Source organism: Sorex araneus, chromosome 2 (genome assembly GCF_027595985.1).
Source record: "Sorex araneus isolate mSorAra2 chromosome 2, mSorAra2.pri, whole genome shotgun sequence".
Taxonomy (NCBI): Eukaryota; Metazoa; Chordata; class Mammalia; order Eulipotyphla; family Soricidae; genus Sorex; species Sorex araneus.
Genome location: NC_073303.1, coordinates 103696694 through 103981399, shown reverse-complemented (window position 1 = coordinate 103981399; position 284706 = coordinate 103696694). Strand labels below are relative to the sequence as shown.

Sequence of the window (284706 nt, the reverse complement as noted above, 5' to 3'; positions counted from 1 at the left end):
TTAAGTCCTCTTTGGATCTGCAATGAAGAAATCATTATGACCTCTTGACATGAAATTTCATTTAAAAGCTGAGAGCCAAGGTTCAATGATAGTGGGTTGAAAAGAGAACCTGGGGTGAGTAGGAAATAAATTCTAAAAGACAGCCACATTTTGTTAATAAAATGTTCAGCTAATGTCTTCAATAAGTAGACTACTCATTTAGGTAAAACAAAGATGGGCTACATGTGGTTTGTGCTTTCACCAGTTCTGCACATACTGTGGGTCCAAATGTGTCTAGGATATTCAAACATGATTTGGGATTCAGAGTATTTTTGTACTTTTAATAATTAAGATGCTTTCTGGCTATTATTTTGCAACCTGTACCATAGATACCATTTGGCTTTTAATACCCACTCCTTCAACTGTATTTCATGTATATATCTTCCAAACTCAAACTCTGCACCATCTTTACCCTCCTCCTTACTTTATAACATGCCCTTGCCAAACACTATCTATTCTACCTATTGCGTTTTTTAAAATAGGGCTCACACCCAGAGATGCTGAGTGTGCAGGGTTAGTTGCTCAGGGGCCGCCAGGGCCACATCTAGTGGTGCTCAAGGGGACACAAGGTTCTGTGATTTGAACTCAGAGCCTTGCATAGGGTAGTCTTGTGCCCCACCACTTGATAGGTTAGGCCAGGAGTACGAGGGCCTAAACATATCCCAGGCCTAACCTATTCAATGTTTTACATTTTATTCCCTTCTTCTCATCCTTGCAGGCTCTAATTGTTCGAGCCACCAGGATTTGTTGACTAGCATTAAAATCTGTCAAAAATTTCCAACAATTGGGGCTGGAGCAATAGCACAGTGGGTAGGGCGTTTGCTTTGCATGTGGCCGACCCAGGTTCAATTCCCAGCATCCCATATGGTCTCCTGAGCAGTGCCAGGGGTAATTCCTGAGTGCAGAGCCAGGAATAACCCCAGTGCATCGCCAGGTGTGACCCAAAAAGCAAAAAAAAAAAAAAAAAAAATCCAACAATTTCCCTTATTAACTGAGGGATTCGTGACTGGATTGGAAACCACTTTTGCAACTGCATCTCTCATTAGTGGCCCTTCCATGGTGCCCTGGTACTCTCCAGGATCTTCACTCTTTGTGTCTAGGTTCACAGATTGTCCCTGTTTGCACTACACCAACCCTTGTCTTCTCTATATCTCCACTCTTTTCCATTTTTTCAGGGCCCAGACAAAAATCCTTCTCATTGCTGAGGTGACTCATGGAAGCTCTTGATATCAAGATAAGAGCTCTTTTTCTTTTATTTATTTATTTATTGAACCACTGTGAGATAGTTACAAGCTTTTATGTTTGGGTTACAATCTCACAATGATCAAACACCCATCCCTCCACCAGTGCACAATCCCCACCATCAATATCTCGGGTATAACCCCCCTTTCCCACCCTCCCCCTGCCTCTCTGGCAAACAATATTCTTTCTCTACCTTTGGGCATTTTGGCTTGCAACACAGACACTGAGAGGTCATCATGTTTGGTCCATTATCTGCTTTCAGCATAAGAGCTCTTTTTCTGAACCACATCATTACTCTTACTGAATCTTCTTGCATTCTAGTACATGGAACATTTCACTTTTAAATAACTTGGAGAAATCTTCCCCGTCTAATCATCTTAGCAACTAACATAATATTCTGTAGAGATATATGCTTAGATTATTTGTTAAAGTTTTTAATTAAGTAGCCAATCAATGCTTCTTCTGTTCTAATGAAGCAGGCAGGGGGTTCACCTTGAACGCGGCAGACCCGGGTTCGATTCCTCCACCCCTCTCAGAGAGCCCGGAAAGCTACCGAGAGTATTTCACCCGCACGGCAGAGCCTGGCAAGCTACTCTGTGGTATTCGATATGCCAAAAACAGTAACAAGTCTCACAATGGAGACGTTACTGGTGCCCACTCGAGCAAATCGATGAGCAACGGGATGACAGTGATACAGTGATACAGTGACAGTTAATGTATATAATCTGGCACATTTAGGTTTATGGGCATATTCATGGTAGTATCTCCCAAATCAAGGAAATAGACATTTTTATAATTTCTAAAAACTCCCTTATAGCCCTTTGTATTTGTTTTTTTCTTTTTGTTCTGTTTTGTTTGATTTTCTTATTTTTTGGAGGAGGGTGTGTAGGAAGTCACAACTAGCAGTGCTCAAGTCCTACTCTTTACTTTGTATTCAGGAATCACTCCTGTGGTGAGTAAGGGAACAATCTGGAGTGCTGGGGATCAAATATAGCAGCTTTTGGTAGAAGGCAAGTACCTTCCCCATCATATGCTATCTCTCCAGCCCCTGTTTACTTTTTACCTCTTGTTAAGAATCCTTAACCTGAGACATACTGAGAAAAGTTAGTGGGGATATAATAAAAGATGGTGGGTTTTCTTCAAAAGTAAAAGAAGTATTAAATAATCCAGAAATCCTATTTTGGGGTACATATCTAAGGGAAATAAAATTTTAAAAAATCAAATAAATAGCTGCTCCCCTATGTTAATACTAGACAAACTATGGAAAAACCTAAGAGTACATTAAGCATAACTTAATTTAGATTATTCCTCCTATTACATCTCATTTGTTATAAAGGTAACTGTGATTAGGTCAATCACTGATTTCATAGTAATTTAGAGATCCCCTCACGGAATGCACGTATTTTCCATACTTTATCTCATTTAAACCTATTAGTCTTACAAAGTAGCTTCTATTATCTCTAGATTATAGTCAATAACAATAATGGCAAAGGTGATTGCTCACTATTATTGAATGCTTATCATGGTTCAAGTACTATGCAAAACCTTAAATACAGATCATCTCTATTAATAACCCAATCACAGGGGGGGAGGAGGTGCACAGAGTAGTACAGGGCGGGGTGGTAGTGGTGGAGTGAGCTGTAGTGCAGTGGTTAGGGCATTTGTCCTGCATATAAACCAACCCAGGTTTAATCCCTGGTACCCCTATGTGGCCCTCCAGGTCCACCAGGAGTGATCCTTCAGGACAGACAGTGTGCCCCCCAAATAAAGAGAGGAGAAAGAGAGGGAGGGGAAGGGAGAGACAGGAAGAAGAAAAGAGAGAGAGAGAGAGAGAGAGAGAGAGAGAGAGAGAGAGGGAATAGTACAGGGATTGGGGCTTATGCTTTGCATGCAACTAACTGGCCTCAGTTCAATCCCTGGCACCACAGGGTCCTTTGATAGCCTGGTATGGGCTTGGAGCACTGATGGAGTGGCCTAGGTAATCCCCAACACAGCAGGCCCCAGGCTACACCCTGACCTTATCTTTGCCCAGGTTAGCTAAGAATCTCTTAGAGGGGCTCCCTGGCCTCCTGAGGAGGCCTCCATGGGGAAAAAGAAAAAAAAGAAATAATAATAAGAGCCCAATCAGGGAGGAACTACTTTTAATCCTTGTGTTTTAAGAAGAGAAGCTAGATTCAGTAACTTGACCGAGTTGCCGAATAAGTGATGGACTGGATTCCAATCTCTGGTCCCAGGGATTCATGTGGTACAGCGGACACGGTGCATGCATCTGACCTGGGTTCAATCTCTAGCTCCCATATGGTTCCTGCCCTGGACCCTGAGCTTGTGTCAGGAGTGACACAGACCATAGAGGCAGGAGTAAACTCGAGCATGGACAGGGGTGACCCCCAAACCAAAATCAAAGCAAAAAGCAAACAGGCACATTTAATTTCTCTGGCTCCTGAAACTGCAGAGTTTAAGCCTCCCCCTCTGTAAGGCTCGGCCAAGCAGGGCAGAGAAACAGTGATTTTATTGCTGAGAAACATCCTAAAGCTGAAAGCTGAGTCACCACACCCTTATCATTTCATGAGTTTCAAGTTTCTCTAAATGAAAGGTCTGTGTTTCCTCTTGCTAACACTCGTGACAACGCCTTCAGTTTACCATGTGCAGCCGCACTAGCTTCATATGTGCTCACTTAGTAATCTCCACTTTGAACTTCCCCTTATCATTATCATTTTTAAACTACCCATAAATGATTTCCTCATTTAATGTTGTCCCTGAGGCATGGGGACTTGAAGAAAAATCATATAAGATAATACACTAAATACAGGATTTAGTCAATCAAATTGTACTTGATGAACATGTTTCAACCTTTTTTTAAAACTTTTGTTGGGAACCTTCTGTCTAGCATTCTACCAGGCACCCGAACCTCTCAGTTCTCTCATTTCCTCTCCCTCCAGTGAACCCTTGCTTCTTTAGAGACTTCTTTAGAAGTCTCCCGAATCATCAGCCATTTACTCCTATAATCCGACCTGGACTGATCATCGCAAACAGCATTCTCACCTTAACATTCAGACATAGCACTCCCCTCTTTCATCAGCACTTCCTTGCCTTTTTTTAATTCTTTTTTTTGTTTTAGATTAATTAATTAATTTATTTATTCACTGTAATGGATCCCCTGAGGTGCAGTTACAGACTTACAAACCTTCATGATTACATTTCAGTCATACACTGCTCAGTACCCATCCCTCCACCAGCGCCCATTCTCTACCACCAGTGATCCCAGTGTGCCTCCCCCCCCATCCCCATCTCATCCCCCTCACCCAGCCCCGCTTCTATGATAGGGCATACGTTTTTGCTCTCTCTCTTATTTTGGGTGTCGTGGTTTGCAATAGAGGTATTGAGTGGCCATTGTGTTCGGTCTATAGTCGATTTTCAGAACGTATCTTCCATCCCGAGTGAGCTCTCCAAGCACCCTTTACTTGGTGGTCCCTTATCTATCTGACTGCATTTTCCCCCAGCATGTGAGGCCAGCTTCCAAGCCATGGAGCAATCCTCCTGGTGCTTATTTCTACTATTCTTGGGTATTAGTCTCCCTTTCTGTTACTTTATATTCCACAATTGATGGATCACTTATTCTTACCTCTTCTTGAATCCTTTACTCTATTTTGTTCATTATCCATCAATAGTGTTCTTCCTTTCTATTACATTCAACTTCAGTTTCATGACCTTATAATCATCGCTTTTGAAACACTGGTAGCTTATTTGCATGCTACTCTTTCCATCCTGCTTATTTTGCAAAATGTCAGCTCTAGCTAAACTCAAAATATTGGCTGAAAATCCATCTCTGATCTTGAGTACAAGAATAAGACTGGGAAACATCACTGCCTTCCGAACCGTTACTGCCTCTGAGCATTGTCCCCTTTTAAAGTAGAGGAAAGACTCTTATTCTTATGAGAGGTGTGCGATTTTGGATCTTGCTTGCATAGGAAGGCCATTCCTAAAATTAACGCCCAGTTTCTGACATCTTTTAAGAGTTCCTTACTAGGTACTGCCTACAAGCATAAAAGCATCTTTCATGATCTTACATCAATGGCCTTAACAAGACAAATCTTCCCTTGAACGTACTTTCACGTCCTAGTTCACTATTTCATGTGCCTCTGAAATGTGGAGGAAAATGATAATAGATAAGTGAAGATTGGGTTTAACAATACCGACCTTAGCAAGGATCAGATAAAGTGAAAGTCTAACTTATCAGGGGCAATAAGTAGATGGGAATGAGGAAATGGAGATGATAACCACAAACTGCACTTCCAGAAGTTTTGTCCTAAAGTGAAACACAAAAAAAATGAGATTGCAATGACTTAATTCTGCACTATTTATCTATGTGAGGCTTATAAATAGCATTACCATTCACCTAAACTTGGGGAGTTAGATTCCTAGAAATTCAACATCTATATAGGCAAATCTAAAGACTAAATATATTGTAGTGATTGTCTAGGTGTACTAGGTTGAATGAGTCATGCCCCCCTGTTTCCTGCAATATAATACCATCTCCTGGCCTTAAGAACCTAATGTGACCCCACTTAGGAAAAGGGCTTTTGAAGGTATAATAAAGTTAAGGATGGAGAAGGAAAGGGGGGAGGCTCAAGAAAAATAAATAAATAATAAAGATAAGGACCTTGAGTTGAGATCAACCAGGAATTGTCAAGTGGTGCCTAAATTCTACACCAAGAGTCCTTAAAAGAGGAGAAGGCGACATGAAGAGGGAGGCAGAAAGACGGGGAGAGGCAGGGGGCTGCTCTCCCAAGCCAAGGGCCAGCAGTAGTCAAACGAGGCAAGTCAGAGCTTGCATTGTAGCCTTGGAGGGAGTGCAGGCCTACCTCTGGAAACTTGGTGGGCCCTCTCTCTCTTTCTCTTTCTCTCTCTCTCTCTCTCTCCCTTTCTCTCATTCTTTTTTCCTTCTTTCTTTTCTCCTTCCTTCCATTCTTTCTCTTTCTTCCTCTTTCTTTCCTTCCTTCCTTCCTTCCTTCCTTCCTTCCTTCCTTCCTTCCTTCCTTCCTTCCTTCCTTCCTTCCTTCCTTCCTTCCTTTCTTTCTTTCTTTCTTTCTTTCTTTCTTTCTTTCTTTCTTTCTTTCTTTCTTTCTTTCTTTCTTTCTTTCTTCCTTTCTGATTTTGGGTCACACTTAGCATTGCTCAAGGCTTACTCCTGGCTCTGCACTCAGGAATTACTCCTGGCAGTGCTCAGGGAACCATATAGAGTGCCAGGAATTGAACGCAGGTTGGTTGTGTGCAAGCAAGCACCCTATCCTACCCACTGTATTATCTCTCCACCTCTGGCAATTTGATTTTGGACTTCCAACTTCCGAAAATGGAGAGAGAACATTTCTGTTGTTTTGAATTACCAAGTTCCTGATCATTTGTTATAGCAGCCCTAGGGAAAGAATGCATTAGACTGTGGGGAGACTGAAGCATGACTGCTAAAGTGTTGGAAGGAATGAGTTACTATGGAATATGGAAAAAACAAAATCGGCAGGGCCCAGAGCCTTGAAATTCAAAAAGCTGGTGCCACTGTGGACAGTCACTGAGACATGCTTTATCTCTGCCCTTCTTCCCCAAAGAAGCACCCATTGAGATACACACAAAAATGTTTGCTCCCAAATGCAGGGCCTTGGATATGTTAAAAAGGTTTAGCCAGGGTAGCTTAGATTGACGATTGACAATGTCTTCCCCTCCCTTGCCCCCTTTTTCCTTATAATGATTCCTTGTTCTAAAAAATAAACATTGCCTCCCATGCTGGGGGAAAAGGCAGCTGAGATAGAGAAGGGATCACCAAGTAGAGGATGTTGGGGGGACATCGGGTTGGAAGATGCGTGCCAAAAGTAGACTATAGACTGAACATGATGGCCACTCAATACCTCTATTGCAAACTACAACACCCAAAAGGAGAGAGAACAAAAGGGAATTCCCTGCCTCAGAGGCAGGGTGGGGTGGTGGTGGGGGGTGGGATGGTGTGAGGGATACTGGGGCCATTGGTGGAGGAGAATGGGCACTGGTGGAGGGATGGGTAAATGATCACTGTATGACTGAAATGCAAACACAAAAGTTCGTAAGTCTGTAACTATACTTCACAGTGATTCACTAATAAAAATTTTTAAAATAAATAAATAAATGTCAAACATGAAGGAGAGTCGGGGCTTCAGCCCACCAGGCTGTTTGTCCCCGTGACCCCATGCTCTTTTCTCTTATTTCTGTTTCATTCTGTTAATTTCCCACAGTGACCTTGCTTCAACCCTGTTCACCCAGGACTGGTCATTGGAACTAATGGGTGTGAGATTTCTTTTTTGGAATGATGAAAATATTTTGAAGTACACTATGAGTATGGTTGCACAACTATGTAAATACAATGAAGATGAGTGAATCAGAGATTTTCAATGGATGCATTTTAGGATATATAGAATATGTCTTATTTTAACTATTTTTAAAAGTCCTTAGGCATTATCTTTTAATCCCTTTTCTTTCTTCTCACATCCAATTCCACCAGTATATCTTTGGTCTTTCTTCCAAAATATCTCACATGTGACCACTCACTTCTCTTTTGTCTACCACTACTGTCTTCGTCCAGACCACTACCTCCTTTCTATACAACCACAATAACCTAATAGTTTGCCTCCTTCCACCAGAGCCTCATTGAAGCCCATGTTCCTTAAAGCAGACAGATATCAAAACATAAATCAGACCATGTTACTCTCTTGCCTATCTCTTCCCTTCTCTCCCTGGAGTTTATTGGTACTTTGAATAGAATCCAAATATTTCACTGAGTTGCATCGAACCTTACAAAACCTCCCTGGCCCATGTCCATATTAGAGACCTCATCTCCTTGCATGCTGCCATTTGCTTTAGACTCCAGTGACACAAACCTCCCTTACCATCCTGGGAGAGACCCACTATATCCCTGCCACAGTGGTGGCCCCTGCTGTTCCTTCTGAAAGTAGCACCCTGCCCCTTCCACCTCACTGTCTTATTAAAACTATTCTTCACATCACCTTAGCTAGAATGGTCTCTTACTCTGGAATTCATAGGATACATAGAATTATTCTCTTTAATCTCTTTTTGATCACTTTTGTTTTGGCCATTTTGTTAATTAGTTGGTACTTATTTACTAGGTTGAGTGAGTCATGCTCCCCTGTCTCCACTGTCTAATTTCCCCCTACTAAAGATAAGCTCCCTGGAGACACCAGTGGAGGGAAGTTGACATTGGAGGCTGAATTCATGCTGGAACGTTCTATGACTGAAACACAACTATGAATAACTTTGCAAATAGATTTTCTCTGTACCTTTACTGCTAAATCCCCACACTTGTCACAGAAGATGGCAAAAAGATGCTCAAATTTATTCATTGCAGACATGAATAAATGAACAACGCAAATTATAATCCAGTCTTTAGGATGCTTACTGTCTATTAGAAGTGCAAGAACTATTTGTAATATTGTAAGAAATTCAACAGTAATGTGAAACAATAAGGACTGCCAATACATTAACAGAAAAGCTTTCACCGATGACAAGTCCAAGCACAGTGGCAGGCTCTCTGGAGAGCCAAAGCTGCACGGTAGGGCAGTGGTGAGGGGCTTTGAGGCCTAGGGGTTCTACAGGGTCTCATGAGTTTGGGTGATCTCTGCTAGGTTACAAAAACAAGTTCACAGATCTGTGGCTTCTCTGGGCAACATCCCTGAACTCAACCCTATTTCTTCAAAACATGTGTCCCTCATTCTTATTCTCCTTGGCTTTTGTGTCTTTACGCTGCCAGTATGCACCCAGGGGCCCCATCTCTCGGTCTGTGTGACGTGTTGAAATGGCTGTGATTTGACCCCACTCTCCAAACAGCTTATCTCTTCTGTGAAATTCAAAGTAAGAAATTCTCCGTGTCATACTCTCCTGCCCCATTATTCTGGTCTCCTAGTCCAACTCACCCTGCCACACACATTTTATGTCTAAAACATTCTCTTTACCATAGAGGAATTCAGGTCATCCATATCACTATTAACCTAGATGGGGCAAAAGTAGGGGGGAAAAAATCAAAGGATGTTATGTAAAAAATTCAAGTCACAGTCTCAGGTAAGATAATGTCTCTAGGTAACATTCCTCCCCCTTCAAAATCTTCTACCTTGGGCTGGGAATATGGTTCAAGGGTAGAAGCTTGCCTTGCATGTGCAAGGCCCTGGGTTTGATTGCTGGCACTGCCAAACAAACACCAGCAACAAAGAAAAACTAACCTCTCACTGTGCTGGGTACTGGAGATGATCAAAAAGGAAACCAGGCTCTTTCTTTCTGTGCCTCTTTCCCACTCGCTTTCTAGTTCAGTGTTTTCTTTATGACTGAAGGATATTATTACCTTTTATCCAGTCAAGCCAGGAACTTGGGGGATCTTGTCTAGAATGTCTCCAGATCTACTTCTTGGCTATGTCAAAACCAAACAAACTCTCACTCAGGTCCACTTCTTTCCATTTGTGTCATTGCTCTGGTCTAGAAAATCATTTCCCACCTGGAATGCTACAGTAATCTCCTAGCTGGCATCTCAAAACTAGATCCATTTTCCACAGTAGGCATGGTCATTTATAAAATCAAATTTAACTTCTTAGTGACTGCCTTAAAACTCATCAACAACTTGTTATTACTAACAGGATAAGGCACCCAATCTTTGCCAAGTACCAAGTACCAGCTTCACCTGAATCACTCTTTTACTAAGCTATAGACATGCTGGTCTCTTGCTCCCCTCTGGAATCCTCCAAGCTCCATTTTGCCTTAGCCATGCTTATGCCAACTTTATTTCACCTGGAGCCCTCTTGTGTCTTTATCATTCTGCTCTTTCCACACAATTCATTTCTATCCATTCCGCAGGTATTCGTTGAAACAGTACCATCTTATCTAAGATTTCTCTCACCATCCTTTTCTTCACATCAGAGTACATCACTTATCAGGTGCCCCCCCCCACACACACCCCTTATTGCTCATCCAGTATTTGAGTAGCATCTTATTCCCAGCTGTGCCTGTGCTTCTCTCAAAGCAGTTGGTGCACAAGAAATGCTTTTCAAATTAGTGAAAACTAAGAGTATGTCTAAGCCTGATTGTGATATTATAATTTAAATAGCAAGTCTGAAATAACAAATTTCAGTTTTCTACCATAGCCACTAGTTAGGATATTAGGGTTTTAGCATTGAAGTTATAAAAATCCTCATACTGAGCACAACAATGGTATGTTTTGATGCTCATCCAAATGGCTGGGGTGTGTTCTGACTCTCAGAATCCTTATCCTGAAGGTTTCTTTAACTAGTTATCTTGTGGGAAAGCCCCAGGCTCCATGATGGGAGGACATCTTTTTCTGTCTCATTCAACACTGAATTCCTAAAGTTTCAGCTGTAAACACATACTACATGCACATTAAGTGTTTTCCTCGTAAGTGAATCAGCAGCCTTAAGACAGTTCAAATAAAACCAAACAAATATCCTGAGCATTTCAAGCTCCAATTTCAGTGCAAGTTGGTGAAATCTCATAGATAATGGAAGCAAATAAACAAATAATAGGTGGAATACATAGGTGAAACCTCCATAGAAAAAGGAAGCACCCCTGTAAGAGTCCCCAGAGAGGGTCCCAGGTGAATCAAGTTTCCTGTTGTTCAAAAGATTCGACTAAATGAACTCAAAGTGTGTTTTCCTCATTGTATCATGATTCACAATGATATTAAAACTAATGTTTTAGGCTGACAATGCTACTCTCCTGTACCTATCATTCAAAGTTCCTTCTGGTTATAAAACTTTCCAGGACTGTAGTTAGCATTTGGAATAGTTAGTATATGAACTCGTTGAGAAGCAATTGGGTTCAAGGAAAACTGGTACAATTAACACTCCAACTTAGAATTTACCCACAGCAAGTGCAAAAACTTTGCACTGACTGATTTTAAAACTTAGCAAAGATCATATTCATGTTTATAGACTGTCTTTGGTTTCTGGCACTTTCACAAGGTCTCAAAAATAGGCTCTAAATTCTTCCTTGTCAGTACCAGCTTGAGATGGCAAGGCCAAGAACTGGAACAGAAAGACTGCTTGGGGCTGAAGTGATATTTTTGTGTAGTCAAGACATAAAAAATATGGTTGTAAAAATATTTTTGTAAATAAAAACTGAAAGAAGACATAACTTTAGCTCAAGGGGAAAAGTCATCAAAGTGAATGACTGGAGCATATAAACACATCATTAAAATTACTTCACTGGGTAGCCAAAATATCAGTCAATATCAATAAACTGGAGGAAGCTAGGATGACTGCTTTCTATTCACAATGAACTGCTGAAATTATTCTTCAGTAGATTTTCACTTTTACTTTTTAAAAAATTGGGTTTGGGGTCACACACAGCAGTACTCAGGGCTTATTCCTGGCTTTGTGCTCAGGAATCATGCCTAATGGAGTTGGGGGGCACTTTGGGACCACCAGGGGATTGAACCCAAGTGAGTTGTGTGCAAGGCAAATACCCCATGAACTGTACTATCTCTCCAGCCCTCACTTTTACTTTTTAATCTATAATTTACCAAGGGCAGAAATTCTGAAAATTAGCTTGCTAAATAATTACAACCTGGAGTGGTTGTCCAAAATAATTGTTCCATGTTCCATCCAAAGAATAATAACATATCAGACAAGAAAGAAAAAGTCTGGAAAACCCTTCCCTACCTATATTTAGTATTGTACTGATATAGTAGGTTCCCCTAACTCAATAGGAAAATCAGCTGCAAGCTTCCAGGAAATTCTTTCCAGACAGTAATCGTTCCCTTTTCTACCCAACAGTTTTCCAACGATATTTGAATTTGGTGAAGGAATTTTTAAATGTTTTGCCAAGTATTCCAATAAATCTCATCCACAATAAGTCTATTGTGGATGTCCAACTGAAATGCACAATGACTTCATTGCCAGTCAGAAATTTTAAGAAACATTAAAATTAAGAATATTTTGTGCTAAATATTTTAGCAGGTAATACAGAGGATCATATAATCATCTTCTTCTTTTTTTTTTTTTTTTTGGTTTTGGGCCCCACTCACCTCAGAGCTTACTCCTGGCTCTGTGCTCAGGAGTAGTCACTCCTGGAGGGGTTCAGAGACATTTGCACAACAAGAGGATCCAACCCAGGTTACGTGAGTACAAGGCAAGAGCCCTAACTACCCTGCTATACTGTCTCTTTGGCCTAATCCCTTTTTTTCTGATAAGAGAAGACTGATAAGTGGTGATTCAATAATTTAGCCAACATCACACCAGGAAAGAGTCAAAGTTCCACAGTTACAGAGAGAAATCATTCTGATATTTCTATCACATTAGAGCCTAGAGGATGTTTTATGACTCTCAGTGCACATTTATTGAAATGCCAGATTCTCTCATCTTCAATAGAACAGTATAGATTAGTTTTAAAACATGAAATAAGTATCTCTGTCCTAAGACTTTATGGGAAAAGCTGGACACATGTTACAACTTAAAACTGATGTTCGAAGTTGTAATGATGATGACTTAAAACTGATGTTTGAAGAATTCTATTGATTCATTACAGAGATTCTTTACTGAGACCTTCCAGAAGATCTTTATGAGACCTCCCTCAAAGAGTCCGTGGATAAAATATGAAAATACAGAAGCCTGAATGAGAAATAATCATGTCTTTATTATCACTATCCTCTAACTGAAATTAGCAATAGATTCAATTATGAATAGAAGCAACAAGCCACCATATCATTGCTATTTTACTGCCCAGGAGTAATGACAGATATTTCATATCATATTAAAAGTTTTATAGCCAGGTCAATTTCTGGATGTGGCACATCCTGAGGGCAGAGACTGGCCATGAGCCTGGTAGCAATTGTGGAGTGTGCAGTTTCCAGCTGCCGGGGCTCTGTTTGGGCCGGTGATGGGCTCACCCAACCCCTCCAGGGTGCCTAGGGTGAGACTCAACCTGGCGAAGGGTCCAGAAGCACCTCTGATGTCAGGCTAGCTCTGGCTGTTACGGGAAGACCTCTCACAGTGGTGGTGGGTATAGTCCAGAGGGTGCAGGGTCAGTGCTAGCCCAGAGACTTCTGCCTTATGGTAACAAGCAGTCTGGAACCCTGGCCACGGCTTTAAACCCATCCCTGAAACCAATGAAGACAGCTTAATGAAGTAGTATTTGTGGAACCTATACCACAGGGAAGATGGCGTCTTCTCTTTTCCATCCTCTATCTTTAATATTTGATGGGGAAGGGACTAGAGTGATAGCATAGCGGGTAGGGCATTTGCCTTGCACCCGGCCAACCCGGGTTCGAATCCCAGCATCCCATATGGTCCCCTGAGCACCGCCAGGAGTAATTCCTGAGTGCAAAGCCAGGAGTAACCCCTGTGCATCGCCGGGTGTGACCCAAAAAGCAAAAAAAAAAAATTGATCTGGAAAATGTATTATTAAAGGAATATTTTAAATCATAAAAGAAAAGTTTGGGAGGTATTGCAACATACTATTTATATCCAGCATTTCTTAAATATTATGGTAGTCATTGATCCAACATGGTTTGTACTTTTAAATACACTGTTTAATTTTTCAAATGTTGGGGCACACCATCTGTGCTCAGGTGTCATGCTTAGTACCTGGAGGGTCACTCCCAGCAGTGCTCAGGAGACCAGGTGTTGTTGGGATCAAACCTGAGCCTCTTGCATGCAAAGCATGTGCTCCTGTGTTGCACTCACTGGCCCATTTAATACATAATTATAAGGGTTGGGGTCTTATAATAATACATAATTATAAAAGTTAGTCCAGTTTGGACTGGAGTGATAGCACATTGGGTAGGGCATTTGCTTTGCATGTGGCTAACCCGGGTTCGATTCCTCTGTCCCTCTCAGAGAGCCAGGCAAGTTACTGAGAGTATCCCGCCTGCATGGCAGAGCCTGGCAAGCTACCCATGGCGTATTCAATATGCCAAAAACAGTAACAACAAGTCTCACAACAGAGACATTATTGGTGCCCACTCGAGCAAATCGATGAACAGCAGGATGACAGTGCTACTACAGTGCTATAAGAGTTAAATAAATTACATTATAATGAATTGTTTTCTTCACTTTTGAGGCAAACGTAATGATTCCCCAAAGTTGTCCACTAGCTAATTCCCAGAAGGTGAATATGTGGTATCTAACATGGCAAAGAAATTGTCACTATGATTATTTTAAGGATCTTGATGTGTCTAGAGTATCCTGGGTTATCCAGGAGTATATATAATATAATCATAGTGGTTCCCAAAAGGGAAAAAGAATGGCCAGGAAGAGTGAAGGAGGGGACTGCTATGTGCAGTAGCTGGCTGGCATCAGCGGCTACACAGGGAATGTCGGGCACATATTGAAGTTGAAAAAGACAAAGAAACAGATTCTCCTACAGAGTCTCCAAAAGGAACATAGCTTGGGTCCAGAGATGTAGTTACAGAGGATAAGACACTTGCTTTGCATTCGGCTGACCCGGCATCCCATATGGTCTCCTGAGCAATGCCAAAAGTGATTTCTGCATGCAGAGCCAAGAGTAATCGCTGAAATATAGCTCTGCTAACAACTTTTATGCTCCAAAATTCATTTTAGATTTTAGACGTCCATTCAAAATTGAGCGAGATAATCATTTTGTGATTAAATTTGTGGTAATTTGTTACAGCAGGAAACAAAGAGTAATAGGAAAATAATTCAACGTTTTAATTTGCATCCATCATTATAACTGACTTCCTTGGGAGTTTTCTGCCGAGAAAACTTTTGTTTGTTTGTTTGTTTTGTTTGTTTGTTTTTTGCTTTTTGGGTCACACCCAGCGATGCTCAGGGGTTACTCCTGGCTTTGCATTCAGGAATTACTCCTGGCGGTGCTTGGGGGACCATATGGGATGCCGGCGATCGAACCCGGGTCGGCCGCGTGCAAGGCAAACGCCCTACCCGCTGTGCTATCACTCCGGCCGGGATCATTTCTATAGTATGTTTATTTTTTTACACTTAAAAAAAGTCAACTCTATTTAGGCCTCAGATTTTAAAAAAGGGAGGGGGGGACAGTGCAGGAAAGAAATGATAACCCACAATGGGTGAAAAGTTCCCCCAAATTTGGTAAGATCCCAAGATGTTCCACGCCCAGATGCCAATGCTGAAAACCATGTTTTTGGTTCACAGGGATCTCAAATCATGGACATTGAGTATGTGAGCCAGGCTCAAGGTAAAGTTCTGGAAGCCTCGGAATTTACCGAGATCATGGCTTGTTCCTTGCACACCCAGATGGATGTTCTAAACCATGCCTAAGTGGCATCACCAGTGACAGGAGCAAGAACTGCCCGCATCTCAGGAAGCCAAGGATGACTGTCCTCCAGCTAGATCGTGGGATAAAGTGAAGCTCTCTCACAGTGAACCATCCTGGGACCAGGAGGAGAGAAGTGGCTGTGAGTGGAGCTGGAGAGGGATGTGGTTTGGTTAAAACTCTGTCCCTGGGGCTGGAGCAATAGCACAGCGGGTAGGGCGATTACCTTGCTCGTGGCCGACTCGGGTTCGATTCCCAGCATCCCATAAGGTCCCCTGAGCACCTCCAGGATTAATTCCTGAGTGCATTGCCAGGTGTGACACAAAAAGAAAAAAACAAAAACTCTGTCCCTGCCCCAGAAGGCCCAATTGTTTCCTGGGCCTTTGCATTTGAGTGCTGATAAAACTTTTTCTTCTGTGGTTACTTCAAGAAATTGTTTTCAGCGGACAGAACAATGGTACAATGGGTAGGGTGCTTGCCCTGCAGGCGGCCTACTTGGGTTTGATCCACACCAACCCATATGGTCCCCCAAGTATCACCAGGAGTAATTCCTGAGTGCAGATCCAAGAGTAACCCCTGAATACTGTAGAGGTGTGGCTCAAAAACATAAACAATTATCATTAATAATTATTTTTTAACTTCATGAAAAAATTCAGTTCTAACTGTGTGACTTATAGTAAATCATTTTATTTCTGCTGTCTTATCAATAAAATTAAAATTTCAAACCTTACACAGAAATGTGTTTTAGCATTAGATTAAATCTAATTTTTCTTAGTGAATGTGAGATCAAGTTTTCTATCCTATAATGTTCCGGGGGGAGATGGAGGGTTGGATCATACCTGGTGATGCTCAGGGTTTACTTCTGGTTCTACACTCAGGGATCACTTCTAATGGTGCTCAGAGACTATATGGGATTCGAAGATCAAACCTGGGTTGACCAGGTGCAAGGCAAGTGCACTACCCACTGTACTATCTCGCTGGTCCCTTTCTCACATGCGTTTTTCTTTTTAAACAAGAACTTTAGATTTTTGTCTGAGAGTGTGTACTGCACAGGAATCTATTTTGTTAATAGAAATAAATGATTAACACTGAAGAAAAAAATTCACATCCCAGGGTAGTTATTAAGAATTAAATGAAAATATATATATATATATATATATATTAAAGACCATGGAACATCAGGATAATAGAAGGCAACCAATATTGTTTCCTAATGATTTACAACATGATCATCAGTGAGTAACATTGACATTTTTAGAGCCGACCAGTGATGTAATACTTAATTGTAGCTACTGCTAAAAATATCTAAGACCCAGTTGCTTAATCTGACTTTGACCTTGAAATATTTAAATAGTGAAAGTGCATTTGGAAGCCTTGCTTCAGTTTTGACTAGTTTCTTTTTTTCATAGCTTTGGGTAAATATTTTAATTTTATTTAAAATATTCCCTTTCTGTAAAGTGAAATTTATCAGTTACACAGGCGGGGTGGGGGGCTGGGGAGGTGGGGGGAGGGGGAGGTATACTGTGATTCTTGGTGGTGGAATATGTGCACTGGTGAAGGGATGGGTGTTTGAGCATTGTATGACTGAGACTTAAATCTGAAAGTTTTGTAACTTTCCACATGGTGATTCAATAAAAGAATAAATTAATTTAAAAAAATAAAATGTTCCCTTTCTTTTGAATAACCTTAGTACATGGTTCAAATATAATTGATGTGGTGATTAGAGTAAGAATAAAGAAGTAAGATTACTTTTTCCAGAAAAATATAATAAATATAATCTTTTACTATTATTATTATTATTATCATTGTTTTGTTTTTTAGGCCACACCTGGAGGTCCTTAGGGCTTAGTCCTGGCCCTGCATTCAGGAAACCTAATGGGGTGGAGGGGATTGAACCCAGGTCAGCAGCATGCACAGCAAGTGCCTTACCCACTCTACTATCTCTTTGACCCCCATAGACTTAATGATTAAGTTGTATTTGACAAATCCCATCTTGCCAGGGTCTAAAGTTAGCTCTTCATTGCTAATTAGGCACCTTTGAAACCATTACCCTTTGGGCATTATTTAAAATCAGGAAAGTGTGACCTATTAAGTGCTCAGGTTATCCAGACCCCAAAGGTCATTATGTTATAAATTGATAAGGACTTATCAAATTCCTTCTTTTTAATAAAGTCCTTGAGTCAGGACCATGAATTTTTTAAATTTCCTTCTGGGGCTGGAGCAATAGCACGATAGCACAGCGGGTAGGGCTTTTGCCTTGCACACAGCCGATCTGGATTCGATTCCCAGCATGCCATATGGTCCCCTGAGCACCGCCAGGAGTAATTCCTGAGTGCAGAGCCAGGAGTGACCCCTGTGCATTGCCAAGTGTGACCCAAAAAGCAAAAATTAATAAATAAATAAATAATTCCTTCTATATGTAGGTCACAAGATATTTGGAACATATTAAGTTTAGTGACATAAACTTAAAAGGACCATAAGAAAACCTCAAATTACAAACAGGTTCTTCTTACAAAGCTTTCCCTTCCCATAAAAATAGGCTTATGTATTTTTTTCTTCTTTATTATTTTATTTTATTTTATTTTTGCTTTTTGGGTCACACCCAGTGATGCACAAGGTTTAACTCCAAACTTTGCACTCAGGAATTACTCCTGGAGGTGCTCAGGGAAACATATAGGATGCTGGGAATCAAACCCGGGTCGGCTGCATGCAAGGCAAACGACCTACCCGCTGTACTATCGCTCCAGTCCCAGCTTATGTATTTCCTTAGAAAAAAAATTACATAAAGAGCAAAAAAGAATTACATAAAATAGAAATAATAGTTGAAATACCTTAATAATCATATCATGTGTAAGGGTCTATTGAAAACTAAGTCTCGCCGACAGGAGTGTGCACTCACAGGCTCTCCAGGCGGCTCTGTCTCACTGCCCGAGTTTGGTGCTCTGGAACCGCTGTGTATGGGCTGGATCAGAATGGCTGTTGGCCAAGGACAGGCGAAGGAAGAACGAGGACCAAGCTGGTTGCTGATTAGTTACCGTTTATTCAATCTTCCATCTTTCTCATCTCCCACACTTCTAGTTCTGTCCTCTCTCTGGATCTACTGCTGCCTGGATTCTCCCTCTACTTGTCTCTCCCACCTTGCCCTCTAGGCTACACACAGCCAGGTAGCAAAATCAACATAAGAAAGCCCTTCCTGAGGGCCATCAGGTTCAAAGGGAACACACCTAAGGGCATTCCAAAGCCCTTCCTGACTGCCAGCAGGTAAAATACCTCTTAAGGTTTTTCTCCTTTCCTTAGTCCAAGAACTTATTCACATCTGAATACTAGTTATTTTTGTATGGACATAGCAAGAGATACATTGAGGCTTGCAAGGCTGCTCTCCTGGCAACATCTTGCCACAGGCTCAGACCACAGCACTCAGGCCAGATTAATCACTCCTAACCCTAGCAGGGTCCAAATCTAGTTATCACTATTTGGATCATGACAGCATTTGTCCATGACCACCAAGCTCTTAACTTATAGTTAAGCATTAGGCACTTTGGCCAGGCCCATCTCGATACCAGGGTAGTACACAACTCACCGCTTGTCCTGGTCCTTCCCGTCCCTCGTTGGGACCCTGCTTTTGGGGGTGCTAGGAAGTAAGGGCAGCTGAGGCTTAGGTCAAGAGAACAGATGCCCAGAAGAAAAATATCATGTAGAGTCAAATGACTCCCAGGTTACAAAAACATAGCATTTGCTAAGTCTTCCTGTGTTCATATAAAAAGGAGATGGCTTCGAATAAACTATGCAAAGGACACAAGGAGAAGAGAAAAACAATATTTACAAGTCAACAGAACACTAAGAAAGAAGCTACAAATAAACACAGAGGAATGGGAGCACTGTGGTGGGAGTAACCCAATAAACCTATGCTACCTGAGGCTACGTTATCCTACAGTCTATGTAGTTAAATATAGAATATATTATTTAAGCTAGCCCATAAACTCCAATTAAAACTGTAATATAAAAAGGAATCAGACTGCTACCCTCATCTAAACATCTTTACATATATTTAAACATATAACAAGACTTTAAAAGGTTGTCAGTAGTCCAGGTTTCTCCACAAACTGAAGCTCTGATTCACAGCCAAGTGTCTAAATCCCAAGAAGGATGCCAAGATCAAAATAAGGGATAAAATGAGAGAGAGAGAAAGAGAGAGAGAGAGAGAGAGAAAGAGAAAGAGAAAGAGAGAGAGAGAGAAAGAGACAGAGACAGAGACAGAGACAGAGACAGAGAGAAGCCACAGGGAGTCCATCACCACATCCAGTGGTGCTCAGGGCTTACTCCTGCCTCTGCACTCAGGGCTCGTCCTGGCAGGGCTTGGGGGGATAATATGAGGTGCCAGGGGTCAAACCCAGGTCAGCCACATGCAAGACAAGCTCCCCACTCACAGTGCTCTCTCTCCCCTGACCCCTCTCCCCGACTTCAGCTCTAATTTTTATTTCTGACAATTCCTGCTAAAAGAAATCCAACACATAATGGTTTGTTCTTCCACCAAAGGCACACATAAGTTACCTTACTGCTCTTTTTCTTCATAAAATGCCAAGCTCTGCCATGTATTTAAAATTGGCCTTAAAGGACCAGAAAGATATAAAATGTAGAATGATATCTACATTGATATAGAAGTAGATATTGTACTTACCCTACATGCAGCTGTGGCAGTCACAGCTGGTCCCCTGAGAGCCCCAGGGGCCACTCAAGCAGAGTCAGGAACAAACCCTGAGCAGTACTAGGTGTGGCCCCCAAACCCTAAACATTCAAACAAACTTGGACCTACTATTAATACATCTCATTAGATTTCTTTTGTTGAAAATTTTTGTAAGGTGCAGACATCAGCTATAGTTCTATGTCTAGTGTGTTTATAACATTCAGGGACAGACATAAGTCAACTTTGAGAATCTCTTAAATCATCCATGCAGTGCAACTCCAATAGTAGTCATCCCTAGTCTTCAGTGACTTAAATTTTTAACTACCAAATCCATTATTGCATACTTTCAAAGCTAAGGAGGAGAGTTTGAGAATAACTGACAAGAGAGAGCTGAGATGATCCAGATCTGTCAAGGGCAGAGGATTTCAAGAAAAAGGATGAAGTCACGTAGACAAGCCTCAGAAATACTAGGAATACTAGGAATTAGTTTCCATTTGACCTAGAAACTCCACTTCTTGGAATATACCCCAAGAACCCAAAACCAAAATGGATAAAAGACATGTGCACCCCTATGTTCCCTGCAACACTATTCATAATGGCCCAAATTGGGAAACAACCCAAGTACCCAAGAACAGATGACTGGATAAAGAAATTATGGTACATTAACACAATGGATTATTACTCAGCCAAGAGAAAAGATAAAGTCATGAAAACTGCTGCTCCATGGAGGAACATGGAGAGCATCATGCTGAGTGAAAAGAGTCAGTGGGAGAGACGCAGACACAGAGTGACTCGGGGTGTAAAGAAGCACAATGAGGGGATAGTGAATGCCCAAAGACAATGGGAACAGAGAACGTGAGAACTGGTCTTCAGTAGGAAACATGCCACTTGAGGGGTCTGGGGGATAAGACAGGGCGGGGCAAGGTCTATGGTGGAGGGAAGAGTGGAGGAGGAGGTGATGCTGAAAAGTGGTAAGATGTCAGGAATGAAACATTCTCAGAAACATGCTGCAAACCACAGAGGAGGGAGGGAGGGAGGGAGGGGGAGGGAGGGAGGAAAGGAAGGAAGGAGAGAGGGAGGGAGGAAGGGAGGGAAGGGGAGGGAAGGAGGGAGGGAGGGAGGGAGAGGGAGAAAGGGAAGGAGGGAGGGAGGGAGAGAGGAAAGGAAGGAAGGAGAGAGGGAGGGAGGGAGGGAGGGAGGAAGGGAGGGAGGGAGGGAGGGAGGGAGGGAGGGAGGAAAGGAAGGAAGGAGGGAGGGAGGAAGGGAGGGAAGGAAGGAAGGAGGAAGGAGGGAGGAGGCGCCTCTCTTAAAGCACACTGGTGTCTGGGAAAGGCAATGGGAGTGGGAGCGGGTTGGTGGAGGGAAGTGGACCATGGTGAAGGGATGAGTGTTTGGTATGTCTGAAACCCAATCATGAATAACTTTGTAATTTCATGGTGACTAAACAAAAAAAGAAAAAGAAAAATTCAAGTACATGCACACACACACACACACACACACACACACACACACACACAGAGGAATAAAGTCCTGGTCTCCAGGGGTTCCATCAGGAGGGAAAGATGCCTGTAGTAAGAGTTGCAGAAATATTTAAGTAGGGCAGTGCTGAGTCCTCAGGATAATGGCCCGGGACAAGGGGAGGTGGCCAGGAAGCTTTTTAAGAGGACATGCGGGCATTGGGGCCACATTTTAGGGGAAGCATAAACTGGGCTGTGCTCCCTGTGGAAGCACAATGGGGGTGGCCATGCAGAGGCTGTTTCCCACTGTGGGGGCACCAAGTGCTGCAGAGGCAGGAAAGGTCCCTTGTAGGATAACATTGGATTGTCCTTTCTGCCTTGCCACAGGGAGCTTAGGTTTATTGGGTTCCTCCCATCACAGTGCTCCCTTTCCTCTGTGTTTATTTGTTACTTCTTTCTTTGTGCTCCGTTGACTTGTAAATGTTGTGTTTTCTTTTCTCCTTAGGTCCTTTGCTTAGTTAATTCAGAGCAATGTCCTTTCTGTATGGACACAAGAAGACAGTTAATGCTATGCTTTTGTAACTTGGGAGTTAATTGACTCCAGGTAATATTACCTCCGGGGCATCTGTTCTCTCTCCCTAAGCCCCAGTTGCCCTTACTTCTGAGCACCCCAAAAGTAGGGTCCCGATGAGGGACTGGATGGATCCAGGGCAAGCAGTGAGCTACCCTGGCTTGAAGTGGGCCTGGCCAAAGTGCCATAATGCTTAACTGTAAGTTAAGAACATGTTCATGGACAAATGCTGTCATGATCCAAAAAGCAATAACTAGATTTGGACCCTGCTGTGGTTAGGAATGATTAATGCAGCCTGAGCACTGTAGTCTGAGTCTGTGATGAGATGTCCCCAGGAGAGCCACCCTATAAACTCAATGTATCTCTTACTGTGTCCATACAAAACAACTAATATTAAGAAGTAGAATTAGGATGTGAATTAAGATGTTAATTAAGATACTGCACTAAGGAGAAGAGGAACACTCTTAGGTAGTATTTCAGCCCTTGAGCCTGATGGGCCATCAGGAAAGGCTTTGATAAGTTGATTTTGCAATGGATGGGGGGTGTGGCTACCCCCAGTGCTGGGGAGTTGGAGAGAGAGGAGAGAGACCAGGGCAGCAAGACGAAGCATGGACAGACTAGCAAAGGGGACAGAGGGAGAAGAATGTGGGGGAAGTATGCAGGAGCAGGCGCATGCAGAGACGCGCGGCTGCGAGAGGGAGTGCGGAGAGATAGCGGGGGAGACAGGAGGAGGCGGGAATGAGGGGCAATGTGAGACTAGAATGGGGGGCTTAGAGACGCTGGAACAGGCGAGTGGGGAGAATGGAATAAACGGCAACTGATCATCAACCAGCCTGGTGGTCCTCATTTCCTCCTTCATCAGCCCATGGCAAGGGCTGCCCGGGTGGGGGAACGCGGCACAGTAACTGGCCCAGAGGTGCTTGTGGGGAGCCCCACTGCTCTTGGTCATTTCCCTGCGGCATCAATCAGCGGGAGAACTTTGGCCAGAGACTTTCCTTCCGCCTCTGACCACGCTAAGATCTTTGTGGTTTCTTGGAAGTGAGAAGTGGCAGATTAAAATGATTCCCCCTGCAGCTTCACATTTTTTTCTAACCTTCCTTCCTTGGGTCATTAGAACCCTAGGAATATTTTTTTAGAATCTAAGAAGTGTTAAACATTTTTTAGTTTTTTGTTTGTTTGTTTGTTTGTTGCTGTTTGGGTCAGCCGGTGATGCTCAGGGGTTACTCCTGGCTCTGCACTCAGGAATTACTCTCGGTGGTACTCAGGGGATTGATCATATGGGATGCTGGGAATCGAACCCGGGTCGACCACATGCAAGGCAAACACCTTGTGCTGTGCTATTGCTCCAGCCCAGAAATGCTAAACATTTTTTAATAGAAACAATTTATCCTCTTCTATTCATTATTTCTAAGGTCAGCTTCAGAGGTTATCACTGCCCTTTTTCTATTTTCAGAAACAAACAAACAAACAAACAAACAAAAAAAGTGGATTCCAGTTCCCCTGGAAATCTGTCCTCCTAAGGTGAACAGAAATGGCCCCAAATTGCTACAAAGGTGTTACTGCCCCCCCTCATTTCTGGGTCTCCCCAGGGGACAGTATGACCCCACTTTGGAACATTGATCAGACAGACAAAGCATCACCAAGGAAACTCACCATAAGCTTCAAATGATAATGCTAAAAGCTAATGCTAAAAGCAATGGGAAATCAACCCAAATTGCTGGCATCTGGGCCATATTTCTATTATGTGAGACTGATTTGAATAGTTCCTGCATAGTAAATTTAGAATCAAAGCCAGTTATAAAGGAAGCAAGTTGGAGGCTAGAAGTACTGAATTCTGCTCAGAGCCTGTTGATTTATCATATGTGAGTACTTACTGAAAGCAAGGTCCTAAATACAGAGGCTATCCACAAACTACACATACTAAAAAAAAATAAATACCTGAATTGTGGCTCATACCGTCTTTTATTTCTCTGTTAATCTGTAGCACAGCGCAATGGTTTGGAGTGAAGGCCAGAGAACCATCTACCAGAAACCAAACTTCCCTCTGTCTTATCCTGGCTATGAGTTTGGGTAAGTCCTTCAACATGGCTGAGCTCTCAGCTCCTCTTACATAAAATGTGGATGAAGGGACCAGGGAGATCATGCCCTGCTTTCAGTTGGATCCTAGGCACCACAGACCTCCCAGCACCTCGAGCCTTCGCACCTGTCATACCCCACTAAGTGTTATCAGGAGTAGCCCTGAGCTCCTTAGTATAACTCAGGGAGTACCCCTCCCCCAAATTTAGATGACGGTAAAGCCACTACCATCATCAATAACCTCTCCAGTGTTGCTACCGGGATGAAATGAGCCAGTAGGTGCAGAGTACCTAGATCGATACTTTCCTGACAATAAACACCTAGCTTTATTTTTATTTGTAGTAGTAGTACTCGCTTCTGCCTCTCATCTAGACACACTTGCTGGTGCTGGGGGCTACTCCTGGTTTGCTGTCCTGGGCAGCTCCTGGAACTACTTGAGGCCTGGAGGGTAGAAGGAGCAAGCAGAGGTTCAGGAAATGTCGGAAGTGGCAGCCGAAAAGATTCTAAACACATTTATTTTTTTTTAAGTTCAGAATAACTGCAATGTGTGTGAATATTTGCATCATAATTTTCCTTAACAAGATGCCGCACTTGGATGAATGCAGAACTAATTTTTCAAGGATAGAGCCAAAAGCTAAACAAAAATACAAAGTCCTACTGTGTGTCCCTATTTAATAATCCCCAGGGAAATGAGCTTGGTATCAAATAACATTTCAGAATCACAACCTCCTTGGATGAGCAAAAGCTAATTTTTCTGGGAAATAAACTTCTAGACACTGATGGTGGCATCAGACTCTGGATCCAGGCCAGAGTATCCAGGTCATCATATCGCCAATGGTCTGTTAGCCAAGGAAACAGTCTAGAATCATGAGGTTTCTTTTCTTGAACTTTTATTCCTCTGGACTAAGTTTAAGTCCTTCTGCTATGCCGAGTCTTCAGGGCCTGAGCCACATGCGTTCAGTTCTCCCAGAGCACCCCCTAGTGGTGCTTTAGGTGCTAGCACTACCAAAGAACCTTCAGGTGTCCCACCAACCGTAAAGACCTCTCACCCTCTCTCATGTATGTAACCTGGTGTTCCTCTAACAGAAAGATCATTTGGTTAGTGAACCTTGCCTCTAAAGAATTCATCCTATCGTAGATGACTTGGTGAAACATCCCCTCTGAATATGACTTGCCCTCGTGTCTCTTTAATGTTTATAACACTACTCATTGCAATGAAGGGCAGCTATCTAACTTGTGGAGTCCTGAGCAAAATCAAAATGACAAGGATCTCTTTCTTAAAAGCTATTTAATATTCTTAAACTACAGTTTTTTAAACTTTTCCCCACTCCTAATCCCTCTTTGCCTAAGAAATGTAACAGGTGTGAGAGCTGCCAGAAATATCTCAGATTTGTGACTGGGTTCATTTTCCATTCAACTTTTAATAGTTGTGTATTCAGAAACCTTCCACTGTTGCCAAACTTTTTAAGGTCCCCTCCCCCATACTCCACTCCCTACCGTGCACACATTTAGTTATGTGAGCCACAGTTTAAGAAGCTAGACTCATGTAATTCCTTTTTTCCCCTGTCCTGGGGTTCTCTCCTCTCTGCTAAACCTATTCTCTTTTCTCTCTCCCCTTTTAATACAATTATTTACTTTGGAAAAAAGAAGCTAGGCCTTAAACCGAGCACAGAAGCCCTTCCATATTGTGTGTGATTGCATGGATGGTGAACCCATGAAGAGGGTTCTTGACCTTAGGGCATGGCCCCCTGAAACTCTGAAAGAATGCAATTCGAGGACTCCCCTGGCCTGGTGTCAACAGAATGACAGTTGATGAGAGGTATTAAAGAACAAACAATGGCTAAGAGAGTTCATGATTGTGTACTTATTTTAGGGAAGCCATAACAAAATATTTCAAATGTTGTGTGAGTCCTGGGAGATAGAAGGCTGAATCAGGTGCTGGCAGGGCTGTGTGCCCTGTGGAAGCTCTCAGGGCACCTTCTGTATCTTCTTCTCTTATAAGGACACCAACCACTGACTTTGGCATGCAGTCTAACCCACTATGACTATGACTTCATCTCACTAAACCCTACTCCCAAATAAGGTTATAGATTGAGATTCTGGATTGACATAAATTTTCAGATGAGGACGGAACCCTATTTAGCTCTCTACACTTGTGTATAGGACATTCTTCAGAATGCCTCAAAAACATTTACCCTACTTGCCAAAGGGAGCTTGAATGTTACATAACGTCATACATGCTGTAGAGCATATAATAAAATAAAAGAAGTATTGGGCCTGTATAATAAAAGAAGTATTGAGCCGGAGAGAGGACAGGAAGTCAGGTGACCCTATTCAGATCCCCAGCACCACTTAATGGTCCCGGAAGTATAATTAGGTGTCACTCCCAAGCCCAGAGTCAGGAATAATCCCTGAACACTGCCAGTGTAGCCCCAAACCCATGTAAATAAATAATAACCAGGTGAACTAAAACAGTTTTGAGTGTGGCCGTGACATTCCTTTTACTTATGATGAAAGCATCCTGGAACTATGAAGAAAATCACACCAAAAAATAAGAATAGGAAAATGCCTCGTACTCCTTAAAGAAAATAAGGTAAACTATAATAATCGCTAAGTTATCGGTCTTCTCAGAGCATCTAATTATATTTTTACCCCGCTTTATTTATTTATTTTTAGGCTGATGGAGTTTTATTTATTTCGTTGTGGCACTTTTCTTTAATTTTTAATTGTTTCTTTATTTTTAAAGTTATTAACAATAATTTATTACGTTCAATAATCTAACACCAATCCCACTACCATTACACCTTATCACCACCATTATTTCAAATTTTCCTACCACCACCCAAGTCTGACCTAAAGGCAAACCCTAAATAATTTATTTCGTATTGAATAATCTGCTAAAAATGATCTGAAAAGGTTATCTTAGAGGAAAGTATATGAAGATTGTTGCATCTCGCCTTGGAGACATTAAGCCCATCTATAAGAAATTACTAGTATGTTGTTACAGGCTGAGTTTTGTGTGCTTATATATATATTTTTTATCAAGATCAAAATGTGGTGTGCTCTCTTGGTACGTCAGTGGCCTAGAGTATGAGATGTTGCTTCAGGAATTCTAAAATTTTAAACAGGATGATACAGCTGGATCTAAATTTTTAACTGTATTTTTAACTTGGGGCCCGGAGGCATCTCTGAAGCTTGCTGCTCTCTTCCAAGACTTATTTGGGAGTCTCTGGATCATGGCCATTAAAGAGTTTATATGGTGCCCAGGAGCAGTTCTTGGGAGTGGCACCAGGCTCCTGGAAGAACAGAAAGATAGGGAGAAGTCTCTCATTCCCAACTCCACGTGAGCCTGGAAATTTCAGTCACAAAACCTGCATACCTGAGTTTTTCAACGGATTCATTCTCATCCATGGGAGGCTCATCCCACACCGTGGAGATCGGCCATGAGTGATCTCCCCAATGCCACCATTGGGTTCTGGAAGTTTTTAGCTGCTGGGGCTCTGTTGGGCTGGGTGTCCCCCACCTTATATAAACACTGTGGTTTACTAAGTTGTTCACGACAATTTGTTACAGACATTCACTATTCCAACACCAATCCTACCACCACTGTCACCTTCTCTCCACTTTTTTCCCAACCACCCCCCAAACCTGCCCCTGTAGAGGCCAACAGTAATTTATTTTATATTGCATGTGACCCCTAAGTGGCTAATGTAATGAGCAAAAAATAGTTCAGTAAAGGGACCACTGTGACCAAGATAGTTGGAAATGATCATCTGGATAATATCTGTGTGCTAAAAATAGGTAAAGGAATATACATGATAATCTCTCAGTGTCTGTATTGCAAATCCTAAAAGGAGAGAGAGAAGGAAGGGAAGAGAGAGAGAGAGAGAGAGAGAGAGAGAGAGAGAGAGAGAGGAAAGTGCCTGACATAGAGACAAGGTGGGGGTGAAGCTCAGAGAGGGCAGAAGGGAAACTGGGGTCATTGGTGGTGGGAAATGTACACTGTGTGAGGGACTGGTGTTGGAACATTGTATAACTGAAACCCAATCATGAACAGCTTTGTAACTGTGTATCTCATGGTGGTTCAGTTAAAAAGGAAACAACAAAAAACTTCATTAAAAGGAAATTAGTGAAAATTGTTGTATCATCTAATTTTAGTACATGTGCTGCTGAAACAAGCACAGAATCCGAGCACCTAAAAGGCTGGGGCTGGAAGCTAAGAGCTTCCCCTAGATTTTCAAACATTTCCCTGGGAGAGACTGGAGAGAAGGCGAAATCTAGCTGGTTAGAATGCCCTGGGGATCAACACTTTTCCACAGACTGTTTATTAAGGCTCTGTTTATTAAAACCCTGTGTGTGTGGGGGGGGGGGGGTTCATTGTAAAGATTCTTGTCTCTGTGAAAAGAAACTCTTAGAATGAAAACAAACTCTTAGACCTTCAACACAAGATTGAGACTACTAAGGTGGAGGAGGGAGTGAGCAGAAAAGGACAGTGAACAGTGGTGGAAGGTCACAGTGTGGCCGAACAAACACTACACTACAAGTCAACGCTTCAATTAAAAATAAGAATGCAATTTAGATATTATAGAAGGTTTCAGCCTTTAATATAGGTCGCTATGAAAAAATGAAACTATTGCATGCTTCACCACTGCCCATCTTTATCTGTGAGTAGCTTATTGTTCTTATAGTGGGTATGTAGTTGTATTTCGGTTGATGTAATCCAACATCAACTGAACATATATTGTACCATATTGGCTAGTTAAAAATAAAAAACTCAAAATGCAAGAGTATTCTCATTAAGTTGAGTAGATTAAATATAAACTATAAAGGACCATATTCTGTCTTAATTTATCTCATATCCTTACATTTGGTTGTGGGTTGGAGCAATAGCACAGTGGGTAGGACATTTGCCTTGCACGCGGCTGACCCAGGTTTGATTCTTCCGCCCTTCTCGGAGAGCCCAGCAAGCTACTGAGAGTATCTCACCCACACGGCAGAGCCTGGCAAGCTACCTGTGGCATGTTCAATATGCCAAAAACAGTAGCAATAAGTCTCACAACGGAGATGTTACTGGTGCCCGCTCGAGCAAATCAATAAGCAATGGAATGACAGTGATACAGTGATAGAAAATGAAATTTACAAAACAGAGCTTGCACCTCCAGAATGTCTCTGCCAGAAAGTGGTTGGAGTCCTCTGCTCTGTGTGATTAGCTTCCTTGTGAGCAAAGTGGGGCTCCAAGACTCAAGCGCTACATCCTTAAGTCTCCAGCGCAGACATGAAGGCCCAGAGAGTTCCAGTCATGTGCTATCACTAATGAACACTACTAGTTAGTGATTATTCATTATTATCAATAATGGTTAATGGGCAGAACCCCCCACATGGTTCCCTGAGCCCATGAGTGGTCCTGGAGCGCAGAGCCAAAAGTAAGCCCTGTGCGCTGCTAAGAGTGGCCCTGATTTCCACTGCCAAAACAAAAACAAAACAACAGCATGGGGGAGTGATGAGGAAGTCCCATTCCCTGGGTCCAGCATGAGGAGTGCAGCTCACCGCTCCATGTCCTGTGGGGGTCCTTGGGTTTGTCTGGTAGAGAGGAATACAGATGATCCCCACAACTCCGTGAGCCACCCAAGTGCAGTGGGGAGCCCCGAATGGCCATGCAGCTACTGCTGACTGGACCTCCCTCCCCAGGGCCCAATATTATGGCAGCATCATAAGCTTGAACCCAGGGTCCACAGGGTCCTTAGGCCGATAGTCCAGACCTCAGGGGGTGGAGAGCAAGAGTCCAAACTCTCCACTGATGAGCTCCAGTTACACACTTTGAGAAAGATTTATAGACACAGACATAGGCATTAGAGATGTGAGAAATAAAACCAATTTGAAAGAAGGACATAATCCAGTATTTCCCCTCCCACAGTCTCGGTCCATCCTAGGTATACTGGGTATAGTGCATCATTCCAGAGACTTCTAAATATTGGTTTGGCCAAACCGTGCTTGGAAGCAGCATCAAAGACTGTGTATTCTCCAGGTGGCTAGGGAAGGCCCCGGCAGCTCTCCCCCTTGCTGCCTGCGTTTGGGTGGTCTCGGGCCACTCCCCCAGCCGGGGTGGCCTGTGTCGTGGGCGGATGAAGGAGGAAACGAGGGCCAAGCCAGTTGGTTCCATTCATTCCATTCATTGCTATTCATTCCATTCTCCCCGTGCCTGTCCCAGTCTCACTGAGCTCCCCATTCTAGTCTCACACTGACCCTCATTCCTGCCCCTCATTCCCGTCTCCTCCTGCCTCTCCTGCTCATCTCACAGCCTGGGCTCTCTCTCTCCATACGCCTGCTCCTGTATTCCTCTACATTCTTCTCCCTCTATCCCTCTTGCTAGTCTCTCTACCTCCACCTTGCTGCCCTGCTCTCTCTTTGATCTCTCTCCAACTCTCCCAGTCTCTCCAAGTCCCTCGCACGGGGGGCAGATGCTACACCCAGTCAGGTAGCAAAATTAACCTAAGAAAGCTCTTCTTGACTGTCCATCAGGTTCAAGGGCAGAAACACAACCTAGGGGTCATTCCTCTTCTTAGTCCAATAACTTAATTAACATCTTGATTAACATCTTAATTCTACTTCTCAATATTAGTTATTTTGTATGGACACAGAAAGAGATACATTGAGTTTATAGGGTGGCTCTCTTGGGAACATCTCACCAAGGATTCAGACTACAGTGCTCAGGCCAGATTAATCATTCCTAACCTTAGCAGGGTCTGAATCTAGTTATTGCTTTTTGGATCATGAAAGTATTTGTCCATGACCAAGCTCTTAGCTTATAATTAAGTATTATGGCACTTTGGCCAGACTCATTTCGATGCCAGGGTAGCACATAGCTCACTGCTTCACTTGGTCCATCCAGTCCCTCATCAGGACCCTGCTTTGGGGGTACTAGGAAGTAAGGGCAACTGAGGCTTAGGTTGAGAGAACAAATGTCCAGGAGGTAAATATCATTCAGAGTCAACTAACTCCCAAGTTACAAAAGCATAGCACTTACTGTCTTTCTGTGTCCATACAAAAAGGACATTGCTTTGAATCAACTATGCAAAGGACTTAAGGAGAAAAGAAAAACAATATTTTCAAGTCATCAGAGAACAAAGGAAGAAGTTACAAATAAAAACAGAGGAATGGGAGCACTGCTATGGGAGTAACCCAATAAACCTAATCTCCCTGTTGCAAGGCAGAAAGGACAAACCAATGTTATCTTACAAAAGACAGTGGCTAAAAATCTAGACTAAAAAAAAAATCTAGACTCAGACCAGAGATAGTATGAGAGTAAGGCGGTTGGTTTGCAAGATGCTCACCCCAACTCAATCACGGGCATGGCATATGTAACCACCCACCATATATTTACTGAGTGACCCTTGGAGGTGGCCCCAAACCTCCACCAAACTCAAAAATTTAGATTCAACATTCCCAGGAGTGGTCCTGGAGCACCTCCTGGTGTAGGCCCCCCTCCAATAAAACATTTGTACTCAGATGATGTTTGGTCTGAATTGTGAACCCTGACTCCAACTTGCTTCTTTAAAATATAAACATTGGGGCTGGAGCAATAGCACAGCAGGTAGGGCGTTTGCCTTGCACGTGGCCGGCCTGGGTTCGATTCCCAGCATCCCATATGGTCCCCTGATCACCGCCAGGAGTAATTCCTGAGTTCAAAGCCAGGAGTAACCCCTGTGTATCACTGGGTGTAACACAAAATACAAAACAAAAAATAAAATTAAAAAAGATGCACCTTCTGTCTCTCTTAAAAGAGCCTTGTCTTGTCTTGCAATTCTTTTTAATTCAGCAAATACTTAGTGACTACTGTCAGAGACAGCTGGTGTGACTCAAAAAGATAAATAAATAAATAAATAAATAAATAAATAAATAAATAAATAAATAAATAAATAAAATATAAACATTGTAGGCTGGAGCAATAGTACAGCAAGTCGGGCGCCTGACTTGAAGACAACCTGGGTTCGATCCCCGGCATCCCATATGGTCCTCAAGCACTGCCAGAAGTGATTGCTGAGAGCAGAGCTAGGAGTAAACCCTGAGCATCACTGGGTGCGGCCCTCCCAAAAGCAAATCTGGGCCTGAGAGATGGCTCAGTGAGTTGAGTGCTTTGTATGCAGGAGGCCAGCTTCGACCCCCAGCACCACATTGCAGGTTTCCCTGAACAACCTCTAAGTGCCACCAGGTGTGATCCTTGAGCCAATAACAATAAAATAAAATACAATACTAGCACACCACTCACAGAATTTCAGATAAGTTAACTAACATGAAACACGATGTTAGTGTTTAGCCCAGGTTAAGCATTTGGCAGATGTTCATTATGGTTTTCCTGGGAGGTACAGTTAAAAATTATTTTAAATATTTAGTATTTCAGGGTCTGGGGGACACACCCAGCAGCATTCCAGTGACCAAATGCAGTCCCGGGATTCAAACCAACCACCTGGTATTCAAGTGCCTCAATCTCTGTTGTCTCTCTGCTCTACCCCCATTTTTGGACATTATTGCAAAGAATAGGAGGGAATGGAGAGCAAGAATGTTTGGCAGGACTTTTAGAACAAGGTGACTGCCATCTGAAGCCAAATATTCACAGCAAGTAAATGTTTGCTGGGTAAAGTTAAAGGCAATGGGGTCACCTCAGGCTGTTCTTTGTCAAACACCACCACTATTACCAGTTTTTAGATGTTGTTCTTGGCCATTACTTGTTTCCTTTCCACCTTTCATCAAAGCTTTTCAGAATCTCTTTGCTTTGTGGAGGTTGGTTGGTTTTCTCCCACCAGCTGCTTAGAAGAACTTACATAATGACCAGTGTTGGCTCACTCTCTGTGACTGACCCCTGCTCTCTCCATACTCAAACAGGAAACCAAACAGAAGTAAACCCAACCCACATCCCACACTGGCCCACAATCAGGGGTGGGCACAGGACCATTCTGTTCCAGGAGGGTAGGTAGATTTCCATGGAAACTGGCACTTTTTGTTGACAGGTATTTGGCTTGTTGGGGAGACGGATAGTGGGTTGGAATACATATGTGCTCCCCACTCTTGAGCTGCCATTATTTTCCTGTTACTAAACACCCTCATGCACATGGATAAGCCATGTCTTATGGGATGTCTATTAGAAATGAAAAAAAGGTCCGTAGGGCTCTTTTTTTTTTCTTTTTTAGTGTAGGAGTAGCACTGTAGCACTCTTGTCCCATTGTTCATCGATTTCCTAGAGTGGGCACCAGTAACATCTCCCTTGTGAGACTTGTTGTTACTGGTTTTGGCATATCAAATACTCCACGGGTAGCTTGCCAGGCTCTGCTGTGCAGGTGGGATACTCATGGTAGCTTGCCGGGATCTCCGAGAGGGACGAAGGAATCAAACCCAGGTCTGCCACGTGCAAGGCAAATGCCCTACATGCTGTGCTATCACTCCAGTCCTAGTGTAGGAGTACTGCTATTTATTCAGCCATTGATTTAAGTTTATTGAAATGGATACGAACTCCACGTTACTTTAAAAAATTTTTTTTAATTCGATATCCATGAGATAGACCATTACAAAGCTGTTCATAATTGGGTTTCAGTCATACAATGATCCACCACCCATCCCTCCACCAGTGTACATTTCCCAGCATCAATGTCCCCCATTTCCCCACCACCATCCCCCAGACCCCACCTCCCTAACCCCAGATTCTCTCTATGGAAAGCACTTTCCTTCTTGCTCTCTCTCTCTCCTTTTCCTTTTATGCATTATGGTTTGCAATACAGATGCTAAGAGGTCATGGTGTTTGTTCAGGGCATTCGGTATTTTATTGGAGTGGTAAGGCTGGAGTAGCTTCTTCAATTGGGGGGCAGCCTTTGGGGGTGTGGATGTGACTGCCAAGGCTTCCGGAAGTACAGAGAGGTGAGAGGGAGGTAGCCCATCCAGACCCTGAGAAAGCCTGGAGATTTCAGTCACAAAACCCACATACCAGAATTTTCAACAGATTATATCTTGGTGAGGTCCATCCTGAGATGGTGGAGTCAGGCTGGGAGTATGGCAGGATTTTGGATTGTGGAAGTGAGTGGCTGCTGAGGGCTCTGCTTGGGCAGGCACAGGCCAACCCACACCCCTCCAATTTACCCTGGTTTGTTCAACCATGCACTGGTCCGAGCTTAACTGTGGCTTTTGATCTCTTTCGAGATTTATTTATGGGTCTCTGAAGCAAGGCCAGTAGAAGAGCTTACAGGATAGCGCTGGAGTTGGTTCGTGGGGGTGACTGCCAGTGCTTCCATGTGTATTAGGAAGTGGGGGGAGGTATCCCACCCCAACTCCGAGAAAGCCTGGAGATTTGTCACAAAACCCGCATACCAGAATTTTCAGCAGATTATATCTTCGTGAGGTCCATCCTGAGACAGTGGAGTCAGGCCGGGGGTATGGTGGTGATTTTAGATTGTGGAAGCAAGCGGCTGCCAGGGGCTCTGCTTGGGAGGGCCACCAGGCCAACCCGCTCCCTCTGATTTAACCTAGTCTGTTCAGCCATACACAGGTCCAAGATTAACTGTGGCTTTGATCTCTCCCGAGATTTATCTCTGAAATAAGGTCAATATATGAACTTGTATAGCTGAGCCAGAGGTGGTTTGTGGGCATGGCTTCCACATACCTAACTTTTGGCCATTTCATTTCTTGGTAAACTTGGTCCCAAGTTGTTGGGATTTGGCCAAAGGCACAGTGGCAATTTTGGGATGTCAGGAAGTCTGAAGGCACCATCAGGCTGCTGATGCACTCTCCCTGCAGATACAGGCTGACCTGTTAGCGGCACCATACCCCCATAGCAGGGCTCTTAGGAAGAGATTCTGACTGACTCAAATTCTGAGTTATCTGAAACCAAGGACTTTGTTCAGGCTTCAGTTGCTTTGGGGTTGGTCATGGCTGACATCTAGTGGCAATACTTAAGAACTGAAACATATTTGGGCCATGAACTTTTTCCTGTCTAGCTCCCTTCCCATCTTTCCATCATCTGTTCATATGTATACTTACTCTAAAATTTTTGTGAAGACCTACTATGTGTGGTGATCCCAAACAAATACCATAAGGAAATATTAGAGGGATAAATTCACCTACTTGCTCCTGGATAGTAACTATGAATGAAAATTTAAAATCAGAGTATGACTAGAGAAAGTTTTCAGAACATGGAGTCTCATGAATTGTGGATAGGGATTTAAGCTATAGGAGTGATACGTAAAGGGTGAGAAAAGGTTTTTCTAGAGGTTTTCTGATTGACCTGAGAACTTGCAAATAACCATGTCAGAATGGGAAATTTCTGGGCATGTAAGTGTTGGGTATCCTGGAATAAAAGAGATCACAAGTTTAAATCAGTACATGATCAGTACATGCTACTTTATCTCTTCAGCCCCATCATTTAGATTCCATTTTTTTCTCCTTTGTTTTTTGCCAAAGGGGTGGCTGCATCCTGCTGTGCTCAGGGCTAATTTCTGGCTCTGCATTCATGGATCACTCTTGGTGGGCTTGGGGGATCATATGCAATGCTGTAGATAGAAAATGAGTTGTCCACATGCAAGGTAAGTGCCTTACCTGCTGTACTATTGCTCTGGTCCCTCTAGTTTCTTTTTATTTTCCTTTCTTTCTTTCTTTCTTTCTTTCTTTCTTTCTTTCTTTCTTTCTTTCTTTCTTTCTTTCTTTCTTTCTTTCTTTCTTTCTTTCTTTCTTTCTTTCTCTCTCTCTCCCTCTCCCTCCCTCCTTCCCTCCCTCCCTCTCTCCCTCCCTCCCTCCTTCCCTCCCTCCATTCCTTCCTTCCTTCCTTCCTTCCTTCCTTCCTTCCTTCCTTCCTTCCTTCCTTCCTTCCTTCCTTCCTTCCTTCCTTCCTTCCTTCCTTCCTTCCTTCCTTCCTTCCTTCCTTCCTTCCTTCGTCACACCAAGCTATGGGCATTCACCTTTCACGAGGCCGACCCATGTTCGATTCCTCCGCCCCTCTCGGAGAGCCCAGCAAGCTACTGAGAGTATCGCGTCCGCATGGCAGAGCCTGGCAAGCTACCCGTGGCATATTCGATATGCCAAAAACAGTAACAATAAGTCTCACAATGAGAGATGTTACTGGTGCCTGCTTGAGCAAATCGATGAGCAACAGGAATGACAGTGACAGTGACCCAACTATGCACCGGAGTTTCTCCTGGCTTTGCACTCAGAAATTACTCCTAGCGGTGCTTGAGGGACCATATGGGGTGCTGGGTATTGAACCGGGGTTGGCTGCGTGCAAGGCAAACGTCTTACCTACTGTGCTGTCGCTCCAGCCCCCTTCTAGTTTCTTACTTGAAACTATGGTTACAAATCACAGCAACTATAGGATTACCTTACCTGAGCATGAGCTGCAAAGGAATCAACAAATGGCTATAAAACACACTTTGCCCAAGAACAGGATGACACACATTCTCCAGCACACAGTGAGCACGTCCATGAGAGACACGATAGATTAAGAAACAAGCCTTGACAAATGTAAAAGGATCAATATCCTACAAAACATATGCTCTAACTACAAAGGACGGAAATTAGACATCAGTAACAAGAAAATGTGGGAAATGCCAAGTACATAGAAATTCAACTGTCACTGTCACTGCCATCCCGTTGCTCATTGATTTGTTCGAGCACGCACCAGTAACGTCTCTATTGTGAGACTTGTTGTTACTGTTTTTGGCATATCGAATATGCCATAGGTAGCTTTCCAGGCTCTGCTGTGTGGGCGAGATACTCTCTATAGCTTGCTGGGCTCTCTGAGAGGGGTGGAGGAATCAAACCTGGGTCTGCCACACGCAAGGCAAATGCCCTACCCACTGTGCTATCGCTCCAGCCCAGAAATTCAACAATCCTCCTAAATAGCCAGTGGGTCTAAGAAGAAAATCTGCATTTGGGGCCTAGTGCTCCACACATGAACTCAGGTAAGGCGAACGCCCTACCTGCTGTGCTATTGCTCCAGTCCAGTGAAATACAACAAAAGTTTAAAATATGCAAAATAGAGAATAGTCGCCTCTTGCCATTTTCATCAGCTTCATATCTCTTGCCACGTGTACAGAATACTTAAAAAAATTAATTCCTCTCTATTTCCCACCTCCTGTTCTTAATAGTTGGTGATGTTGTTGCAATAACCAGGGTCCCCTATATGCCTGGTTAAGTTCCTCACACATTTTCTTTAGCCATGATGCTCAAACACTCTTGTTGTCATGTTCTCCAGGAGCCAAGACAGTGCTCACACATGTGCTCACCACGGGTCACACTTCTTGGCTACGGAGCTCACATCTATTAGTTGTGACGTTCACCAGAGGTTTCCCCCATCTGTGGTGCTTATGCATCCCTGACTGAGCTATGGCCAGAAACCACTTGTGGCTGCTGATCTCAGACAACAGAGCTGCTGGGATTGTGCTTGGTCCATGTGGTGGCATCGGGGTTTAAACTTGTGCCCAGACAATTGTCAGAAATACTTCCAAGTGACTGACCTATCACTCTGGGCCTTCTTTTTGTCCTTGAAGGCATGTACATGAATAGGACTGTGCTATGCACCTACTCATACTCTTTTCTTCTACACAAGAGCACTCTCATTTATAACCACTAGGTTACTGATGTTTCTTTTCTTATGAACACTGCTACAAGGGCTTATTTTCAGTGGGAGGATTGGACCACAACCATCACTTCTCAGGAGTGAAGTGCTCAGGAGACCATAAGTAGTGCTGGAGATTTAACTGAGGCTGACTGTGCCTTTCATACTACACTATCTGTTCAGCAACTACAACGATGTCTTTTGCCTTTTTTGTGGGGTGGGGTCATACCTGGCATTGCTGAGGGCTTATTCTGTTCTTAGGGATCATTTCTAGCAGGGCTTAGGAGACCGTATGTGGTGCCCGGGATTAAATGGGGTTGAGCTGCATGCAAAGCAGGCACCCTACCCACTATACTCACTCTGACCCTCTCCCTGCTCTTTTTATGTACATGCATTGAATACTTCTTCAAGTATATTCAAAGGGCAAACCCTCAGCAGCTTCAGATTTCCGCTGAAATAAATGCCGACAATTTAGGACTCTACTAAGAGCATAGATGCAATATGAATATTCCTTTGATGTTATCAAATTAAAGGGCTTAGGAGATCAGTCGATGGTGAATTGTGGCCTATGACAAAGAAACTAAAGCAAAGCTAAGGACAAAGGCCGTGTTATTGGCTAAGATCACTGGTTAGTAATGAAGCTGTTAATATTTTTCCATCAAGCTACAGCTAGTCATCACTGTATCTGTAGAACATGAAAATGTTTATTATAAAATGGTATTAAAATGTTTATTACCTGTGCATAGACATTGGTAAATGCAGTTAAGTTAGTGCTGACATTTATGGTTTTGACATATGTAGGAGGTTACTGCACCTTTCCATCAGTGTCCAAGACGCTTCCCCATGATGCTTGTTTGTTCATGTTTGTTTGATACCTGCAGAGTTGCTTCACTGAGCCACCCTCAGGGCACAAGGATCCCTGTACCACTACCCTTCCTTCCCATCCCCCTTGTCATTCTCAGATCACAGTTATTTAATAGCATCCCGAGGTAGTTTCTACTGGTGTTGTCTAATCCCTTTCTATCTTTTGTCTTTTCTATCTTTTTGTCTTATAGAACTTTTTTTAAACACTCATAAAAATTATCTACTAAAAAGTGACAGTGGAAATTTCATGTAAAAGATATTTAATATCTTTTACTGAAATTAGGGCTGGAGCTATAGCGGGTAGGGCATTCATCTTGCACACAGCCGACCCGGGTTTGATTTCTCCGCCCCTCTCGGAGAGCCAGTGATGTATTCAATATGCCAAAAACAGTAATAAGTCTCATAATTGAGATGTTACTGTGCCCGCTCGAGCAAATCGATGAACAATGGGATGACAGTGACAGTGACAGTAATTTTACTGAAATTGGCTTCTTTGTTTTGGAGTCAGTGATGTTCAGAAATAACTCCTGACAGTGTTTGAGGAACCATATGTTGCTTTGGATATTTGAACCATGGTTGGCATGAACTTCTGAACTTTCTTGCCCCCAAAATTTGTAGTTTTTAGTTTGCAGACACATAATTCAAAGTTTCACGCACTAGGTATGTGAATTATTCAAAGTCACTGTACTTCCAGCAGGTCCGACTCTGGGGGGGAAACTCCAAAAAATAATAGTGAGGTTTTTGTTGCTGTTGTTGTTGTTGTTGTATGTAATCAAGGTAAAGAGAAAGTAAAGTGTAACTTACCAACTACACAGATGGGGTGGGGGACCGGGGGGGGCAAGGCGGGGTGGGGTGGGAGGTTTACTGTGGTTCTTGGTGGTGGAATACAAGCACTGGTGGAGGGATGGGTGTTCGAGCATTATGTAACTGAGACTTAAGCCTTAAAGCTTTGTAACTTTCAACATGGTGATTCAATAAAAAAATAAATTAAAAAAAGTCACTGTACTATACTACATACTTAGTTATTGCCATAATGTGCCTTAAATGTAGCTCTTTAGAGAATAAGACAATTCCAAAAATTCTATGCTCTCTGGGTTGTAATTAAAATACACTGATAGGGGTTGATATCATGGGTATATAAAGCATTGGTTGAACTCTACAAGAAGAAAACATTTAACCACATCAGAAAATGGGGCGAAGAAATGAACAGAAACTTTTCCAAGGACAAGATACGAATGGCCAAAAGGCACATGAAAAAATGCTCTGCATCACTAATCATCAGGGAGATGCAGATCAAAACAACCATGAGATACCACCTCACACCTCAGAGAATGGCACACATCCAAAAGAACATAAACAACAGCTGTTGGAAAGGATGTGGGGAGAAAGGGACCCTTCTACACCGCTGGTGTGAATGCCATCTGGTTCAGCACCTTTGGAAAACAATATGGACACTCCTTAAAAAATTAGAAATTGAGCTCCCATTTGATTCAGCAATACCACTTCTGGAAATATATCCTGGAGAAGCAAAAAAGTATAGTTGAAATGACATCTGCACTTATATGTTCATCGCAACACTGTTTACAATAGCCAGAATCTGGAAAAAACCCAAGTGCCTGAAAACAGATGACTGGCTAAAGAAACTTTAGTACATCTATACAATGGAATACTAAGCTGTTTAGAAAAGATGAAGTCATGAACTTTGCATACAAGTGGATCAACATGGAAATTATCATAATAAGTGAAAGAGTCAGAAAGAGAGGGATAGACATAGAAAGATTGCACTCATCTGTGGAATATAAAATAACAGAGTAGGAGACTAACACCCAAGAATAGTAGTATATAATAACAGGAGGTTGGCTCCAAGCTTGGAAGCTGGCCTCACATGCTGTAGGAAAGGCAGCTCAGATAGAGAAGGATAAAGTAAAATGTGATTGGAGAGCCTGCGCGGAAAGGGAGATATGTGCTGAAAGTAGACTAGAGACTGAACACAGTGGCCACTCAATACCCCTATTGCAAACCACAACACTCAAAAGGAGAGAGAGGACAAAAGGGAATACCCTGCCACAGAGGTGGGATAGGGTGCGGGGGGATGTGATTGGGGGGTGAGAGGGATACTGGTTTCATTGGTGGTGGAGAATGGACACTGGTGGAGGGGTGGGCTCACGAACACTGTGTGAGGGAAACACAAGCATGAAAATGTGTAAATCTGTAACTGTACCCTCACAGTGACTCACTAATTAAAAAATAAAATTTTTTAAAAAATACACTGATATGGGCCAGAGAGGTAGTACTTCTCTTGCATGTGGCCAACCCTGGTTCAAGTCCCCAGCACAGCATGTGACTTTCCAACCATGATGACCAGGAGTGATCCCTGAGCTTGGAGTAAGCCCTGAGTACTTTGGGTGTGGCATCCCAATACAAACAATAAGTACTTTGACATAAAGCAATAGTACATTATCAGAGATGTAAGCACAAAAGGAACTCTATTCAGAAAGCTATGAGACAAGATCAAGAGCTACATCATTTGGGAAAAAGAGAAGGGGGTTCTCTTGGAACTGTGTAGCAGGTCAAATCCATTTTAAATGGAAACTTTACATGACCATCAAAGACAGGGCATAGACATGAGTAAAAGAAAATATTGAGGTTTTCAACAGCAACAAGGAGATTACAGAAGGACTTTTACATGCTAAAGAAAGGGAAAATGGAAGTTGAGTTTCTTTCTGAGTGCATAGAGTTTGAGACACCTTAGAAGCACCAAAGAGCAGGAAACAGTAGGCCAGCAAGCTGGTAAGAAGCAGCATTCGTTATTATAAGTGGATGGACATGGAGAGTTTCATGCTAAGTGAAATGTGTCAGAAAAAGAGGGACAGACATAGAATGGCTGCACTCATTTGTGGAACATAAAATAACATATTATGAGACTAACACCCAAAGACAGTAGAGACAAGGGCCAGGGTTTGCAAGCCTGCCTCATGTGCTGGGGGAGAAGGCAGTTGGGATAGAGAAAGGACAACTAAGTCAATTGTCAACAGATGACAACTAAGTCATCTCGAGGGATAGTTTGGGATGGGAGATGTGTGCTAAAAGTAGACAGAGGCCTCTCAGTATCTGTATTGCAAACCATGATGCCCAAAGGTAGAGAGAAAGAAAGAATGTGCCTGTCACAGAGGCAGGGGATGAGGTGGGATAATGGGGACATTGGTGATGGAAAATGTGCACTGGTAGAGGGATGGGTGCTTGATCATTGTATGACTGAAACTCAATCATGAATGCTTTGTAACTGTATCTCTTAGTGATTCAATTTTAAAAATCCCTTTTCTAGGACTTTGTTTTCTGAAATAAAATACATAAATTGACAATTTTTAAAAAGAAGCAACATTTTATAAGGAAGGAGGGAAAGCAATGGAATGTGTCTTTAAAAATGCGTGGGCTGTGTGTGTGCTGGAGTGATAGCACAGCGGGTAGGGAGTTTGCCTTGCATGCAGTCAACCTGGGTTCGATTCCCAGCATTCCATATGGTCCCCCAAGCACGGCTAGGAGTAATTCCTGAGAACATGAGCCACGAGTAATCCCTGTGCATTGCTGGGTGTGACCCAAAAAGAAAAAAGTGCATGTGAGGGGCTAGAGAGATCAGGTCAGTGGTAAAGTATTTTTTGTGCACCACAACTGTGTGGTCCCAGACATTGCAAGGCAAGGGGCCACACCAAATGCAAGAGAAAATTCTACATTCCCAGGGCACGTTTAATTGTAATTCCAATTTCATTTAATGTAGGACATTAGGTAGTATCTGCAACTCAGAATTCAGTTCTGTGAAAAAGTAATTGCATTTTTAGTGTTTTGATGCTCTAAACCCTGAGGGTAGTGGTCAAAAATGGTTAGTGTTGAATGGCTAGTGGTGCTACAATACCAGAAGCAGGACAGGAGACAGGAGGAGAAGGAGGAGGAGAAGGAGGAGGAGGAGGAGGAGGAGGAGAAGGAGGAGGAGGAGGAGGAGGAGGAGGAGGAAGGAGGAGGAGGAGAAGGAGGAGAAAACGTAAGGATTTTTTTCTATTTTCAGGCTCCAGAATAGACTAAGCCATGGGTGAAATCATTTACAACTAAGAACCCAACAAAATTCAGATCCACATTCTGCTTGAAAGCTGATTGCTTACAGGGGAAAAAAGCTTTTAAATAATTGAATGCACAATCAGCTTAATCAATGGCTGAATGAATAGCAGTACTCCTACATTAAAAAGAAAAAAAAGAATTGAATACGGCCTATCTCCTGAGTGGTTGGTGAATGGTCCCTCGATAGTGAATGTACTACCTCATCACCAAAAGGTTGTAACACAAATTCATCTCTTTTTTTTAATTTTTAAAAATTTATTGAATCACCGTGAGATAGTTACAAGCTTTCATGTTTGGGTTACAATCTCACAATGATAAAACACCCATCCCTCCACCATTGAACATTCCCCAACACCAATATCCTGGGTATACCCCCTTTCTCCCCCTCCCCCTGCCTCTATGGCAGACAATATTTCCCATACTCTCTCCCTACTTTTGGGCATTATAGCTTGCAACGCAGAGACTGAGAGGTGATCATGTTTGGCCCATTATCTACTTTCTGCATGCATCTCCCATCCCAACTGGTTCCTCCAGCCATCATTTTCTAAGTGATCCCTTCTCTATTCCATTTGCCTTCTCCCTGCTGCTCATGAAGCAGGCTTCCAGCTATGGGGCAATCCCCCTGGCCCTTGTATCTACTGTTCTTGGGTTTCAGCCTCAGGTGATGTTATTTTATACTCCACAAATGAGTGCAGTCCCTCTATGTCTGTCCCTTTCTTTCTGACTCATTTCACTTAGCATGATACTTTCCATGTCTATCCATTTATAAGCAAATTTCATGACTTCATCTCTCCTAACAGGTGCATAGTATTCCATTGTGTAGATGTACCAAAGTTTCTTTAACCAGTCATCTGTTTTAGGGCACTCGGGTTGTTTCTATATTTTGGCTATTGTGAACAGTGCTGCAATGAATTTATAGGTACAGATGTCATTTCTACTATGCTTTTTTGCATCCTCGGGATATATTCCCAGAAGTGGTATTGCGGGGTCATACGGAAGCTCAATTTCTAGTTTTTGAAGCACTGTCCATACTGTTTTCCAGAAAGGCTGGACCAGTTGGCATTGCCACCAACAGTGAAGGAGTGTCCCTTTTACCCCACATCCATGCCAACACTGGTTGCTTTTGTTCTTTTGAATGTGTGCCAGCCTCTGTGGTGTGAGATGATATTTCATTGTTGTTTTGATTTGCTGATGACTAGCAATGTGGAGCATTTTTTCCATGTGCCTTTTGGCCATTTGTATTTCTTTTTTGAGGAAACTTCTGTTCATTTCTTCTCCCCATTTTTTGATGGGGTTGGAGGTTTTTTCCTTATACAATTCTACAAGTATCTTATATATCCTGGATATTAATCCCTTATCAGATGGTATTGGGTAAATATTCTTTCCCATTCTGTGGGCTCTTTCTGTATTTGGTCACTGTTTTTTTTTGAAGTGCAGAAGCTTCTTAGTTTGATGTAGTCCCATTTGTTTATGTTTGCTTCCACTTGCATGGTCAGTGCTTAAAGATGTTTTTAGTTTCAATGTCATGGAGAGTTCTGCCTACATTTTCTTCTACAAACCTTATAGATTCATGTCTGATATTGAGGTCTTTAATCCACTTTGATCTGACTTTTGTGCCTGGCATTAGACAGAGGTCAGAGTTCATTTTTTTGCAGGTAGCTATCCAATTTTCCCAGCACCACTTGTTGAAGAGGCTTTCCTTGTTCCACCTTGCATTTCTTGCCCCTTTGTCAAAGATTAAGTGGCCATATATTTGGGGGTCTGTGGCAGGATATTCAACTGTTCCATTGGTCTGCAGGTCTGTTTTTATCCCAACACCATGCTGTTTTAATTACTACTGCTTTGTAGTAGAGTTTGAAGTTGGGGAAGGTGACGCCACCCAGCTTTTTTCCAAGGATTGCTTTAGCTATTCTTGGGGATTTATTGTTCCATATAAATTTCAGGTATGTTTTATCTATTTCTTTAAAAAATGTCATGGGTATCCTGATAGGGACTGCATTAAATTTGTATAGTGCTTTGGGCAGTATTGCCATTTTGATCATGTTAATTCTCCCTATCCATAAGCGGGGGATGTGTCTCCATTTCCTAATAGCACAAACTCATCTCCATCTGGAATCTCTGATCAACATTAATTGGGAATATAATAATTGTGGTTACTTTGGGAGAAGCAATTTGGGAAAAGTTGCTCACATTTTCTTCACTTTACCAGTTAATTTTCCTAACCCGTGCACTTGTCTCACCCAACGGTGTGCAAGGCTTACTCTGGCTCTGCGCTCGCTCAGAGATCACTCCTGGTGGTCACCGGACGGTATGGGATGCTGCAGAAAGAATCTGGGATGGCCAGGAGCAAGAAAGAAGCCCTACCCACTGCACTATCTCCTGGGACCTCATAGTTTTCCTTCACATGCGAAAAGTCCTGTCCCAACCGGCGACAGAATTTGTTCAAACTCATATCCTTCTAACTTCCTAATACTTGGTTCTTATGCAGCAGGGCAGTGAGATCGCAACGCTGTTTTTGCAAAGTGGAAGCGAGGAAGCTCTAAGGGAATCTTCACTCTCAGCAAACAGGGGGCAGCGCATCCCGATTTGCAAATCCTATGAGAACCTGAGCCGCTTCCCACCTGCGACTGAATTAACTCCATCGTTGCAGATGCGCTCCCCGTCTCCGGATTCCGGAGCAGCAGCACGGGAGATTCTCCGGGCGCGCGACCACAACAAAGATGGCGGCAGCGGCTCCCGCTAACTAACGCCTCCTGGCCGCTAGTTCCGGCCAGTCCTTTTGACGTCACTTCCGGGTGTGGCTCCGCGGCGTGCACCTGAAACCCAAGAACCGTCGGTGGACGCCGAGGTGTGGCGGGGGTCTCCGCGCGGGGGTCCGAGAGAATGTGGGGCCAGCGGCATGGGCCCGGACGATGGCGAGCCCGCGGCTGTTGCCGCCGTCGTGACTGAGCCTCGCTTCGCCCAGAGCTACAGGGACTACCTGCGGAGGCAGAAGCTCGTGGACACGCAGCACCGCGTGCAGCAGCTGCCCGACGGCACCGTGGCGCTGCCGGTGCTGGGGGAGAGCCTCACGGAGCTGCACCTGCAGGAGCTGCGGGAGAGCGTGGCCCCGGGCAGCACCTGTGTGCTCACCCAGCTCCGGGGGGCTCTGCCGTCCAAGGCGGCCCGGGGCCGTTCGCCCGCCCAGAGGCTGTGCCGCGAGGTGAGTCGCTGGGTGGAGGGCCGCGGAGTGCCCTGGTCGGCTGCGCTGCAGGCGGAGCTGCCCCGGTCCTGGCAGAGGCACGGGGACCTCCTGTTGCTGAGTGAGGACTGTTTCCAAGCCGAGGAGTGGAAAGATCTGACGCCGGAACTCTGGGAGACCGTGGCCTCGGCTCTCGGCGCGCAGCGCTTGGCCAAACGAGGGCGGGTGGCCCCGGATGGCACTCGGACCCCGGCGGTGACGCTGCTGCGGGGTGAGCACGGCTGGGTGGAGCATGTGGACAATGGGATCCGATATGCGTTCGACGTGACCCAGTGCATGTTCTCCTTCGGGAACATCACGGAGAAGCTCCGAGTGGCGTCGCTGCCCTGTGCTGGCCAAGTGCTGGTGGATCTTTACGCCGGGATCGGTTATTTTACACTGCCCTTCCTGGTGCATGCTGGTGCCTCCTTCGTCCATGCCTGTGAGTGGAACCCCCATGCCGTGGCTGCGCTGAGCCGGAATCTGGAGCTCAATGGGGTAGCAGATCGGTGCCAGATTCACTTTGGAGATAATCGGGAGTTGAAGCTCTCCGACATTGCTGACAGGGTAATCCTGGGACTGATCCCCAGCTCTGAAGAAGGCTGGCCCATTGCCTGCCAAGTGCTGAGACAGGACTCTGGGGGTATTTTGCACATCCACCAAAATGTGGAATCTTTCCCAGGGAAAGCGCCCCAGACTCCTAGAAACAGGGACGTGGAAGAGGTGGAGCCTTGGCTTTCTTCTCAGGAAATCACCAACCAGTGGGGAAATGGAGATAGCAGGGATTCAGGAAAAATAGTGTCAGCAGCTCCCAAGCCAGAATGGCAGAGGTGGGCACAGGCTGCAGAAACTCGCATTGCTGGCCTTCTCCAGCAGCTGCACGGGAAGCCGTGGAGGACCCGAATCCTGCACATTCAGCCCGTGAAATCTTATGCTCCCCATGTAGACCACATAGTCCTGGACCTGGAGTGCCGCCCCTGCCCTCTAGTTGACTAAAGAAGGTGGATCCTGAGACATGCTGCTCTACATGTGAGTGACTTTGGTGCACCAGCTTGGCCAGTTTCTCACATCGCTAATATCATACTTGTCTTAGTATTTTGTGGCCTTAAGAACCAGCTTTAGTTCAATCCAGATTACTGCACATGTCTTCAAACAAACCCAAGATGAGCTTTATGTCAGGGAGAAGTATGACTTGTTGAAGTGATGCCCACATGTGCAGTCATGAATTCTGACCACAATTCTAACCTTGGGCACAGGATTTCAGTATTATTTCCTTATATTTTTCTCATTGCAAAATAAGGGCTTCTTGGGGTAGAGAGATAGTACACTGGATAGGGCACTTGCCTTGCATGCAGCCGACACAGCTTCTGCATCTCTCATGGTCCCCTGAGCACCACCAGTAGTAACCCCTGAGCATCACTGGGTGTGGCCCAAGTAAGGATTTCTTTGAATTGTCTCCACATGGGGCATTTGCCATTTTTAGAGCAAAAGACACAATGGCATTTCCAGAGTCAATTCTCTCCAGCGTCACTAAGGAGGTCCACGATGGAAGTGGGGAGATTGGTGGAGCCTTCTGAGGTGTCCAGACATGAGATGATGGTTAGACTAGAGTGGTGGCCGTGGGAGAGAAGTGGGTTTGAAAAACTGATGGGACTAAGATTTGGAGTCCAGTGGTTCTCTTTTATTATGTATAAATTTGGGCAGGATCAGAATAAAAATTACATCATCTAACTCCCCTTTAGCGTTTGTGAGAGTTGGAAGAATGTCATATATAGTTTTTTGTGATAAACAAAAATTAGGATGTTTGCTTGAAACTTGTCAGAAGCTTCTGTTTCTGCAGTAAATACCAATTACTATTTTCAAAGTTTAAAACCTTGGATTTCTAGGGGCCAGAGAGATTGTAGGTATGACACTTGCCATGCATGTGGCTGACTCAGGTTCGATGCCTGGCACCTCATATATGGTCCCCCAACCTCTAGGAATGATCCCCGAGCAGAGAATAAAGTGAGCCCTGAGTACTCCTGAATGTGGTCCAAAATGAACCCCCCCAACCCCTCCGTGACTTCTACAGGCTTTCCCTTTAGTTTTCCTACCCTGACTAGCAAAAACAGGGCTAACAAGGAGCTAAAGGGAATGAGAGAGTCTGCAGCTTGTCAAGCCTCACCTTATTTTATGGCATCTGCCATCACCATTGTTTTTCACTAGAACGAACAGTCATTACACTTCATTTAACCTTTGGTATGACTAATTGCTATCTGGGCTTCTGTGCTTACTGAAGGAAATGTAGAAAGTCTTGATCAGGATTTTTATTGTATGGTATTTGGCTGCTTGCACTCTACCTAGAAGTGGCAATAAGGATAGGAATGGTGCTGTTTGTGTTATTCCACAAATAAGTCCTACCACATAAATGAGCCCACAGGAAATTTGAGGTTTCCTTAGCTACAATCCCTTGTGTCCAAGGAGCTCACACCTTACAGCTGAAGTAGCACAGTATGCAAAGAATTGGAATACAGTAAGTGCCATATGAGGAGAGCATTTGGAGTGCAGGACTGGAAGGGAAAGTTCTGAAAATGCATAGGGATAAAACTGAGGAAGATTGTGGGAAGTGGAGTCAGAGCGGAAACAGGTGCAAACATTTGGCTAGGGCAGAGGAAGCAGTGAGAGACTGATGGAGTTGGTGTTTAAGGATTACAGTCAACAGTCTCGATAACACTGAGCTCGCAGGAAGTGTCTGCTGGCGTGCCCAGCACTGCAAAGCCTTGTTGCCATGCTCATCCCATAGAATGGCCCTCCTGGGTTTGCCTTAGTCATCCCCTTTTTCATATACTGGGTTTCTTCTCATGTGTGTGCCCGTGGCTTTCTCTCTCAAAGATGCCAGGCCAAGTGGGGCTTGAGACCAAATTTAGAGGAAGTAGGAGAAATAATAAGGAAGATGACTCAAAGAGGTGCCTGACTAGGGACGAAGGAGTTACCCTCCTGCCATAAACTTGGGTAGGCAGAATTGGTGGGTGTGCCCAACATGAATTTATCCAACCAGTTACAGCTATCAGGTGGTGAGTGTTCACTGGTAGAAGAAGGTTGACATGGGCACCAACTAGAACCTTAGAACTTAGGTTCCATTCATTCAACTGGCTCTCCTGGTGTGATCTGAGGCAAGTTGTGAAACTCAGGTTAACTCTCCTCATTTGTACATTGGAATTAACAGTTGTGCATGCCCTGAAGGTGACTTAGGCCTAAATGAATTGACATGTTAGTGCTGTCACAACAATGAGCCTAGTGCATACAGTCACTATTTGTATCATAGTGAACTGCCATTCTCCAGTTTGTTGGTGAGGAATTGCTCTCATTTAGTTTCCCTAAAACAGCATGCTCTTATTTTAAAAAAATGAATTGGGGCCAAAGTGATAGTACAGTGGATAGGGCGCTTGTCTTGCATGTGGCTTACCCAGATTTGATCCCTAGCATCCCATATGATCCCCTAAGCCCATCACGAGTGATAACTGAGCATCATCAGGTTGTGGTCCCAAAACAAATCCTGTACTTTTTCCATCAGGCACTGCTGAGAACCAGGTATGTAATAAAGCTGAGTCAGTCCCAGTAGGCTGGTCAGACTGGAGATGTGGCTTTATAGTAATTCGTATTAGCACTGAGGTAGAAACTGCAAGCATCTTAATTAAATGGGATAGAACCATGGACTGGGGGAGGTGATGATGGTGACTGGGAAGAAAAGGGTGTCCGTGGTTGAGCAGGAGTACATGTGAATGGAAAAAGTGGGTCTGTCTCATGCCTTCATGTTACAAGCTCAGTTTTCACTGAGTACTTGATGGATTGGCCTGGTCAGCAAGAGGCATAATGGAACCAAGGGAAAGAAAACAAAGGGATCGGGAGACTCTGGAGTCCTTGTCACCTCAATCTAAGAATGGGGAACGTGAAAACTATGAAGGCCTCCTTTACAAGCTTCAGCTCTGGTTGCCAGTTAATCCCACCTGATGGTGATGTATGTGACTAAAAAAACAACTTTTTTCAATTTCCTCAACCATGAGTTATTCTATTAACTCAATATTTATTTAATCATATGTATTATTGAGTATAGTGTATTCAACAGTTCCATTTCAAATACACAAACACCAAAACTTAATATGAGAAACAAAATTAGTAAAAGCATTATAAATTCAGTATCTCCTACTCTGAATACAGCATGTAAAAAAACCCACTCCAGTCAGCCTCAGAGTACAACCACTTCACAACGGTAAACCACTAGTTATTTTCTATCAAACTATTATTATAAATGATGACCATTACTTAAATGCATTCCCCCCCAAATTGTAATCAAAATCTTCCTGACTACAGTTGGTAATAGGGTTGTAAAATAGTGCAGTCCCTTTGGAAAACAAGCAGTCTCACCAAGTTTCTTCATGATTCGACAGTTCCACTCCTGTGTATATCTATATACCTGAGAAGCATATGTCCACACAAAAAGTTACACATGGACCTTTATAGTAGCGCCATCTGTAATAGCCAAAGAGGAAATATCTTTAAAGTTTTCCAGTTATTGAATAAACAAAATATATATTCATACAATAGAACCTTAGAAAAGGAGGAACGGGTTTTATATAATGATATATTTTTATATAATTTCATTAAATGAAAATCACAGAGAAGTTCCCTTGTTTTATGACTTTATTTCTATGCAAAGGCCAGAGAGGTAAATTGACAGATTGTAGGCAAACAGAGGGGAATTAGGGAGTAGCTGCTAATGGACTGAGTTTCTTTTTGAGATGATGAAAATGTTCTGAAATTATTGGTGGTTATTGCATCACTCCATTAATGTACTGGAGATTATGTAATTGGGCCAGAGATAGTTTAAATGGCTGAGCACATACTTTGTGTATGGGAGGCCCAGATTTGAGTCTTGGCACTACATGGTCCCTGAGCACCACCGGAAGTGGCCACAAGCAGTGCCAGGTGTGACCCAAATTCCCAGCCCCCTAATTATATACCTTGCAAGGATTAGTTAGTTATATCATAGTAAAAAAAAAGTGAGGGGTACATCCAGTGATGTTCAGGGGTTACTCCTGGCCCTGCACTCAGGAATCACTCCTGGCAGTGCTCAGAGGACCATATGTGATGCCAAGGGTCAAACCAGGTGGGTTGTGGGCAGGACAAGTATCTTGCCCACTGTACTATCTCTCCAGGGCACTTAATGAAATTTTTTAAAAAAAGATTTGGGAAGAGAAGGCAAAGGCTAATCAGAGCTGGCCCCATTGTGGCCCCCATGCACTACTGGGCCAAAGCATCTAACAGACCCCAACTCCCACTTTCCAGAACTGATGAGTGTGCCATCTCACCTAAGAAAATGATAGGAGTGGGGCTCGCAAGATAGTACAGCAGGCAAGGCATTTTCCTTGCATGGAGCCAGCCCTGGTTTGATCCCTGCACCCCATGTGGTCCCCATATCCTCTGCACACAAGAACAATCCCTGAGTGCAGAGCCAAGAGTAAGCCGTCAGCAGTGCTGGGTGTGCCCCCCCCCCCAAAAAAAAAGACCTCAAAATGAGAAGACTGGAGAGTATACAAGGTGTAAGGCTATATAAACCTTGTATCCCACTGTAGTCCCAAAATCAAAAGGAAAAACAAGAAGATAAGGGATCAGGGATATAGCTCAGTGATAAAGCACTCGCTTTACATGTATAAGGTCCTGGGTTCAATCCCTGACACTGCAAAAAATTTTTAAAAATCTCTTAAAATGTGTAAGCCTTTAGGGCTGAAGAGATAGTACAGTAGGTATGGAACTTGCCCTATCCTGCACGTGGTCAGCAAGGGTTTGATCCCTGGTACCCCATAATCCCCAAGCCCCAACAGGAGTGATCCCTGAGTACAAAGCTAGGAATGTTTTGTACAACATTCAAACATTTGTACATGTTTGGCACAGCCAGGTATGTTCCCAAAATAAATTGATGTGTTTGCGGACTGTAAAAGAAGTTAGCCTTGGGGGCTGGAGCAATAGTACAACGGGTAGGGCATTTGCCTTGCACATGGCTGATCCGGGTTCGATTCCCAGCATCCCATATGGCCCCCAGAGCACTGCCAGGAGTAATTCCTGAGTGCAAAGCAGGAGTAACCCCTGAGCATCACCGGGTGTGACCAAAAATGCAAAAAAAAATGTTAGCCTTGTATACATAATTCAGAGTCAAAAGTTTTTGCATCTACAGGATGAAATGACAGCCTCAAAATGACTAGAATCAGGATTTAGTCCCCTTACATTAAATTGTACTGCTTCTTTCTTCATATTTGGCAGGACCCCCAGTGAAATCATTTGTGGTAAGTCTTGTAGCTATAAATTCAATTCCTTTATTAATAAAGGATAGTCGATGTATTTTTTGAATGAGCATTGGTCAGTTGTGCTTTCCAAGTAACTTACCAGTTTGAGCTAATTAGCCAAACATATTGATGCCGTTATACTTTAAATAACTAAAATGTATAGTATGATTCCTTATTACTTAGTGATATTTTCTATTTCTTTTTTCTGATCAGTCCGTCTAGAGATTTCTTTAAACTTATTTATGTCTCATATTCTTAGCTTTTGGTTGCACTGATTTCCTCTATTTCAGTTTCTCTCATTTTTTCCCCCCTGTTTTGGATACAATTTCTCTTTCATAAGAACAGTCTGAGATCACTGACTTTAATATGGGCATCCATGGAAGAAGAAATAGTCCGGAGGTTAAGGCACTTGCCTTGTACACCAGCAAACCCAGTTTAATTCCTGGCACCATAGCTAGTCTTGGGGCACCATGAGAACAGTCAGGAATAAGCTGCGAGTATCCTGATGTGGCCCAACGACCTCTGCCACCCACCCCGCCCCAAATATATATGTATCCCTTGCTATGCATTTCTCTAGAGTGCTATCCTGTTTTGGCTGGGTGAGAAGGTACTTATCAGAAGCCTGAACAGGATCCCATGCAGAGTGAAGGGCCCAAAGCTTCCATCTGTCAGACATCACAGTCATTTTAGTCATCTTCCCTGGGCTCTCTCCCTAGATAGACAATTTTAACTTTGTATTATTTGTACTTTTGTATTTTTAAGCATTATCTCAGCCTTCTGATAACTTTTTAAAAATTTATTTATTGAGTTTGGGATGACACCCAATAATGCTCAGGGCTTACTCCTGTCTCTGCACTCAGGAATTACTCCTAGCGGTGCTCAGGGGATCACATGGAATGCTGGGGATTGAACCCACATCTGCCTGCCGCCTGCAAGTCAAGTGCCCTCCCCACAGTACCATCTCTCTGGCTCAGCCCTCTGATCATTTTGGATCATTACCTAAGATCATTATAAGAGCAGAAATTATCACTTATTTATATTCTAATATAAACTTTAGTATTACCGAATGTCACATAATGATTAAAAAAAAACCCACAGTATTTTTTTGTTTTTTTGCTTTTTGGGTCACACCTGGCAATGCACAGGGGTTACTCCTGGCTCTGCACAGTATTTTCATAGTACTTATGAGACATAAATGGAGTCATTTGGTGCTGTGTATAATAATACTGAGTTCCAACTGAGAGTATTCTCCTAAAATTCACATTAAACACTTAAAATATACTTAGTTTGTGGAATTAGCATGAGAAATTAGTTCCAGAGGACCAGATTACAGGCTCTGGAATCCAAACTGAGCTAGAAATGTGGTTGTCTTTTGGCTCTACTACTCTCTGTGTCCTTGGACAAGTCTGCTGAGGATTAAATCTGATAAACATGCTGTATATTTTGTACTTTTAGTCTGATATTAACCTTTCTTTTTCTTGGACAAGGAGACTGAAGGTTGGTGTGTTTAAGCAGTTTGTCTAGGGACAGAGAACTAGTAAGCAGCAGAAGCAAGCTAGCTGCCTGCAAGATGTAGTGTACACTCACGAAAATCTGTTGAGTAAGTGAATGGACTGCTAAATCTATGTGCAATAGTGACTTCAAATGCCACTATCATTTCCTTTGTTAACTAAACAAATACAGACTCTTCCCTAATCATTTGGCATTTACACAATGATAAAGTTTAAACAGCTGAACTGTTGACGGGCATATCTGAGATGTGCTTAAGTGAGAAAAACTACAATAATTTGGGAGCAGAAATGATTGCATAGGTCCCAAGATCTGTAATAAAGTTCTGTATTTATTATCCTTTGGCTCTCAATCCCTACCCTTCCTACTAGCACCTCCATCTTCCATTAGAAAAAAATAGAAGATATGTTGGTGAACTGGGAGGTGGATAATTTGTAAGAGCAATTTCCTTCTGCTTCCTTGCAGTAAGGAGGCAGCATGCACCTGCCCTCTGGTACAGTCAGGGTAGAGATGAATGGTTCAATACATTCCATCAATTGCATGGTCACTCTTGCAGCTTCAAATCTGATGAATAATGAAATCAACCATCTAATGAGTTCCCTTTTCGCATAAAACAGGCCATCATGTGCTTCTGTTGCTTGAAATAAAAGACTTGGCTACTACAAATGTTGAGAGAAAACTCAAAACTTTGCATGCATCCTAGAGCTTGCCTTTGAATATTAACACATTGACACCACCGCTGCAATTTGTACTAATTAAAATCACATTCAAGTATGACCCACTGATGGTACATGTCAATGTCAATATGTTAAAGACAAATGAGATTTTTTTTAACCAGATGATTTATGTTTAAATTTGTGTCTCTTCAATACAAATCTAGTTTTAAGGTAGTATTTCGAAATACATGCCAAGATTTTATTCAGATACTCGTTACACAGGTGGGGAAAGTAAGACTTAGAGTGTAAGAATGACTCTACCAGAGGCTGAAAAGATGGTACTGTGAGGAGGGTGCTTTTGTTCCTTGCATGCAGCTGCCCCAGGCTTGATCCCTGTCATCCTATATGGTCCCCCAAGCCTTCCGGGAGTAATCCCTGAGTGTAGAGCCAGGAATAAGTCCTGTACATTTCTGGACATAGCCCCCAAACAAAAACAAAAAAGAATGACTGTACCAGGACTCCTGAGTGTTCTTGGCCTAAGAGGGCCCAGCAATGATAACAGAAAAAAAAAAGTTAGCTTATATTATTTTTTTAATTTATTTTTTAATAAGTGAATCACCGTGAGGGTACAGTTACAGATTTATACATTTTTGTGCTCATGTTTCCCTCATACAAAGTTTGAGAACCCATCCCTTCACCAGTGCCCATTCTCCACCACAAATAAACCCAGCATCCCTCCAACCCTCCCCAATCCCATCTCCCCCCCACCCCACCCTGTTACTGTGGCAGGGTATTCCCTTTTGTTCTCTCTCTCTAATTAGGTGTTGTGGTTTGCAATAAAGGTGTTGAGTGGCCATTGTGTTCAGTCTCTAGTCTACATTCAGCATGCATCACCCTTCCCCCACGTGGCCTCCAACCACATTTTACTTGGTGTTCCCTTCTCTATCTGAGTTGCCTTCTCCCCAGAATGTGGGGCCAGCTTCCAAGCCATGGAGTCAACCTCCTGGTACTTATTTCTACTATTCTTAGGTGTTAGTCTCCTACTCTGTTATTCTATATTCCACAGATGAGTGCAATCTTTCTATGTCTGTCTCTCTTTCTGACTCATTTCACTTAGCATGTATATCAGAAATTCTTACACTAATAAAATTTGTATCAAATATTAAAAAAATTAATGACTGAACATTTTTAAATGCCTTTAGATAAATCTTAAAATGTCACTTTTTTTTTTAAATTAAAAAAGGAAGAAACTATTTTATTCTCCATCCCACATGCCCATAGTATGACACTAACTGCCCGTCTCCTCTACCACATTCCTAGCTTAGTGTAGTCCTTGGGGAGTCCTTTCCTCCCTAATAGGTTCTTAGTTTTCTTTCCTTTGTGAATTTAGTCAAAACCACAGGTTATTCCCCTGATAGGTAGTTTAGGAAAATTAGTCTGGCTGAGTAAACACACTGGGTTCAGAAAGTGGAAGCTCTGAGGAGGGCATGCAAATGAGGCAGGCAAGTTGAGGTAAGAATTTTTAGGAAGGGAAGGAAAAAGAAAGGGTATAGAGAAAGGATGGATATATTTAGTTGTGGATGAAAAGAGAAGTGAACAAAGATTCGTCACATTCCTGAACTTTAGTTAGGCTTGTATTTAGGTCCTGGATTTGACTTTTAGCCCTGCACCTACCGCAGATCCTCAACATTTTGTTCAGTCATGATGGTGTTGATGAGAAAGACACAGTCCTAGAGGAACTGTTTTTGTTTCACTAAAGCATTTCACCAAAATTCCTAAATTCCCAAGAACCTATCAATGACTAGAAACGAAGATTCTGCCTGGTCAGCTGTTCTTGATAACTTGATAACTTACCTTTACCTCAGTTTCCTCTTCAGTGAAACAGATAACACCTACCAAAATAAGGCCGATTCCAAGAGGTAAGCAACAGGGAAATGCCTCCAAAGCACCTGGCCCAGTAAGCACCAGACAAATGCCCCTCATTGTTAGCAGGGGTAACAAGAGAAGGTTACAATGACACACTGGACTAGATTCTGGTGTGGGGGTCAATCAAACCTCACACACTGTGACCCACTTAAGGGAGTCTTGGGGGGCTGCATCCAACAATCCTCCACCTTTAGGAAGGTTCTTTTTAAGTTTTTATTAGGGGACTGTGATTTACAAAGTTTCAGGGATACAATGTCCCAACACCAATCCCACCACCAGTATCAACTTCCCCCCACGCCCAGAGGTGTCTTAACTCACCAACAGTAATAGTCCTACAGAGACCTGCTAATAATGGCATTGCCCTGGTGAATCTGAATCTGAGGTGCAGAATCCGACCCAATCTTTTTTTTCACCTGGTAAGCAACAGAAAGCTAAGGGTGGCCAGATACTAACCACAGGTTTGGAAAAGAAAGTGAGGGGAGACAGAAACTAAGACCTCCTTTTCCTGGGGCCCTGGAAATCAGGATAATCATTGACAGCAAGACAGACACGTGGGAGAAACCCTGAGTCACGGGAGGGTGATCAGAACTGGGAGCTCATGGAGCATATATTTCTTTAACTTTGTTTTGGGATCACACCCGGCTTGCTTCAGGATCTGTGCTCCCGGGTCATTCCTGTTGGTAATTATGGGACCACATGCAGTGCCGGTAATTAAACCGGGGTCCGTCACATGCAAGATGCTGAGCCAATGCACCATCTCTCCCGCTCTCACTGGAGCATCTTTTTTGGCGGGAGGGGGCAGACTCGGCAGTGGTTAGCGATCACTCCTGGAGGGGCTCGGGGGACCACCTGTGGTGCAGAGGCTCTAACCCGGATCAGCTGCGCACTCGGCAGGTGCTCTCCCGGCTACCCTACCTCGAGAGATACTACCTTATTAGGATCCTACCTCACGGAGTATCCTAACCAATAAACTGCGCCTTGAGTGGGGCTTCGGCCTTCAGGGGTGGCCAACTGGAGAGGTACTTGGACCTCGGTCAAAGTGGCATATTTGGGGCGCGGCACAGCCTGTTCCCCCCGTAAAGGTGTAAGTATAGTCTCACCTGCAGGAAGCAAGGAGGCACCACCTACGCAGGCTGACCTGGCCCCCACGAAGCGCAGCAATCAAAGCCCCGGCTCTGGGTCCTTCCCTCGCATCACAGCAGCCCCCCCATCAGCAGGGCCACAGCCTCCTTTCTGCCCTGGGGAGGAGGAAAGCAGAGCGAGCTGCGCAGGGGCGACGCTGTTTGGCTGCCTCTTCCCGCCAGCCCAGGCGCAGGGGTGGGCCGCGGCCGGCTGCTCCTCCCGGCACTCCCGACCCGCGTCTCCCACGGGCCGTTTCCCGGCCTCTAATAAAACAGCCAGTAATACCACCCCCGCGCGAGCACGGAGTCCCACGCCGACGCGGCCGCCATGGCAACGCGAGCCGAGCCGCGCCGCCTGCCTGCCCGCCTGCCCGCCTGCGCGATGACGCCACGGGGCCGCGCCTCCCGCGCCGGATTATGACGCACGGCGCGGCGCGGGCCCCGCGGTCTCGCGTGACCGCGGGCCGCCGTTTCCCGGCCTCACAACAGCAGCGACGGCAGAGGCGGGCGGGCGAGGTCAAGATGGTGGCTCCGCGGGCGGGGGAGGCGGTGGAGGGAGGAGGAGCCACACCATAACCCGCCGGAAACACCGACACCTCGACGCCTCCCGGCCGCCGCCGCCGCCGCCGCCGCCGCCGCCGCGGGCTCCAGCCGAGGAGACGCGGGCGGGCGGCGGGGCGGGCTGTGCGAGGGCGCCGCGCGGCGCGGGGGAGGGCGGGGGCGGAGCCGCCCGCCTCCGCCTCCGCGCCCGCCCCGGCCCCCGGCCCGCCGCGGCCCGCCCAGCGCCGGTGCGGCAGCGGCTGATGGCGGCGGCGGTGGGGCCCCCGCAACAGCAGGTGCGAATGGCCCACCAGCAGGTCTGGGCGGCGCTGGAAGTGGCGCTCCGGGTGCCCTGCCTCTATGTCATCGACGCCATCTTCAACTCCTACTACGATCCCAGCCAGAGCCGCCTGTGCCTCGGCCTCCAGGTCCTCCTGCGGCTCCTCGGTAAGGGCGCGGGCGGCCGCCGTGGGACCCGGAGGGGCGCGGGCGCGCGGGCGCGGGGCATGACACGGGTGCCCGCGTGGACGGCGGCGCGGGGGCTCGCTGCTCGGGCGCCGCCGCCCGCCGGTGCCTTCCCCGCCGCGCGCCCCTGCGACAGCCGCGGGGGGAACCCCGACCCGCCGCCGCCGCCGCCGCCTGCCCCGCGGTCTCGCTCGGCGTGACCTTGGGCTGGCCGTGCCCAGGCCTGGACCTCAGTTTCCCCCTCTGCGAGACGCCAGGCGCGCCCCGGTGGTTTCTGCACGCCGCTCGCATCCGCGCGCGGACCGGCCCTCTGCAAGGACGCTGGTACCGCGGGGGGAGGGGTGCGGGCGCTCGGGACGGGCGCTCGCGCTTTGCGCGCCTTCCAGGAGGGGCTTGGGCAGGGGCTTCTGGAAACGTGGCCAGAAAGAAAGGGGGCCAGCCTTTTCTTCTTCGTCGGAGCCCGCCGAGAGGCACGGGTCCCCCTGGCCTTCCGGAGCTGGGTTCGGAGCATCTTCTCGCGCTCGCTCGGGTCTTGCATCAGCAGATGGAGGGAGATTTTATGCGGGGGCAATCGCTGGAGTAATTGGAATTTGGCGAGTTGTGTCCCAGGGGGTCATTCTTGCGATCTCGGCTCGTCGCGAGCTGGTGCTTTTGAAGTGTCGCTCCGTTGGGGAGATCTGTCATAAATTTTCCCGGACTCGCGACCATCTGTTGCTTCCTACCCCCACCTCCCCCTCAAAGGGGTAATAAAGGTTGAGTTGTTGGCAATAAAAACCCAGCATTTTAGGTTCGCTTGGCACTTTTATTTTTGCAAGGCATTTCCCACTGGTCTTCTAACAACCTCAGACAGGGATGGGGGTATTCTCATTTTACGAATGTGGAACCGAAGGGTCATAAAGGTTAGTGTGTGGATCAAGTCGGAGGCTGCCAGACTCTCAGAAATCCTCCGACCCCCGAGGGACTGGGCCGGATGGAGAACGGTCTGGAGCAGGCTGCTGGGCCCTGGCACCAACATATGTGAAGGGCTGTGCTCGAGCACCCCGGCCTCGCAGGAACCCACCCGCTCCCGAGCCAGTCGCCCTGCTTGCACTGCACCAGTGCAGCACCCTCTATATTTGGGCAAAAACGGATTCACGCATTCATGCTGCCAGCCTTGTGGACGTGGTTCCGAATGTTCTTGATGGCCTGTAAGGGCAGCGCCTTGGAGAATCCCGTGGACCAGGTGCTGTGATAAAAGGCAGGACAAAGCAACGCGGTCGATCAAACTCTTGGGGGAAGTCTGGCTAGGACTTTAGGAAACAGTTTCTTTTATTAAATTGTGTTCTAAGAAAACGAAACAAAGCGTATTGGTATTTCTATATTGGTGTTTCCCTTGTATTCAGTCCAGGCTTATAGTTTTCATAGTTAAGACAGAGAAAGTGATCCTGGACAAGGTCCCGCGCCTATGCCTCCATTCTCACATCTTGATCTTTTTAAAGATGAACAGTGATTATGTTTCCCTCATACGGTCTTCATGGCAATAAATGAGATAGAAGGTAAGCCCATAGAATAGTGTTCAGTGTGTAGTAAGGGCTGTTTTACAGTCTGTAGCTATTAGTAAGTTTGATTGTGTTTTAAACAAAATGTAATCAAATTACTATATTGTGTTATGTTTTGGTTATTTGAAGGCATCAGGGAAACATTGATACTGTTTACTTGATTTTATTCCAGAATATTCTTTGGGTGATATGAAAAATCACAAATTTCCAAACTTATCACCTGGTTGCTCTTTGCATTATGACATTGTAATTAATGCTTTTTTTTTTCACATTTGTAAGAAAGATTTTTTTCTTTCTTTTTTGGGCCACACCCAGCAGTGCTCATGAGTTACTTCTGGCTCTGTACTCAGGAATCACTCCTGGCAGTGCTTTATTCATATGGGATACCTGGGATTGACTTGGGTCTCTTGCATGCAAGGCAAGCACCTTTACCTGCTGTACTGTTTCTCCAGCCCCGAAAGATAATAGATATTTAAACAAAACTGGTTTTAATGCTAAAACACCCTGAATTTTTTTAAAAAGTACATATTTGAAGATCATTCAATAAGTTGTGTTATTGAAAGTGACAGGTTTTGGTGTAAAAGATACTGAAGGACAGTTGAAATTGTTTTGTTGTTGTTGTTGTTGTTAAATTGTAGACCTCTCACTATTTATACCTTAAAAAATCATAAATCTCACTTTTTAAAAAAATGTTTGTAAAAACGAAATTCAGACACACATATAGTGCCTGAAGAATGTACTCCCTTCTGCTTACTACAAAAGCATGCCTGTACTTTCTTTAGGTATCCAAGTAATATGATAATTTTAGGTCAGAAAAACCTCATTTTGCACATCCAAATAAAGTCATATTGCAGTATATATGGATTAGTTAAATGTATTAAATTATTCTTAGGAAATGTTAAAACTAAAATTCATAAATTAGGACATTTAATAAATGACTGCATAACGAAACTCATTAAAATAATTTGTACAAGTGTCAAACTAAGGGGGAAATATTTGTATCATTTTAAGTTGACATCTTAATAAGTTTTTATTGTGTCCATAAGAAGGTATACTCCCCCCAAAAGTGACCCAGGCTGTAGAGTTTACGATAAATGAAATGCAGGTGGTCAGAAACAAAGCAATCCCCAGCTTCACTTGTAATCAAAGAAATGTGGTCAAAATAAAATTTTAACTTACATTGGTGAATCAAGTTCATGATTAGCAGTGTGAAAAATGATTAGCAGTTTTAGTAGGCTAGCTTCTATATAAAGTCATTTGGTGCTATCAGCTGAAAATTAAGTGCGTGTAAGATTTTGATTCGTGATTTTGAGTTCTAAGAATTGGGCCTCTAATTATAGCTTTACTTTAGAACTGAGAGTATGGTCAAGAATATTCATTCCAGGGCTGGCACAATAGTACAGTGGGTAGGGTGTTTGCCTTTCACACGGCCGACCCGGGTTCGATTCCCAGCATACCATATGGTCCCCCAAGTACTGCCAGGAGTAATTCCTGAGTGCAGAGCCAGGAGTAACCCCTGAGCGTCACTGGGTATGACCAAAAAAAAAAAAGAAAAGAATATTCATTCCAGTATATGTGATAGTTAAAAAAAAACTCGTTATTTTCAATATCTATTAGAAGGCAGTCCTGTTCATTGTATTGGTTTAGCTGTATGGTAAAGTTGTTGAAAAGAATGAGATATTTAGTGCTGTAGCAAGAATTCGGGAACCTGTGACATGAAAAACTAAAGCATTAGTAATTATGACTCATTAGAAAGGATAGACTCGAGAGAGATCCTCAACAGCAGGGCATTGATATTTTGGTGGAGTGATTCTTTGTGGGGTGGTGGAGCTGCTCTCTGAATTATAGGGCACTTGTAAGATTTTGGGCTGCATCCCTCTCTCTACCCGTGAGATACCAGTACCTTTTCCCTCTGTCCCTCAGAGACTGGGAGTGGGGATGGGATGAAATACTGTCAGATGTCCCTTTGTAGGCAGGCAAAACCCAACTCTTGTTGAGAATCACTGAGGTAGACAAGTAGACCCCTGGCACAGAATAGAAAGCTCAGAAACAGACCACCCATGTGTTTATTGAAACTTGATTTCTTGTTTGAAAGGTGAAGGGCATTGAGTTCATTAGAAACAGTTGATTTTTGCATTAGCTTGGAAGAATTTGTACCACTAAATTGGTGGGTTTTGTTTTGTTTTTTCATTTTGTACCACACCTGACAGTGCTCATGTGTGGTGCTTGATCCTGACTGCTCTCCAGGATCACTGTACTTTCTCTTCGTTCTCTAATTAGACAGTTCTTAAGGATTAATACTTAATGTCAAAAGTAGAGCTTTAAGATTTTTAAAAGAAAATATAGGTTAATCTTGGTGAAAGGGAACATTTATTTTACTTTTTTTGGGGGGGACATTTCTTTTTAAAACAAACGTTAAAGGATTACTAAACTCAAATATTAAAATTAAAACACTTTTATTTGGGGCGGAGGGCACACCCAGTAGTGCTTAGGGCCTAATGCCTGGCTTTGTGCTCAGGTATCACTCCTGGCAGTGCTGTGGAACTAGATGGGATGTCAGGGATTGAACCTAGACCAACCACGTGCAAGGCAAGCACCCTACCTACTGTAGTATTGCTTTGACCCCAATATTAAAAACTTTTAGCAAAAAGGCAACATCAAAAAGGTGGAAAAGAAAAAGAACAGTAATGGACCAGGAGAAAATGCATTCTAGAAAATGGACATCTTGTTTTCAGAATGATGTATTTTAAATGTGTACAGTTTTATAAGGGGAAAAGACAACTCTATAGATAAAAAAAAATTCACAAAGAAACTTTGGTCAATAAATCCAAAACCGTCCTCTTTGATGAGTAATCAGAAATGCACTTTAAGGGGATTGGAGCTATAGTACAGCGGGTGTGGTGTTTGCCTTACACACAGCTGACCATGGCTGGGTCCCTGGCATCCCAGATAGTCTCCCAAGCACTGCCAGGAGTAATTCCTGAGTGCAGAGGTAGGAGTAACCGAGCATCACCAGGTGTGACCCAAAAAATCAGAAAAAAGAATAAAAGGAAAAAAAATGCACTTTAAGAGAGAAACAAGTTATAAAGAGATCACTTTGATGGAAAAAATCTGAAGAATATACATATGTATGTACCAACACATACATGCAAAATTTGAGTTACTCCTTATTTAATACCTTAAGGTTTGACTTTGTTAAACTCTCAGTTTAAAAGCTAAATTTTCAGACATTTAAAATTTTTTACAAATAACAAACTTAGAATAGTATTTTTTAAAACCTGACTGTGATATATACTATGGCTTATCAAATACACCTATCTATAGCATTTTGAGATACTTGTTCTACATTTCATTGCCTTTGCTAAGGCTCCCTGGGGAGGAATCAGTCATACTGTTTATTTCTAGCAGCTCCTCCTTCTGTAGTAGTATTTCACAGTTTGCTCTGCGCGTGTGGGAAGGGCTGGGGACTGAATCCAGCGCCTTAGCATGTACTCTGCCATTCTGCTACATCCCCAATAAATCTGCATCCCCCTAGAATAAGTTTTAAAGGCATTTAAGATGCTTGGGAGAATTGTAAATGTAAATTACAGATTGTCTTATTTTTTTCTATTTTTATATCTCTAGCTTCCAGAAAGGGTTATTTGCAGAAAGAATTATACATAAAAGAATTAAGCTCTTGTTAGGTAACATGCATAAAGTTATTTTTATTTTGTGCTTGTTATCTTGTTATTGTTTTGGTAGTCCAATTTGACCACTTTTAGGAATTTATTCCATGAAAAGCATCAAAACTTCTGAATTGATCTTGATAATTTACCTTATTTTGAGGACCTGGGTGCAGTTCTCAAATCACTGGAGAATTAAGTCCTTGTTTATTTCAGTTAATTCTACATTCAGTGTCTAAAGGTGATTTTTTTCTCTTTCTGAAGCACCATTTGTAGATAGAATGCAAGTGCTCATATGCATTCCCTGAATGCAAATGCTCATATTCCTAGATAATAAGAAACTATATGTACATCATAAAAACTAATAGTTTTATGTCTGAAGTTGTGAAAATGTGAGGAAACTTAGTGATTACTCGAATATGAGACTGCTATGTGGGAGACTTGGTGCTTAGAAAGTTGGCTTTTTTTCCTGTGAAATGAGAATTGATTCTTGTGACATTCCATGCACAGGAACGTGAGTATAAGAGAAAAATTTAAGAACCTCATTAATCTGCAAACTTTCAGAATTAAGACAATTTTACTTTCTTGCAATCTCAAGTCACTATTATTTCTTGGGAGTTTAGTTTTAATCAAGGAAGAGTAGTGGCTAGTAGTAGGCATATTTGAATTTCAGAGTTGTAGTGTCCACATTATTTATTAGCCTGTCTTACCCACCTCTTCCCCCCCATCCCCACCCTTGCAAGTAAAATGGCATTTTTTCTCTAAAGTTATTTCTAATTTCCAAACAATTCTTTTATTTTTACATAAAAAGTAAGCCTTGGAAGAAGATACTGTATTCAAAGAGGTTATTAATTACAGTCAAATTCATAAATATTCATAAAGATTAACTTACTACTTTGTTACTAGCAAGTTGGCAAACATAACAAAGTCCTTGCATGATGATTTCCCTTTCAATTTTCAGTAGAATAAATGAAATCAAAGTTAATTTGGTTTGAGTTGGGTTCATTTTAAAGATACTTTTACTATTAGAAAAGGTAAGATTTCATAAGGCATATAGTAACTGAATTAATCCTGTTTCTTGGTTACCACCCTTGGAAAGGATTTCTAATTATGCTAAGAAAATTCATTTTCTAGCGGGTAGGGCGTCTGTCTTGCACGTGGCCGACCCGGGTTTGATTCCTCTGCCCCTCTCGGAGAGCCCAGCAAGTTACCCAGAGTATCCCGCCCACGCGGCAGACCCTGGCAAGCTACCTGTGGTGTATCCAATATGCCAAAAACAGTAACAGGTCACATGATGGAGACGTTACTGGTGCCCACTTGAGCAAATCAGTGAGCAACAGGATGACAGTGACAATGACTAGAAGATTCCTTTCCCACTGTCAGCTGTGGGAGAGTATTAGAGGCCTATGAGGTGGATCTGAGGATTCTTGGGCAGTTTTGTATGTATCTTTGATGATTTTCTTTTTTTTTTAAATTTTTTATTAGTGAATCACCTGAGATAGTTACAGACTTAGAAACTTTCATGCTTACGTTTCAGTCATACAATGATCGAGTGCCCATCCCTCTACCAGTGCCCATTTTCCACCACCAATGGTCCCAGCATCCCTCCCACCACCCCCACCCTGTCCCCTTCACCCCACCCTGCCTCTGTGGCAGGGCATTCCCATTTGCTTGCTCTCTCTTTTTGGGTGTTGTGGTTTGCTACAGAGGTATTAAGTAGGCATCATTTTGGTCTATAGTCTATTTTCAGCCTGTATCTCCCATCCCTAATAGGCCCTCCTAGCACCCTTTGCTTGGTGATACCTTCTCTATCTCAGCTGCATTTCTCCCCAGCATGAGGCCGGCTTCCAAGCTGTGGTGTAATCCTCCTGGTACTTAAGTTTACTACTCTTGGGTGTTAGTCTCCCATTCTGTTACTTTATATTCCACAAATGAGTGCAATCTTCCTATGTCTGTCCCTCTCTTTCTGACTCATTTCACTTAACACAATACTTTCCATGTTGATCCACCTATATGCAAAATTCATGACTTCATCTTTTCTAACAGCTGCATAGTATTCCACTGTGTAGATGTACCAGAGTTTCTTTAATCAGTCATCTGTTCTCGGGCACTCGGGTTTTTTTGATGATTTTCTGATCTCCTGTTCACATATGATCTAACATCTTAGCACAGCATAAATTATAAATCTATGGGCAAAGTAATCTTTTTAAAATTTATTTATTTTTTAAATTTTGATGGATCACCGTGAGATGCAGTTACAGACTTACAAACTTGCATGATTGCACTTCAGTCAAGCAATGTTCAGGTACCCATCCCTCCACCAGTGCCCATTCTCCACCACCAATGTTCCCAGTATCCCTCCCGCCACCCCCACCCCACCCCCCACTCCCAGCTGCTGTGGCGGGCACATTCCCTCTTACTCTCTGTCCTTTTGGGTGTTATAGTTTGCAATACAGGTATCAAGCGGCCATCATGTTTGGTCCATAGTCTACTTTCAGCATGCATCTACTATCCCAAGCGATCCCTCCAACCATCATTTATTTAGTGCTCCCTTCTCCATCCCAGCTACTTTTTCCCCCAGTGCATGAGATTGGCTTCCAAGCGATGGGGCAGTCCTCCTGACCCTTATTTCTACTGTCCTTAGGTGTTAGACTCCTATTATGTTACTTTATATTCCACAAATGAGCGCAGTCATTCTATATCTGTCCCTCTCTTTCTGACTTACTTCACTTAGCATGATACTCTCCCTGTTGATCCACTTATATGCAGAGTTCATGATTTCATTTTTTTCTAACAGTTGCATAGTATTCCATTGTGTAGATGTACCAGTTTCTTTAGCCAGTTATCTGTTCTTGGGCACTTGGTTTTTTTCCAGATTCTGGCTGGGCAAAGTAATGTTTTAGAAGAACTAGTCCTTTTTTTTTTTTTGAAAAGAAAAAAACATGCAGTGGATTGTGAAATACCTTCACTGCCTGTCTTGACTACATGCTGAATCATGGTGGATATGGTAAATAGATGATGTTTACTTTGGGGTTTTGTCAATTTTTTGTTTAAGTTCTGATTTCTCCTCTGTGTTTTACCCTTTTCATAGATTGCAATTTCCAAGCAGAATGTGAATACAATTGCAAGGCAGAAAAAATGGTTCTGTTTAGGAAAGAAATGGTGTGGAGGGTTGGGAGGAATATTACTTTAAAGCAGTTAAGTCCTTGAAAGCTGGAATAAATAATGGAGATTTCAGTTGATAGTAATTTTTAAAGCAATTTAAAACTTTTTAAATTAAAAATATTTAAAGGCATTTTTTAGCAGAGAAATAAATGTAATTTATTGTGCTATGTAGTTGAATCTGGACAAATTTAAGTTTTTAGAGACAAAGAGTGTTTGGTGTCACTGTAAAAGGGGAGAATTATAGGTGTTAGTAGAAATTTGGAAACTTAATGTCAAGTTTGAGGGAAATTGGGCTAGATGTAACTGTAATAAAGTAATGATGGTATCTTTAACTGACTTCTGAAACTCCCAGTGAGAGCTATTTAAGATGCTATTTGAGGTTTTAGAGACACTGTAGCAATTATAATGTGGACTGAAACTAGATAAGTAAGTGGCTAATGTTATTTACATAGTTGAAATCCTTGATAATGTTTTTTTGTAATTTCACTTAAAATATTTGTTAGAGCAAAGGCACACTATTTGACTGCATATGGAATTATGGAATGGAGGGAGGAATGAGTACCTTCATTTAAAATTCATGTGATTTTCTGAAAGTTAAATAATAGAATTAAAAAGGATAGTAGCTAATCAATCCTTTTTTATTTAAAAATGAAATGAAGGATTTACTGTTTGAAGAAAGACTCATTAATCTGCAAGAAAAATGGAACTTGAAGGACATATCTGGAATCTGCAGGAAAAGTATGCATAGGAAAAAACTGGTTTTGAACATATGGATGATCACTCAAATTTAACCAACAGGAAAAACCTGACAGTTTAGAGGAAAAGGAGGAATTAAGTGACTTTTGAGCTTCCAAAAGAATTCTTGTAAGAATTCTACTAGGGGGTACGGAGATAGTTGAGCGGTTGCAGCACATGCTGTGTATATGGGCATCCCCGAGTTCCTTGCTGTCACCACTTGGTCCCTGGGACACTGCTAAGAGTGGCCCAGAAACAAAGAGTTCTAAGGAACAAAAGGTTTCCATTTTATTTATAGTGAAGTATTTTTAATGATTATAACACATATATTATAGCACATAATTCTCCAAGATTTGAAGCCTTGTTAAAACACGTATAATTTAGTAGTTTCCTGTCTGGACATAGAGAACTGTTTGAATTGCTTTGGGGATTTGAAAATAAGGATCGTGATTGGAAAAAGTCTTAAAGGTGTTTAACTGTTTTCTTCCTTTTTCTTTTTAGGTATATTTGTATCCAGTATTGTTCTAATCCTGTCACAGCGATCACTTTTCAGATTTTACATGTACAGCTCAGCTTTCCTACTAGCTGCAACGTCAGTGTTGGTAAATTATTACGCTTCTTTGCACATTGACTTCTATGGTGCCTATAACACGTCAGGTTTGGGAACCGAGCTGCTTCCTCGAAAAGGGCCCTCACTGTGGATGGCACTCATAGTCCTACAGCTAGGCTTTGGAATTGGATACATCACACTACTCCAGATTCAGTCCATCTATTCGCAGTTAATCATTTTGGATCTCTTGGTTCCTGTAATAGGCTTAATCACAGAGCTGCCATTGCACATACGAGAGACTTTATTTTTTACTTCTTTCTTGATTCTCACATTAAATACAGTACTTGTCTTGGCAGTGAAACTTAGGTGGTTTTATTATTCCACACGATATGTCTATCTTCTAGTGAGGCACATGTACCGAATTTATGGATTACAGCTACTAATGGAGGACACGTGGAAGAGGATTCGTTTCCCAGATATACTTCGAGTCTTTTGGCTAACAAGAATTACAGCTCAAGCTACAGTGTTAATGTACATTTTAAGGATGGCAAATGAGACTGATTCCTTCCTTATTTCTTGGGATGATTTCTGGGACCTCATCTGCAACCTTATAATTAGTGGATGTGATTCTACACTAACTGTCCTGGGGATGAGTGCTGTGATCTCCTCAGTAGCCCATTATTTGGGCCTTGGGATACTGGCCTTTATTGGATCAACTGAAGAAGACGACAGGCGGCTTGGCTTTGTGGCACCTGTTTTATTTTTTATTTTGGCTCTTCAGACTGGCTTAAGTGGGCTGAGACCAGAAGAAAGACTTATTCGCCTCAGTAGAAACATGTGCCTTTTACTAACTGCAGTCCTGCATTTCATCCATGGAATGACAGACCCTGTATTAATGTCTCTCAGTGCCTCTCATGTGTCATCTTTCCGTAGACATTTCCCAGTGCTGTTTGTCTCTGCTTGCCTGTTCATTCTTCCTGTTCTACTTAGTTATGTTCTTTGGCATCACTATGCACTAAATACATGGTTATTTGCAGTTACAGCCTTTTGTGTGGAACTCTGCTTAAAAGTAATAGTTTCTCTCACTGTCTATACGTTATTCATGATTGATGGCTACTATAATGTCCTCTGGGAAAAGCTTGATGATTATGTCTACTATGTTCGTTCAACAGGCAATATTATTGAATTTATATTTGGAGTAGTAATGTTCGGAAATGGGGCTTATACTATGATGTTTGAGTCGGGAAGTAAAATCCGGGCTTGTATGATGTGTCTACATGCCTATTTTAACATCTACTTACAAGCAAAAAATGGCTGGAAGACATTCATGAATCGTAGGACTGCCGTTAAGAAAATTAATTCACTTCCTGAAATAAAAGGGAGCCGCTTACAAGAAATAGATGATGTGTGTGCAATCTGCTACCATGAGTTTACAACATCTGCTCGTATGACACCATGTAACCATTATTTCCATGCACTTTGCCTTCGGAAATGGCTGTACATTCAAGATACTTGTCCAATGTGCCATCAAAAAGTGTACATTGAAGATGATATCAAGGATAATTCAAATGTATCTAACAATAATGGTTTTATCGCACCCAATGAAAACCCAGGGGAAGCGGTAAGAGAAGCTGTTGCCGCTGCTGCCGCTGCCGCCGCCGCTGCCGAATCCGACAGGGAACTGAACGAAGAGGACAATACAGATTATGATGATGATGCTCAGAGAGAAAGAAATGGTGGAGTGATCCAGCAGACAGGCATGGCAGCTGAAGAACATAGTAATGATGATTCTGACTGATTAAAGTAGCATTTACTAATCAATGAGGTATTTGTTTAAAATTCAGTTCATCCGAAATGGAGTAATGTGCTTCATTTCAGTGTGTAAACAAGCACAAAAACAGTATCATTGTTGAATCTGTGAATGGTTTTCCGTTTACTGTGATGTGCTACTGTAAATATACCTCTTTAATTACTTCTGGTCTCTTTGGTGACCTATTTAAATTTGTGTACATTATTGTACATAGAATAAAATGTTTTCACGTTTTTATGACAAAATTGGAAAAAATAGCTTTTTAATCGATACAATGATAATACGGTGCGCCAGCTGTGCCAAAGATACCTCAAAGTATATAATGTATCTTAATTGGACCCTATTTTTCTGAAAATGGTGGGAGAATAAAAATGCAAGTCAAAGGAGGCTTCATTACATCAAGGAAATAAAGTAATTTGGACTAGAGATAAAGGCTATATGTAGAGTATTTTATAACTAACAAAATTTGCCATAAATGACTTGAGATACTGTTCTGAAATTTGAGAGAATCACTGTAGTTGAGCTGAGTTTGAAAGTCATTTAGGGGCTGTGCGAGTTGAACTAAACTTTGGTACATACCAGATTGTGCGAATTAATTTTGATGTAAATGTCAGTGTAATTTTTAGCCTTTCTGTGCTTACAGAGTTGACACAAAATTGTCCTTCTGGACTTTTGTAGAGATTACAAAATAAAGTACTTAGAGGTTTCATTGTTTTGAACTAAGATAGCCATTAAATGACATTTCAAAAAACTGGTTCTGGCTTCCAGATAAAAATGAGGGAGATGGTGTGCAGCAATATATAATACAATACCTCTTCACACTCATTCCAAAGAATTCCTTTATTGTATGTACATGATGGGAAGTAGATATGTCAATTACATATCAGGAAAAAATATTTTAATGGTGTTGTTATATAGTGTATTGGCTAATTCCAAAGGATCCTCATCTCTCACTGCTGACATAATCTCCAGTATTTGACTAAAACAAAAAGAGAAAAAAAAAGATGATTAAATTTGCAAGTATATACTCGTTTTTTTCCAAATAAAGATGCTGTACTTAAAACTGTCCAGCTTCGAGCTAGAGCGATAGTGCATTGTCCTGGATTCAATCCTGGGCACCATACATGATCCCTGAGTACTGCTGATGTAGCCCAAAAACTAAATCTTCAGTTTCACAGATATTTTCAGCCATGTCAACAGAATACAGAATAGTCTAGCTGTTAGAATATATGAAATAGAGTAACTGATATTTTGGAGGTTTTCCTGCATATAGCTGTCACTGTCACTGTCATCCCGTTGCTCATTGATGTGTTCAAGCGGGCACCAGTAACGTCTCTCATTGAGAGACTTATTGTTACTGTTTTTGGCATATCCAATATGCATGGGTAGCTTGCCAGGCTCTGCCGAGAGGGCTCAATACACTCTGTAGCTTGCCGGGCTCTCTGAGAGGGGCGGAGGAATCGAACTCGGGTCGGCCGTGTGAAAGGTGAACACCCAACTGCTTTAATTGTATTTAAAGCAAAAAAAAAAAAAGGCTCTATTATGTGTACAATTATGGGATTAATGAGTGGAAATGGAGTCCAGTTAAACTAGTTCAGAATAAATTGATAGGACATAATATGCATTTAAAGAATTATTTGAAGGAAAGCCCACCCTGTTCTTATAAAGAAGGTGTGTTTCTCATTGTTTGGGAACATACTTGTTTCACTGATTGTGTACATGTACAACTGAGTCAATGCAGATAATCACTAGGAAGAGCCAAGTCCGAAAGCCACTGGCGGCGCAGAGAGCAGGAGCCTGCCGCACTGTTTCCAGACAGCAGCGAGGGAGGGTAGAAGGTTATTTACTCAGCGCGGTGTGTCCCGGGCTGGGGCCAGGGCTCAGAGGGCACTTTCCCTGTACTGTTTATCATTACGAGAGCACACCAGGCTCCATCAGCTTCTCTGTCTAGAATGTAAGAATCAGTCATGTTTTCTAATAATAAACATTATACAGCTATGTGGGAATATACATTAGAAAGTTCTAAAGGCAAACATGGAAATATAGTTTAGGTCCTTTGTGGGTAATGTTCTTTATTTTCGCCTGTAAATCTTTAAATAATGGTTTTGTATGGACATTAATTCCAGCACCACACCCATCATATTTCTGCTCCTTCTCACCCACCCTCCCTCTCCCATCCGCCCCCCAACTCCATTGTGTCAGTTCCCCTATTATGTTGCCTTTGGATCCTTGTTGCTACCTGTGTATCTTTAAGTTCTTCATAGATCATTTTGTGTCTGTCTGGTTCATTCTGATTTAACTACTCAGCATGATACCCTCTAGTCCTTTGTGGGTTTCTTAAATCTGAACACTCACGAAATTAGAATTAGGAGGCTGGAGAGATAGTCCAGTGGGTAAGTAGCTTGCCTTGCATGCCACTGACCCAGGGTTGATCCCCAGCATCCCCAATCACAGTCAGGAGTAATCCCTGAGCATAGCCAGATGTCCAAAAACGAAATAGAGTTGGAGATTAGAAAGTTTGGTTTGGTTTTGGTTTGGGGGTCAAATTCAGCAATGCTCAGGGGTTACTCTTGACTCTGTGCTCAGGAATCCTAGCAGTGCTTGGGGGACCATATGGGTGCTAGGGAGCCAACCCAGATTGGCCATGTACAAGGCAAAAACCCTTCCCACTATACCACTGCTCTGGCCCTGAAGATTAGAAATTTTCATCTGTTATAGTAACATGAAAGCCATTTATATATGAAATAAAACCAACTAAAATTTTAGTCTCAGTCAATTCTGTTAACATTTAAATTGGCACTACGATCCAATTTGGGGGACACAGTGATGGTCAAGAGGTTAAGGTGCGTGTACACAGCCAACCCCTGGTTGGATCCCTCTCATTACCCAGATTGATCCTTGAGCACATCTGGGTGTGGCCCAAAGCTCCCTATCCGTCCCCCTAAAATTCTGTGTCCTTGGCCAAGGAGGTAGCATATGCCTTGCATTATAAGGTCCTCAGTTTGATTCTTGGCACACAGCATGTATCCATCCCCACCCCCAACCAGTGTAGTTTCTATTTAAAAAAGGGTGAAAACCAAAAGCATCCCATGAAATTTTAGAATTTTCCTTTTAGTAACTACTCAGAAGTTGGGGCTGGGGTGATAGTATAGGGAGTAGGGTGTTTGCCTTGCAAAAGGCTGACCTGGGTTCAATTCCCAGCAGGTTCCTGAGCTCTGCTAGGAGTCCAGAGTACAAACCCAGAAATAAGTCCACATCATCTGGTGTGGCCCCAAACCCCCCCAAGAGTAAAAAACTTAAGGGCGCTTGCACAGCATTTGGCCACGCCTACGTTCAGGCCTAGATGAACCTACATGAACTTGATCCCAGAGCACAGCCAGGTGTGGCACCAAAAAAACCACAATAAACGCACAAAACAAGGAGTTGGAAGTTCTGTGGATTGTGTACAAATCAAAGTGATTCCTGCCACCTGTCTTTTTTTTTTTTCCATACTGAGAACTATAGTTTTTAAAAAGAACAGCCACTTTGCTGCTCTTTGATTCCTGATAAGATTCCTGATAAGATCTTTGTTCCTGGCTCACACCCTGCTGTGCGCAGGGCTTGTTTACTCCGGCTCTGGGATCACAAGAAGGGCTGGGGGCTGGGTGCTGTTTGGTGCAGGGGAGCCAGGCTGAGATCAGCAGTGTGGGAGGCGGAGTGCTATATATAATTCTCCAGCCCCGAATCCTGATAAAATCTCAAGTCCTAAGGTTGGCTTACAAGAACCGTCTTCACCTGGCCTCACTTTACCTTCCTGGACTTAGCACTTCCCCCAGTATCCTACATTCTGCACACTAAACTCATTGTTCCCCGGAGCAGCTAAGCCTTTCTGCTAGCCGCCTACCTTTGCTCAAGGATTTTGTTTGGGTCTGGCAGACCTCCCAGATGAAATGTCATCTTAGTTAAACTCCTTATTTCTCTACAGGGCATGCAGTTGCTGTGTTCCATGGTTCCAGCCTTATATTCCAGAAATTTGCATGCTGACTTCTTAAATGTTTTCTTCAAAGAGCTGGTACAATGTGCCTACTCATCTGGCTGGCCTGAGCACTGGGAGCAGGGGCTGTTCTGACTCTTCTACCAGCCTCACTTGGTAGCTTTCCGGACAGGAAAGAGGCGCTCCAGCTTGTTGCAAGGAACTTAAAATCTTGGGAGAAAAAGAGAATTGAAACTGCTAATGGAATCTGAAAAGCATGTCTTTGTAAGTGGGGAATTAAATTCTTAGTAATGAGCATTAGACTAAAAGCATGGGTATTTTTAACTTTTTCTTTTTTGTATTTTTAGGAGCAGGGGAGAGGACACCTGGCAGTGCTCAGGGCTTACTCCTGGCTCTGCACTCAGTGCTGGGGGTGCCATAGGAGGTGCCAGGGACCAAACCTAGATCGGACATGTGCAAGGCAAATGCTCTGCCTACTGCATGATTTTTTTGGTCCCAAGCATGGGTATTTTTATTATTTTTTTAATTTAAAAAATAACTCCAAAGGCTATAATGACCTGATTTTTCTTTCATTCCTTCCATGTATTTATTGAGTTTTGGGCCACACCCAACTCAGGGGTCACTCCTGCCTCTGCACTCAGGAATCACTCCTTGCAGTGCTCAGGGGGACCATATAGGATGCTGGGGATTGAATCGGGTTGACCGCGTACAAGGCAAGTGTCCTACCCATTGTACTATCGCTCTGGCTCCTGCTTGGTAATGCTATATGTAATTCTCCTGTCCTGAATCCTGATACAATCTCAAGTACTAAGTACTAATTTTAATATTTCATTAAAAATGTTTTAATGAAAATTTTACTGGTTTACTATTGGTTTACAAGAAGGCACTGGATTATTTCAGAAGTAACATTTTTCAGTTAGCAAATGTTAGGTTTTCCTAAGATAAACCTAATAAGAACTGGTATTTCTGATGGCAGTTGAGAGTCAGGTCTTCTTGATTCTTAAACTGACATTTAGAAACTCCCCAAAATGTCCTTCAAATATGTAGCTAAAACCAACTGCGATACTTAAGACTAAGGCAGTATAAGAAACTAACGTGGACACTAACGTGATAAAACATCAGCTTTTAGACCTTAATCCTCTGACGAATTAGAAATACTGTGACTGAATTAGCAAGTACCTACAGCTTATAGAAAATAATGGGTCAGACCAGGCCTTATATCTGTGAGGCCACGGGTATGATGTATAGCACTAAAACCAAAAATTATGGATCTGGACGTCCGGAGAGTACAACGGGCAGGGCACCTGCCCTGCACGCAACTGACCAGTTTGACCACCAGTACCCATAGGGTCCTCCAGTCCCTGCCAGGAGTGATCCCTGCGCATCCCCTGTGTGGCACCTGAAGAAAGAATAGATTCGGGGCCTGGGCCTGAGTTTGAGTCCCAGCAACACATACACACCTGCTGCACAAGGGGCTAGAGAGAGAGAGCTCAGTGGTCAGGGCAGGTGCCTTGCATGCCTAGACTTCGGCTTGATCCTTGGCACTACCTGGCCCCCAAACAGCAGCAGGTGTGGTCCTGGTGGCCCCCAGCACCACCAGGCCAAGGAACACGGAACAGCTGGGCCCCAGCAGAGAACTGCCTGTACTGGTTGGCTCAGCGCTGCCGGGAGTGGTCCTGGGACCCCTGAGGCCCTGCTTGGAAGGGTTCCCCCCATCCACCCAAATAAAAAAGAAACAGTGATGTGTGTGCCATATAAAGGATATAACAAATGGTTCCTGCCTTGTGAGAACAAAAGAAATTGGGTAACGTATTCATTAAAGTGACAGAACAAAACCTATGGGTTCTAACAGGCTCTGCAGCTCCGTGCCAGATGGGTGATGTGTGCTACAGAGAATGGAAAACGACTCCAAAATACTGGATTTTTAAGACAACAAAATCCAATAAGACTCTGTTCTTTGGAGAAGGGCTGTGGCAAAGGATATTCTATAACATCCTTTGGTTCAGAGGCCTAAAGAAACGTGTTAGGCAGGTTTATTCAGATGGTTGAATCATTTAAAACACGGAAGACCACGAAAAAGGTCTTCTAAGATTGCAGTTTTGTAACTACCAGCAGGGAAGCTGCATGAGAACAGAACTTAGGTCAGGAGAGATGTTTTTATGGTGCCCTTTTAGATCTTTTCCCTGTTATACATAATGACAAATGACCCAAGCAACTTCTCACTGATGTAATAAAATGCTGGGTTACGAGGCGGTTAAGAGGAGCTGAGATTAGAACACTCTGGTGCAAATGCCTCAAAATCACTGCTTTAAAATGATGGCCTTTGATCTGAATTTACTTGATTGCATCCACCATTAATTCCCTTGTTCATTCTGTTACTAGCATCTTGGCGGTTGATTTGAATGTTTTGTAAGACTTACATTATATGGCAGGGTTCGTTTCTGTCTTTTAAACAGTGCCCATGTTCCCACTTCTTTTTGGTAGGAAAGGAGGTTTTTATATACTTTGATCCAGCATGCGTACTTTTGACTCCACACCATGGCGCATCTATAGATAAGTAAAGAAACAGATTACCTTTTCAAATTAATGGGCATTTTTGGTGAATGTTATCAAACTAATAGATAGCCTCTGAAAAATAAGCAATGATTCTGCTTCAAAAAGCAGTAACTCAGATCTAAGTACAAAGTGAAATCTTGAATCGTATAAAATCTTGAAATGGTTTACAATATTCAATTTTATTCTTTTTTTTTTCTGAAACACTGACGTGTGTGTATGCCAAGTTTTACAAAGACTTAAACCTTATAGAACTCTAACATGAAAATATTTCAGTTAAAACCTTCCTTTGCTTATACTGAACTTAAAAATGTAGCTTTCGACACAAACATTCCTATTTAGTGAATTGTAATTGCTTGCACATTTACAAATATTTTTAGTTAAATCATTTTGCTTTCAGGACTCTCCTGATTTCTTAAGAATGGTGAGTCTTGACTTTACTAACATCCATATATAGAGGACGGCCTTGGTTCGTTTTCTTTTTTTTTAAGGGCCTTGAGTTTCAAGCCAAGATAAAATTTCTACATTCTAAACTCGTTTTATTTAAAGAGACAGTCCTGGATTAATTTAGAAAGTTCTTTTAGATGAACTCTATTTGATTTTTTAAAATTCACTTTATTTTGAATGTTTTGTAGAATAAGCCATTTGAAAGATGTTCTGGATGAGAAAATACAGTTTTGAAACCCTGAGCTAAAACAGTTAAGATTCCTTGTTCAAGGAACCTTATTTTTAAAGAGTATAGACTTAAGCTTTCAGGAAGGAAAGAAGTACTTGTGTAAATATCTTTCATTTATTAAAATCTTTAGAATCTTCAAAAAGTTAATTGTTGTGGATGAGCACAGCAGTTTAAAATGAAAGTTAATGTTTCTCTAGCTCTTTTTTGGTATGCTCTGAGATGAAAATCATAGTTCTAAAACCAAACTTACCTGTTTCAATCATTAGTTTTTCAGTAGGTATTGACTTCAAAACTTCCAAATTAGCCTCAGTTTTCAGTGAACTTAAAAAGAAAAAAATCATTATATATGACGTATATTAAAAGAAAGTAAATTTAATAAAAACTTTTTCCATATTATAAATTCATCTAAAAATGTATTGTAAAGTTAACTCAAAATACCAAAATAAAACTTTGGTTAGCCACAATGACAGGGCACTTTAGAATGTATCCTTACAGAATCTAGAGTACAATTTGTTCTAAACATATCCTAACTTTAAAGGGATGCATATTTTTTGCTGCTTAATCAGTTAATTGTTCAGTAACTTTCAATGTACATAAAATTTACCCTTTAAAAATAATTTCTCTTTTTTTTAGATTTTTTTTTTTTTTTTGCTTTTGCTTTTTTTGGGTCACACTCGGCAATGCACAGGAGTTATTTCTGGTTCATGCACTCAGGAATTACTCCTGGTGGTGCTCAGGGGACCATATGGGATGCTGGGAATCAAACCCAGGTCGGCTGCATGCAAGGCAAATGCCCTACCTGCTGTGCTATCACTCCAGCCCCAAAATAATTTCCCTCTTTGGGCTGGAGAATAGTACAGTGGATAGGGTGCTTGCCTTGCCTGCGGCTAGCCCAGGTTCAATCCCCAGCACTTCCTATGGTTCCCAGAGTCCTGCCAGGAGTGACCCCTAAGCACAGAGAAGTCAGCCCTAAGCACAGCCCATGTGGTCCAAAAATAAACCAAACAATAATTTGCCTCTGAATAATTAGCAACAATTAAGAGGCCTTCATGTTGCTGATACCTTCAAAAGGTATTTGAAGGTATAGCAAATACCTTTCTAGGCCAGATACACAATATAAGATTCACTGGTATAAAAGAGTCAGTATTAGACACTCTAAAGCTCATGCTTTACCAGGTCAGGTAACGAAACTTCACAAAGGATGAAAAACCACTCAGAATGAACTTTAACAAAAGCATGCTAGAAGATAGCATTTTCATTCTTCAATCATTAAAGGCCCTTTTCCCACCCCCAAATCTGAAAATGCTTAGGATTCTGAAACTATCTTGAAAGTATGTTATGAAACTATTATAAAAATCCTAATTACATGGACCCAGGATGGATCAAAGGGCTAGTGTCCATGCTTTCATGCACAAGGCCCTGTTGGATCCCCAGCCCAGCACGGTTCTCCAAGTGTGTTAGGAAATAGCATCCAAGCATGGTGTGGTGGGCCTCTAAATCCCTCCCCACCCCCACCAAATGCCCAAAGTTGGGCCATGCCTGGCAGTGCTCAGGGCTTACTCCTAGCTCTGCACTCGGGGATCACTCCTGGTGGCGCATGGGGGCCATCTGTGGTGCTGGGGATCGAGCCCAGGTTGGCCGCGTGCAAGGCAAGAGCACTGCCCACTCTACTGTTGCTCTGGCCCCATGGCTTTCGGTTTGCTTAATGTTTTTCTCTTGGATTAGCAAATGTGCCAAATCCTGGCCTCACTGTAGAGTTCAGTTTTCTTGAATTTCTTTTCCTCCTGAGTGTATATCTTTTTTATGCTGTGTGCATGGGAAGGGCTAAAAGAGAGACGTCTTTATGTAGGCTCCAATTACCCTATTTTGGTCTTATTTTTCACTGAGAAACCATCCCCATTGCTTAACACAGCTGTATATTTTTGATAAAAGTAGGTAATTCTGGGACTGGAGCGATAGCACAGCGGGTTGGGCGTTTGCCTTGCACGGGGCCAACCCGGGTTCAAATCTCAGCATCCCATATGGTCTCCTAAGCACCGCCAGGAGTAATTCCTGAGTGTAGAACCAGGAGTAACCCCTGTGCATCGCCGGGTGTGACCCAAAAAGCAAAAACAAACAAAATAAAAGGGTAGGAAATTCTAGTCCCTAATCTCAGCATAGCAGAAAGCAAGTGGTGAAATGATAAGTGACATGCATTTAAGTGTTGTCTTCCTACAGAAAAATACTGCACAGTTGAGCTAATCACCTAGGAGAGTTCTTAGCCCAGGAAGAACTTGGTCCTCAAACAGGCTGGGATGAGGCCAGGCACTGTGCCGGGAGGATGTGAAGTCAGGGCACCAGAAGGAGCCCCCACGTCCTCAGTGAGCTGAGCAGAACAAGATCTTGTGGACAGGGGAGACTGCAGTCTCAGGAGTCAAGGCCAGAGACTGGACCGGAGAACAAGGGGTGGGACACAGGCCTGCCGCTGGAGACTGGGTGCCAAGCCAGCAGGGAGGCGGGGCCAGCACATGCTAGTGCAAATGCACTTCATCTCTGGCACCCAAAAAAGGGCAAAGAAACCTGAAGTGCAAAATCCTCCTCCTAATCCACCCTGTCGCAGAACGCAAATACACTGATGAAACCTCACCCTATTCTTTTCCCCCCTGGATGATTCTGATGAGGACCCTTTTCCGGAGAAACCAAACCAACAGACAAGCTCTGGTGAAAGCCAGCAGGCCTCGATGGTGAGCCAGAGCATAATCCACCGCTCCACAGGGCCTCCAGACTGCACCCCCTTTTGTGTGTGGGCCCCACCTGGTGGTGCTTGAGGGTCCCTCCCAGCTGTGTCTGAGGACCACACTGCCAGGTACTAAAACTGGGCCTCCAGAATGCAAAACAAGTTGTCTCCCTGACTTCCCAAACTGCTTTTTTATACTATTTCCAATTTTTAAAGATAAATAATAAAACAATGCTTTGTGTTTAACGTAAGGCACCATCATGATAGAAGCAAAACAAGAGGGAAAAGGAACTCAGTATATCAAAGCATTTTATGACAGCAGCTAGCTTTTTTAAAAAAATACTTATTCTTAGTTTTAGAGGTCAGTAGGTGCTGCGTAAGGTAGAATAAGAGAGATTTCAGGGACTAGAAATGAATGCCGACTTGACATGACTGAAACAGACATGTGTCGAGGACTTGCAGAATGGACGTACATGCCTGCCATGTGGACGCCCAGTTCAGTCCCAGTCCCACATGTCCCCTGAGCACCAATGGGGACAGCCCTGAAGTCCCAGCACTGCTGGGCCTGAGCATGAACTTCCAGCCCACGTGGTCTGACCAAGAAGCTTCGAGAGTGGCCCATAGGTCTCCTGAGCACTGATTGGGAGGTTCCCCCTGCCCACCAAAAAAAGGTTGAACTAAAAAACAGGGAAAAAAGTGTTTAAAAAACTTTTAGAAATCATAGGGAGAAAAGAAAAAAAGTCAGCATGTGTCAAAATGAGGCGTACACACACACACACACACACACACACACACACACACACACACACACACACACACACACCTGAAAGGGGCTAATCTAGCACAGTGAAGCAACTGTGATGGGAGCCATGATGAGAAATGGAGATTCAGACCTTCCCTGGGAACAAAAGCAGGCCACAGGGAAGGAACTGGAATGCAGAACTGCAACAGACTTAGCATTAGCACTGGAGGCACGGCAATGAAACTCCAAGTTCTTGGAGAAAAGGACTTCTAATTGAGCACTTATGCCTAGAAAGAGTACTGTATCAGTGGAAATGTTTTTTTTAATAAACAATGCAGACAAAATTTCAAGAGTAAGAACAGAAAACGTTCATTTTCAAATGTGTTCCATTGAAATAAAACAATATAGGGAGCCTAACCAGAGGAACTCCAGCCCAGAAAAGAACACTAGGGTCAAATGCAAGCAGAGAGGTAGACAGGTCTGTAATTCATACAACTCTCAGAAGCCGGAACAGGTTTCCTCTGATGGAAAAATGAAGACTACTGAGCTGCTGGAAAGTATGAAAGGTTGAAGGTTTGAAGACAGCGAATAAAAATATGAGCAACTTTATTCTAGGAAAATATGAAAGTAGCACACCATATGGTATAGCAACCAATATCTGCACAGAGATAATAATGGAAACATTGCATGTGCACACAACCAAAGATTTTTACATGACGTCACTGCATGGGTGTGGGGTGCAAGGAAGACTATGGGAGAGAAAAACATCAATACCCAGCGGGAGGGGTAGCTCAGCTGCAGTGCTGACCCCGGAGCTGTGAGGCCCTGGATCCTATCTCTGACTCGGTGAGTGCAAACCCGAAAAGGAACGGATGCACTCATCTATCAAAGCACCATACCCACTGCACTAATGCTCGGTTCCTCAGCTCACAAGAGTAATGACTTTTTGGGCAGGAGTGATAGTACTGTGGGTAGGGTGCTTGCCTTGCACAAAGCTGACCTTGGGTCAATCCCCAGCACCCAACAGAGTCCCCCAAACCAGCCAGGAGTGATTCCTGAATCCAGAGCCAGGAGTAAGCCCTAGAATACTGCTGAGTATGAGGCCCCAAATCAAAAAGAATCCCCAGTGACATGAAACTGCACTAAAATAAAGATTTTAAAAATGTGGAAGACAGTTAATGTACATAATTGAGGTTCCAGAAATTAAGATGTGGATACTTTTGAAGATTGTTATTTTCCTGACATCACACAATTCATTTGTGGGGTTATTTTTTAAATTCCAATCTGAAGTCAGCTACACAAGTTAAATGATCAAAAATTAAGTTTAATGAAAACTAAAAATATGGGGCTAGAGAGACAATACAGGGGTGAAAGTGCTTGCCTTGCTGGGGGTGACCCAGTTCAAATCCCCAACATATCGCCCCCATATCGCCCCTTATAATGTTGGCAGTGATCCCTGAGCACATAGTCACGCGTAATTTCTGAGCACCTTGGTGTGTGGTTCTTCCCCAAACAAACAAACCAGAAAAATGAGGGCTGGAGTAATAGTACAGGAAGGTTTTTGCCCTTCATGTGCCCAACCGGGGTTCAACACCCATAATCCCATATGGAGATTAATCCTGAGTGCAGGATTAACTCCTGAGTGCAGAGCCAAGAGTAACCCTTGAGCATTGCGAGGTATGCGCCCCCCTCTCCAAAAAATTCGAGGATGATGAGCACATGCTGTGCGAGCAGGAATTCACCTCCCAGGATCATATGGCCCAAGCATTGATGGGAGTGACCAGAAAAGAAAAACTGTGTGTGTGCAAGAAGCATTCAGAACACTTAAATGGGACTAAATTTTATAGCAAATAATGTCATGGTCTGTCATAAGGATATTTTAGTAAAAAAGACGATCAGCTCAGAAAAGTAATACTAAGAAGAAAAGAAAGTCTTATTACTTAATGAAGTGAACTGAAATCCTGAGAATTGACACTGGTTTGGAGGTGCTCTGTAGCTGACCCCCACCACAAGACATTACCTTGAATAAGTACACGCATGCAATACAGTGAACACGTGTGTGGCTTACAAATAAAGTAGAGGCAGTGAGAGTACAGCAGATGAGGCACTTGCACATGGCTGGCCTGGGCTCAATCCCCAGCACAGTATATGCCTCCCTGAGCCCTGCCAGGAGTGGTCCCTGGGTACAGAGCCAGGAGTAAGCCTGGCGTTCAGCTCAGTGTGGCCCCCAACCCCCCGGAAATTAAATTTAAAGAATTAGATAGGGTGATCAGAGAAAAACTTGATTGCCCAAGAAAGTCAGCTGGTGACCTCAAGATAAGGCCGTCTTCCCCTCCTGAAACCCAGGACAGTCTGTTCCAACATTTCAAGCTTGAGTTTTCCATTATAACATACTAGTTAACTGCTGATGTAATGAAATTATTAGGCCAAGATCAAAACAAATTCAACTTCAATTAAAAAAATTTAAATACTGGGTTTTTCCATCTGGAGAAGCCTGTGGTCTCTCTCTCTTGAACCCATATCTCTCTTTCCTCCACCTTTCTAAAGTAAGTTCCTCTAATTCAAATATTTTACTTTGCTTAAAAAAATAATAAAGCAACATTTCACCATAAAGCAATTTAGGATATTTGTTTAATTAAAAAAAAAATTAAGAACCTACCACCCATTAAATCCTATATAGAGATCTAAGTCAATCAAAGCAGCCGCAGCTTCCTTGGTCCCATCAAATGAATGCACCTAAGGACACAGAGTTATGGTTCCATCATTACAAAAACTACTGTTTCAAATCACAAATAACGTTAGTAGGTCTTTGTAAACAAAAGTACAGATATAGGCGAGAGCGATAATACAGCGGTAGGGTAACATGCCCTGCATGCAGCTAACCCACATATGATCCCCAGCACCCCACAGGGTCCTCTGAGCCCAGCCAGGAGTGATCCCTGAGCACAGAGCCAGGAGTAAGCCCTGCAGATTGCCAGGTATGGCTCAAAAACAAACAAAGTCCAGGTGCAGGGCTGAGGATGTGTGTCAAGTGAGAAGTAAGTGTCCTGCAGGTTTGAGCCCTGGTTTTGATTCCTGTCACCACATGTCCCCGCAATCCCAGGTTTGAACACCAAACTACTAGGCAAAAGTTAGAAATGTCATAACCCACCCCCACACACACACGGGGAGGGGGGGGAGGAGTGCTGGGGGATAGAACCTGGGCCTCCCACGTGCAAGGTAATGTACTACCACTGAGCCACATCCCTGATCTATAAAATATTTTTAGAAGTTGTGCATTGTTTCCATTAGAGGTGAAATAACAGACAAGTTTCAAAAAAAAAGAAAAATGAGACAAGTTTTAAGATTTATGAAAAAGTTGTGAGAACAGTGCTTTAAAAATATAAATTATTGGGTGGGGAGCTGATCCAGGGGCTGGAGCCCATGGCTTGCACGTGCCAACCTGGGGACAATCCACCAGTGTGCCACTGGCCACCTGTGTACCACCCGAAGCCCCAAGCACAGCCAGGGTGGCTCTGGGGAGCCCTGGCCGCAGGCATGAGCCATCTGCCTGGTTGACTAACAATCACTGGGATGAGCCCCCTGGAACCCTGAACTCTGGGTAAGAGCCCCCCACAAAATATACACTATTATGCACAAAATGCTACTGCTTTACAGGCTAACATGGTGGATGGCGCGTTTTCTCCTTCCAACATCGGGCATTTAGCGCATACTACTTCACGCTGGGACATGTTTATGCAACCAACATAGTAACAGCTCCTTTAAATAACACCCAGCAAGTGACTTTCTGTTAATACTGAATCTGGAGAGTCTGAACACATGACCGAGAATGTTTCCCACGCCAGAGAGAAGTGTCTTCAGAGCTGCCCAAGCCTTGCTCTGCCCCACAGGACGTCAGCTGAGAGAAAAACAGCCTCCAGGAATGCTGGAAATTCATAGGACTCTTTCATAAATCACTTCAGAAAATTCTTCTTAGGTTCGGGAGACGGCTCAAAGGGTTAGAGCACATGCTTAGCAGGCGGGAGACCCGGGTTTAATCCTAGATGACACCTAGTCCCCCTGCCACTCCTGAGAGCAACTCCTGAGCACTGCTCTAGGAGTAGCCCCAAGGACCAGGTATGGCCCAACAAAGAAAACTATTATTCTTTAGATGGTAATCACTTGTGGTTTTTTTTTTTTTTTTGCTTTTTGGGCCATACCCAGCAATGCTTTGGGGTTACTCCTGTTTCTGTCCTCAGGAGTTACTGCTGGCAATATTTGGGGGACCACATGGGATGCCGGGGATCGAACCTGGGCCGGCTATGTGCAAAGCAAATGCCCAACCTGGTATACTATCACTCCAGCCCCAACAATCACTTTTTAAAAAATAAAAATCACACATGTGAGTTAATTTCTTTTTTGTTTTTTAAACTATTACAGTCTCTTCCAAGTGAATTCTCACTTAGAAATAGTGCAAACCGGCTGGAAGCTGGGGACTGAGGTTATAAGATGCTACTAGTATTTGAAAGGTAATGTTGAAACTCTCTTAACTGGCAAGTACGTTCAGTTCCTAAGAGATATGCCACAGGGTCAGTGAAACAGATAAATATACGTACTGCAACATTAAGACCACAGTAATGCAGGAAATGCATGTCATGCTAGTATTAAGAAACATGAGGCAGAAGCTAAAACTTGGAAATATGTATGAAATTATCAACGGAACACGAGTATGCATCAAACACTTGTGCTATTCTTTCCTTAGTCGCACAGAATAACTACATGCTCTTATATATCTGGATGGCAACTTTATGCTATAAATGAGTGAGTCTCTTCAAAAAGAACGAAAATTTGTACACCTGAGCTTTTTCTTGAGGCACATCCTCCATAGAGTCCTTGAGACAAACAAGATTTAAAACCACTGCTGGGACAGAGCGGTGGTGGCGTGAGCAGGGGGCTCTCCTTGCATGTGATTTGCCTGGGTTTGATCCCAGCACCTCTCTGATCCCCCAAGCTCCACCAAGAATCATCTCTAAGAACAGAGCCAGTGAGCCCCGAGCATCATCAGGGGTAGCCACCAGACCAGAAATCATCATAATCAAGACTTAAAATTACTGCTCTCAATACCTGGGTTAGGTGAGAGGGAAATATCTCAAACTAATGATTGAAACGACTGCACCAAAACTGCTTGGAGTAGAACCAGACTATAAAAGAGGAAATTCTTATATGAGACAGACAATGAAAATGGCTAAATTAGAAAGTTAAAGGCAAACCTGGAATGACTGGTTAAGTATTTTTAAATGATTAAATTTGGGGGCAAGAGCAATAGCACAGTAGGTAGGGTGCTTGCCTTGCACACGGTCATCCTGGGTTTGATCCCCAGCATCCCGTATGGTCCCCCAAACAGTGCTAGGAGTAATTCCTGAGTTGCAAAGCCAGGAGTAGTCCCTGAGCATCCTGGGTGTGGCCCAGAAATCCCCCACCCGCCCCAAAACAGTGATTAGTCTTTATTTAGCTCAAAATTTTAAAGAGACTGACGGTAAAGACAGACCAAAAAAATATATATATATATATCACACTGTCGAAGTGTGTAGAGGTAAATTTGTGGTTTTTTTTTTTATGAACAGAATTCTGTATTCATTCTTGTATTCTAAGCAAAATTACAAATTAAAAGTGGATTTATGTTTGTTCTACATGCAGCCCACAGCCCCAAAAGCAAATTTTTATGTCCTTCAAAGAATGAGAACTTTAATAATTTTATTGTTAAAACCTTAATCACCAACTCATTTTCACACATCAAGTAATTAAAAAGAAACTGAAACTCACCACTCCGCCAACACATCTATCTCTATTTCTCTTCATTATGTCTGTGAATTAAAAAGAGAACTTTTAGTAAAGAAGACTTGACTTCTGCGAGAATCTTAAATTCCCATAAGATTTTAGTTTTCTCACCCAAAAATTCATCGTGTGAATTTCGACAATGAAGAAACATTGGTAGTTTTGTTTGTTCTGACAGTTCAAACTGTTTTTCAAAATATCTGCATAGGAACAAAAAGATATTTATTCATTAATTTCAGCATGAGAAAAAAGGACAATGCAAATGTTAATTAATGGTATTCTATTCTCTAGAAATTCAAAAAGAAGTCATGAATTTGAACAGTGCAAACAGCTTGGGGCCTAGCAGAAGGCTTTTATTACATAACTTTCTAGAGGGCAATATTGATTTCCTGGGATTATGAAATCATTTTCAGAAATGTTTGTAATTTTATCCATGATTGTTGCCACATGTACACTCCACACTCCTCACGGTACCGAAATAAAGAGCCTTACAGTTTCAGTTCAGAGCAAGAGGCACGGTACTCAGGTGGCTCCCAGCAGTGCTCAGGAGACAGGGTAGTGTTGGGCACCAACCCCAGACCTCCTGCATGCACCAGCCCTGAGCCTCTCCCCAGCCTGCTCGCTATGTCCTTGGAGGCTTTACATCCTTCACATCCCCTGATTTATGGGAACAAACCTCCTGAAGTACAAGGCAACCAGTTCCCCAAAGCTACCCCCTGGGCTTGTGAAAATGGTTAGGAATGAAAAGTCGCCCTGTAACAGTCTTCCTCCACTTGGCTTTCTGTGTCTTTATTAACCAAGACTTGGGCTTTCCTTCGCTTTGTCCTTCGGATCCCAGGGAGAGGGAGGAGGGAAGGGCAGGGAAGTCCCGGCTCTTCTGTGACGCTAGGGACTGACACCGTGGGGCTTCCCCCACTGAGCTACATCCCTCACCCTGAGAGTCAGGTTTTAAATCATCTTTTTAGATTCTGCTGGGCAAGAAGAAGCAAAGAGATATTAATATTTGCCCATAGTCACCATTCCATAAAATTAAAAGATCTGCAAAAGTGAACAGGGGCGGGAGTGCCAAGCAGAGATAACGTGTGTTTACCTCCTCTGCGCTCACAAATCCAGTCCAAGAGTTGGGTTAATCTACACCAAAACAGAGACCGACCGGTATGCCCAAGGCAAAATGCTTTCATAACCGTGACAAAGGGGAGTGCCCAGACTAGTGAGGAAAACACCCTCCCAAGAGGGCGATAGGTGTCAGAAAGGAGTCCCCAAGGTGTGCCACTTACCCTAGGGACACTGAGTCCTGTGATCTTACACTCTACAACACTGAACAGGAGGCAGAGACTCTGGGGAACTGACATGTTTGAGAGGCTAGGGATATAAAAATGCTTGTCCTGGCAGTCTGTGGCTCTGGGTTCCATCCAGGCATTTTAAAAAACAAAACCAGCCCCCAAATCAGGGCTGGAAAGGACAGAGTTTAAGGTGTTTGCCTTGCACACACACAGCCAGTCTCAGTATGATCCCTGCCATGGTATATGGTCCCCTGAGCACCGCCAGGAGAGATCCTTGAATATCTGCCAGCCCTCACCCGACCCCCCCCAATTTAATTATTATAATTAAATAATTAAATTATTATTTACAGCAAGTATTTAATTATAATTATATAATATTTAATATAATAGAAATAATATAATTAAATAATTTATTATTATGCCATGTGATGGTTTATAATTAAAATTTTTGTTTGAAGCTGAACAGGCCATCTTTTCATTATTTCCACCACACTATCTCTGCTTCATCAGTGCTCCAAGAGTCTAGATGGCTTCCCAGCCCCTTGGCACGCCTTCCCCAGCTCTCCCAGAAGTCTGTCCTTCCCTCTGCTCTCCACACCCTTAGCTTATGTCCTCTCTTATCTAGGAGTGAGATGAAGCCTGAGTCTTCATGCTGTGCCGAGGAGGCACGTGGTAACTATGCTCTGAACAGGGTTCACACTGTCGTAAAAACCCCTGCCAGTGGGCAAGTGCTGTAATGCACACATGATGTCCAGCGGCACACGGACTGCTTTCAATTATGTGCAAAGATGACGGCAATCATAACAGTCACACAGAAGAGACACTATCAATGTTTAATCGACATGTAAGTGGGGTCAAAGTATTTAGGTTGCGCTTAGAGTCCGTTTTGAGTCATCTGTACAACAGTCATCTGAGCTGTCCTCACTGCCGTGCTGGTTTCACGTGGCTCAACGTGGCCCAAAACAGACCGAAGTGGAGGACTTAGGATTCTCCTTGAGGAATCTGTCACAGACAGGCATTCGCTACTTCACTGTGAAATCGTGCTCTTTCGGGGTTAAGTGAGCAGCCCCATGTGAATCAAGAGGGAGAAACACTCCAGGTGACTGTCCCACCTATAGCCCTCCAGCACGCCCCGGGGAAACACAGCCAACAAATACTCCACACTGACTACCCAGCTCCGGGAGGGGGGCTGCAAATGAGAGGCCCGAAAGCAAGTCTGAGACCCGTCCGACGTCGCCTGGTCTTGGGCCTTTCCCACTCAGGCCCCTGCCTTGGGAGGGAGGACAGGACCCTCCCCGGTCAGTCCACTCCAACCCAGAGGCTGCCAACTACGCTGGACACAAAAGGCATGAGGGGCTCACTTGTGGGGCAGGGTCAAGAGGGACAAGCACAATTTGGCATGAACAACCTAAAAACTCACTTCAGGCCACCCCGTAACTGCTGAATCACAATTACAACAAAAATGAAAATGAAACATTGCCCAGTATCTTACTACAGAATTCGATCCAAGTTCCTTTGTGTATAAGAAATTAAGCAGGACAGGCGGCTGTTAATCATTCAATAAGAAAGGATAGAAACTATGGCTTACCCACATTTTTTTAATGCTGTGATCTCTATAGCTTTCAGCACAGTACTCAACAAATATTTGTTAACAGAATAGCTAAATTAAGCTCTCTTTGAAGCACATGGCAATGGTTCATCATCCTGAAAATCGAGGGCATTATTTTTGAAATTCAACACTACGTCCAATCCTCCTCTTGGCCTAACTTTTCCCTTCCAGCCTTTAACACGGGCTCCTTGGTATGGAAAGAGCTCCGAGGAACAGCTACCTGTAAGTGACTGTGGGCCATCTCAAGGCCTGTGAGCTCCAGGGTTTCTCAGAAGCCACTGCATTTAACACAGCTCCTACTCAGACCCTGCCACGCTCTACACAAACAACCTCTAGCGCCCAGTGAGTGTGAGACATGGCTTTCCGGCTCTGGTGACCAGAGTATCCTTTGTCTTTCGATTCTGTGCCTCCACAACTGAATCCAGATCATCTCACTGGAATGGTTCATCATGAATGCATGGACTGAATTTTTTTTTTAAAAAAGAAGTCTCTATCATGTAAAGCATCCTATCTCCATCACTGAAATCCAATTAGACTGTTAATCATGCTGGGAAACATGCTTCAGGAGTATTCAAAACACATCTGTCCCTCACATGCTAGGGGAAAAGGCAGCTGAGATAGAGAAGGGAACACCAAGAAGAGAACTTCGGGAGGACCCATTCGGGTTGAAAGATGCGTGCCGAAAGTAGACTATAGACTGAACATGATGGGCACACAATACCTCTATTGCAAACTACAACACCCAAAAGGAGAGAGAACAAAGGGAATGCCCTGCCACAGAGGCAGGGTGGGGTGGTGTGGGATGGGGTGGGGGTGGTGAGAGGGATACTGGGATCATTGGTGGAGGTGAATGGGCACTGGTGGAGGGATGGGTAAACGATCACTGTATGAGTGAAATGCAAACACAAAAGTTCATAAGTTTATAACTGTACGTCACAGTGATTCTCAAATAAAAAATAATAAAAAAACACATCTGTCCCTTAGGAAGTACATATATGTATTTGTGGGGATAGGTTTCACTCAACCTTTGGCATATACAAATCCTACTGCCTGGGGACAGGGAGCTGGCTCCAAGGGTCCTGAATCACATGGTTGCCAGCACTGCCAGGAGCGACCCTAATATCAAGATAGAGCATGGCCCCCTCTACATATACACCAATTTTTAATTAAAATCCTGATGCTTACTCCAACTATATTCTGAACTGATAAAAGCAATTAAAAAGCATGTTTAAGACTTTACAATAATTTCTAAAGTTGAAAAAAAAAAAAGTCCTTACTTGAGTTGAGTAGCTTTCGGACAAAACTGCAGTCGGTCGAAATCTTTAGATGGTAAAAAAAGAACCAGTTATTACTCATGACTCGTCTTGAGCAAACCATTTCTTTGCCAGCAAAGTCGCCCCAAGCGATAAAGCTCTTACCGAGTCCACATTCCCCTATTGCCACGACTTTCCCCTTGTTGTTCTCAGCAAGATTCAGCAACTCCATCAAGTAATGATCAGGATCATTCTTTTCAAATTCATCACATCTTGTAGGATGGCATCCAACGGTACTAAAGAACATATCTGACAAAATGATATCAGGATACTTTCAAAATATGTTTCTATTTAATGTGCAAAATGACTCTAAGTTATTCAATGGGTTAATTTGTGGGTGAGAGAGAGACTTCCCAAGTGGTGCTCATGGGGTCCAGGGCCCCTCTTGGTGGCTCTCAGCCAACCAGGCTAGAAGTCGAATAAGGGGGCTCCAAGGATGCTGTGGAGCCCAGGCCCTAATACGGTATAGCGGGCCCCCTGCGCTCCCTGGTAGTACTTGGGGGTCACTAGAACCACACACAGTTGAGGTCTGGGGCCTCCAAAATTATACTCAGTGACCCTTGGTGGCACTCTGTGGTCCAGGGATCAAACCAGAGGTTGGGTACATGCATCCTGATTATATTTAAGTAGGGTGCTTGTCTTGCACAAGGCCGACCCGGGTTCGATACCTCCATCCCTCTCAGAGACACTGACAAGCTACCGAGAGTATCTTGCCTGCATGGCAGAGCCTGGCAAGCTACCCATGGTATATTCGATATGCCAAAAACAGTAACAAGTCTCACAATAGAGACGTTACTAGTGCCCACTTGAGCAAATCGATGAACAACGGGATGACAGTGCTACAGTGCAGTGCTAAGTATTCAAATGGCTGGAACTGCATTTGTTAATCCCATAAAATGTTGTGATACCTTAACAAAGCAGGATATAAATATAAAAACTGTCTCAATGAAATAATAAATTCATTCAAATCTTCCCAAAGCTTGGTATTTACTGAGTCTTACAGAATGGAAAATGAAACATTGACATTTACAACTTTTCATTAAAAATTTACTCATTTTCCATTGTTTTCCAGTACTGGTAAAATTTTGGAATTATTGCTTTACACCTCAGGATGTACCTGTACCTCACCATGAAAACTTGAGCGCCATCCTCATGATCGAAATGTTTGCCTCTGCCCTTTCCTCCCACCTGCCCCTCTCTGGCTTATGTTTCTGAAATCATTTCCTGGAAGAATGAAGTGTCATCACCTAATTTTATCTTTCATCACCAGTGTTCCTGTGACTTTTGTTTAATGTCTGTTTGAGGGCCACACCTGAGGCAGTGCTCAGGGCTTACTCCTGGCTCTGCACTCAGGGATTAAGACTTAACAGTGCCCAAGGGACTCTATGGGGCGCAGGGGATTGAACCCGAGTAGCTGCATGCCAGGCAAATGCCCTACCCCTGTACGATTGCTCCAACTCTTGCATTTTATGCTTTTAAATAAGACTGTTAAATGTATTTTAAGAGGTGGATGAGAGGTTCGTTTTTCTTATGAAAATAAGGCTCACTCAGAGGCTGAGACGTCACTGACTTTTGTTATATGGAACACAGAGCTGGAGAAGTGGTACACGGGGCAAGGTGGGTAGGTGCTTGCCTTGCATCCTGCTCACCCCGCATTGATCCTTGGACCACTCCTAAGCACATTACCAGGAAGACCCTGTGAGCGCTGCTAGGTGCCTCCCACTCCACACACACACACACACACACACACACACACACACACACACACACACACACACTGTAGGGGAACACAGAAGAGAATCAGAAGAGCTTTGTGGGGAGGCCCTGGTGCTCATGGCTGTGTGTGCAGCTGCAGTCTGCAGCGCTGTGACATCGTGACGCCAAGGTACCCGGAGAAGGGCGGAGGAGGATGGGATGGCTGTTTCCGTCTCGGGGGACTATGCTGGGCAGTGCGTAGTAGCCCAGGGTTACACCCGGCAGTGCTCAGAGTGTGACGTGGGGCTGGAGCCGAGGCCTCCAGCCTGCAAAGCACGTGCTCAGGAGGTTGAGATGTTTTCAGGCCCAAGGTCAGAGAACTTTTTAAGAAGCGTAGCCAGGGCCTGGGGATAGCCCGGCGGTAAAAAGCACCTGCCAGGCCAGCCCGAGCCTGTGCATCTCACCTCCCAGGGCCCCCAGCTGTGCGCTGGGGCAGCCGCAGCTTGGCTGTGTGGGCCCTGGGCACTGGAAGTGTGCGCGAATTCCAGCACACCTGGGCCAGATGTGTGCAGGCATCAGAGTTTAAAAAAAAAAAAAAGGTGGGAGGAGGAAGAACAGATGATGCCGAGTTCCTGTGTGGGTGTGGCCCCAGCACCACTGGCTGTGCCCCTGTGGGTCGCTCAGGAGCAGAGGCCCCAAACACCCCAAATAGAACCAAACCCTCGGGTCCTGTGGTTGAGAAGCTCCAGGAGTGGCCCTGAATCCCCTGAGCACTGTTTGGGAGTGCCCCTAAGCCCCTGTGTGATAATCCTGCCCCTAGAAAGCACTGCAACTAAGAATATGTGTGAACCAGGTGTATCTCACACACACCGTCCCCCCGGCCCCCACCCACCACTGTGTGTGCACAACTGAAGTGTGAGAACCCAGCAAGCAATTCAATTGTGTGCAAACACCACAACCTTGTGTGTTTGTGTGTGTGTGTGTGTGTGTGTGTGTGAGAGAGAGAGAGAGAGAGAGAGAGAGAGAGAGAGAGAGAGAGAGAGATTCCCTGGGCAGCACAACACAACCAAGGAAAATAAAGTGTGAGGGAGGAGGAGATCTGTGTGGAGGTAATACACAACATTCTTCAACGCTTCAGAAGTTCCTGGGACGAGGATGAATTTAAGACTTTCCTTGCGAAAGAAAAGGCTGCCTGTGGAACCTGAAGTATGCATGTCACCAAGATTTCCATTAAGAAATACTCTAAGCAGGGCAGGAGGGATAGTCCAGCGGTAGGGCACTTGTCTTGCACACGGCCAACCCAGGATGAATCCTTGGCACCCCAAATTATCCTCCCAAACCTGCCAGGTGTGATTCCTGAGCACAGAGCCAGCAGTATGCCCTGAGTACCACCAGGAAGGCCTCCCCTCATTTGCAAAACTTTTTAGCATGTAGCATATGAGACATGCAAAAAAAACTTAGATGAAAAACAGGCAACAGAGTCATTTATGTAAATAGTAATTCTTCAGCAATCACTAAGGCTGGAGCGATATAGCACAGCAGTTAGGGCGTTTGCCTTGCATGCAGCCGACCTGGGGTTCGATTTCTCCGTCCCTCTTGGAGAGCCCAGCAAGCTACCGAGAGTATCTCACCCGCATGGCAGAGCCTTGCAAGCTACCCGTGGCATATTTGATATGCCAAAAACAGTAACAACAAGTCTCACTATGGAGACATTACTGGTGCCTGCTCGACAAATCTACGAGCAACGGGATGACAGTAATTTGGGGAGATTGGGCGACACCAAAATTAATATAATTAAAGTGTGTTTATCCTCAGCTCTAGAGGAAAAAAAAATACTTAGCAATCACTTGCAAAACTGTAAGTTTAAATAAATGTGAATTAAACAAGAATACATAAGGGACTCTTTTCGTTACTGGAATTCCTAGGTCCTGAACAGTACATGATATACTTTATATCATATAAACATTTATCTTATTTAATAAATGCTGCTTTCCAACTTGAGTTTTAAAAGCAGATAAAAGGTCAGAGAGATAGCACAGTGGGTGAGGTGCTTGCCTTGCATGTGGCTGACCTCGATCTGACCTGAGGCATCCTATATGGCCCCCTGAGCTCACCAGGAATGATCCCTGAGCACAGAGCCAGGGGTAAGCCCCAAGCACTGCCAGGTGTGGCTCAAATTCCAAAAAATGAAAGTTGTTTTTAATATTCAAATAAAAAAATAAAAAGCAATATATAATATATATGGACTGGAGCAATAGCACAGCGGGTAGGGCGTTTGCCTTGCACTCAGCTGACCCAGGTTCAATTCCTCCATCCCTCTCGGAGAGCCCGGCAAGCTATCAAGAGCATCCTGCCCGCATAGCAGAGTCTGGCAAGCTACCCGTTGCGCATTCAATATGCCAAAAACAGTAACAAGTCTCACGATGGAGACGTTACTGGTGCCCACTCGAGCAAATCGATGAACAATGGGGCTACATTGCTATATAGTATATATTTACACACACACATATATATACATATTTTAAATTCTTTAACACACATACAAAATTCTACATCAGGAATATGTAAGGTTAAATAACCTGATGAATTTCTCATCAACTAAAATCAAGTATCTAATACACGAATGGGAATTTATATGCACCTTATTCAAATACAACTAAAATTAGTTTATTTTCCTGTTGTTGCTATAATCACGATCCACTGTGTTGTACCTGAAAGCAGTTTTCAGAAAGACTTCTTCAAAATAACTTAATTCGTATTTTTTTGTAAAAGTAATATGAGGGTACCATTTGTTTGTGCCAAATGCAGAGCATCTTTACTGTCTTGGAGACTTCCTCCTGTAATCATAAACTGAAAGAGAGAGGAGTGAAATAAGCATCAGGTTTCCCTCACATGCTGTACTGCAGCTTCCCCCACCCCGTCCCCAAACCCACAGGATTAAACAGGATTAAAGATTCTAACACAACCTTTTCAAAGTTCAATTGAATGATCATCTCCTCACCTGAGGTGTCCCTGAACATTTGCGTGCATGTGCACGCGCGCGCGCGCTCGCGCACACACACACACACACACACACACACACACACACACACACACACACAGAGTCTATCATACAGCAGAATTTGTCACACTACCCAACATTGTGTATAGACAGATCTGCTCTCCGGTTAGACTATTAGTTCCTTTAGGTCAGAGCTCAGGTTTAGAAAGACTGAATGACAAGACCTCCAAATTTAGAATTGTGATCACCTAAATTAGTAATTCAGTCTCCAAGCGTGGTCCTAGGATCCCAGGGGCTATATGAGATCAAAACTACGTTTTTTTCTTTTATTATTGAATCACCATGAGATACAGTTACAAAACTTTCATGTTTGAATTTCAGTCATACAATGATTGAACACCCATCCCTCCACCAGTGCACATTCTCCACCACCAATGTCTCCAGTGTAACTCCCCACTTCCAACCCTCCCCATGCCTCTATGGCAGACAATTTCCCCCATAGTCTCTCTCTACTTTTGGGCATTATGGTTTGCAATATGAATACTGAGAGGCTATCACATTTGGTCATTTAGCTACTTTCAGCACACATCTCCCATCCCGAACAATTCCTCCTGCGTTGGTGGTATAGTGGTTAGCATAGCTGCCTTCCGAACGATTCTTCCAACCATCATTCACTCAATGATCCCTTCTCTATTCCAGCTGCCTTCTTCCCCAGCTCAGAGACAGGCTTCGAACTATGGAGCAATATTCCTGGCCGTTTTATCTATTGTACTTGGGTGTCAGTTTCATATTATTTCTTTTATATTCCACAAATGAATAAGTCATTCTATGTCTGTCCCTCTCTCTCTCTCTCTCTGACTCATTTGATACTCTCCATGACCATCCATATATAAGCAAATTTCGTGACTTCATCTTTCCTAACAGCTGCATAGTATTCCACTGTGTAGATGTTCCAAAGTTTCTTTAGCCGGTCGTCTGTTCTATGGCACTTGGGTTGTTTCTAGACAGAACTACTTTCATGACAACACTGTGACCATTTGTCATTTTCACTCTAATTCTGTCACAAGTGTGCCATGAAGCATTCCAGAGGTGAGGTCATGGCAAAGTAACCCCAGAATCAGATCTGGCAATTCAGTGCTCTTCTATCAAAGTAGATACTGGTAGGAAAAAAAGTGCACCTTTCCACTCATGGAGTTAGAAAATCTCTCTTTCTTTTCTTTTCTTTTCTTTTCTTTCTTTCTTTCTTTCTTTCTTTCTTTCTTTCTTTCTTTCTTTCTTTCTTTCTTTCTTTCTTTCTTTCTTTCTTTCTTTTCTTTCCCTCCCTCCCTCCCTCCCTCCCTCCCTCCCTCCCTCCCTCCCTCCCTCCCTCCCTTCCTTCCTTCCTTCTGTTTTTGAGCCATATACCAGGCAGTGCTCAGGGACCCATATGGGGTGCCAGGAACCATACAGAGCAGCACCTTACCTGTACCATTACCAGCCCTGAAAATACTTTTCATAAAAACATTTTGGGTTTTGGTTCTGTGCTGTAGCTGGCAGTGCTCAGGGGCTGCTCCTGGCTCTGTGCTCAGGGATCACTCCTGGTGGGTTCAGGGAACCATATGGAATGCTGGGGATCAAACTCAAGTAGGCCACATACAAGGCAAGAGCTCTACCCACTGTACTATCATTCTGATCCCCCATAAAAACATTATTAATGTTATAGTAAGGTTTGTTGTTTTATACAGATTACTAAATATTTAATTTTTTATTTTTCATATAGTGTGTGCATATATATGTGTGTATGTATATAAATTTATATAAAACCTTTCTGGGCTTTTATTTTATTATTAATAATAAAATATAAAGGAATTCAGGGACCAAAAGATTTGAGATCACTAGGTTAATGTACACTGAAATCTTCGTAGGGAAATGTGTGGCTCCTGGAAAAGGAGCAAGCCTCTAGAGTCCCCCAGATGATGAGACTGCTACTTGTGTTAATCTGATAAAATTATGCGGGGGGTGGGGGGGTGAGGGGGGGAAGGGAGGGGACTGGACACTGCAGGGGGGCGGAGTGAACAGTACAGGGGTTAAAGAGCTTGCCTGGCATGTGGCCAACCCAGGCTTGATCCCAGGCACTACATAGGGTCCCCTCAGAGCACCGCCAGGAGGGACCCCTGAGCACAGAACCAGGATGGAGCCCTGAGCACCACCATGGATGTATCAGGAATTTGTTGTGCTGCTTCCAAGTTCTGTTCTAAAAATCGAAATTGCTGATTAAATGAGTTCTGTACTCTCCAACTTTGAAGAATTTGACACAGAGTTTCATTTGCTTAGAACTCTCAAAAAATAGGGATATTGTTGATAAATCATTACTGTACAAATACCTTCTCACTGAAAGAGAGAGAGAGATAGAGAGAGAGAGAGAGACGGACAGACAGAGGAAAAGTGCCTTCCATAGAGGAGGTGGCCGGGGGCAGGAGGCAAACTGGGGACATCTGTGCTGGGAAATGTGTATGGTGAAGGGACGGGTATTGGAACACTGTGTGACTGAAACTCAGCCATGAACAACTTTGTAACAGTTTATCTCACAGTGATTCAATTAAAAATAAAGTAGTTGGAAGCAAACTGAACTTGAAATTTTTTTTTTAAATCTATTATTTGAAATGGCCTACCTATACCTATGGCATAAAATAACTAAAGTTATAGTCACGTGACTTTTCAAGGACTGCTTGAATGTAAAAAATGCTAAATTATGCTATAAAATATATTGAAAGTTATTTCTTAAGACATCTAACTACTCAGATAGGGTTTTAAAAACTTTCAAGACACTGGTACACTATTACCAGGCACCACCACATAACTCAGTTTAAAAAAAAAAAAAGAAATCTGAAGAGTAAAACAAACAAAAGCGTTACCTTTTTAACACCAATCTGGACAGCTCTCTGCACCACATCCTGTAAGTCATCTGTAAAAGACAACCTCTGCATTAAGAAAACCCGATCAACAAAAAACCCACTTAGCTAAAATTTAGTTATTCCATCCTGAACGAAAGATACAAGATAAGCACATGTGCTGAATCAAGGCTAGCTGGTGAGTACTTACCCTTAACGAGAGAGCTAGTGAGCAGGTGAGTGGGCTCAAGGCTGGGCTGCAACGTGCAGATCGCCCCTGCCACCCCCCCACCCCCCCGCCCCCCGCCTCACACGCATGGTCCTCTCTGTGCTGCCAAAGAGGGCCCCTGAGCACTGCACCATGAGTAGCCACTGAAGACCACCAGGTAAAATAAACTCATGCAGAGCAAACCTCATAGACTTAGCCCATTTATTTTCATTTTCATTCTATTGACTAAAGTGGGGGGGGGGAATAAAATCATGAGGTTTAAACTAGGATGAATTCACTTAGTACAATTTAGTCACTTGCCCTAAAGCTGAAAATGATACTGTTTTTCTTACTGATTTTCTTAAATCCAATGCTTTTTCTTCCTGGCTTTCTTATGATTAGGTTTTCAGAATATATAAGGAAATGTCTCCTAAAACATGCCTTGTGTAATTTTCAGGGAATGTTCTTTGCTGTAATTACTGCCACACAGAGAAAGGATAATTTTCATTTTCCTGGTAGCTATCTTTTGCTTCTCCCCCAAATTCACTGTTAAGCAATAATAAAGTTTTCAGGGAGATCAATAGTAAAAGCATTAGACTCTGCGAGGACTACGATACATAGCAAAATTAAGCAATTAGAACACAAACATTCATCAATCCCATACTTATACTTAGTATGTAATATTAGAATTGAGTTACTATTACTTCTTGAGTATCTAAAGCTTTCTTTTAGACAAAAATACCGGGGGGGAGGGGAGTGCTGGAGAGATGGTATAGGGGATAAGGCACTTGCTTTGTATGTGGCAGCCCTGGCTCAGTTCCCTGTACATGTTCTCCAGGAGAGCCAGGAGTGACCCCTGAGCACAGGGCCGGGGCAAGGCCCACATCAACATATCACTGGAGAACCTGTATTAAGCAGGGCGAAACCTCTATTAAGCAGGTTTGCTTGATATTATGAACCTGAGTAATATTAACTCACATTACTAATCTTAGAACTTATTTCATGAATACACACACACACACACAGAGTAATCTATGTCATAAAATATGAACTTCACTAAATGCCACAAAGGTAAGAAAAAAAGAAGGTCATGTCCCCAGCATCCAGGTTGGGGCCAGAGAGGTACTCAATGGGCTGCACAGGTTCTGTATGCAGGACATCCGGGTTCAATCCCCAGCACTGCACGGTCCCCTGAGAACTACCTGGAGCTATCCCCGAGCCAGGAGGAGCTCCTGAGCACTGAATCAAAGGCAAACAATCAAAAGGTTTAATTGTGCTGTGTTCCACATATGCAACACATTTAAAACATTATCTAAACAAGTGCGACTTCTAACAGCCAACAGGTCCGTTTCTTCCTTCACTTTTGCCTCCTATCACCTGGGGTTACCTTCTCGTGTGGCCTGCTGGAATGTGCACCCCCCCATCACCCAGAACCACCAGCCGGAGTTTCCTGGCTGCCTTTACATAGTAACCAGTATTTCTTGACGGGCTCGCTGACAGGAGAAACGGCGCTTTCAGACGCTGGTCAGTGCCATTTCCTGCTTAGTCACCTCAGCCAGCACACGCCACGCTGCTTCGGGCTCAGCTTGTGGGGACAAACTGGGAGGAAGTGTGGTGGGGCCCCACATTTCCTGCGGACACCCAGGCCCTGCAAGGTGGGATGACAAGGGCAGGCGGGCAGTGGAACATGGCCGCGGGACTCTCACTGGCCCTCTGTCACAGCTGACCACGTTTCGGGGAATGTATATACACGTTAATCTCTGCAGTGCAGTAATCAAACCCGTACTCACATGTGCAAGTGCTATCACCCAGCCCCATCCTGGGCCCTGAGAGTTTTCCCTGATGCTCACCTGTGACTTCTGAATTATGTATCCCCACAGCTTAAAAGACTAAATGAACATCAACTGAGAGTTGGCTCTGGTGCATATGGCTTAAGTTAATACTTCGCTGTAAGGAGTTATAGACATAAACGCTCACAGCTCACGGTGTCAGCAATGTAGCTTATGTGTGCTCCACTTGGTTTATAGTTGATCTGAGACAGTTCTTAGTATTGTAAGTGTAGAAGTAGGTTACACTTTTTAAAACTGACTTGGGGCAGAAAACATGTCTTCACTGAGAAATTATTCACCTTAAACAGAGAAAGACTGGGGCTGGAGCAATAGAACAGCGGAGAGGGCATTTGCGTTACACACAGCCAACCCGAATTCGAGCCCCAGCATCCCATACAGTCCCCCTGAAGACTGCCAGGAAGGAGGAATTCCTGAGTACAGAGCCAGAAGTAACCCTGAGCATTGCCAGATGTGACCCAAAAAGCCAGAAAAAAAAGAGAGAGAAACATTTACCTTGATGCTTTTGAACTCCTCTATAAATTCCTCTGAACATAGGATCTGTCAGGTTGATGCCAATATCTATGAAGAGCAAAAATAATCATTAAGAGCCTCTATTTGAAACTTCTACTTTAAATAAAAACCCTTGCTACTGCACCATTCATTCCTCCAACATTCTACTGGGCAAGTAACTTGGCATACAGAGATACACAAAGGGTGAGCAGGAGAGCTCAAGGCATGCAAGAGTCCCAGCACCCCTGACACTCCTGGGCACCCCTGGGGCCAGCCCAGGAGAGGAATCTGCACTGCCAGGTGTGTGCCCGAAACAAACAAATGAAAGAGTTCCAGTTCTCAAGGAACTCAGGGCAGACATGGGAAAGGTGGCCCCCTTAGCAAACCATCAGCCAACATAAGCAGTAGGCTCTGGGTAGGTACTGGGGTAGACAAAAGAGAAACAGGCCTAGAGGAGGTGGCAGGAAGGAATGGATCCTGCAGAGAAGCATAAGGTATGAGTGAGTCAACCGCAGGAGAAGGGAAAGTGCAGGGAGCAGGCACAAAGCGTCAGAGCCTCCCACAGGGCTGGAGGCTCACAGGCCCTTACGGCTGCTGGAGAGAGACAAGGGTGGCGAGGAAAGGCCAGGTGCAGCCGTGGGACAGCCACTCATCTTTAAACTACCAGAGCGGAGGCCGAGGGACGGTACACGGATAGGGCGCTTGCCTTGCACAGCCAACCCGGGTTAGATTCTCAGCACTCCCTACGGTTCTCCAGACCCCCCTAGGAGTGATCCCTGGGCACAGAGCCAGGAGTCAGCCCTGAGCACCCCTGGGTGCAGTCCCCAAACCAAGATCAATAAAATCAAACTCAAGAAACAGCAAGAAGTGCTCCTGGTGACATCTTTATAGAAAGGGGACAACAGAGCCAGGACACTCTGGTGGAGCCAAGCAAGGCCCCTGCTTGGCTATGAAGACGGCCTGAGTCAGAACAATGCCAGGCACGGGTTCCACCTCCCAGCTCTCTCCCGCAGGCCTGCATTTGTTCATTTTTGTCAACAAAGTGCAGCTTAGGAAGCTAAAGTGACAGTACAGAGGGTAGTTGTACTACAGTTGACAAGTTGTACCCTGCACACGGCTGACATGGGTTGGATCTCCGGCATCCAATATGGTTCCTTGAGTGATTCATTTTTTAAAAAATATTGCTTTGTTATTATTTTTATTTTGTTACTGAATCACAGTGAGATGCACAGTTACAAAGTTGTTCATGACTGGATTTCAGTCATGTAATATTCCAACACCCATCCTTTCACCAGTGCACATTTCCCACCACCAATGCCCCCAGTTCCCCTCCCACCTCCCGATCCCCTGCCTCTATGGCAGGCACTCTCTCACACTTTCTCTCCTGTTCCCTCCACCCCCCAACTCTTCTTTTGGGCATTATGGGTTTGCAAGAAAGATACTAAAAGGTTATCAGGTATATCCCTTTACCCCTGAGAGATTCCTGAGTGCAGAGCTAAGAGTAACCCCTGAGCACTGCCAGGTATGGCCCCAAAACAAACAATAACACCCCCTCCCACACACACACAGAAAAGACAGTGCAGGTTACAAGGAGACAGGCAGAGACGCACTGTGCCCACAGAGCAGAGGCTCGAAAAGGAGAGCAGATGGCTGCCCCTTCATCTATCCCATCACTGCCCGCCCAACACACATTATTGTCTGCATTAAAACTGAGTTGCCATGGCTGAAAAAAGCACTACCAGCATCTGCACTCACGACCATGGATGGTGCTGAATATCCTGCAGTGTACAGGAAAAATACGCCTCCTACATCTGAATACTCCCTTCACCCCTGCACCCCCACCCCTCCACACACACACCCCATCGTTGAAGAATCTTGCCCTAAGGAATAGGGAACAAGGGAAATAATAGCAGGTGAAGCCAAGCTGTAGTAACCCTGGTCGACAGAAATACCTTCCTCACAGATAACACGCACCCTTAAGACCAAAGAGAAGCTGCAGACTGCCGGGGTGCAGGGCAGGGGTGGGGGGTACACACAGCTGCCTGCTGACAGACCCCTCCAACCTCACTGCCACATTTCACTTATTCGTGGCATTTTCCCCCCACTCTGGTTTCTGCAGACGGCTGAGTGAGCTGCGTTCAGATCTTCAGCATTAAGCTGAAGCGAATGGGACAGGGAGGGCAAGAGAGCTGGCGGAGAGAATATTCCGGCCACTGGAGACAGCAAGAGAAAGGCACCATGCAGAAATCTTCAGCAAACTGGGACAGAAGGTGCGAGATGAGCTCGAGACTTTGAGGGGCTCCAGTAACCCAACAGCGACACACGCAGGCTCCGGCCAGCGGAGAGTGTGCTGGAAGGGCCGGTGTCACGAGAAATCAATGTCCACACATCTTCCCGGGCTTGTGGCAGCTGGAGGGTGTCCTGCTGAGGCCCCTAGGCAGAAACCACAGTCCTGGAAAACCCTGCCCCAGAGAGGCCTGGCGAACACCCAGTGCGCCCCTCACGGCCTCTCGGGCAGGCCGGGAGCTGAGACTCCTGTGTCTGCCCCGCGCCCCGAGTGCCCCATACCATGCACACAACCCAGGGAAAGATGAAAATGCAAAACTCCGGACATCTGAGCGCAATCTCTCACACGGCATATGGTCCCTCAAACCCTGCTGGGAGTTAAGGCCTGAGCACCAGCGAGTCTAGCCCCAAAGCCCAAACCCAAATAAAGTAAAATCTAAAATTCAAAATACAGCCTCTATTGGGCTGCAGCCATAGCACAGCGGGTAGGGTGTTCGCCTTGCACGCGGTCAACCCGGGTTCGATTCCCAGCATCCCATATGGTTCCCCCAGCACCGCCAGGAGTAATTCCTGAGTGCATGGGCCAGGAGTATCGCTGAGCATCGCTGGGTGTGACCCAAAAAGCAAAACAACAACAACAACAACAATATATGGTCTCTACTGAATGGACATCCACTTTCTACCGTAATAAAGTTGAATGTCATTAAGTCGAAGCATTTTGAGTTGCATTTTAAGTATGGGAGTATGGGAGCCAACTATAGTTTTCAAAAAAGAATTTTGGGGTGGGAGTAGGCTTAGAAGGCAGCACAAGAGGCTTTGGGGTCTAAATCAGTCCCAGAGGGGTAGGAGGGGGCAGTCATGGGTCACTGATCACCAATGACCACGAGATCACAAAGATTCTGCTTGTCTTCAGCCCCGTTTCCCCTTTGTGTAGCTAAAAATAAAAAATATATTAAAAAAAAACAGAATTGACTCAAATATTTAAGAAGGAAACTTTATGATACTCCTTCACCCCCACCATGCTCCTGGTTTGCTCTGATCTAACTTTAGAGCAATCTAAAGGCCAGGGAGATGGCTTGAAGGGTGGAAGCAGGGCAGGTCCTCACACAGAGCCCGGGGGTTCACCCCAGGACTGCCAGGGAGGGAAGAGAGCCAGGTGTGGCCCCCAAGGTCAACAAGGTTCAGGAGGAGTTTGGAGGCTCCGTGTATAACCCCTCTCCCGGTGGGACTCTCATCCCGACTGCAATGTGGCTAAACCCCGTACAGAGGCTACCTTGAGGCAGATAGAGGTCTGGCCCCTTCCTGGGACACAGCTTTCTTGTAGGACCTGTCCAGAGTAGGGCTCGGTGATCCGTCCCTGGAGGACCTGAGTTTCAGGGTCTCCTGCCCTGATGCGACCACCAATTTCTCCCTATCTGCAAGAATGTCCTGTGATGCAGGGCCCTTAGCCCTTTCCTATTGACACGTGACGTGCACGAAAGTGCATCATTCCTACTAGCACTGTTTCTATTCTTTTGGGTTTTATTTTTCCTGAAAGGCAAGTGCCTTAATGCCTGCACCGTCTCTTTGGTCCTGGGTGAAGGGCAGACACCTGATAAGAAATTAGAGAAGGGGTAAGGTAGGGCTCCCACCTAGGGATAGTCACTATCTTAAACCCAAGCCCAAGGCTGCCATTATAACAGTGGTTTCAATTTTTCATTAACTGTTCCGTGTACAACATGTTTATGGAAAACCTATTTGTCAAAGGTGGTGTTTTCTGGTTTCTGCTCCTGACACACTGGCATGCAGAGAACTTAGCAAAGTGGGTCACAAGGAAAAATTTTTTGTATTATGCTCAGGGATCATTGCTGGTGGAATTTAGGGGACTGTATGGGGTGCCAGGGAGTGAATGGGTTAGCCATGTGCAAGGCAAGTGCCCTGCCCACTGTTCTATCTCTCGAGCCCCTGCAGTTTTGTAAAATGTTTATTTGGAGGGGCGGGTGCGGTGGGGAGAGGTGTGCTCCCAAGTAGTGCTCCAGGGGCATCCTCTGTGGCAGTATGCGGGCCCCTGAAGTGCAGGCCGTGTGTGGGCTGGAAATGCAGCACTCCTCAGGCCCCGCAGTGTTAGGGCACTCTGGGTGATGCCTGATGCCTGACAGTGCTCATGGGGCCCTGTGCAGGCCAGGATGCACTCCAGCCCTCTGGGCGATGTCCCTAAGCCCAGGAAGGAGGTTCTAAGTGATGGCGAGTAAGATATTAACTTATCAGAATAATGATGTTACAAAGGTAGAAAGTAAAGTAGTGGGGCTGAGCGATCTAGTACAGAGGGTAGTGCGTTTGACTTGCATGCAGCCAACCAAGGTTCCATCCCCGGCTAATTCCTGAGTGCAGAGCCAGGAGTAACCCCTGCACACTGCCTGATGTGGCCCCCCAAATAAGCACACAAACAAAAGAGTAAAGATCTTACGTCTGTTATTTTTTAAAAAATCACCCAAAGTCAGTTTTTACGTGCCTCATTTTAAAATTAGGAAGGCTAGACTTGGTTCTTCAACCCTCTATTTTGGTTTTTGTTTTGGGGCCACATCTGGGAATGCTCAGAGGTACCTCCTGACTCTGCACTCAGGAATTACTCCTGGCGGTGATCATACGGGATGCTGGGCATCGGACCCACATCGGACCCTCATCGGCCGTGTGCAAGACAAGCACCCTACCCACTCTGTCTCTCAGCCCCTCCAATTTTCTTTGCAGTTGTGGACTGGCATCTATATGCATCCTGGTCCACTGACAAGTGCCCTACCCCAGGTGGTAGACCAGTGATCTTATGCCTTTAAACACCTGCAGACCAGCAGCGATCCACAAACCAGTGGTTGAAGACCACTGCTTTATTATTTTTATTATTTTTTTAAATTTTATTGAATCACTGTGAGATAGTTACAAGCTTTCATGTTTGCGTTACAATCTCACAATGATCAAACACCCATCCCTCCACCAGTGCACATTCCCCACCACCAATATCCCAGGTATACCCCCCCTTTCCCACCCTCCCCCTGCCTCCATGGCAGACAATATTCCCCATACTCTCTCTATACTTTTGGGCATTATGGCTTGCAACAGAGACACTGAGAGGAAGACACTGCTTTAAACTCTTAATACTGGTTACCTCACGAGAACAGGAGTGAACATCAGAAAGGGGGGAAAAACAAACAAAAATCTTATGTATTCTGATGGAAGTGAACTTAAGTCTGTAGCAGCATCTATTCTGAATTTCTTGAGCAATTTTCTCATCACCTGAACACTGAAACTTTATGTATTCTTTTGCTCACCAATTTATACTTCATTGGGACATTCACTGTACTAAGCCCTCTGGGAAGCAAAGATCTGCCTTCGAGCTGAAGAGCTAACTCAAAGGGCTAGGTACAAGCACTGCATGTTCAAGTCCCCAAGCTAGGGTCCCTGTATTGTTTGCCCCCAAAGCAACATCAAATACCCAGCACTGCTGTCCCCACATAGGGAGTGACCCCCAGAACCTTGAGAACTGTCAGAAAGGTCCACAAGAGTGAGCTCTTCAATTTCCTACACCAGCGGTCCCACTGCTGTCCTGCATTCTAGTCCACAGACTGGCAGTTCTAACCCAGGCAGTAGACCACAGGCCAGCACGGGTCTGCAGTCTGGAATGTTGGGTGAGAATGCCCAAATCTCCTATTAACATTTCACACTGAGCCTAATCAAAATGGATCACGCTACGCCTCCTGCGGTGCCAAGCAATCATACTTCCATTCACATTTTGGCTTTTACCTCAATTCTTTTTTTTTTAATTTTGCTTTTTGGGTCACACCTGGCGATGCACAAGGGTCACCCCTGGCTCTGCACTCAGGAACCACCCCTGATGGTGCTCAGGGGACCATATGGGATGCTGGGAATCAAATCTGGTTGGTCGCATGCAAGGCAAACGCCCTACCCGCTGTGCTATTGCTCCAGCCCCTTATTTCAATTCTTAAGCTATCTTTGACTGGCTCCTCTTACGGGCCCAAGTCACTCAGTCTGAATACAGCAGACAAAACTCCCATCTCTCTTCCTTTTTCCATTACCCCAGCTCAAGCTATGAAAACCTACTCTGCCTGAGGGTTGGGGGAGTGACAGCACAGCGGGTAGGGCACTTGCCTTGCACAGAGCCCACCGGGGTTGGATGCCCTGCACCCCATCTAGTACCCCAAACCGGCCAGGAGTGATTCCTGAGCAGAGCCAAGAGAAAGTCCTGGGCATCACCAAGCATGGATGCAAAACACAAAACAAACTCCTGCACCCCCAAAAGCTTCAGTACTCTCCGTTTTTGGGCAACCCCAAATAAGAGCTTTGGGGATTCCCTTATGGAGTCAGTCATAGGACCTGTCATTCCACACCTCAAAGCAGCTCTAGTCTTCACAAAGACAAGGCCCTAGGTTTGTCCCCGGCGGTACCTGGCCGGCACAGCATTCACTCAATGCATCCTTAGCTTTCCTTTGGGCCCAGAGAGCCTGGACTCGGGAAACACTCTGGTCCCAGATGGCAGAGTGCCCCCAGGTTCTCCCCAGTGCCGGGCACTCAGGGTTCTCCCCCTCGCTCCCCCTGCGGAGCCGTTGCACTCCAGCGATGCTGAATGAGCTAATGCTCTTGGCTAGGTAGCACCAACTCTTCGCTGGGAGCCCGCAGGGCGGGGATCGCTTCTCTATGCCCCCAGCGCCCCGGCCGGTGCCAGCTCCGTGGCTGCATCCCAGGTGCAGGAAACGAACACGATGGCCCGCGGGCTGTTGTATCCAGGGGGACACAGACGGGTCATTCAGCTTTGCTTCCTTTCCTACTGCATACAAAACAGGCTGAAAGGTGCATGCATCATCGCCGTCGGGCTCGTGCATTCACACAAATCAGCAACATCCAACCACGCACCACCAAGCACCTGCTCCAACCACGCACCACCAAGCCCATCGCCGCCCCCACGCGTCTCCCCGCCACGTTCCTCCCCGGCGTTCCCTTGAGGATGACCCTCAAGCCCGATCACCCAAGCCCCGGGCCCTCCGGCCGCGGGCAGCGACACCCGGCGGAGCAGCACTCGGGAAAGGACGCCGCTTACCCACGAACTTAAAGCGACTCATGACCGCGGCCCGCCCGGGCTCCTCCGGCGGAAGCGGAAGTGACGCACCGCCCCCACCCCCGCGCTTCCGGCCTGGGCCGGCCCGGTTCCCGGCAGCCCCCGCGGCGGCGGCTGAAGGTGAGCCGGGCCGTCATGGCGTTCTCGGCGCCGGCGGCGTACCTGACGCACCAGCAGAAGGTGCTGCGGCTCTACAAGCGGGCGCTGCGCCACCTGGAGTCGTGGTGCATCCACAGGTGGGCGAGGCGGGCGGCGGCGGCCGGCCTCGGCGACCTTCCCGGAGAAGGCCGGGAAGGGCCCTGCCCAGAAGGACAGGCCGGGGACGCCGGCCACGGGCGTCGCGCCTCCCGCGCCGGGGTGGGCGCCTGCCGCGGGCACGGGGCGCGCCGGGCAGCGAGGGGTCGCCGGACAGCGGGGGGGCTCGCCGTACTGCGGGAGGCTGCCAGACATCGGGGGGGTTCCCGGGCAGCGGGGGGCTCTCCGGACAGCGGGGGGCTCCCGGGCAGCGGGGCGGCTGCCAAACATCGGGGGGCTCCCGGGCACTTGGGGGGCTCCCGGACAGCGGGGGGCTCGCCGGGCACGCCCAGGCCCGCGGAGCCGCGAGGCAACCGCAACCAGGGTGCGAGGGTGTCCGAGGGGCCCGGGCCTTGCCGCCTCCGTTTTGGGAAGCCGAGTTTTTGCTCGTGAGTGCCAGAGGCAGAAGCAAGAAGTGACCCCGGGGAAGTCTGGTCGCAAATCGAGGTGAATAACGGGTTAGGTCCGCAAGCGGAGTTCTCAAGGCTGGTCGCGTTTGCCTTTGGTTTTTGCAGAAGGTCACAGTAAGCAGTAGTCGGCAACTAGGGGGCCGAAGCAATGGTACAGCGAATAGGGTGTTTTGCCTTGCACGCTGCGGACCCGGGTTTGATCCTCGGGGTCCCCCGCGCACCGCCAGAAGTAACCCGTGAGCATCACCGAGTGTGACCTGAAAAGCCCCTCATCTCCCCAAAAGGCAGCTAATTACAAAGCGTCATCCTTCCGGGTCTTCCATCTGCTTTCTTGGGGAGGGGAGGGTTGGGCGTTTCTCCTGGTTCTCTGCGCAGTGTCCCTCCTGGAGGTGACTGGGGACCCTCCATGTGCTCCAGCCCATTGAGCTCTCAGTTCCCTTGCTGTACTTTTTAGCTTAATCCGGCCCCTTTTCATGACCTGCACATAATTTTCTCCCCATCTGACATGCTCCTCTCGGAACACAGATCTTTAAATGCTACAAGGTGCAACAAGGTCAACCCATCGGGTGGGTTGAAAACTTTACAGGGGTGACAGCCAAGCCTCCACTCCTGTCCCAAAATGAAGACAAAACCTTTGAAGGGAAACCCTGTAAGGGACAGAAAACAGCAGCATGGCGTGAGTGTCCTTGAAGCCTGGGTTGCATATATGTGATTACTGGAGAGTCACCTTGCTTCTCTTGCAGGAAGGTTCATGGTTGTAGAATTGTTTAAAGTGTCTTCCCCAATTTTTCTTTGCTTTTTTTCATTCCTCTCGACAGAATGTGCCATTAAGTTAATGGGTTCTTTTTCCTGACGTGAGCAGCTCATAGATTAACAGGAGAGGGACATGTAAACAAATCATGACAGAGAACATTGTCAGTCTTAGAGGAAGGACGTTTGAACCATCAAGAATTCTGCCTTATGGGCCAGAGTGATAGTACCGCTGGCAGGGCTCTGACCTGGCATGCAAGGGAATGGGGTTCAATCCCCAGTAGCACATGTGGTCCCCACAAGCCCTGCCAGGAGTGATCCCTCCGTGCAGAGCCAAGATTGAGCCCTGAGCACAGCTAGGTGTGACCCAGACAAAAGAATTCTAGTTGAACTGCATCTGGGATTATTGAAGTGCATAATCAACAGTGAACTCAGTGTTTTGATTTTATGTCATTGGGACCCTTCAACTGGCTTTGCTTGGGCACCAGGTAGTATGTTTTTGTGTCTTACCTTATTGGACCTTCAGGACAGCGTAAAGTAATAGATGCTGTTGTTTACACTGCTGTGGTGGCGAGGTATATACGGCCTGAAGACTTCAGCAGTGAGATGTAGTCTCAAGCACCTACTGTGAACTATGTAATCTAAATATTTCTAGGTTCCCTCTGGTCTGCCCTCGTGGTTGCCTGCTTCAGACCCTTCTCATTTGAATGAAAGTCTAAATGAACTCTGTCCACAGGTTCTTCTAGAACCTGGCTAAAATTTGCCTCAGAAAGTACAGCTCCTGTTGGTTACAATTTAAAGCCAGTCATTTAATCAAAGCAGCACTGTTTCCTCTAGTTGACCCTCCCTAATTTACCCTGGCATCTGCAGACTTTTGCAGAGTGCTTCGGGAGTCCAGGATTTGAGGGAATTTATATGCTGTCATTGAAAGAATGCCGAATGAGATTACTGTCAACAGCTATTGTTTTTTGCTGTTGACTGTTGACTATTTTAAAAAAAGGCTTTTTCAAGTCATTGGTTTTTTTTTTTTTTTTTTTTTTTTTTTTGCTTTTTGGGTCATACCCAGCAATGCTCAGGGGTCACTCCTGGCTTTGCACTCAGGAATTACTCCTGGCGGTGCTTGGAGGACTATATGGGATGCCGGGGATTGAACCCGGGTCGGCCGCATGCAAGGCAAATGCCCTACCCACTGTGCTGTCACTCCGACCCCTTTTTCAAGTCATTGTTGAAGGAGGTGGGGAAGGGAAGTGATGAGATGTATTTCATGGAGGTTTTTGAGACTTCTAAGTGTTTGGAGAACTCCTCCATCTAGAGAGATGGATGGTCAGACCATGACACTTCCCCAGCCGAGCAGCTAACATTTTTCTCTCCCAAATCATTTTGGAATAAGGGACAAGTACCGGTATTTTGCGTGTCTGATGCGAGCTCGGTTTGATGAACACAAGAATGAAAAGGATATGATGAAGGCCACCCAGCTGCTCAGGGCGGCAGAGGAAGAATTCTGGCACTGGCAGCACCCGCAGCCCTACATCTTCCCCGACTCCCCTGGGGGCACCTCCTATGAGAGATATGAGTGCTACAAGGTTGGTGAGGATAACGTTTGCTTCGCTCTCAAGCCTCAGCCCGAGAAACGCCAGATACCCTTTAGTGGTGGTGGGGGGCGGGGGGGGGGGGAGGCAGGGAGGTGCTTACGGATCACTCCTGGCAGGGTTCAGGGTCGTCTGTGTGCGAGGCAAGCACCCTAAGCCTGTTCTGTTTCTCTGGACACCACCCCTGCCCCGAGATCTTGCAAGAGATTTCTTTTCTGACACTGCCGCTGTTGGAGGGCTGAGGGCTGCACTCTTGTTCTCTCCCAGGTGACATTTGGACTCCCTGGGCCCACCTCTAAGGTTTTAGACACTTGGGGCAGAGTGCTAAATCACCAGTCGCTGCCACACTCTCAGGCATCCTCCTCCACCTCGGTCCTCCCAGCATTCTGCAAATCGTTGCTTTGTGTAAAGCATTATAAAAATGCCCCTGGATACGAGAATCTTTCCCCTCCGACAGGTTCCTGACTGGTGCTTAGATGACTGGCACCCCTCGGAGAAGGCGATGTATCCTGATTACTTTGCCAAGAGGGAACAGTGGAAGAAACTGCGGAAGGAAAGCTGGGAACGAGAAGTGAGTGTTCCCTGCATGTCACCACACACCTTGGCTCATGAACCGAGCTTTGAATTTGACTCCGGTGTTGCTCCCTGTGGGCAGAAACCCAGATTCTCCGTGTCTGATCTATACCCCTGGCCCTGGCTACCCCGGTAGACTTTTTATTTCATTTTATTTTTTTAGTTTTTTGGGTCACAACCAGTGGTGCTCAGGGGTTGCTTCTGGCTCTACACTTAAGAATTACTCCTGGCGGTACTCAGGGGACCATATGGAATGCCAGGGATTGAACCTAAGTTTACTTCATGGAAGGCACGTGCCCTACCCACTATACTACCTCTCTGGATCTGATTGAGATTTTTTTAAGACTCAGTCTTGCTGTGGTGTCGTGAATATATTGGAGTGGGCCAGAGAAGCAGAGGGACTGGTCGGGGATTGCTGTAGTTCAGTCACAGGGTGAGCTGGCTAGTGCACAGGTGGGTTTGCGGGTGGGAGCAGACTTCGCCGGAATGTAAAGGCTGAGGGGGGTGGAGAATTTCTGACACCACCGATGACTGCTGGGTTTCCTGCTTGTGTTTGCTGAGGGTGTTCATTGAGGTGGGGAAGACATTCAGGTGTTTAGTTTCAGCTGTTAATTTTAAGGCTGTTCAGTCTGAGATTCCATGCGGATGTCCATCAGGGACTCTGGCTGTAGGCGTTGTAAACTCAAGGGAGAGATTGGAGCTTAGGATGGATGGACACAGGAATGTATGTTATAGGTTCTCAGGGGCCATGGAAATAAATGTATGAGGGTATGAGAGAGAAGGTCAAGAAGCAAAATACCAGAGAGCCAGTTGGGAGGGGATTGGGGACCAGGAGGTGGCGGCTGCAGAACATGCAGCAAGGGAGACACAGACACAGATTGGGATCGAGTACGTCGGACAGAGCCTTAGAGAAAGCCATTCGAGGGGCAGCTGAAGTCGTCCTCGCTGGGAGTTGCCAGCATAGAGTGAGGAGGGCACCTTACAGCCCCGTATTTTGGCTTCAAGGAGTGACCTTGGCTAGTCTTTTGGGTATTTGCTTTCACTGGGAAGAGTTTGGCAAGCGGGGAAAAGAAGACAGGACGGGAGATGTCTCTTTAAGAGTTTGCTGAGAAGAGAAATGGGACTGTAATTGGGGCCAAGAGGTTATGTTAAATAACGCCTGTTAGGGTATGGAAGAATGATGGTTAACATTTGAGCAGGTGGATGGCTTGGGGGAAGCAGGGATGGAGGCCTTTGAAAGGCTTTCTTCCTCGTGAAGTAATACATGTGAATTAGTTTTGGTAGTGGGGGAGTGAAAGGTTTCAGTGGCTGCTCTCAGTTTTGTGAGGATTGTGAAATGAAAGGACAGTCCAGAAGTGGGCCCTGCATGTTTGGAGACTGGTAAAGAAGTGGGGATAGCTGTGGGGACAGAATAGACTTGCCAGATAGCAGAAGTGAGGCTGCCAGGTGATGTGAGTTGGGAACAAGTGTTCCAGCACCAGTGAGGACTTTTTCCCCCTTTAGTGATCCCAAACTGAATGCGCGCGCATGTGGGGGGGCGGGGACCGTGTGTCCGGGGACTCGATGGTGTTTAAGAAAGAGTATTCTACTGGAATCTGCTGAGTGGAGGAAGCGGAGGAAGTGAGGGAAGGGCCCAAGGGACTGGGACAGATGGCCGGGCCAGGTGGACAACCTCTGACCCAGCTGTCTTGGAGTTTCTGGACTCCGTTCAAGGGGCGTTCGAGCATTTGAGCTGGAAAGGGACACTTTGTGGAAAGTGGGTTGTCTGAATACGTACTTTGAAGGCTCTGTTGGTTCTGGTGGTGAGGTTCAGGCTGTGTTTCATAAGAGACAGCCTTTGGGTCTGCTGGTCTCTGTGCAGTTGATCGTGCTCACCTCTTCACTGAGTTCTGTTTTCCCACACGCTGCAAAAGCACGTGTGCATGATGCAGCCTGTGTTGACCGTGGCCCAGGAATAGGTTTCTTCTTGAGGAAGCTGCTGAAGATCATGGACCCAAAAAAGTGCATCTCTTAAGTCTCCTCTTTGAGACAGTGACCGGCCTGGAGCACCAGGGGGTGGTCAGGCAGCCACAACTCTTGTTTTACTCGGGATTCTAAGCCTTGGCAGGGTTGCCATTCAGAGATCTTGAACATGAGCATCCCTGCTGTGTGCATGAATGGAAGTTTCTTGATGCTTTGGGGGTGGGGGGGACTGTCACAAGGGAAACTAATTGCTACAGTTTTGCTTCATGAACAGGAAGGGGGCTGGAGGCTGGGAGGTGGGTTTCTCTTCAGCGTTGATGGTGTAGGAGTGGGCCGCCCTGAAGAACAGCTCTGGAGCTGAGGGGGGTGGCGGGTGCATATGGATGGAGCCTGTGTGGAAGTGAGGAACTCACCGTGTTCACACGACGCTGCCACACAGTCAAACAGAGCAGGCCACGATCCAGCCTTTTTCCAATCCTTCTCTCCTTGTCCTCTTCTAGATTAAGCAACTGCAGGAGGAAACCCCAGCGGGCGGTCCAAGAACGGAAGCTCTGCCCCCCGCGAGGAAGCAAGGCGACTTGCCTCCACTGTGGTGGCACATCGTGACCAGGCCCCGGGAGCGGCCCATGTAGAGGAGGGGGACGGCACCTCCCCAGCCATGCTGGCAAGTGGAGGGAGCTGCACGATGCATATATACACTTGCCCTAATAAAAATTACCTAACGTGTGGGCGTGGGTCTCATTCGTTCGGGGGTGGGGGGCGCAGCTCAATGCCAGGAGCCTCAAAAGACCTGGTTGTCTGGTTGTGACCTGTGGCTGTTCCTCTCCAGTCAAGCTGTTGGCACACCAGCAGTGAGATAGAGTTCCTCTTTACACTGCAGGCGTGAGTGGCAGCCGTGGCAGGAGTGCAGAGAACGGCTGGGACTACTGAAGACATCAGAAGGACTTGACAGTTTTCTTAGGTATCCACTGTGGGAATTTCAGTTGAAAGAACAGCTTGCCCTGAGCAGCATACATTCAGCAGATAATTTATGGAGTCTGGAGTTCTCTCTGGTTAGAGCTGCTGAGGCATGGGAACCAACCCATTTGCAAGGACTTTTTGTGACATGTTTCAAGGCTGTTTTCCAGCTTTACTTTTTCTAACAATAGCTGAAATAATTTGAGAACCAAGGGGGGGCTATAGTGTAACTGTTTTGAAGATGTTTCTCTAGAAGGGAAAGCCACCTTTAACATTACTGCCCCCAACATAGTCAATAACTTTGATTGACAATATAGTTAATAACCTAGGGCCCTTCAGGGTAATAATAATCATCATAGAAATGTTTTGTCTGTTTTCCAAGGAAGCTCCATTACATTCCATCTTATAAGCTCAACTGAATATGGTTTGTCCTCCCTCGCCCCCTTGGGGTCGGAATGTGTGCACGTCCAGTGCGACTTGGGGTTAATCCTGGCTCTGCACTCAGGAATCACGCCTGGCGATGCTTGGACCACATGGGATCCAAGAATTGAATCTGGGTCAGCTACGTGTAAAGCAAGCGCCCTGCCCTCTGTACTTTAGCTCCGGCCCCATGAATTTAATTTTTTCTTGGTCACACCCAGCAGTGCTCAGGTCTGCTCCCAGAGAACCATACATGGTGCCAGGAATCATACCTAGGTCAGGCGTGCACAAGACAAGCATCCTATCTCCTCTACTATCTCTGCCCACAACGGAATTTTAATGAAACTTGGAATGCAGAATTTTTTTTTCCTAGTGGTTCTTTATTTATAATGTAGGTTGAAGCAATTGTTACAAGGTAGAAGGGAGACACATTACACAACTGTTATTTATACAGGTTTAGAACAAAAAAACTGCACAGGGAGAGGTCAACTCTCAGTACAAACTAGCAACTAAACCACAATAATTTACCTTTAGAAAGGATTTCTTTATTCTCAGCTGTGACACTGCTTTTACAATATGCAAAAACACAAACAGAACTACCCAAGGTGTCTCGTCACATTCTTTCTACACTGAATTTGGCAACATTTTATATTAAATTTATTCAGATTATACTAACGTTTAAGAACTAAACAAGTGAAAAGCTGTACCAAAGTACAGTTACATCCATTTATCTCAAAAGTTTTAAAATACCACTTTTATCTATTGTAATTACCTTGCAGTGATTTCTGCTTTTGCAAAAAACCATTTCAAGCATCATATGCACAATGCATCAGCTACTTTTTTAGTCATCAAAGTCATCAAGATTGGTGGGCTAAACCACAGGCACTACTGTTGCTTATATTGTAAAAGGAGCTTGTTTTTCAAAAGGAAAAAAAAAAAGCTTAAGTTTCTAATAATCATGCCTTCGCTGTTAAAGCCGTAACATAGAATGGTCTTGAGCGATCACAGCCGTGTTAAGTGTTACTACAGAGAATGACTATACAGGTGCATTTACTCACATCCAATGCAGTTATGTATTAAAGCATAAGGTGACGGAACTGAAGATCAGAGCCAACAGCAATATGCAGGGTCCTGGGGACCCGCCACCCTGTTCTTGAGTCAGTCAAGGAACTTGCAAGGTACCTGACTGCTGGGCAGACCGTCTCCAGGTGGGGGGGCACCCAGAAGGCTACAAACCTGTTGGCTTTAGGGGAGATGGGCATTGTAACAAATTTAGTTTTCACTTAAAAAGGCAAATCCATTCCAGAATTGCCTAGAACACCAAGGGGAAGAAAAATAAGGGAGGGGACTGTAAGTATCGTGAGATTCCTGGTGATAATAAATAAATCATCTCCAATGTTCAGTATGGAGTCAATAAACTGCCATTTAGTGAAAAGAAGAAAAACAAGCCCCAAGATCGGTAAACACATTGGCAAGTTGCTAGACTCCATGCTGGTTACCTTTGTTATATTTGCTTGAGTTTTTTTTTTTTTTTCTTCAAAATATTTGGGCTTTTCAATGCACCCAGCCTGCTGGGCACAATTAAGTAAAAGGCATTTACTATATTTTAAGAATTCCCTGCTATCATTTTTTTTTTATAAGTGTGTACATTTTAAAAACTGCCTTACCCATTTGGATGGATGTACTCAGATTCGATGGATACAACAAACTAAAACGTGGGGCGGGGTGGGGGGGTTCTCCGGGTACATGCACGGGGCTGGAGGCGGGCGCTGTGTGCAGTCCAGATGAAGGGAGAAAGGAAGTGCTTACACCCTACAGAAACAAACACTGCAATCCAGTATGGCTTATTCGGATGCATTTACCAGGAAGCTATTAGAATTCAACCTACGTGGCTACGTGGCTACTCTTAAATGTAACAGGATTGGCTATGCGGACAGCGTGCCCCTCCCACGGCCCTCCCCCCAATCCCTCCCAATGCCAGCTTTCCTTCACTCTGAATATTGCTTATCAACTGTTACTCCTGCTCCTTTCATCCAGAATCATATTATCTGAAATTTCAACCCTTATCCATTGTACATGAAAAGAACTTGAATTTGCTTCAAAGCCGGACGCCTACAGTGCATCTACAAAAGCTTACAGAAAAGAAGAGAAAAACAAGTATAGTTACCTTTTTTTTTTTTTTTTTCGGAAATTAACTACTTCGTGGCTCCCCTGCCCCGACCTCCCCCCAACCCCTTATGCATTTAAAATCTTACAAAGACTTGTAAAAAAGTTAAATGGATTTGGCACCTTCAGAAAAAAAAAAATCAAAAGGGGGAAAAAAAATAACTAAGATTAAACTGTGCACAAAGAAAAATTGTCAGTATTTACAAATGAAAAGATCAAGGTTTGTCTTGGTTTAGAGAAGCTGCTCTCGCTTTTCCGGTTCCCTATCTAAAAGGGTAGCGTACTTTCAAAAGAGCTGAATTCTGAGTTGCCTACAAAATCTCATTTGATTTTAGAGTGGAATGGATCGAGACCAATTAGGCGGTATTAATTAAACGGTTCGCTCCCCACCGGGCCATGTTTCTCGGGAGCCTAAGCACCTAGAAGAAGCGAGGGGCGGAGCGGTCGTTTGTCAGGGTCTTCTTGAGTTTCACGCCCCTGCGGATGGCGTTCAGCATGTCTTCTCCTTGCGGGCTCTCTCGGGGACTCAGCTCGGCAGGGTCGCCCTCTGGCATCTGGCCCGGGGACACGCTGGCACTTGAGGGATCCCTCTCCTGGTCTTCGGCCTCGCTTTCTGGAATCACCTGTCTGTGCTCCTCGGGGATACTCGGCTTTGGGCCTGGGAGGAGAGGGTTGCGGGCGGCGTGACCACTCCACAGAGGAGGTGGCATGCTGGTGGCACCCTGGGCGCCCTCACCCCCCGGTGGAGACTCGGGGCTGTGCTCACCCCGCTCCTCTGGCCCATCTGGGGGAGCAGGCAGCATCCCAGGGAGGTCTGGGACAGTTGGGGTCTTGACCGGGATCACGGGGGTCTTGATGGGGATGGGACCAGCGCCGATGGTGCCCCGGCGGACCGAAGGCTTGGTGGAAGGGGTCCGTCGGATGGTGGCAACCCCGGGTGTGACCATAGTGGGTCCGAGGGTGGTGGGGAGGCCCGCGGTGGAGGCCGGGCGCTTGGCCTGGAACATCCGTCGGTAGGACTGACTGATGTCACTGTTTCTCGGGATGGTGGAGGACTTGTCAAACTCCTGCTGTTCAGCCTCCTGCTCCCCACTCACGGAGAAATAGTCATAATCTGAAACTGAGCAAAGGGACGGATCAGAACCCGCCATGGCAGCCCTTTGCTTTTGTGGGTTCTGATCTGGTTTTCGGGCCACACTCAGCAGTGCTCAGTGTGTGACTACACGTGTCTCAGGGAGCACTCCTGACGGGGCTCAGGAGACCGTGCGGGGTGCCGGGGCTTGAACCAGGATCGATGACTTGCAAAGCAAGTGCCTTACTGCGGGCCCTGTATCACTCTGGCCCCCACCAAGAGCTCAGTCTTCACAGACCTTTGGCTCAAACGTTCTCTCATTACGTGGATCTGTGCGACCCACAAAGGCCCAGCGGACACACGTAAGGTGGGGTGAGGAATACCACGAGCGGTTCTCCAGACTGAAGGAGAGAACAAACTTAAACAGACACACGCCATGCATGTGCTGCATGCATGCGACACAGAGCCCTAGAATGAAGTCACTGTTGTCATTCTCCCTGGCACCGCCCTGTCCTCTGGCGAGTGGCTGCTGGATTCCGGCTGCTTCTGTCCATGCCCACCTCCCCACAAACCCAGAGACCGGATGTCCTGCACCTGGTCAGAGACTGCAATGGTTCTGCAGCCCATCTGCCAATGCTCCCCTGTGGTGGTGAAGACCCTGGGTCTCGGTCTCAGCCGCCCCACCCCAGCAGGAAGGAGCCCCCCTACCTTGGGAGGGGATGGTGTCCTCGGAGCAGCACGGGGTGGTGGTCTGCGTGCTGTAGCCACTGGAGCACTGCAGCGAGTCCCGGCTGCTCCTCTGTGTGTCCAGCTGCAGGCCCCGGGCCAGGGCCAGTGCCAGTTCCTCACAGGCCTCCATGTCCTCACCGGGCTGCAGGAGGGGCAAGACATCAGCCACCGGGGCCGTGAGTCACCCGAGCCTCCCGGCCGGGGGTCCTCCCGAGCTGCTCCTGTGACCTGTGGGCCCGCAGGCTGGCTGCTGGCTTGGGTCTTCCCCAGGCTCTAGAAGGTTCTAGGTGTCTTGATCCCCACCTGGCTGTCCCCCAGCGGGGAACCTTTCCAAACGCTGGCCGCAGCGCAGGGTTATTTATCCTAAAGGGGACCCCGGCGCCCACAGAAAATAGGCACGTTACCCTGGCGGCTGCTGACACCGTCATGCTCCGGGGTCTCTGCGAGTCCTCGCCGGGGGCTGGGGCGCCGCCCGCCGCCGGGGGTCCTCCCGCGCTGGGGTCCGCCTCCCGCTTCTCCTTACGCCGCTGGAGGGTGTTCACCAGGGGCTGATCGTAAGGTCCTGGCTTGGCCCAGTCCTGAGCAGAGCAAGTGAAGTCAGGCGCCCGCAGGAGCGGCTGCCCTCCAGGCTGCTGCCCCCTTCCCTCTAAGGCAGTGGGGCCCCTGGGGGTGGGCAGTTCAGGCTAGCAGCCCCTTCTCTGGCCCCAGAGGAAACTCCCGGGGGGCTCCCTGGGAAACACCCCTTCTGCCTATCTGAACACCCAGGTGGCAGCCTGGGGGGGGGCCGGGGGGGCTCTGCTTAAGAGTCATCTCGGGGGTGACCAACTGTCTAAGAGGTCTGGAGGCAGCAGCCAATGGGGAGCACAGATGTGGGGTTGCCCCCTCCTCCTCCCCTGCTCTCCAACCCAAGGTCTACAACTGGACTGCAGTGGCCACCAGGGGGCGCTACAGGACCTTCAACCACAGGGGGCAAAATTGAGATGGTTGGGAGGGGATCCCAGAGGAAGGCAAGGCCTCAGGGTCATTAGAAAGGCTGAGGCCCCTCAGCCCAGCTGTGGAGGAAGGCTGCAGCCTGGGGCCTGCTCTTCAGATGAGCGCCCCCCACGACAGCCCCAGGCTCTGCTTTGATAATAAAGCAAATATTGGAAGATGAGACCATCCCAACGCGAGAGGTCCGAGACGTCTGCATCTGATATGCAAACAAGCCACCCGCCCAACGATCTTTTGGGTTACGGATCCATGAACAAGGCCCAGTCCCCGGGAGGGGAGACAGTGGCACTCGTCCAAGCTGGCCGGATGCCCCTGCAGTGCCGCGACCACGGTCTCCTCGGCCCCTCCACTTCTGGGCTCCCCGCCGGGGGGGGGGGGGGGGGGCTGCCTGGGAGAGGTGTTATGGGGAAGAAGGCAGAGTGTGAAAGGGGGCTGAGGTCAAGGGCCGTGGGACAGAAGAGGGTGAGCACAGAGGCCGGGAGAGGTGAGGGGGAGGGAAGAGAAGACACAAACCTTCCAGCTAGGGATCTGAGATGACGGGAACATGCCGGGCCCAATGGTGTAATAATGAGCGTAGTCTGGAAGGTGGACAGAGCTGACCCGAGGGAGCAGGCGGGAGGCAGGCAGGCAATGAGGGAAAAGGCTCGCCCCCATGGGCCCTACATGGGACTCACTTGATAGACTACAGTGAGAAAACCCATTAGACAACTGGAAACAAACAAAAAAAAAAAAAGGAGGGGAGGAAAGGGAAAAAAAATTAATATAACAGGATGATTGTGGAGGTAACAAGATGGCATTGACATTCCAGGGGTGGGGGACAGCGCATTCACAAATAAATAAAACAGACACGGGCTCTGCTGCTCCCAGGGCCCTACTCGGTGTAGCCACGTGGCACCGAATCCGGAGCCCGTCAGGTTCATAAGTGTCTGAGGGCTGACCAGGCTTCCTCCGTCATGGGTCTGGTCTGCATGATGTTAAGACTGAATGTATCATCATCATTTCACGGTGACGGAGTCCCCCTCACCCCCCTGATTGCAAATGTTTCCATCCCTAAAGCATATCTTCCGAGCAAATCTGTTAACACTGGAGATTTCCAAAATCATCGCATTGTTTGGGAGCAGAAACCGCATCGAAATGAACGGGGAGGTTTGCAAACTGAAGCACCCCCCCCCCAGCAAAAATAAATAAATAAATAAATAAATAAATAAATAAATAAATAAATAAATAAATAAATAAATAAATGAATGGCACAGCCTGTGCCGTGGGGAAATGTCCCATCCAACAGTATGACAGGGAGGCCACAGTAGGTGGGGTGCTCGGGAGGGGAGGGACGGAGGGAGGGGCACAGACACTCTTCTGGAAGCAGCTTTCACACTCCGAGTTCCCCATAGCCTTTCCTCTCCCCTCTGGGGACCCACGGCAAGATCTGGGTGCTGATTTTCAGAAAACCCCCTTAGCCTTGCTTGTCCTTCCCTCTCTGGCTGCCAGGGGGCGCCCCTGTGTCACCTGCGTGTCCGGCTCCCTGATGTGTGTGTGGGGGGGAGGGGGGAGCAGGGCGAGGCCTCAGCCAAGGACCCGCCCCGTGGCCGGTCACCTTCTCCGTGGACACCCAGGCGCCCATGGTGGAGCCTGAGCTGACTGAGGTGGGCGAGCTGCACTCGCTCACAGACTGGCAGGTTTCAGAGGCTTCGGAGGAGGCCGAGCTGGACGAGTTCTGCAGCAGAAGGGGGCGGGCGGGTGGGCGGGACGACCACATGGGTGGGGGGACCGACAGAATAATCCAGACCACACACCAGCAAAAAGATAACAGTCAGTTAAAAAATAAAGAGAAGGCAGAGCATGCACAGAGACAGACAGACAGACACAGAGGAGGGAAGGACGAGAGAAGCAAAGAGTTAGGGTTATTTTCCTGCAACCACAAGAGGAATTCAAGCCCCGGAGCAGCAGTGGCGAGTCTGCACCCCCATGGCCCCACGGCGGGGGAGAGAGGGGCTGCATCTCCGGAGTAGCTGGAACTCCCTGACCTGGCCCATGGGCTCAACCATCAGCTCCCAGAGTCTGTCGCCACCTCCAGGTCCCAGCCTTCTCACCAGGCAGCTTTGCGTGGGGAGATGGGCAGTGAAGCCCTGTGGGCAGTGCAGCACTGCCCCAGGAGGGAGGAGTCCCCCATCAAGGGAGAGCTGGGGTGTGGGGGGAAGAGGTCGACTCAGGAAACGCACCTTGTGTATCTTCCACTTAGTAGGGTCTGTTTTAAAACCCTCTTGCCACGGGGGCACTGGAGGGCCAGGGGGTGGGAACCCTGACCGGGAACATGCTTGGGTCTGCACACGTGGGTGAAGGCCCAATCTGCAGAGCCCTGTGGGCAGCACGGGAGGACTCTGACCTCATCCTGCCCCTGGGCCCCCTTGTGACTCAGCGGAGAGGTCTGGAGACGCTGCCCTTCCCAGATCTATATTCCCACATTCCCACCCCCAGGAGCAGGCTGTCTGCCGGCCTCCCTAACGCGTGCGCGCTCCTGCCATTCCCCTCCACTTGGGAGTCCTCAGTGTCTCTCTGTGCAGAGACCCCTTTCACATTCTGCAGCGACCCGGGCCTGTGAGCATCCACGCCCCACGCCCCTCTGGGTTCCAGATGTCAGGACACCGCTGGCTCCCCTCAACCCGACCGGAGGCAGAAACACCGCAGCCTGATCCGGCAGAGGCTGACAAGACAGCGGAAGCAGCGCACCCCCGCAGAGCCAGGAAGCAAACGCACAGGGCAGAGCGGCACACCCGAAGCACCGGCGAGGGAGGAAACGCAGCTTCCCTCCGACCATTCACGCTCTCGGCTCGCAAGACACACGGGCGGGCACTGGGGGCTGCGTGCGGCAGGGCGCGGAGAGCACCCGGCCCGGGTGAGCGCTGCTGGACTGGAGCTCTGGCTCCCGCCGTTTCCCCCTGCGGCTGACTCACTCTCCCGGGGAGGGAGGGAGGAAGAGGAGCCCCCAGCAGGTGGACACTGAACATCACCAGAGGGGGGCTGAGGCCCGAAGCTCGGGGCTCACCCGCCTCAGGTGCCGGCACGTTTAGGCGTGTGCCGGAACAACGCTTCCACTCCCTGGGGCACTCCCCCAGGGGCTCCCCGCAAGGCGGGAGCAGCTCAGAAAGGCTCCGGCCCCACTGCCAACCTGCACTCCTGTGCCTGTATGGCTCTGAGCCCTCATTTCCACAAGAGTGTGTGTGTGTGTGTGTGTGTGTATCCCAAACTCTCTGCACCACTGCCAACCTGCACTCCTGTGCCTATACAGCTCTGAGCCCTTATTTCCACAACAGTGTGTGTGTGTGTGTGTGTGTGTGTGTGCGTGTGACCCAAACACTCTCTGCACCACTGCCAACCTGCACTCCTGTGCCTGTGAAATTCTGAGCCCTCATTTCCACGGCAGTGTGTGTGTGTGTGTGTGTGTGTGTAACCCAAACTCTCTCTGCACCACTGCCAACCTGCACTCCTGTGCCTGTACGGCTCTGAGCCCTCATTTCCACAACTCTGTGTGTGTGTGTGTGTGTGTGTGTGTGTAAAACCCAAACTCTCTCTGCACCACTGCCAACCTGCACTCCTGTGCCTGTACAACTCTGAACCCTCATTTCCACAACAGTGTGTGTGTGCATGTGCATGTGTGCGTGTGTAACCCAAACTCTCTCTGCACCACTGCATGAAAAGGACCACACAGGTAACCCGGGTAGGCGCTCTAGGATGGAGCCTGGCACACAGCAGGCAGTTAGACACTGAGGCACACAGAGGCCTGGGTATATAAGACAAGAGACTGTGGGGGCCAGCCTGGTCAGCCCCCAAGAACACACCAGGGGAGGGCGCTACCACCTTCCCTCCAGCAGGTGGCGCTATGGGGCACCCGGACACCGGGCTGGTTCTTGCTCAAGGGCTAGTGCTGAGGTGAACCCACAGCACGGGCCCAAAGGCGGAGAGTGGGAACAGGGGGAAGGGCGTTCTAGAAATGATGCTCTGTCCAGCACCTGTTTTCTTTTTTATTTTGGGGGGCCACATCTGGCTGTGCTTACGGGCTACTTCTAGCTCTGCACCCAAGAATTACTCCCAGCAGTGCTCAGGGGACCATGTGGGATGCTGGGAATCGAACCTGGGTCAGACGCATGCAAGGCAAGTGCCCAACCCGCTGTGCTATCTCTCCAGCCCAGCTGATTTCTGCTCAGGCTAGACCTGTGGCCAGGGCTGGGCCCGGCCCCCTCTAGCTTAACTCTGGGTAAAGGGACTCAACATCTCGCCACCCGCGCTGAAGACTCAGTCTCCTCCTCAACACAAACTGCCAGCAGGAGCCTGTGAGCGCCGGGCTGAGGAAGGGCTCCAGGGCACACTCAATCCAGAAGCAGGCTCTCCACCAACCAGAGGCAGGCGGAGGGATCCTTCTGCAGCTGCCCATGCAAGCCGGCCCCGTGCCGGGCTGGCACAGAGGCCTCTGGGAGCCTGGCTATGGAGGGAGAGAGCCGTGAACTGTGAGACAGGCTCCAAACCCAGGCCTCTGTGCTGGGGCGGGGGTTGCCACCTCCTCTCTAAGCTTGGGTTTGGTTTTGGGCTACAGCTGGCAATGATCAGGGCTGACTCCTGGCTCTGCACTCAGGACTGACTCCTGGTGGTGCTTGGGGAGACACCATGTGGGGCGCCAGGGATTGAACTTGGGTCAGCCACGTGCAAGGCTGTACTAGGGCTCTGGCTCCCTTGTTTGCTCGGGGGCCACGCTTGGTGGTGCTCAGGGGATACCTAGGGGTTACTCCATGCTTGGAGTGGGGGTGGGTGGAGGAGTGATATCTCTTTTGTTTTTGGACCACACCTGGCTGGGCTCTGTCTGGGGTTACCCAGGACCACTCCTGGTGGGCTCAGGGGACCATACAGGATACCGGGGACCGAATGCAGATTGGCCGCAGGCAGGGCAAGCGCCTGAGCGGCCGTGCTCTCGTACCCGGGGCGATGTCTCTGAAGCAGACCTCGGACCCAGAGGGCTCTCATGTCACAGGCAGGTCCCTCCCAGGCCCCGGCCCCCTGCTGCCCCTTAAAGCCTCACCTGGTTGGGCGTCTCTGGCGGCATCGGGGACGGTGACTTGGACTGGAAGGCGTCCTGCGATATGAAGCCCGAGTCGTGTGACGACACGCTGGACAGCCGCACGGGCGCCTGCTGGGCCAGGTTGGAGCTGCGGTAGCGGTAGTGCGAGCTGGGGGAATGCGAGTGGGAGCCGCTGGAGCGCGAGTCGCTGCTGGTGACACTGTTCAGGCTGCTGCAGGGGACAAGCGTGGAGGGAGGGAGCCGAGGGGCAGGAGAAACGCGTCAGCTCCCCGACCGGCCACGCGCGGACTCGTGCACTTGTCTGTCTGTCTGTCTTTTTAGTGGAGCAAGACTGTTTCTACTCCAACTTACTGAGCCATGAAGGGAGAGAAGGTGTATGTTCAAGAGAGACCAGGTGGGGCTGGAGCCATAGCACAGCGGGGAGGGCATTTGACTTGCACGTGGCCGACCTGGGTTCAAATCCCAGCATCCCATATGGTCCTCCAAGCACCGCCAGGAGTAATCCTTGAGTGCAAAGCCAGGACTAACCCCTGAGCATCTCTGGGTGTGACCCAAAATGGGTGAGGGAGAGGGGGAGAGGGGGAGAGGGAGAGGGGGGGGGGGAGAGAGGGAGAGAGAGAGAGAGAGACACCAGGGGCTTCTCTAGGGCAGGAAAAGCAAGCAAGGACACAGGCAGGCGAGATATGGGTTCAAAGAGGGAGAACGCAGGCTTGACACACAAGGCTTGGTGGTGGTGCAAACACCTGCGGAATGAGCTGTGGCACTGAGCCATCGGGCCCAGGGGGATCACTGGAGGGTCCAGGCCCCTGGGTACCGGGAGGCCCTGCTCTGAGAAGACACCCATGCAGCTCTGTCCTCCAGGAACAAGAGCAAGCGCTACCAGAATTAAAAAACGAAGGCAAAAAAAAAAATTCTCATATTCACTTTCATTCTCTCTCTCTCTCTCTCTCTCTCTCTCTCTCTCTCTCACACACACACACACACACACACACTCATATGCACTCATACTCGCACGCACACACACATGTGATGGCAAGTAACCAAGTGGAGGGCACAGAGCTGACCAAACCCACATCTCTGCAGGGGGGAGGCCCAGGTTTGATCCCGCACAGCGGCGGGAGGAGCTCTGCGTCGTGCCAGGTTAGGTCCCCAAATGAAACCAGCCCGAAACTGCAGAGGGTCAGGAGGCAGCCTCACGGGGTCTCAGCCTCCAGCTCAGTGTGGACTGTCCCAACTCGAGGGAAATGAATCACACACAAGACACAAACCGCTGGCGTTACCCTATAAAGACCCAGCAGATCCAACTGGATTTTTTTTTCTGGGGGGGGGGGAGTGGGGTTGGGGATGTTGGTTTGTTTTTTGTTCAGGGCTTATTCCTGGCTGTGTGCTCAGGGATCACTCCTGGCAGAGTTCCAGGACCCATCTGGGGTGCCAGGGATGGAACCTGGGTCAGTCTCTTGCAAGGTGAGGGCTGAGCCTCTGTCCTCAGCTCTCCGGCCCTCCACACGGATCCTTAAGCTTAATGCCAGCATGCAGCAAGGGCGGGGGGGGGGGGGGGGGGTCTCTCGGCACATGGCCGATCTCGCCATGACCTGGGCGACAGGCGGCATTACAAGGGCTGCAGACGGCTGCCTGGGACAGCGGGGCTGGAGCTCGGCTCCACGTACCTGCACACACTTGACTTTCGAGACATGGTGGTGCTCGGGGAGGAAGGAGGCGTCTGGTAGGACCAACTGTAGTCAGAGCCTTTCAAGTCCAAAATCACCTGGAGGGGCAGAGACAGCGAGACAAAAGAGCGTGTTAGAATCCTAACACCGAGAGACACATACACGAATCTCGGAGCCGAGCAGCCCGCTGCGGAGATGCCTCTGGACTTTGCAATGGGCCCTTTCACAGGGCTGCTTCAGACGGGAGCAGGTGCTGTCCCTCCGCCTGCTCCCTGGGAATCCCGGCGGCCACCAGCTTCCAGAACCCAACGAGAAGCCCAGGTACAAGGGAGCAGGAACAGCAAACACCGGGCCTCACAGGATGGGGGAGGAGCCGGTCCCTCTCACCGCCCCCCGCCCGCCCTCATGGGGCTCTTGAGATGATGTCCATGAACTGCACCCCGGCTAGTTATTAAGGTCCTGAACAGCCACGATCCAGAGACACACAAACCAATCTCGGAACCGAGCAGCTCACTACAGCGATCTCTCCAGACCCTAATTATCTAAAATTCGAGAATTCCAGGAGTGTACGGCCACTCTTGCGGCCGCGCGACATCATATGCTATTCGTAACAAGCAATGCAAAACAAATTGTCTAGCATTGCCTTTTCGGCAGGTTTGAGTGGTGGCGGGAAAATTCCAAATAATAATGGTGGGACTGGTGTCTAAATATTGGATGTAATCAAAGTAGAGAGAAAAGATTGTGGAAATTGTCTGCCACCCAGGCAGGGAAGGGGCTGGGATGTGGGGGGAGGAATACTGGGGATTTGGCTGGTGGAAAATGGGCACTGGTGGAGGGATGGGTATTTGATCACTGTATGAACGAAGCTCAAACATGAAAGCTTTGTAACTGTATCTCATGGTCATCCAATTTTTAAAAAAAAGAAAAAAAGAATCCTAACGCCTATTACAGCATCACATCATTTTGGGCTAGGAGAAAGTCAAATACTACATTTTGAGAGTTTTGGGGGGTGGAGGGCATGGTGGCAGGATTGGGCCACACCTGGCAGTGCCCGTGGGGCTATTCCTGACTCTTGTGCTCTGGCATCACCCCTGGTGGGACTCGGGAAGAACATACATGATGCCAGGACTGAGTCTGGATGCAAGGCGAGCACCCTAGCCACTGTCTTATCTCCCCAGCTCCAGGCTATTTTAGGTACTTTAATAGCTGACTTAAGGGCAAACCCATCTTTTCATGGTTATTTCCACGTTGGCCTGCCGTGCTGAACAGAGACGCCTGAGTGAGTTCGTTTTTCATTCACAGAGCAGAGGCTCGGCAGACGCCTTCAGAGTGGATGCGAGGCTGAGGACCAGAGAAAGTAAGTCATTTCCCAGCGTGGATGCACAGCTCTGGACACACAGGTGCCGGTACCTTTCAACACCAGAGCCACAAATATGGGCCAGAGTGATAGCACAGTGCGTAGGCCACTTGCCTCGCAAATGATCCTGATACCCCACATGGCCCCCAAAGTCCTGCCAGGAGCGCTCCCTGAGCACAGAGCCAGGAGTCAGCCCTGAGCACTGCTAAATGCAGCCCCCAAACCAGAAGATAATTTTCTTTTTCTGCCTCTTGGGTCACAACTGCTTTGCTCAGGGGCTACTCCTGGCTCTGCATTCAGGAGTTACTCCTGGTGGTGCCTACAGGGCCGTGGGGGGTGCCAGGGCTCCAACCCAGGTTGGCCCTGTGCCAGCAGATAACCTACCCACTGCACTATTGCTCGTTCCCTCCAAAAGAAAATTTTAAACACTATCTTTTTTTTCCCTAAGGTGAGACCCCCATATGCCTTAGTCATAATTAGACTAACGGCGGTTCACAATGTCCCCCCAAAACACTGCTGGCCTGCTCCTTGGGAGGGCTGATTTCCAGAGGGTGGACAGTGGCCGAGGGCGTGGGTGCTGTCCCCCATCGGCCCAGTCTCCCGCTCACCAGGTACAGCGACCCTGGCGACTTCTTCTATAAAGCAGGGGTACTGGGTAGAGGAGGCAGGGACGTGTGTGGAAGATTCCAGAACAGGGTCTGGCCCATGGGCAGGGGCGCGCCGACAAGGCTAGTGGTGACCACACCACACAGTGGGAACCTGGAGCTGATCACAGCGGCCGCTGGTCCCGGCACCCATCTCCCCTTCCCGCCCCCCCGACTGACCTGCTCGCTGGAGGAGGGCAGCTTGTGAGGGTCCATCGTCAGGCTCTTCAGATCGTCCGAGATGGTCTGCAGGTGCGTGATCTCCCCCAGCATGGAGATTTCCTCCTCCTGAGGGGAAGGGAGGGACGTGTCCCCGTGGTGCCGCTGCCTGACCCTCAGCGTCCCAGGGAAGACGCCCAGATAGCGTCTCGCTGCAGACATGCCCAGCCCTCCTGGGGCAAAGGGGAGGAGGAGAGCTCTGCCAGCTCACCACCTGTGTGCACCCCAGGGGGATCCCTGAGTGCAGAGCCGGGGTGAGCCCTGAGCACTGTCAGAGGCAGGTGTGGCTTGTGCACACACATACACACACACAGTGAGCAGAGCCAGTGAACTGAGCCCGGAGCACCTCAGAGGCAGGTGGGGCCCCAACATATACACAAACACATATACACACAGACACAGACACAGACACAGACACAGACACACACACACACAGTGAGCTTCCTCGAAGGCACGGGTCACTGTGTATCAGGGATTTGGAGACACCCTTGTTCTGCTGTGGTGACTGCACTGGGCGTTCAGCTGAGGCAAAATGCTTGCTTCTCTCCTGCCTTTCTGCCTTGTCACCCGTGGAGAGTGAGAGAGGCTGGGGGACAATGGAAGAAAGCCCAGCGCTTTCCTGAGTGCCAGCCTGGGAGGGTGGGCCCAGCCAGGACCGACCCACCCACGGGAACTTCGTGCCCCGGGAGCGCGTCCAGGGGCATGTAGGGCAGAGGGCAGGGAGCGGGGGGCGCTTCCCCTCTGCTCCTGTCTATGTTTTCAGTGTAGTGCTGCCGCTTCGTTTATTTGTTTGGGGGCAGCGCTTAGGGCTTCCTCCTAACTCTGAGCTCAGGGATCATTCTGGAAGGTGCGGATGGCCGCATGGAGTGCCAGGGACGAAACTCAGGGTTGTCGCGTGCAATGGAGGTTAAGGAAGGCTCTTGCTCTGCATGTGGTCATTCCTCGTTTGACTGACCCCCTGAGCCCTGCCGGGAGCAATGCTTGAGTGCAGAGCCGGGAGTAAGCCCTGAGCACTGTCAGCTGTTTCCGCTCTCCCCACAACCCTGCCGAAAACAGTAAATCCCAACTGACTAGCTGAATCTCCCCGTGTACATTTCAGTCACCCCTGGGCCTTTAGATTGGCCAGTGGGCCTCAGAGGTACCCAAAGGGCACTGAAGAGTCTCCCCAGCCATGCCAGGAGACCTAGGAACCGGCCCCCCTGATCCCTGTCCCAAGGGCATGGGGCGGGCCATACTGGGGACCACTGGGGCCAACCTGATGATGCTCACAGCCAGGCCGTGCCAGGGAGGGAACTGAGTCTCACGCAAGCCAGCCTGGGTGTTTCAGGCCTCTGAGCTCTCCCCTGAGCCCCCCACATGCTTATCGCAAGCTCAGACGAGCAGGTCCCCCTCCGCCAGAGATTTATATTCGGGAATCTGCATTTTCCCCCGTTTCCCAGGGGAACCACCGCAGGCCTGGGGCCCACAATGCCGAGAGCCACTCTGGCGAGGCCTTCTTGGCTTGGGAAGACATGGGACGGAGGAGGACCGAGACCTGTGAACAGCGGCTGGGACCCGCTGGCACTCGCACCCCCCCTGCCCCCTTGTCCCCGCACACTCACGATCACGGGCCGCAGCATGGAGATGAAGGCGCAGAAGCGGCCGCGCTCCTCGATGAGCGCCTTCCGCACGGCCTGCTTCTCCGTCTCCTCCAGCAGCAGGTACTTGTCGTTCACGTCCTGGAGCGCGCTGTCCAGCTGCGGCTGGATATCGCCTCTCCCTGCAACGCGCAAGAAAAGCCCGGCGTGAAACCCCAGCTTCCGGAGCCAGAGTCCCTCGTCCCCGGGGGCGTCCTGGCTGGAGCGGGAGCCGCAGGTTTCCAGCACGTAGGGAAGTAAAGCCTTTCTTTACAGCCACCGCGGACGCAGGGGCCGCTGTCCCCGAACCCGCCCACTCTGAAGGGCACGGCTCTGTGCGTCTGCTGGCGACCAGGATGGCTTCCTGGGGCGATGCCTTAGGCGCTGCCGTCCTGCCCAAAGGCATTGTGGTCCTCATCAGCTGGCAGCTTCCTTCCGGTCCCGCGCTTTGTCGGGCAGCACCGAATTAACATATAATAGAAAATCTGGGCACCAGTAATCGTTTCTGATAACCCAGTCCGTCCGATGCGGCTTCCCAGCGTGAGCCTCCGGTGGTACACACCGACACTGACTTGGAAAACAACTCCACCGCCCTTTCTGCCAACGAATTCCCAGCACACAGCGGCCGGACGCCTTGAGAATATTCTGGACAGGAGAAGGGACACGCACGGCGAGGGCCTCTGGGCCACGGTTCCGAGGGGGTCTCCAAAAATGGGGACCAGGGGCTCTGGTGAATGAGCTATTCACACATCCTGTCTCAAAGACATTTCTCTTTTTTTGGTCCACAAAGACAAAAGTGGTGAAGCACCAGCTCTCCCAGCCACAAGGGTAGAAGTGCTTGGCACTTAGTTCTACTCCATGGCAGATTCTCCTGACTGTGCTTCCCATAAAACAAGCCTGGTAGGGGCTGGAGCGATAGCACAGCGGGTAGGGCGTTTGCCTTGCACACGGGCGACCCAGGTTTGATTCCCAGCATCCCATATGGTCCCCTGAGCACCGCCAGGAGTGATTCCTGAGTGCATGAGCCAGGAGTGACCCCTGCGCATCGCTGGGTGTGACCCAAAAAGCAAACAAAACAAAACAAAACAAAACAAAACCCCAAGCCTGGTAACAAAACTAGGCCAACCAGGGTCACATCTCTGGCATTGGGGTCTGTGTCTGGTCGAGCCTGGCAATGATGCGGCCAGGTCCACTAACGTGTTTGTAGGGTCTGAGACGGGCTGCCGACCTCTGCCTTGAGAAGTGGCATAACCAACCACCTTTACACATAGTTTTATTAGCACACAGCTGCACCCACTCCTGAGTCACTGCACCGGCGGAGGGGGCCCCCGGGGAGAGACTGTCTCCCACCAGGGCCCTGGACAAGGAGGTAAGTGACCCAGCGACCGGCAGGAGGCTGCCCTCTGGGCTCCCCAGCGCCCATGCGCCCTTACCCAACCAGAGAATTTCTGCACTCTCAGCCAGGGGGTGGCCTTCTGCAGCCCCTTGCCCGGTGCAACATCACACATGAACAAGGCAAGTGCCTCAGTCAGCGGGTCATCATTTTACACACAGAACATAAGGGGGCTAGGGGAAGAAACCTGCGGGATTATCAAGGTCAACCTCCCTCTTCCTCCTGCTTCAGGGAGCAGCCCCCCCTCTAATACCCTCACTCCCCTGCCCCCAGCCATGGGCCCAGGGGATGAGTCCCCATCCCTGCCTGCTGGCAAAGGCCTGACATTTAGGGACAACGCTGAATGCATCTGACATTTGGGGCTCCGAGGAAGGGGATCACAGAGAACTGTCATAGGAGGAACAGAGTCAATAAGGGGGATGGGGTGTGGGTGTGTGTGTGTGTTCTCCCCTTCCCTTTCTTGTTAGCACCCCAGAAAGCTTCCCTTGGAAGCAGAGGCAGGCTTCCAGACTTTCCCTCCAGAAGGCTTTCGAGATTGCCAAGGGGGGGTCCCCTGGGAGCAGAGAGGAAGTCCTAAGTTTGCACCTAAATGGAGAAGCCTGTGAGCTTCCATCCGGACCCGCAGGAGACCCGTGTCCCTTCTCCCCAGGGGTCTGCCTCATGGGGGAGGGGACACAAGCCGAGTTGTGTGTGTGGTGGGGGGGAGAATCCTAGATTCAAATGTGCATCACTCAACCAAGCACAGTTGGCTGCATCTTGATCACAACAGCAGCTTCTCTGAGATACTTCCGCATGTAGGGCACCTGGCACTTGACTTGCACAAAGCCAACCTGAGTTTGATCCCGGGCATCCTACATGGTCCCCCACTCACTGCCAGGAGTGACCCTTGAGTGCAGAGCCAAGAATAAGCCCTGAGCACTGCCGGGTGTGGCTCCCGAACCAAATACAAACAACAGACGATCATTGTAATAAATAGGAAAAAAATGGAGGTTTTATATCTGTCTTGATTTCTAAGGTAACTGCCTTTTAAAAGCACACCCACAGGAAAGCAAAGTGAGCAAAGCCAAGTGTTATCTAATTTGGTAAATAAAATTCAAATTATTCTATGATCATAGCAAAGTCATTCTAAATATGTAGTCTGCAGCAATTAGATTTTCAAATGGTAGTATTCTAAAACAAGAATAATCTAAAAATGAGGTAAAGACTGCTATAATTATAGCCACGGTATGTTCCCACCCAGGGGAAATCATAACTTGACATACAGTACCCATTCTAAAATTCACTAACACAACTTATATTAAAAAGAAAAAAATAAAAGACACCAAGAAAACCAGGATTCTGCCTCCCCGGTGGGTGCCCTGGTTTTTAAGAATCATTTTAGTCCCTGAATGAACGTCTGAGGCTCTTCCTGTTCCTGGAGAGAGCAGATACCATTGGGCTACACTAGCACACGACAGGGGCAAATGGAGACGTTACTGGCGCCCGCTCGAGCAAATTGAAGATCAACGGGATGACAAGTGATACAAGTGATTTAGGTCCCTGAGTTCAGCGCCTGCATTGGTGCCGATCAAATACCCAGAGCTGCCGCCTGCTGTGCCCTGGCCCTGCGGCTGCCGTGGATGGACTCCAGCCAGCGTCACTTCGGCTTCCTCCGCCTCCCAGGGCCATCGTGGTCTCTCACCTGGACAGCTGCCGTGGCCTCGGCCTCCCGGGGCCCGTGTTCCCCACACAGAGTTTCCCCCCTACTCTCAGATTTCCAAAGATGATCACGTGCCGTAGACAGGGGGAGTCGGCCTGGCGGCTGCCCCCGCACACAGCCTGGCTGTGGTCCCAAACGACATTAACCACTGCGATAGCAGGAAGAGTAAGAATTGAGATTTTCCTTTGTTTGGGAGCCACACCTGGCGAGGCTCAGGGCTTCCTCCTGCCTCTGCACTCGGGAATCGCTCCTGGCAGTGCTCAGGGGACCGTGTGGGATGGCGGGGGTCCAACCGGGTGTGATGCGTGCCAGGCAAACGCCCTCCCCGCCGTGCTCACGCTGCAGCCCCTAGGAAACTGAGAATGCTTCAGACACCTCTCAGGGCTCCCGCTGCTTCCCAGAGCAGCGTCTCTACACGTCTCCCCCGGGTGCACGGGGGAGCTCAGAATTCCCCGTGCTGCCTCCTTTGCAGAAAAGCAGAAACTAAAAACAGCAACCCCTCAAAATCTACCTCTAAGGGAACAGCCCCAAAGCACCCCCTCACTGCCCTTGGGTTACCCCGGCAGTCCCCCCGGGGTAGGACTGCCTGTCCACATCACTGACCACCGCCTGTCCTCGTCCAGCCTGTCCCCTGCCCTCCCTCCTTCCTCCACTCCTCAGGCCTCGGGCTCTACCCAGGGTCCCCCCACCCCGCGCCTGTTCACCCACAGTCCTCCCTCCCGAACAAGAGCAGGATTCTCTCACTTGGGGACAGAATCTGCTTATGCTTCTCCTTCCCGGCCCCTCGCTCGGTGCCTGCTTCCTCCCCAGTGCTCGGCTTCCCGGACTCAGCCTCCCTGACCGACCAGCGGAGCCCCATGAACACAGCAACCAAGAAGGGTTGGGTCCTGCGACTTCTCGCTCACGCACCCTGACAGCAGGCGCCAGACACCTGCAGACGCACGAGGCACTGAGAGAACCGTCTGACCTGGGTTCACTCCCGGCTTCCACCTTCGTGTCCTTAAACGGCCTGCCGCTGGGAATTCCAGGAGAATTCCAGGACCGCTGAGCTGCCAGGGAGAGGGGGGGGGGGGGTGGTCTGCAAAATGGGCTTTCCAGACAAAATTCCTGGAGCTGTTTGTCACAAGAGCTGCTTGTGACCTTTGCTGGCCAGAATCTAAGCCGTCTTGAGATCTTTTTCCTACGGTCAGTGCCCAGGTCTTGGAGAATTCTGGGGGTCAAAGCCAGAACTGGTCACTCCGTCCAACCAATGGGTGCGGGTCGGAAGTGGGGGCTGGGGGAATGACAAGATTGTGCTCTCAAAAGAAAAATGCTCTGGGGTGGGGTGGGGTGGGGGGGACTGGAGTGATAGCACAGTGGGTAGGATGTTTGTCTTGCATGCAGCCGATTTCCAGGTTCGATTCCTAGCATCCCCTATTACCCCGAGCACCGCCAGGAGTAATTCCTGAGAGCATGAGGCAGGAGTAACCCCTGTGCATCTCCGGGTGTGACCCAAAAAATAAAAATAAATGAATGAAAGAAAAAAGCTCTACGGCAATGCAAAAGAGCTTTAGCCCATTCCCTTCCCTCCAAGAAGGACCCAGCGGAGTTTTTGTTTTCATCAAGTAGGGAAAACTAACAAAGCCCTGGGGTGAAATGAAGGCTTTACGTCTTCACTGCCTTTCCCTGTCTGCACCCATCACAGAAATGATCTAAGGCACCAGTGACTGCCCTCCTTGCACAGACAGAGGGACGGAGGGGTGGAAGGATGCACGGAAGTGGCTCCTGCGGGGCCACTGAGCTAGGAAGGGCCACAGCGGCCCTGTAACTTTCTCTTTCAGAAGCCTGAGACCTTCATCGGGGGCCTCTCTCGCCCACATCCTCCCACCCCCAGGACACGAGGTCAGGGGTGAAACTTTCCAGGAAGCCCTATCAGAAGGCCAGCTGAGGGGTGGGAGCAGCGGATAAGGTGTTTGCTTTGCACACAGCCAACCTGGGTTCGAGCCCTGGCATCCCATACAGTCCCCCGAGTCCGCCAGGAGTAATTCCTGAGTGCGGAGCCAGGAGTTGACGCCTGAGCATGCCAGGTGTAGCCTAAATCGCACTGAAAAAAAAAAAAAAATCGGAGGATGGAGTGGGGGGGGCCTAGTTGAGGGGCCAGAGCAACAGTGTAGAGGGCAGGGGCCTGCCTACGTACCCTGACCCAGGTTCGATTCCCAGCATCTCCTATGGTCCCCCTCGCATCACAGAGAGATTCCTGAATGCAGACCCAGGAATGAACCCCTGAGCGAAGCTGGGTGTGGCCCAAAATAAAAAGGTCTTTTTCAAAAACAAGGCCTGTGGAGGAAGCTGAGCTTTGCCCATCCAGACTGGCCCCCGCAGCCCTCAGGCCCTCTCAGACCGGGCCGGGGTCTCCCAGGAGCCAGGAGACACGGGTGCTCCCTGGGCCAAGAGCAGTCTGGAGAGCCTCCAGCACGCCCTCTGCAGGCAGAACGTGGGCACAGCACCGGCCTGTCCAGGGGGCAGCAGGGGGCAGGGGCAGCCAGGCGCCCCACCGAGGGCTGCACAGACTCTGGCTCTTGGGTGGGGAGGCGCCCGGCCCGTCCTCCTCACACCCAGAGCGGGATGGTGGCGGGGACCGAGGCCTGACGGTTCACCACTGAGGCAAGGCGACACTGCGTCACAGGGAGGGGGCAGAGATGGGGCCTGTCTGTCCTCTAAGTGCAGATGAAACCTGCGGGAATGCCAGGGTTCGGAGGTGGGGGGGGCGGGTAGACGCAGGTCTGGCACAAGGGATCTTCCCAGCACGGAAGGAAGGGAATGGCGGGCCAGCTCCGTCCATGGTGGGGTCCGAGCAGGAGGGTCGAGGGTCACAGTGCTCTGTGTTTGGGGGCCACACGCAGTGGTGTCCAGGGCTGACTCCTGGCTCTGTGTCCAGGGATCCCTCCTGGTAGTGCCGGGGCCAAACCGGGGTCAACCGCACCCCGTAAGGTCCCCTGAGCACCACCAGAAGTGACCCCTGAGCACCGCCAGGTGTGGCCCCAAAACAGAAACAACAAAACAAATTAAAAAATAAATAAAACAAGAAAGAAATGCAAGGCCTCCTCTTGGGGTGATGCAAGTCAGAGTGTGGAGGTGACACACAGGGGTGCCCGGACCCTCTCCTCAGCCCTCACAGTGCTTCTAACATGCATCCACTCTGCCGGGGTGGGCCGTGAGTCCTCGCCCCTCCCAGGGGGTCCCCACGGGTGCTCTAGGAGCACTCACTCTGAAACACAGCCCCCTGGACTGGGGCTCTGGGCTCCCCCTGAGCCGACGCTTTCCATCTTCCTCACTGCCCAGTCCCCACCCCCAGCCCGGAGGGTCTCCTCGCCGCCCTGGCTCAGTCCCCTCAGCGCTGAGCTCCCCGCGGAGAGGAACTGCTTTGCTCACATCTTCCAAGTTTAAATTTCTCCAGAAGCAGCGGCACCCGCCCGGCTCAGAACACTTTTTTACTGAGTGGGAAATGCCTTCAGTCCTGGCCGTAGCTTACGCTGAGAGCCAGGGTTCAAGGGGGAAGAGTGGGGTTTTTTTGTGTGTTGTGTGTTGTGTGCGTGTGTGTGTGTGTGTGTGTGTGTGTGATCTTATAGAGGAGATGTTTGCGATGAGTGGAACTGAGCGCTCAGAGCTTACTGCTTCTTTTGTTCTTGTTATTATTTGGGGGCTGGAGCAATAGCACAGCAGTTGGGCGTTCACCTTTCACACTGCCGACCCGTGTTCGATTCCTCCGCCCCTCTCAGAGAGCCCGGCAAGCTACTGAGAGTATCGGCCCGCCCGGCAGAGCCTGGCAAGTTACCCGTGGCGTATTCAATATGCCAAAGACAGTAACAATGAGTCTCACAATGAGAGAGACGTTACTGGTGCCCGCTCGAACAAATCGATGAGCAACGGATGACAGTGACAGTGATTGTTTGGGGGAGCCAGCAGCGCTCAGCACTTACATATATATATATATGGTATATAAAGTTCTATTTACTTACTTAGTGTCTGGTGGTGCCCAAGGGCTAACCAGAGCAAAAGAGAGATGTAAGTTCCACACATGTTTTTTGGGTTCTTTCCCCGTTTGAAACAGAACTTGTTTTTGTAAGGTTGAGGCGCCACCCCTGGTGGTGCTGGGTAGCTGGCAGCAGCGTGGAGGCTCGACCCCGTGTCCCCTGCAGGCCAGGCCTGTGCTCTGGTCCTCTGCACCATCTCCTAAGCTGCTAAATCAGAACTTCTTAATGGCCATGAGACACGACTGTCATACAGACGTGCAGGTTCAAAAACAATTTAAAATGTGAAAAGAGAAAAAAAAGAAAAATTAAACAAGTCGATGAAGGATTCAAATCCGCCTCTCCTGCCTCTGGGCCCCAGGTTCTCAGCGCCGGCCCATGCGGGACTGTGGGTTTAGCTGCGAGCCCAGCTGCCCCAGCGTCACAGCTTCTCAGCCTCGTCCCCAGGCTAAAGACAAATAAAATGCCCCGAGACCGAGTCCTGCCAGGCCGCAGGCCCATGGTGCCCTTCACTGGATGTGTCCAGATGAGACATGCCCATTGAGGCAGAAGGCAAACGAGCTGTTTGCAGGGGTGGAAGGAGGGGAGCTGGGAGGAAAGTGTATCAGAGAATGCGCAGCCTGGGGCAGGGGCCACGCACAGCAGGGCGGGCACTCGCCTTGCACGCAGCCCACCCAAGTTTGATCTCCAGCACCCCCGGTGGTCCCCCCAGCACCGCCAGGAGTGATTCCTGAGTGCAGAGCTCGGAATAAACCCTGAGCACTGCCAAATGTGGCCCCAAAACAAAACCACAAAAACAAAATTAGGAAAAAAAGAAAAAGCCAGACCTCTTTGTGGGGCGATGCAAGTGAGAGTGTGGAGGTGGCTACATGGGGGTGTCCTGGAAGTCCCCGAATGACGTGAAGACGGTGAATTCCCGTGAGCAGCTGAAAGTATGGCTGGGTCTTACCTGCCTTCCAGAGTGGGAGAGGGACGGAGGACCCAGTATCACGGTGCTTTGTATTTGGGGGGGCCACACCCAGCGGTGTACAGGGCTGACTCCTGGCTCTGTGTTCAACTTCTGGTGCCAGGGATGAACCATATGGTCCTCGAGCACTGCCGAGAGTGATTCCTGAGCCAGGAGTCAGTCCTGAGCACCGCCAGGCGTGGTCCAAAAACAAAAACACCAAAACAAATTAAAAAAGAAAAAAAAAAGCGGGAGGGGGCTGGATCAATAGCACAGCAGGTTGAGTGTTTGCCTTGCATGTAGCCGACCCGAGTTCAATTCCCAGCACCCCATATGGTCCCCCGAGCACCACCAGGAGTAATTCCTGAGTGCATGAGCCAGGAGTCACCCCTGTGCATCGCCTGGTGTGACCCAAAAAGCAAAAGAAGAAGAAAATGTACCTACTGCTTAAAATCTCAACTCTGAGGGCCGGAAAGGAGCACTGTTTCTAAAGTCAAGGGAAACCACCCCACGGTCCCCCTGGGGGGGACGCAGGGGCACTGCTGGGCACTCCCTCCCCCGGGACATCGGGCATCCTGGTCCCACCTGTTGAAGGAGACCTTGTCACTGGGGTTCGCTGTGGATGACAGTCCAATACCAAGTCCTCCTCGGAGCTGTTCGGAGGGAACACTGAGAACAGGGGGGACTCTCAGGCGGAGAGAGCACAGGGCCCGCCCCACAGCCAGCCCCCTCCCGCAGGGACAGCGCGAGACCCCCCGAAGCCACGGAATCACTCACAGGAGGAGGTCTGACATTGGGTAAGAAGAATCACTGATGATTGGAAGGTCTGATTCCTCTGACAAGAAACATTTCACAAGCACGCCTGGCAAGATTTACTCTCAACATCCGTGATTGGTTTTGAGAAGGAGAGAGAGGGGCGCAGGGTGGGGGCGGGGGAAGCCGGTGGCCACGGAACAGATGTTTCAGGTGCTTCATAGAATCAGAGCTCATTGGGGGGATCATTTTCCAGGCATTAATCAGTGCAGCGCTTCACGTTTTTCTCCAACACAAATCTATGTTCTTAAGCACGTATGTTCGTACACGAAACGATTTCCTACGGGAAGGAGGGGATCTCCTTTCCCGGACTCCAAGGCCGGAGTATGAGGAGAAGAAGGATCTCAGAAGGGGACACTGGGCCCTTTGAAAGAACCACACATCAAAGAGAGGAAGTGATTGGAACACGCAATTTTCTTCAAGCTGGGGAAGATTAAGGAGGCTCAACTGATTGTTCAGAGCTGGGAGGAAACCAGGCAGCTGGCAGAGGTCTGGACCACCCTGGAAAGCCCGCGGCCGGGCCCACACGGGGACCAGCCAGCAGAGAGGGGGCGCGGCAGACTTACCAACAGTGTCCACTGGCGGGGGGCACGCGGGGAGAAAGTTCAGGATACACAATTGACACAAAAAGGAAAACAAAGTCAAACTGTATTCCGCAGCAGGCTTCCCTTCCCTCCAGGGCTTGCCTCGGACGCCCGGGGGGCCCCTAAGTGGGGCTCAGGGGACCCAGGACCCCTCCCAGCAATTCTCCACCGGCCCAAGGATGCCATATTGCTCGGGAGGAGGGCCCAGACCCCCTCGGTGGTGCTCGGGCATCTCCTGGGCGTAGCCAGTGATGTGAGCTCAGGAGGTCACGGGGTGCCGGGATCAAACCCAGGTGCAGGCAAGGCACGAGCCCCCCCCCCCTTACTCCATTATCCCCCCGGCCCCAACACTCATTTCCTTTGTTTCGGTTTTTTGTTTGGGGCCACAGCCAGTGGTGCTCAGGGCTTTCTCGGGGCTCTGTGCTCAGGGATCACTCCTGGCCAAGCTCGGGGGGACCATATGGGGTGCCCGGGATCAAGCCCAGGTCAGCTGTGTGCAAGTCAGGCGCCTTACCTGTAAGACTATCCCCTCGTCCCCAACACTGACTTTAGTATCAGCCCGATGGCACCCAGGTCCGCCAGGAGCCGCTGTGACCGCGACACCCTCCCCGTGAAGCTAACTCGCCTCCCTTCCCAGCGGACGCTCAAGTTCACTATTCTTGAGCAACCCTCCCCCGTCAAGAATACAGCAAGGTTCCTAGGAGGAGGAGTGAAAAATGCCTCCTAAGACGCTGAGTGCAATGCCTGAATGAGGAAACCTTTTAAGTGTGATTTATGGCAACCAGACAAGCACTTTGGGACACCAAGGAAAGCAAGTTTCCAGCGGGGGAAGCGAAGACAGGAACATGTCAGTGCAACAGCACACAGCACATCAGGGGGGAACTCAGGGGAGTCTTGTTTGTTGGGTTTATAGTTATTAGCTCTGTCGCCTCCGGGGGAAATAATAGACTATTTAAATGTCAGGCTCACATATCAAAATCAAAATCAATCTCTCTCTCTCTTCTCTCCCCCTCTCCCTCCCCTCTTTCTCCCTCTCCCTCTCTCTCGTTCCTGATAAACTTTCACTTATGATTCAGATTAAAAAGGAAGGCTTCCCATACTGATTTTTTTTTGCTTTTGCTTTTTGGGTCACGCCTGGCGATGCTCAGGGGATACTCCTGGCTTTGCACTCAGGAATTACTCCTGGAGGTGCTCAGGGGACTATATGGGATGCTGGGAATCAAACCCGGGTCAACCGTATGCAAAGCAAACGCACTACCCGCTGTGCTATCACTCCAGCCCCCCATACTGATTTTTGACTTTACATAACAGAGGACGTTCATTGCTGATTCTGTCCTGCAAGGTGAGAAAAGTCCCGGGCCAGTTCTCTGACCACCGCAGCTGGGTTTTGGCCACCTCCAGGGAACCCAGAGCTGACTGACCTTCAGGATGGCCCTGGGGCGCTGGGTGCAGCGACCACCCCGTTCCCCCTTCTCCCGGAGACCAGGCTGGAATTGATGGTGAACATATGCCCCATCCCGAGATCCCTGCTCCCTGCCCTCTGCACGCCTCCCCTCAGCATCCGGGATGCCCGCCTCAAACACACACCAGCTGCTGAAAAATGACATGGGGGCAAAAATCAAAGAACAACAACAAAAAAATGTCACTTATGAGTTCTTCTGGTCGTAACTAGGTGTAAACTCCTTTAGGGGTCTGGAATGACCTCCCACTGGATTACAGTCACAAGGCCTCAAAGGTGTCACGGGGCAAGAGGTGGTCTCTGCAGAGACCAAGGTAAGCGAGCCACACTCCAAAGTGCCACCCTGTATGCTCCTGCTCCTCGAGGCACGGGCCTGCAAAGCACACAGGCCGCGGGAAAGGAGGAGGGCGAGAGTTTTTAGAGCAACAATCACTGTTTGGGGAAAAACAGTAACGCAGAAAGCTGCCTGGTCATCTGCAAACACAGTGAAAGGGATTCAGTCCCGGCAGGACAAAAACAAATGTCTCCAAGGCACGTGTCCACCATCACCCAGGGTGGCAATTTCACAGGACTTTCTAATGTGTTCTGGGGGCCAGCCAAGCGGCCAGGAAAGCCACCCACTCACGCGGCCGAGCACGCAGGGGCTGAGCACACGCTATGCAAGCAAGGTCCTCTCAGAGGCCCGGAGGAGCCAGCGGGCACCTGGTGGGCACAGCCCCCCAAACTGCCACCCCCCCGCCCCCCAAAAAGCAGATGCCTCTGGAGAGGTGCTCCAGCAGAAAGAGGGCCTCAGCGACAGGCCCGATTCCTTCACAGCCCTTCACTGGCGACTCCTAGGCCAGCCTCAAGTGGCACGTGTTCTGGAGGAGAACCTTCAAACGGTCCCTGCCTCAGTGGGGTCCTGGCTCCCTCTAGAAACCTCCACTCACTGCAGAAATACACAAATGCAAGCACACGGTTTTATTTATTTTGGTTTGGGGGCCATACCCGGAGACGCTCAGGGCTTCCTCCTGCTCTGGAAACCATATGAGAAGCCGGGGACTGACCCCAGGCTGGCCACATGCAACGCAGACACGCGCTGTATTATCACTCAGGTCCCACAATATGTGTTTTGTTTTGTTTAGTAAAAAAAGAAGCACGTGCATTTGGAGGGAAAAACTTTTTTTGGAAGGAAAAGAAAATATTTTCTGACTGAATCCCAAAGGAACCATAAAATCATCTGGAATATTCCTAGCGACTGACGTGACTTGGCTTGTGGTCCTAGCATACAGCCACGAGCCCCGTGTCGGGATAGAATGCAGTGTGGCCTTGAACAGATGCTTCGGAAACCTCTCGCCAGCCTCTGACGCCTGCTGAAGGCCCAACACTCAAGTCCCAGGGCCAGCAGCTGTCCTCCTGTGCACCGCGCCCAGCACCCCACGTGCTGAGTCTTTCTGGCAGGGCCTGCACGGGGCTCGTCTCCCTTTCCTAGCCTGCCAGAGCCAGCGCCGGCCACGTCTAATGGCCAAACCATCCTTCATGTCACACCGAAATCAAACTCCCGGCGCTGCCTCCCCACTTGGTCCAGCCCGTCAGTCCAGCCTAGCTCACTGGACCCTCCCTCTGAGCGACAGGCGTGACTGCTGCAGCCTCCGTGCAGAGTTCAGATGAAACGATGCTCACCATGGCCGAGAGAGAGAGAACTCTGCAGCAGCAAAGGGAAAACAGACCCTCGTTCTGGGTCCTCCTTCCCAGGGTCCTGGGCCTCCCCCCCAGACCCCACTCATCTCTCCTGTCTTACATCTGCCAAGGGTCAGTTATGCGGGGCTCCGTCCCCTGCTCTGACCAGCCCACAGGTCCTGGTCCTTCCCAGTGGGAAGGATGCGGTCAACATTTGGTCATGAACGGTCACTCAGAGATTCACAAAAAAAAATCTAGCTGGTCACAAACACTGGCTTCGGGGCACCCTACTTAGAGCAGAAACCCAAGAAGCAGCAAGACTCCAAAACAAATGAGGCAGGCTGATGCGAACACAATCTGGTCAGGGGCGAAAATTCTATTTTTTTCCTGTTTGGGGTGTGGGGGGAGGAAGGGGGAAAGTACTCCAGGCAGTGCTGGGTTGGGTGGGGGGGCAGGGGCAGTCCAGGCCCAACCCTGGTGCTGCTGATGGCGGAGGGGTAGGAGGGTACCAGGGCCATGTCAGGAATTCTGGGTAGAAATTTATCTCAAAAGGCATCTGTAAAAGTAGAGGAAGTGATGACTTTTTTTTTTTTTTAAATAAATGTCAATACCCAACAACTCTGTCTTGTTCCCACCCACCTTCCTTTCATCAAACCTATTCAGCTCTTCAACTGAACTTTCTTTTTATTCACACAAGCAACACCTACCCGGGAGAAGAGGAAGCTTGGTTTGAAGAACGAACTCTACTTAAACAAATACTAACCGAGAACCCACTGCACAGTCGGATTGTTAATAAAACATTTACCTGTGGCGATGCAGCTCATTAAAGAGTGAGATGCCCTTTTTTTGAGTCTCCATGGAATAGGTTAAGGCCTACGGATGTAAATTCCCCCCTCACACTTTATATAAAAAACACTGGTTTACAAAGGTTTTCATGATGATTTGTTACGGGCATTCAGTCTTCCAACACCCATCCCACCACCCTTAAACCTTCCCTCAAGAAAGACATAACTTGGGTGTGGTGTTGGAGCTATGTGCACGGGAAACCACCATTCACAGGATGGTAAACCCCAGAGCCTCAATCAGTAAAAAAAAGTTAAAAATCAAATCAAATTTAAAACCTTTTTTTTTTCTGTAATTTTCATAAACTAATCAGGAAGAACAGTCTCAAAGGAAAGTCACTCCTCCAGGCCAAAAGTCACTCGTAAGTTTTAGGTCTCAGTGAAACGCTACCATACATGCCTGCAAAGTCGAGGCTCGGCAACCGGGAAAGCAAAGGTGCCCACGAACTGGTGTGGGAACGATGACAGCAGGGAAGTCTAGTTTTCCTTAAAAACCCCCAGCCCTCCCGTGCCCAGCAATGTCTCCCTCACAGACCCTTCCCCCTCTCAGCCTTAACCAAGGGGTGCAGAGACTACGGGCTGTGGGGGATGGGGAGAAAATGCCTCATCTCTGTAACAGTCTTGAGACGGCATATGCATAGCAGCCTTTTATGCTCCCCCTGCCACCCCCGCCAGCTTCCTAGAAACATAGGGGTTTAATTTCGGTGCACAACAGAGAAACTCCAACATGGGAGACAGAGGTGCGGGGAGCGAGGGGCCCAGCCCCTCTTGGCTGAGGCCTCAGGGTCACGAGAACTGCTGGGCCGATGGCACCCAGGAGCTGTGGTCAGCCGGGCAAACGCAGCCCGAGGGCCTCTCCCCAAAGTGACCCTAGGGACGGTGGCAGGGGCAGTTACCTTTCTTCGCCTTCTTCTGCAGTTTCAGGGTATCCGACGACTTCTTTTTTATCTCCTGGCGCGCTTTCTTGTACTCTAGGTGAAAGCAGAGACGGGATGGTGTGTTAGCACGCTGCTCCACAGACCCGAGTCCAGGGGCTGCCCGGCCGCTCCTTAGAACCCCAGGAACCCTGCCGTGCCCCGGGGCATTGTCTCGGCGAACCACCGAGGCGGCCTCTGGCCAGTGTGGTATGACACAGGACCCCCATGCGCAGCTGCAGCCTTTCCTGGAGACGCGCCCATGCCAGCTCGGAGGGAGCCGAGCTGTCGACTGGGGACGAGTGGACCGAAAAGGCACTGTCTCAAGTGAGCACTCACGCCAGGGCCTTGGGAATGCTTCCCCAATCCTCTCTCCCCAAGCCCCCGCCCCACCTCGCCAAGCTCAACCAAGGAGCCAGGCGGCACGATGTCAGCTAGAAGGTGCAACCCAGAAACCAGGGAACTCGGGGAAGAGGAAAAACAATTTCGTGGGCACACGGGGATGGGGGCTGTGGGTGGGAAGTTCTCCCGCCTCACTCTGCTGCTCACGCCCAGGCGAAGCTCTGGGCTCCTGGGAAGGAACCGCAGCTGCGGGCGCACGATGCCCGTGACCACATCCCTCCTCCCTGCAGCGTCCAGCCTGACACTGCCCACTCGCGCCATGGGCGGCAGCGGCTGCCCCAGCCACACCTCCCCGGGGGACCTTCACATCTGGCTCCCGACGAGCCTCTCTCGCTTGTCTGCTTCCCTGGGCTGTGCAGCTACGGCCCTCCTAGAAAGTGGGAGGGCTGGGGTCACCCTGCGCGGAGCAGGCGCTCGATTTTTGCCACTGACGTCCCCTCTGGTGCCGGGCGGCACACTGGGGGCCACACAGCCCGCCCTGTGCCTGCACTCACCAGGTCCAGGGCACGCTCGTCTGCTCGCTCACTCACCTGCCTCGTCCGACTGTGAGTCTTGCTTGGCATGAAGACCCGAAGTGCGCCCCCTACGTGCCAGCTCACGTGCAAGCTGTGCCCGACGGAGCCCCCCCTCGCCCTGGGCGGAAGCCCCCAGGGCTCGCCCTGCTCGGCTCCTGGAAGCCCCCTCCGGCCGATCCTGTCTCCAGCTCTGCCCACAGCCCTTCCTGCAGACTGCAGCCGACCCTGCAGCTGCCACCCCAGCTCCTGGCCTAGGAGACAGCGTGGCGCCTCTTCACAGCCCCCCAGACCCCGCGCAACCCGAGAGCCGCTGGCTGGGGGTGACTCAAGTCCCGTCACCTCTGTGTGGGATACACAGGGACACCAGGCTTTGGAGCAGCAGGTCCACGTCCACGCCAGGAGGCCCTCGGGCTCTTGGCGGCTGACCTGGGTTCTCCTGCTCCCAATTCAGTCCGCCCCCGGGAAACCCCAGGACCCTCCTTTTCCGACACCTACACACCCAGCCCCGGCGCCAGCCCCCGAGACACGGCCCCGCCCTGACACCCCACCTTTCGCGTGGTCTTTATCCAGCTGGTTGGCCACTTTCTTCCACTCTTCCATCTGTTCTTGAAGTGGGTTTATCAGGCAATCGATCAGGGCACTTCAACGAAAGGGAAAGCAAAGGAGACATGAGAGTGAGCCTGGCGGGAGGACGGTGGGAAGCGGGGTCCCAGGGGAGTGGGGCTCACGTGACGCCCCGACAGGAGCGTGCTTGGCCAGGGCCTTGGCGGACGGCACCGGGAGCACAGGGAAGGCAGAGTCCACGGGGCAGGGCAGCCCAGGCTCTGGCACACACAGGTGAGGGGACCAATGACAGGCTATCAGGACTGTGTCTCGGGGGCCACATCCAACAATGCTCGGGAAAGGGGTGCGAGGAAGGAGCGAACCCAGGCCTGTAGGTAAAGCAGGCGCACTTAACCCGTTGTTGTTTTTTTTTTTTTTTTGGCTTTTTGGTGATGCACAGGGGTCACTCCTGGCACATGCACTCAGGAATTACTCCCGGCAGTGCTCGGGGACCATCTGGGATGCCCCGCATGCAAGGCAAACGCCCTCCCCGCTGTGCTACCACTCCAGCCCCTAACCCAGCATTCTTTAGACCTTCGGGTTGCTGCTGTTTGTCTCTTTCCGTCACAGCTAGCGGGGCTCGGGCGTACTCCTGCTCTGCGCTCAGGGCACCCCCTGGGGTGGTGCCAACCGAAAGGAAGTGTTCTACACATGGTACTATCGAGCGCAGTGTCTCTTGAACCTTTCCGCACCTGCAGACCAGCACCTGGCCCGCGTGGCCAGGCTGGAGCCAAAGCAGTAGGACCCGAGGTTCTCAGCATCCCTGTGGGACGGCACCAGAGGATGGTCACTCTGCTGGCCCACGGGGCCACTGCCCCGAGCTCCAGGTGGCAGGGGTTTAAAGGCTACACGAACGGAAATCAGTACCCGTGGGGGTGACTGACTCTCCCAGGCCGAAACGGGGTCTCACCTGGAGAACTGCCTCAGCTTGGCCTCTATGCTTCGGTGCCTCATGCACATCCTGGTCAGGGCAGAGCCGATCTCCCGGGTGCCGCCTGAAAAGCAAGAGAGGACACAGTGAGGAGCAGGGCACCAGCCGGACGCGACGAGCCCTGAGAACGAGAACGGAAGGATCTAAGGAACCACGGCCAGAGAGACAGCACAGCGGGGACGGCTTCCACCTGGCTCAGGGCTGACCGGGGCTCAATTCTTGGCACCCTGAACACTGCCAGGGGTGATCCCTGAGTGCAGAGCTAGGAGCAAGCCCTGAGCACCACTAAATGTTACCATGTTTTAAAACCCATGTCACTGCCTAGCGATAGAGAGATAGAGAGGTACAGAGAAAGAGAGAAAAAGAGAGAGAGAGGATGGAACTCCACATATTCACTAAATCTTCAAAGCTACCTTGGCTAGGTGTGATAACCCTTTGTGATTTCAATGCTATGGAGACAACAAGGAATTGATTTTATAGCATGCTGCTAGATTATGCCCAGGGATCTGAAAGACACTGCCCAAGAAAGAGGAGCAAAGAGTTATCTCCTACATTCTCCCTCTTACACAATAATCCTCTTTGCATTATTTAGATCAGCTGAAAAGGTCTCTCGAGCAAGTTGTTGCAAAGCACACAGCCTGGAACACAAGGCATTCTGGGACTAGCCAAGACAAAAGCCAAATGAAAGAAGGAAATCTTTCTCAGGACTCGGGTAACAGTGAAGGAGATCTTCAAACTCAGCAAATGTCCAAGTGAGTTGCAATTCAGTCTGATCTTTCCCCGAAATTCCTGTCATGCTTCTCCCTCTGCGGCACACCCTTCTCGAAGATTATTTCTGAAGTCCCCTTCCTTCCCCCTCGTGGAAACAACACTTGAGTCAGCATGAACACGGGCATGGGGGAGGGAGGAGCAAACTGCAACCACAGCTGGTAATTCTGCCCGGAGCTTTAGAAAACACAGCACACATGCAATGAAAACAGGGCGACGGTCAGAGTAAGCGCTATATTTAACACACAGGCCTTCACGGGAAAGCCACAGGAATGTATGGCAGGTTGAACCCAGTCAGGCTAATAGGAAAAAAGATTCCCTCCCTTATCAGCCCTGGTGACATGACTATCCGTCCCTCTGTTTTCCCTCCTGAAATGCCAATAGATGCTGTGTAATTCCACACGTTCCCTATTTTGTTCTATAATACAGCTTTTGAGTCTTCCCTAAGAAATCAGTTATTTCTGGGGCCAGACCTATGGTATAGTGGGTACGTCATTTGCCCTTCATGGGGCCAGCCCAGGTCCAATCACCAGTCAGTGTCCCCCATGGTCCCGTGACCCCACCAGGAGTCATCCCTGAGTGCAGAACCAAGAGTAAGCCCTGAGCACCGCCAGGCGAGCCCCCACCCCACCCCCCAAAATCAGTTATTTCTATATTTACATTCCTAACTTATATTTTACATTTTATTCTTTAGTAGCATTGACATAGAAAGCATATCTCATATGCAAGTGTATTTATTTCAAATAGACTCGAATGTGCGGCTATGAAGTGATGCCAGCTCAGAGCGATTCCCCTGATCCTTTTAAACTGGGGCTCTCAACTCGAAACTCTCAGCCGAGGGTCCCGGTGACTCTGTTCCACAGCCATCCACTAAAATTCAGGAGCAAAGGCCGAGAGATAGTGCAGCGGGCAGGGCGCTTGCCTTGCACGAGGCCAACCTGGATCAGACCTCCGGCACCTCATATGGTCCCTGAGTTACTGCCAGACGTAATTTCTGAGTGCAGGAATAACCCCTGATCTTCTCCGGGTGTGGCCCCCAAACTGGAAATAAATCAATTAAATAAAATTCGGTTGGCAGCCCCCAATTTCCAACATCCCAAAATGTCACCACGAAATCTTCCCCAGTTGAGAAGCACAGCTATCTAAAAATAAAATTTTAAACCTGAGCAAGCACCGGAGGTCAGCTCAGGCTGACTCTGTCTACAGCCAAAAGTATTGGTGGAAAATCTGCCCCTTTGTTCCTCTGTGGTTGGCCTCAGGGGCCACCACCACCGCTCACGCAGCTCCCCAAGCCAGACAGCAGGGGGCGCTGTGCTCACGCGCGCGGAGGCCCTTCTGGGCCCTCTTCGGGGTCTCGTTCGCTTTTATTGCTTGGAGGCACGAAGGAACACTTGATCTCCAGGGAAATATCTCCTCCTTTTCCTGGGCGTTCATTTGATTAAAAGTTAATAACCTGGCCACACAAGGAAACTGGCACAGGCACTCGCTGCTGGGAGGAGTGAAAACGCTTAAGTTTCTGGAGAAAACGAGGCAGCCTATGCAAAAGGGAAAAACAAACAAACAAAACCCCCTTTAAGCCCTGGACGGGCTCTGACCCAGCCACTGCGGCTCCCAGAAATTTAACCTGAGGATTAAACATGAGAGCAAATCCTGACCTAGGAGGGCACGTCTCGAAATGGTTGACAACAGTAATGCTGGTAAGAAAGCCCCACAGACAGGCGGAGGGTTGAGACACAACACAGAAGGGGGGTGGGCAGCCCCAGGCAGGGAGGGAGACAGAAAGGAAAGCTGTCTGCAGAGCTCAGGGAGAACACAGGGGCTCCTGTGAGCACTGCACCAGGCCCAGCTCTGCTGGGAAGCTCAGCCTCCTCGTTGAATTTATTCAGAGGCAGCTCCACACCCAGCAGAACGCAGGGCCTGCTCCCTGATCAGTGCTCAGGGACCAGACTGGAGCCTGGACTCCTGCACACTGGCCTGTGGAGCCGCCTCTCCACATCCAACCACCCTTATTTATTTGGCTTTTGGGGTCACACACCTGGCAATGCTCAGGAGGTACTCCTGGCTCTGCACTCAGAAATTACTCCTGGCAGTGCTCATTGGGATGCTGGGATTGAACCTGGGTGGGCCACGTGCAAGGCAAATGCCCTGCCCGCTGTTCTATTGCTCCGGCCCCTACCACCCGCTATTTCAGAGGTAAGAAAACTGCCTCCCTAATTAACCTGAGGTCACCCTGTCAGTGGCATTCCAGCCTAGGCTGAACCTTCCGAGTCAACGCACTCAGCCTATAGTGCTTCGGCAAAAGGAGATGAGGATGGGCAGACCCAAGAGCCTAGAACATTCCAACAATGGTTACTCACCCACCCCTTATTGCAGGTTTTGCTGGGCCACCGGGCCCTGCCTGTGAGTGCCACTGGGCATTGGCCCAGGCGGGCCAACATGCCCGCTGGCACAGAAGGCCTGGGAAGGAGGAAATAGGAGTCGCAGAGAAAAGCTCCCCACAGCACTGGTTCTGTCATAGGAAGGGAGGGGCCGGGCAGACAACTTCCCCCAGGACCCAGGGACCCCTCCCTAAGAATCAGCGCTGAACTCAGCAACAAGGGACACCCTAAAGTAGCCCTAACTGTGGATGTGCTTACCAAGCCCTGAAGCCCTCCCCGACCTTTGCCACAACTTAGAAACTAACAAGATCAGCAGGTCTGAAAAGGCTCCGGAGCAAAAGAGGCCTTAGACGCAGAGAGAGGGTGAACACCTGGATGGACGCGCTTTGACCCGACAGGGAGAACAAGGACGAGATCCAGCGGATAGTTTGTGAGGACAAGATCGTGTCGTGCCTGTGAGCTGCACGCACCGGCGCGGGGGTCCGGAGGTGCCTTGGCCCCTCTGAGAACAAAGCTCCATGGTGGCTATTCCCAAAGGTGACCCTGGGAATTGAGTGTGTGTTTGGGTTTATCCGTAAATTCCAGCGTACCTTCTATATGCATGTTACAGAAACCTCAAGAGGAGCGGAGATTCCCAGGGTCTCTGAAGCAGTCTGCAGATTCAAAGCCAGCGGAGAAGCTGGATCTTCGTTTCCTGTTGCTACTCCACTAGCCAACAACTTCGAACCTAGTGGCCTAAAGCAGTTCTCGACACTTAGCTCTGGGAGTCAGAAGGCTCCTAAATCAGTCTCGCCACGTGGCGAGAGGGCTGTGTTCCCTCTGAAAGCTCTAGGGACATTTCCCTGCCCTTTCTAGTTTCTAGAGGTAGCATGCATTCCTTGGCTTGCGGCCCCTTCGTCTATCTTCAAAACTGGTGTATTTAAGTGGAAGAGAACAGTGAAGGGTGAAGGTGCTTGCCTTGCGTGTTACTGATGTTCAATCTGCACATGGTCTGCTGTCTCCCAAGCACCACCAGGGGAGGTCCCTGCGCACAGAGCCGGGAATAAGCCCAGAGTACAGCTGGTATTACCTCTTCCCCCATTTAAAAAAAAAAAAAGGCACTTGCTTTGCATGCAGCTAAACCTGCTTTAACTCCTGAGCACTGCCAGGCATGATCCATGAGCAGGGCCAGGAGTAAGTCCTGAGCACTGCTGGATTTGGCCCCAAGCCCACCCCGTCTACTCCACCACACACAGATGTAGAGAAGGGGCGGGAGAGGGGGTGCTTTGCATGTATCGGCCTCCAAGTTTGGACCTGGAACCAAAAGGTCTCCAAGTGGTCCCTACCACCCCCAGGGTCCGCAGGCCCAGCATTGAGCCACTGGGTGTGGTTGGGAGCACTACAGGGAGCACTACGTGGATGACACGTGGTCACTGAAGCAAGCCACCCACTTCTGTGAGCACAGGAACTCCTACGGAGTAGCTCACCAGGAGGCATCTTCCGCAAGGCGGCTGCTTGCACTGGCACCGTGTGTTCTTTTTTCCCCAATTGGGTCACCGTGAGAGACATAGTCACAGAGCTGTTTCGTGGGCTTCTGTAGCTCCGTCACGTCCCACGTGCATCACCCCTCACTTCCCACGTGTGTCCCACAAACAATGCATGGCTCCTGCTGTGGTGTCTATTCTCCCACGGCTGCCCCACCATGCCGACAGGGAGAGGGAGCAAATCGCTCCGCGACCTTCATCTTTCAAAACACGCTGCTTTGTCTGCAGAAAATGACCAAGTCTCGGACGCCAGCCTCAGATGCTGGGGGAGAAGGCAGCTGGGGTGGAGACGGGGCCACTGTGACAGAGACAGTTGGAAATGATCACTCTGGGTAAGAACTGAGTGCTGAAAACAGGTAAACGGGGAGAGAGGAGGTGCCTGCCACAGAGACAGGTGGGGGGCGGAGGGAGGGGACCTGGGGACACCGGTGCTGGGAAATGTACATGGGTGGAGGGATGGGTGCTGGAACACTGTGTGACTGACACCCGGCAATGATCAGCTTGGTAAGCCTGTATCTCACGGTGGCTGAATAAAAAATAATGACGGTAATATAAATGACTGATTTTCACACCACTATTCCCAAGACTTGAGACAAGCCTGATGGGGACGTGACAGTGGTCTGTACCGCTGAGGGGGGCTGGGGGGCCCACCTGAGTCTGGGCTGCCCCTCGCGAGGTGTAGGTCGAGATCTCGGAGGAAACAGACTGAGCGGCCCCAGGCCTGGATCTGCTTGTGTTCGTGACGCAACGCTCGGGACCCGTGTTCCCCGCGTGTCGCAGGCTCTGAGTGGTGGGGACGAGTGGCTGTGTCTGCCACGGTCTCCCTTCCTCCCCCTGCTCTCAGCCCCAGAGTCGTCCCTGGCCGGCCAGCTGCAGCCCTTCCTGGAGGAGCCACAGAGGTGACCTGGATGGGCACCAGCTGCCATCCTGGCCGGGTGAGTGGGCACAGCTGTGCCCACCATCTGCCACCCTGGGGACCAGCCCTCAGCCCGTCCACACGGCTCTGCACACAGGTGAATCTCCAACACAGCACGGAGGGACAGGAGCGATGGCACGCGGCCACCCCAGGCTCACCACCCGGATCCCCACTGCGGGCCCCGGAGCAGCGCCAGAGTGACCCCTGAGCACAGAGCCAGGAACAAACCTTGAGCACAGCTCGGTGTGGCCCCCCAAACCACCCCCCCCATACTGACAACAACAAACAACAACAACAACAACAAACAAGGTGAGGCCTCAGGAGAGAGGGACACGTGACCAGTCTTGCTGTTTTGTTCCAGAGCCTTCCATTTCCCAGCTTGAAGAGTGGGACTGGCTGTTCTGAAATGGGGTGAGGCTGAACTGTCACGGGCAGCGCCATGTTCATGCCTAGAATAGCTCAGCCGTGAGCCCTGCTCTAACCCCACTCACAGAAACTGTAGCACTGTAGCACTGTCATCCCGTTGCTCATCGATTTGCTCGAGCGTGCACCAGTAACCTTTCCGTTATGAGACTTGTTACTGTTTTTGGCATATCGAATACGCCATGGGTAGCTTTCCAGGTTCTGCCATGCGGGCGGGATACTCTCTGTAGCTTGCCGGGCTCTCTGAGAGGGATGGAGGAATTCAACCCGGGTTGGCCGCGTGCAAGGCAAATGCCCGACCCGTGTGCAATCGCTCCAGTCCACAGAAACCGTACTTGACCCAAATACTCAGGCCAGGGGGCTAAGTCCCAGAGGCCATCGAGTGACCGCTCCGGTCTGGCCAGCAAGACAATGGGTCATCAGTGAGCACGTGGCCTCACCTGCACAGGAGCCAGCTGGACCTGAGCTGGTGGTGGGCTCGATGGCTTGAGGCTCAGGAAGCAGCGCTTGGGGAGGGGGTGCCCCAAGAGCTGCTCGGGGGGCGGGGGACCCCACAGGCGTATTCTTGGACGGCCAGGCAGGACACAGGACACAGTGCTCTTGGGCTCTGCAGAGCTGGGCATGACCTGGGCCACCGAGGAGGACTCAGGGGACCACACAGTGCCGGGGACAGAATCAAGGCTGGCCACATGCGAGGGGGCCCCTCTAACTCCAGGTCACCTCCAGGACCTCCAGAGCATCTTCCCAGGACTCCCAGGATGGACCAGGCCACGCCTCCGGCCCCCTCCAAGGGAAATGATCCCACAAGCCACCAGGACGCGGGAGAAGAGAAGAAACAAAAATGCCGAGCCATGGGCAGCCCTGGCCCCTCATGGATGTCCAAAGGATGTAGTGGGCTTTAGGGGTGAGGATGGCACCCCAGGAAGCTGCTGCATGCCTCAGGGGGAGCCTGAGAGGCAGCTGGTCCCTGCTGGGGCCCCATCATCCTCATTAAAGGTCAACAGAGTCGCTCCGGATCAGCACGACATTAGCAGACAGGCCCCTTCTGCTGTCACCACTGTTGCCTTCTTACCCTTGGACACCGAGGGACGGACGAGAGAGGGCGGTGTCCAGGCCGTCCTGCGTATTTGGGTATCGGGGAGGGAGGGGAGTGCAAGCTCCTGGCACAGACTCCAGACCACTGACCACCCCTAAACTGGACCCCTTCCAACCCTGAATAGCATTCAAAACCCATCAATGTCAGCCCCGAGCACTGGAAAACTTTCCAAACATGTTTGCCAGTGCAAATCAGGTGGTGGAAAGCTGCCTGCAACACACACAGTTTGGTGTCAAGGAAACCAGCATCAGAGAAGAACAGTGTTGCTTCTTGCACGGTGCAAGGAGAGGCCCTTCCCCTTGGTGAGTGACCACGGGTTAAAGTGGGGGATAAAAAAAACAAAACAATGTTCAAGATCTTAAAAAAAAAAAAGGCTGAAGAGATGGTACGGGAGATAAGGCACACTTCCCTCTGTGTGTGTGTGTGTGTGTGTGTGTTTGTGTGTGTGTGTGTGAGACCCAGTTACTGACCTCGGCACCATGTCCAGTCCCCCTGAGCACACAAAGGGTGACTCCGTAGCACAGAGCCAGAAATAGCCCCTGAGCACTATTGGGACCAAATGCCCCGCCCCTCCTCACCGAATCTCCAAAACTAAGTCCTGCACCAACCAGCACCTAGCTTCAGGGGAGGGACCACCATGCAGGAGTTTCCCCGCTCAAAACACTGCGGATGTGGCCGAGATACTGAGGGCCAGGCAGCTGGTGTGGTGGACACAGGGAGGCCATGCGTCCAGAAAATGCCAGGAACTGTCAGCTGCGGCTGGGGCAGCCACAGCGCCCCCTGCAGAGGTGGAATGAATCTGCACCCTGTTCCCAGCCCATCCCCCAGCCCTGCCTCTGCTCCTTCACACAACTCAAAGAGCAGAGGAGACGCCACCACGCACAGCCGTCGCCATCTGCCAGCGTCAGATCTTCACACGGCACTCACGACGCTGGCACGGCACCGTCCTGGCAGCCCCAGAGACCGCTACTCCTCCTCCCTGTTGCTGTTTTAAAGGCAGAAGGGGGGGTGGGGATAAACACGAACACGCAGACCCACACACAGCACCTACGGGAGAGTCTCCTCCCGTCCCTGGGAAGCACCGCGGCTATAGGGACACGCAAGGCCGGGGTCTGTCTCTGCTGAGCAGGGGCGTGAGGAGTCCCCCCCGCCTACCCCCTGCCTACCCCCCGTGGCAGGTTTCCAGTGCCTGATGAATTCCAGCTTGCGCCAGCCCAGCACGCAGGGATGTGCAACACCGCATTGTACTCTCTTCGAGTGCGGAACAGAAGCCCGGGAGAATGGAGCTCTGCCGTCCCAGGCAAGAACAGAAGCACAGCTGCAGATCAGGCTGCCACCCCCCCTCAACCCCACCTGCCTGACGGATGGGTTGGCAGAAAACTGGGGGCACAGGGAAGCCCAACACACCCACCTCCCCCCCAAATGACAACCCCACAGCCAGAACCTGGAACCTTCACTGCCGATTACACCCCGCAGTGTTCAGGGGCTACTCCCGGCTTGCTGCCTGGGGGTCACTCCCAGGGGGGCAAAGGGACCACGCAGTGCTGGGGATCAAACTTGGGGGTCCGCAGGCAAAGCATCGCTCCAGCCCACGGAGTCACTCCCAGAGACCCCTGGATGCTTATTCAGCCGCTTCTCTCGCCACTCCGCTTTGGCTGGTCACCGCATGTGGGTGACAGTTGATCCTTCAAACTTCCAGTAGCCAGAATCAGGGGGCACACGTGTTCCTGGCCTGAAAATGATCCCAATCCTTCTGGCAGGGGAGGTTTCTCCCCCCCACCCCATCCCCCCACCTATGCCAGCTGCATGAAATTTTTTCACCTTTCAGGATGCAACCTTGTACTTGCCAAATAATTAGCTGGTGCTACATTTGCTGTGCTTTCAATCTAGCAAGCGCCAACAAACACATCCTGCCCACATTTCTTTTTTTAAAGTGGAAATCTCGTTCTCTTTAGTTTGCTGTTTGTTAATTGAATCTCCGTGAATTACAGAGTTCCAAAGTTATTCATGACTGAGTTTCGGGCGTACAATGCTCCCCCACCAGCCCTTTCTCCAGCATCCACATCCCTCCCGCAATGTCCCCGACCTTGCTCCCCCACGCCCAGCCTGTCTCCAGGGCAGGCACCTTCCCCCTCCACCACTGTCCCCGTGCTGCCATCCCTGACTGTACTGAAATCGCATTTACTCCCTCGGAGGTTTCCCTGGAGGGCAGGTCACTGCTCACAGGGCCCCGGAGATGTCCGGTAACCCGCCAGGGTCACACCCCGGAAGCCACAGCAGAACTACTCTCAGGGCCAAGTCCACACGCAGAGATTTTGGCCATTTCTCGGGCAATTTCTAGCTAGAGATACAGAACAGGGATAGGGAGGGCATTTGCCTTTTGCGTGCGGTCGACCTGGGTTTGATCCCTGGCACCCCCTAATGTTCTCCCAAGCCACACCAGGAACAATCCCAGGACACAGAGCCGGGCCCTGAGCACAGAGTGGCTCAAAAACAAGCCAAAAGAGAAAGTACATTTTTTTAAAAAAAGGCTGGAGAAAGGCCCACAGAGGTGGGAGGAAGGCAAGGAAGCCAAGATAAGGTTAGAATGTGCATTTCCCACCCCCAGCAGAAACAGTTTCCCATTCTTAATTCCCCTGGAAGTGAAGCAACAGACTTCGAGCGCCTGGCGGTGTCCCACACACTCCCCGAGTGCTGCCCCCGGGACAGGCAGCAAAGCCTCCCCCATACCTGCCTGAACCAGCAGGTTCCAATCTTTTCCCCAAGAAAAACAACTGCCAGAGCAGCTAGAACACCAGGGTTGCTCAATCAGTAAATAAGCCCCAGCGGAAGCTGCCAGAAGGCCAGGGCACTGCAGGGCAGAGGGCTGCCCTGTGTCCTGAGGAGGAGTTCACGGCTCCAGGCTGCGTCCACCCCAGGGGCAGGGCTAAGCCCCGGGCTGACAGCTGACAAACGTCACTCCCGACTCGGGGCCAACCAGAGGCTGGGGACCTGGGCAGGCACCGGGACACTGGTAGAGGGAAGTTCACACTGGCGGAGGGGACTGGGGCTAGAACAAAGTAGAAATGACATCTGCACTTGTATGTTTATTGCAGCACTATCTGCAACAGCCAAAGTTTTTTAACGTCATTAAAAAACCCGAGTGCCCGAGAACAGATGACTGGTTAAAGAAACTCTGGTATATCTACACAATGGAATACTATGCAGCTGTTAGGAAAGATGAAGGCATGAAATTTGCATGTGAGTGTATCGACATGGAGAGCATCATGCTAAGTGAAATGAGTCAGAGAGAGAGGGACAGACAGAAGAACTGCACTCATGTGTGAAATATAAAGTAACACAGAGGGAGACTAACACCCAAGGATAGTAGAGATAAGGGCCAGGAGGATCACTCCACATGGCTCGGAAGCCGGCCTCACATGCTGGGGGAAAAGAAAGCTCAGATAGAGAAGGGACCATCGAGTAAAGGATGCTTGGAGGACCCGCTCGGGATGGGAGATGTGAGCTGAAAATAGACTACAGACCGAACATGATGGCTACTTAATTGCATTGTAAACCACAACACCCTAAAGGAGAGAGAGAGTAAAAGGGAATGGGGCCTACCACGGGAAGGAGTGGGAGGGATACTGGGACATCGGTGGTGGAGAATGGGCACTGGTGGAGGGATGGGGACTCGATCCTTGTATGACTGAAGTGTAATCACAAAAGTTTGTAAGTCTGTAACTACCTCAGTGATTCATTAAAACTAAAAAAAAAGAAAGGAAAATTATAAATTGAAAAAAATAAAGCCAAGTTCTCCATTGACCGAGGTGGGGCACCTGAATGCTGTGTTCAGGATCCCACGCGTGGTGCCGGGGGACGATGCAGGCCTGAGTGCACGCGGCCTGGGCTTGGCCCCGGCCCCACGTGGCCTCCTCAGCATCACTAGGTAGGGCTGGGGCGGCTCTGAGGCACCCCGGGGCCTGAGCAGCCCCACCATCTCCTCAGAGCCCAGCGCTGAACCCAAGCTCTGCTGAGCATTGCCGGGAGGGTTCCCGGACCCTCTGGGGGCCGCTGGGGAAACCTGAAACTGGGCTGAGCCTGGGGTCCCAGGGGAGGGCACTGCCTAAGGTGGACGCCCGGGAGGCACACCTGCTCTGAGGTCAAGGTCCTTGAAGAGAAAGAGGCTGGGGACAGGCCACGGCTAAGGGCACAGTCCGCATTCCATTCCCAGCACCACACGGTCCCCCGGACACTGCTCGGTGCCCTGACCCCCCAGGGGTGCCCGGGGGGTCCCAGCAGCTCTGCACAGCCTCGAGTCCTAGAGCTGAAGCACAGCCTCACTGGCCAAGAATCACCGGTGAGAGCCCCTTGCCCCATCCCCGCCACAAAAAGCATCTCCAGGCTCATCTGAGAAAGACTCCCTGGGTCAGTGCTTGTTGGTCTTCCATTTCCTTCTCTGTTTCTGACCCCACCTGGCAAGTGCTTGAGCACCACTAGGGGCCGGGGATCAAGCACACACGGCCTATAACCCGGGAACTAACTCTCCAAGCCCAGTCTTCCCAATTAAGTATCTGAACACCTAAAACCTACTAGGCATTATGCGAGAGTTTTTTCTCGCAAGAGCATGCACAAAAGGGGAAAAAAAATGGAAGCCACAAAAAAAAAAAAAAGAATACAGTCTTTTTTTTAAATTTCAAGTTGCAGGGTTGACGTGGACCTCTAAAGCCCCCCCCCCCCCCGTGCCCCAATAAGAACGGAGCAGAGCCCATTAAAATGTTCACAATATCCAGGACACGTTTTTTGAGAAGATAATCGCTAACGATCGAGGGAGCTTCAGATCCCCTTAGATGCTATTAGGAAAGCCGGTGCTGGTACCGCTGCTGCCATGGCAACCATCACTTGGGCGCATGGAGGAAGTTCCAGGGACCCACGAAAGGAATTCTCCTCAGTAAACCCTGAGATTTCTTAAAGCCACTCTCTGAAGAGTCTTCAGCAAGTACTGAGGAGACACAGAATCTACAAGCTGCAAGAGACACGAGGGTGACCTGGCTTGAGCGATACCGGAATTCTTGCTTATCCTTGCCGAGAGTCAGGGAGGGGGAGAGAGAGAGAGAAGGGAGGGGAGGGAACAGAGAGGAGAGGAGAAAGGAGAGGAGAAAAGAGATAAAGAGAGTGAGAAAGAATGAAGAGAAAAAGAAGAGGAGAGGAGGAGAGGAGAGAGGAAAAGTAAAGAGAAGGGAGCAGAGAGAGGACGATGTAGAGAGAGGGGGAGGGAGGAGAGGAGACAGTAGGGGAGAGTGGAAGGGGGAAAGAGCGGGGAGTCAGTCCTGGGCAGAGGGGCCGGTACCTGGGGCTCTTCTCCTGGGCCCTGACGACAAGCCCAGAGCACACCCCACTCAATCTTAGGGGCACTGGAGACCCCACACTGGCCACCACTTGCTCCAAGCGCCAACAGCGTGCGAGGCAGGTGATGCCTCTGTGTTATTTCCAGCAGGCACCAACATGTAAGCAGCAGGTTAAGGAGAAGGGAGGGCGAGTCCAGTATATCCCAGTCTCTATACGGGGCAGGGAGGGGGGTCGTGCCTGTCTACCCAGACACAACTGCCTGAACACTTCCCATCACAGCACTCTCGGCTCTGTGAGCACAGAGAGGGCGAGTCAGGTGCCAAGGGCCCCACGGCTTAACCGTGAAGAAGCAGGCCTTCCTTTCGCCGGGGCTCAGGTGCCCGCTGCCAGACCCCAGTGTTGCTCCAACCCAAATCCCAGAGAGGCTGCCGGCCGCAAGGTCAACTCAGAACTGGCCAGCACCGGCCAGACACCCATTTTTCTTTCTTTAACCTTATTTTGTTTGTTTGTTTGTTTGTTTGTTTGTTTTGAGTCACACCCAGCGATGCTCAAGGGTTGCTCCTGGCTCTGCTTTCAAGACTCACTCCTGGTGGTGCCGGAGGGACCGTATGGGATGCCGGGGTTCAAAACCATCAAAACCAGGTCTGCTGCATGCAAGGCAAACGCCCTCCCCGCTGCACTATCCATCTCTCTGGTCCATGCACCTGTTTTTTTTCAAGAGCAAATGGAGAAGCCGCCAGTGCACGCTCCTCTGTGTCCCCGCACGGCCGGCCTTCCCTCACACACGGAGCGGGCGGCTGCGGTCTCCTCTGGCGTTATCACGAGACAGATTTCCAAAGATGATGTCACCCGCCACAGTCCGTGGCCAAGGCTTTCCGTGTTGGATCCGCAGCTGACACCAGGTGGCCGGCTCGGGATCCATCACTCTTGCTCCTTCACGTGCGGTGGCCGGGTGGAACCGAATAGAAGGAGCAGTGGCCCCGCAGCCACGCGTCACATCCCAGCAGGGTGTCCCGAGACCCCGCATGCCTTCGCCCACTGGCTCTGCAGTCACCGCACCCAGCTAGTGTGCAGCGCCACAAACCATCAGCGGGAGAGGAGCCTTCCCAGAACACGAGCGCAAAGGAAAGGCAAAACCAGCCCCGGGAACGTGCCGACTGCACCATGTGCTGAAATACAGTCCGGAGAGACAGAGAGGAGGGCCCAAGAGAGAGCTCAGGGGTCACGGCACCTGCCTCGCAGCGCCGAGCCCGGTCGGATCCTCAGCACCACAGGCAGATGCCCAAACACCACCAGGAGTGGTCCCTGAGCACGGCCGGGCGTGGCCCCAACCCCCCCTCCCAAGTGAAAGGGGAACCCATGTGACAGGTGTGGCTTCCCTGTGTCCCGTGCACGCGATCTCGGACAGAGGGAGGAGGGCTTCTCCAGATGCCTCCCTTCCAACCACCAACGGACAGTCTCCAAGTTTGCTTATTCCCAATTCCCCTGACACTGGGCATGGGAGATGGGTGAACTGTACGGGCACCAGGGGGGTGTCAGCCGGATTTCATATGCGACTGACAGATTCTAAAGCCAACCGTCAGGCGGGCTGGAGCGACAGCAGAGTGGGGATGGCGTTTGCCTTGCACACGGCTGACCCAAGTTGGATTCCCAGCATCCCATAGGGTCCCCCGAGCACTGCCAGAAGTATGTCCTGAGAGCAGAGCCAGGAGTAACCCCTGTGCATCGCCGGGTGTGACCCAAAAAGAAAAAGGAACAGAAAACAAAAACAAAAGCCAAACACACACATTAAGCCAACAGTCAGAAATGCGGAGCTGTGGAGCTTCTTTCAAACTGGGCACCCAAGAGGTTCTGGGAAAATAATGTTGTTACATGGGGCCAACATGCTCCCTCCAGACCCCGGTGCCCAAGGCCTCTCTCCGGGACTCCCTTCTGCCCCCTACTGGTTCCACGAGTCCTCACAGCCCAGCCTGAGACCTGCCCAGGGGCGCATCCTTGGGGGACGGAGGTGGAGGATGGGGTCCTCTCTGCCTGAGGCAGCCCCTCCAGCCCCATCCCAGCCAGTCCCATCCCGGTATCCTCATATGAGGACGGAAAGAGGGAAGGGGAGTGCTCCGGGGAGCACTGGGGAGGGCGGTAACAGGGACACGCCCAAACTGGCATAAACCACGTCTGTTTCACCTCTTCCGGTGTGGAGGGAAGAACAGGTCTGGAAGCCAGCGGTTCCACGTAACCAGGGCAAGCCTTACAGACTTGCGGGAAGGGATCCTAGGACACCGCACTTAAGGCAGAAAACCTACGTCTGCACGCATGTGTTGGGACTCCGGCCGACGCCTCTCCACGGGGGAGGGACGGCAGACCGGGCAGAGCCATGCTGTCCCCTTCCCGCTGCTCCAACCCTGCCCACTCGCCTCATCGCCAACAGACGCCAAGAAACCCAGGAGCTAGGGGCTCCGTACCCAAAGTTGGGCATTTTTTTTTTTGTCCTTGGGAAACAGGATGGAAGATAGCTGTGCCCCTCCCACAAAGGGACGGAGGCCAGCAGGCTGATGCCTCAGCCCCCTCGTGAGGTCGTGGCCTGCAGCGGACACTGGAAATGTCCCCTAGTTGGTCTTTTACCAGCACAAGCCCACACCAGCCACAGGCCTTCGCTCTCTAAGCCCTCCCGGTTGCTGCCCTGAAGTTCCGGATAGATGCAATGGGACGCTGTGCTGCGCAGACGTGACCTGAACGAGCAAATGATCAACCAGTCTGGGGGCGGGAGAGACAGAGGCTCAAAGGGTCAGGCCCAGGCTGTGCATGCAGGAGACCCAGATTCTTTAATTTTATTTTATTATATTGAATCACCGTGAGAAAAAAAATACAAAGCTTTCAGGTTTAAGTCTCAGTCATACAATGATTGAACCCCCATCCCTTCACCAGTGCACAATGTTCCGCCACCAAGAACCCCAATATACCCCCCTCCCACCCAGCCCCCACCTAAGTAGCTAATGATCTTCCCTTTATTCTCTATACTTTGAATACATTCAATATTTCAATAGAAAATTCACTATTATTGTTTGGCATTTTCCCCCAACAATCAGGCCTGCTGAAAAGGCATCATTTAATACTTTCTTCTCACTGCTGCTAATGAAGACTCTAGGAGCTAAGATTCTATGAGCTGTCGCGGCCGCGCGGTTTTGTTTTTCTGATATTTTAGTTCCGTTCACAGAGGAGACCCAGATTCCATCCTCAGTCCCACACCATCTCCTGAGCACTGCTACGCCCCATGCACAGAGCTGAGAGCAATCCCTCTGCACAAGAGGCACACACAGAAATAAAAGCAGAGTGCTCCCCTGACTTCCTCAGTTGAGAAAGAGAACTCGGGCAGGAAGAGCCTGAGGGGAGAGTCCTCCCCATGGCACGGAGGGCAACAGATGCCTCTGGGCCCCGGGAGTGCGGGGAGGAGGCACTCAGGAACCTCCCCGCCGGCTCTTCTGCTTCCTGCATAAAAAATTCATCTGCAAGGCAGAACCGTGGAATTTTAATGCTCCCTCTGAGCTCCGAGAGCGCCAAGGAATCACTATCGCCAACGATCGTACAGGGAATACAGTTCCTCCGACGGGGCACGGCCTTGGGGGAGGGGGGGGCGGAGACCGCCCGCACCCACATTCCTGCCCCTCTCTGGCAAGGAGAGGGAGAAAGAAAATCCCTCCAGCCCTGACCACCTGGAATCCTCTGCCCCCATCAAGGCCGCCTGGAACACAGGCGCCCCGTCCTCCCCACACACGTCTTTCCTCCCACTACCCATCCGAGTCCACAGGAGAAAAGGCAGCGAGCCTGCAGCTCTGCCCCAACACTGACCTTCGGACATGTAACCAGGGACCTGTTTCTCCAAGGCCAGGTCAAGGAAAAAGAAAGGCGGCGGGTGATTGGTTTTCGACCTGAGTCTCCCTAGCCTCTCGGTGAAATAATCCAACTGAATATTTAATGCCTTTGGTGCTACTCGGGCCAGTCTCCATGACAGTCTCGGAAGCCTGCCCGTGGTCTCATGAACAAAGAAAGGGGCATTGGTTGCCCCCAACAGGGCTAGGGTGAAGAGGGCCACCTGGCGGGTGGGCACCAGAGGGCCAGGCTGGGGGCTGAGATGAAGGCAGGGTGGGCATCGGCTGTCACACGCTGGCTGGCACACAGCTCCTGTCACCGTCCCTGAAAGTCCCGAGGAACCCTGTTAGCCTCGAGCACAGAGGCCTCCAGGCTCTTGGCCCTCACCTGCAGACCCAGACTCTGGCTGTTTGGGTGGGGCGAGTTCTATTCTCTGACCACCAATCACAGAAACCAGAAGAGGGGGTATGCGTCCAGGTCAGACGACCCAGCGCCCGTATCTCAGCAGGAACGATCCGGTCTCCTTTCCTCTACCCTCCCCTTCCGGGAGCTGAAGCCACGGGAATCAGGAGGACTGCAGAGAGACGCATCCAAGGACCACTCTCTGGGAGCATTCCAGTAACGAAAGGCCCCGGAGGACTGCACGGAGCACAAGGGGGCGCGACTTCCCGCCCGAGAACATCTACCCTCTGCTTCACCTGTGACCCGAAGGCACACGAACGCCAAAGACCAGGAGACACAGCGGCCGGCAGCACGTGCACGGGTCAGGAGCCGCCTCATTCCCACCGACGCTTCACAGGGTCAGGCTCAATTCTCCGATCACATGCCCGCCTGCCCCACACCTGCGTCTTACCCAACCCCAGCACCCAGACCGCTTGCTGCCCACCTGGCCCTCTCCTAAAGCCAACTCCTCTGCACGAAGAACGCCGGGCGGCATTAACAGATCAGGCCCCCGAGAGTGGGATGCAGAAGACACTGAATCCAGCCGAGGCCTCCGCCCGAGAACGATGACACCCCCACACGGTGTCCTCACACACCCATGGTGGTCCCACCCTGCCCGGGCGGAGAGGAGAGGAAAGGGCCTCCGTCTGCCCTTCAGCCCCGGAGCCTTGGCCTTGAGTGGAGACGCGGCGGGAACAGAGGGCTAGGGCTGCCACTCACATGCGCCTCCCAGGGCCTGGGTGTGAAGGGGAAGTGCGAGAGGCGCGGGTCCGAACTGAGAGCAGGGTGATGGGAGGTGGGGGGGGGGAGGGGGGTTGAGACAATGTGTCCAGGGCCGGGCAGGAAACGGCGCAAGACCTTCCGAGCACAGCTCTCGGCTGGGTGGGAGAAGCCACACGAGGGGCAGGAGCAGGACCGGGGGATGCTGATGCTGAAGCTGCAAGTGCGCCCAACAGAGAGGGACACCACACCACCACACACCATGTACACACCACACACACTCCACACACACAAACCACACAAACCACGTACACACCACACACATACAAACCACACACCACACACTCCACACACACAAACCACATACACACAAACCACACACGACACACTCCACACACACAAACCACACACACCACACACTCCACACACACCAACCACAGACACACCACCAACACAAACCACACACACAAACCACGTACACACCACACACACAAACCAGTCATACCACACATAACACACACACCACACACACCACACAAACTACACACCACACATACAAACCACATACACACCTCATACCACACTCACACACATACACCACACTACACACACCACACATACATACACACCACACACACAATACCACATACCATACACATCACACATACATGACACACACGTACACACCACATACGTAATACCAACTACTACACACACACACACACACACACACACACACACCACACGTCTACACACCCCTAGCTCCTTCTATCTCTTGCTGCACACTCCCCAGGCTCTGCCACACAACTGAGAGATGACACGCCCGCTTGGCCAGTGTCCCTCACAAACAGCAGCGTCTCCATCCTGAGAAGTCCAGACGGCAGGGATACGGCCACACAATGTCCCCGTGGCCTCCCGACACTGCCCACTGGGCCTGGGGGGCGGCAGGGGTCCGCTGTCAAGGCCAGTGACTTCGTTTCAGCGTCTGAGCGGCTCCTGTGCAGAGCGGAGAGCGAGGCCAACAGGCCGTGCGAGGGGGCAGCCCAGTTCGAAGCCAAGCAGGACTCTGGGAGCACTCCCAGGAGGCCGACCCTGAGGACTCGGGCAGGGATGGGACAGGCCCTGCAGCCCAGGGGGAGCTGCTGGGTGGTCATCCTCAGGCCCACGCTGGGCGGCGACCGTCTGTCTCTAGTTCCCCACTGTGGACCCTGCGCTGCCTGAGCCACCCCCACCCCAGTGGAGACCAGGGCGGCCCAGGGGTGGGGGCTCACTCCCACTCCTGCCCACAGTATGACCAGACTCGTATCGAACCCAAACCAGGAGCACGTAGGGCCAGAGACGGTGCAGCAGGTAGACACTTTCCCTGCACACAGATGGATCCACATGGATCCACATACCCTGAGCACCGAGGCAAGATGTGCCCCAATAACCTCTCCCCCCAAAAAAAAATTAGCCTGTAGCTCTGTCACCGTCAACACCTCCAGCCCACGGCCCCGGGTCTTGCCCCAGGCAGCATCTGCACACCTCAGTGCTCCAGAAGCTGCACTGGCCTGCCACCCGGGTTCAAACGCCCTTTCCCACAGCCTCTGCCCCGCTGGGCGGCAGACACAGACGCTCGGGGACAGGAGGGCAGCAGCCGGCAGCCCAGGCCAGCACTCAGGGACTCAACCCCAGGCCCGGGCCCAGCAAGAACCACATTTCAGGGCCCTGACCCCTGAGCTCCCGCCCCGCCCCAGGACACCAAGTGTCCTCTCTTTCCACAGCCAGCAAACGTCGCAAGCTGATTTCTCAACCCAGACCCCTGGACGCCACCAAACAAGGGTCACGACCTCAGCCTGGGGCGCTCCCCCAGGGAGACACGCAAACCAAACACCCGTGCTGTTCAGAACAGGGGGCAGACACCGAGAGGCAGAGCAGCGCCGGTCTACACCGCAGGCACCCACACTTCCACCCCCCCCCCCGCACGGGGTCACCCTGCCCCTATGTCTGCTCTCCCTCCACCCCACGTACCCGGCCACAAGTCCGGGGCACCTCCCTCACGGCCCCCATCTCAGTCGGGGCTTAGGGTCTCAGTCTGTACGGGTCTGACCCCACAGTCCACACTGCCCCCTAAGCCACCCACTGGGTGCTTTAGGGGGAAAAGAATCAGGGTCACATTTGTGGAATATAAAGCAACAGAATGGGAGACTAACACCCAAGGATAGTAGAGATAAGGACCAGGAGGATTGCTCCACGGCTTGGAAGCCGGCCTCACATGCTGGGGGAAAGGCAGCTCAGGTAGAGAAGGGAACAGCAAGTAGAGGGTGCAAGGAGGGTCCGCTCGGGATGGGAGATGCGAGCTGAAAGTAGACTATAGACCGAACATGACGGCCACTCAATACCTCTACTGCAAACCGCAACACCCTAAAGGAGAGTAAAAGGGAATGTCCAGAGTGGGGGAGGGGGGGACAGCTGCAGGGGTGGTGGGAGGGATGCTGGACCATTGGTGGTGGAGAATGGGCACTGGTATAGGGATGGGTACTCGACCATTGTATGACTGAAACGTAAGCAGGAAAGTTTGTAAGTCCATAACTATACCTCATGGTGATTCAATAAAAAAATTTAAAAAAAAAAAGGAATCGGGGTCAGGGTGAGGCGCCTCAGGCCCTGAGCTCGCTCTCAGCTATGGCCACAGGTGGACAACGGTCCCCACGGCTTCACCGCAGAAGCCTGCTCCCACCCCAGAGCCTCTTCTGGGCCCTCAGAGGACTTCTGCCTGCAGGGTACGAGCCCCAGGGAGGCAGCAAGGCTGGGGTTACGCAGCAGCCCCTCCACTATGCCCCCACCTTGTGCTGGAGCCCTGGGTGAGAGCTGTGGGATTCGGGGCGTGGCTTCTGTGGCTGAGCTCTGAGCCGGACCCTGGTCCCACCCTGGGGCACTGCACACAGCCACAAGCAGGCAGGATGGAGACGCCCGGCGGCGACCCACACGCGTCCTTCGGAAAGCCCACACCTTCCTGCACCAAAGGGTCAGAACCTTCCGGGAGACGGGAGTGAAGCCACACATCTGCCTGCACACGGCCACCTCAGCCTCCACCCGGGTTCCACCCCAGCACTGCGCAGGGTCCCCTGAGCACCAGCAGACGTCACTCCTGAGCATGAGCAAGGGACAGTCCCTGAGCACAGCTGGGTGTGACCGTCTCCCGCCCTCAGTCCCACCAGAAAAAAAAACATTCAATTCATCGCCCTAGTCTTCGGGGGCTGCAGAGAGAGAACACGGGGTTAAGGCGCTCGCCCTGCACACGGCTGGTCAGGGTGTGACCCCGTACCACGTAACTGCCGGGCGCTGCTGGAGCAACTCCCCAGCACAGAGCTGACCGTGACCCCAAGCCCCACTCAACAACACGGACCTAGCAAAGAAATGCAGAGAGAACAGCATGCAGAGTTCAGCTGGCCGCAGGTGGCGGGAGGAAAGTGGTTTCCATGGCAACTTTGCGGTCCAATGTCTCCCTATTCCATCAAGGGGTCCTGGACGGTTTTTCTGCCCACCTTGGTCTCGTCACACACCCGGACCCCAATTCCTAACAGGAAAAGTTCAGTCCACTCAGTAAAAAGTCACTATCACTGTCATCCTGTTGCTCATCGATTTGCTCGAGCGGGCACCAGTAACATCTCCATTGTGAGACTTGTTACTGGTTTTGGCATATCGAATCCACCACGGGTAGCTTGCCAGGCTCTGCCGTGCGGGCTAGATAGTCTCGGTAGTTTGCTGGGCTCTTAGAGAGGGGCGGAGGAATCGAACCTGGGTCAGCTGTGTGCAAGGCAAGTGCCCTACCCACTATGCTATTGCTCCAGCCCCAGTAAAAAGTCACCATCATCCATGGTATTTTTATTCCGTTTCTATTTTTTTGAATGGCTTTCATTTAATTATTTGCATTTAATTGTTGTTATTTGGGGGCCATACCTGGCAGTGCTCAGGGGACCATATGGGGTGCCAGAGAATCCAACCTGGGTAGGTAATGTGCCAGACGAGCACCCTCCCCCTGTACCGTTTGGTACACTGGGGCTCGGGCCCGATCAGTGGTGCATTTAAATATTATCCATTGATTTTAGTGTGATGTGTGTGATCCTAGAAGCACATACCCAGGGATCTGAGCCACAGCCAATACGAAAGTTCTTAAGCTTATGAACTGTACCTCATGGTGATTTACTAATAAATTAAAAAAAAAATCAACCTCCAAAATTCATGAAGACACGACTCCTCTCCCACACCAAGCTGTGGCACAGACCCACATAAAAATTCACTGAAACAACAGCACAGCAGTGCCCCCCCCCCCGGCCCCCAGAGAGCATTCTCTAGAGTAGCAGGAGGGTAATATATATAAACCCTCAACTCAGATGCAAACGACAAGATGATCCAATGCACTACATGTATGTCTTCCTGCTTCTCTCTACCACCCTCTCAACCCACACACTGTATTTCGATATTGACAAATCCAGAGATCTCCATCAGTTGCCAAGGCCGCCTCTCGCCAAAGGGGTTATGACAATTGGGAAAAAAAATAGGTCATCTGCCTGGGTTTTGTGATCAGTGGACTAGCGCCACCACTTCTTCAAACGCCCTTGATAAATCCTCTTCCGCCCCTGTTGCTGGAAACGGCAGTTGTCAGCAGATGCCGGGGGCCTGCCCTTGTGTACAAGGCCTGGTCCCGAGGTCAGCGGCCACCCCCGTCCCCTGCCCCCACTATGACAGAAATGCAGCGTCGCAGGCCGCAGCTCAAACTTGCTAAGTCAGAAGCTTCTTTTTCCTTGAGATTATTTTACACAATTCCAAGTTGATTCTTCTGGACTTAGAATTTGGGGCGCCTGGCTCTGGGCAGCCATGTGAAACAGATCAGCAAACGGATTTTAAAAGCCAGGATGAACGACAGGGTGTTTTGATGTTTTAAGGGAACAACCATAAACTGTCTTCTGTCTGGGCTTCACCAACTGGGATGGCACTCCAGGTTCCTGTCAGCTAGTGCTGAGCGCCCAGTACGGAGCCTGACACAGAAGGGGTCCCAAACCTCCATTCTCTTACCCTCCAAGCATCCCACCCTATGTGTCTCTTTTCCCTTACGTGAACCTCACTTCAGGGCGCAGAAAGCTGAGAGACAACTGGAAAGGAGCAGAAGGCAGAGAACAAGTCACAGGAAAAACTACTCGAGTTTTTCCCAGAAAGTAAACTGCAAAGTGGGAAAAGTCTGCGACAAACAATTGGTTCTCCCCTTGCAGGCCGTTCTCTGGCCTGGACCCCCACGATCAGGGCTGAGGTCCTGGACACTAGAAGATTCAGCTCCGAAACTGAGCTTTATAAATGCGTACACACAGCAAGAGGTACAGCCGGCCATAACCCAGACAAAGGCTCCACCACAGGAAGTCAAATAAAATCCCCGGCTGGGAGCCCCCCAAGATCCCGATCCTAGTCTCCACCTGAATGAGCAGCCTTGAGGTCACATCCCTCTATTGAGGAATCTAAGGAGAGCGGCTTATTCTTTTCTGTGGTGTCCGGATCTGGGATCAAAGCTGGGTGGGGCCTCACACACGCCAGGCACCGCCAAGTGACTACCCCGCCCCCCCACCCCCCACCCCCCCCCCCCGGACTCTAGGTCCGAATAAGCCTCCACGGCACTGGGAGATCTTGCAGAGGGCAGGTGCTTCATCACTGCAGTAGCACGGCTGTCCCGGGCTGTTTCCACTGGCACGAGTGCAAGCGTCGCATCTCTAGGTGGACCCAATGTATTTGATGGCTCCCTGACTTCTCCTGAATTCCACGGCTGGGATGCTTTCCGTGTGGCTGCTGAAGGAAAGGCTGAGCACAATTCCTTGCTCGGTCTTCACATTCTCACCCAGGCCTGATCAGACGTCCTGTTGCATACCAGAAGTGCCAGAGTAAGTCTGTTTAGAGAAAGCCTCGAACAAGAAGGCTTCAGGATCTCCTTGCCAGGCCCCCGCCATTATGGGGACAAAGTTAGGAACACCGACTGCCAAACTGAATCACAGTTACTGGCAGATTTCCTTTCTTGCCGACCCTCCATTTGAAAGGAAAAAAAAAAATTCAGATCTAAACACTCAAGCCTTTCCTTTTTAGAGGCTAGGCAAATTTAACAAATTATAAAGTCCAAAAGCTTAACTACAAAAAGGCCCCCACGGTACAAGCTTAGCAACAAGACCACTCCACCTGCCGTGGCCCACGCTGCCCTCCTCTCTGGCCAGCGGCTGTGCGCACAGCAGGCCCATGAATGGGGGGGGGGGGGGGGGCAGGGAACGGAGCTGTCCACTCCAGGCCTCTCGCCCTGCAGATCAAGGGTCTCCAAGGACACCTGAGCATCCTTCCCATGACAGCTCGCTCTCACCAAAGGGGGGGCTGCTTTGTGTCAAACTGGGGGGTGGAAGGAAGCTTTCTCACATGCACAATGATGTTGGAGCCTCCTTAGCAGGATCCCAGCTCAGCACTGGCTAAGAGGGACAGAGCCAAGAGCAAGGAACTGGCCTGGCTTCACCCTCTCTCAAGGCCTTTCCTATCACATCACTTCAAATGCATCTTTCTCAGTCCAGACTCTAACATCAAATGGGTCTGCTGCGGTCCCGACTCTAATATCAAATGGGTGTGCCGTGGTCCCGACTCTAATAACAAATGGATCTTTCGTGGTCCCTGACTATTATCAAGTGGTCCCTTACTAATACCAAATGGATCTTTCGTGGTCCTGATTCTAAAATCAGTGAATCTGCTGTGGCCCTAATTCTAATTTCTTCCCAAGCCAGTGAGGGAGATTGCTGGCCTGAAGATCGGGGAAAGAACTGATGCTGCTCTGGCTCAGCCGTCAGCACCGGGACCAGGACTGTCCGCTGAGAGGCAAGTCCACGTGTCCGTGCCTCTCAGAGCCACACTCCGGCTCCCGGCACACACACCAGCACGAGCCACTGTGGGCTCACGCTCAGCCGAGGCTTAATGAACACAAATTAAAGGCCCAGCACTAACAAGCTCAAACAGAGCTTTCGAAGGGTGCCAGGTCTTAAAAGAAACTAACTGGGCCAGAGCAATACCCCAGTAGGTACGGCGGTGGCCTTGCGCACAGCTGACTTGAGTCCAGTCCCTCAAAATACATAAGGTCCCCTGAGCTGCACCTGGAGTGCTCGCTTAGCGGATCCAGGAATAAGTCCTGAGCACCACTGGGTGTGGCCCAAGAACAAACCAATCAACCAAAAATAAGTAAACAAATACGATCTGGGAATGAGAAGAGCCTCGGCTGAAACAGAAGGGGGGACAGGAGGAGGGGGAGTTGCACCCAGACATTCCAACACAGGCACCGATCAGAGTTCTTGGGGTCACTGGTCTGGAAAGTGTGGGCTCGCAGGTGGGGTGGGCCCAGACACCTGCTTTCCGGGCCCTGGAGCCCTTCTGCTCTCCCCCAGCCCCGGGAGAAGAGAACTCGGCCACAGAGCTCATTACCAGCAAGTCGAGCGTGAAGCTGAAATACCCGAAATGCCTCCCCCTTTCACTGACCTCAGAGCTGCGAGGAGATCGTCCACAAGCCCCGCACACCTCTATGCTACCACCTCCGCCAGGACGGGCGGGGAGGAGGAGGCCGGCCTTCCCCGGGCTCACTGCTGCTTCAATCGCCAAGCAAACAACGAGCAAATAGTATTTTGGTAATAGGGCAGCGACTCCCGATCCCCCTTCACAAGGGAAGAACTTCGATGAACTGGGAAGACCAACCTGAATTCCTCAAAAGGCTGACCTGCCACGTCTGAACGTTCACGTTTTAGCAAGGGGGAAGGGGGTCTCTCATTTCCCAATGCATGTGTCGTTCGGGGACCAGGGTGAAAGGGCCTTGGCAGGGCAGAAGTGCTAGAACACCTGCTCTAATGAAGATGTAAAATGATCACAGCGAAAGGGTGTAAATAAGCTCTGCTAATGTGCTGGGAAAGCACGGATTGCATAAGCTTCCCCCCGGTCCTATTAACTGGCTGCGTTTCTTTTCTCTGTAGTGTGAAGACTGTGGATGCCCACAGGTTCGTAAACTTGGAGTCCGGGAAGCTTAAACATTTTGAGAGCTTTGCCAAACATTTTCCTCCAATAAACAGTGAACCATTAAAAAGAGCCGGACGAACACAATGGATCTCATTTTGAGGGTTGACTTTTACGGGAGGGGAGGGGATATGGCACGCCTGGTGATGTGCAGAGCCTACCCCTGGCGGTACTCGGGGGATGGCACGTGGTGCCGAGGATGGAGTCTGCCACCTGTTAGGCAACTGTGACAGCATGCCCTGCAGGACCTCTGTGGCCCCTTGACCTACCGGTGGCAGGGCCTCCCCGACACTGGAGTCCCCGGACTCTGCTGCTGCTGGACCAGGGAGAAGCTGTTGGCCCATCTGACAGATGAAGCCAAGGAGGGTCTTCCCCATGGCCTCCCAGCTGGTAGAGGGTCGGGCTGAGATAACAACCAGGCCTGCGGGACTCCTAGCCAGTTTGCTCACTATCCTGTCTTTTCCCTTCTCCGCCCTCCCCACCCTTTATTTAAACACTGTTCAAGTTATTCTTGATGATCTGTTACAGGCATCCAATATCCCAACCCCAAACCTACCACCACTGTCTCCAACTTTCCCAGCCATCCCTCAAGCTTGCCGCTCCCCCCCCCCCCCCCGTGGCAGGCCCATGCTAATTTATTTTATATTGCTCATTATCACTGAACGGCTGACGGAATGATCACAAGATAAAAACTTTGTGAAAATTGTTTTATGTCACCATGAGGACATGGAGTCCTTGTCTGCGGGTTTCCTAAGCTGCCGGAGCCAGTGAAGCCTTCTGTGTGAATGTGGTAGTTAGCCGAAATCACTTGGCTTCTATGGCGCGTTCCCACCCAATCTGGTGTGCTACTACTGGGAGGTTAGTGTTGCCGAGTTTGGAGATGTCCCATCCAGAAAATTCAGAACATCTAACCGGGCAGCCCAGCCGGAGGCCCGGCGTCTCCTCCCTTTTTCTCTCCCAAACCCCAAGGCAGTGCTATAAAAGCAATCATTTAGGATAAGCACAGAAATTATCCTGTCGGACAGGAAAGTTGTTTGATTATTAAGAAGTCAGGGCATGGGAGGACTCAAAAACTCACACACGCCTTTGCCAATTTACTTTGAAACCTTCCCCTAACTTGCCCTCCAACTGCTGGGAGGCATTCTGCTTTCTTTCTCACAAAAAACCACCCCCCACCCCAAGCAATGTCGGACTTCAAGCTCCTTCAAGGACAGTTTCGTGACCTGCGAGAAACAGCCTGGATCTTCACTACTACCACCAACCCCTTTATTCAACCGGAGGCATCTCCACCACACCGAAAACAACAGTCTTTCTTGTTGTTTTAAAAAAGCTGTTTCTCAAGCTCTCCAAAATACAACTCTTCTCCCACTCAAATGTCGTCAGCTGATATAAAATTTCATTCCATCATACAATTACCAAAAAAAAAAAAAAAAAAGCAAGTACATGTGACAGTAACATGCTGTGGGGGGAGGAGGGAGAGGAACATGACATCTGGGTAGTAAGCACAACCCTCGTGTGGAGGGGGCTGAGGTGGCAGGGGACTCTCACCACAGTCCCCTCCCCAGGACGACCCACAGAGCCCAGCGGAACCAGAGGGAAGGGTGTGGTCATACATATGTATAAACTCTGGGAGACATTTCCCAGGGGAACATCTATCCATGTGAGAGCCAGGTCAAAGGTAAGACCCCACCCAAGTGGATTCAAATCAATAGCTGAGACCTTGAATTGTCCTAAGTCCTCTCTCAGCCGAAACTCCTTCATTCATGGTAGGAACGTTGTTCATCAGGCAGCTCGAACAACTCTAAAGGCAGGTCAGTGAGACAGGCCAGGGGCTAAAGTGCTTGGCCTTCCAGAAATGGTCAATGACCATAGAGCAGGAGTGAGCCCCAAGCACCACTGGGTACGGCCCAAAAGGGAAAAAAAAATTACAACAACTCTTGGACTGTAGAAGCGGCTTCATGAACACAAGCAACACCCGCCTTGTCCCTCACTCCCCGAGGCTGGCCCGGCAACATGCTCTCAGGTGGAAGGGGGATGGTGGAAGAATGAACGGATGGTCTGCTAAATGGACAACTGGTGTGGTGGCAGAACTTAAACACCCTTCAGCTCAGTAAACTGCTGCATTTAAACAGCCCAACTGAGCCAGAGAGATAGTACAATGCACGTGACCCACTTGGGTCTCAGGCCGAGCACCATATATGCCCGCCCCCCTGCACTGGCAGGAGTGACCCCTGAGCACAGAGCCGGGTGTGGTCCAAAAACTAAACCGAAAATTAAAAAAAGAGGAAAAAAGCCAAGTAAGTGAATCAAAACCCTGTATACCGGAATCAAGAGTCCCCTGCTCCCTGCCCTCCCCCTACCCCGCCTATTTTTTTTTTTTTAACCAATGACAGAGAGACTAGAGGAACAAACAAGCAAATTAAGAAAAAATTGCTCCCAGCTGTGAAGCATGTGCAAGCCCAGCGCGCTCCCTGGTAAGTCTTCCTCTTCCTTCCAATCACAGATGCTGAGGATCAGGATACATCAGAAGGAATCTTCCCCCCTCCTCGAGTGGCGAGAAAGAGGGGGTCGGCTAAATGCCCCTGGCGTAGGATTTTTCCTTTGGTTGTCAACAAACAGAAACAACTCCAAGAGTTAAAATGGAAATAGACTCAGAAGGACAGTCCCATGTCTTAGTTTCTAGTGCTTAGCATTCCCCACCCTACCCCACCCGTGCACAGCCCACTGGAAAGGGTGGGTCAGCACAGCACCGGGAGCTGAACACACACTTTCGGCAGAGGAAGTGGAGGGAACGAGATGCAGAAACCAGCACATCTGAAGGGCTGTTTGCTAATGAAACCATCACAGCAGAGAATCAGGCGCCCTCCACGCTGCCGTCACTTGGTTACAAAATCCGGTGTTAGACCTTGAGCAGGGCCACTGAGCTCCGGGAAGGAGAGCAGCTGCATTTCCAACAGGGTCCAAAGGGGACCGAACCACCTCGGGACAGTGGAGTGAATTCCCATCAGGGAATTCAATGGAGTGTTCATCTTTTTATTATTATTATTATTTATTTATTTATTTTGGAGAGTCTGGCCCCAGCAGTGCTCAGGGTTTACTTGGGCTTTGTGCTCAGGGATCACTCCGGCAGTGCTCAGGGGCACAAATGAAATACCAAGTAGCCCGCCGGAGATCTATCTGGACCCGGGGCACCTCAGATGGAGCAGGTGTGCCCTCTCACCCGCTCCAGATGAAAAACCGGTGGCCATGAGCTTCCAAAAGCAAGGCCCAGGCATTCGGGTTCCGGGATTAAGACTCCAGGCCACGTGGCGGCAGCAGAGATGGGCCATCCCTCCCTGTCTCCCAGCCCACTCGGGGTCCTGGCTGTCTCGCCCACCGTGTGCCTCCGGGCGCCATCTCACGCACCAACAGCCCTGTTCCAGAGACTCCCAAATGAATCCCAAAATGCATTAGCTCCCTACAGAGATGTCTCTGGACGCCGACCGTTTACAATTTTAGAATCCAAAAGCATGTGGCCGCAAAAGCGGCCGTGCAACCTCTATGACATTCAAGGCGAAAAATAGAAAATAAATTATCTAGCATCTGCCCCTGGCAGGTAGGTGTGAATGGTGGTGGGAAAATTCGAGCAAACTATAATGCCCAAAAGTAGAGAGAGAGCATGGGGGAAATACTGTGGATATTGGTGGTGGAAGATGCGCACTGGTGGAAGGCTGGGTGTTCGATCATGGTGTAACTGAAACTTGATCATGAAAGCTATATAACTATCTCATGGTAATTCAATAAAAAAAGAAAAATGCAATACCAGGGATCAAACCAGGGACTGCCAAGGGCTTAAACTGTGCCCTTCCCCCTTCCCCTCTCATGTCTTAGAGTCATACTCAGTTCAACACCATTAATTATCTCCCTGACATCTTTCCCTTCCCCCACCCCCTCTCTCTAGGCCATACCCAATAGTGCTTGGGTGCTTGGTTGTTACCGCAGGTACAGTACTTGGAACAGGTGTGAGATGTGTGTGTGTGTGTGTGTGCGGGGGGCGAGGGGGCGGTCTCTCCTAGTGGTGCTCAGGGGACACTGCGTAGTTGGGGATCAAATCCAAGGTCTCTGCACGCACCCCAACATTTTCAGAGCTTTTCAATCAAGCTTTAGAACTACTAGTCTAAGACCAGTGCCGGTCGTGAGAAATTTCCCTGACAGCTCTTAAAAAACTGACTTCGGCTGAACTGATGATTCCAATAACCTGTCTCAGACCAATGCTGACCCACAGGTATAAAAAGGTGTTCAATCCCAGAGCTTCGCCGACCGGGTGTCTGCACAGCTCCCCAGCGAGTGAACCCACATTCACCCACCTGATTTGTAAATGGGGGTCTCGTCGTCCACTCTCCTCCTGGGTGTTTAAAATAGCCAGATATGAAGACAGTCAACAGCCCGTGTCACTAAGCCCACTTCCTTACCAGCCCGTGTCGCTAAGCCCACTTCCTTACCAGCAAGAGATGAGAGCTGAACCCATCTCAGGCAGTCACATACCAAAGGGGTGTCACAGTACTAAGTTAAGGTCTTTGGTCAATAGAACAGGCAGAGAAGAAACACCCAGGGACAATTCGTGTAAGAGAGACCCCTGGTAGCCCGGCAAACTTCTTCCCAAAGCCACAAATGTCTTGACCAAGTTGTGCACTTCACCCCTTAAAACACAATGAATGACATACGCTCACATTTGGATGTGACTTTAACCAATACAGATTGCAGCACAAAAGTCGATGTGTTAAATACACCTCCCAGTCCTCCCCTGTTGTGTGAGTTGAGGGGCTGGGGGGGAGGGGAGTGGTCCACACACACAAGTGCCCTAAGACACATCCTTTCACTGAAATCAAATACAAAGGCATAGCAAAAGTGAAAATGGCCACATCCTTGTATGTTCATAGGCGAACACGTGTCTTCAGTCTGGAAAAGGGGAATGCCAAACACCCATCTGAAAAGTACGCGGACCACACAGAAATCTATTTAAAGTATTATACACCCAGTTACTGAGAGGTCTATATATATGGAAAGCTACTAGCCCAGGCACAACAAAATAATGACACAAATGGCAGATGATTTTTATATATTCTAAGAAGATGATTCTAAGTGTTTTTAAAATTGAGTAACAAGAATGTTTTTAAATTCATAAAAGGCATTAATGAAATGTGAGTGGGTGAGGGGGCAGAGGAGGAGCAGTGAGGACAGAGAACAAGAGACGGGGCGAGAGAGAGGGGCGAAAAGGGACCGGGAGAAACACGTTACGTGGATGCACCACATGGCCATTTCCGTGAAGACCACTGGGAGGCACATCATTAAACTCTGATGCTTGAACACACAGAAAGAAGCGAGAGTGATTCCCTTAGGCCCACAGCTTGTGCTACATTAAGTGTGGGGTCATTTCCTTTATGGCCCAGGCACAAAGGTTTTGCTCATTATCATGTACTCCTGAGCAGAGTACTTTCTGCTCTGTGTGTGTGTGTATGTGTGTGTGTGTGTGTGTGTTAGGGGGTAGCCCAAACCTCAGATTTCATTTAAATGCATAAGCTGCACAGGATTCCCTAACATTTGGTTTCCTTGGCAACCGTATCTCCTTTGATCTCAGATACAAATGGAATCATCCTGGTCCTTGGACACTTCGGAGATCCGCAGCGGTTCCAGCCACGGTGGAATGCTCATTTGCTCAGGAAAGGTCTAATGAATGTCTTCCTACCAACTCGACACCCCAAGGGATTTTCTGACACATGCACCATTTGAATTCTGACCCAATGTTGCAATACCGAAATTTAATTTTAGCACTGTATAAACATAATTCACCTTTTTGCACTAAGCCACGGGAAAAAGGAAATTGCATTTAAGGTCTGCAATTCTGCTAAACTGTACCAATGTCTAAACATTTACCTCTTCTTCTCACCTTGGGTCTCTTGACAGCAAGAAGTGGGGAGGGAAGGGGTCTCCCAACCGCATTCGAAAGAGTGGATGTCGGATGAGAACACAGCTCCAGGTGTCTGGAGAAAGGCTCTGCTGAATGTGAGATACAGAATCCGCCCAGGAAGCCAGCGGATCATTTCCAACCGGGATGGGGGCACCTCACTCAGCCACTGGTGTTCATTAACTAGAAAGAACTTAAAATATGCCATGGAATTGGCATCAGCCCCTGACGTCCATTTTCCGCAACAATGTCTGGCTGGATCAACTCTCTGGCTGAGTGTCAGAAAAGCCCAGAAGCACCCGCTAAGGCAGTGTGACGGGTCTCAGGACTCGGGGGTAAAGAGGGGCCACCTGACTGACTTAGTGATGCTGCAAGTCAGTGGGTCGAATACATTCTTCAAGTGTTCAGAATGTTGTTTTCCCTGATTTTCTTTTTCTCCTTGAAAGCTCAGAGAATTTTTCCATTTTAAGCCTGCACCTTTGTCTCAGATGCTCTTAAGTAAGTACCCAGAAAGCAGGATGACCTTTCATGTGTATCTTACTGTTCTGAGCGCTCTTAAGCTTCTGATGCAAACAGTTGTCTTTCCCAAACAGACAAAACCCTCCGTCCTGGGCCCCAGTAGGAACACTGACCTTTGCTCTTTCGGGGCAGAAAGGTCATCAACACCCCCCTCCATCCCCCAACTTCAAAGAGAGAGAGCTGAGGAGCTGCAGAAGCAAATAGATTCCAGGACTCCAGCTGCATTGACCCCTTGCCTACACAAGTATTTCTGACACACCTAATAGAGACCTTTAAATGTTTCGATTTAATTCATTTCTTCAGAGGGGTCTAAGAAAGCCTGACTTGTTTCGGTTTCTTCAAGAGACCAGGAATCCATTTCCTCTGCGTTTCCTTCCCTGCTTCCCAGTGGAACATTACCCAGGCTGTGCTCGTAAGATTTTTAGTCCTTAAACTCTCTAGCTGAGATCATCTCGTCCTTAGTCAACTCATATTAAACATCTCATGAGCTGGAGAATATGCACTAACACACACAGTTGGTATCCGGTCATCGTTTCTTTATAAAACATGGAATTAATGATCACGTGCGAGGGAATCATTCTGCTATAAAAATCCGTATTTTTCATCGACTATAGACAACCTGCAAGAAATGCAAGGCATGATCCCTTAAAACTTAAAAAAATAAAAATAATACAGTGACAATGTAGTATGCAATACTTAGATGCAATGAAAACCAGGATTCTCAACTATTTTAAGACTAATGTGTGGAAAAAAAAAAAAAGACTAATGTCTGAGCGGAGAAATATCCCAGGGTCCAGGTACTTGCTGTAAATGCAGGGATTAAAAATCCTGGTTTGAATGCTGCTTTTATTATGGGGCCCCTCTCCCCTAGGCAATAAAAATAAAATTAATACACTGCAATTTCCATTTATAGCAAATCCTAAATCAGAGTTTGGAAATTATCAGCCAGCAGTCTAAATCCCACTGACTGTTTCTGTAAATAAAAGTTTTATTTACTTTTCTTTACAAGGCTGAGTCTAACCACAGCCATGGAGATGTGATGTTCTTGAAGCTTGTTTACTCTGGAGTCTTTTTTTTGGGGGGGAGGGTCACACCCAGTGATGCACAGGGTTTATATTTCTGGCTCTGCACTCAAGAATTACTCCTGGTGGTGCTCGGGGGACCATATGGGATGCTGGGAATCGAACCCGGGTCGGCTGTGTGCAAGGCAAAGCACCTGCCCGCTGTGCAATCGCTCCAGCCTACTCTGGAGTCTTTTACAAAAAAAAAAAAAAAAAGGTCCTTTTTTTCAAATCTCACAGTGGTCTCTCCTAGAGAGTGAAGATAACCACCGCCAAGAAACTGCCTCGCTCCACTCAATCACCCACCTCCTCGCCTTCACCAAGCAAAGAAGTCAGCATTAAAAGGAAGTCACTTGGAGCGGGGGCAATAGTAGAGCGGGTAGGGCATTTGCCTTGCACTCAGCTTACCCAGGTTCGATCCCCGGCATCCCATATGGTCCTTTGAGCACCACCAGGAGTGATTCCTGAGTGCAGAGCCAGGAGAAACCCCTGACCCCAAAAACAAACAAAACAAACAAACAAAAAGGTCAATTTAAGCCCCCCATCAGCCAGAATCTTATCTGAAATGATAAGATACAGTCCAAAGAATGGGTGCAATGTTCTCTCATGGCTGAGTCACAGAAAGCTTAGGGCTGGGAGGAGAAATACTGTGAACTGTTTCAGGATGGAATCTTTGAATATCCAATTCAAGGCAGCCTCCTAGCTGTGGAAAAGACCCCGAATGTAGCTGCCCAGAGCCTGCCTTTAGACACGGAGTGTTTAACTGTCCCAACAGCCTGCAGCCCCAGCCGTCACCCAGCCATCACCCCACCGTCCACAGGCCTGTCGGCGCTCCAACACCTCTAGGTCTTAAAGCGTTATGAAGTCACCCTCCTCCTTATTGCTTTTGGCTTGCCTGTTTGGGGGCCACACCTGGCCGTGTGCAGAGTTTAATCCTGACTCTGCTCTGGGATCACACCTGGCAGGGTTTGGGGGTCCATACAGTGTCCCAGGGCCAGAAGTCAGCTACACGCCAGGCAAGCACCTACACGCTATACAATCCCTCTGGCCCTCCGTACTGCTTTCTTGGCTGCCAGGCAGTGATGACTCCGAGTGGAGTCCAAGGCAAAGACAGGAACCAATCATCAGAATACGGTGTGGGCGGGCACCCTAGAAGACTAAGACACGCCAAGGTCCTGGTGTAGGTCAGCCACGCCCCCCTCTCCTCTTTCCTCCCCTCTTCTCTGACATTTGCCTCATTCCCCCCGCCCCCTCTTCCCCGTATATATGTTACCGTTTCCCTGCATTTGGCCAAATCTGACAAGGTGGAAAGAAAAAAGTTTAGAGTCAGTACTATAGTTGGGGAAACTGAGGCTAGGAAAGATGATACCACCCTGAAGGCAAGTCAGAGTCATCGGACTAACCTACCAACCCACATTCAACCCCCTGCAAGCTCTCCGCAGCTGATGGGCCCCGAGGTCGGTATTCACATTCTCACCCCCAATCCTCCACCTCTGCGGCTGACGGCTTCCCTCTCTGCCCAACACACTGCATCTGTGAAAGGGACGGAAGTGCCTACAGGGGGCTGCCTGCCGGGAGGCCCGAAGGAGTGAGCACTCCTGAGAACAGTGCTTAGGACAGAGTCTCGCCCCAAGCAATGGTGTCTTCAGTTCAGTGTTGGCGACTACTATTTGCTGAGTCAAAGCTCTCTGACTGGAACTCAATCTTTGGGCCACTTTTTTATCTTTTCATTCGCAAAGTCATTCCCCAAACATGCACACAGCAGGTTTTTTTTTTCTTTTCTTTTTTTTTTTTGACTTAAGAAAGGCCACCTCCTGTGACGTCAGTTCTCAAGGCCTCAGCAACAAGAACCTTTTTCCAGAGGACATCTGGCCTGAGCTGATAACACGGCACAAAGAAACCCGACAGCACCACAGTCCCGTGCGGGGGCTAGAAGGAGCCCCTGAACAGGACATGTCCACTCAAAGAGCATTGCTTTCCCGCACTCGGGGCGCACTCACAAAAACTCGATGGAGCTTCTGCCTGCTGTGGGCTACCACACAGTTCCCTGGATTTTTGTTCTGTTTTTGTTTGGGGTTTTTTTTTGTTTTGTCTTGTTTTCTTGGACCATGAATGACGAGGGCTGGGCACACGCAACAGCGTATTTCTCAACCGCTGCTCTCTAAACAACGCCTGTCTGGCCCCGCTCCCTGAAACCACCGACCAGAAACAGAACAAAGGGGAAACTTTTCAAAGGAGAGCAGATATCTCAGCTGTCCTTGGACAGGAGCGGCAGCTGGGTCTCACAGTCCCAGCTGTCACCTACCGGGGAAAAAACCCAGTGACAGGAAAGTGCTGAGCCTGGGTGACCCTGAGCCCCGGGTTTAGGGGGACCGGGCCACTTCCTGTTTGCCACTGGATTGCTCCCTTTCCAATCTCGGAGCCACCCAAGCTTGGGGGCTCTGCTCCCAGGCCCCCTCCTCCTTGGCCAGTCCCTGCCTTGTCACAGTCGGCGCAGTCATGACCGTTTGACTTTCCCCAAAGAATTTTTCACTCCTGAACTTCAAAAGTCAGTTCAAAGGCCACCTCCCCTGGCGTCCCTCTCCATATGGCTTAGCTCTACTCTTTCCACCGTGTGTGTGTGTGTGTGTGTGTGTGTGTGCACACGCGCACACACGCCCGTGCAGGGTACCCCCTTTCTAATCCTTTTTCCCTGTCACTCAGAATCACAAACACTTTGGTACTTGGGCAGGACCCAAAGAACTAAGATCGCCAACTTCCTTCCTAGGACAGCAATTTCTTCTGTAACATAGCCACAAAGTAAGCCAGGGAGATGCTTTCAGTACTTCTCGTGGCTACACGGACTGTCAAACGAAACAGAAGTTAACTCCAAATTATTTTTATTGAGCCTACTCTACCTACACCATTGTCATTTCAGTAGAAAGTAACAGGAATACGATGAGTGACGCCTTTTTCAGTGTTCAACATGGTCTTTGAAATTCCATGTGTATTTTCCTCCCCCAGAAAGTACCGTTCCATTGCGAGCGGCTTGATTTAGCACCGCCCTCAGGAGCTGGAGGCGATGGTGTGTGGAGGGGCTGTTCCCTAGCACCATCTCTGGGAAATCCTATAGTGTGGGTGTGTGTTCCTTTAAATAACACACAGGAAAACCAACAGTTCCTCGCCACAGTGACAGTCCGTTATGGGACCTGTGCTGGCCAAGGTTCAGGCCGGAGAAACACAGGACCCGCAGGAGACCCAGTCAGCCCTTCCTACTTCACTGCAACAGGAAGGAACTTGGGGATGTCACGGGCCAGCTGGGCAGATAAGACAGACCCAGAATACAAATGTGAATCATCCTGTCACTATCAGATAAGGACGCTGGCTCACTTGCTCTCTCCCCCCCCCCACTCTCTCACTCTCTTTTCCTCCCTCTCTCTCTCTCTCTCCTTCTCATTCTCTTCCTCCCTCTCTTCTCTCTTTATCCTCTCTCTCCCTCCCTCTCTCTTTCCCCACCCCCACCGCTTCTCCTCTTCCCTCTCCCTATTCTCTCTTGCTTGAACCCTACAGTGGTCCTCTCATCTGGAGGCCTCAGAGACATGCCACCTCCTGAAACTTTCACTGGACACCCTTTTATGACACAGCAACTGTAACGTACAAGCACAGTCACCTGTAAAATGCCCTCCAAAGTGCTTCTGGCCAGGAAGGTGGCTTGGCGGGAGAACAGCTTCCAACACGTGTGAACCCTGGGTCCCATTCTCAGCACCACGCGCCAGTGTGCGCGCTTCTCAAAACGCAGAAATTAAAAAAAAAAAAGTCAAGGGAAAAGGGGACACCAGGGATGTGGCTCAGTGCCTCTGGATTCCATCCTAGGAGTGATGCCCAAGTGCGGAGCCAGGAGGAAGACCTGACTGAGCACTACCTGTGAGGCCCCAAACCCCAAACAAACAAACCAAAGTTACACGCACACCTGTGTTCACTGATGAGACGGGGATGGAAATGGAGAGCACAGTGCTGGGGGAGAAAGACAAATACCAGATGGTCTCACTCACCTGGGTCTGCAGGGACCAAACTGAGGCACACGCAAGCATCAACTGAGAGCAGACCCTTGGCCTCGGACCACAGACCCGAGAATACCAAGCACCTAACGAATATCAAACACCAAAAAGGTGATAACTTTTTCTTAGTTAAACACAGACGTCCCTCGTAGGAGACCCCGGGTACGCGGCTGGGGTGCTACTGCCGTCAACACAACCCCCGAGAAGCAGCCAGTCCTCAGGGGACTTGGGACCTGGGGTGGGTGGCCACAGGAAAGTGGGTCTTTTATGGCCACACACCCTCAGGGCAGGTCACAAGGCCTGGGGCTGTTTGTACTGCAGAGCTCCCAGAGCTGGGGGTGGGGGGTGTCTCCCGGAAACCTCTCACTGCTCCCCCAAGGGAGGGCAAAGGGAAGCATCGACGCTTCAACCTTGCCCATCCATGGGTGTGCTTCCACTCCAAGGAACCAAGTCAGCCAGTAAGACCCTCCTCTGGACAACCGTCTCTGCCAGATGAATATGAGAGAAAGGAGGGGGATGGGGGGGAGAGATAGAGGGGGAGGAGAGAGAGAGGAGAGATAGAGAGAGGAGGGGGGAGAGGGAGGGAGAGAGAGAGAGGAGAGAGGGGGAGAGGGAGGGAGAGAGGAAAGATAGAGAGAGAGGAGAGAGGGGGAGAGGGAGTGAGAGAGAGAGAGGAGAGATAGAGAGGAGAGAGGGGGAGGGAGGGTGAGAGAGAGAGAGGAGAGAGGGGGAGGGAGGGTGAGAGAGGGGAGGGAGGGAGGGAGAGAGAGAGAGAGAGAGAGTGTTGGGGGAGGCAGGGGAAGACATAACTGAAGGTGTTCGGAGCTTCCTCCTGGCTATGCTCAGGGATCACTCCTGGCGGGGATCCAGTCAGGAACCATAAGGGGCACAAAGATCTAACAGGGGTCAGCCGCCTGCAAAGCAAGCAGCCCGCTGGCCAAACTCTCTCTCCAGCCCCCTTAACCTGCTTATAAGTGTTTGGCCCTCCTCTGCCATCCACTCGGGCTTTGAGAGAAGCACGCCACCTGCAGCGGCAAAGCGTCACTGTTTTCCCCAGCTCAGCAGAAGAAAGCGTCCCTACCCAATGGCGCACGCAGCCTCGGCACTTCCTCGGCCTTCGCCTGTAAGTGTATCCGCCTGTAGATACCAGGCCTGCCGATGGGTGGGTTGGTGGCGACCCCGCACCCAAGCAGCTGCTCCCCCTACGGCACGTGCAGTGGGGAAGGCCTTCCCTCCCTCCCAACCAAGAGAAATGACTGGAGAAAAAAGAGCAACTTTAAGAAAAACAAAGTATGAATGCGGACACTAAATCATATCAATTATTTGCAAAAGCCAAGAAAACCAGGAGCTTTCTGCCCCTGACTCTGTTTGACCACGGTCCCTGAAACAACACCCTGGGCTCACTTTTCTTTTCCCAGTTTGCAGGTCCTCACTTATGCAGGACACGGGTGCCCCCACTGAGCCACGCCACCAGCCCTGCTGGGGCCTCCCTGGGTCTCTGCAGCCTGCCCAAGGAAGGGCAGATTAATTCAGGTAATGCCCGTGGCTACTCTGTGACAGACTAAGAGGGTGTATTCCTCAGCAAGCCTGAGAGACAATACAGACAGCCCTTACCATTGACTTCCATTTCTAATCACCCAGAAGAATAACCTCCTGCCTGTTTTATTTTTTCAATTTATTTATTTATTTTTTGCTTTTTGGGTCACACCCAGTGATGCTCAGGGGTTACTCCTGGCGGTGCTTGCGGGACCATAAGGGAAGCCGGGGATCAAACACAGGTCGGCCGTGTGCAAGGCAAATGCGCTACCGGCTGTACTACCACTCCAGCCCCTCCTGCCTGCTTTAGAAAAGAATCATTTGAGATAAAATTTAAAAAAAAAAAAACCTTGGAAGAAGCCACTCCTGGTGGTGCTTGGGGTGTCTGTGGTGTGGAAGCTCATGCCTGCCCCTGGCATGCGCCAACCACCACAGCCACACCCCCCAGCCCTCAGATCACTTCAATAACTTGCTCAAGGTCACAGACTAGAAAGTAACGGGCACTGGCTCCAGTTTTCCAATGTTCACGAATCTCCAATGCTTTTCCTTTTGTTTTTAATTTATTGAATCACCACGAGATAAGGTTACAAAGCTTTCCTGATTGACTTTTCAGGTAATGCTGAAAGGCCCTTTGGGCACTACTGGTCAACATAAAGCCACTTCAAAGTGCAGCAAACTCACTGCTCTTGTTTGCGCTGCAAAGCATAATGCGGATCAAAAAACAATGGGGCTAAAAAAATAAAGAGAAACAATGGGGTTAAAAAAAAAAGAGAAAGAAACAATGGGGTTGAGAAAGGCAAAAGGCAGGCGCCCGGTGGTCTGAACTGCTCCTGGTGGTCTTAACTGCTCCAGGTTCATGCTAGAGGCCCTGCCGGGAGGTCCGAGAAGCACAGCTTAGCACAGACAGAAGAAAGGGTTCTGAAGAGTAACAGTTAGCTGCCAATTCAGCTGCAACTAAAGAACAAGGCATTTCTGGGTCTGGGCTTGGACGCTCCTCCAAGTATTACTGGTCTATCCCCACGTCAGCTCCTAGCAATAGTCATGCACACAGCATTCCTTTACCTGATTGTATCAGGCAAGTTGTTCTAAAGACAGGAAACAAGTGGATTCCAACACACCAGACCACCACCTGAAGTGTATTCAGAAAAGCTATTACCTGAAACTTACATGCAGCTGCTCCGCTCATTTCTCAGGAGATTAAAGGCTGAGGATTATGATTTGGCTCTACAAGCAAAGAGCCAATATTATTTATGCCATATTGTTCCCAGTAGTTTAATTATAAAAAGTGCACAAGGATCCTTGGGAGAAAAGAGTTAAGAACAACTGTCTGAGAATCTAAGGGGATGTGTAAAGGTGTCTTATCACTATCAAGAGCCTCTCCCTAAGCACAGTGACATGGAACAACCCTGAAATAAGTACCCTCCCTCCCTGCCCCTAGGTCGGAGAAAATGCCCAGGGAAAATGCCATCTAAAAGTAAGTCCCTAAAGAAAAGCACAGTGACTGATACCTCTCTCAGTCTGCAGATTCTATGCACGTGATAGCACCCACACGGCTACTGAATAAACAGAAACGGATGGATGGATGGATAGGTGGGTTGATGGATGGATGGATGGATGGATGGATGGATGGATGGATGGATGGATGGATGGATGGATGGATGGATGGATGGGTGAATGGATGGATGGATGGGTGGACGGACGGGTGAATGGACGGATGGATGGATGAGTAGGTGGATAGATGGGTGGGTGGATGGATGGATGGATGGATGGCTGGGTGAATGGATGGCTGGGTGGATGGATGGGTGGGTGGGTGGATGGGTGGGTGGGTGGATGGGTGGGTGGATGGGCGGATGGGTGGATGGGTGGATGGGGATGGATGAGCGGGCGGATGGGCGGGTGGATGGATGGGCGGGTGGGTGGATGGGTGGGTGGATGGGCGGATGGGTGGATGGGTGGATGGGGATGGATGAGCGGGCGGATGGGCGGGCGAATGAATTGATGGGTGAATGGGTGAGTGGATGGATGGATGGACGGATGGATAGATGGACGGATGGATAGATAAATGGATGGGTGAGTGGGTGGATGGGTGAATGGGTAGACGGATGGGTGGGAGGAAGATGGTGATGAGTGGGGTGGGTGACTGAATACTAGATAACGAAAGTGGATGGATGATGGGTGGGTGGGTGGGTGAAGGGATAAATGGAAGACAGATGAGTAGTAAACAGATGGCGAGATGAGGGAGTAACCCATAATCCAAGAAATGAGATGTACAAAAGTGAAAAATAAGCACATTCAACAAGGTACGAAGACATGAAAGGAATGAATATTTATCTGAGAAACTATTAAATCAACTCCAGGCAACAAGAGTTGTATGAATGTGGAATTAAATGAGAGTCAAGATAAAACAATAGAAATGAACAGACACATGCACCACTGTCAGAAATAATTTCTCCTCCCAACTGTTTCTTCCTATTAATACCAGACCTTGTGATCCTTTTCCTAAGTAATAAAAGCCACAGAGTATTAGGACCACTCTTACAGATGCAGACACCAGCCCCCAAAACGGCCATTCTCACCAAGCACCCCCCCATCGCCCCACAAAACCACACACCTATCCCAGGGATCCCCTTGGACAGGAGGCCCGTCCACACGGGCACATTTCAGAAATCTGAAAACTCCTCACTGATTCTGGGTCCCGCCGTGGCAGCTGAGTGGGCAGCCCACAGTCCCGGGTGGGTTTCAGGAAAGCATCCATTTCTGAGATTTGGAGCAGGTTTAGCCACAAAGACATGAGCTCCCACACAGAGCCACGCTCGAACCACAGGAATACTCCCAGTGGACACGGGAGGGGGCTGACACATCTATAATTAGCAGGTCTATTCTGGTATCAGAATACACACAGACACGTACCCTGCAGCCGGAGAGGGCGGGTGGGAAGGCAAACCAAGGTTTTTATTCAAAAGGCCTCGCCCGAAACATCACCGTCTCCACCAACCCACACTCTCCTCTGGCAGAAAAGCAGCATCCTGAGCGAGGGCTTAGCCCACTGCCCCCGTGCCTGGGACAGCCAGCGAATATGGTACTAAGAAGAACCGTTACTTCCATGAAACTCGCTCTGAGTGCAGATACCCAGGGCTCGAAACTGCAGCCCCAGTGAAACTCTGCCTGTTCCATCAGGGGAAGCCTGAGTCCTCTACTGAGTCACGCTGAGACACTCTGAGACACGGCTCGCACTCAAGCCCCTTCAGGAAGCTCCCCCAGGCCTGGGGGCCATATCAATCCAGAGAGATAAGCAGAGGCAGCGAAGGAGCAGTTAGTCAAGAGTAACACCTAGTGCCAGTCCAGAGGCAAGAAGGAACAGCTCGGTCATTTAAAAGTTTGCCTCTCAGGGGCCAGAGGGATAGGATGGCGCGTGCCTTTCATGCAGCCCACCTGGGTTCTATCCCCGGCCCCGCCAGATGTGATTCCTGAGTGCAGTGGCAGGAACAACCCCTGAGCACTGCGAGGTATAGAGTCCCCCCCCCCTCAAAATGAAATTAATAACAGAGAAAAGTTTACCCCTCAGCACCCTCGTTCTTCGAGGAAAGTTTCCTTAACTGGTAGACTCACATTTTTCAGAAATCAAGTGGATGGGGTCTTTCAAAGGGTAACAACCAGTGAAAAAGTACAAAGCCTGGGGGAAATGTTATTCATCAAACAGCACCAAAATTACACGTGACAGTCTGTTTCCTTCCAGTTTTGTCCTCTGCAAACAGAGGGATTCTTTCTTGCAAACCATCCATGCCGGGGAGAGCAGATGGGGTCAGCATCCAGACAAAGGAGGCTTGCAACAGCGCTGGGTCTCAGAAAGAGCAGCTCGCCAGTGCCCGGCTCGTTCCAGAGGAGGCCTGGAGCAGGGGGAAGGCCTGGTACCACAGGGCCTGCAAACGGGGGCAGCCACGAGGCCCCAGAGGGGCTGAAGCAAAGCCACAGGGGCACGGGCAGCTGGAGAGATGCTAAGGCGACACTTCCTGAGGCAGAGGAGGGGGCCACGGCCACCTTCAGAGACCAGCATCCCCCTGCACACCACCTGGGGGCCACACAGGGTTCCCCCCACGGACCAGCCCTGTCAGTGCGGAGCCTGCCCACCTCGGCCCTGACGGGCGCTCAGAGCCTGGCGCGGTCTAGCATCCACCTGTCTGCACACTTTTTTTTTTTTGCTTTTGGGTCACACCCGGCGATGCACAGGGGTTACTCCTGGCTCTGCACTCAGGAATCACTCCTGGCAGTGCTCAGGGGACCATATGGGATGCTGGGAATCGAACCCGGGTTGGCCGCGTGCAAGGCAAATGCCCTACCCGCTGTGCTATGGCTCCAGCACCTGTCTGCACACTTGACTCCGTGCAATCCTCCGGGTCTCTGCTTCATCCCGCTTCCGGGGTCCTGAGGTCGGGTGCAGATCTCCTGGCTGGGTGGACGGGCTGACCCCTGGACACAGGGCCCGAGCGGGCAGCACGCCTGTCCCACCAAGAGGCGGCTGATGAGAGAAAGGAAGGGGTCCGGCCCCGGCTCTCCTCCAGGCTCTGCCCTTTCATCTCCGCGCCAGAGGGAGAGGCAGGACCGGAGTCTGACACAGCTTATCCCTCAGCTGTTTGCCCCCAAGACAACATGCCAGGGAGCCGCTCGTGACCAGCCATGGCTGCCAGGGAAAAGGGGCGCCAGGTTCCTCTCCCCGTGGTACTTAACAAGACTATGAGCCAGGGACGACGCGGAAAGGTTGGCCAGAGAGCACCGGGTGAGGGCGCTGGCCTCTCGGGTGCAGCTGAGCCCCGTGTGATCCCCGGGCCCACGTATGGTCCCCCGAGCACTGCCAGGAGTGATCCCTGGCCACTGTCCTGTGTGTCGTTGCCCAAATAATACAGCGAAGAGCAGAACTGTTGAACCACAGAGACAGTACAGGGGGCGAAGGCGCTTGGTTAACTATACGGCTCCCTGAGCACTGTGGGAGTGACCCCAGAGCACCTTGGGGTGGTAGCCCAGAAATAAACAAAATGCAGGAGATCTCGTCCACTCTTTTTTTTTTTTTTTTTTTTTGCTTTTTGGGTCACACCCGGCGATGCACAGGGATTACTCCTGGCTCATGCACTCAGAAATTACTCCTGGTGGTGCCCGGGGGACCCTATGGGATGCTGGGAATCGAACCCAGGTTGGCCGCGTGCAAGGCAAACACACGCCCTACCTGCTGTGCTATCGCTCCAGCCCCAGATCTTGTCCAGTCTCTCCCCCGCCAGAAACCCATGAGCCATCTACCAAGGCCTCCTTCTCTCTCCTCCGTGTCTACTCCACAGCCCCTCGAAGATCTGTGCTGCCTCTTTGGCTTCGTCCATCCTGGGCCCCGCGGCAGGTGGCCTGCCATGTACAGAGCAACTAAGACAGAGGCGCCCCGCACAGTGCAGGGAGCGCGGGGCCCACGGCCAAGCGGGACCCAAGCTCACGGAGAGGAGGTGCTCAGGCGGGGCGTCCAGCTCGGTAAAGGGCGGCCCAAAGGGGTCCGTGCCCGCAAGCGACAGCGCTGAGGGGTCTTAGGGCAGAAAGCAGACTCTGGGGCATGGGGCAGAGGGGAAGAGCGGGTGGGGCGAGACGGGGGGCAAGCACCCCCCAGAGCTCGGCGCTGGCACCCCCAGTCTGGCGAGGCTTTCCCAGGAGTGGTTTCCCGGCGAGAACCACAGGTCTCCAGGCCGCCCTATCATCTCGGGGGCCACGGAGTCCCAGGCCCTAATTAAAGTCGCCTGAGTCACAGGCGCGGCCACCTCCTTCCGGCAAGGCCCCACAGCTCCTCACCGCAAGTGCCAGAAGGCGGGTTCCCCGAGCTGCTTGCCCCTGGCCTGTAATTTGGTGGCACCCCGGCCTTCTCGTCGGAAGCCGACCACTGAAGCTCACCGAGTGTCGCTCTGTTCGTGGGCAGGGCGCACATCAAGATCTGCGGGGCAAGATCAGAGGCCGTGCAGGAAAATGAGCCCTGCCTCGCCCCTGGGGTTTGGCGACGGCAGGGAGCACTGGGTTCTCCCACCCAAAGGCGCCCAGGCGCACGCGGCCATGGCCACGGAGTCACGGGCAACACGGGCTCGTCAGGAGACCTGCCAGAAATCTGCAAAGTCTGCAAGGAGGGCACTAGGGCGGATCGCTTTTGCTTACATCAAGTCATTAGTCACCTCGGCCCCGGGGCCAGCTCCCTTCTGTATAAACACCACCTCCGCAGCCACCATCAACAAGTGGGGAGCAATTAAGTAAGTGTGGGGTGCGCTGCTGGGCCAGCCCCCGCTTCTTGGACTCCCGAGAAGGAATCCACCCTCATGTGTTAGTTCTGGGGCCCAATCCAGACTTGAGCCCAGGACAGATCCTTTTCGGCTGATGAGTTTTAACATCTCTGGAAAGCAAGCTACGGTTTAAACGCAGGGTTCTATTTTCCTTCCCGCTGCAGAAAATAAAAGGCGTGGCTGGATGGCAATTCCTTGGGCTGGAGGACATGCTGTATTTTTATCCCCATCTTCTGAGCGGGTGAGGGTGAACCGAGTGCAGACATTTGTACTAGGGGAATCTGTGCGGTGTCTTTCTGCCCTGGAATGTGTGTGTGTGTGTTGTGTCTTTCTGCGCTGGAATGGGGTGTGTGTGTGTGTGTGTGTGTGTGTGTGTGTGTGTGTGTGTGTGTGTGTGTGTGTGTGTGTGTGTGTGTATGTGTGTGTGCGCACAGACATTTGTATTAGGGGAATCTGTGCAGTGTCTTTCTGCCCTGGAATGTGTGTGTGTGTCTGTGTGTGTGTGTGTGTGTGTGTGAGTGAATCTGTGCAGTGTTTTCTGTGCTGAAATGGTGTGTGTGTGTGTCTGTGTATGTGTGCGTGCGCGCGGACACCATGGGATGCCCCCAAACAAGAACGTCCAGACACAAAAATCAGCACTGCGAGACAACAAGAGGTATTTGTCTCTCTGGGAGTATTGGGGTGTGGGTGGTTGGTGCAGGTGGCAGAGGAGCTGGGCCAAACCAGCTGTGCTCAGGGACCAGGGATGCTCAGGGACCATCCTGACAGCGCAAAGGGGACCATGGACACTGCCTGGGGTGGAATTAGCGGGTGGCAGTGTGCAAGGAAAGTGCCCGACTTCTCTATTCACTCTGCATTCCCCACTTTGAGAGTTTTTTGTTTTTGCAGTGCTGATGTCTAACCCACACAAGGCCAGTGCTTCACCACTGAGCTACACACCCAGTCCTCTCTTGAGCTCTTTAAAGAGTCCTTTCCTCAAGCCAACACTTTGCTCAGGATTTGGTTCCATGGCTCCCCTCAATCTAGGCTATTCGATCTCGAAGGCCCTCTGCTGCCTTGGCCTCCATGCCCCATGTGTCCTCCTCCAGGAAGCCTTTGGTGGTTTCCTCCTGGCTGGCCTCTGTCCACACCTCTGCCCCAGCCTCCTGTGGGACCCTGGTCTAGCCACGCTGACCTGAGAAAGAAGAGGCATCAAAAGCGTGTCCCGGCAGCAGGAGACAGACTGCAGGACAGACGTCCTGCCCTTGACTCCCACCCGCCCTCACTGAGCCCCAGGTCACTCGGCAGTCAAACATTAGAGAGAGGCCAGAGAGCTGGGTGCGGGGTGCTCGTGAGTAAGGGCCCCATAAGCAGTCGAGGTTAGGAGACTCCCCCTTCTGCGTTTAGCCTGACTCGCTTATCCTCCGAAACTCATCTCGCAGGCGCTCGCCCGGGAGGAGACTCTTGAGCACATCCCCACAGCAGGGAGCTGCGGCTGGCTCCCGGCTGCCGAGAACGTGTGCTGCAGGAACAAGGGAACCAAATGAGTGAACCACTGCCTGCAGGCTAAGGTGGGGAACACGCACGAGTCACCACACTCTGGGAACACAGGGGCAAGCACCCTGGGCAAGCAAGTTAACAGACACACTCTGGGCAAGCGCCGAGTGGTAGACACGGGAGAGAAGGGAGACGGATTCTGTCAGAAAGGTGGGCGGGAGGGAAACACACAGATGAGAGTGAGCAAAGACACGGACACGAGGCGCATCTTCCAGGGAGGGTCTGTGCTCAGGCAAGCGATCAATGGGACCCACAGACCCCTCCACACCTTTCCAGAGGGGGGGAGCCCCGGGGCCATGGCTTGGACGATGAGGGAGAAGGGGGGTGGTTGGGGGGGGAGGACACAGAATGCAGCCAGGCAGCTCGCCATCAGCTTCATGGGCAGAGGGTCAGAATGCCAGTTGGCTGAGTGTGAACTTGATCATAAGGCAATGAGGAGTTATGGGGGGCTTCCAAAGAGGGAAGCTGGAAGCACTGAGTTTGAACTATAGGGACAAAAACAAATCAGAAGCACAGAGGCCGGCCAGCAGGGGCGGTGGTGAAGAGCCAGCCAATCCGAGAGCGATAATGAGCAGTACAGGGGAAAAGGGAGGAGAGAGAAGATGAGAAGAAAAGAAAGCAGCAAGCAGAAACCAAGGCTCCTGCTAAAAACGCCAAGAATGGGGGGCCGGGGAGAGAGTATAGGGAGCCCTGAAGGTGACTGTATACCTTGCCTGTGGCTGGCCCAGTCAAATCCTGCACAGAGCCATGAGCACTGCTACGAAGAGCCCAGGAAACAATATATATATCTCACAATTTTAAATAATAATATAAGTATTACTGTCCTTTTAAATTTCCTTTAGGTATTATTCTGGACAAGTGAGGAAAAAGAGATTTTAGAAGTTTTCGTAATAAGGACAGGGTCACCCAGCTGCGCAATGCGGTAGAAACCAGAGTCCAAGGTTCCAGGCTCTTTGGTTGCCACAGAAGGACCCAGAAACCAAGAGGGCGCAGACAGGCAGCCTCGGGGCCCTCTGCCACCTCCGTCCCCACTGCGTGGGCTGGAGAAAAGGGACATCCCTACTCTGTTCTCTTACAGCCACCATCGGCGCCACACATCCCATCTTACCAGGCATGTCCTATGGTGGCCACAAGCCTACACAAAGTGTCTCCAAGGAGAAGGATGCTGAAGAAAGAAGACCTCTGAGTGTTTCCAGGCAAAGAAAAAAAGGAAAACGTGAAAATGCCTAAAACAATTAAGATGAAATCAAGATCTGAAGATATTTGGCCACCAAGCTTCGTTCAGTTCCGACAGAATCTCACCAAAGACCATATCCAGCGAAGACCACCAAGTTGACTAAGGTCTCACTCCTTTTGCCCCTGAGATAGACAGAAGCAGCATCCTGGGGTGCACGCGGGCCCTTTCCCACAGAGCCGTGAGTGACCTGCCATGAAGCGTCGGCGATGCTGTGTCTGTATCTATATCAGATCCCCCCATCAAACAGCCTGAATCCACAGAGCCCTTGTGGTCTAGACAGACATTCTGATTTTTATCTGACTTTAAAAACATTTCCAAGTGGGTTTACTGCCACTGGTTTTTCATTTTGCCCTGCCTGAGCTGCTGAGCCAAAAAAGCAATGAATCTCTCAGTAAACACCGGCAGCCAAACAAGACCCCACCACCTCCGCACTCCCGGGGCGCAATGCTGGGGAGTGCATGATAACACGGTACAATTACAGAAGGTTCCATCCCCACAGCTCTGGATTCTATTTTCTCTATAAATACTTACTCATTTTCTAATTAAACAAACAATTAGTAGAAAGCACAGGCTGAGAAACTGCGGAGGTGTCGGCATCTGCCTGCACTGAGACACCGTGACAAATGATGCTAACTGAGAGGTGAATAAAATGGGTCTGGCTCCTCACGCTTGCACAAGTGGACATGCCCCGGCGTCCAGCGCTGACCACGCATCTGGCTCCAGATGGGAAAATTCTTACCCTTTTATTGACAAGGACCCTAGACAGGAAGACAGGTCCTTTGAATAAAGCCCAGATTTCTTAGGCGTGGGAGAAGGGCTGGAGGGAGAAGGCAACCCAGGCGGTTTTATTTCTGTTTGCTTAAGGGGGCCACTCCAGGACCACAAAAGGCTGCTGTCGACACATCAGACAGGGCCAAGGGTTTGGTCAGTTCCCACCTATGTTCAGAGCCTTCAGGGACACGGTGGCAAGAAGAAAAGGCAAATCCCCTCTCGTGTGACAGCTCACAATGCTAAAAACTCATGGTTCCACATTCAAGAAGAGTAAGTTCATATTTAATCTTCTGGATGGAGCACGGGGAAAGGAAAGCGGGTCTATAGTTATGACACCACCAGGCTCTCAGAACGCTACAGAAAGGCAGATGGTACGAGCTGTCACTCCTGCTCCATTAACAGGATCCAAGTATCATTGCCAGAGGAGGCTCTGACTGCACACAAGAGCTATTTTTAAATCCATTCGAAATTCTGATTCATTCATTCATTCACTCTTTCGATAAACTGCGGCTGAGCACCAGGGCCTGTGGGTAAGAGGCACAGACAGGAACACCAAGCTCTGCCCTCAGCGCGGGCATTCGGGTGGGAACAAAGGCCCTGCCAGCACACTGGAATGTTCTGTATGGAGTTCCAGGGCCACAGAGCACGGCCATGGAAGCGAATGGATGGAGGGTGAGGAGGAAAAGAGAAAGGGCGGGTGGACTGGGGCACTCACAGAAGCACCTTCCCAGCTGAAACTAAACGAAACGATAGCGGGGTAGTGGTGGAGGAGAGAGCTAGAGGGTCAGCCCTGGGTGCCCCTTGGAGCCTCGGAACTTTATTTATATCCAGTGGAGTGAAATTTACAAAGAAAGATGGAGGAACGGGGGAAGAAATACATGTTCAGAAGAGAACACCAGCTTGGAAGAGTGAGCAACAGGCATTGACAGGTGCTCCAGGGAGAGCACGGGGAGCAAGCCCGGGGCTGGAACTTTAGACCGGGCTCCACCTGCAGCTCCTCTTCAGAAAAGCAGCAGCAGGAAGCTCCTACTTGAAACACAACCGCCCAGATGTGCTCCGCAAGCCTGGTAACTTAGAACCGATCCTTGGAGAGGGGAAGACGACCGGGGAAGCAGACCTAGGCTAAGTACTTCCCACACGGCCCCTCCGGCTGCCGAGAGGCAGGACTTCCTGGCAAGGGGAAGGCTGGGGTGGGTGGAGACGGCCTCGGGGCGAAGGACGGCAGAACAAGAACTGCTGGCTCAGGCCCATTCACCTCAGCTCTAAAGCGGGGAAGGAAGCTACGTAGGAGTTCCAGGGGTGGCATCAGAAAGTTCTTCCCTTCCGACCAACACGGCCCGGCACAGAAATCCAGACGTGCCCAAGGGCCGACGCTAGAGCCGACACAGGCTGCCGTGTTGAGGGTCAAAGACAAGAGCATCCTCGGTTTCCGGGCATCACGTGGCTTCTCGAAGGTTGTTTGTGCCTCCACACCCCTCTGCTGCTAAGCCTGGTGGGCCTGGGGGTGCTCCCAGCACCCTTCTCCACTGGGCTCTCTGAACACCACTGTGCTAAATAAGCAAGTCCTTCTTGGTTCTCTGGCAAAATCATTCTGACCCCCTCTCAGCATCTGCATTGCAAACCATAACAGCCAAAAGGAGAGAGAATGAGGGAAATGTCTGCCATGGAGGCAGGGGGAGGGTGGGAAAGGGGGGGTATGCTGGGGAGATGATGATGGGGAACGTGCACTGGTGGAGGATGAGTGTGGATCACTGTATGATCATAACTCGAACATGAAAGCTTGTACCTGTATCTCACGGTGATTCGATTCAAAACAAAATCATTCTGCCCCCCCCAAACCCCTCTCCAAGGCCTCCAGAATCAAATCCTCGCCTTCACCCCTAGACCCACAAAACCTCCTCTAATCTCTCACTGCCTCCTTTGGGGGGGTGGGGGGCAGTAGTGCTCAGAGCTTAATCATGGCTCTGGAACATTGTCAGACTAAAACCCAATCCTGAACAGCTTTGGAATGCTCTATCTCACAGTGATTCGACTTAAAAAAAAATAACACCAAGCTGACTTTTTAGGAGAGAACCAAATGAGAAAGGGTATCACGCAATATTCCCACTGGAAGGGGTCCAGCGTGAAGCGCAGGAGAAAGAGTCAAGCACCAGGAAATGAGTTCAAGACATCCCTGGTACACACGAGAGACTGTCACGGCTATGAGACTTGACCTCAAGGTGGCAGCTCTTTCGAGGGCCAAAAGCAGAGAGAGCTGATGCTCGCATCCGCATCCGCTGAATAAAGGCAGCGGCATCCTGCCCCCAACCCCCTAATACCATGCCTTGGTCCACACCCATTTCCTTTGTCAGCCTAACTTGGGAAGGAAGAATGAGATCCTTCATTCATCAACCCATCGGGATCATCAATACTCTTTGTACAAGACAAGAATAAAACAAAGAAAAGCCCCATCTTGGCTCTATTCAGTGACTTCACAGCCAAATTCGCCGCCATGGCAACTCCCAGTGAGAGGCACTGTCTCCCTCAGCCCTGGCAACGGCACCCTCTCCTAGGGCCTGTGCCAGGAGACCCGCAGCCACGGCCCTACTCCACTGTCAGGACGTCCGTCCGCTGGGGAACATGCTTCCTGGTCAGCTTGAGGAATTCTAAGGCTGGACGCCCTGCCTCCAGCACATGTCAAATAACAAGGTGCCCTGGACCACAGGGAGCAGCAGGACGGTATTAATATTACTTCCACACTCTAGGGGCCGGAGCGATCCCATAATGCGTCAAGTGTTTGCTGCCTTGCACGCGGCCAACCTGGGTTCTACTCCTGGTACCACATCTAGTCCCTAGAGCCTGCTAGGAGAGATCCCTGATTGCGGAGCCAGGAGTAAGTTCCGGGCACCTCACTCCCTTCCCCCGCACCAGCTCAAAATATATATATATATGGAGAAGGCAGAAGGGCATTAGGGAGAAACGTGGCAAAGCTGATCCTGGTCTTTTCCTCAAGGCCCAGGACAGAGATTCAGGCTGTCTCCTACCTCCCTTCTTCCTGAGTTAAACCTCCAGACACAAGTCCCTGCACTCGACAATGGACCCCCCGAGCTACATCCCTGGCTAGGACATGGAATCCCGACACGGAGCTGACACTCTAAGAGTGGGATGAGTGTGTGTGACAGTGGTGCCGAAACCCAGCAGCACGGCACGGACGGAGGAGGACGGCGAGTCCCAGGAAAGGGACCGCTGAGTCCCACAGAGACCACACACTCTTCCCGGGGCATGATCCTAGCCGAGAAAAATCCCACGGGGAGGGCGGCGTGTGAAGCTGGGCCCGCAGCACACGCCGGAGCGGGCAGGGGCTGCCAAGTGAACCCCCGTGGGACGGGGTCTGAAGGCGCGTGAGGAAGCCCCGGGGGAGACGGGGGGGGGGGGGGAGCGGGAGGGCCGCGCTCAGCCCGTCCAGCCCGAGCTATTTCCAGCAGCATGACTTCATTCGTGTTTGCTCCGGAGCGGCGCAGATGGACCCTTCCCTTACTACAGGGGAGAGGCGGAGACGCGGCTCCTGCGGCCGCCTGTCTGGCCACAGACAAGCTGTGACCGCACGGTGGGAAGCGGCCCAGAAGGTTTTCTTCCCCTTTATGTTCCTGTTCGGTTTCTGGGTCACACCTGCTGGTGCTCAGGGCTTACTCCTGGCTCTGCACTCAGGCATTATTCCTGGCAGTGCTCGGGGGAGCTTAATGGGATGCCAGGGAACAAATCCAGGTAGGCCACGGGCAAGGCAAGTGCCCTTCCCTGCCGTACTCTCACTCCAGCATTCTGCTTCTTTTCCTCTAGCCTGTGAATCCTACATGCTGCCCCTCCGTCACGCTGCCCCGTTTCATGGAACCGAATGCCAGCTCCACCTGAAAAATGGCGCCAGGTTTAGTGCTGGCCAAGTCCCAGAGGCTTCCGGTTCTGTCTGCACCAGCCGGCAGGGACAAGCAGGCCCACTCTGGGACCCCGGAGGGCTTCTCTGCAGCTGAGCAAGGGGAGAGGCCGGGCCGCAGTGGGGCCTGCTACATGCCACCTCACCAGGCAAATACAGCTCAGAGGGCACCAGGTTTTGCCTCAAACCTTTCCCAGAAGCTTAATGAGCCGGATCATCGAAGGTGCCGGCACACAATAGCTCACGTTTATTAAGCGTCTTGCAGGCGCTGCACATCTTATTAATAACCCCTAATGATGCTCTTAGAATTCCTGGTATTTCAGGTTTTAAAGGAAGGAAAGGCAGCTCAAAGAGGTGGGGAAGTGGCCTGGCCAGAAGTACGCAGCGGACAGGAACCAGAGCAAAGATCAAGTCTCCAGCTCCCTACAGGCTGGTCAAGAGACCCTGCCCTTCACTTGGGGCAGACGGGAAGGCAGACGACTACAGACCCATCACTCAGCTGTCCAATTTGTTAGCCACTCCCATTGCCCACAAAAAAGAAAGAAAGAAAGAAAGAAAGAAAGAAAGAAAGAAAGAAAGAAAGAAAGAAAGAAAGAAAGAAAGAAAGAAAGAAAGAAAGAAAGAAAGAAAGAAAGAAAGAAAGAAAGAAAGCAAAGAAATAATGCAGATGTATAGAACAGGGGAAGCCCAGAAGCCAACCCCACAAATGCCAACGTGTACGTATAATTCGGTGAATAAAATGCATCATTTGAAGTGAACAATTCATCAGTGTCTAGTACATCCACAATGCTATACAATGCCTATCTACCTTTGCGGGGCTCTAAAATATTTTCCACACAACCCCCCCACCCCAAAAAATGATACCAAACCCACCGGGCAACTGTTTCCCAGTCCCGGGTACCCACCAATACGCTTTTGCCCCCATGGATCCACCTACTCTTGAGTTCCTGTTCCTGGTTGTGTTTTGGGGCCACACTGGGTAGTGCTCAGGGGTCACTCCTGACTCTGTGCTCAGGGATCACTCCTGTCTGGGCTCGAGGAGACTATCTGGGGTGCCAGGGATCAAACCTGGGTCAGCTGCTTGCAAGCAAGTACCCTACCCACAATCACCCCACTCCTGAGTTCCTATTATTTTCAACAGGGCCCACACCAGACGGTGCTGGGACAAGGGCAGGGGCAGCCCTTGTGGGCTGAACTCAAGCCCCCCTCCACCCCCGCCATATAGTTTCTTGCACTTTGGTTTTGTTTTATGGTTGCTTCGTTTTTGTTTTTTAATTTTGTTGTTGTTAGTGAAGCAAGGGTAGCTTTTAATTCGACCAACCTGCTTAGAAAGACGTGAGAGGAGAGAAAGAGGGGAGATATACCCAAGAGAGAACACGGGCTTCTCCATAGTGGAAATAAGCAAAGAAACAGAGACCAGCCAGCGCAGTGTATGTTCAAGGGGGAACAGGGAGTAAGCCCTCGGATTTTTGTTCTGGTTTGGTTTGGGGGCCACACGCAGCAGCGCTCAGGATCCCTCCTGCCAGGCTTGGGGGACCATATGGGGTACTGGGGATTGCATCCAGGTGGGCAGCATGCAAGGCGAAGGCCCTCGCTGCTGTACTCTCAAATGAAAAGAGGAGAGGGAGATGAAGGGTTGCATAAACCCAGAGCAACAACTGTTAATGTCACAACAGCAAATTTCAGAACCCAACTGCCCACCTCTAGAGCACGGATTCCCAGAGAGTTTGAAAGGTCTTTCTCACTTCTCAGTGGGAAACTGCGAGTTCTGCGTCTGCTTGGGGTCCAGGCATGTGCAGCAGGAGGAGAGCCGACGGGCAGGCGTGAAGCTAAGAAGTCCAACAGCCAGCACCATGCCCCATGCCTGTGTCTACACCCCAGCAGCACCTCCAAGTGTAATCCTCAGCGGCTGTTCAACCAACGGTGTGTCAGCCTCCCAACTCAAGTGAGCAAGAGGGCGAGGAACACACCCAGGTCTCTGCGGCCCCTCGACACCACAACAGGGGCAGTTAAGGGAACGGAAGGGGGGAAAGATCTTTTTATTTTTTTTTTTTCACATGCCAACTTTCTTCTGAAAGTTTGCCGTTTCTTTCACGTCCCGCTGGATGGGGCACCCCCCCCTCCCCTCGCCGCCTGTGCTCACACTACTGGGCAGATTGGCCATCAGAATCCAGCCTTGGAGCCCCCGGGAGCGTCCAGTGGCAGCTAGCAGGATGGAGATGACAGGCAGGGGCTGAGTCCTCCCATCCCGTGGTCCCAGCGATGCCCCCTGGCCCATGGCATGCATTCTCGAGATACTGTCCGTCTGCTTGTGGCCATGAAGGTAGCCTGTATGTGAAAGAACGATGCCAGACTTCCACGTACTGATTCTGCCACTCAGCTCTGCGACCCCAGGAAAACTCATTAACCACGGCAAAGCCCCTCTCCTCACGGAGCAGACCTGGGACCTTTCTCAAACATCCCAACCGTTCGGCGCAGGCCGGGGTCGGCACTAATTCATCCTCCTATTCAACCAGGCTTTAATGAGCCCCGACAATATCGTGGGCCCCAGGAAGAGAAAGAACAAGGCTGAGCTAGTCCCCGGCCCTGCAGGGCTGCTCGCAGATGAAAGAAACATCATGCACCGGCTTTTTTGTTTGGAAACACACATCACACATGCATGCCCAAAACACTCCAGTCAATGTCTCTCACAGCCCTGTTCACCTTCAACCGTTTCTACTTTTCATTCCAGTTCAACCTGAAATATCTGGGAGTGTTACCTGCCAGGAATGCTTCCTGCCCAAAGCATCACCTAGTCTCCGGGCTGTCTCGGTCTCTCCCTTCTAGAGTGTGACTCCAAGGAGACGTTGTGTCCTCGGAAGTGTGTCAACACCTGGCAAGGCTCAGAGATCACCCCTGGTAGTGCTCAGGGGCCCATTTGCAGTGTCTGCCATCAGACCGGGGTTGCCTGCATGCTAGGGGAGAGCCCCCGCGCCCCTGGTACTAACTCTACAGCCCCTGCTCTGAATTGGTTTTTTTTTTTTTATACTCTTCCCGCCTGCCCTTGTGGACGGTGTTTCACAGTCGACTACATGCCCAGCTATGGTGCAGGCTCACTCTGCAGCCAGGATACGAGCTTTGCACCTGAGGGTGTGATGTTTAGGTCCTTTAGCTGCAGGGCCTGCTGCGGGGGTCCCCAGGTGCTCCCCAGGAGCTGCCTTGCTGGCTGTGGGGCTCTCAGAGAGCAGTTACAGCAGCCCACAGGGGGTCAGGCCCCTTTGTGCTGTACTGGGGTGTGTGACCCGAAACAGCGTAACGATACCTGGGGATTGCAGACAACCAAGCTGCAGGTGTCAAACAGCAGAGCTACTGGACTCAGCGCCAAGTGGTGGAACCAAGGAGTTGAACTCATGACCAAACATTTGCAAGGCCAGGCAGGTGCTCTAAGACACTGCAGTCTTCCTCCAGGCCCCCAATTTAGACCGGAGGTGCCCAGATTCAGTTGGTCAACCACTTTCTTTTCGGGGTTGGGGTGGGGGAAATCATTGGCTCCCTGGAAATCTACTACTTTCTTTAAGAGAACGGGAAACGCAACCTAATGGCATCCAAGGCTAGAATGCCATCCCTGGGTCATTCTAGTGCCCCTCAGGGTGGAGGGGGGAGGCAGCATCAGCAACTATGAGCAACGCTGACTTAAACCTGGAGTCCTTGGGTACTGGAATGGTAACAGTTGTTCAGAGGGGGCACCTGCCTTGCACACAGCCCACTGGGTTCAATCCCAAGCACCCTATACGGTGCCCCCGAGCCCTGCCAGGAGCAATCTCGGAGTGCAGGGTCAGAATACATGGCATTCAGATCTGGCCCTGGCAAAGCCAAAAGGTCCCCATCGACTATATACATTTTATTGTTTTGTTCTGGGGCCACACGCGGCAATGCCCACGGCTTACTCTGGGCTCTAGCCCAGGACTGGCACAGGCCAAGTCCAGCTGGGTGAGAAACTGTAGAGAAGTTAAGGCTCTGGCCTTGCACACAACCAACCCAGAGAGTCGGTTTGTTTAATATCCACAGTGAAACGTCCCCTTCCTAAGTATACTTAAAACTGTCTCCTCGACAGAGAAACCGATCATGAGTCTGAATAAGCCCCTCTCCCCAGAACTTTCTATCCAGATTCGCAGCACCCGTCTCACGTGGTCGCCCAGGGCAAACCCATCCATCCCGAGGAGCGACGGCTTACTGTAGCCACACTCGGTGCTCACACTCGGAGGCTACTCCAGGCCACGCACCGACGCCATTTCCTCCCCCAAAGCTCTCTGCAGGGTCCGCAACCCCAAACGCTTTTAATGTGCGCAAACTAAAAACAAACAAAACAGACACTGAAGCTCAGGGAGGTCAGAGCAACTTGTCAAAAGTCGCCCAGCCCGCGAAGCTATCTCACGCTCCCTTCACACACCCATGTGACTTCTGAGGTCACCTTACATGGAGCAAGGGCAAGGCAGGGACGCTGTTCCTCAGCACCCGGACCCCCCACTTTCCCCCGCGGTCTCCTTCGTGCTGGCTTCCGTCCTACTGGCTGACCTTCAGCTCCCCAACGGTGACCCAGCTGCAAATGCCAAGCAGCCTTCAGGCAGGATGTGCCGCCAGCTGCCCTTCCACAGGGCCTCTCTCCATGGGGGGGCCGTGAACCCCTCCATGGCGGGCACAGAGGCTGCCCTCCAGGAAGCAGGCGTGGGTGGGGTTTTGGAGGCTTGGAAAACTCTGGCCCCAAGGAGGCAGAGACTGTCCGGAGTCAGGCAGGGGACAGCGGGCAAAGGGTGAAGACGCGCTGGGGGCACAGCAGGGACAGCTGACAGCAGGGACGCGCTGGGAGCACGAAGGGGGAGGGGAGTGACACCAACAGATGCCACACACTCACACATACATACCCTGTACACACAGAGCACACAGCACGTACACACGCCACATGCACCACATACACAGACAGCCAACAGCTCACACACACAGACACATACACACATACAAGGGCATACAAGCTGCTTGTGCACGCACACAGAAATCCGGAAGACAGCATTTCAGGCCAAATCACACACAGCAAGGGGGTTTCTGGAGCCCAATCACCTCCTGAACCAGATTCTGTGGTTTGGGGGCCACACCCGGAGGTGCTCGGGGCACCCTGTGCGGTACTGGGGATGGAACCTGGCTCAGGACAGCAAGGAAGGCTCCCCGAGTGACACTGATTCCCGGGCAGAAACACGGAATACGGCTGACTATCCTGCCTGCCCTTTTTGAGCACTGGCGAATGGCCATCCTATTCCCTCCCACAGCGTGACTGTTTCGGGTTCTTTCTCTCCTGACACTTTGCAAAGCAGTGAAAGCAACACTTCAATGAACTGTCAAGTTCGCTGAGTTATCTCCATGTGATGTAAGACTGATGTCCGCGTTTCCTGCTACAATGCTTCCCCTTGAAGCAAACACACGGGGACAGGAAGTCCCAGTTCGAACATGGCATGGTCCCAGGGCACCATTACCCAGGGACCCCAAAAACATAAAAATTGTTTAAACGGAGCAAAAAGAAGTAGTAAAAGCAGTCATAGTAAGGATGATAGTAAAGAAATAGGAAAAACAATCATCTAACCTTTGCCTTAAAGTCCAAAATTCAAAACAATAAAAAATAAATAAATACCTGATTTGCATATGCGAAAGAAATAATGGCACTAAGCATCCTTAAGGAACCAGGAGCAGAAACCAAGTCCCTGATGAAGTAGCCTGCAGCACTTCATCAAACGTGTGAGCATGTGTGACAACTCTCCCTCTCCCCCACACACCCCTGAGCCTTGGACATATGTTGGTTTTTTATTGTCTGTTTTTTGCTTTTTGGGTCACACCCGATGATGCACAGGGGTCACTACTGGCTCTGCACTCAGGAATTACCCCTGGCGGTGCTCAGGGGACCATATGAGATGCTGGGGCTCGAACCCGGGTCGGCTGCGTGCAAGGCAAACGCCCTACCCGCTGTGCTATCTCTCCAGCCCTGAGCCTTGGACAAGTGACACACACACACACACCCTCTTCCTCAAACTATGATCCTTGGTCTCTTAACTTAGCTGGGAATTTCTGGGTGTGTTGGCTGCTTTGACAGCCTGGGAAGGAATGTGACAACACAGGTCTATCTCCCTCTAGAAACCCCCAGCTGGGGGCAAGAGGCAGGACAACCTCTTCCCAGGATTACTACCAAACAACAACCACAACCACCCAACCTTGAAGCCATACCTGGGTCGATCTCTCCAGCAGCAAGCAGCCCAGGCTACAGGGCAAGCATAGAGCAAAGATGCTGCCAACGGTGGGGAAGGGCTGAGCACACTCAGGACCAAGGCGCCCAGACCAGTTTCTCCCCGGGAGAAAAGGTGAGCTAAGCTGGAGGCTTCTCACCGGGCCATCACCTCAACAAGTACCATCACCTAAATGAAAGCGCTGTGTACCAACCCACAGCAGAGCACTTTTGAAGGAAGACACTATGTGAAGTCTGGCCTAAACTTTGGGACCACAACAATATCACAAGGATACAGAAATATCACCTGACAAGGGAGAGCCAGAGTTAAGACAAAAAGAGACATTTATTTTTTTATCATATTCTTAGACCAAGTAAGCTACTTCGCATTCTTCTGTTGTTGTTGTTGGGTTCTTTGGTTTGGTTTTGTTTTTTTTTAAGTATGTGACACCAGGACCATAAAAAACAATCTCCAAAACGTCTTTGTTGAGCATCAGAATAAGACAGCTGGGATTCTGGCATGAGGAAATGTTCAATCGTGTCATTCTGCAAAAGGATTCATATTCATAATTAATGGATGCTTTTGTCCATGCCAGAAAGAAAAATCTAAAGGCTCAACTATGCTTAAATAAAATTCTACCCAAGCCAACTGCGATGGGATTCTGTAAATTATAGAGCAAGAGAGAAGAATAGCATTTTGTTGAATTGTGACCATAAAGAAAAGGATTAACAAGGAAGACACATTTCAAGGAAGCAATCAGGTCGAAACCACTCATTTCTGCAAGGACGGTTACCTTTGCTTTCTCCTCCATAAAAGAACAGTAAACAAAAACGTTAATATCCCATAGGGATATGCATGCCCATTGCAGCACGGACTGCAAAGATGCCACCGCTTGATCCTGAGCGTGCCTGACGGGTACAAACCACGACCACGATTCTTGAACACCAACAAAGAAAAAAAAAACAAACACCACCATGGGCAGATTGTCTACAAAACAGCTGCCATTTCCGTGGAATGGGCTGCCAAAATCAGAAAACCCTTCAATAAATATTAATGGAACACTTTCAAAGACATCTCCTTAGCGATCCCTTTCTCATGACAAAGCTGGGGAAGTGGCCCACAAAAAATCAGTGCAGACGGAAAAGGACAGGTCATCCCGGCTAGGAAGCTTTAACTGAGCGACTACCATGCTTCTGGGTAGGGTGTAATCATGACTAAGACACATCAGGGTGATTGCCAAAGGCAGGCTGGGTGGGAGGGAGAGGAGGACAGCAAGGATTATTAGTGAACTGCTAAAATGGCAGAGTTTAGATGTTTTTTTTTTTGTTTTTTTTTTAGGGGAGGGGGCACAGCTGGAGGTGCTCAGAGCTTACTCCCAGTAGGGCTCGAACTGAGCCCAGGTGAGGCACATGCAATACAAGCACCCTGCCCACTGTGCTATCACTCCTGCCCCAAGTTTGAGGATTCTGATGATAAAACATTATCGCACATAAAATTGACCACTATGATCCTTTTCTGTGTACATGCCAGTGGTTTGGGGGCCACCATGCAGTGCTCAGAGCTTACTCCTGCCTCTGTACTCAGGGATCACTCCTGGCAGGGCTTAGGGGAATACAGGGGGTGCTGGAGACCAAACCTGGACCAGCCACATGCAAGGCAAGCAACATACGGGCTGGCCTATCTCTTTAAATAAAGGCTCCGCTCGTTGTAGTTTAGAGCAGTCTCAGGTCCCCAGCAACACTCAGGGGAAGGTGCAAACCCATCCACCTCTGTCCCCATTGCCCACCTCTCCGCAGAGGAAGCATCAGTGTCCCTGACAAACCTAAGGAGACAGTCATCAAAACTCTGGGTGTTACAGCAGGAACACCATCTGCACTCCTATGTTCATCGCAGCACTATTCACCATAGCCAGAATCTAGAAACAACCTGAGTGCCCGAGAACAGATGAATGGATAAAGAAACTATGGTGCATCTACACAATGGAATACTATGCAGCTGTCAGGAAAAATGAAGTTATGAAATTTGCCTATAAATGGATGGACATGGAGAGTATCATGCTGAGTGAAATGAGTCAGAAGGAGAGGGACCGATATAGAATAACCGCATTCACTTGTGGTATATAATACAAACATACCATTTCATCACTTATCGTGCATTCTTGAAAAGGGTTCTTTTTTTTTGTTTTGGTTGGTAGTTTGGAGCAGTAACACAGCGGGTAGGGTGTTTGCCTTGCATGCAGCCGATCCGGGTTTGATTCCTTTGTCCCTCTCGGAAAGCCCGGCAAGCTACCTAAAATATCTCACCCACACAGCAGAGCCTGGCAAGCTACCCGTGGCGTGTTTGATATGCCAAAAACAGTAACAAGTCTCACACTGGAGACGGTACTGGTGCCCGCTCAAGCAAATCGATGAGCAACGGGATGACAGTGATATAGTGATAGTAGGATACTAATATCCATGGACCACAATGCCCAAAGGGGGGGAGGGACGGAGAGAGGGAGAGGGAGAGGGGGGAGAGAGAGAGAGAGAGAGAGAGAGAGAGAGAGAGAGAGAGAGAGAGAGAGAGAGAGGAAAAGCACCTGCCATGGAGGTAGGCAGGGGAAGGGGGGGTGATGGGAGGGAACCTGGGGGCACTGGTGCTGGGAAATGTACAATGTGCACTGGTGGAGGGAATGGATGTGGAACACTGTATGGCTGAAATTCAATCATGAACAGCTTTGTAAGTGTCTGTCTCAGGGATTCAATAAAAAAGTTAAAAAACAACAACTCTAGGTGCTGGGCAGCCTATGGACCCAGAACACAAGCACAGAATGACATTCTGCCCATTACTACGGCATAACAGAATGTTTTCAAATCCTAAAAACTTTATACATCAAAATCATTTCCTTTTCTGGGCTATTTATTTTTTTGGTGGTGGTGGGGTAGGGGTATTCAGGGACCAAGCAACACTGGGGTGGAACCAGGCATCCCGCATACCAAGAGCTGCGCGTGCACTGGTCGCTGCCCTCCCTCCAGTCCTGAGGTGCCCATTTCTCGGTGAGCTCTTCAGAGGCATCGAGTCCACTCATACAGTGAGAAGGGCCTCCGCCACCCAGGACCTCTGTCCTGAGGCCAGGGTAGAATGTGGGGTGATGAAAGGGGCCTGAAATTAGGCGGCAGAGGTGGGGCACACACACCTCACTGGGAGCGTACTGAACGACCCTGGTGCACACAGTGAAATGGTCCCCGAACTTCAAGCCCCATGAGAGAAAGGGAGACAGTGTTGGTCACCCCCCACCATAGGGCCACGACTCTGCCTCGGAGAAGCTCACACGTGAGCGAGGACCAAAGAGACCCGGGTCCCGGGACAGGGCAAAAAGAGGGACACGCCCAGCGCCCCAGAGGATGGAGAGAAGGGTGGGGGGGGGAAGTGCCTGAGAGAAACCCGAGATTCAGCAAGAGTCCGCAGGGAGGGAGGAAGCAGGGGTGGGGGGAGGCGTGGACGGGGGACATTCATGTCACCCCCAACTTACAAGTCCTGCGATCACCGAACCATAATTCTGAGTAAGGTTTCAAGTACGTGAACATCTGTGTCGAGTGAGGGCAAACATCATAAGGGGTTGTGGCCATCAAGGGCTGCTCTCGGGTGGGGGCGGGAGCCGGAGACCAGGAAGGCTTTCCTCTCCCTCCCTGCTCAGGAAGACAGGGCAGTGGGGGGGGGGCTGGGGGCCGTCCCCTCTCCCCGACCCCCGCTGTACACACACCTGAGGTCAGCGGCCACACGACCACCACCATCTAAGCGTGGTCCCGGCGAGTGGCGGGGTGGGGAAGGGAAGAGCCCCACGCCTACCCGCTCGGGCACGAGTCCCCCGTCCCACACGCGGGTTCAAATCGGATGACGCCAATGAAGCCGCGCTCTCAGCAGCCGCGGCCTCTGCTGGACAGGCACAGATGGCCATCACGTGCTCACCGGAGCTCCAATTCAGGCCAGCTCTCCGGGGCTGGGCCTGCGGGAGGCAGGGCAGCGGGCGCACGTGGCAGGCGCGGGGGCTTTTGTCTGCCACCGAGCCCCTTTGACAAACGCGATGGACAAAAACCCTGGGGACCCGGCCGGCCCGTGATCCCCCGAAGAGAAGCCGGGGGTCAATGCCACAGGAAGAAGGCACCATCTCCCCCCGCCTTCCACCATTCTTTTGTACTGTATCACACACCTCCAGGGAAACGGACTGCCTGGCCACTGACAATGGCATTGGAAGGTGCAATGAAAGCTCTTTCAGCCTTCAACAGAAATAGGGTTCCCCCCCCCTTTAATCAGCTTTATCCCCCTCGCCTTATTTTAAAGGGGGGAGAGCAGAGCTGTATTGTGAAAGGCGCTCAAATCCGGTTTTAAAGGCAAGTACCACCCAGCGTCTGGATATTAGTTTCCATGGTGACCAGGGTCCCTGGGCCCTGGCACACACAGCAGGAAATGTTGCCGATTTCCATAGCAGGATCTTTGACTAGAAATAAGAATCCCATGGCAATCTGAAACATTTGGCAAGGGCGAGGTGGGGGGGTTGGGGGGACGGCAGAGAAAGCATGCGCACGTGCGTGCGCGTGTGCGCATGCGCGAACACGTGCACGCAAAGCTCAGCTTGTGTAGACAAAAAAGTCTGTCTTTACAATAAATCCTCATGTCAAATCAAGTGACAACAATATAAACAAGTCTCTCACACATCAACACACACACAGCTAAAACAAAAATGTCTTCCATAGGGAAAAAAAGGAAAAGCTGGAACAGAAGTGGCTGTGGAGAGCCCCACAGACAAGAATGCGGAGTTAACAGGCACCTTCACCTGCCAAGGGGGACAGAGATGCCGCTCCGGGGTGTAGCGCTCAGACACCCTCAGCACTCAGCCAAGAGGCCAAGAAACCACTGGGCTGGCCAAGCGGCTTTCCCGAGAGGCCCTAAGACAGACACCCACTACCCCCCGCCCCCCGCAGGCCAAGGCCCCTTGGGCCAGTGCCTGCATCTGCCTGGACCCCCTTTTGCTTCAGGAAAGCAATCACTGCCCACCCACTGACACCTGTAGACTAGCAGAGTACACAAGAAAAACCTGTCCTGTCATTAAATTTAATGACCAGGGAATTCTGATTAAAGGAAATAAAGGGGGAGATGCTGGAGGGAGAGAGGCGTGAAGGCACCTGCCCTGTATGACATAGACTCTAGTTTTATCCCTGCTACCAGACAGGGTCCCCCAAGCACCGCCAGGAGTGATCCCAGAGCACAGGGCCAGGGAAAAGCCCTGAATATCAAGTCAGGGGCGATTCCTAATCATCCATCACTGGTGTGGTCCAAAGCCCCACCGCCCGCCCAGGGGAAAAAAAAAGTCACAAAAAGAGAATCAGGGCTTGAATGATAGTACAGCAGGTTGGGCACTTCCCTTGCATGTGGCCAACCCGAATTCAACCCCCAGCATCCCATAAGGTCCCCCAAGCCTGTCAGGAGTGATCCCTGAGCACAGAGCCAGAAGTAACTTCATGAGCACTGCTACTGTGGCCCAAAATTCGAGGGGGGAAGGGGTGGGGAGAGAAGGGGAAGGTGGAAGAGGAGGAGAAGGAAGGAGGAGGAGGAGGAGAAGGAAGGAGGAGAAGAGGAGTAGGAAGAGGAAGAAGAAGAGGAAGGAGAAGAGGAGGAAGAGGAGGAGGAAGAAGAGGAGGAGGAAGGGGATGATGAGGAGAAATTCTTTCAATTTGGGACCATGCTCAGGGGATCAATGCCAAGGACTGACCCTTTCAGTCCCTCACTGCTCCGAGGCCACAGCCCATCTCCATTCCTGCCCCTTGCTGGGCTGGAGCCTGCCCTGAGCCCAGGCCATCCGCCTGCCCGAGACTCCTCCGAACCGCGTGTTCTCTCTCTTCACATCTCCTTGTACTAAGTAAGAATGGCCCCTGCCGCAGACACAATGCCAAATTCCGATCTGCAGCTGCCTGTTACACACGGCCCTGTGCTCTTCAGAGACCAACGGCTGGTCTGAAACCTTCCCCGACCGGGAAGCGGGCAGGTGCCAACTGCTCATTAGCCGGAACCCGGCACAGGGGAAGACAGGGAAAGCAACTCAGCAGAAACTCCTCTTGATTTCAAGGCTGAAAAAGAAAATTGTTCTTCCTCTCTCCCACTCAGCAATGCACAGGTTAAATGAGAAATACGTTTAGTGCACAGGTTAAATGAGAAATACTTCCCTCTAACCCTCTAGCACCCACAGACTCCAACACCTTCGCTGTCACTGTCGTCAAACGTTTTATCAGCAGTGGAGAATGCGGTTATTGTGGCTCCTGCAGGGCAAGAGGTTTGTTTGCTTAACAGTTCTTTCTCCAGGAAGAGCATCTGCCAAAGCGTCAGGAGCTTGGTTTGGCCTGCCCAGTTCTGATAAAAGCAACCACTTGGAATGCAGATGGGAACTTTCTAGGAAGGGTCTAATCGTCTGATCTTACGGTTGAGCCCTTTCTGCCCTGATAAAGCCCAAACCGAGAGCCTGCACTTGAGTGTGCCCGTCCCCGCATGTGTGTGCTGGGCCAGGCAGAGAGGTCCCTGGGCCAGGCAGAGAGGTCCCAGGAACAGCCCGAGATGGCACCAGGTCTAGCAGCAAATCCCACACGCTTCAAAGCATTTTTAACGTTTTACTCCTTTAGTGATACACTGAAGGCTTACAGCGAGAATCGCCTGAAGGTAGTCGGATAGTTACGTCTTACTTTGTTTTTATATGGGGGCCACACTGGGCTATGGTGAGGTATGACGGCTGGCAGGGCTTGGGGGACCATATGAGGTGCCGGGGACAGAATCTAAGTTGACCATGACATGCAAGGCAAGCGCCCCACCTGCGCCCTCTCTCTCCAGATCACTATAGCTGTTTTCTGTTTGTTTGTCTTTTTGGGTCACACCCAGTGATGCTTAGGGGTTACTCCTAACTCATCACTGAGGAATGACTCCTGGCAGTGCTTGGGGGACCGTAAGGGATGCCGGGGATTGAACCCGGATTGGCCACGTGCAAGGCAAATGCCCTACCCGCTGTGTTATCGCTCTGGCCGGCCGTAGCTGATCTCAAAACCTGCAAGTTCATCTCTCCTGTAAGCAATTCCAACCTTACACCACAAAACAAAATCTCAGTGTCTGGGAAGCAAAGGGAAAGAATGAGAAAGGGATAGAGAGAGGGAGATGGGAAGAGACTCCTCAAGCCAACCATGCGAGGCCCCGGAAGGTCAGAGCCGTGAAGTCAACCGCCTCTCTGGGCCAACAGCCCGGGCACACAAATAGCCGTGCGGCACAGATGGCCCCGTCAGTGCCTGGATGCCCTCCCACACCCCCGCAGCTCCTGAGCTACTCACAAGAGCCCACACACCCTCACTCAAGCACCCTCAGGGAAAGAAAAGGTGACCGCCACAGAGGTGGACAGCCAGATTCCTCTGGGCTCTGGGAGGGACAAGTTTTCAGAGCACACAGGAACTTGGGGGGGGGGGGGGTCCCAAGAACTCCCTGGTGAACAGATTTGAGGATTCTGGTGATAGTTTGTTCCACATGCCACGATATGATTATGGACAGGTGGTATCGGGTCTTTCCGCCAGGGCACAAGCCCAGCCCCTGCAAATGTCACTTCGGGAAGAACGGGGGGGAGGGGAGAAGCCAAGCCTGCCCCCATCCCGACCCCAAGCAGGACACAGTTTGGAGAAAACAGCCCCTGTCACCCGCCAAACCTAGGAAGCAATGGTGTAAGTGGGGCAGGGGTGGGCCAGGTGTCAGCCTCCCCAGAACACACCCACCTGAAGAGGGGTTTCTCAGGCATCCTAACTCATGATGCCGAAACCCCGGGAAAGTAGGACTTACCCTCCCCAGAGAAACAAATACTCGAGCCCGGAATTCCTTCAGCTTAAGAAAGGAAGGATGGGGCCGGAGCGATAGCACAGCGGGTAGGGCTTTCACCTTGCACGCGGCCGACCCAGGTTTGATCCCCAGCATCCCATATGGTCCCCCAAGCACCGCCAGGAGTAATTCCTGAGTGCAGAGACAGGAGTAACCCCTGAGCATCGCTGGGTGTGACCCAAAAAGCCAAAAAAAAATGGAAGAAAAAGAAAGGAAGGAAAGAGGGGTTGGTGCTGGAGATGGCACAGCGGGGAGGCTACTTGCCTTGCACGCGGCAGACCCAGGTTCCATCCCGGCATCCTGTATGGTCCCCTGAGCCTGAGTGCAGAGTCGGGATTTACCCCTGCGTACTGGTACGACACCCCTCCCCCCCTCAAAAAAAAGAAGGAAGGAGGGAGGGAGGAACATAAGATGCATACTTTTTATGTTTATAATCAATTCCTTTGTTATTTCTAATTCTTGACTATAGTGTGATTTATGGGAGGAAAAAATTGTTAATGATACACATGTTGAGGCTGGGGATGGTCAGTGGTAAAACAGACAGTGAATGTTTTTTTACTTTACACAGACAACGTTCTGGGGCCAAGCTCTGATAATAGAAGGAAAGAAAGTTAAGAGCCAAGATTTTTTTTTTTAAATAAAAGAGGGCAGTTCATACCACAATCCAATTCCAGTGTGCCACCCAAAGTAAGCCAAATTACTTTCTCCAAAGTGGAAATGGCTTAGACAAACTCCACATTTGTGTTAGGGAATCATCCAGTTAGGTCATCGTTTTATTCTGAGTAGGATGTGGAGGAATACACGCATCGTGCTAATGAGGAAAGACATCTCAAGGTTGACTGGAATGGAAGAGCATACAGGCAATGCTATTCGAAACAGAAAGCATGCTTTGGGAATCCACTTTAAGAGGCATTCTATTTTTACGTCACCCCATACTAGGTCAATGAGAGCTGCGAAATCTCATAGGGAATGGGTCACGGAGACCGTTCCCAAAGCCAGAGCGCGTGCTCTGCACCCAGGAGCCCCAGGTCCAAGCCCAACTCCTCGGGCAGGGGCTGGCACTGACCGGAAGTGGCCCCCCGGCTCTCCCTCGGTGGCTGGAGCCAGCAGTCTTGTTGACACAGGAACGTAGACCTTCAAACCACGCTTCGGTCACAGGCACCGGCTAGACTGTTCATTAGCATAGATTAAAAACAACATATTGGGCTGGAGTGATAGTAAAGCAGGTAGGGTGTTTGCCTTGAATGTGGCCGACCGGGGTTCGATTCCCAGCATCCCATATGGCCTCCCTGAGCCGAGCCTCCCAGGAGTAATTCCTGAGTGCAAAGCCAGGAGTAAGCCCTGAGCATCACCGGGTATGACCCAAAAAGGAAAAAAAAAACCGTATTATTTGTACTTCATGTGAATGAAGGTTACAATAATCAGTACGGAAACTGGCAGGTAGCTGGACCCAGGCACGCTTTCCACTCAGCGAGGCTCAAAAGGCTGACGGACACGGAGGAGGCTGCACAAACGCTACCCCAGGGCTGGGACCATCTGTTTGACATTTCAGATCCCAAGATAGAATCTGCTAAGACCAAGTTCAAAGCTGCAGTTCTCCTCCCCCTCACGCCCCCGCACCGCCAGAATTACTGCTGTGAAGCCCAGTGAGTGACTCAAGGGCTGTTTGACACAGCCAGTGGCACGGAGGGTCCTGGCCCCGCCGCGCGGGCCAGGCAGACGGACACATGGCGCATGCACAGCCGTGAGGAGAGACGGATGATCTCAGGTGCCTCTGATACCACCAACACTCTGACCCACGCTGACTCCACTGCGAGTCCACGGAGCTCATCGAGGCGGACTGGCCAGTCACCGTCCTTATTTCAAACGAAGTGTCACAGGGCAACCACCCCCTCGGGTTCATGTGGCCCTGATGGGGCCACAGGGCAGAGGCTGCCCCAGTCTAGCTTCCCAAAGAAGCTTTTCTGGAAGCTTCTTTTTCATAAACATGTTGCCCTGATATAATTTTAAGTGCACTTTCTACGAATGGTATGCCGGCATATAAGTCCATGCCAGTCTGTCTGTCTGTCTTCCAGTTGTTCATCCATTTGCTCGAGTGGGCACCAGTAACGTCTCCATTGTGAGACTTGTTGTTACTGTTTTTGGCATATCCAATACACCACAGGTAGCTTGCCAGGCTTTGCCGTGTGGGCGGGATACTCTCAGTAGCTTGCCGGGCTCTCCGAGAGGGGCAGAGGAATCGAACCCGGTCATGTGAAAGGCAAACGCTCTACCCGCTGTGCTATGGCTCCAGTCAAAGTCCATGCCTATTACATTTAATTATTATTAAAATTATTAAATAATTATTATTATCCCCCTTCACCAACTCAAGAAGCAATTTCCACCCCCTGGAACTATAACTTGTCCACAAAGAATATGTGCAATGAGCATGCACGAAGGAAAAAGGGAAGTTGGGGAGAGAGACATAGTAGAGTGGGGAAGGCGCTTGCCTTGCATGCAGCCAACCACGGCTCAATCCCCAGCACCACACATGGTCCCTGAGCACCACCCGCAGTGATCCTGGAGCACAGACTCAGGAGTAAGCCCTGAACAAAGTGGAATGAGACCCACCCCCCGCCCCCCCCAAAAAGGAGGGTTGCACTTACTGTTTAGAACTATCACTACTACTTCCATGAACCTCTCCATCAAACACCCCCACCACATGCTTGCCTGAACTCACCTCTGCTTTTCCAGACCTGGGAACACGGGAACCCCCCACCACCACCCCCCTCCTCACCCCCATGGGATTTCTGAAAGAAAATAGTGACTACAATGATTCACACAATTACTGCGCTTATGGCTACAGCTGAACAAGCCTTTCTCTGTGGGAAAAATGCCCACACCAGTGCAGTGGGATTTGGCAGACATCAGGTATACCTGGCGGCTTAATGTTTAAAAATCAGAAATGGAGAGGTGGGGGGAAGAGAGAAGAGAGAGGAGAGAAAGGAGGGGGAGGGCGAGGAGAGAGAGAGAAGGGAGGGGTTAAAGCACGTGCCTTGCACACAGATGGCCCAGTCAATCCCTGGTACCACAGATGATCCTGAGTGTCACCAGGGTGGCCCATGTGATCCCCAGCACTGCAGGGTCTAGGCATCCTCAGGCCAGGTGCGAAACCGAGGGCCAGGCTAACTGAGAAGCACTGGAAAGGAGCCCTGCACCTACTGAGCACCACGTGCCATGCAAACAAGAGAAAAAAAAAAAAACTGGTTCCTCAGCTGCATTCGCACATCTCAAGGGTCCTACAAACACGAGGGTCTCCTGACTAGCATAGCAGACAGTGAACATGTGAACGATTCTCATCCTGGCAGACAAGTTCCAGCACCGCGCTCATGACCCACGCCACCTGGAGACACTCTGGCCAGTACCATCTCTCTGACCATCCCATTGCAGGTTCTAGCTCTGGGGCTGCGAGTCAAAGGAAAACAGAAGAATAGAAGAAATGCGGAGGAAAGAGTAACGCTGGGTCAGCAGAGCCCGTTTCCCACAAGTGCTCTTCCTCCTCCGCACAGCTCCCCAAACCCTCCGCCCACCACAAGGGCAATGAAGCATTGCAAAGCAAAGCCGCTGGCAGGGCAAGACGTGCAGGGGGCTGTGTGCTTGGGACCTGTTTTTAGCTTGGTGCTCAGGGGTCAGTCCCCGTGTTCCTTATGGGGATCAGGCCCAGGGGTCACGTACGCTAATCAAGTGCTACAGCCCTGTCCGTTATCTCCTGGGCTTCTACTTCATAAATATTTTTAACCAACTCACAACTGTTTCCTGAGGATTTAAGAAGAGCTAGGCTCCAGGAAATCAGGCGTAAGATGCCCGGATGACAGCTATATATAGACAAAGTAAAATTAATCCCAGCTAGCTTTTCCCTTAAACCTCCGGGTTCCGGGAGATGTTTCATGTGAGACCTTTCCCCAGACCTCTATTACTTACAGAGCCCTGGTGGAAATAAGGTCATCAGAAAAACTAACAAACTAGCCTTGCATTTTTTTCAAAATTAAGCTCAGCTCTCTTGATTTGTTTTGGGACCACACTCGGCAGTGCTTCAGGGTTACTCCTGGCTCTGAGCTTAGGGATCACTCCTAGTGGGCTCAAGGACTATATGGGATGCTGGGGATTGAACCCGGTCAGCAAGGTAAATGCCTTACCTTAAGTTTAGCTTAAAAAAAAAAAAAAGCAAAGTGAGCTTGTCTCCCAACACCCAGTTCTTACTTTTCCTGAAGGAACCCAAAAGACCATAACCCAAACAAGCTAAGGACGTGACATTGGCCTGCTAGTGTCAATAACCAGTTTTGGCTGGAGAGCCACACATCTACAAAAGAACACTCTGCAGCTTTCAACCTTTCTCTTGGGGCCCAGAGAGATACAACAGCAGGCAGGGCGTCTGCCTTGGACACAGCCAACCCTAGTTTGATTCCTGGCACCCTATATGGTCCGCTAGGCACCTCCAGGATGAGCCCTGAGCATAGCCAGGTGTGGACCAAAAAGCAAACAAACAAAAAAGACATTTCTTTTCACTCAACCTACTCTGCCCACACTCCTTTAAGGCCCTATTCGAAGAAGATCTGTTTCCATTTTGATGAAATTTAAATTATTCATTTCTTTCCTCAGTCTGTGGTTAAATAGCTTACGAGGTAGAAATCATAAGGCTCTCATTACAGAAGGCAAGTCTGGGACATGAACGCCGAAGCCAACCCAGGAGGTAAGAGCAGAGAAGTCTCTCTTCAACCACCTGCTTAAAATAAAATCTGGGGGCAAACAGCCATGCTGGCTCCCGCTCACAAACCACTTCCGGGCACCTTTTCCCAGGCAGGATGATCCCTTCTTTCCACCAATGCCATACAAATACACAAACACACGTGCACGCGCGCAATCGAGTGCGAGCGGGAGCATGCATGCACACAGAAATGAACACACACATATGCGCACAGAAAAGAACACGCACACACATGCGCACGCATACACACAGACACAAATACACACACATTTCATTCCTTCTCTCCCCCAACACCACTCAAGCACAAACACACAGGGACACAGACCCACACAGATACACACACACCACACAAGACCTTACTCCTTCTCTCTCTTCCAATGCCACTTAATCAACACAAAAGACACACACACATTCTCATTCCTTCTCTCCCCAACACCACTCAAGCAGGGCAGATCTCTCCCCCTCTCTCTGTCCCTCCCTCTCCCCCTGCCTCCCCCCAACCCCGGCGCTCCCACCATCACCTCTCTCAGACACACAATCTCATCAAGAAATTGCTGGGCCCTCTTCAGCTCCAGTGAAAGCCACACACACATTCCATGCGCCTTTGGGGAGGGTGAGCCGAGGTTTGCATGCTGAAGCCCCAAGCAGAAGGGGACCAGGACCTCACCTGACCACCCCCCTGTGCCCCCAGAAGGCAGCCCTCCTCCCCTAGGCCACAGCCAACCACCAAGGGCCATCTGAGCAGTCATTCAAGCACTCCACACCCGTGCTCCATGCCAGAGACTTCAGATCTGGGGGTGTGGGTTCTTCAGACGAGGCGCAAGCCCAGTCATGAAGGAAGGCGCCAGCCTTGAGACAAGTGTTCTAGAAGCAGCCAGAGCCCCAAAGCCTTGAGGCCGTGTCCCCACCCCCGGTCTTACAATGGAGGACAGGGTGTAGCTTTCACAAGCATTACATCTCAACTGCCTCTTGCAAGACACTTTAGCAGCAGTTTCTCGGGCATCTAAGAGGAGGGGCTGGGGGGTGGCAGATCCGGAAAGTTCCAGGGCAAGCAGTGAGGGATCAAAGATTAGTAAAGCATGGCTGGAAATACTGAGCATTTCTTTGTGGGTGGAACTGCCGGCCCAAGGAAGTGAGGCCACTGGACAGGTGGGGGATGGGCGGGGGTGGGGGTTAATACGGCAGGATGACACACTTTTGTGTTGTTTTTTGTTTTGTTTTGCTTTTTAATTTTGAATAACTGTGGGATAGTTACAAGCTTCCATGTTTGGGTTATAATCACACAATGATCAAACACCCATCCCTCGACCAGTGCACATTCCCCACCACCAATATCCCCGGTATACCCCCCCTTCCTCACCCTCCCCCTGCCTCCATGGCAGACAATATTCCCCATACTCTCTCTACTTTGGGGCATCATGGCTTGCAACACAGACACTGAGAGGTCATCATGTTTGGTCCATTATCTACTTTTGGCATGCATCTCCCATCCCAGCTGGTTCCTCCAGCCATCATTTTCTTAGTGATCCCTTCTCTATTCCAGCTGCCTTCAGGGTGAGACACTTTTATGTCTTATACACACACACACACACACACACACACACACACGCAAGATACACAGATACACACACATACACAACACATACCACAAGCACAACACAAGATCTCCTTCAACCTACTTATCTTTGTGTGTGTCAACCCAATTTCCTGGAACATATTCAGATCCCTGGGTCCCCCCTCAGGATGATGCTTTCACAGGGACGAGACGGGGCTCCAAAATCTGTCCATCTCAAGAAACTTCCAGAAGTAAATAAAGAGCCAGGCAGCCGGATGTGGAGCCTGGGACAGCCCACAAAACCGACACTAAGGGCTGGAGCAACAGCACAGCGGGGAGGGCGTTTGCCTTGCACGTGGTGGCCCACCCAGGTTCGATTCCCAGCATCCCATAGGGTCCCCCAAGCACCGCCAGGAATTAAGTCCTGAGTGCATGAGCCAGGAGAAACCCCTGAGCATCGCCGGGTGTGACCCAAAAAGAAAAAAGAAAAACTGCCACTAAACACACTCGGTCTGTGCTAGCCCCCAGGCCTGACTGCTCGAGCAGAGGCAAAGCCAGAGTCATTCCTCCAAGCACACGGACCCTGGCAAGCCCAGGCTCACGAGGCCCAGCCCAGCTCTGCCCGCTGCTTCCCTCCGCGCAGGTCCCGTCTGAGGCTAGAGTGACAGTACAGATGCTGAGCCACTCGCCCTGCAGGGAGCCAGCCCCGGATGGTATCTCAGGCACGGCCTATGGTTCCCAAGCACAGAGCCAGGGGGAAGACGAGAGCACTGCTGGGGGTGTCCTCCCCCCCCCCGACACACAGAGATAAACTAGAAGAAAACTGCCCAACTTATTTTATGGCTCCACAGAGCCCAAACAAGATTTCAAATAAAACATTTGGCCAAGAAACTGAAATAAATAAAAGGCCACTTGCCCCCGTGAAGAAAACCAAGTCCCTGAGAAAGCTCCGTGAATACAGAAGGTACATTAGAGGCCAGAAAACTGGACTAGAATTTCATCAGCGTCACGAAATGGAAGACCAGGCCAGGCGGCCCAGCTCCACTGTGTAACAAAGATATTGGTTTCGCCGTCTCGGGGACAAGTAACTGTAAACACAGATACACGCTGACAAGCAGCCCCAGAGCTCCTAACCTAAGAAATCATCGTTTCCTGGCTGAAAAGTCTAGGCTCACTGGGCCACTGACTGGTCATCTGACCTTGGCGGGTGGGGCTCAGGCGACCTCCTCCCTGAGCCCAGGGGAAGAAGCGATACAGAACCTCCCCCCGTCCTGTACTGTATATACTTCATGGAGATGAGCCATCAAGACAGTCCACTCTCTAAAGTGGTCCATAAAATCTCCGGGACAGGGGCTGGAGCGATAGCACAGCAGGTAGGGTGTTTGCCTTGCACACAGTCGACCCGGGTTCGATTCCCAGCATCCCATATGGTCCCCCTGAGCACCACCAGGAGTAATTCCTGAGTGCAGACTGAGGAGTAAAGTCAAGTCTCCGGGATCTGTGGGGTGGGGGCAGGCATTTTCCTCCTTCTCAGAAACTTAAACATCTCGAAACTTCCAAGGGGGCCTGGAAGAGCCTGAAAGCAAAGACAGGGGCACCCAGGAAAACCCGGCAATGACCGTCCCCCAGACTGATGCTCTCTTCAAAGGTTCTTGCTGTGACATAAGGAAAGGGCATGAGGTCGCTAAAAGCTGGGGCTGAGGACAACAACGAAGGGCGGGGGGTGGGGGTTCAGGGGTCAGTGGGCAAGGGTCAACCCTGGCAAATGAAGGCAGGTCACTACCCAAGATGGGCCACTCAGCTGGAGAGGGGTGACAAGCCTCGCCCTGCCACCTTAGTTCACTCGTTTCCCAGCTGGACAGGAAGGAAATGGGGACCCTGCACCCAGGAGTTTGGATTCTGTGCCCCAGATGTCCTGTGTCCCGGATGTCCCGGCACTACTCAGGGCCAGCAATCAAGAGACGTAAGTTCACAGGCAACATGGGCCGTCTGTCTCCACACCAGAGTGCAAAACCAACAAGATACGTATGCGTACTATGTACCATGTGGCTAATAAATTTCTGAATTTCACTGCAGTCTAATCATTAACCGAAGTGGACTTGTTGTACTAGCAAATTACACTCTGCAGTTAAAGGGGGGGTGGGGGTGGGGGGAAAGATCTGAGTCTTCTTATACTTTCACTCTCTGACGATAGTTATAATAATTAACTAAGCTGATTTTTCTCTGAGAGTGACCAGTTTATTGAAAAGGATTTCTCTATACAAACTGTATTTGCTGGCGCAAAATATTTGCCGAAAAGGACCAAGTCCTTTCAACACTGTTTCCTTTGGGAAATAACATGGAATGCTAATATTTTGGAAATCAGAGACCTGCGAAGCTAGAGACTGGATGTTTGCCTAAAAGAGAGGCTTAAGGAGAACTGTTGCTGGGTCAGAGAGAACGGTGAGGAAAGGCGAGAGGAAGGTCTCCTGCGCAAGGAGAGGTGGCTGCCTGGCTTGTGGCCAGCCCAGGTTCAACCCCTGCACCACACATGGTCCCCTCAACCCCACCATGAGTGATCCCTGAGCACAGTGAGGTGTGAGCCTAGAATCAAAGAAGAAAATAATTGCGATTGCCATCTATCACTTCCCAAAAAGAACGGGGGGGGGACTTGAAAACCCATCTAGGGCCAGGGAGGTGGTGCAAAGGGCTCCCCTGGCAGGCTCTGCATGCAGAGACCTGTGTTCGAGCGTCCACTTGGAGTGGACCCTACCCCCCAAAAAGATAAATACAAAATTTATCTACACGCTCTAAGCAAGAAGCTGCAGTTTCTATAGAGCAGAGATATCAAAGTGCAAATTGTGTTAGCCCGTGACCTTAGCCCAAGCATATTTGCTGCTGACAAACACAGCTTGAAATATTTTCTACAGACTCATCATTTCCTTGGTGACGCAGACACCATTAAAAATAGATTACTCCTAGATCTCCAACAGGCTTTAATCTATGGGCACTGAGTGCAGTGGAACTTTTAATAGCAAATCAATGGAGTTCAACTAACTAGTCATCAATAGAAGAATGATTTACGTGCGCCTACAGCATCTCCTGGGCCCGTCCTACCTGAACACCAGAAAGAATGCGGGAGATTACAACACCAGGAAAAGCACGGGACACTTACTTCCCAAGAACAGTCTTTAGCAAAAGATTGCAGGACTGCACTCCCTTCGTCATTCTACATAAGGTTCTGCAACTAGCCTTTTTTCCACCCAGTTATATGCCCCCAAAGCCTATCGACAATGCTAAATCCAGTACTGGGAGGGTGGATTTTACCTCCTATACTGAGATGAATTTTCAACATTAGAGAGCATGTGCTACGTTTTTCTATTTTTAAAATCTAACTCAATTCACCAATAATCACTTTTGACACTGAATGTATGAGAGATGCATTTAGGCTTGGTAATGTACCTTCATCTCACTCTACCGAACGCCCAATTTAAGTCACAGCTTTCCCACTCCCACACTCAACAGAAAGCTATTTCCCCCGCCCCAGATGTATGGATTCTAGACATGTCAAATGGAGTCTCTCAAAGCTAAAAATGACCCAATGATTTAAAAATATATCAGAGCTGGAGTCTGGGCACGGTGACATTGTTTGTCTTTTGTCAAATACATCACCTCCAAACCCCTCCTCTACCTCCATCATCACCACAAAGAGGCTATTCTGGTTTCCTTTCCCACAAATAACCACTGCTTTTCCTCCCTTCAACTATGAGAACTTGCAGGCCTTCTCATTTCCCACCAAGAATCGCTCTAAGGAGCAGGCCCTGTGCAAAACCCAGGTTCTCACTACAGGAAATCACAGGCAGACGTGCCCGTCAGGTCCGTCCAGTGATCACACGCTAAAATATGAAAGTGAATGACGAATCCAAGAGCCTCGAAGATGCCATGCCGGAAATCTCAGTTCATTAAAACAGAGCAGCTCTTGAGAAAGATCCATTCGACTGGCCCTTCTAGAAAGACAGAAGAGCGGACACTGAAGGTTCAGAGACGGAAGTGGAAGGAATGATTATAAAACAGACTCAATGATCCCAACTGTGGTAAACACTAACCCAAGAGAAATTCTTCTTTAGACTTAAAGCTTCTTAATTTTTTCTGTAGTGTACGCACATGCCATGTAATTTTTAAAGGCACTTTTAAAAGATACTGGTGAAGACCCACACGGAGAGACACGTGAGAAGCAGCTTCGCTTTAATGTCTCTATCGCGGTGTCCCAGGGGACCTTTCAAACACCATCAGCATCTGGGAAACAAGGAGAACTATTCCCTCCCCTGAGAGATTTCCCCAACTCCCTGAGCTGAGTTTTAATTGCTCACTTTTCTGTATTTCCCCCAGCACTCTGTTCTACCACTGTTATGGGACCAAACATTCCTATACCAAAGTCCTTTGTGCTTCTCCCCTACTTTCTATCCCCTAATCCCCGCTAGCATCCCCCCGGCTCAGTCAACTGCAAGCAAGTGGAGATAAAGAGAGTCATGGGCAGATTTTTCTGATGCCACAGAGCCCAAAATATCAGCAATTCTCCAGTGCACTAAGTGAATGGGAAGTGTCTTCAATGCAAATGCATTTGGCAGTTAACTACGGTGCCTTCTGACGCTCATTGCGGGTACCAGTCACGGACCTGAGAGAGAATCTCAACCCCCGTGTCTCTGGCATGGTTCCCTAACCCTCTGCCTCCTCACCCTGGTTTTCCCAAGGTCACCACAATGCAGGAAATAAGCCTGGTGTTCTTGTCATCAATCAGACCCAGAAATGATAAAGCAGAGAAGCAGGAGAGATTCGCTTATTAGAAATAAAACAGCTAGGCACCTCCCCTCCCGCTCTGAACAAGGGTCTGTATCATGGGTACGTCAATTTCCCAATGATGATGCTGGGGACAAGGGGATTGATTTTCTTCTCAGTGAGCTGCACTCATTCTTTTGTATGACGCAGCAGTCAATGAACCAACTGGAAAAAAAAAAAGTACTGCTCTACTTTCCAGAGCAGTAGCTTTGTTTGCTGATTTCGTAAAACGTAGTTAAATATCTACTATGTTCTGGGCACACTGTCTGGGAGGGGTTCCGGCACGAGGGCGCCGGCAGCGGCAACCCCAGGATCCCCAGTCAAATGTGGGAGACGGGCATAAGAGCACTCTGCTTAGGGACGGAGCCCTCTGACAAGCAGCGCATCCCCCAGCCCTGTCCACAGAGAACCAGGGGAAGATGAGGCCGATGGCCGTGAGGAGGGAAAACAAACTAGACCCAAGCTCACAGCTCAGGGCTCTGCAATCAACGCACGATTCAAAGTGCCCCCATCCCCCCAAAAAAATAAAATCACAGCAGGCCACCTGGTGTATCAAGCCACCTCAGGCATAAATGTCTTCCCTCTTGGGGCTGGAGTGACAGCACAGCAGGTAGGGCGTTTGCCTTGCACTCGGCCAACCCGGGTTCGATTCCCAGCATCCCAGATGGTCCCCTGAGCACTGCCAGGAGTAATTCCTGAGTGCAAAGCCAGGAGTAACGCCTGAGCATCGCCAGGTGTGACCCCAAAATAAATAAATAAAAAGAAATAAAAATGTTTTTTAAAAAAAATGTCATTCGTCTTCTGCGGAATGAAGGGGGAAACTACATCGAACTGTTATGTCACGGAATCCCACGGAGGGGGGGGGTGTTTTTGTTTTAAACTGAAACATGAGCCAGCTATGCAGACCCCGTAAGCTGTGTGTGCGCCTGTGAAACCGCCCAGAAGCAGGGGCCCGGCCGCCATCCCTCCGTCTGCTTACCGCGGGTGCTGGTCGCCATGTCAGCCACTTTCTGAAAGGCATCCAGGAAGGCGGCTGCTGCTACCACAGTTGTCCTAAATGCAAACAGATAACAGAAGCGTGAGCGGCAGCTTCTTCCACAGACCCAGACAGCTGAGGGCCTCGGCCTTGGCTGAGCATGGCGGGGAAACCTTGCTGCCGAAAATGCCAAAGGACCTGCACCCCCCACCACCACTGCCCTCAGTCACAGAGGATGCTTTCTGTTTCCTGGGCCCACACTCCTTGTGTCCGAACTGCACCCCACGGTTTGACAACTTTGGTGCCAGTCACTAAAAAGCAAGCAATTCTCATCCCATTGCACTCAAAACTTAGCAACGAGGCAAAAAACTGACACTGGAGGAAAACACAAGTGTCCTCCTCTGAAAGAAAAGCACCATTTAACAGAATGGGGAGGCGGGGGGACAGCACAGAGGGTAAGGCGCTTCGCTCGTCCTGCACACACCAACCCACATTTGACCCCAGCCCTCCCTGTGAGTCCAGCCAGGAGTGACTGCTGAGCACAAAACCGGAGGTAAGTCCTGAATACCATGGTGTATGGCCCAAAAATAAAAATCAAAAAAATGGGAGGGGCAGAGGGAAACAAGGAGTTTTATGTGGTGAGATGAATTTTCATAGTAGGAAAATTATACACACAAAACCAACCCTTCAGTGGTAGGACTTTGAACTTCACAGGTCTATCCATAGATTTTTTTTTTTCCCCAAAAAATGCATCCACTACAGTACTGTAAATCTATGTGCTATTATGATTTTCTTTTTTTTTTTCCCCCGCTTTTTGAGTCACACCCAGCAATGCACAGGAATGGCTCTGCACTCAGGAATTACTCCTCGCGGTGTTGGGGACCATATGGGATGCTGGGAATCAAGCCGCGTGCAAGGCAAACATTCTACCTGCTATGCTATCGCTCCAGCCCTCTATTATGATTTTCTTAATAATGTTTTCTTGGGCTGGAGCAAGAATACAGTGGGGTGGGCATTTGGCTTGCATACAGTCGAGCCAGGTTTGATCCCCAGCATCCCATATGGTCCTCCAAGCACTGCCAGAGTGATCCCTGGGTGCAGAGCCTGCAGTAAGCCCTGAGTATCACTGCGTGTTACCCAAAAAGCCATACATACGCACACACACGCGCGCGCGCGCGCGTGCGCATATATGTGTTTGTATATACACATACACACATGCATATATGTGTTTGTATATATATACACACACACACGTTTTCTTTTTACTCTAATTTTACAGCATATAATACATACAACACACAAAATGTATGTTAACGAACCATGTATCAGCAAGTCTTAGGCCAGTGGCAGGTTAAACTGGGGGAAATCAGTTTCTGCAGGGGTAAGAGAGATAGTACAGTACCTGAGGAGCTCCACTGGCATGTGGCTGGTGCCAGTCCAGTCCCTGGCACTGCCTATGGCCCCCTGCTGTGATTAGGCATTATCCCTCCGGCCCTCAGGGTCTCTCATTCTTAGCAGAGCTGGAATGTAGCAGCCTCACAGACTCTGAGCTCAACCCCCCCAAAGGTCTTAGCTATATGAGTCTTCTCTTACGTTATAATTACAATGAAAACTGACATTTTTTTTTCATCTATGAATGGCTGGCTCAACTCTAATTCCTAAAAGCATTAAGAATGGGGAAAGTTAACAGAGAAATGTCACTGTACTCATTTCAAAGTCCCGGAAAAGATTTCAAAATCCACATTCTCCAGTACACTGCAAGAGCACTCTGTGGTCTGCTTGTTCCTAGAATTGTGATTCAAGCTGTCCAAGAGTGGAGAGGCCCCTGGGTGCCCAGAGTAAGCACAGTAAGATACTCAAAACAAGGCCCCAAGATCCTCCCACAAGCCCTTGAAAGATCCCTCTTCAATAAGCAGTAAGCCTCGCTGTCATTTCTATATCTAAAACGGCAATCTAAGCTTGACTATGCATCCCTAAAAGTGCAAATCTATTTTCCAAATTTTTTAAGAAGAGGGGCATACTCTAAAAATTCACCTCTACCATTTGCCTCGCCCCACATACACACACTTTTGTTTTTGTTTTTGATTTGGGCCACACACAGTGGTACTCAGGACATACTCCTGATCCTTTGCTCAGAGATCACTCCTGGCTGGACTCCGAGGAACCATAGGAGTGCCAGGGGTTAAGAAGAAAGAGAAAAGTAAGGACTGCAAAGGAAAGAAATGGAAATGGTTTCTGGACATGCACGACACCAGTGGTGAAGACACAAAATGGCCCAAGGAGGCCCCAGGATGGGTCCCTGGGTACCAAAGCCCATGATAGCTCAACTTCAAAATGTGAGGCCTGTTGAGTCTGCACGAGGAAAAGGAGGAGGAGGGGGAGGGGGGAGGAGAAGAAGGAGAGGGAGGAGGAGAAGGAGAAGAAGGAAGTAGGAAGGGGGAGGAGAAGGGAGGAGGGGGAGGGGAGGGGGAAGGGGAGAAGACACAAAACAACTTCCGCCCAGGCCCCCTCAAAAACCCACTTCGAAGCATATTTGACAGGGGCTGGGGAAGGTCGTGCCAAGAATCAAACCCAAGGCTTCAGGAACGCAAGGCAAGTGCTCTACAGCTATGACACAGAGCTGACACTAAGGGCGTCCAACAGAGGAGGGATTTTGGTACTCTGGTGGTAGATGTGGGGTGATACCCTCAGAACAGGGGTTGGAAAGGCACTTCTGAAACACAGTCAACACACTCAACACACACACACAAAATCAATATTGCCCACAATCTTTTTTCTTTTTTTTGCTTTTTGGATCACACCCAGTGATGCTCAAGGGTTCTCCTGGCTCTGACTCAGGAATTACTCCTGGTGGTGCACGGGGGACCATAAAGGATGCTGGGCCCGGGTCAACCACATGCAAGGCTAACACCCTACCTGCTGTACTATCACTCTGGCCCCAGTTTTAAATTTTTTTTCTTTTTTGCTTTTTGGGTCACACCTGGCGATGCACAGGGGTTACTCCTGGCTCTGCACTCAGGAATTACTCCTGGCGGTGCTCAGGGGACCATACGGGATGCTGGGAATTGAACCCGGGTCGGCCGTGTGCAAGGCAAAAGCCGTACCCACTGTGCTATCGCTCCAACCCCCCAATTTTAAATTTTTTGATGAAAACTAAAAACTAGTAAGCGTTGACATCAAAGGCAGGCCCTGAAAAACTAAGTGTGATCCAACACCTGGGGGTTATAACCAGTTCACTCTGATTCAAAAATCACTGTCTGGCACAAGGGCTGAATTTAGTCTCGTTGGAGTCAATGTCAATCATTCCAAAGTAATGAACCAGCTGGAGCTGTAGAGGTGCCCTGCATACGCCCCCCCCCCCCACCACACACACACACACACACACACACACTCCGCCTCCCCAGTAAGGTCCTGGGGGCTCTGCTGAAAACTCAAGGGCTGAGTCTTGCTTTCCAATGACCACGGTGTCCTTGGACATCTCAGCCTCGGGGCCAGGTCCAAACAGCAGCCATCCTGCTTACACACACCCAGACGTGTTGACCTCTTCTCCCGCCTTATCTTTATCCTTCCTCAGACATTGTATATTACGTGTGCACAAGACACTTAGCGGGGTCTCAGGAGCTCACAGTTCCTCAAAAGATCCCAGCCCACGGGTTCGAATCCCAGCATACTATATGGTCCCCTGGGCGCTGTCAGGAGTAATTCCTGAGTGCAGAGCCAGGAGTAACCCTTGTGCACCACCAGGTGTGACCCAAAAAACCAAAAAAAAAAAAAAAAATACCAGCCCCTCTGGAAGTTAAATGTTGTTTTAAAACAAAAAATTTAAAAATAGGGGCTGGAGCAATAACACAGCGGGTAGGGCGTTTGCCTTGCACGCGGCCAACCCGGGTTCAATTCCCAGCATCCCAGATGGTCCCCTGAGCACTGCCAGGGGTAATTCCTGAGTGCAGAGCCAGGAGTAACTCCTGTGCATCGCTGGGTGTGACCCAAAAAGCAAAAAAAAAGATAAAAAAATAAATAAAAAATATAAAATGTGGTTCCTACCAGGGAAATAAAAAATAAATGATGAGCACACATCTTCTCTAGGGCATTTGAGAGAGAGAACTGGGGGTGAGAGAGATAGTGGGGGGAGGAGGCATTAAGGCTTACCCCCAGGTCAATGCCAGCATCGCTGGGCTGCACACCTGGGAATCCCAGGGCTCCACCCCAGGTAAATTCCGGCACTGCAGGGCCCACGCAGCACCACGTCCCCCCTGGCCTCAGCACCGACCACAAGCCCAGCTGGCCAAGACCTGGACCTATGATCAGTGCTGGGAGTGGCCCTTGGGTCTCCTGAACCCGACTTGGGAATCTCCTCCCCCCAAATAATAAGACAGTTCATCAGTTCTGACTTCCTCTTTGGTAAAAGAGGAACAGCTACTCCTGAGTCAGACTGACATGAGGGTGCATCTGCTAACAGAAGTGACCCCGGTGGGGCTGGAGCGATAGCACAGTGGGCAGGGCGTTTGCCTTGCACGCGGCCGACCCGGGTTCGAATCCCAGCATCCCATATGGTCCCCTGAGCATGGCCAGGGGTGATTCCTGAGTGCAGAGCCAGGAGTAACCCCTGTGCATCGCCAGGTGTGACCCAAAAAGAAAGAAAAAAAAAAAAGAAGTGACCCCGGATCAGGAACAGTATGTGGGGGGCCAGAACACAGGCGGGAGCCCCGGGTTTGACCCCTGGCATCGCACAATTCTCCAGTGCTGTGGGGCACACCCCAGCAGAGAGCAGAGCGTGTCTTGGGCCTTTCCCGGCTCCCCTGTAGGAGCAGCCAGGCGACAGGGAAGCCAAGCCCTGAAGGACCGGCCAACAGGGCCTGGAGACGGGCGATGAGTCAGTAAGGCGAGACCCAGGCCGCGTGTAGTGAGCAGAGGAAGGTTGTAGCTGAAGCAAGCACAGGAAAGGACCTGACTCTGGCCAGGAGCCCCGGCCTGCCAGAAGCCCACTCCCAACCAGTTCCAGGCTCCTGGATGGAAATGCCAGGCTCATAGGGCTATGGGAACAGGAGGGCAATACCCCGGCCTTCCCACCTCATCAAGGAGTGTCCAGTAGTGTCCGAGCCTGGAGTGGAATTCCTGCACGCTTCCCGAGGTCCGGATCTAGGCCCCCGGCTGACCCGCCCTTGCTCCGTCATGCACATGCATTTTCATCCGAGGAAAATGGCCTGCTCTGTCCCCTGGAAAACGCAGCTCCTTCACCCAACCCCATCAACAAGCCCCCACAAGCACAGAAAAGGTTGTAAGGAGGCCCTCTGACTCCCCGGTCCCACAGGGAGCCACAAGCCCAACAAAGCCGTTTTGCTCCCTGCTGACTGAGAAGGGCCATCAGCTCAAACAAGATGCTCAGCATCTCCCGTCTCACACGAAGGACAGAAGAAGCCCCCCAAGGCTCAGCTATAGCCATTGCCCCTCAGACTACTTTTTTTTCGCTTTTTGGGTCACACCAGGCAATTCACTCAGGAATTACCCTGGCGGTGCTCAGGGGACTTGAGCTCTGGGAATTGAGCTCTGGGGACTTGAGCTCTGGGAATTGAACCCGGGTCGGCCGGGTGCAAGACAAATGCCCTACCCGCTGTGCTATCACTCCAGCCCCAAGTTGTTTTAATACAACCACCTACTACATTCATCCCTGAGGGTGAAGGGAGGAATCAAGGGTTTTGTTGTTCAGGGACCATACCCAGCAGTATTCAAGGATTACCCCTAGCTCTGCACTCAGGAATGACTCCGGGGGGGGGAGGGGGGGCTCAGGGATCCACATGAGATGCCAGATTTCAAGCACAGTTAGTTGTGTGTAAGGCAAGTACTTTACCCACTGTACTTTCTGGCCCCATCAAGAATGTTCTAAGAAATAAGTAGGAAGTTGAGTAAGTTGAGTTCACAATCCCACTTGAGAACACTTCCATCACCCCCAAAAAGAACTCTCATGCCCATGAACAGTAAATCTTTATTGCCGACACCATTCCACTACTCACCCACCTATTTTCACATACTGAAATGTGGTTGCTAGGCATGCCAAGTAAACGGAATGAGAGCCAGCAAATGAACACTAAGACCAAAGTTCCTTATAGGAAGAGGTGATAAGGAGAAAAGGCTTCCCCTGCTCTGACTTCTTAATTAGCTGTGTGACTTTTTGTTTTGGGTTTTTCTTGGTGGGGGGGGGGGGAAGAGGTACACTCAACAGTGCTCAGGGCTTACTTCGTGGTTCTGCACTCAGGGACCACTCCTGGTGGGCTTCAGGGGACCCATGTGGCTTGCCAAGGCTGGAACCCGGGTCAGTCGCATGCAAGGCTGACTGTACTATCACTCTGGCCCCAGCTGTGTGACTTGGGGAAAATGATTCAGCTCACCCAGGCCTCAGTTTCCTCATTAGCAAAATGGGGGTAACAGTCCTTACCTCCTGGGCTTGTCAGATTTATCGAGTCAACAAGGGGCTGGCACTTAAGTGCTACGGAAATGCTCCTGTCGCTAATCCCCTCTCCGAAGCCCCAGGAGAGGACTCGGAACAGGCCCAAATTGTATCTGTCCTACGACAGGAACCAGCGGCCTCTGTCCTACAGACGGGAACCAGCGGCCGTGGGCAAGGGAGCAGTGATACCCCCCCCATCTGTCGCACTCCCCAAACTGCGCCCATCTCGCTGTGGTCTAAAGGTACCATTTTCCCGGGGATGACGCAATTCTACTTACCGTAGCTGGGACTGGAGCTTCCCTGCTTTGTTTATGAAATCTTCCCAAACCGGGTAGCTCCCCTGCAACAAAGCAAAGGCACGGGTCAGTGAAGCCGTGCTGTTCTCCACATCTGACCGAGACATCAGCTGAATCCCCAATCCCAACCATCCCGGGGACGCCCTGGGAATGCCGCCTTCTTCTCTGGCCGCCGGCCGTGTGTGGCCCGGACCACACAGGAACGTTCTGGCTGAGGAACAGACTGAGAATGTGCATGTTCCCTGCAGCTCACAAAGCGCAGAGACACCCACTGGGACAAGCTTGGCCAATTCCAAAGCGTCTGCTGCCCCGGCCACTGGAGGTCTCCTCGGAAGGTGTCCAGGAGACCTCAGGCGCTCCGGAACCAGAGGGTCCAGGAGCAGATGGGAGGGAAGCAAGAGGGAACTGGAGCAAGACCAGAGAGGTGGCTCAGTGGTGAAGCACAAGCCTTGCATGCGTGTCAGACCCTGGCACCACAGAGAGTTCTCCCCGCATCCAGGGGAGGCCCTTGCCAAGAAAAGGCGACCATCAGACTATTGGGCTGCTAAGCTCAACAGACTCTCAGGATCTCCAGACGAGGGAATCACCTTAAAGAGAGTGGCGCAGCTGTGAGCTCGAACCATGTATCCACATGCCGGTCTGCAGCTCGCTCGCACAAAAGGACCCTCACCACCTCCCCAGCCCCCACAGTGCCACCCTGTCCTTGACATGCCCGTGACCTCTACCCTCCTGAACTCCTCAAAGCTCTCGGATCAAGGCCTGGACAAACCATGATGGGCCAACCCCAACGTCCCATCCATGTTCAGTTCACCTTAAGAGGCAAATAACCCACCGCCGAGAGCTGATTCAAAACCAATGCAGAGGCGGGAACGCCGTGGTGTGAGACATACTTGGGGCACTGACTCACTTAGAGAACTAAGTAAGACAAGGCATCTGGGGGGTCAGGGATGCAGGGCAGAATGGGAATATCAGGAACCTCAAAAAGGTGAAAACCAACGTATGCCACCTCCTGATTCTATTGTTAAGAGGAGGTGGGCGTAGCATAAGGAGGTTAATCATCTCATCTTTCATGATGGAAGGCCCATCAAAACAGTCTGGGAACTGCAACTGAGCTAAAAGACAGAATGACTTCTTTCTCCTTTCAGTTTTTTTTTTCTTTTTTGGGGTCACACCTGGCAACGGTCAGGGGTTACTCCTTGCTCTGCACTCCGGAATCACTTGTGGCCATACTCGGGGGACCCTACGGGATGTCAGAGATCGAACCCAGGTCGGCCGCGTGCAAGGTAAATGCCCTCCCTGCTGTTTGAATCTGCCTCTTCTCTGTTAGAACCGTTTCCAACACTATAGACTTGAGGTGGTGGTGGTGAGAGGTTAATCCTCATTCGAGGGACCCTGTCCTGAGCATGCTCTGACCTCCAGTCATGCCACCACCCCAGCTTCCCTTGGTGCCGACAACCAAAAAGTCTGGACCTGGCCAGATTCCCCCAGGGGCAAAACTAGTCCCTACAAAGCATCCCTACCTCACATCTGAGAAACGTAACAGAACTCATTGCTTTTGGAGAACATCTAAAGCTCAATAACTTCTTCAGTTTCCATTCTTTTTAGCTAAGCATGTCTTTATTTTGAAAATATCAAATATTGCAGGAACACCTTGTTATAAAAAGCGTCTGTTTATGCATTTCTCCAGTCTGTACGAGAATGTTCACGGCACTACCTGGCAGACCGCCCCCCCCCCCAGAGAGCCCAACGCAGGACCCGTCTAGGAGTAGAGCCTAAGACTTGGTTCCAAGTGCTGCAGAATTTCCTCCTTTGTACTTCCCTCTACAGCTCTATGCATTTTTTTTTTCAAATAAGGATCACTGGGGCTGGAGCGATAGCACAGCGGGTAGGGCATTTGCCTTGCATGCGGCCGACCCGGGTTCGAGTCCTCCGTCCCTCTCAGAGAGCCCGGCAAGCTAGTGAGTATCCCACCTGCACGGCAGAGCCTGGCAAGCTACCCTCTGCATATTCGATATGCCAAAAACAGTAACAACAAGTCTCACAATGGAGACGTTCTGGTGCCCGCTCGAGCAAATCGATGAACCAGATGACAGTGATAGTGAAGGATCATCGAGCACTTTTATGAGCACAGCCATCACATTAAAAACAAAATGTTTCTCAGGGACCGGAGAGACAGGTGGACGGGCTGGGCAGACGCTCTGCATGTGGGTGTCTGGGTTCAGTCCCCAGCACAGCCTGCAACGCCTGAGCACAGAGCTGGAAGCAGCCCCTCAGTGAACACTGCCAGGTGTGGCCCCGAGATGAAACAAGCAGAGGAGAGAGGGTTTGGGGCCTCATCTGATGCTGCTTAGGGGCTACTCCTGCCATTCTCAGGACTGACACCTGGCCGTGCCCCGAGGGATCATGCACAGTGCCAGGGACAATCAGGTCGGATATATGTCAGCTGTTTTACTTTCTTCGCTATGTCTCAGCACCTGCCCCCCACCTAAAAAAATGGTTGGATTGGTACTTGGGTCACACAAGCAGTGCTCAGGGCTTACTCCTGGCTCTGTGCTCAGGAATGACTGCTAGAGGTGTTTGGGGAACCATATGCGGTGCTGGGGGTCACACCAGGGCCAGCGGCATGCCAGGCAAGCGCCCTGCCCACCTCCCTACCCACTGTCCTCGCTCTCCACTGACCCTCCTGATGTTTAGGATCAAAGGAGGGGGTAGCAACAGCACCGAGAACTCAGTCCATCCACACAGTTCCTGCTTCACACAGCTGCGAGCTGGCACCGCCCAGTTCTGCACCTGCGCCCCGGAGACCAGCTGGGACCAACGCGAGGGCCCTGGGGGTCCGGCTCTACACCTCAATCTGCTCCCCAGGCTGCTGTGGGAGTGTCAGGGACCGTGTGTGGCTCCTGACAGAGGCCCTCCCACAGCACTGTCCGAGCCACGGACACCAGCCCACGAGGCACGGGTCTCTGCAGCACACGGCTAAGCCACACGGCCTTCGTTCCCTGTTTGGGCCCCGCCACGTCGCTGCATCCCAAGAGCACATGTTCTACTGACTACAACATGCATGACAAGAACGTCCTGCTCGGCCCGTCATACAACACAGGGGATATCCCGATGGAAACACCTCATGTCTCGACCACCATCTTATCAATCCAGGCTCTACGTGAACATTATGACAGAACTAAAGGCCCAGGCCAGGGTCCTCTGGCTGGACCCTAGAGATCTCTGTCCAGGTGGACGTCAGACAGCAACCTGAAGTGATCAGAGTTCAACCAAGCAGTCTCCACCCCCTCTAGCCAGTCCTTCTCTTTCTGACCCACCGCACTGCAGGAGAAGCTTCCTGGAGGACCTGAGGATTCCAGGACACTGACCACTGATTTCAAGACAAATATGACCCCCGCCCCCACCCCCACTCTCTTCCACACAAAGGAGAAGAGCTTGATTCTCTCTCAGGACCAACCACCTGCCTCCAGGGAGCCGCTGGGGAAGGGCACTGTGCTGAAACATAACATTCCCAAGAGAAAGGCTGGTGTGCTCATTACACACACATACACACACACACACACGGCCAGGGAAAGGCCAGTGTGTTCATTACACACAGAGCCAGGGAAAGGCCGGTGTGTTCATTACACACACACACACACACAGAGCCAGGGAAAGGCCGGTGTGTTCATTACACACACACACACACACACAGAGCCAGGGAAAGGCCGGTGTGTTCATTACACACAACACACACACATGCACGAGGCCAGGGAAAGGCCGGTGTGTTCATTTTACAAACACACACACACACACATGCACGCGGCCAGGGAAAGGCCGGTGTGTTGATTTTACAAACTCACACACACACACGGCCAGGGAAAGGCCGGTGTGTTCATTACACACACACACACACACACACACACACGCACGTGGCCAGGGAAAGGCTGGTGTGTTCATTACACACACACACACACGGCCAAGGAAAGGCCGATGTGTTCATTTTACACACACACACACACACACACACACACACACACACATGCACGCGGCCAGGGAAAGGCCGGTGTGTTCATTACACACACACACACACACACACACACGCACGTGGCCAGGGAAAGGCTGGTGTGTTCATTACACACACACACACACGGCCAAGGAAAGGCCGGTGTGTTCATTTTACACACACACACACACACACACACACACACACACATGCACGCGGCCAGGGAAAGGCCGGTGTGTTCATTTTACAAACACACACACACACACACACACACACACACGGGGCCAGGGAGCCATAAGTCCTGAGTTCTTGGCACAGCCCCAGCAGAACGGGACTGGGAGAGATCACTGGCCTCGCAGGGCCCAGCCCGCCTCCTCGTCACCATCGACTCTGGAGAGCAAGTCGTGCCATCCTCGGGACTGAACACGCTGAACGTCCCAAAACAGAGCAAGGGCAGAGTCAGGAGTTAAGTCTGGACACATGAGCTCCTGGCTCCCCCCATTCTGGGACCTGGGGCGAGTCTATTCTACCTGGGCTCAGGCTGAGTCACGGCCTCAAAGGCTTGGGGTGAGGGGGACCCATGGCCAGAGGGTCCCCAGGCGGGACGCTTGCCTTGTGCACAGCCCACAGGGTCTGATCCTCAGAACCCACAGGACACCCTGCCCACCCCCCACGCCCACCAGGAGTAAGCCCTGAGCACCACTGGCTTTAGCCCAAAGACAGGAGTCCGTGAACCTCAGGGAGGGCAGACCAAGCTCCAGAAACCCCACTCGGGCGGGTGGGAGAGAACAGAAAAAAAAAACATCTCAGGGGCTGGAGCGATAGCACAGCGGGTAAGGCGTTTGCCTTGCGCGCAGCCGACCCGGGTTCAAGTCCCAGCATCCCACAGGGTCCCCCGAGCACCACCAGGAGTAATTCCTGAGAACATGAGCAGTTGTAATCCCTGTGCATCGCCGGGTGTGACCCCAAAAAGAAAAAAATAAAAACCCTTCTCAGTCCTGCGGATGGAGCTGATGGAGTACAGCTGCCCACAGCCACTCTCTGCTCCCGGCAGTGGGGGAAACGGGGCTGCTAGGCCCAGGTTTTCCCTGGTGTTGCCTTGCCAAAAAAAAAAAAAAAATGGCGGGAGGAGTACCCAAGCAGGAGATGAATGTGGCACAAGCAAAAGCTCCAACCACTTAAAAAAAAAAAAAAGAAAGAAAAAGAAAAGTCTCTGCCCCCGCTCAGAGCCTCGTTTCAGTCTTCACCAAATTAGCAACAAGAGGAGGGTCCCCCTCTCCTGTGATGAGGTTCAGCACACCGCTCCCTGCCTACGAACACCCACTCAGCCAGAAAGCAGCTCTCTCCCAGACTTAATGAGACTTGACAGCCTATCAAGGAGTGGCAGGCCCACCTGTTTTAGGCAATATGTAATTTAATGGGTCCTTAAAAAAAAAAAAAAAAGGAAAGAAAGAAAGAAAAGAAAATGAACTTCTAAAAACAGAAGACAAAACCCTGCCTTGTGGAGAATTTTAAGTGTCTAAGTGCTATTACATTTTGAAGGCGGGGTGATGCCAGGGTGTTTCAGATTGTTTAACTTCCTTCCAAGGAAAGAAAGTTTCTACCCACCTGGAAATAGTTGTACTACAAAAATTCACAAGCTTGGAGGCAGCGAGAATGGAGGGAACAAGGGAATGGCTGAGGGATGCAAAGTTTAACAGTGACAGAGCCAGCAGAGATAGGAGTAAGCCCAAAGCACAGCCCTGTGTGACCCAAACCCCATTCTCCCAAAAAAGAGAAAAAAAGAAGATAAGGAGGAGCAGAAGAGACCTGGGTTTTTCCAGACACGCTCCGAAGATTTCCAAAGAATTCCAGATCAAGGCTTGGGAGGCCCCTGCACACCCCTTTCAGAAGCCAACTCCAAAACAGTCCTTAATTCTCGAATCTGCAGGCCTGCCAGGAAGTTCCAGAATCTTCTCTCCCGAGGCATTGTTTCTGACTGGCCCCTTTTCAGGGCTGAGGAAATCCCTAGGAATGTATCCCCAGAGCGAAGGAACACCCTCAACAGAGGGCCCACTGTGCATGTCCCCCAGAAAACAGAAGGATTTCACAACTTTCCAGACAAATCTAAACCAAAGGGGGTAAAAAAAAAAAAACCTAGTCCCCCAAGCACCCCCCCCCCCCAGCCTGGCCACCACCACAGGGGCCAGCAATATCGAACTTCTCCAGCCAAGGGGAGAAGTAATCCCACCAGGGTCTTTTTTTTTTTTGCTTTTTGGGTCACACCCGGTGACACACAGGGGTTACTCCTGGCTCTGCACTCAGGAATTACTCCTGGAGATGCTCAGGGGACCATATGGGATGCTGGGAATCGAACCCGGGTCGGTCGCATGCAAGGCAAACGCCCTACCCGCTGTGCTATCGCTCCAGCGCCCCACCAGGGTCTTCCCCAAGAACACTTGGAGTCCTGAGGCGGGGAGAGTCAGGTGCTGGGCCCTTGCGATTACCGAGAAGGGAAGGCAGGTGACACGGAGTCTGAGGGAGAGGGACCGACCGCTGCCTCAGTGGCCAGGGAAGGGCTTGCTGGCAAGCACCTTGAACCCTCCCTCGTCAAGATACATGCCCGCATCTCCACACCTACTGCCTGTGCCCACCTTCCCCTTGGAAGAGGGATGGGACTCCCCCTACCTCCACCCCGAGACGGGCTTCACTCACGCAAGCCACCCCCACAGACAGGCAGATCCCGAGGCGGGGCTAGAAAACTCCTATTCCTTGGGGGCTGGAGCGATAGCACAGCGGGTAGGGCGTTTGCCTTGCATGCAGTCGACCCGGGTTCGATTCCCAGCATCCCATATGGTCCCCTGAGCACCGCCAGGGGTAATTCCTGAGTGCAGAGCCAGGAGTAACCCCTGTGCAGCATCATCGCTGGATGTAACCCAAAAAGCAAAAAAAAAAGAAAAAGAAAAGAAAACTCCTATTCCCCCGTCAACACCCGGCCCGCAAGGCACCTGTTGCAGAGCATTCTCGGACAGAGCTGCTCCCCTCTGCTTCAGGAGTCGCCAGCTCCAAGCCCGAGTCCCCCACTTCACCCTTCATCCTCTCCCAACTAAACTATGAGCTCAAGAAAAAGTGCAGGGCAGGAAAGGCTTGCTGGAGGGAGGGGTAGCAGAACAAAGCCAGGAAGGCCTAGAGGCCATAAGCAAGCTCTCACGGGGGCGCCCAGGGGTGCACATAAGGGGAAAGAAGGAGTGGGGGACAGGTGGACCAGGCGACCGAAGGCCGCCCGTCAGGACAGCAGGCAGGGTTTCGTTAGAAGTGAGAGGGCTTGAGCTAGAGCACAGCGGGTAGGGTGTTTCCCCGCCAGAGGTTAGGGGCAATTCCCAGCATCCCATATGGTCCCCAGAGCACTGCCAGGGGTTAACCCCTGTACATTGCCGGGTGAACCAAAAAAAAAGTGAGAGCGCAGTATTTGGGGTGTGTGGCGAGCAAGTGCCCAGCCAGATCCAACTGCCAGTACCATGGGGCACAGCCCCACCATCCTGGGTGTGGTCCCGGAAGCCCCCAGCACTGATGGGTGGCCCAGGTACCCCTGGCACGGCAGGGCCGCAGCCGCACCCCACAGAATCAGCCCTTGCAAGGGACCTCGGCCCTAGTGGCTGGAAATCTCCAGTGATGCCCCAGACCTCCTGAGCACCAACTGAGAGCCCCCCTCCCACCGTGAAAGGCAAAAGGGAGAGAAATGAGACAGCAGAGGAAGAGAAGGGGGAGGACCTCCTTCAGGGGACCTGTAACCAGCCCCTCCCGCCAAACCAACCAGATGACAAGAAGGCCTGGCGAGGGGGCCACCCGACTGAGAGCAGCCCCGTGCCTGGGGAAGGAGGAAACCCCCCCTCCTATTCTCGGGGGAAAGGCAACCCCGAGCCTCCGACTCAGGAGAGGCCCCTGGCTAACGAAGCTGTTGCCGTCAAGGGTAAGCTATGAGCTGAGCAACGGCACAGCGTGGAGCACCCGCCTGGCCATCTCCAGCACCCCACATGGCTCACCCGAGCCCCACCAGGAGTGATTCCTAAGTGCAGAGCCCGGACTGACGCTGTGAACTGTGGGGTGTGGCTCCCAAACAAGAAAGAGTAAACCTAGGGGCTGGAGTGATAGCACAGCAGGGAGGGTGTTTGCCTTGCACACGGCCGGCCCGGGCTCGCTCCCAGGCATCCCATATGGTCCCTCGAGCACCGCCAAGAGTAATTCCTGAGTGCATGAGCCAGGAGTGACCCCTGAGCATCACCAGGTGTGACCCAAAAGGAAAAAAAAAAAAGAGTAAGCCTAGAGAAGCCCACCCCCGCCGTCTCTCCCTCTGTCCTGTCCCCCACAGCCTGAAGCCACTCGCCAAGCCGCCCTCCACGCCCACGGGAGTCAGCCGGCGGCCACTGCCGCTTGCACTCTGCCTGGTTCTGTCCTTTCGGGGAGGACACAGGCCCGGATGCCTCCCACCCACAGAGCAGCAGCAGGACCAAGCGCCTGTAACTCATCCGAGGAGCACCCATAAATAATGCAGCCACCGCTGAGGCAACCGGACACCGGTCCAGGGCCCACGGGCAGGAAGAAGCAAGGTGGCACCCCGCAGGGGCACCCCGGGGGCTGGAGAGAGCAGGAGCCTGAACCGGGCACCCTCCCACCCCGGCCTGCCCAGAGGCCCAGGGCCAAGGTTCCCCAGGCGCTCGGCTTGCAGGCAGGCCCCTGGGCGGCCCCCTCTCTGGCCCCTCCCACCCACCCCTCGTGCGCCACCAGCAGCCACCAGCATCGCGGTGCTCCGGGCCCCGGGTGCAACAGGTGCTGGGCCGAGCACGCAGCCAAGCCCTGAACAACCCCTGAGGAGTGTCCCTAGGCACTGCCAGGCGGCCCCCTCCCAACCCCGCCCCAAGTAAAAGCGGGCGGTTCTGATCACGTGGGCTGGCGGGGGCGGGGCTGGGACACAGCTTGTTTCCGCAGAGGAAGGCTGGAGAAGCCCGAGACACACACTTAATGCCAGGCCCACCACATCACATGAGGCGTGGCGCTACCATCATGATACAGCTGGGGAAACTGAGGCAGGGAGGGATAGTCCCCGGGAGTCTAGGCTGAAATCTGATCACCTCCAAGCACACGCGCGCGCGCGCACACACACACACACACCCCATCATCTGGCTGACTCTGGCCCAGAAGCCGGGTGGGTCCTGATGCTGGGGAGTCTAGGCTAAAATCTGATGACCCCCCGCGCGCGCACACACACACACACACACACACACACACACACACACACACACACACACACACACCACCCACCACCCACCACCCACCCCAATCATCTGGCTGACTCTGGCCCAGAGGCTGGGTGGGTCCTGATGCTGGGGAGTATAGCAGGAAGAGACCCAACACCACCCCCCCTCCCGCTGAACCCCGCATTCACAGACTGGCTCACGACGGAGCCAGGGCATGGTGGGGAAGGGCCCCCCAGCCACACAACACTGCATCACCAAGATCAAGGTTTTGGGGGACTGGAAGGTCAACCTGGAGACAGTCATGACCCTTGCCAGGTGTAACAAAGATCAGTTGTTCTACCTTTTTGGGTAGAAACAGGCCAGGCAGAAACCCCTCTGGTCACAGTCCAGTGGCTGTCCTAAGGGGCAGGACTGTGGTCACTTTATCTCGTCTCCAGTGCTTGGCACCTCCCTGCCATGCCATCCCCAGCCCCGGGCTGGGCGGGCACCTCTTTAGGGAGTGTGTGGGGAGCCAGGCCCCCAGCAGCACCCCCTCCTGCTTCTAGTCACCCACTTGAGTTCAGACTCCAGGAACATGAAAAGTGAAGTTTCTGGAGGAACCAGACCCCTTCCATATTCCTTTTTTTTTTTTCCCTTTAGGATCACACCTGGCAATGCACGGGAGTTACTTCTGGCTCTGCACTCAGGAATCACCCCTGGTGGTGCTCAGAGGACCATACGGGATGCTGGGAATCGAACCCGGGTCAGCTGCGTGCAAGGCAAAGGCCCTACCTGCTGTACTATTGCTCCAGTCCCCCCTTCCATATTCTTTTTGTTTGAGTCCCATACCCGGCAGTGCTCAGGGCTGACTCCTGGCTCTGTGCTCAAGGGATCACTCCCATCAGGCTCAGAGATCATATGGGACGCCAGGAATCTAACCCAGTTTGGTGGCTGTAAGGCCACCCCAAGCGCTGGTTCTGGCGCCAAGAGCCAGGCCCCTTCTGGCCCAGGGCCGCTGGGCCTCGAGACATCTGGGCCTCTAGGCCGGGCCAGAATCTGTACAGTGTAAGGTGATGGACAGGCCCGTGAATGCTTGTCACAGCTTTGTCCCCCAAACCACCCTTCCCTGCAAGATGAAGGACTCCTAAGATCCTCAGATGAAAGGCACTGAGGAAGCCCATCCATCATAAAGCCCATTCCCGGGCTTTTATTCTCTGATTGGGGCTTGCCTAATCCACTAATTATCCCTGTCCGTCAAGCGGATGACAGCCTTGGGGCTAATCAATGGTTGCTTCCTAGCACGCCCACCCTCAGCCACATGCCCCGGCTCACCAGGCAATAAATATGCCTATGAAAAGGAAGACTGCACCACAAAAGGTGCCCCTCCAGCCAGCCGCCCTGGCGAAGGCCAAAGGCTCCATTTGTAGCCCTAATTACAGCAAGACATTTTTCCCCACACGTCTGGATTCCCTGCCCAGAATTTCTGCTTTCCGACAAAAGGTGTCGACTGCTGAAATAAAAACAAGAACCAAACAAATCCTGTCCGCCAGTGGCACTGTGGCACTGTGTCAGTCTCCGAGCCATAAACATTCCTTTGTCGCTCCTGAGCCATCAAAAGGGGCACTCGCAGACACCTGGGCGTACCCAAAATTTAATTAGGGGCCAGGGCTGCGGCTCACACCTTGCCTGGGCGAGCCCCCGGGTTGAACCCTGGCACCGCCAGAATAAAACTACGTGGAGAGTCATGAGCGACACCGAGAAGGAAACCCCCCCCCGCCCCCGCCGCCCGTGCCGTGCAGACGGCCCGGCAGCTGACCTGGGAAGCGACCAGCCAGCACGAAGGGGGGCAGAAATCAGCCTGCGGACCAAAGTCACCGCATCCTTGGGGCTTCTCCCACTGCAACTCCTCGTCCATGGTTATTTTTTACCTTTCGCAAAATTAGTGTCTCCCGTGGCCTACATACCTTAGAAAATGAAATCCCACTTCTTTTCTTTATTTTATTTTATTTTTCTAGCTGGGGGCGCTGGATGGAACAGACAGAGCAGGGCTCCGGGGAGCCGGCAGTACTGGGGAAGGACCAGGCGACCTCGCACAGGTGACCCGGCCCCCTTGCCCTGCCTCCCACCCACCCCTCGGATTGCCACCTCCCACCCCCATGCATCTCATCTTCTCTGACTGTCACTGCCTCAATGTTTCCTTTATTATTTCATATCGCTCCAGAGACAGAGATGGGGGATGGGGTGGCAGGGGCCGAGCCCTACTTTCCAGGCCAGCCAGCTCCCACCCAAGGGAACAGGTCTGCACAAGCACAAGCCTGCCACCCGCCAGGCGCCATTTTTTTCCTCAGTGGCGATGACCCCCACCCCATCCTTGTAGGGGGTTGGAGCCAATAGCACAGTGGGTAGGGCATTTGCCTTGCATGCAGCCGACCCGGGTTCAATTCCCAGCATCCCATATGGTCCCCCGAGCACTGCCAGGAGTAATTCCCGAACACCGCCCCTAGAACCTGGAGCTGCCAGCCCCCGCCCCCCCCTCCCCGGGGAGAGCCAGGTGCACCTTTCTGGTGCAGTCATCCGCCTAAGGCGAAAGGAAGGGCTGCCCTCAAACCCAGCCCGGCAGGTGCCTACGTTTGCCCTTTTTCTCTCTTTTATTTTTTTTTTTTTGGCTTTTTGGGTCACACCCAGAGATGCTTAGATACTCCTGGCTCTGCACTCAGGAATTACTGCTGGCAGTGTTCGGGGGGACTATATGGGGTGCCACAGATTGAACCCGGGTCAGACATGTGCAAGGCAAACGCCCCACCCGCTGTACTATCTCTCCAGCCCCTGCCTTTATTTTTTTTTGGGGGGGGGTCACACCTGGCGATGCACAGGGGTTACTCCTGGCTCTGCACTCAGGAATTACTCCTGGCGGTGCTCAGGGTACCATATGGGATGCTGGGAATCGAACCCGGGTCGGCCGCGTGCAAGGCAGACGCCCTACCCGCTATGCTATCACTCCAGCCCCATGCCTTTATTGCTTTTCTAAAAGAAACCGCTGCCTGGGTTCCCCCAAGACAAACTGCTGCTTCGCAACGGGGCGTGCGTGAAGTCAGGACCCCACCCCACCCCCCACCAGGCTGCTCTCACCGACCGAAACACGCTGGTAAGGAAAGTCGGCGCAGATAAGCACCCCCAGAACAAGAAGCAGCTATGATCTGCCCCCGCTAAACTTCCATCCCACTCTGAGTCCAACGCTCCAGCCCCACCAGTGCGTTTCTCCACACACACACACACGTCCAAGAGACGACACACCCGAGCTCAACACTGCACGTGGTGACCTACGCACAAGGCCAGCCCAACACTGGGGGCTGCGTGTCGGGACCCGGCCACCCCTGCCCTCCCTGGTGTGCGTCGCCACCCAGCTCCCAAACTACTCGGGCTTACTGGGGGTGGAGGGGAGCTTGGGCCTCACCTGACAGTGCTCAGAGATGGCTCCTGAGAGGGCCCATGGAACCACATGGGGTGCCAAGGAGCAAGCACCACCCACTGGACTATCACTCTGGCCCCTACTCGCTATACACCCGTGACTCTGGGGGGGGCGGGGGAGGAGGCTGCCTATGCTTCTGTTCCCCTTTAAACTGAATTCTCCCAGGAGGGGGTGTGATGGCCTTATCGGGCCAGGCTGTGAGCAATGTTTCCTTTATTATTTACTATAGGAACACACCACCCTCTGCACACACCACTGTCCCCCGAGCACGCTGCCCCTCCCGCACGAAGCAGAGCCTCCTTCTCGGCACCCATCTACCCTTGGGGGTGCATGGGTCATTCCGACAGTTACTGCCTGGTTCACAGTGTCTTTCCGCAAAGGTCTGTTGGGGTCTAGGCCAGTTTAATCTCAACCTTTTCCCAACCACGGCCCCCTTTCAGCCCTAGTATCATTCCCGTGCTCCTCTATCCCACCAGCTGATGCCCCCCCTCCCGAGCGTCATGCTGCAACACCCACCCCCACCCCATTTACGTGATTTTCACCTGTGGTCCCCTTGGAGTCCCCTCGGGAACCACAGGGAACCAGAGCCCCAAACTGAGAAGCGCTGGACTGGAGGGGCTCACGGACAGCCAGTGCAGGGCCAGAGAAGGAAGGGGGCCGGCTCTCGAGTCAGACTGCCCAACGTGGCACCCGCCTGCTGGGTGGTCTGTGACTTAGTCACCGGCTGCCACCCTGTCTTCATCCACAGACACTGCTCCCGGTGGTCCGGCCTCAAAGGATGCTAATGAGAGTAAATGAGAGAGTCCACGTGTTCTCAGAGGCTGGCTGGCCTTTTTTTTTTTTTTTTTAAGGAGCACCATAAAAGCAGGTGAGCGCGGCTGCAATAAGCTGGCCATGCTGACTCAGATATTTAATGAGCACCTACTACGCGTCAGCACCAAGCAAGGCCCAGGCCAGGCAGGGCTAAAGAGGCCTAAGTGTGAAGGAATCGGGGCTGGTCGGAAGGCTGACAGGAAGCCAGGGATTCCCTGGCTTTCAGACTCCAAATATACAGGACTGGAAGGGGTTGGGGTGAGCGTGGCAGGGTGATGACTTTACCTAGCAGGAAGGCAGGGAAAAGCAGAATGAGCCAAGGAACATACAGAAGATGGGGCCTATTCCCAACACAGTCATTTTCTTCCCCTAGGACATGCCCCAGGCAGGGGTGTTCGAGGGGGGGCTGGGGTTGAGCAGAGTGGGAGCTCCTACTCATTCACCAACCACCCCTCCGAGGAAATAAAAAGTTATGGGTTCGGGAAATGGAAATCCCATCACCAACTCCATCCATTCAGAGGAAGGATTACTCCGGCCTGAGCCCCGGCCCAAGAGCTGCGTGAACACCACCTCAGAGGCGGGGCCCAGGAATCGGAATGAAAACTCTCCCCAGAGGATGTCAGGATCCAGGCAGGAGCTAAGGGCCTTGGAAGTGGTTGGCCTCGGTCATTTCCCCAGGCCCGGGTCTTCGTCGGGCGCCCTCATGACAGGGAAACACCGAGAGGGAGCTAATCAGCGCTTTCTGGAAGGTTCTATGCAAAGGGCTTTGGACCCAAGGGACCTTTGACCCAAGATAAAGCTGCCAAGAAAAACATCAGTGGCAACCCATGTCCAGCTATCACAACAGATTCACTGCAGAACAGCTTAAAAATTAGACACACAGGGCCTGAGAGAGTACAGCGAGCGGGCAGGGTGCCCGTGCCCTGCAGGCAGTGTGCACCCAGGGGCCTCCGTGGTCCCCTGAACACCGCCAGGAGGGATCCCTGAGCACAGAGCCAGGAGTAAGGCCTGAGCACCGCCGCTGTGGCCCAGGAAAATCACACACACACACACACACACACACACACACACACACACACACACAGAGCACTGCCAGTGTGGCCCAGGAAAAAACACACACACACACAGCACTGCCAGTGTGGCCCAGGAAAATCACACTCACACTCACCCACACGAGTGCCAGCTCAACAGGCCGGAGGGCATGCTCTGGCCCAGGCCCAATCCCTGAGCACCACAAGGAGCAGCCCCCACAAGCACCACTGGGTGAGATCCCCCCTCCAAAAAAAAAACAAAAAACACATTGAAAGTAAAAATGGAGGCAGCCTGATCCACTGCTCCTTGGGCTCAGGCCCGGCACAAGCTCCCAGGGACGTGTCCGTGCTCCAACTGCTGGCACAGGCTCCCTCCGAGACACTTAATTCACAAGCTGGCGCTCACATTTGAGGTGAATGACGGCATCTGCCCCATGGTCCTCACCACCACCCCACTACAAGAGCAGAAGGGCCAGGAAGGGGAGGGTCCACTTGCTGTGGTACCCCGCAAGGCTTGACAGGAAGCCCAGTGCACACTGGGTGTGCAAAGGACAATGGGAAGTACAGATAGCGGGACACTGGGCAGTCTTTAAAACTGTGGGCTGTACAAAAGTAGAGAGTATGGGGGAGATTGTCCGCCATGGAGGCAGGGGGAGGGCTGAAAGGGGGGGGATACTGGGGACATTGGTGGTGGAGAATGTGCACTGGTGGAGGGACGGGTGTTTGGTCATTCCATGATTGAAACTCACACATGAAAGCTTTGCAACTGTATCTCACGGTGATCCAATAATAAAAGAATAAAAATAAATAAAATAAAACTGTGGGCTGTAATCACTTATAAGGACAGGCAGGGGGAGGGGAAGAAGGCATTCCTCGCACAGCAAGGCATGAACCTCTGTCTGGAACGCGTGCCTACAGCCCACTGGGCAATCAAGCGGTTATGAACGACTTGCTCCCGACTTCAATGAGGTTTCTGAGTTTTTCTTCCATTGACTTTATATCCCTTACATAACCGTTAGAAGTAATCCCTCATGCAATGCTCTCAAAACACTTGCTAATTTTTTTTTTTTGAAAAAGCTTCCTCCTCCAGTGACTTAATTAGGGTGTCCCTAATTAAGACCAGCTCCACATCAAAGAGGCCAGGTTCCAGGGGAGCAGGGCTCCAGGTCTCCTTCTGGGTGCAGGGGGACCTTGGTCCCCCCCAGCACTGATGCCTCCAGGAGCCGCCGCGTGCACAGAGCGCCCGGTTTGGCTAGGGGCTGCCTCCTGGCTCTGCTCCCCACTACTTGCTTCCTCTTGGGGTGTCTCATCCAATGACTCAGGCCCAGGATCACATCCTGCTGGCGAGCTGGCTTTGAAGGTTCAGTAAACAATCACTTCAAAACAAAGAGGGGCCATTAGAGCGGACTCAAAGACTTCCTTAATAGCCAGGCGCTCCGCTCAGCTGGGAGCAGGCCCCAGCCAGGCCTGGAACCCAGCAGGGCCTGTGCAGCACCTACGCCCTTTCCTGTTTTGTGCTGTCTCGTGCAGGGGTGCACAGTCCTCCTGGGGGGGGGGGTCTCCAGGTCTCCAGCTCCCCAGGTTAAGCAAGCAGCTGTCACCCTGAAGGCCCCACATGCAACATACCTCCCCTGCAGCTGACAAGTGAGCCCCCCGCCCCCCAGCCAGTCCCATCTCTGGCTGGTCAAGCCCCCCAACTCAAAAATAGAACCAGGGCAGCCCCTGGGCTTGTGGGAGCCACTCGGAGAAGAGCCCAGTGTCCTCTGCTTTATCTGATTCCTCCTGAGTCCTAAAGACAAAGAACAAAAATCAAACAAAAAATCAAATAGATGTGCTAAATGGACTTAGCTGAGAAGCCGGGAAGGAAATGCTGAAGCCAGGGTGCAGGGACCCTCAGGAAGGGCTCAGCTCGAACCCCCAGCTCTCCCCTCGCCCCCTGTCCCGTGACCTAGGCAGGCAAACGGCTCAACCTCCCAGCTCCTTGTCGCTCCAACCCCCCGCACTGGGCAACTGGGAGAACAGTCTGTGCTATTGGATCAAACCAATTCCCTAAAATTCTGGCTCGAAAATGACGGAGAAAAAAAGAGATGCACATAAAAGTAGACTACAGCCCGAACAGGATGGCCACTTAATACCTACGTTGCAGACCACAACATCCTAAAGGAGAGAGAGTAAAAGGGAATGTGCCTGTCACGGGGGGGGGGGGGGGGGGGGGCGGCGCGGGTGGGTCCTGGGATCGTTGGTGGTGGAGGAGAATGGGCACTGGTAGAGGGATGGGTACTGGAACACCGTATGACTGAAACGTAAGCATGAAAGCTTGTAAGTCTGTAACTGTATCTCATGGTGATTCATTAAAATTTTTTTTAATTTTTAATTAAAAATAATTATTAAAAAAAGATGCACATCGTTTTCTTTGAGGAAAAAGTCGCAGAGTCTAACTAAAGTAGAAAGTCGTGCCCAGCTGTGTCCTCTCAGTGCATGTTAAATAAATAAAACGGGGTTCTTGGCTTGGGTGCCACCTGTAGACGCGGCTGGATTCCCCGACTCCTTCCTCCCACTCCCCAGGGGAGCCAGAGGCCCTGCAGAGCCCCCAGCAAAACCCTGCAGCCACCCCCAATCACCTGCCTCGGCTCTTCTCCAGGGAGAGAGATCAGGGCAAGGTCCGGGTCCCCAGGCGTGCCCCTAACGCCCGGGCACCGCCTGGCAACAGCAGGCGTGTCAGGGTGATTTGCTGATTGTGTCGGCGCCGGCCCTCTCAGGACACTTCTGCTGAAAACTGAAAACTGTGTCACTTTCCTTCCGACTTGTTCCAAAAGCAGAGAGGGCAGGGCCTGGACTCCTTAAACACCCGAGGGCGTCCAGCTACCTGCAGGGAACTGCTTGCAACCGAAGGGCCAGGGAGCCCCGGGAACAGGGCGCTCCATTCACGCCCACCACCACACGGACCCCTGGGCATACCCCTTCCCCACTCCCCCTTCACACCATGAAACAGAAAAGAAAACTGAGGCTTGAGGGCCTTGCTTGGAGTCACAGACTTGGAACAGGGCAGGGCAGGGTCAGGCTTCAATGTCAAGGACAAAACCACTTGAGGCAGAAAAATCAGGAAGAGGTCAAGAAGTCAATAAAGCAGGCAGGGAAAAAAAAAATGCCTGCAGGGAGGGCCTGGGTGGCGCTCAGTGGCAGAGCACTTGCCTGTGTGAGGCCCCAGGGTTGGTATGGGGGCGGGGGCAGCCGAAGAATCCTAAAGAGACAAATGTCTTCCAAGTTGCAGTGTCACCCACCCCCGCACAATCCCGGCAGATGGGCAGCTGATGAGAAGCAGCTGGCCCATCAGGAAGCCCATGCACAGGCCCTCCCCAGCCCGAGGACCAACCCACACTGTCCGGGGACGAGCAGAGCAAACCAGGAGCGCGGGGTGCGTTCTAAGAGGCGAGGATCCAGTTAGCAGGCGGGCGGGCCGCTCAGAGCCCCCTCAAGGGCTAGGCTGCCAACCTGGCTTGGGCAGCGAGGAGGAAGCCCCATCTGGCCGAGTCTTGGGAGGGGATGGGACACTTTGTGCCACACAAAAGACACCGAAAGAGACACCCCAACGCTGTGGAGGAGAGGAAAAATAAAAAATGACCCTGCAAAAGCAGCTGCTCTTGCCAAGGGTGGAGGGAAGGTGACATCGGTGGTGGGATCGGTGTTGGAATACTGAATGCCTGTAACAAATCATCACGAACAACATTGTAAATCACAGCGTTAAAATAAAGGGGGAAAGTGGATTTTTGTTTTTTGTTTGTTTGTTTGTTTGTTTTTAAAAAAGCAGCTCTTAGGGCCGGGTAGTACAGCAGACAGGGTGTCTGTCTTGCACACAGGCAGCTGACCCAGGTTCAATCCCTGGCAACCCTTATGGTCTTCGAGGATCTGCCAGGAATAATTACTGAGCAAATAACCAGGAGTAACCCCTGAGTATAGTCAGGTGTGGCCCAAAAATCAAAACAAAACCCAAAAAAAAAAAAAAAGGGAAAAAAAAAGGGCAGCTCTTGATTGTTCTGACTTCACCCTCCCTCCTCTCAGTGAGGTCTGGGGATGGAGCTGCCATCACATCCCCAGGACCAAAAAGTTCAAACAAATGTCCTGGGGACCCTGTCAAACACCCCTGCCCCCACCCCCACCCTCCCCTTCTGTACACGGACAGCAGGTTTGCAAAGAGAAAGGCAAACAGGCCTGCGGAGCCAGAGGAGGTTCTAATGAACTCAGGTAATTTACTCAGCAAGATAAAAAGAAAGGTCTCATTTCCTGCAACTTCAAGGCAAACTCTCCACAAGGCTGGGGACAGGCGGGTCCTGTTTGTCCTAGGAAGCGGCAGTCATTAGGAGCCTGGCTGGGAGACCTCAGAACCCCCATCCCCCAGCCCACCAGGCTGAAAGGAGGCTACCCCAGACGCTGGAGGGGCAGCAGCAGTGAGGTGCTTGCTGGCACGGGGCCCACCCAGGCTTAAGCCCTGGCACCCGACACACGGCCCTTGCAAGCCTGCCCGAGAGTGAACCCTGAGCACAGAGCCAGGAGCAAGCCCTGCGCAGAGTGGCTGTGGCCCCAAAACAAGAAGGAAAGCTAACCCAGAAGACCCGGCAAGACCCAAGCCCCACACCAGCCCGTGCTGGGATCAACCCTCCCCCCCACACAACCCCTGCCCACCCTGCCACTTCAGCACCTCATAGGAGTGGCTCCTAAGCACTGCCAGGCCAAGACACAAATAGAAATAAAATCATGTGCACAGAATCCTCCCAACAGCCCATGCTTTCATTACACCTCTTGGACAGAAGAAGAAAGTGAAAGGCCAGCAGAGATCAAGGACTGAAAATGAAGGGCTGGAAGCCAGCGAGAGGAGTTCCGAGGCAGTGATACACACCGTCAGGAGGCAGAGAGCGGGCTATTAAGGAGCAGGGTCACTGGCAGAGCTTACCAACGGTCCAGGGACACAGAGAAGGAAGGGAGGGAGGGAGGGAGAAAGAGAGAGAGAGAGAGAGGGAGGGAGGGAGGGAGGGAGGGAGGGAGGAAAAGGAAGGAAGGAAAATGAAGGAAACAAAAGGAAGGAAACAGAAGGAAGGAAACAGAAGGAAGGAAGGAAGGAAGGAAGGAAGGAAGGAAGGAAGGAAGGAAGGAAGGAAGGAAGGAAGGAAGGAAGGAAGGAAGGAAGGAAGGAAGGAAGGAAGGAAGGAGAAAGTCCTATGCCCAGCCACAAGTGGCCTCCATTCCCAACCAGGAGTAGTTCTAACTCCCGGCTTCTCCCCCTCCTGTGCTAGCCGAGGCTGTGACCGAAGCCGTCCTGGCTAACACCTCAACCCCCAGGACATTAGTCTCAGGCTGCTGATGGATTGATCTGACACGAATCAAATACAGGCAAATGCGGTGCCACACACAGCCTGTCAGCCGGACCTGACTGACAGGTGCTCCAGCTCCAATGACGTCATGGAAATGGGACCGAGGGAATCTTGGCTGGTTGGTTAATCGGTGTGAATGAGAGGTGACCCCCTTTATAAAAAGATCTGCAAGTATGTGTTCACACACACACACACAACATGTGAAACATCTACTCGTGAAATGTATTTTTGCAAATGTTTAAAATTTTAAATAACATGTTTGGAGCTGTTTTCTCAAAAAGGGGGGAAAAACCCTGGGTTATAAAACCTCCAGCCTGGAGGGTAGTTTATAAAAGATTTGCATTGTCTAATAAGGCAGCCATGAGCCCCCGGAGGCTGTTTTATCACATTAAAAGTGGGAAGGGGCGGAGAGTACAGTGGTTAAGGGACGTGCCCTGCTTGCAGCTGACCCAGGTTCAAATCTCAGCACGGCATACGGTCCCCTGAGCACTGCTGGACATGGCCCAGAATAAATAATCATAATACAAATTTGAAATATTTCTTCCTCCGCTGACCAAGCCACACTCCCAGGGCTCGCTGAAACAGGTGGCCAGAGTCACAGTAGCTGACAATTTCCATCCCTGCAGACAAGCCTATAGGACCCGACTCTTACTGAAAAAAACAGCCAAGTACCCGAGAAACGCTTTGCTCTTTTTACAGTTCCGTTTAACGCTGCGTTTCTCCTCTCGCCATAAAGCACACCCCACAGGAACACATGCCACCTCGATAGTTTCCCGGTGTTTGTGGAGTGCAGCCACGCCCAGCTTCTCCGCACCACTGCGACTCAGACTCCGACTGAGACGTTTGAGGGGGTGGATATCGCGTCTTGCCTGTGGCTGGCTGGAAATCAGAATTCAGCAAGGAATCAGCACCTCAGAGGCTGGGCCACAGAGGCAGGGCCGTGGGAAAAAGCACTTGTTTAACACAGCCAACCGGGTTCGATCCTGGGCACCACATATGGTCCCCCAGCACCACCAGGAGTGATCTTGGGAGCACCGCTGGACGTGGCCGCCAAAGCTGAACCTTGGGGGATGAAGGGCAGCATCCACTGCCCGGTCCAGTAACCCTGGCAAAGCCGTCCCAGGCCAAATCACCCCCGCCTAGAACTCAGAACAGGCCCCATCCCGAGCAAGCAAATGCCTTTCACCACTGCCCAAGGTCTTCGAGGGAAAGAAAGCAAATGAAGCACAGCTCAAAAGACACTCAAGTGATTTTTTTTCCTCTCCACCAACTTGAACTTGACAGGAAGAGGAAAAACCACACTCAGAAACCAGAGCCAGGCTTGGCATTGGCCAAAACCAGCACAGGAAGGAGTGCTGTTGGCAATCCCTGCCCGAGGCTAAGGGTTCCACGGCCTCCACCCACCCCAACCAAAGGAAGCACCTCCCTGGCCTGGAAGAGTCCTCCCCACCAGGCCAGGAGGAGCTCTGCAAGGAGGCACTGAACTCTGGATGAACTTGATTAACTCAGGTCATCAGGGGGGCTGCAGACCTGTGGCCTTCCGTTCTCCCTCCCTGCCTCCAACCCCCAGGAGGCTTCATCTCCCTCTGCCCCAGGAGGTGAGGGAAACCCCAGGTGGCCTGTTATTCAAGACTGTGGATGCAAGGAGGATGTGGACACAGATCTGTAAATCACAAAGGAAGCGGTTTCCGCAAAGGTGATGTCCAGACCCAGACACCAAGTTCCCGGCCCACAGCTCCTACGCACATCTCCAGGCTAGCTCTGGGGTTGCGTCTCACACAGACAAGGTCCCGACTCCTTCGCTGAGCCTGCATCAGGGCTCACAAGCGAAGTGCTTTCTCTCTAGAAATAAATCCACGCCAACCCCAGCTTCCTCTCCAGCAAGGCTCACCTAGCTCGGCACTCAGGGATCGCTTGGGGCAGTGCTTTGGGGGACTATATGGGATGCCAGGGATGGAACCTACGGCGGATTTGTGCAAGCCTGCGCAAGGCAAGCACCCAGCCACTGTACTACCCCTCCGCCCCCCTCAGGCAGCCTTTAAAGAGCTCCAGCTCGAGCACTAACTCAACCAAGGTCTGAATTTCAGTCCAGCTCACCGTATAGGCTTTAGACAAATGTGCCGAACCTGTCTTCTCAACTGTAAAATGGGCACCACGCCTAGCACAGAGTAGGTTCTCTGAGAAGTCACTTCCTGTCCCCATTCTCCAAAGGCTATGAGTACTGTGACTCCAAACACACACCAGGTAGCCCATTGGCGGACCTTAAACTGAAAAGCACCTGGGACTACTAACAGGTGGGGAAGATGGGCCATACTTTTACGGGTGGGCTGCTCTGGCAAGGCATACTCGGTGGGTTCTGCTTAGGGACTAGGGGTATCTTTTGTTTTGCTTTGTGCGGTGGTTAGTACTGGTAAGAAACCTTCCGAAGCCTCCAGCTATTTGAGGAAGAAATCTCGGCAATCAAAATACAATGGGCTTCCTCAATGCTCAGCCAATTAATTTAGTGCCTCTCCCGGCCAGCGTGCTACTTAATAAGGCTGTATCAGCAGTGCCATCTGCAAATTTGAGTTAAACTGCTTAAGGCATCTGTCGGTTCACTTTAAGGAGCCCCAAATACTTCTTGTCTGATGTCCTAAGCGGCTAAATCTGTCCTCTGGCTTTTGTTTTGGCTTGGGGAAGAGGTATTTCTTTGTTTTTAAGAGAGGTGCGGATTTTAGGGGAAAGTGTCCTCCAGGCAGTTCCCAGAAGTAATGGCAGATTCATAATGATCTCATTTTTTCCAAACCCATTTTGAACTTCGAAATGGTCTCACTAAGGAAGGAAAGCCTCCTGCCAGCACTCACCCATCCCTGGGAAGATGGAAAAAGCCTAGATGAAAATTACAGATAAAGCATTTAATGGATCAATAGGTCCAACCTCCTCACCCTCCAAGCATTTTAAAACCTCAAATGAGCTGGCCAAACTGACAGATAACCTTTTTTTCTAATATATAAGTTTTTTTTCCTTTCCCCCCCACCCCTGATAGGCAAAAGAAGAGTTCAGAGGTCAAGAGATTAGCAGCTAAAAAGAGACTCTCAAAGGTTCCAAGTTTTACTTACACTGAAAACTTGTTCCCTATTTGAAACTAAACTTTCCTGAGAATCCTGTATCTTTCCATGCTTTAACTCACAGCTTGGAGAGGTGGGTGCCTGGAGCCGGGCTCCATCAAGACCACAGCAGGCCATGATCCTGTAAGGCAAGAGCCGAAGGAGGGAAATTTCCCACCAGCCAGGGCCTAGGAGTGTTGCCTGTCCACATCTACGGCATCCCAGACCGGAACTTCAGAACACAGCATCCGGCAAGAAGTCGAAAGCAATCTGGTTGAATGGGATGTACATGGAATTATCCCAACTGACTACAGCCATAGGGCCTGTATGAGGGGTTGAAGTCCCTGGTACCACCAATGGGGGTGGGGGGTAGAAATACTTTTAGTCAAGAAGAAAAACCTACTCCTTCGCAAAAAGGGCAAGATATGAGCAGCACAAACAGAGCTGGAACATGCCCTCCGTTTCTTAACGGGCATCCCCGGGGTAGATCTCAGGCAACCTCTCCTCTCCCACACGCCCCAACAGAGGAAGCCGTAAACTCTGGGCAGACACAGCCATTTGCTAGGAGAAGAGCCAGCATGGGGCCATCTGGACTCTCCCAGGCTGGCCTGCCTTTGTGTGGCACCAATGACAAAGAGGCCCATCAGCCTCCAAGCACGGGGCCCCTGGGGAGCCACCAGGGAGGCCTGGGCTGGGTGTTTCCGTCACCATCCTAGAGAAGACATTTCATCAAGATGCAAAGGGCGGTCCTGAGGAGACCAGAGCTTCCTGAGGCTTGACTACAAACCCTTATTTCTGGGCCACCATACTGTATTAACATTAGGTATTTATGGGGGCTGGGGGGCTCCCAGGGCTGCAGCTGTCCAAAGGGGGGGGGTCCTGTGCACCAGCTCTTCACTGCTCAGCAGGGAGACCCTCCAAACAGGAGGCCCCCAACAAACACCAAATAAGGGAACCCGGTCATCGGACAGGAACCCCAAAGTCCAACCGGAGGGAAGAAAACAACTCTGAAATCATTATCCACCCCTTGGACCCATTACCCGCATTCTTGATCTTCTGATAAGTGGGGGAAAATATCATGCATGCCTTCTGACCACAAAAGATGTCGATGGAATTCAAGAAGTCCCTTCAGCAGTTCTAATTTTAGGCCGAATTTCGGGGGAGAGGATACTGGTGGCAAACGGGTGGGGCTGGCGGGGGCAGAGACAACAAGGCCCCTATTCTGCTGGGCACAGGTGCTGGTAACAGGACACCCCTGTCTAAAGTGAAGGCGGGTGGAGAATTGAAGGTGTGATCAGGTATTTTTTCACCCTGCTCACGTTATATAACCCTGAGCACACTCTCCAAGTGAGTTCAAAGTTCTCCCCACATCGGGCCCAACACAGCACCTGACATGCTCAATCTTGAGCAACAAGGCAGGAGAAAATATTTGATTTTAGCAACCAGGTTTGAAACACACGGACACACAAAGCAAGTTACTCATTAAAAGAAGGAAAACATCCATAGAGTCAACTGTCCTCAAGTTCGGCCAGAATGTCCTGGTCTTTCAGGACTCCCCAAGATCACCAAATTCCACACTGGCTCCAACACACGGATCAATTCTAAAGGGCGAATAGAAAAATCTTTGGGACAGGCTGGGACGGGTTGGGCTATACCCAACATTGCCCAGGGGCTACTCCTGGCAAGGTTCCGGGGACCGTATGGGGTGTCAGGGATCAAACCCCAGTTGGCCACATGCAAGACACTTGCCTTTTGGGGGGATGGAGCAATAGCACAGCAGGTAGGGCGTTTGCCTTGCACACAGCTGACCCGGGTTCGATTCCCAGCATCCCATATGGCCCCCTGAGCACCGCCAGGGGTAATTCCTCAGTGTAGCGCCAGGAGTAACCCCTGTGCATCACCGGGTGTGACCCAAAACGCAAAAATAAAAAAAAAAACAAAAAAGACACTTGCCTTGCCAGCTATACTAGCTCACCACCCAAATCCTTTTATGCTGTTACACCTGTCAGAAATATAGCGCAGCGTGTCACAAGCATCTCAATTTTGGGAAGGGGACGGTTTGGGCCATGCCTGGCCATGTTTAGGAATCACCCTTGGTGGTGCTCGGGAACTATGAGGTGCTGGTGATTGAACCAGGGTGTCAGCCACGCACAAGAAACATACCTTAAAGACCTGTTCTATTTCTCTGTGTGTTTTGGCAGGGGGGGGGGGGGAGTCACCTAGGAGCAATCATCAGTTTCTTTTTTTTTTTTTTTTGCGTCACACCCGGCGATGCACAGGGGTTGCTCCTGGCTCTGCACTCAGGAATTAACCCTGGCGGTGCTCAGGGGACCATCAGTTTCTTTTTAAAAAAATGAATGGCACAAACCTCTTTGCAATATTAAACCCATTTTTGTGAGACTCATGGAGAGACGCCGTAAGAGACTGCAGACCCGGAGCCAGGAGTTGGCCAACTGCTCTGGTGTCCACGCAGTTCCTCCCAGGCTCCTGCTCCCCCGGCAAACGGGCCCAGAGCCCTTCCGTCCAGCCACATGAACCTCTGGTCCCCCTTTCCTGTGGGGCCAGCTCTCCACCAGATGAGCTGATTTATGGGGCCAGGCGGAAAGGCAGGCAGTAAGCGATTTTGCACACTGCTGTTCACAGGGACCACTGCAGGGTGGGAGAAAGGGGAAAAACACAAGGCTTCCTCTCCTCAAGGAATCAGTAAGTCGTTTAACAGCTGCTGCTGCTGCTGGGGGAAAAATAGTGAGGATGTCTACGTACTCTCCGACTCCCTCTCCCTCACCCCACCCTCTGCCCTGCCGCCAAAAAGAGTAAAATGCCCCATCCACACAGCTGGGTGCCTGGCCCCAGGAACGAGAAGCAGGAGGCGTCGGAGGCTAGCGCTCCCCACGAGAGCTCCCGTCATCTCATCTCGAGGGCCTGGGTTGTTCAAGGATGGATGTCCCTAAGCCTTGAAATGCCTCCATTTTTGTTTCTTCCCAAGAGGAAACTCACTCCCTTCCTGTGCTGTTGTACATTTTAGAGAATCCAATAATACGGCAAAGAGGGCTGTGGGGGGGAGTTTCCTTACTCTGGCCTCACCCCAGTGGGCTTCCAACCCTGACCGGAGTCTTTCCCAGGCCACAGAGAGGGGACCAGAGGCCTGTGTGCCCCTTGGCGGGAGTTCCCAGGGGAAGAAGGAGATAAGCAGGTCACGAGAGAGTCAGCTTCCCGACATGGAAGCCGGACTCGAACGGAGGGTGCCTTGAAGTCACCGCACACAGCTCATCCGACACGCCATATCCTCCTCCCAAGTATCTGCTGGCTAAGCCACAGGGCAGTCAGGATGAGGAGGAGTTCCAGGCAGTGTGCAACAACTGTCTCCTGCGTAAACAAGCCATCAAGATTCTTCTCCCTCTTCCCTCTATCCTCTTTTTTCCACGAACCATCTGAAATCCTGCAGACACCCCACCACCTCCTTTCCCGGCTTATGTTCATGCCTTTCCCTTTGCTTTTGAAATCCTCCATTAACAAAACCACCACCAGGAAAAGAAAAAAAAACCTTGTAAATAAATGCCTGGCCCACAGGATGTTGACCAAACCCTACGAAAGTCAGAAGGAAAGAAGCGTAACCTCCAGCTACAGATTCCCACAGGAAAAGGGGGCCTTTCACTGCCATTCCGCAGAAACACACAAACCCTGAGCACCCACAACCCCCCCCCAACCAGAGGGCCCTGCAGGGTGCCCACCCTCTGGGAAGCTGCCTACTGGGGGCTTTGAACCGAAACTTGGATCAAAACTGGTGGACACGAAGGGTCCAGCCTGTGTTCTGGATTAAGGAACAAAGAGAAAAGACAAAAAAAAAAAAAAGAAACTTCAATGAGAACCCTCGGAGACTGCAGCAGGCCTAGCCGGGAGGTGGCTGGGGTCCCGGTGACCAGGAGGGCCTGGGGACCTTCATCCCTCGCCTCTAAGAACACACACAGGCAGCCTCACCTACCCCACTCTTCCCCTGCTGATCACAATACACCAGGTAGGCTTCGCATGACATCGCACTGGATTCTAAGGAGTGCAGAGTTCGAGTTACTAAAGATTACCCCCAGACAGAGCAAGGAAGCACTCATCTTTGTCTCAAAAGAGCACTTGGGACAAACACTGATGGGGGAGGGGTGGGGAGGGAAGAGGGAACAGCCCGGCACATTCAAGAGGCTGGGCTAGAGGCATTCCTGCACACACAGGGTCTCTCTGAAGAGGATGGCTTAAGCGACAAGAATGCCCATTCCCGGCAAAAGGCGCAGGCTCCAGAGTGACATTTCACAACAGGCAAGCCTAGGATGATTGCACCTTGGAAAAAAAGTTCATCCCTGGGCCAGGAGGTGGTGGGCTGGAGAGGGTGGAGAAGTAGGCCCTGACCACTAGGCATGTCCTCCCCCAAGACCAGCCCGGAACCTCGAACCCTCTCCCCAGCCAAACAAAGCTCATCCCAGCTCCCAGGCAGGCGCGGAGGGGGGGGGGACTGTCCACACCCACCCGTGGCACAGCTTTCCAAAGCTGCCCACTCATTTTGAAAGCCGAGCTTTTCATTAAACACCACCTCCCCGGATCTGCTGAGGCAAACTGGAGATGGGTCGGAGCCAAAGAGAAGCGCCATAAATACACATTACAGAAACACACACACACACACACCCCAAAACCTACACCTAACGCCCCCTACTCCCCACCTCCAGCCACAGCACCAGCGGGTGCTATTTCCTTCGCATGAGTAATAGAGCTCTAGTCCCCTCTCTGCACCAAAATAATCTACGTGCAGGGATCAGGTTATCCCCAGTCCCACCCTTTGCAGGAAAAATTGAACGGGGTGGTGTTCCCCGCCCCCCACACACAGAGGCACGCGTGCGTGCCCAATAGTCACAATCCTCGTAAGCGACCAGCTGGAGTGCGCGCGCGCGCGTGCGCGTGCGTATGTATGCGTGTGTGCGTGCGTGTGTGTGTGTGTGTGTGTGTGTGTGTGTGTGTACGCGCGCGCACGCTTGCTTTGGGCGTGGAGGACTGGGAAGTGAAGCAGTTTGGGGGGAATGAGGTGGGGAGCGCCCCTGCCTTGAGCTAGGGGCAAACGGCGGTGGGGGGGGGGGCTGCAAGGCAGCTCTGGGAACTTCGGCTCCGCTTCCCACCCGGGAATGCACGCACACCCTCACCTGCTTCCCAGCAGCCTAATTAATAACCTCATTTCCTTGGGTCCCCCCTCCCCCCGTCCCCGCCTCCCGAGCACCGGATAAACCGAGGAGGGAGGGAGGGCTGGAGGGCAAGGAAGGCCTTGCTCAGGCTCTCCCACCCGAGGCATGGGGGGGGGGCGACGGGTGGGGAGAGCGAGCGAGCAGGGCCCCCAGCCCCCAAAGCCCCGTCCCTGGGGAAATCAAGTGTCTGCTCGGCGGGTCGAACGCTCCATCCAGGGACAGACAATGGGAAACTTGGCTCGGAGGCCCCGAGTCCCCCCACGGCGCGGGTGGCTCCCGCACCCCTCTGCCCGCTCTCCACCCCGGCAAGGAGAGGGGAGGAGAAGGCAGGACCCCCCCCCCCAGCCGCCCGTGCGGGTGAGGCCCGGCGGGCAGGTGACACCCGGGCAGGGCGCTCCCGCAGGTGGCCGGCGGTGGGTGCGCCCGCGTCCTCACCTTCATGTCGCTGATGATGGTCTGGAAGAGGCCTCCGAGCGCGCTGCATTCCTTCTCGATCACGGCCTCCATCTTCCCGGCGCCGGCGGGGAGAGGACACACACACACTCGGGGGCCGGGCTGGGGCTCTCCCCCTCCGAGCGACCCGCGTCCGCCGCGCGTCCCCTCTGCCAAGAGCAGCGGCGTGCAGCACCGCGACGGCTCCCTAGCCCCGAAAAAAAAACACACACACACACACAATCACCCGGAGCACGGGGCGGGAAAAGTCGAGCGGCTCCGAGAGGGGGTGGAGGGCAATTCTCCTACGTGCAGCGCCCGGCTCCTGGCCTTAAAAACGCCCGGGGAGGACTGACAATCAGGCCGCCACCACTGGCCAAGACGGAAACGGCAAAGCCCATCTCGGAGCAGAGAAAAACGCCCGCTGACCCGGGACGAGCGCCATTTAAAAAAAAAGAGAGAAATGCAAGATTTTCGAATGTAAAATTTAAAAAAAAAAATGTTTTGAATTAGGAGAAAAATCGCCCAACAGCAAGAGCGGGATGGCGCACGGCGCCCGGATCTGTTGCTCGCAGCCGCGGCCGCCGCCTCCTTTTCACTCCTGCGCGCCCGGCCCCGCCGCTCGCTCTGGCTCGGCTCCCGCGGACGTCCGGAGGGGCGCACGCGCGCTCGCCGCCCAGCGTCCGGCGCGGGGGCGCGGGGGCAGGACGCGCGCTCCGGCCCGGCGTCCGGCGCGGGGGCGCGGGGGCAGGACGCGCGCTCCGGGCCGGGCGTCCGGCGCGGGGGCGCGGGGGGCAGGACGCGCGCTCCAGGCCCGGCGTCCGGCGCTGGGGGCGCAGGCAGGACGCGCGCTCGCCGCCGAGAACCTGGCGCGGGGACGCGGGGGGCAGGACGCGCGCTCCCGGTCTGGCGTCCGGCGCACGCGGGCGGGGCCGGCCGCGCGTGCCCGGGAGGCGCCAGGGACGGACGCCCGCCTCCCCGGAGCCGGCGGGCGCTGCTGCAGGATCCCACCCCTCCTTGGGTGCGCCCCCCCTCCTCCCCGTACCCACCGAGCACCCCCCCCCCGTCCTTCTTCCCACACCGGAGAGGGCGTGTCGGCACGCGGCGGGGAGAGCGCCCACCCGACAATGGCTGCGAAGGGCCCGTGGCAGAGCGGGGCGCCCCCCCGCCGCCTACCCCACCGGGGCACGGGCTGGCACGGTGGCGGCACGCGTGGCGCAGGGCCCTGCGTCTAGGGAGCGCTCGGCGGGGCGCGAAAACCACGACTGGCCGGCTGGGAGTGGGGGGTGCTTCTGACGACGAGAGGCCGGCCCTGGGAGTCTCAGCACTCCCAACGCCGAGTCAGGATTGCCAACAGCCAGAAACGTGTCATTAATTACCGAGAGTTCGGGGGCGTGTCCCTCGCAGCCGATTCTGAGTTCAATCAAGTTGCAGGGTGCTGGCGAGGTGGATTGACTCGCCTTTGCAAAAAGAGCGTTATTAGCGCTGCGGCGGACTTGTGGGTCCGCGTAATTGAGCTCGTCCACCGTGACTCAGACGGTCGTTTTTCCAGGCCCCGCCAGGAGGGAGCACCGAGTGTTGGTATAACCTGGCACAGTGCCCTGGCAGGAGGTTTGTCCCCCAAGGAGTCCCGCGTGCTCAGGTTGATTTGGGAACTGATGCATCATTTTCCCAGCGTCCCCCCATGCAGTTCCAGCCTCCGCTAGGCAAGTGGAGGAGATCAAATAAGCCTTTTAAAAGAGCTTAAATCTAAGCACCTAATTCCAGGCTGTTCCCTTTGACCCTTGAACTGACCATTTGAAGCACAAAACAACCGGAGGAAAATACTTGGGGGGGGGGGATGGGGCGGGGAGGGACAAAAGGAACCGTGTGTATCAGATTTACTAAACAATGGGAGACGCTCTAGCTTGGAAAGTTGCAAGATCAAAGGTGCATGGTGCAACCTATCAGAGCTGCAGAAGACCCCTTTTCCCGGGGCCATTCTGCCAACTCTAAAGCACCACCCTTTCCCCCCACTTCCCTCATATCATGAAGAGGAGCGCAACTTCTGGAATTAACTGGAGCAGGGAGTTGCTAATCAATGGGCATGAAGTCTCAATTACGCAAAATGAGTTCATCCTGGAGCTCCCAGCCCCGCTTTTTGCTGATAATTAACAAGGCTGTATTCTACCTTTTGAAATGTGTTAAGGGGCACGAGATAGCACAGCCAGCGGCTAAGGCACTTTCCTTGCTTTCAGTCCACCAGGATTTGGTGCCTGAAACCACATATAGTTCTTGAGTAACGTCAGGAAATACTTCTGAGCAGTTGGATGTGCCCACCCCCACCAAAAAAAAAAAAACCACACAACTTTTTAATATATTAAGAGAGTAGATCTGGTATTTGGTGTTGTTAGTGTTATGAAGGAAAAATAATTTATTTTAGAGAATTACAGCTAGGGAGCTGGCTTAACTCAGAGGGCTAGACATGTTTTGCAGGCTGGACTTCTACATCCAGTGGTAACAAGCCCTTCCCTATCAACAGAAAGTAAAGCCCCACCCCCACACTGCCGCCCCCACACTACCGCCCCAGCAGTGTTCCAACAAGAAAGGGCGGGAAGAGGAATGATGCTCAGCGTTTTTAATAAGCCCCGGGAATGGAGAGTCTGAGCAGGAAATTGACAAGACTAGACTTACACCCTGAGGGGGCCAGGATGTGGTTCAAGGTTTGAACATCTATGTTGCAGGACTGAAGTTTTTAGATTCGATCCCAGGAGTACCCTTCCCTCCTCCCCCCAAACCCCACCCCATCCCCCCAAACCAGATTTTCTCTTCCCCTTCGAAACACTCAGCACACGCTAGGCAGGTGCAAAGATCTGATTAACTTGCAATTCCTCCCATGGGTACTAACATTTTTTTTAATAGCTCCTAGGAGGAGGAACCCAAAGGAATGAATCTCTTCTAAAGGAATTTCAACTCCTGTGATATCTTGGCAAAGAGAGACTAGGAGGCAGTGAAGCCATTCCAAAATAATCCCAGTTGGGGGGGCCAGAGAGTGGGGGGAGCAGAGGGCACTTGCACTTGTCCTTACACCTGGCAGCCCTCTAGAACTGCACCCCCACCCCCCCACCCCCAACCCAGGCTCAATCCCCAGCACCCATTTGGTACTCAGTCCCACCAGGCATAATTCCGGAGCACAGAGCCAGGAGTAAACCCTAAGCACCACTGATGTGATTCCCCAAATTAAATAATAATCCCTATGGTTCTTCTTTGTCCCAGAGATGGTGAGTCGGTGTGCCCACCCCATTTCCTAGCTCTGTGGCATCTCCAGGTGACTGAGGGGCTGCGGGTTGGGGATGATCACAGGAAGCAGTGCTAAGGGTGCCATCTGTGGTTCTGGGCATTGGAACTGGATCTGCAGGGTGAAAGGCAAGAGCCGTACACTCTACCCTTTCCAGGTGATTGGGTCTCTGCAGCCAGCCTCTGTTTCCCTGATGGGGCTTCCCTGGGGTTCCTAACTCAAGCTCTGTCTCCAAGCTTGACACGGGTATCGTCCATCAAGAGGTTGTACCTCTCACCACATGTGAGTCCCCGTCCTTCCTAGAAGTGATTCTGAACTCTGAGGGCGCCTGCCTGTCCTCACACCTGACAGCATTCTAGAATCTGCTGGGCAGGTGGGGGAGGAAGGGAGGATTTATTGTAGGTTTGGAAAAACTTATTTATTCTATTGATAGAGATTCTGTGATTTACAATATTGTTAATGATGGTTTCCTGTACTCTATTCCCACACCACCGTCACCAGTGTACCCATTTCCCTCTCCTAAGGACCCCAACACCCCTCCTTTGGAACCCTTCCCACCAACTGTTTTTTATGTTGCCTTTGGCCTTTGGTTGCTACCCTGCTATGTGTCTTTAAGTTCCATATATGAGACCGTTCTGTATTTGTCCTTTTCCTTCTGACTTCACTCAGCACAGTACCCTCTAGTTCCATCCATGTCACAGCAAATTGAATAATTTTATTCTTCCTTAGAGCTATACACAATATTCCATTGTGTATATATACCACGGACTGGAGTAATAGCACAGCGGGTAGGGCATTTGCCTTGCACGCGGCTGACCCGGGTTCTATTCCTCCGTCCCTCTCGGAGAGCCCGGCAAGCTACCGAGAGTATCCCACCTGCACGGCTTAACCTGGAAAGCTACCCATGGCGTATTTGATATGCCAAAAACAGTAACAAGTCTCACAATGGAGATGTTACTGGTGCCTGCTCGAGCAAATCGATGAACAATGGGACGACAGTGCTACAGTGCATACATACCACAACACCCTGATATATTCATCTGTTAGTTGACACTTGGGTCCTTGTTTCCATACCTTTTTGTTGGTGGTGGTTTGGGGCCACACCTGGTAATGCTCAGCTGTTACTCCTGGCTCTGCACTCAGGAATTATTCCTGGCAGTGCTCAGGGGACCATACGGGGTACTGGGGATTGAACCCCGCTCAGTTGCCCTACCCACTGTACTATCACTCCGGCACCTATGTTCATATCTTGGCTATTGTCCTAAGCTCTGTGAAGGGTGGGGGTGGGGGAGATGTCCATGCCTGGCCGCCATTCCCAGAAGTCTCCTTTAGTTAGTAAGGGCTATGCCTGACCATCAAGAGGTTTTGTATGGTTTTTGAGAAGTGGGGGTGGGGGAGCACAGCCAGCAGTTCGGGGGGCTTCTACCATCTCTGTAGAGAGAACCAGGACGTGCTGAACTGCAAACTTGGACTCCTGCTCTCGGCCCATTGAGCTCTCCTCAGCTTCTCTCAGGTTTTTGAGGTTTCAGGACCAAGGCAAGTGGTGGGGTGCATGCTTTGCATGTGTGAGGACCTAGGTTTAGTTCCCCCCGCCCCCCCCCCCGCTGCCCCCAAAATAAATAAAAATAAATAACACGCTTTCAAGAGATAGCTCAAATGACTGAAGCATGCCTTACATGCAGTGGTCATGAGTTCAATCCCCAAAGCCTGCGCAGCCCTGAATGGCTGCTTGGAGCACCCTAAAGTAAGTGACCAGATGAGTCTAATAAGCATCTTATTGAAAAACCTCTTTTAAGGAAAAAAGAAGATGCCCATGACCTATTAAAGTAGAATCTCTGCTCTCCAGAATGGGTTTTTGTTTGTTTTAATTTTTTTGTTTTGCTTGTTTTTGTGCCATACCCAGCGGTGCTCAGTGGTAACTGCTGGCTCTGGGAATCATCCTAGCAGTGCTCAGGGACCATATGGGATGCCAGAGAGCCGAGCCCTGGGTCGGCCACATGCAAAGCAAGAGCCCTACCCGCTGCATTATCCCTGCAGCCCCTCTAGAATGTTTTAAATAGACTGTGTACATTTTATTCCATTATCATATAAGACTGTATGGGCATGTGTGTATTTTGTCATTTGTTTTTGAAAAATGGGGATCACATCACACACGTGTTTCCTAGTCTTGCTATAAATGCGTCCTGTTATACTTGCTATTCAACAGTTTCTGTAGACATTCCTCCAGGCCCACTAACATTTTCAGCTACCTTGCTCTTTTCGTTTCCCTTTGACATCATTTCAGAAAGATGGTAAAGATCTCGCATGTTTACCCTTCGTGAGAGTCCCTGACTTCCACTCTGGCGTGTCCTTGGGATGCTTTTTCGTGCTTGTCAGGTGATTCTGATGTGAGAAGAGCAGCTGAGGGAAGAGGGGGCGGGCTGCCTCCAGAGTTCAGGGCGCATCTGAGGGTATTCTGCCTCTTGCTTTAGGAACTGAGAATTTGAGTCGGCTTGAATTCTCAGCTCCTTTGCTTCCCAGTTTTCTGCGCCTGTTTCTTAAATTTTATCTTTTCTTAGTTTGGGGACCACACCTGGTGATGCTCAGGGCTTACTCCTTCCTGGCTCTTTCTGTACTTTGGGAATTACTCTTGGGAGAGCTCGGGAGACCATATGGTTTGCTGGTAATCTATCTCAGGCTGGCCACAGGCAAGGCAAGTGACTTACTCATTGTACTATCTCACTGACCCTGTGCCCCTGTTTCTTGATCTATAAAATCATGTTTTAAATGCTAACTCTTGAGGCCATGTGAGGACAATCTCATATTACTTGATAGTTGGCATACAGAAAATTCTCAATAAAGGTTAGTATGTTTTGATCAGAGGGTAGAGAGATAACTAGGGGTTAAGGCACTTGTCTTTCCTGCTGTCAATCCCAGTTCAATTTCCCAGTATCACATAGAGTTCCCCCAAGCACTGTAAGATATGAGCCCCTCCACCCCGCACCAATAATAAAAAAAAATCTTGTGGGCTGGAGAGTTAGTATAGGGTTAATACACTTTCCCCACACGTGATGACCCAGATGCAAGACAAGCACCTGCAAGTGGTCCCAACACCTCTGTGGCCCCTGAGAACCAGTACTGGGGATTGCTGAGTGCCTGGCCAGGAGCTCTGGAGTGTGGCTCCAGAAATTGATCAGGGACTGGTGAGATAACATAGGGACCAACAGTGCATGCTTTGCATACACAGGACCCCAGTGCAATCACCAGCGTTGTTTGCCTCTTCCCAAATACACAAGCTGTGGTTCCAGTGGGCTCCAGAGTAGCGCCAGCATGGACCTGTTGGTCCCAAGTGCCACAGAAGCCTGGTGGTCCCAAGTACCACATTGAACTATCTGGCCTGTCTGACCAAGTATTACCGGGAGTGAGCCACCCCTGTCCCGAGATCCCCTATGCACTCATTGGGAGCCTTCCATCCCCACCCTCCAAAAATTGTACTGGGCCAGAAAATAGCACAGAGGAATGTGTTGCATGCACACAAAAGCCCAGTGTTTGAACCCCAGCATCTCAGGGGCCTCTGAAAAGTACTAGAAGAGATCACAGCCTCCCACAAAAAAAAAAAAAAAAAAAACAAAAACACACCCCACCTGGTGTGTTTCTCAGCATTGCTGGGTGTGGCTCTAAAAGTTAAAAAAAAAAAAAACCTGTATTGATCATTACCTGACTCAAATAAAATTGGTTAAGCTTGCTATGACCTTTAAACAGAAATCTTTATGAGCTTGGAGCCACTAACTCCCTTAGAAAAATTGGGGAGGTGTCAGTACCTAAGGGAGGCTCCAACTTAGAAACAGAGCCCACTTTCAAAAGGAAACTAGCAAGAAACAACAAATCTGGTCGGTCTGTCGTCGGTCTCAGTGACTCACCCTCTGTGATGTTTCGCATGTGTTTGTGGATGGTGGCCGGGGATACACCCAAGTTTAACCTCAGTGTACAGAATGTGTCCCCGGGCAGGAAAAGAACCAGCCCAAGGTCACAAGCCAATGCCTAGAGTTGTCAGGCTCTAGACCTGCGTGCTGAATCCAGGCAGAAACTCACAGGGAACAAGGAGACCCTGGGATCCTGAAGTCAAGTTCAAGCTCCCTTCAAAGGCTGCTCCTTGGTCCAAGGCCAAGTGGGAATAGGGGCTCTTAACTGCTCTGGTTTTTGGTCCTTCCTGAGAGCCTGCACCCTGGGATCTGTATGAGAAGTTTCCCCAATTTGAAATCGTTTCCAATGTTGAAGAATTTCTCAGCAGACCAGTTATGCAGCTTGTGATCCTGAGAATGGATTTATTTCACAGGAAAGATGTTAACAGGACAAAAAAAAAAGAGGTAAGAGTGTATGTTTCCAGGGCCAGGGAGATAGCACAGTGGGTAGGGTATTTAAGCTCAGATATGGCCAGCTTGGTTGGATTCTCAGCTCTGCATATAGTTCCCAGAGCCCCACAAGGAGTGATGATCATTAAGAACAGAGCCAGAAAGAAGCTCTGAGTACCTCTGGGCATTGGATACCCCCAGACACCACCACCACCCCTACCAAAAAAAATTTTTTTTATTTGTCCATAAGGAGAGATGTGTCCGATGTTCTAGGTCACCAGGGAAGTGTGCCTGCCTTATACTTGCAGGGGGATAAGGATGGTTTAATGCCTTTCCTTCACTTGTTCTCTCTGCCAAACCACACTAGTTCTCCCAAGAGCCTCTGATTTTCTTGGCTACATTCATAGTCTTTCAAGCTGCTGACTGAAATGCTAACTTAGCTTCTGAATTAACCCTCTTTGAGAACCGGGCTGTCAGGGGAGTGCATATCCAACTGCAAATAATAGAACAAAACCATCCAGGACCCGCCACCTCCCCTCTTCCGCAGCTCAGCCCTTTCTACTCCATCCAAACCAACAACAGCAGCAAGCAGGAACATTTAGGAAGCTATGTGTTAGGGTAGCAATAAAAAAGAACATGAAAGGCATCTTATTTTAGAAAACATTGCCTTTCACGTTCTGGGGAAAGCAGCTGAAAAATATCTAGTTATTTCTAAACCCTCAGAGGTGGCTGAGTTCACCTAAAATAGAAAAACCTTGGGCTGGAGAGATAATGCAAAGGTGAAGGTGCAGGCCTAGCATGCAATCTGGCCACACTCGTGGTTCAAGTCCCAGCACCGCATACGGTGCCAGGGCCCTGCCGGGCTCCTTAAAGAACAAACAGGAAACAAACAAAGAAAAATACCAGGCGATGTACAAAACCCCAACATTTTGACAGGTAAACCCAGGGGACTTGCTGTTTTCATGAAGAGGAGATTCTATCCCTGGAATCCCCGCCTGCTACAAGCGCATAAATGTGCTAATAAATCATAATCTGAATCACTTGAAATATAGGGCAGAGCTAGCATGAAAGAAGGGGAATCCTGGCGCAGGGAATGACTCAAATGCACATGCTTTGCATGCAGGAGCCCCGGCACCACATGTCCCAGGGTGCTGCTGGGTGTGGCCCAAAGAAAAAACCAAAATAAAAAAAAAAGCAGTGGGGTAAGGAGGGAATATCTTCAGAGGCCAGAGACTAAGAGGAAGCGGGAAACCACAAGAGAATGTGTGCGTGTGGAAGCCTCCATTCCTCCACATTCTTCCAAAATGACAAAATGTTGGGGTTTGGTACGTCGTACGATATTTTTCCTTCTGTTTGTTTCCTGTTTGTTCTTTAGGGATCCACACCTGGCAGTGCTCTGGGCTCTATCCTCTTGACCACAGTAATCAGGGACCTGGGAAATTCAGGACCCCCAAAGAGAGGCCAGAAAAAGCAGCCCGGAGTGTCGTGGAAGGACGAATTTAGCTAAGCAGCTCCTGCAGAACCAGGGTCCCAATGCTTCTCCCCGAAGCTGTGTGTGCCGGGGAAAGCCGGGTGCATCCGGGACAGGCTGCTGACCTACAGGTGTCTTGGGTTAGGCTAAAAGCACACACTGGACGTTGGATCCAGAGGTTTGCACTTGGCTGGCTGTGTGTGGAGTGTGAATTAGCCTTACCTTGAATAGATCCCAAACACCCAAGATGAGAATTCATGTGAGGATTTGTTACTGGCCTAAAATAACCCTAGGTAGTGCTCAAGAAACAAATGAAGAAATGGCTCTGTGGAGACCCCGCCCCCACTCCCATCCAGTTCTCATAGGAACCCCATAGATAAAGACCCCGGAAATGAGGTCACGGTTCAGAGCTAGGAAAGCACACAAGGAAACCGCCTGTCGGTCACGCTCGAGAGCCAGCAGACATAACATGCGCCTTTCTCCCGCAAGAGCTGAAGGTGATCCAAGTCCAGTGAAGATAAGTATTCCAAAGGCTCAAAACATGAGAGAAGGACAGAAAGAAAGAAAGAAAGAAAGAAAGAAAGAAAGAAAGAAAGAAAGAAAGAAAGAAAGAAAGAAAGAAAGAAAGAAAGAAAGAAAGAAAGAAAGAAAGAAAGAAAGAGAGAGGGAGGGAGGGAAGGAAGAGAGAGAGGGAGGGAGGGAGGGAGGGAAGGAAGGAAGGAAGGAAGGAAGGAAGGAAGGAAGGAAGGAAGGAAGGAAGGAAGGAAGGAAGGAAGGAAGGAAGGAAGAGAAAAATTCTGATCAGAAAGGCAGGCAAAGGGGAATAACGAAGTAAGAAGTTTTTCATTTTTTGAAAGCTTAGGCCACAGAAAGACATAAAATGATGGAGGTGGGGGGTAGGGTTGGATCCCTGGCACCCCACATGGTCCCTTGTGCCTGCCAAGAGTGGTCCCTACACACAGAGCCAGGAGTAAGCGCTGAGTACTACCGGTGTCACCCCCCAACTCCCCCTGTAAAGGAAAGAAATTATTAGAGAATGGGGGAAGAGGGAAGCAGATATTCTGAGATAGTGGCTGAGGGTTCCCCAGAGTTGATAAAGTGCACAAAGCTTCGGATTTGGGTAGCACAACATGTTCTAAACAAGATGAACCCAATTTCCTCAGGCTACTTTCACTAAAAATTTTCATTTGCTCTGTACCCCATTTCCTCAAAAATGGTACTATCACCACCACCAAGAACTCATTTATATATATAATAGTGTGTGTGTCTGTGGGCTGGAGTGATAGCACAGCGGTTGGGCGTTTGCCTTTCACATGGCTGACCCAAGTTCAATTCCTCCGCCCCTCTCAGAGAGCCCGGCAAGCTACCGAGAGTATCGAGCCCGCATGGCAGAGCCTGGCAAGCTACCCGTGCATATTGGATATGCCAAAAACAGTAACAATAAGTCTCTCAATGAGAGACATTACTGGTGCCCGCTCTAACAAATCGATGAGCAACGGGATGACAGTGACAGTGTGTGTCTGTGTGTTTTATACAGTTTTAAAAATAATTTTATAGAGAGCATGGGCTTCTCCAGAGTGGGGAAAGCAAAGCAGCATGGAGACAGCGAGGCTGGTGTTCATGGCAGAACGTGGGGTTGAAGAATAAGCCTGAATAAGTCTTCAAAGAATAGGAACTACTGACAGAGGTGAACTTGCTGCTTGAGGAGTGCACTGAGGCCCCCTGCGTGGAGACCAAGGGCATAGGACTACCAGGGAGGGAAACCTGGGTGGGAGGGGGAGGCCAGGGGGGTGGTCCCTCCTGGTAGTCCTATGCCCTTAGCTCAGCTCTCAGAAGGGATCTAGCAGCGTCAGTGTACTCACCGCACTTTTCATTTTCAAATTTCTCTTGCACACTGTTTATCTATAGTTTTGTGCAGCCTGGGGCTGGCAGGAAACAGATGGGCCACACCAACAGAAAAGGCAGGAAGTCGAAGACTATTCGACAGCACACAGACAGGGCTGAGGGACACCAGAGGAAGCCATCGGCACCTCCAAAGATGCCTGGAACCCAGAGAAACAGCTGCAGAGAACCTGCTGCCTGGTAGGAGCTGTCACTCAGGCGAGCAAAGCCACCGCCCACCTGCCTGGCAGCCACCACACCCCAACACAACCTGGAGTCCTGGTTGAACCAAGAAAAGCTGAACAAATGCAGGACTGAAATCCAGATACCCTTCACTCCCATCATCCTTTCCCCCCAAAGTGTCCCCCTTTGGACGATGACTGACTGGTCCCTCCCCTAAAGAAGCCCATTGGCACAATCTATCATCCACTTGGTGGAGGGGTGGTGACACAGAGCAGGGAAAGACGGTGGGTGGGGTGCGCCGTGGAACGCAGGACCAGCAACTCCTGCTTACTAGTAAGTGGCTTTTAAAAATCGCTTTGTTGAGCTATAATTCACACCCCATAAAATGCACCCTTTGAAGTCTATAATTCAGTGATTTCTTAAATATATCCACAGAGCAGAGCAACCATTCTCACAACCCATTCCCAAAATCTTCATCACTGCTCAGAGCGGCTTCCTCCCCATTAGTGGTCACTTCCCATTCCGCACACCCCCACCCCACCCCAGCTGCTAGGTCCACCCTAGGCAACCACTAATCTACTACTTCTGTCTCTATAGGATTAGCTATTCTGGACCTTTCGCCCAAAAAGAGTCATATATTCTGCGGCTTTCACTTCTGGCCTCCGACTTAGCGTAATATTGTCACGGTTCATCTGTGGTGGAGACTGTGTCGGTATTCCATTGCTCATATGGCTGAATAATATTCCACTAGATGGCTATTTTGCATCTTGTTTATTTAGTTGCCAGTTTATGGACGTTTACTTGTTTCCACTTTTGGACTATGGTAAATGAAAGTGCTACGAGTTCTCAGAAACAGATTTCCATGCAGACATGTTTTTAGTGTGGAGGTGAGGAAGATATCGGACAGTTGCTGAGATCAACACAAAATCTACTTAGAAGTTTTTGAGGACCTGTCAAATTATTTCCCAGTAAGTTATTTTTTTATTCCATAAGATTCCTAAGGCTTTTCACAAGATGAAGTCGCCTTTGATAGAGCCTTTATCAATGAACTGTAACTATGACAACTCCTGTTCACATGAAGAGTTTTATCACCCCCATTATCCTCTGTGTTGTGGTCAACCTATTTCCTTCCTGCTCTCCCACCCTCGATTAGTCCTTCTACATGTGGTCACTCTCTCTATTATCTCCCATTATGCCCAGAGCAAAGGATTCATTTTCCAGTAGCATAAAGACTAGCACTAAGACTCCTCAGTAAGAAATTTACTCTACTAATTGACATTCTTACTGCCCAGCTATCTTTCATAGGTTTGGGTAATGGGGGGCTAACCAGTGATCCCTAGATTTACTGACAAGGCCAAGATGTGGGACCAGCAAAGCTTCACATTCTCTTTCTCTTTTTTTTTGGAAAAAAAGATAAACAGGAACTGAACAAGCATTGAGGCAAGATGCTGAGTCTCGTAAGTGGCAGTATACCATCTGACTCTGTTCTGGCCACTGACACATTTTTAAGTCACCTGTGCCTTATTGCTCAGGGCTCCCTCTCCCCAGCATTTCACAAGTCCGCCTACAACATCAGAATATTCTGACATTCTCCTTCAACAACTAGAAATTGAGCTTCCATATGACCACACGATACCACTTCTGGGAATATATCTTGAGGATGCAAAAAAAAAGCACAGGAGAAATGACATCAGTACCTATATGTTCATTGCAGCACTGTTCACAATAGCCCAAATCTGGAAACAACTAAGTGCCCTAGAACAGATGACTGGTTAAAGAAACTTTGGTACATCTACAAAGTGGAATACTATGCAGCTATTAGGAGAGATGAACTCATGAAATTTGCTTATAAATGGATAGACATGGAGAGTATCATGCTAAGTGAAATGAGTCAGAAAGAGAGGGACTGACACAGAAGGACTGCAGTCATTTGTGGAGTATAGAATAACATCACATGAGGCTGACACCCAAGGATAGTAGGATTGCTCCATAGCTGGAAGCATGCCTCATGAGCGGTAGGAAAAAGGCAGATGGAATAGAGAAGGGATCACTAAGAGAAGGATGGATGGAGGAATCAGTCGGGATGGGAGACGTGTGTCAAAAGTAGATAATGGACCAAACATGATAACCTCGCAGAGTCTGTGTTGCAAGCCATAATGCCCAAAAGTAGAGAGAGAGTATGGGGAATATTGTCTGCCATGGAGGCAGGGGGAGGGTGGGAAAGGGGGGATATACCGGGGATATTGGTGGTGCAGAATATGCACTGGTGGAGGGATGGGTGTTTGACCATTGTGAGATTGTAACCCAAACATGAAAGTTTGTAACTATCTCAGAGTGATTCAATTAAAAAAAAAAAAAAAAGAATATTCTGACATCCTTCTGAGTTGGGTTTTTCTTTCTTTTATTTATTTTATTTTTTATTGAATCACCGTAGTTACAAGCTTTCATGTTTGGATTACAATTGCACACAATGAAGTGTGTTGGGTTTTTCTTTGAAATCAGCAAAGAAAACATGGGCAGGGAGACCTACTTCCAATAAGGACAATGTGCTAAGGTAGAAAGGCGGTGGCTTATAAGTCATAGAGCTCCAAACCCTAGTTCAGCTGTGCCTGTGAGCAAGTGACTAAACCTGCCTGTGCCGGGCATCATGGGTAAACACGAACTGTAATGCCCACTTCTCTGTCATGTGGGCACAGAACCTGATCTGTAACAGGCACTTAGAAGAGCAGGACTGGGGAAGCGGGGGTCTTCCTAGATACTGCTGGCATTCCCTATCAAAGGGAGGCTTTCTTTGGGGGGGACAGGGGTAAATTTAGTCACTGAATCAGGAGACATTTAACCAATTGTTTCAAAGCAGTAATGCCTTGTTTACTTCTAATAATAAGTTTGTTTGCTTTTAATAAAAAGCACTAGGACCCAACCCTCCTATTTTCTGGGGCTCGTGAGCAAATAAATGGCTGCTGTGAGCCAGAGCTCAGTAGCAATCTTTGCAGCCACAGTGGCCAGCCGCCACGGGCAACAAGTGAAAACAGGTTGTGTGGAGGGAACCATTTCATTTGTTGAGGGTAATGATATTTACCTCTGATCCTATCCGGCTGCTTCAAAGGTGTTGGAAACCATTAGCTCACTAATGAGCATAACACCCCCTGGTTCTCCCTCCCCAAGACGGGAATGCTGTTGATTTGTAATCTCCTCCCACTGACGCCCATCAGAACATGGAGAGAGAGGAGCGGGCTTGTTCCCCTGAGCTTGCTTGGCTGTGTGATCTCAGGGAAGCCCCGAGCCCTCAATGGGCTTCCCTTTCCTCATTGATAAAACAAGGATGCCCCCTTCCAGGTGATGTTGGAAGTCTCTTTTACCATCACCTGGCTGACTTCCGGCTGATTTTAGATTCTATGGATTCTTCATTTGGGTCTTGAGAGGGTGTCTGTCTGTCTCTTTCGGTTTTTATCTTGAAAACAGCTGGGAAAAGAGATTAGGGAAGGATTGGATGCTCTTTGTTTAAGGAAAGGCTCAATTTGGGCATACCCCGGGCCAGAGAGATAGTGCAGGGTTTAAGCCTCTGCATTACATCCACTGACCTTGGTTTAATCCCAGATACCCTTGACGATCACCAGGAATTACCTCTGAGCACAAAGGCAGGATTTAGCCTCTGAGTACCATTGGTGTGACCCACACCCACACTCACAACGATATGGCATCCGAGTGGCTTCTCAGATGATGTTAAATACTTCTCCATCTTGGTGTCCGTAGAAATGCAAATTGTTGGAGCGATAGCACAGCGGGTAGGGCGTTTGCCTTGCACGCGGCCAACCCGGGTTCTAATCCCAGCATCCCATATGGTCCCCTGAGCACCGCCTGAGTGAAGAGCCAGGAGTAACCCCTGTGCATCGCTGGGTGTGACCCAAAAACCAAAAAAAAAAAAAAAAAAAGAAATGCAAATTGTCTGGACAATAGACACAACATAGCAGGTAGCCCCCCTCATTAGCTGAGTCTAGCACTGCTTCCTCTCCCCAAGTTGTTTATATTTATTTTACCCTGGAGGTATTTCAACCTAAACATTATAAAGTGGGAGGGGGTGTTTATCCATCCCACCTGCCCCATGGGCATTCCTAGAACATGCTCAGACCCATAGGATGAAAACATAGCTCCCCAGATTTGTTCCCCACATTCTAAATTTTCCATCAATGGAGAATACAGCTTTGAATGGCAACCCCTTTCTCTGCTTGGTCATAACTACTTATTTTTAACTATCTTCTATTTCCTGAGATGACTCTTTTCCTCCTTATTCAATGGACATCTTTCATGCCTTTTAATTTTATTTTGGGAGGAGATTCCCAAGGGGTGCTCAGGAAGCCTCGGAACCCACCAATGATGACTCTCATGGAGCTTGGCTGGTGGTTTAGTGTGCAAAGACACATGGGCCACCCCCAAGGTCCTGAGGTCTCCAGGGTTGCATATGGGCATACTTGGGAATCAGATTAGGATAGGGCACAGGTCAGGCATATACCCCAACCATTATATTCCTTTTTGACCCCCACCTTTTAAAAAAAGATTGTCTTTTAGAAGAGAAGTGAAGTAACCACACCATTTTGAGCAGCTGGGTCTCAGTAGCTATTATTATATTATAGACCTTTTATTATATTATAGATATTCTAGAGACATTGAACAGAACATACTTTATTGTGTATTTTTGATGTACATCATTCTATAATTTCTGTTTATAACTTACTATATTTTATCATCTATCATAATTATTTGAAAACTTGAATTTAAAATTCAAATCTAGAAAAGTCAGCACCACCAGGGGACTCATTGGGGAAAATGGAATGATCCTTTAGAACGTCCTTCCCCCCAGGGGGCCTTTAAATAGCAATCTCCGGGCTCTGATTCAATCTGTAGCAAGCCCATTTAGCTGCATTACAGGGACCCCCTCATGGTGTAAAGAAAAGTAAACTGTGTATTGGTAACCATTTGGCTCTCTCTTATTTTCCAACTTGCTGCTAATTCATTTGGCCATTAATCGGGTTCCCCGCCCCCTGGCCCCGGACCATCTGATCTGTTTGTAGGACAGACAAGAGCAGAAGTAGGACCCCTCTTCCAGCTGCTGTGACTTTCCAAAGCTGGCCATCCAAAGGGACATTGTCATCATGGCAGAAATGATTCATTGAATAACTAACTTGAAAACGGTGTGCCTCTTTGAAGAGTTAATAGTAGATCAGGGAATTAAGGACTCCACATTGTAGCCTGGCTGAGAACAATGTGGATGTGTGGGTGTGTGGATGGGGGAGGGGAGGGGGGCAAAGAGGGACTGAGGCAGGGAATGAAAGGGGAAGGGAGGCTTTTTTTTTTTAAGCTAATGCCATGAATAGATTTCTTAAAGGGTTGGGAGCCTGATTCTAGGCAATCACATTTCTAGAACCCTAATGCTGTTAGCTTATATTTGCATCACTCTACCTAAAATATGAAGCAACATCACAATATTGTCACCACTCACTTGTGGACCCAGGGGGCAGCTATGAAAGAACTCAGCTGGTCTCCAGAAAGGGACGTTGGCTGGGAACAGAAGCCTTTCCAATGGCACAGCTAGGAAGTGGCAGGCAGACCCCAGAACCCAAGGCTTTTCATTGGAAACCCCCTAAAAAGCACCAAGATGGTCTCCTGAGAGCATCCCAGCTAAGCACCTTCCTAATCTCTTGCTCAGGACACCTGGGCCAATTGGGCCTCTGGATCAATTGTTCTGTCTCAGGCTTGGTAAGATCTGTGGCCTGTTCTGCTTAGTACTTGCATTGCAAACATAACACCCAGAAGGAGACAGAGAGTAAGAGGGAATGTGCCTGCCACAGAGAGGGGGTGGGGGAACGAGATGGGAGAGGGGAGGAGATGGGAGAGGGGGGTGGCAGGAGGGATACCGGAAGCATTGGTGGTGAAGAATGGGCAAAGGTAGAGGGATGGATACTCTAACATTGTATGACTAAATGTAATTATGCAAGTTTGTAAGTCTGTAACTGTAGACACAGTGATTCATTAAAATAAAAAAAAATAAAGATCTGTGGCCTTTTGTTGTTGCTGTTTGTTTGGTTTGTTTTAGAAGCCACACCTGGTGATGCTCAGCGGTTATTCCTGGCTCTGCACTCAGTAATCACTCCTGGTGGTGCTCAGGGGACCATATGGACTGCCAGGGATCGAACCTGGATTGGCCACATGTGAGAGGCAAATGCCCTACCTACTGTACTACTCTGCCCCTAAATCTATGGCCTTTTGGTGGGTCTCAGAAGCCCTAGCAAGATTGGGGCCCACACAAATCATCAGTCCCACCATTTTATTATTATTATTATTATTATTATTATTTTTGCTTTTTGGGCCACACCCAGCAATGCACAGGGGTTACTCCTGGCTCATGCACTCAAGAATCACCCCTGGCAGTGCTCAGGGGACCATATGGGATGCTGGGATTTGAACCCGGGTTGGCCCCACCCGCTGTGCTGTCACTCCAACCCCTTTATTATTTTTTTTAACTTTTTAAAGCAATGTTTAAACATGTTCAAGCAATGAAAGATCTCCAAAGCCCTTTCTGTGGGCTGTGAAGAGCGAAAATTCATGGACTGTACAGCAAGGAGTTCCATACATCCTCAATTAGTCTCATGTTTGAGAGACTAAATATACACGTGGACAATGATCAGGTCATATTAAAGCAAAACAAAAAACCTCTGATCTGCAACCAGGAGACCAAACTTACTTTTATCTACAATAAATAGCCCGGGTACCCAGCCTGCTGCAGCCAGACGTGTAGGCAGACAAACTTTTATCTACAGTGACAACCCAAGAAACTAAACAACAGCTGAAAAATGAGCCCCACACATCCAGAAGTTGATAGATCCTCTCATTTGTGTATCTGTTTTCAATCAGAGAAAGTCAGACCTGTGCTCCTAGCCAATCACATGCATCCCTCCTTTTAAATTGGTCAGCACCCACCTCCCGGCTAGCTTTCACTGGAACCTCCCTTCATCCCTTCCGTCACAAATGATAACAGTGTCCAACTCTCTTCCTAGCTCAGAAGAATTATCCTTGGGTCTTTTCTCTTTGGGTGGATTTTAGCTTATTTCCACAGTATAAATGAGAGATATAATATGCCTCATTCATGCACCTTCCACTCTTGTTAAAATATTGGTAGCTGCTATTATAAATTCCTTTGGAATGGCCATTGCTGGCTAGGGCAAGGCTCTGAAATTTTGTGATACTAGAAGGAACAAAATGTCTCTGAAAGTACTAGTTTGAAAAAAAGACAAAATGTAAAAGCAACTTGCAGAGCTGCATGTATATTAGATTCCCAATTTGCAGACACACTAACAAAGAACTGAATGATGAATAAATGTCCTTAGTAAATTGCACAGGATTAAACAATAATAGGAGCAACAACAACGTTCGGTGCATTTTGTTTTGTTTTGTTTGGGGGCCACACCCAGAGATGCTGAGGGGTTACTCCTGACTCTGTACTCAGGAGTCAGTCCTGGCAGTGCTCGGGACATGGGATGGGATGAGGGGGGCTGAACCCCACCTGATGCATGCAAGGCAAACAGCCTACCCACTGTATTTCCACTCTGGCCTCTGATGCATTTTTTAAAAACTGCCAGTCTTCACAAGAAATCTGTAATATGGGTCCATCACTAACCTCATTTGACAAGGAAAGGAACAGAGGTTAGAAGTCAAGTAATTTGTTCAAGGTCACAGAACTAGTAAGGGATGACGTTAGATTATAGGTCCTGGTCCACAGGACTATACAGCAGGACTTTGAATTCTGATTGCTAGTCATCTCAGGAAAACCTTGTTTTGTGTGGCCACGTGATAAATGCCACAAATCTGTAGGTTTCAGGATGGGGATGAGGGTGATGGAAAGGTTTGGGCCATACCCAGCTATTCTCAGGAATCATTCCTGGCTCTACTCAGGTACATTGGGATCATATGCAGCTCTGACTGAATCAGGGTCAGCTGTGTGGAAGGCAGATGCCTGAACCTCTGTGCTCTCTCTCTATTTTGTTTTTGTTTTTTGGAGGGGCACATCAGGGCTTCTCAGAGCTTACTACTGCTCTGTGTTCAGGGATCACTCCTGACAGAACTCTGAGGATCACATATAGTGCTGAGGATTCCTTTTTTTTTTTTTTTTTTTGAAATTATCTCCAATTTATTCTCCTTCAAGAAAGCATTGTTTTTTTATATTTGAAACAGTTAATAGCATACCATCATTCTTTTATTAATACATCACAGGTAAATCATATGACAGGCGAAACCTGCCCCTATACTCCAGAACCAGCTGTTCCTGCTAAAATTAATGTCTGGAGAATCTTGGCTAGCAGTGGAGAATGGAACCATAAATCAAAAATGTACAAGTTTACTGGGGTTTCAAGGTTTAGCACAATTTTAATTTATTCAATACCAGTTTTCTGAGAAATATAGGCACATAGATAGTGAAAAAGAATGAACTACAATTCTATATTAAATGAGAGAGACACACAGTGCTGAGGATTAAACCTAGACCCTAGAGTTTTGAGTTTTGTTAAATAGATTTTTATAGGGTTAACATTATTCTCTACATGCAGTACTGTGCTCTGATTTTTCACCTATTATTATATTTATAGTCACTTAAAATTATCACTTTGTATATTTAGCTGGAGCAATAGCACAGTGGGTAGGGCATTTGCCTTGCACGCAGCCAACCAGGTTTGATTCCTCCATCCCCCTTGGAGAACCTGGCAAGCTACCGAAAGTATCTCACCTGCATGGCAGAGCTGGCAAGCTACCTGTGGTGTATTTGATATGCCAAAAACAGTAACAACAAGTCTCACAACAGAGACGTTACTGGTGCCCAGTTGAGCAAGTCGATGAACAATGGGGCGGCAGTGCTACAGTGCTACAGTATTGTTCAAAATCACCCTTCCTAATTTCTACATAATTTCACCATGCCTATAGATGTGTGTGTATCTTACTGTGACTTATTTTAATTTTGTGAATTAGTTTTATATCTGAGCAAAATTCAATGGTTTGAGTGGGGTACTGCCAAGAAATAGTTGGGGGTCCAGGCCTCATTCCTGTGAGACTTAACCCCATACACTATATGCAGGGGTTGGGCTGTGGGGGAGGGGCACCAGAGCTACACTTGGTAATGCTAGGGGGATGGGCCATGCAACGTCTGGGATCCAACTTGGGGACCCCAGAATGCAAGATGTGTGATCCAGCACTTTGAGCTTTCTCCATGGCTCTCTGTGATGCTTTACACTGAGTGGAAGGACAAAGAGATTTTGGGGGAAGAGGGGAGTACCGAGCGATCCCCAGGGGCTGTACCCAGCTCTGTGCTTGGGGTTGATCTCAGGAGAGCTTAGGGCATCACTTGGTAGTGCTGGAGGTCAAACCTGGGCTTCCCATATCAGAGCATGTGCTCAGCCCATTGTGCTCTCTTTGGCCCGAAGGAAAAATTTCAGAGCATCCTTTTAGTTGGGTTCTGAGCAGCCGGTTCCTATCGGGCTATGGGATCTATCAGGCTGAGCCTGCCACCTGGGAGACTGAATCCGAGTCCAAGGCCATGCTCAAAACCACACATCCAGCTCTTAGACGAATTCCTCTTGGTCAGTATTTCCATAGCACGCAGCCCAGCCCTCTCCATTCTCAGTTTTAGCTGCTCTCACTCCTAGCACAGAACTCATCTTCTGAGCGCCTGGGGCCTGCAGGTATAAGAGCAGTTATACTCAGCACAAGGAAAACTCACAGGAGCCCTGTTCTGAGCACTTTGTATGTGTTACTTCCTTTAAGCCTCAACCTGAGCCTTCGAAGTGGATACTCTCCAAACTCCCCCTTTTTGTCTGGGGACAACAGAAAGCTGGCAGAGGTAACTCCCGGCTTCCAGATCATATGCATCACTGGTGTTGTGGAGCCAAGGAGTCCCCAGAAGCCGTTCGAATCTAGAACCTGGATTGTCCGTGGTGACCGCTCCACCTCTTGGGATCAAACTGGTTCCAAGGATTTGTAGTGGGGTCACAGCTGCGTGTCCAGAGCCTACCTCACAGCCTAGGTCCTAGCATAGGCCAGATAGGTGTTTGCGGAATGTGTGAGTTAGTGAATGAATAGCTTCCATCCAATCTGTGCAGGACCACACAGCCCAGCCCCTCCACGGTGGAGGACAGCACAGGGTAGGGTCCTAAGTGTGTTTACTCGGTTTTCTCCTTTGACATTTTCAAGTACCCCCAAAGGGTTTTACTATACACACAGAATCACTTGTTTTCCCTCTCTGATCAGATTGGAATGTCTGATTTTGCCTGCTGTCTATTCAAGTCTTTTGTTAAATTTGGATGCCCTGGTGGGAGGCAGAGGGACTCTGTGTTTCAACGCTTCTCTCTCCTACCCAGACCTGCCACAATCACTTTTGCTCGTCTTCTCCCCTGGGGCCTGTTGATGTTACTCTCCAGTTAGTGGCTCTGTCGTGGATGCTTGCAAAGAGCCATCCGAGGAGGGTCCCTCTTTCCCTGGCCCTCACTCTAGTGCTCACCCTCTTCTCCTTGACACCATTTGCAGGAAGTCGTGCTAAGTATATACCTTCATGAGCAACTGCTCTATGAACCAATTCGCACACACTGAATGCCATGGGATCCTAGCGGCTGCTAGCGGCTTTTTCTGGGTTGTTCATTTCCTCTGCATGGCACTAATAGCTTTTTCAGCTGTCTCTGGGGATGTGGACTATTTTGCATTTGTAAGCCACCTTTCTGGGAAGGGCCTCCAGGTTTGAAGTGTCCTGTGAACACTTGGCTCATTGGATGATGAAAATGCGTGGCCAGCATGACATTGTGAACGTCCCTTGTGAAGCCATGTTCAACATAGGACTCCGGTGTCTTGAGATCATGAGAAAAACATATGATTGTTTTTTTTTTTTGGTTTTCGGGTCACACCTGGCGATGCACAGGGGTTACTCCTGGCTCTGCACTCAGGAATTACTCCTGTAGGTGCTCAGGGGACCATATGGGATGCTGGGATTTGAACCCGGGTCGGCCGCGTGCAAGACAAACGCCCTACCTGCTATGCTATCACTCCAGCCCCAAAAACATATGATTTTTTACTGAGTATAGAGGTTGTTCTTGATCACTGTAAAGGAGAGTGAGGGAGAGAAGGGAAGCGTGGGGACCACTAAGAAAAGAGGAAAGAAAGCAAATGTTCTGTTTGAAGGCTAGGAGAGGTTCCCCTTCTGAAGTGTTGGTAGGTGGGGACCCACTCAAACACCAAGTCCTCATCCTACCACACCCTGGTCCTAATCATCAGGAGAGCAGGCCCGGAGAAGAAACCTTCTGAGCTCAAGTGCCGGCCCCTCGCCATGCCTGGGCTCCTTCACTATTGAATTCTCTGTTCACTTGTGTTTGGATCACATCCTGCAGTGCCGAGGATCTATTCTGGCTCAGGGTTGATTCCTGGCAGTTATTTGGGGGAACAGGTGCTGGGCTGGAGGTTGAACTTGGGTCCACCAAATGCAAGGCAAGTGCCTCACTTGCTGTACTCTCTCTAGTCCCTTTTGTCTTTCTTCCTAATTTCGGTGTCTACACCACACCTGGTGGTGCTCAGGGCTTACTCCTGGCTTTGTGCTCAGGGCTCACTCCTGTTGGTGTTCAGGTTAGAGATTGGATGCATGCGAGGCAAATGTCTTAACCTCTGTGCTATCTCTCCTGCCCCTTTTTTCTTTCTTGCATTTTTCTCTAAGACCATTTATCTCTAAGACCATTTATCTCCAGCTTTCCTTATTTCTAAGATCATTTATCTCCAGCTTTCCTTATTTCCTGATAATTTTTTTAAAAAAAATAATCTATTTTTTTCTCAAAGTTTTAAAAAATAATCTATTTTTTTTCTCAAAGTATGACCTCACGATAGCCAGCAGATTTGACAGGTGGAGTTTTAGCAATCAAGTTTTAATTGTTTCTAAATTTTCTTTCTCATGTCTGGTTGAAGCCAGGAACTTTGAAGTAGCTTGTTTGGAAATGAAATGAGGTTTCATTCGCTGTCTTTTTGTGTTACAGTTGTAATTCTATTTTCTTGCTGTTGAAGAGCATGC

The 284706-nt window shown here is 49.8% G+C and overlaps 5 protein-coding genes across 15 annotated transcripts; 3 read left to right on the top strand and 2 right to left on the bottom strand.

Annotated features, from left to right (window-relative positions):
• Window positions 1-45715: 45715 nt before the first annotated feature.
• On the top strand, window positions 45716-57842 carry TRMT12 (tRNA methyltransferase 12 homolog). Its single transcript, XM_055129595.1, has one exon. The coding sequence runs from the start codon at window positions 45817-45819 to the stop codon at window positions 47131-47133; it is 1317 nt and encodes a 438-aa protein (XP_054985570.1). The 5' UTR covers window positions 45716-45816; the 3' UTR covers window positions 47134-57842.
• Window positions 57843-58170: 328 nt separating this feature from the next.
• Window positions 58171-70297, top strand: RNF139 (ring finger protein 139). The gene is made up of 2 exons (XM_055129594.1): window positions 58171-58656; window positions 68276-70297. The coding sequence occupies exons 1-2, from the start codon at window positions 58473-58475 to the stop codon at window positions 70120-70122; spliced, it is 2031 nt and encodes a 676-aa protein (XP_054985569.1). The 5' UTR covers window positions 58171-58472; the 3' UTR covers window positions 70123-70297.
• A 658-nt stretch (window positions 70298-70955) lies between these two features.
• TATDN1 (TatD DNase domain containing 1) lies at window positions 70956-108349 on the bottom strand. Of its 3 annotated transcripts, none has more exons than XM_055129596.1 (12): window positions 108299-108349; window positions 100930-100995; window positions 98404-98453; window positions 95295-95358; window positions 90919-91062; window positions 90778-90820; window positions 86723-86808; window positions 86597-86637; window positions 83454-83530; window positions 77587-77657; window positions 76528-76654; window positions 70956-71113 (listed from the first exon to the last, which is right to left on the bottom strand). In XM_055129596.1, exons 1-12 carry the CDS (start codon window positions 108318-108320, stop codon window positions 71011-71013), a joined length of 894 nt encoding a protein of 297 aa, XP_054985571.1. In that variant the 5' UTR covers window positions 108321-108349; the 3' UTR covers window positions 70956-71010. The 3 variants fall into 3 exon arrangements, with proteins under 3 accessions (XP_054985571.1, XP_054985572.1, XP_054985573.1); XM_055129597.1 differs by having other exon boundaries at window positions 108303-108321; XM_055129598.1 differs by lacking the exon at window positions 108299-108349 and having other exon boundaries at window positions 95220-95358; window positions 100930-100961.
• Window positions 108350-108391: 42 nt separating this feature from the next.
• Window positions 108392-114620, top strand: NDUFB9 (NADH:ubiquinone oxidoreductase subunit B9). The gene is made up of 4 exons (XM_004607633.2): window positions 108392-108552; window positions 111161-111353; window positions 111817-111930; window positions 114395-114620. Exons 1-4 carry the CDS (start codon window positions 108452-108454, stop codon window positions 114524-114526), a joined length of 540 nt encoding a protein of 179 aa, XP_004607690.1. The 5' UTR covers window positions 108392-108451; the 3' UTR covers window positions 114527-114620.
• Window positions 114621-115637: 1017 nt separating this feature from the next.
• MTSS1 (MTSS I-BAR domain containing 1) lies at window positions 115638-262175 on the bottom strand. Of its 9 annotated transcripts, XM_055127071.1 has the most exons (16): window positions 261485-262174; window positions 232853-232914; window positions 226133-226206; window positions 147549-147633; window positions 146584-146675; window positions 145101-145175; window positions 130785-130942; window positions 129145-129252; window positions 126964-127061; window positions 125297-125507; window positions 121823-121942; window positions 120742-120936; window positions 119643-119816; window positions 119218-119380; window positions 118204-118557; window positions 115638-118095 (listed from the first exon to the last, which is right to left on the bottom strand). In XM_055127071.1, the coding sequence occupies exons 1-16, from the start codon at window positions 261554-261556 to the stop codon at window positions 117857-117859; spliced, it is 2280 nt and encodes a 759-aa protein (XP_054983046.1). In that variant the 5' UTR covers window positions 261557-262174; the 3' UTR covers window positions 115638-117856. The 9 variants fall into 9 exon arrangements, with proteins under 9 accessions (XP_054983046.1, XP_054983044.1, XP_054983043.1 ...); XM_055127069.1 differs by having other exon boundaries at window positions 115638-118551; window positions 261485-262175; XM_055127068.1 differs by having other exon boundaries at window positions 115638-118557; window positions 125297-125504; window positions 261485-262175.
• Between the last annotated feature and the right edge of the window lie 22531 nt (window positions 262176-284706).

Coding starts and splice junctions, on each gene's coding strand:
- RNF139 (XM_055129594.1), top strand. CDS start 58,473: ATGGCGGCGGCGGTGGGGCCCCCGCAACAGCAGGTGCGAATGGCCCAC. Junction 58,657..68,275: donor GGTCCTCCTGCGGCTCCTCG/GTAAGGGCGCGG, acceptor TTTTCTTTTTAG/GTATATTTGTATCCAGTATT.
- TATDN1 (XM_055129596.1), bottom strand. CDS start 108,320: ATGAGTCGCTTTAAGTTCGTGG. Junction 100,996..108,298: donor GAGTCGCTTTAAGTTCGTGG/GTAAGCGGCGTC, acceptor TGCTCTTCATAG/ATATTGGCATCAACCTGACA. Junction 90,821..90,918: donor AATAGGGGAATGTGGACTCG/GTAAGAGCTTTA, acceptor TACCATCTAAAG/ATTTCGACCGACTGCAGTTT.
- NDUFB9 (XM_004607633.2), top strand. CDS start 108,452: ATGGCGTTCTCGGCGCCGGCGGCGTACCTGACGCACCAGCAGAAGGTG. Junction 108,553..111,160: donor GAGTCGTGGTGCATCCACAG/GTGGGCGAGGCG, acceptor TTTTGGAATAAG/GGACAAGTACCGGTATTTTG. Junction 111,931..114,394: donor AGGAAAGCTGGGAACGAGAA/GTGAGTGTTCCC, acceptor GTCCTCTTCTAG/ATTAAGCAACTGCAGGAGGA.
- TRMT12 (XM_055129595.1), top strand. CDS start 45,817: ATGGGCCCGGACGATGGCGAGCCCGCGGCTGTTGCCGCCGTCGTGACT.
- MTSS1 (XM_055127067.1), bottom strand. CDS start 261,556: ATGGAGGCCGTGATCGAGAAGGAATGCAGCGCGCTCGGAGGCCTCTTC. Junction 145,176..146,583: donor GGATAAAGACCACGCGAAAG/GTGGGGTGTCAG, acceptor GCTTTCACCTAG/AGTACAAGAAAGCGCGCCAG. Junction 119,381..119,642: donor CGGTGTCAGCAGCCGCCAGG/GTAACGTGCCTA, acceptor CCCCTCCTGCAG/CCCGGTGAGGACATGGAGGC.